The 243393-nt window shown below is 36.9% G+C and overlaps 38 protein-coding genes, 3 long non-coding RNA genes, 1 other non-coding gene and 1 pseudogene across 66 annotated transcripts; 16 read left to right on the top strand and 27 right to left on the bottom strand.

The window, feature by feature from the left end:
• Positions 1–4670: 4670 nt before the first annotated feature.
• On the bottom strand, positions 4671–9236 carry LOC140801428 (uncharacterized). The gene is made up of 2 exons (XM_073156548.1): positions 9091–9236; positions 4671–7914 (listed from the first exon to the last, which is right to left on the bottom strand). Exon 2 carries the CDS (start codon positions 7283–7285, stop codon positions 5054–5056), a length of 2232 nt encoding a protein of 743 aa, XP_073012649.1. The 5' UTR covers positions 7286–7914; positions 9091–9236; the 3' UTR covers positions 4671–5053.
• Positions 9237–12714: 3478 nt separating this feature from the next.
• On the top strand, positions 12715–16396 carry LOC140801301 (leucine-rich repeat receptor-like kinase protein FLORAL ORGAN NUMBER1). The gene is made up of 2 exons (XM_073156329.1): positions 12715–15432; positions 15789–16396. The coding sequence occupies exons 1-2, from the start codon at positions 12819–12821 to the stop codon at positions 16154–16156; spliced, it is 2982 nt and encodes a 993-aa protein (XP_073012430.1). The 5' UTR covers positions 12715–12818; the 3' UTR covers positions 16157–16396.
• Positions 16397–17082: 686 nt separating this feature from the next.
• Positions 17083–20404, top strand: LOC140801118 (protein EARLY-RESPONSIVE TO DEHYDRATION 7, chloroplastic-like; annotated as a pseudogene).
• LOC140801368 (extracellular ribonuclease LE-like) lies at positions 19408–21416 on the bottom strand. The gene is made up of 4 exons (XM_073156446.1): positions 21247–21416; positions 20754–20906; positions 20120–20312; positions 19408–19843 (listed from the first exon to the last, which is right to left on the bottom strand). The coding sequence occupies exons 1-4, from the start codon at positions 21343–21345 to the stop codon at positions 19557–19559; spliced, it is 732 nt and encodes a 243-aa protein (XP_073012547.1). The 5' UTR covers positions 21346–21416; the 3' UTR covers positions 19408–19556.
• Positions 21417–25225: 3809 nt separating this feature from the next.
• LOC140800841 (proteasome subunit alpha type-7-A) lies at positions 25226–30302 on the top strand. The gene is made up of 3 exons (XM_073155733.1): positions 25226–25564; positions 25656–26070; positions 29806–30302. The coding sequence occupies exons 1-3, from the start codon at positions 25392–25394 to the stop codon at positions 29965–29967; spliced, it is 750 nt and encodes a 249-aa protein (XP_073011834.1). The 5' UTR covers positions 25226–25391; the 3' UTR covers positions 29968–30302.
• Positions 30303–41150: 10848 nt separating this feature from the next.
• On the bottom strand, positions 41151–42386 carry LOC140801017 (myb-related protein Hv1-like). The gene is made up of 2 exons (XM_073155996.1): positions 41879–42386; positions 41151–41771 (listed from the first exon to the last, which is right to left on the bottom strand). The coding sequence occupies exons 1-2, from the start codon at positions 42139–42141 to the stop codon at positions 41291–41293; spliced, it is 744 nt and encodes a 247-aa protein (XP_073012097.1). The 5' UTR covers positions 42142–42386; the 3' UTR covers positions 41151–41290.
• Positions 42387–46335: 3949 nt separating this feature from the next.
• On the top strand, positions 46336–48501 carry LOC140800831 (protein POLLENLESS 3-LIKE 2). Its single transcript, XM_073155723.1, has 4 exons — positions 46336–46732; positions 46816–47028; positions 47139–47294; positions 47387–48501. The coding sequence occupies exons 1-4, from the start codon at positions 46565–46567 to the stop codon at positions 48248–48250; spliced, it is 1401 nt and encodes a 466-aa protein (XP_073011824.1). The 5' UTR covers positions 46336–46564; the 3' UTR covers positions 48251–48501.
• Positions 48502–48714: 213 nt separating this feature from the next.
• On the bottom strand, positions 48715–53800 carry LOC140800832 (probable L-ascorbate peroxidase 4, peroxisomal). Its single transcript, XM_073155724.1, has 9 exons — positions 53444–53800; positions 52463–52587; positions 52143–52192; positions 50801–50866; positions 50682–50730; positions 49762–49844; positions 49593–49672; positions 49404–49506; positions 48715–49124 (listed from the first exon to the last, which is right to left on the bottom strand). Exons 1-9 carry the CDS (start codon positions 53554–53556, stop codon positions 48921–48923), a joined length of 873 nt encoding a protein of 290 aa, XP_073011825.1. The 5' UTR covers positions 53557–53800; the 3' UTR covers positions 48715–48920.
• Positions 53801–57214: 3414 nt separating this feature from the next.
• Positions 57215–57657, bottom strand: LOC140801214 (uncharacterized). Its single transcript, XR_012111393.1, has 2 exons — positions 57519–57657; positions 57215–57417 (listed from the first exon to the last, which is right to left on the bottom strand). It is a non-coding gene; the product is annotated as an uncharacterized lncRNA (long non-coding RNA).
• LOC140801210 (protein ALTERED PHOSPHATE STARVATION RESPONSE 1) lies at positions 57411–61436 on the top strand. The gene is made up of 4 exons (XM_073156213.1): positions 57411–58203; positions 58275–58462; positions 58855–59078; positions 60412–61436. Exons 1-4 carry the CDS (start codon positions 57498–57500, stop codon positions 61193–61195), a joined length of 1902 nt encoding a protein of 633 aa, XP_073012314.1. The 5' UTR covers positions 57411–57497; the 3' UTR covers positions 61196–61436.
• Positions 61437–61552: 116 nt separating this feature from the next.
• LOC140801211 (synaptotagmin-2-like) lies at positions 61553–68274 on the bottom strand. 3 transcript variants are annotated; one of them, XM_073156216.1, is made up of 13 exons: positions 68097–68274; positions 67810–68019; positions 66529–66627; positions 66371–66421; positions 66139–66262; positions 64598–64716; positions 64353–64454; positions 64197–64271; positions 63457–63533; positions 63107–63353; positions 62641–62994; positions 62420–62551; positions 61553–61889 (listed from the first exon to the last, which is right to left on the bottom strand). In XM_073156216.1, the coding sequence occupies exons 2-13, from the start codon at positions 67918–67920 to the stop codon at positions 61761–61763; spliced, it is 1620 nt and encodes a 539-aa protein (XP_073012317.1). In that variant the 5' UTR covers positions 67921–68019; positions 68097–68274; the 3' UTR covers positions 61553–61760. The 3 variants fall into 3 exon arrangements, with proteins under 3 accessions (XP_073012317.1, XP_073012318.1, XP_073012315.1); XM_073156217.1 differs by having other exon boundaries at positions 67810–67997; XM_073156214.1 differs by having other exon boundaries at positions 67810–67956.
• Positions 68275–73672: 5398 nt separating this feature from the next.
• Positions 73673–77452, bottom strand: LOC140800823 (3-dehydroquinate synthase, chloroplastic). Its single transcript, XM_073155705.1, has 8 exons — positions 76985–77452; positions 76761–76911; positions 76323–76490; positions 75991–76217; positions 75326–75449; positions 74365–74427; positions 74106–74249; positions 73673–74036 (listed from the first exon to the last, which is right to left on the bottom strand). Exons 1-8 carry the CDS (start codon positions 77308–77310, stop codon positions 73905–73907), a joined length of 1335 nt encoding a protein of 444 aa, XP_073011806.1. The 5' UTR covers positions 77311–77452; the 3' UTR covers positions 73673–73904.
• A 553-nt stretch (positions 77453–78005) lies between these two features.
• On the top strand, positions 78006–84119 carry LOC140800822 (beta-galactosidase 11-like). The gene is made up of 19 exons (XM_073155704.1): positions 78006–78391; positions 79031–79126; positions 79227–79339; positions 79431–79497; positions 80028–80120; positions 80208–80351; positions 80453–80547; positions 80682–80787; positions 80873–80957; positions 81038–81156; positions 81277–81444; positions 81539–81720; positions 81985–82094; positions 82230–82339; positions 82430–82537; positions 82631–82732; positions 82951–83096; positions 83231–83579; positions 83827–84119. Exons 1-19 carry the CDS (start codon positions 78203–78205, stop codon positions 83953–83955), a joined length of 2511 nt encoding a protein of 836 aa, XP_073011805.1. The 5' UTR covers positions 78006–78202; the 3' UTR covers positions 83956–84119.
• Positions 84120–85051: 932 nt separating this feature from the next.
• LOC140801208 (E3 ubiquitin-protein ligase UPL3-like) lies at positions 85052–98149 on the bottom strand. 4 transcript variants are annotated; one of them, XM_073156209.1, is made up of 15 exons: positions 97914–98149; positions 97323–97439; positions 97056–97223; positions 96816–96977; positions 95074–95322; positions 94861–94982; positions 93426–94743; positions 90797–92314; positions 90468–90695; positions 90269–90376; positions 86985–87065; positions 86826–86894; positions 85687–85815; positions 85470–85592; positions 85052–85388 (listed from the first exon to the last, which is right to left on the bottom strand). In XM_073156209.1, the coding sequence occupies exons 1-15, from the start codon at positions 97956–97958 to the stop codon at positions 85323–85325; spliced, it is 4503 nt and encodes a 1500-aa protein (XP_073012310.1). In that variant the 5' UTR covers positions 97959–98149; the 3' UTR covers positions 85052–85322. The 4 variants fall into 4 exon arrangements, with proteins under 4 accessions (XP_073012310.1, XP_073012311.1, XP_073012312.1 ...); XM_073156210.1 differs by having other exon boundaries at positions 90269–90373; XM_073156211.1 differs by lacking the exons at positions 86826–86894; positions 86985–87065.
• Positions 98150–98256: 107 nt separating this feature from the next.
• Positions 98257–98961, bottom strand: LOC140801212 (E3 ubiquitin-protein ligase UPL4-like). The gene has a single exon (XM_073156218.1). It carries the CDS (start codon positions 98899–98901, stop codon positions 98257–98259), a length of 645 nt encoding a protein of 214 aa, XP_073012319.1. The 5' UTR covers positions 98902–98961.
• A 2171-nt stretch (positions 98962–101132) lies between these two features.
• Positions 101133–104999, top strand: LOC140801050 (uncharacterized). 2 transcript variants are annotated; one of them, XM_073156043.1, is made up of 11 exons: positions 101133–101262; positions 101327–101495; positions 101580–101654; positions 102119–102356; positions 102442–102566; positions 103072–103105; positions 103202–103248; positions 103817–103951; positions 104262–104326; positions 104398–104470; positions 104578–104999. In XM_073156043.1, the coding sequence occupies exons 1-11, from the start codon at positions 101157–101159 to the stop codon at positions 104720–104722; spliced, it is 1212 nt and encodes a 403-aa protein (XP_073012144.1). In that variant the 5' UTR covers positions 101133–101156; the 3' UTR covers positions 104723–104999. The 2 variants fall into 2 exon arrangements, with proteins under 2 accessions (XP_073012144.1, XP_073012143.1); XM_073156042.1 differs by having other exon boundaries at positions 103817–103963.
• Positions 105000–105427: 428 nt separating this feature from the next.
• On the bottom strand, positions 105428–106751 carry LOC140801318 (1-Cys peroxiredoxin-like). The gene is made up of 3 exons (XM_073156359.1): positions 106411–106751; positions 106145–106293; positions 105428–106022 (listed from the first exon to the last, which is right to left on the bottom strand). The coding sequence occupies exons 1-3, from the start codon at positions 106526–106528 to the stop codon at positions 105630–105632; spliced, it is 660 nt and encodes a 219-aa protein (XP_073012460.1). The 5' UTR covers positions 106529–106751; the 3' UTR covers positions 105428–105629.
• A 3739-nt stretch (positions 106752–110490) lies between these two features.
• Positions 110491–111840, bottom strand: LOC140801069 (1-Cys peroxiredoxin-like). The gene is made up of 3 exons (XM_073156070.1): positions 111495–111840; positions 111230–111378; positions 110491–111107 (listed from the first exon to the last, which is right to left on the bottom strand). The coding sequence occupies exons 1-3, from the start codon at positions 111610–111612 to the stop codon at positions 110715–110717; spliced, it is 660 nt and encodes a 219-aa protein (XP_073012171.1). The 5' UTR covers positions 111613–111840; the 3' UTR covers positions 110491–110714.
• A 3274-nt stretch (positions 111841–115114) lies between these two features.
• On the bottom strand, positions 115115–116258 carry LOC140800626 (1-Cys peroxiredoxin-like). Its single transcript, XM_073155390.1, has 3 exons — positions 116092–116258; positions 115831–115979; positions 115115–115713 (listed from the first exon to the last, which is right to left on the bottom strand). Exons 1-3 carry the CDS (start codon positions 116207–116209, stop codon positions 115309–115311), a joined length of 672 nt encoding a protein of 223 aa, XP_073011491.1. The 5' UTR covers positions 116210–116258; the 3' UTR covers positions 115115–115308.
• LOC140800627 (uncharacterized) lies at positions 115587–116405 on the top strand. Its single transcript, XR_012111286.1, has 2 exons — positions 115587–115724; positions 115838–116405. It is a non-coding gene; the product is annotated as an uncharacterized lncRNA (long non-coding RNA).
• Positions 116406–120323: 3918 nt separating this feature from the next.
• Positions 120324–121395, bottom strand: LOC140801149 (1-Cys peroxiredoxin-like). Its single transcript, XM_073156155.1, has 3 exons — positions 121189–121395; positions 120924–121072; positions 120324–120800 (listed from the first exon to the last, which is right to left on the bottom strand). Exons 1-3 carry the CDS (start codon positions 121304–121306, stop codon positions 120408–120410), a joined length of 660 nt encoding a protein of 219 aa, XP_073012256.1. The 5' UTR covers positions 121307–121395; the 3' UTR covers positions 120324–120407.
• A 4620-nt stretch (positions 121396–126015) lies between these two features.
• Positions 126016–130383, top strand: LOC140801213 (rac-like GTP-binding protein 5). 3 transcript variants are annotated; one of them, XM_073156221.1, is made up of 8 exons: positions 126016–126145; positions 126397–126573; positions 127510–127597; positions 127705–127814; positions 127935–127998; positions 129638–129702; positions 129811–129876; positions 129955–130383. In XM_073156221.1, the coding sequence occupies exons 2-8, from the start codon at positions 126475–126477 to the stop codon at positions 130054–130056; spliced, it is 594 nt and encodes a 197-aa protein (XP_073012322.1). In that variant the 5' UTR covers positions 126016–126145; positions 126397–126474; the 3' UTR covers positions 130057–130383. The 3 variants fall into 3 exon arrangements, with proteins under 3 accessions (XP_073012322.1, XP_073012320.1, XP_073012321.1); XM_073156220.1 differs by having other exon boundaries at positions 126092–126304; XM_073156219.1 differs by having other exon boundaries at positions 126016–126573.
• Positions 130384–131435: 1052 nt separating this feature from the next.
• Positions 131436–132712, top strand: LOC140800633 (ubiquitin-conjugating enzyme E2 28-like). Its single transcript, XM_073155395.1, has 4 exons — positions 131436–131595; positions 131681–131808; positions 131914–132018; positions 132346–132712. The coding sequence occupies exons 1-4, from the start codon at positions 131526–131528 to the stop codon at positions 132487–132489; spliced, it is 447 nt and encodes a 148-aa protein (XP_073011496.1). The 5' UTR covers positions 131436–131525; the 3' UTR covers positions 132490–132712.
• Positions 132713–136207: 3495 nt separating this feature from the next.
• On the top strand, positions 136208–139031 carry LOC140801473 (basic leucine zipper 23-like). Of its 2 annotated transcripts, none has more exons than XM_073156627.1 (2): positions 136208–137384; positions 138624–139031. In XM_073156627.1, the coding sequence occupies exon 1, from the start codon at positions 136580–136582 to the stop codon at positions 137381–137383; it is 804 nt and encodes a 267-aa protein (XP_073012728.1). In that variant the 5' UTR covers positions 136208–136579; the 3' UTR covers position 137384; positions 138624–139031. The 2 variants fall into 2 exon arrangements, with proteins under 2 accessions (XP_073012728.1, XP_073012729.1); XM_073156628.1 differs by having other exon boundaries at positions 136300–137384; positions 138726–139031.
• Positions 139032–139997: 966 nt separating this feature from the next.
• LOC140801262 (SKP1-like protein 1B) lies at positions 139998–144366 on the bottom strand. The gene is made up of 2 exons (XM_073156283.1): positions 143890–144366; positions 139998–140367 (listed from the first exon to the last, which is right to left on the bottom strand). The coding sequence occupies exons 1-2, from the start codon at positions 144196–144198 to the stop codon at positions 140194–140196; spliced, it is 483 nt and encodes a 160-aa protein (XP_073012384.1). The 5' UTR covers positions 144199–144366; the 3' UTR covers positions 139998–140193.
• A 194-nt stretch (positions 144367–144560) lies between these two features.
• Positions 144561–146625, top strand: LOC140801261 (chloroplast protein FOR GROWTH AND FERTILITY 2-like). Its single transcript, XM_073156282.1, has 2 exons — positions 144561–144896; positions 145759–146625. Exons 1-2 carry the CDS (start codon positions 144597–144599, stop codon positions 146572–146574), a joined length of 1116 nt encoding a protein of 371 aa, XP_073012383.1. The 5' UTR covers positions 144561–144596; the 3' UTR covers positions 146575–146625.
• Positions 146626–148133: 1508 nt separating this feature from the next.
• Positions 148134–154649, bottom strand: LOC140801258 (protein FREE1-like). Its single transcript, XM_073156274.1, has 10 exons — positions 153214–154649; positions 152346–152432; positions 152114–152245; positions 151380–151523; positions 150203–150268; positions 149993–150103; positions 149318–149410; positions 148714–148747; positions 148558–148631; positions 148134–148428 (listed from the first exon to the last, which is right to left on the bottom strand). Exons 1-10 carry the CDS (start codon positions 154150–154152, stop codon positions 148351–148353), a joined length of 1758 nt encoding a protein of 585 aa, XP_073012375.1. The 5' UTR covers positions 154153–154649; the 3' UTR covers positions 148134–148350.
• Positions 154545–158290, bottom strand: LOC140801260 (mediator of RNA polymerase II transcription subunit 4). Of its 6 annotated transcripts, XR_012111401.1 has the most exons (3): positions 156959–158290; positions 156259–156327; positions 155021–155224 (listed from the first exon to the last, which is right to left on the bottom strand). XR_012111401.1 is itself a non-coding variant. In XM_073156281.1 (2 exons), the coding sequence occupies exon 1, from the start codon at positions 158198–158200 to the stop codon at positions 156968–156970; it is 1233 nt and encodes a 410-aa protein (XP_073012382.1). In that variant the 5' UTR covers positions 158201–158280; the 3' UTR covers positions 154545–154668; positions 156959–156967. The 6 variants fall into 6 exon arrangements, 5 of the variants coding, with proteins under 5 accessions (XP_073012382.1, XP_073012378.1, XP_073012377.1 ...); XM_073156281.1 differs by lacking the exons at positions 155021–155224; positions 156259–156327 and adding an exon at positions 154545–154668 and having other exon boundaries at positions 156959–158280; XM_073156277.1 differs by lacking the exon at positions 156259–156327 and having other exon boundaries at positions 156959–158280.
• A 94-nt stretch (positions 158291–158384) lies between these two features.
• LOC140801259 (histone-binding protein MSI1-like) lies at positions 158385–163263 on the top strand. The gene is made up of 5 exons (XM_073156275.1): positions 158385–159107; positions 159660–159812; positions 160772–160896; positions 161574–161669; positions 162913–163263. Exons 1-5 carry the CDS (start codon positions 158445–158447, stop codon positions 163142–163144), a joined length of 1269 nt encoding a protein of 422 aa, XP_073012376.1. The 5' UTR covers positions 158385–158444; the 3' UTR covers positions 163145–163263.
• Positions 163264–167967: 4704 nt separating this feature from the next.
• LOC140800836 (probable aquaporin PIP2-6) lies at positions 167968–170349 on the top strand. The gene is made up of 4 exons (XM_073155728.1): positions 167968–168342; positions 168477–168772; positions 169724–169864; positions 169991–170349. The coding sequence occupies exons 1-4, from the start codon at positions 168048–168050 to the stop codon at positions 170108–170110; spliced, it is 852 nt and encodes a 283-aa protein (XP_073011829.1). The 5' UTR covers positions 167968–168047; the 3' UTR covers positions 170111–170349.
• Positions 170350–171329: 980 nt separating this feature from the next.
• LOC140801117 (transcription factor ABORTED MICROSPORES-like) lies at positions 171330–173883 on the top strand. Its single transcript, XM_073156121.1, has 9 exons — positions 171330–171438; positions 171537–171719; positions 171792–171864; positions 171946–172020; positions 172201–172602; positions 172684–172898; positions 173021–173320; positions 173484–173660; positions 173745–173883. The coding sequence occupies exons 5-9, from the start codon at positions 172227–172229 to the stop codon at positions 173877–173879; spliced, it is 1203 nt and encodes a 400-aa protein (XP_073012222.1). The 5' UTR covers positions 171330–171438; positions 171537–171719; positions 171792–171864; positions 171946–172020; positions 172201–172226; the 3' UTR covers positions 173880–173883.
• Positions 173884–176210: 2327 nt separating this feature from the next.
• On the bottom strand, positions 176211–178896 carry LOC140801066 (uncharacterized). 2 transcript variants are annotated; one of them, XM_073156065.1, is made up of 3 exons: positions 178495–178896; positions 176922–177020; positions 176211–176718 (listed from the first exon to the last, which is right to left on the bottom strand). In XM_073156065.1, exons 1-3 carry the CDS (start codon positions 178886–178888, stop codon positions 176345–176347), a joined length of 867 nt encoding a protein of 288 aa, XP_073012166.1. In that variant the 5' UTR covers positions 178889–178896; the 3' UTR covers positions 176211–176344. The 2 variants fall into 2 exon arrangements, with proteins under 2 accessions (XP_073012166.1, XP_073012167.1); XM_073156066.1 differs by lacking the exon at positions 176922–177020.
• Positions 178897–179988: 1092 nt separating this feature from the next.
• On the bottom strand, positions 179989–182205 carry LOC140801227 (uncharacterized). The gene is made up of 2 exons (XR_012111394.1): positions 181849–182205; positions 179989–180175 (listed from the first exon to the last, which is right to left on the bottom strand). It is a non-coding gene; the product is annotated as an uncharacterized lncRNA (long non-coding RNA).
• A 2829-nt stretch (positions 182206–185034) lies between these two features.
• LOC140801382 (peroxidase 64-like) lies at positions 185035–187156 on the top strand. The gene is made up of 4 exons (XM_073156472.1): positions 185035–185311; positions 185712–185900; positions 186250–186412; positions 186584–187156. Exons 1-4 carry the CDS (start codon positions 185105–185107, stop codon positions 186976–186978), a joined length of 954 nt encoding a protein of 317 aa, XP_073012573.1. The 5' UTR covers positions 185035–185104; the 3' UTR covers positions 186979–187156.
• Positions 186441–189545, bottom strand: LOC140801383 (uncharacterized). Of its 2 annotated transcripts, XR_012111419.1 has the most exons (3): positions 188999–189518; positions 187849–187996; positions 186441–187711 (listed from the first exon to the last, which is right to left on the bottom strand). XR_012111419.1 is itself a non-coding variant. In XM_073156473.1 (2 exons), the coding sequence occupies exons 1-2, from the start codon at positions 189419–189421 to the stop codon at positions 187706–187708; spliced, it is 429 nt and encodes a 142-aa protein (XP_073012574.1). In that variant the 5' UTR covers positions 189422–189545; the 3' UTR covers positions 186441–187705. The 2 variants fall into 2 exon arrangements, 1 of the variants encoding a protein (XP_073012574.1); XM_073156473.1 differs by lacking the exon at positions 187849–187996 and having other exon boundaries at positions 188999–189545.
• Positions 189546–193801: 4256 nt separating this feature from the next.
• TRNAA-AGC (transfer RNA alanine (anticodon AGC)) lies at positions 193802–193874 on the bottom strand. The gene has a single exon. It is a non-coding gene; the product is annotated as a tRNA-Ala (tRNA).
• Positions 193875–194580: 706 nt separating this feature from the next.
• Positions 194581–195707, bottom strand: LOC140801072 (expansin-A11-like). The gene is made up of 3 exons (XM_073156072.1): positions 195531–195707; positions 195111–195432; positions 194581–195013 (listed from the first exon to the last, which is right to left on the bottom strand). Exons 1-3 carry the CDS (start codon positions 195679–195681, stop codon positions 194704–194706), a joined length of 783 nt encoding a protein of 260 aa, XP_073012173.1. The 5' UTR covers positions 195682–195707; the 3' UTR covers positions 194581–194703.
• Positions 195708–198933: 3226 nt separating this feature from the next.
• LOC140800973 (probable 26S proteasome non-ATPase regulatory subunit 3) lies at positions 198934–206523 on the bottom strand. The gene is made up of 8 exons (XM_073155926.1): positions 206315–206523; positions 206037–206227; positions 200726–200863; positions 200517–200653; positions 200330–200384; positions 200131–200241; positions 199737–199976; positions 198934–199664 (listed from the first exon to the last, which is right to left on the bottom strand). Exons 1-8 carry the CDS (start codon positions 206397–206399, stop codon positions 199152–199154), a joined length of 1470 nt encoding a protein of 489 aa, XP_073012027.1. The 5' UTR covers positions 206400–206523; the 3' UTR covers positions 198934–199151.
• Positions 206524–207128: 605 nt separating this feature from the next.
• Positions 207129–211677, bottom strand: LOC140800739 (uncharacterized). Of its 4 annotated transcripts, none has more exons than XM_073155551.1 (9): positions 211488–211677; positions 210956–211078; positions 210167–210247; positions 209963–210051; positions 209746–209820; positions 208098–208159; positions 207953–208012; positions 207651–207842; positions 207129–207570 (listed from the first exon to the last, which is right to left on the bottom strand). In XM_073155551.1, the coding sequence occupies exons 2-9, from the start codon at positions 211076–211078 to the stop codon at positions 207449–207451; spliced, it is 804 nt and encodes a 267-aa protein (XP_073011652.1). In that variant the 5' UTR covers positions 211488–211677; the 3' UTR covers positions 207129–207448. The 4 variants fall into 4 exon arrangements, with proteins under 4 accessions (XP_073011652.1, XP_073011654.1, XP_073011653.1 ...); XM_073155553.1 differs by having other exon boundaries at positions 207129–207555; positions 211488–211656; XM_073155552.1 differs by having other exon boundaries at positions 210956–211082; positions 211488–211601.
• A 1044-nt stretch (positions 211678–212721) lies between these two features.
• LOC140800821 (uncharacterized) lies at positions 212722–221448 on the bottom strand. Of its 4 annotated transcripts, none has more exons than XR_012111315.1 (14): positions 220785–221421; positions 220522–220551; positions 220348–220429; positions 220203–220259; positions 218977–219032; positions 217091–217313; positions 215950–216036; positions 215804–215878; positions 215624–215707; positions 214338–214396; positions 213876–214219; positions 213696–213784; positions 213264–213378; positions 212722–213185 (listed from the first exon to the last, which is right to left on the bottom strand). XR_012111315.1 is itself a non-coding variant. In XM_073155702.1 (14 exons), the coding sequence occupies exons 1-14, from the start codon at positions 221261–221263 to the stop codon at positions 213144–213146; spliced, it is 1713 nt and encodes a 570-aa protein (XP_073011803.1). In that variant the 5' UTR covers positions 221264–221421; the 3' UTR covers positions 212722–213143. The 4 variants fall into 4 exon arrangements, 2 of the variants coding, with proteins under 2 accessions (XP_073011803.1, XP_073011804.1); XM_073155702.1 differs by having other exon boundaries at positions 213876–214110; XR_012111316.1 differs by lacking the exon at positions 220522–220551 and having other exon boundaries at positions 220785–221412.
• Positions 221449–222515: 1067 nt separating this feature from the next.
• LOC140800996 (aspartyl protease family protein 1-like) lies at positions 222516–227121 on the bottom strand. Its single transcript, XM_073155971.1, has 10 exons — positions 226673–227121; positions 226431–226563; positions 224688–224923; positions 224335–224559; positions 224090–224225; positions 223943–224016; positions 223773–223872; positions 223633–223693; positions 223066–223137; positions 222516–222963 (listed from the first exon to the last, which is right to left on the bottom strand). The coding sequence occupies exons 1-10, from the start codon at positions 226990–226992 to the stop codon at positions 222737–222739; spliced, it is 1584 nt and encodes a 527-aa protein (XP_073012072.1). The 5' UTR covers positions 226993–227121; the 3' UTR covers positions 222516–222736.
• Positions 227122–228137: 1016 nt separating this feature from the next.
• On the bottom strand, positions 228138–233487 carry LOC140800997 (uncharacterized). 3 transcript variants are annotated; one of them, XM_073155973.1, is made up of 5 exons: positions 233141–233451; positions 231260–231362; positions 229547–229708; positions 229285–229464; positions 228138–228411 (listed from the first exon to the last, which is right to left on the bottom strand). In XM_073155973.1, exons 1-4 carry the CDS (start codon positions 233389–233391, stop codon positions 229300–229302), a joined length of 681 nt encoding a protein of 226 aa, XP_073012074.1. In that variant the 5' UTR covers positions 233392–233451; the 3' UTR covers positions 228138–228411; positions 229285–229299. The 3 variants fall into 3 exon arrangements, with proteins under 3 accessions (XP_073012074.1, XP_073012075.1, XP_073012073.1); XM_073155974.1 differs by lacking the exon at positions 228138–228411 and adding an exon at positions 228811–228946; XM_073155972.1 differs by lacking the exon at positions 228138–228411 and having other exon boundaries at positions 229078–229464; positions 233141–233487.
• Positions 233488–234451: 964 nt separating this feature from the next.
• On the bottom strand, positions 234452–241028 carry LOC140800658 (protein DETOXIFICATION 33-like). The gene is made up of 9 exons (XM_073155423.1): positions 240610–241028; positions 237774–238315; positions 236358–236444; positions 236207–236263; positions 235589–235827; positions 235355–235473; positions 234897–234983; positions 234735–234803; positions 234452–234672 (listed from the first exon to the last, which is right to left on the bottom strand). Exons 1-9 carry the CDS (start codon positions 240889–240891, stop codon positions 234637–234639), a joined length of 1518 nt encoding a protein of 505 aa, XP_073011524.1. The 5' UTR covers positions 240892–241028; the 3' UTR covers positions 234452–234636.
• Positions 241029–243393: the final 2365 nt, after the last annotated feature.

The following is a 243393-nucleotide window of genomic DNA, read 5'->3' as shown; positions in this document are numbered from 1 at the left end:
CAAATATTAACCTCAATTCCCCAACCTTAATAGAACTCATAATCTTTGTCGTAGGTTGATAGGATCCGACCCTTAACTAGAACTTTGTTCACATGACAACGTGGCAATGGTTTTCTTTTTCATATATACTCTCCTAAATTATATATATATATATATATATATGGTTACACCTTGGAATACTTTTCTTTTTGTATAAATATCATTAAAATTAACCACTAGAACCACTAGTTAAATTTTGATCTATTTAATAGCAGAGTGACAAAGATTTTATTATCCTTCTCTGGATGCATTGCCCTTAAACAAGAACATTTTGTTATATCATCTATTAAATACTTCGGATTTAACATATGATTATCCGAAATTAACTAGAAGGACATCCTTGCAAAAATGATAGATTTTAAACTATAGTTTTTATACAAAAATTTAAATTTAAAAAGAAAGTAAAATTAGTAAGATATTAAATTATATATCGCTTTAATAATAGATTTTTATCAAATATCAACTCTAATGTTCACCAAACTCATAACCTCTATTAAAGGTTGATAAGACTTTAACACCTAATTAATATGCTTGAGTTCATACAAATTGGTAGCTAATCTTGTAAATAAAAATAACTCGAAATGATGTAATCAAGAACTCAAAGAATTTTGTAATAAAATAACCAAATGATAGCATCTATGTGAACTATATAATATATAACATTCTTTTCCTATCACAACTTCTAACTCTTGCCAAAATTCTAAGATGATTCTATAAAATAAATATTTATTTGATTCAAAGTTTCAAACGTGCCATAGATTCAGCGCGCGCGCGCGCGCGCACACACACACACACATATATATATATATATATTTATTTATCTTTTTGATTAATAGATAGAGATAGAGAATTATATTTAAATTAAAGTTTATCTCCAAATAATTAAATTTAAATTATTTAATATTAAATAATATCTCATATAATTAAGGCATAATTATATTTAAGAGAGAAATCTTAATGGAAAAAGAAAAAACTTATAGAGCGCTTCTTTCGTACTGTAAAGTTAATTATTTATCAATCAATTTGATGAAGATTTAACGGTTAAGATATTTAAAGGTATAATAAGAAAATTGAAAAGTTAGGCACACATAATTAAATCTTCTTAACTAATATATTCTTTTTCTTACGTAATATGGTTTTAGAATCGGTACCAGAAAATCAGTACCGAATATGAAAACTGGCTATTATAACCGTTGAATTAAGATTATAATTTTTAAAAGTGCATTAAAGTATTTGCCATATATATATATATATATATATATATATAGTGGAACCAAAGCTGCCAACTATTTATTTAATTTGAGCAAAACTCCAAAAATATATCATATCTTTTGTTATTATTATTATTATTATTAGTGCTTTATCATACATGGATGTGTCACACTCAATCTCTCATTTTGCTTTGTCATACTTGATTAAATTTAACGACATGGCTAATAATAAAATTGAAAATATTACCTACTTTTAAATTTGAAAACGAAAGTACTTAAAATACCTCTCAGCAGTTAACTCAAATTCTAGTTAATTTAGTTCATATATATTATAATTGTCAATGAACTCATTCCTAAATATACTGCAAACCATCTCATTCATAAAAAAGAAATATAGCAGTGTTAAATAAGACAACCAAAAGAAAAATTAAATGTCGCTATTGAGTAGGTACCATGTCCTTATTTATTTATTTATTTATTATTATTATTATTATTATTATTATTATTATATTTTTTGAATAAAGGAGAGGTATCATGCTATTCATGCATGTTCTTACGTTGAACGTTGACTTATAATATAATATATTTGAATCTTTTCAGATACCATGTGTTAATTAAATTTCTCGTTCCCCTTCAATATGATAGCCATCAAAGTTTCCAATGTACTGTTGGAAGATTTAAAGTCAAATTTAATGTGCCTAACATGGGGCAATGCCCTTGAAACCATTGGCTACTTAGCTAGATCTATATGCATGCCATCATGCAGATTACAATGGGCTAATGGCATTTTTTTTTGGGAAAATTTGTAATCAACACCCTATTTTTTTACATAATTAAAGAAAAACTTACATCTCCTTTGCAACCTAAAATTGCCCCCCCAATTTTACTCTTTAATCTAGGTTTGAGATTTTATACTTTAAAATAAAAAAGAAAAGTAGCATTTTAGTCATTTTATAAATAAATAAACAGTTTGAATGAGATGGTATATTTGTATTTTGTGCCATCTACCTAATTGGTTCAGAATTAACCTAAATTAGGCTTCTGTAAATATTTGGTAAAACATAAGTTGTAATTTTTAAATATTAAAATGCAGGGTGAAAATTATAAATACATAAAAATATACGGTGTTAAATATAAATTAGAGCATTTGTATTAAAAAAGGAACTCTTGAATTTTAATAATAACAAGATTGGATCTATTTCCTACACTAGATGCATGCATGCACATAATAGTCTAACCTTACTATTGTTAAAACTCAATAAGAGTTTTTTTTAGTGCAAATGCCTAGTCCAACTTAAATTTTATTATGTTTTTAATTTATTAGACTTAAATTATCAATGGTAGAATATCAACGTGAAAGTGAGAAAAAATAGTCAAATTAAGGTTGTCTATTCGCATTTGGCAACTTGAATTTTGATAAACCTATCAAAATTTTTAAAATTTTTGTAACCATCTTGGGCAGATTGATACTGATGTGGGTCAAAAGAAATGCTCATAAAGACACTCTCATTCAGCTTGTAGAAAATTAGATCCATAATATTCAGCCTTGGTTCATGCATCTTAAACTAAGCTGGCCTGCAGCCACCTCCCTGACCGCCGCCGATGAAATCTCTCATTTTTTCTATCTCTTTTTTTTTTTCTTCCTCTCTCTCTCCCTCTCTCTTTTTTGGCTTGAGCTCAGGCTCGCCGGAGCCGAGCCGTCGGCGAGAGGTCAGTCGACTTCATCGATTGACCAACTAGATTTTAGATAGAATTTATTTTGTGCTAAAATTTGTATAAGATTATTTAATAGGGAAATTTGTACAAAAAAACTCTTTTTTTTTAAACTCTATAATTAATTTTCTAAAGAAACTCTTATCATTTACAAACAAATATATAATTATTGTTTCCCTTAGCAGTTAAGAATTTAGAAAGAAAAATTATATCGTATTCATACCGTTGTTTTTAAAATTTCTAAGTTATCCTCTGAGATGCACACAATGATCTAGCACATGTAATATTCTACTCTCATAATCATATTTCAATATGTGCTTTCTAATTTTAATTTTTTTCCCCTGTATGAATGGATATTTAGATTGTTTTCTCATCAATAGTATTTTGTAATTTTAGAAATATGATTACTAAAATTTTTATAATAATAATAATAGCTGCGTACTGTATATTAAAGGTGTGCTTTAATAAAAAAAGTAGTTAATTATACTTAACTCTCTTGAACTATCATTATTTTTTATGTCACCTCCTGAAATAAAAACAATTTTACTTTAAAGAGTTCATATAATTATTTGTCCTTAACCGAAAGGGTTTATGTGAATATATATATTATGTTTAGAGTATGTATATAAAAAATAGTAATAATTCAAAAGAATTAAATATAATTATTTTTAAAAAATTATGATAGCATACATTTTGAATTTAAAAAAATTAATTACTAAATTAATTCGGATTTTTAAACTAAAGCAAAGCAAAACTGAAAATATTTTCGCAAATTTTCAAACGTTAGGAATACGATGTATCGTTCCACTACTGACATGAACTATACGGGAAAGACGACCTTCCTCATTGAAAAAAGTTGAATAGTAATAATGACATGACCTTTTTATTCACTTGACAAGGAGAAAGACAACAAAATATGTTCCAACTTTTTTCTTCGATTTCCTTCGGCAATAGACGTGTGAGTTTGAATTATGTGACTACCAGTGTGTTATCATCTGATAGAAATAAAAAAATTCTATGTTTACACATCAATGTTTATGATTTGGTTTGATCTTTTCATGTATAGATATTAGATAACGATTGCATTGCTATCAAAACAACCTTTCGAATGGGTCCCAGTACTTGTTCGACATGTACAGGTTCGACAATGAGAGGCCGTACAGGAGCATATGGCTGCTATTCCGCTGGATTTTGCTTGATAAGGTACGTGCCTGCGGCCTTCCTCCGTATAATCTCTTTGTTCTTATCCACCACCTTATCCACATGCCAATTAACTCAATGCAATTTCCAATATAGCAAGCTAGACTCATTTTATACATCAGTTCGATAATTTCCACATCCCTAGTTAAGAGCAAAAATCAAACGAGATTTTACTTACTTCGGCGTAAGTTTAGAGCAATTAAGGATAGTTTGTATGGGAATAAGAATAGGGATAGTTTTCAAAGATTATCTTCTAGATTCCAAAGTAGACTTGAGCAGGCCTTGGCCCCACCCTGAAATCTATTGAAGGCCATTACTTGCCCAGTGAATTTATAAATATGAAGAGCACCTGTATAAATATGGATTAATTGATATAAACAACAGAAACAAATGTTGGATTTACCAAAAAGAACTGTAAATCTCATATGTTTGCTTGAATACTTCACAAGCATAAGAAAAAAAAGAAAAAAAAATGTACAGAAATAGCAATAGCAATAAGCAAAAGCATTAGAAGAAATAAGGGAGAACTACCGCTCGCGAATAATGCTGAACTGCCATATACAAAAAAGCTGTGAAAATTCGAGTCATGATTCATCACTCTATATGAGATCTTATGAGATGTACAGAAATCTAGAAATTTATAAGTGGTAATTGCCTCCTATAATAGCTCAGCGGCAAGGGAGTGGCATTTCAAACGAGCCAACCTGAGCAATCTGCAAGCAGAAAACTATCTACAATGACCTTATTTATTCATGCAACTCACCAGATGATCTACTTGTGGTCCATCATTTACTAGGGCCAACAATTACCAAGGCATATCTCTTAAAAGAGATTTCGAGAACCAAAAAAATGAAGAGGGGAAAAAGGTCTTGCCATAATGTTCGTTGCTTTTAATCAGAACCATAAGGATCCCAACCACATTCGGGCTTCTTCCGCTTCAATGTAGTCCCTGAAGCATTGGGCTGCGAGATATTTCTCGTCAGTTCTTGCATCAAACCATTGTGGCCTTGCAGAAGGAATTCTCTGGAACTTTCCCTTCCTGAAGTAGAAGGCTGTGAGATGTTTCTCATAGATTCTTGCATGAACCCACCGTAGCCTTGCAGAAGCAATTCTTTAAAACTTGCACTCTCTGAAGTAGAAGGCTGTGGTATGTTTCTCATTGATTCTTGCATCAATTGGTTATGGCCCTGCAAGAGGAATTGTCTGAAACTTCCACCTTCCCTACTCATTGATGGTGCACTGCTCAGCCCTGAGCCCATTGCTGTGTTCCCTCTAGAACCAAACATGTAAGGAGTGCTACCAGATCCATAAAATGATGAAGGAATACACATAGCAGATCCCGTGTTAAGTCCTGTATGCCCATAACGAAAGGGGGGCACATGAGCATAAGGCAGCGAAAATGTAGCAGCAACTGCAGAATCCATGTTTCGCTCATTGTCCAGAAAGGACTTCTGCATGTGGTTGGCATAATCCTTCCCACCGACCATCACCCTTGAACCCATGATCATAATTGTAGGATTATCAAGTTTTGGTCCATTATACGTATTAGAGGCCTTTAAGCATGACTTATCAATGATATTAGATCCACCAGCATCAAGAAATGATGGATTATTATTCAAGTCAAAATCTCTCACTGCAGGTTGTCTTGGACATGATGAGGAAACAGAAGACACACTCTGATCACCATTTTGTGGCCCAATATTTGAATGCAAGGATGGGCGTATTGATTCCTCATCCGCAAGGTGGTTCAGGTCCAAATTGAGCCTCTTGCTTACTCCCATACTGATTTCCATAGAGGAACCTCCGCAAGGAAGATTAGAGGAAACGGGTAATAATTTCAATGGTGCTGGTTCAATAACTACATCATCCTCGGTTTCAGTCACATTCAAATCAACACCTAGGAAGCTCAATGTTTGCATAAGGCCTGAAGAAGTCTTTTCTACATCAGGAGTTCTTCGAGGATAAACTGGTTGAAAAGCACTTGTAACAGCAGTACCATTCCATCCAAGTTCACCCTCAAAATGGAGGGAAGTAACCGGCAACAGCAGACCTTTCGAAACAACAGCTGGTATAGGAGCAGACACATGTATAGGGACCGCAGCAGCAGGCTTCACCAAATAACCAAGTTCCTCGGTGCAAATATTTGCATTAAGATCAAACTCACATCCATACCTATCGGTTATGGCAACGGATTCTTGAGCAGAAACATTTGATATAGATGATTCTAAATGTGGCTCATCTTTTTCACCAGAAAAACTAATGTTCTCTGTGATGCCTGAATCATCCTCCTTGAGAGAAGAGGCACTGCCAGTATAATACCCTTTCACAGCTGATGATTTACTCCCATCAACTTTCCCAATAACCGGTTGATCCTGCTTGGCTTCTTCAAGAGCAGGACTATAAGAAGTTCCTGTATGCCCAGAATGGACCTCAGGGGAGCTGAAAGTAGTTTCTCTGTGTTCAGCAACTTTCTGCTCGACTTGGATACCAACTTGCCATGCGATCTCCAGTACATCAGTATCCTCATGTTCAAAATGCATTTTTGACTTCTGCACGAGAAGGTTATCTGCCTTAGCCTTCACTACCCTTGAAGAATCATCAATGTTTACAGGGCCTAATCCTTTCATTTTTACTAAATCAATCTCCGGATGGTCTTTATTGTCATTATTACCTCCTGGAGCTTCTTTCCTGTTTGAAGCAGATAAAGTGGAATATGATGAAACACCGCAATTTTCAGTTTGAACATTTCTACATAGATCAACTTTTAGATTATCAACGTCCATCACTTCCACACCATTAGAAGCATCATTTACTGTTGCATCTCGCCACCCATCATCTTTTCCCTTACCAAACTGCAAATTGCATGTGCTGGAGGAGACCAATCCTGCAGCAGGGCAATCAGAAGGCTCTTCTATAGCAGACACTTTCTCCTGGCAAGCACTAGAAAGAATGGATGACCTGGAGTAGTTTACATCTGAAACTGCAGTTGCATCAGGGGATTTTGAATTTATTAATGGAATTTGATTTGATAAGGAAAGTTTTTCATTGTTAGAGGAATGAATTTCTGAATTGTCTGAACATCTTATGATGTTTAAATTCACATCATCCTCTACAGATTCCATTTTCCAACTTACTTCACTATTTACACTTTTGGATGCAGAAGTATAACAAACCAAACTCACATCTGTTTATCACTTTGACTGTTTCCAAATCTCTTTGACTTGTTAGAACTCACTCCATCACCCTTTTTTCCATGATCCCAGTTATTATTCAAGAATTTTGCCTTTTCCTTGATTTTAATATTCCTGTGGACAACGAGACGGTAGCTCCAAGTCTAGAAGAAATTGATTGTTCACTGTCAATAGGAATTTTTTCAAGTAATGACAACAGTACATTTATCAATTCCTCAGCAACACTGCCAATGACATCACTATCGCATTTTTGAGCTTCCTGAACCCATCGATTAAGAAAACTAAGCCCATTTAGCTGGAGAAAATGATCAAGGCATTCAATGTTCTCTGTGGCTGCTAAGATACCTGCGACTATTGCTAACTGTCTTACTTCATCAGCTTTGCTAGTAACACAAGTCTTCAGTTTGTGGATCTCAGACACTAGCTATTCAACTCTGGCAATTGTAGAAATACCATCATTTATCTCTTGAGAGTAAAGAAATCACCAAGCATCATAATGCCCTAGCGGAACAGGCAGAGGCTTTAGTTCTGCAATCCTTGGAATGAGATGCAGCTGTCATCTAGACGTGAAACGAGAAGATTGAAATCAGTGACCAAACTCATTGATTTGTTTTTGCAAAAATAGTGTAGCTTGATTAGTACATGAACTCACATAGTTCCTGCAGTTTGTCACCACCTTTTCTTTTTACTGCTTGTTCCATTTTTTTTTCTTCAATTTAATGAGCTTTATTAGCTTTACATTTAAATATTCCAAATGCATCTACCAATTTTATCTGATTTCTTTTTTGTTTGTTGGCTTACTTATTAGACTGAATCTCCAGAAAACTATCCAAAAGTGAAAATGGTGGAACTGAATAAAGATAAGTTGTCAACTTCTCGGGGTTTGCAGAAAAAGAATTGCTTTAAAGACAACTCAACCGACCTCAAGGAGGAAAGATTTCGAGAAAAGAATATGCAAAATTGAAAACAAAAACAGAAGGAACATAAGAACAACTCTAAGCACACCAATATCAGGAAGTGTATCAAGGTACTACAAGAGAAAAAATAACCTGAAAGACTAAATGGAAAATCAGATATTAATTCAAAACGTTGTCAAAAATGAAGCCTGCTTAATTTTGCAAGTGTGGTTCTTAAATAAGGACAAGAGGCTCAATTTTCCTTTGACCAAGACTGTCAGCTAAAATCGCTCATCAGATCTTTTTTCCCCTCCTATCACTACAATTGTCGTCGGATGATGAATAGATCGAAAGCACAGTATCATTAGCATTTCCTACCAAATTTCAACTGCAAAAGGACTACATGCAAAATCTTAAGCAAACCCTAACTTCTAATTACTCATGCCCTGTCCTAAACGAAGAATAGTGAGAAGCAAGTACAAGAACAAAGTAGAGAGCAACAATTACAACATATACGAAACACTATCCCAGTAATCCACCAAGAGAAAGCTTCAAACACAATGATGGCTATAAAATATGTGATCGCTATCTAAATGCACCAAGATTATTAATGAGATGCCCTCATGACTTGCAATCCATTCATATGACAAAAGAGACTGTAGAGATCACTACGTTCCCAAATCAACAAGTTAAATTTGAGAACTAAATGATCATAAGCGAACGCTCGACACTCCAAGGAGATTAAAGACTGGATAAATTCTATGGTGATTCAGTTTAGAGCAAAACAACTCGATCTTAGAATATTGGAGCAAGTAGCAGAAGCCAGAATCGAAGACCTACCTCACGGCCGTCTTCTTCCTTAGATCGCGATTCAACAATACTAACAGATCGAGAAGAGCATCTACCTCTCTCTCTCTCTCTCTCTCTCTCTCTCTCTCTCTCTCTGGCTATGAGCGCGATGTCTCTATCTCTCTTCTTCGCATTCCAATTTATAAAATTCTTAACTAATTGGGAAAATTGTTTCCTCCGATGGCACGTGAGGGAGTCGCGACTCCGTCGCACGCGGACACCGGCTGGGGCGGTCGCCGCCACCGGATGCAGCCGGTGGACGTGGACACGGACTGTTCTGGAGGCAGTCTGGTCCCTGGTTTTCGGGGGCTCGGAGCGGTCAGAGTCGTTCCAGCTTTTCCGAAAGAGACAGCGGAGAACGGCTGTTCGATCAAAACAGCAAACGGGATATAGAGAAACTGGATCTCGCCACGTAGCTTTCTTAATCGGGTCGGGCTGGAGTTGCGATTTACCGACCCGATTATAAATTGGATTGTGAGTTTATGGATTAAAGCCCATTTTGGCAGCCCAATACAGATGCTAGCCTGGCAGATCTTTTAATTTCTTTTCTTAAATACTTCTTCTTTTCTTTTACATATACCCGTTATTTATTTTTTTATGACACATTGACCTCCATTTGTGTAAAATTTCCAAATTAGTCGTCTATTAAGAAAATGTTATTTGATTAATTTTAAGCACTTTAGGGTATATTTTATTAGCTCTTATATTAATAATATTTCTATTAATTGTAATAGTTATTAGCTTGAACTTTGTTTAGAATTATACATTTCTGCACTTTTTGACCAAATTGCAACAATTAGTTTTTCTATCCAAAATTAATAGTTATGTATATTTTTTATTTAACAATTATTATCAATTTTGAATAAAAATAACTTTTTCCCTCCAAACTTTTCTTTTGCATCACTTAATTACCTTAAATTTTCTTTTTCAATACATATCTATTTGACAAAAATAGGATCATATAAGTCAAATGTACAATAGGTGATACAAAACAAAGTTCATATCATTTTACAAATAAATTTTTTATTTATTTTGTAATCTAATTTTTTTATTTTAGAACAACAATTAAATATTAGGATAATCATATTCTAAAATACATACAATTTCATTAAAATTATATGTTAATACCATGCGCACGGACCAAATTACCAATTTACTCTTTATATATATATATATATATATATTATTTCATATAAAACCAAAATATATTTATCGTAATTTTATAAAAGGCAAAAGATATTTATTTTATATCCTATCAAAAAAATTATTATATAATTACTTCGGAATACAAGAGAATATATAAGATAATTATTTTTATAATAAAATCACCGGACACAGGAAGAACATGCATGGATCTAAATACTGACTTCCATCTAGTGACCATCCATCATCATCATCGTCTTGTTGAAATCTTTATTATATATTAGGTCTTCACTAGGTGGTCAACGACAAATCAAAGGCCTCATTAGTTTTAACTATCATCGCTTCTAAGCCTTTCTATATCGCTCATAGGTATAGAGAGAGAGAGAAAGAGAAAGAGAGAGAGAGAGAGAGAGAGAGAGAGAGAGAGAGAGAATATTCGTCAGTCTTTATAAACTTCAATAATTTGCCAGCTTTAAGAAAAAGATGACTCCAAAAGAAAGCTTTTGTCTTCTAGAAGTCTTCAAACGTACAAAAGCGTGCATGTCCTCATCGTGCCTACCTCTCGCTAAAGCGTATAATAATAATTTCTGCGTTATTCTGCCAGCACTAGTCGTTTCAACTGCATGCGAGAAGAACTGGCGTCCATCCATTACCATTAGTTAAAAAGCTTGATTCCTATTCGTGGCCAAAGAACAAGTACCCATGTCTTAGTGCTACAATTTGGTAATCCCTCCCAATGTTCTCCAATCACCCAATTGGATTAACGCCATTTTTATTCTCCTTCTCTTTTATATAGTTGTAATTTGATTCCCCTCTCATTTCTCTATATAATTTTAGTCTGACACGCTAGTGTTAGTTTGACTAGCTGATGATTTTTAATCGTGAATTATGCTTTACTAACTCTGTGAATGAAATTACTAAAATACTGTTCTGTTTTCTTAGGCCAAAGGGTGAGATGGTAATCATAAAATTCTTAAAATTTCTCGTGTGAAAAAAATTCCCCTCTACTGACTCACGTGTTGCCACTATATTCACAAGGTCATCAATACATAAATATTACAAACAAAAAAGCTAAAAAAGAAAATTAAAATAACTTCTAACAAACAAAACTATCCTTCCCTCTTATATAAGGCTATTCTTTCTCTTTTTACCTTTTTTTTTTTCTTCCTTTTGCTTATTTTCTCACATAGCCTATTCCGGTCTTCCCAACCATCAATTTTGCTGTGATTTCAATCGCCTATGATTTTTGTACCAAATCTCAAAAACCCTGGGAAAGGAGATGATGTCACCCAAATGAAGAAAAAAAATTAAGCAAAATTCCGTCGATTTAGCCTAACAAACCGACAAGGTATTTTAATAATTTGGCCGCGGCCCGTTAAATTTAACAGTAAACCTAACGGTGTAATATAATTTTTAAAGTACAATGGGTAAAATAAGTAGAGGAGGGTATAATGTATTTAATCCAAAAAATATATCATATAACTGTTTGTATAATTTGTTAGTGATAATTTATAAGATAAAAATAATTATAATACAATGAAAGAAGTGTTTAAAATATTTTTAATAATTTAAGAGGCTCCCTTTAGTCGGACTTACCAATGGGATGTCAATTGTCGGCGCTGAGTAATGGGTTAAAGGCAACTAGCGATACAAACAAACCCAAGGCCGAGTGGGTTTGTCTTTTATTGGAGACCCTTCAGTATGAGAGCAGAGCACAAAACACCACCAAGTAACGTGTGAAGAAAGCCTTTTGTGTTTTGGCTTTTGGCCCCCTTCTTTCGATGCATATAGTAAAAGTGAGAGAGATCCATTTCGAGTTTCAAAATTCTATTATCCGATAAATAAGAAAGGAGAGAGAGAGAGAGAGAGATGGGGTTCGAGGATTCTGTGCTTTAGAGCATGTAAGGATTCGTGGATGGCGGGATATAATTGGTGATCGATGTGGACCCCACGGTAGGGCAGTAGCCAAATGATGCTGCCTACGACCTTTCCATCTCGTGCCGTCCATCCAAGCCAGCTCACGCCGTCGAGAGGGCTCCGTCGCTGTTTGCGGACCCGTCAGACCTGCCCTCCCGTACTCAGTACGACTCCTTCGCCAACTCTCTGACAACCTGAGAGGTGACCCTCACGGTAACGCCAGGTGGCCTTCTCCGTCCCCTTACTATATATTGATACTTCTATTCACGCCCTTATATTTTTCATAATTTATTTACAGTTTACACCTCTTTATTATTTACACGGAGACCCGGATGTGAACAAAATATACGATGCGAAATGGTTTAACTCTATCGCTTAACGGCCGTTACCTAAGATGGGGGCATCATGCTATGCAGGCATGCATGATGCATGCAGTAGCCTACACTTTCCACTCTCTGCAGTGTCTCTTCCCAACTCTCTCTCTCTCTCTCTCATCTTCTCTATTGTCCGATTCTTTTGTCCATTAAAAACATGTGATGCTGATTCCCCTCCTCTTCCACTTCCTTTTTATTCTCTACTCTTTGCAACTCCACTTGAGCCATTCTGAAACAAATAAGTAGGGCAAAGAAGGAAGGGCGAAGAACTGGTAAACGGGAAGGATGAAAGCGTACCTTATCCTCTTCTTCTTCCTCTTCTTCTCGTCTCTCCCCTTCTTCTCCGCTTCGCCCGAGAGGGACATCTACGCTTTAGGAAAGCTCAAGGCCGCCTTGGTGGGCCCAGGCGGCTCCGGCCTCCAAGACTGGGACGCCGCAGCTTCGTCCCCATCCCATTGCTCCTTTTCTGGCGTCACGTGCGATGCGGATGACCGCGTGATCGCCATCAACGCATCCTTCGTACCCCTCCGTGGCTTCCTTCCTCTCGAGGTCGCACTCCTCGACCGGCTTGTGAACCTGACGTTCTCCTGGGCCGGCATCAACGGCACCTTCCCGCCGGAGATCGCCAGTCTGCCCTCTCTCCGGCTGCTCAACATCTCCAACAACAACTTCACCGCCGCCTTCCCGCCTGTGGAGCCAGGTGGCTTCCAGGTTCTCGAGGTGCTCGATGCTTATAACAACAACTTCTCCGGCCCACTCCCGACCGAAATCTCGTCGCTTCCCCGCCTCCGCCACCTCCACCTCGGGGGTAACTACTTCTCCGGCAACATCCCCGAATCGTACGGCGAAATCGCTACCCTCGAGTATCTCGGCCTCAACGGCAACTCCCTATATGGTCGGGTTCCAGCAAGCCTCGCCAAGCTCTCGAACCTACGCGAGATGTACGTCGGTTACTATAACCAGTACGAGGGCGGGATTCCGCCGGAGTTCGGCGAGCTGACGTCACTCGTGCGGTTAGATATGGGCAACTGCAACATCTCCGGCACAATCCCGGCAAGCCTCGGCCAGCTTAAGCAGCTCGACACGCTCTTCCTACAGAAGAACCGGCTTTCCGGTGATATTCCGCCGGAGCTCGGCCGGCTCGGTCGGCTAGAATCCCTGGACCTCTCCATCAACGATCTGTCCGGCGAGATCCCCGAGAGCTTCGCGGATCTGGAGCAGCTCAAGCTACTCAACGTCTTCAGAAATCACCTCCGCGGCCGGATCCCGCCGTTCCTAGCAGAGCTTCCGAATCTCGAGGTGCTCCAGCTGTGGGAAAACAACCTCACCGGTGAGATCCCAGAGGGGCTCGGCCTCAACGGCCGGCTCCTCAAGCTTGACGTCTCGATCAACCACCTTACCGGCCAGATCCCTCCTGATCTATGCTTCAGCGGGCGGCTCGAGGTCCTCGTGCTCATGCAGAACGGATTCTTCGGGCCTATCCCGGAATTACTCGGCGATTGCAAGTCGCTCGCACACGTGCGGCTGGCGAAGAACTTCTTGAACGGGACGATACCGGCCGGGCTGTTCAACCTCCCTGCCGCCGACATGCTCGAGCTCAGTGACAACTTCTTCTCCGGCGAGCTCCCGCTATCGATCTCCGGAGATAATCTCGGGATGCTCATCCTTTCGAACAACTGGATCTCCGGGCCGATCCCGCCGGCGTTGGGGAACCTCGCCGCACTCCAGACGCTCTCGCTCGAATCGAACCGGATCTCTGGCGAGATCCCACCGGACATCGGGAATCTGAAGCAGCTCTCCAGGCTCAACCTTAGCGGCAATAGTCTCGACGGCGAGATCCCAGCGGACATCTACCGGTGCTCCTCTCTCGCCTCCGTTGATCTCAGCCGCAACGCCCTCACCGGTGAGATTCCGGAGGGTATCACGAACCTCCGCATCCTGAGTACTCTCAACCTCTCAGCGAACTACCTCACTGGTTCAATCCCGACGGAGATCGAGCAGATGACGAGCCTCACGACGCTCGATCTCTCCTTCAATAACCTCTCGGGCGTCATCCCCGTACAGGGCCAGTTCCTCGTCTTCAACGCGAGTTCCTTCGCAGGAAACCCTGGCCTGTGCGGCGGTACACTTCATCCTCCCGTCCCTTGCCCCGCGGTTCACGGCGGCGCTCCAGGGTCCAACGCGAAGTCTCATGCTCCGAGCTGGGGCACGAAGAGGCTTCTCCTAGGCCTCCTACTCATCGTACTAAGCCTTCTCCTCCTCGCATTCGGAGGCGGCAAAGCTTGGGAGTCATGGCGCGAAGCGAAGAAGAAACGATCTGGCGCATGGAAGATGACGGCCTTTCAACGGCTAGGATTCACGGCGGGGGACGTGATGGAGTGCTTAAAGGACGATAATGTGATCGGCAAAGGCGGTGCCGGGATCGTCTATCACGGAAACATGACCAACGGCACCCAGGTTGCGATCAAACGCCTAATAGGCCGCGGCGGCGGGGAGCATGACAGAGGATTCACGGCGGAGATCACCACCCTCGGCCGAATCCGTCACCGGAACATCGTGAGGCTGCTGGGCTTCGTATCGAACCGAGAAGCCAACCTGCTGCTCTACGAGTACATGCCCAACGGCAGCCTAGGGGAGATGCTGCACGGGAGCAAGGGGGCCCACCTCGGTTGGGAGATGCGCTGCCGCATCGCTGCAGAGGCGGCGAGGGGACTCTGCTACCTCCACCACGACTGCTCGCCCCTCATAATCCACAGGGACGTGAAGTCGAACAACATACTACTCGACTCGAACTTCGAGGCCCACGTCGCCGACTTCGGCCTCGCCAAGTTCCTGCAGGACTCTGGCGCCTCCGAGTGCATGTCATCTATCGCCGGCTCCTATGGCTACATTGCACCAGGTATATATAAATATATATATCTTCTTTTCTTTCTTTTCTTATTATTTTAAGTGAACGGGGTAGATGACAAACTAAGATTTGGACTTTAGAGTTTAGAGTCAGTGGAGGTGCCTAGGGGAATGAGTGTATGTATCCCATGGGCCCCATTCGAAGATATGGAACATAATGGTCGAGGTAGAGGTGGATATAGCTAGGATAGGGTGTAGCTTGTACCTGATGAGCTTCTCAGTGATTCGATGGGTCAGTGGGGCTGTTGCTTGTTACCGAGAGGAGGCGATAGGGATGCGTCTGGTCAGTGCCAAGTCTTTCATAAATATTTTTACCGAAATTATAACCTTTTTATTAAAATTTGCCAGAATACGCCTACACCCTCCGAGTGGACGAGAAGAGCGACGTCTACAGCTTCGGCGTCGTGCTCCTCGAGCTGATCACCGGGCGGCGCCCGGTCGGTGGGTTCGGCGACGGCGTCGACATCGTCCGGTGGGTGAAGAAGACGACGTCTGAGCTGACGGACACGTCGGACTCCTCCGCCGTGCTCTCGGTGGTGGACCGCCGGCTGTCGCCCTCCCCATTGGATTCGATCACCAACCTCTTCAAGGTGGCGATGCTTTGCGTGGAGGAGAGCAGCACCGCTCGGCCCACCATGAGGGAGGTTGTTCATATGCTTGCTAATCCTACTGCGTCGCCGTCCCCCGCCATCACCGAAGATCTCCTTGCATTGTGAGACTTGCTCCTAATTATATATATATATAGTATTGTATGAATTAAATGGTACGTACTAGTAGCTTATTAAGGTTTTTGTTGGGATGTACATAATTAATCTCCCCTTGTTAATTTGGGGATTCTTCTTGTGAACTAGGAGAAATGGAAGTGTCTGTATAACTTTATATAATCTTTCTCCGCTGCTGCAACTATGTGACCCGATAAAATATGATAAAAAAGAGTATTTTGAAGCTTGCTGGTATTTTTGGATCTTTTGATGCTTTATTGTTTGATTGGCACGCATATATCGGAGAAATATTTACAGTATATAGTTCTGGTATAACTTAAACTTATTCATTAACTTCAAATTTTAGCACGTAATTTTTCATTATTCGGATCAAATTGCAATTGTTAATTTTTTAATTCAAATTAGCAATCAATGGTTCATCAGGGCCATTAATTTTTGGCATAAGTGATTAAATTATATTTTGGTAGGGTATAATTATATCCCTTTACATTCTATTAAGGTAAGATCAGACGCAATTTGTCTAAGGGAATTTCATATTTTGCAGCATAAATTATGTTTTTCTTACAGTTTATATTCTTGTTCTTCATTAATTTAAATTTAAATTTCTACATTTTATAATAAAATATCAAAATACATCCCAGCCAACCTTTCCTTCCTCATTTTATTTGCAAAAAGAAAATATTTAGTATAACTCTGAAATTGGTTGGAAAATAATAGGAATAAAAGAAGCTTCCAATCCAAACCATTTTAAGCCCAAAAGCCATCTCCTTTTCCCGCCACATAAGCATAGGAATCAGGAAGCTAACGACCACCATGGCAGTTACACCTCCCTCCCTCCTCCGCCTCCTCTTCTGCTCCATTTCACTCCATACTATAACGACCACCATTCGATCCCAATCACCTCGTCCGCTCCAGTATCGATGGCTTCCCAACACGCCAAAGTCCCCCAATCTTACCCCGAAACCTCCAATCCCGCTCCCTCCGCTCCCCCCCACAACTACCTACCTCACCTCGATCCTCCCAACCTCTTCCCCGACAACTCACCCCATGTCGTCGAGGAAACCCTCCTTTGCGTCCCCGGCGCCGTCCTCCACCTCATCGACCAGCATCAGAGCATCTCCCTCGCCTCCGGCGACCTCTCCCTCATCCGCCTCCACCAAGGCGACGGCGTACTCGCCGTCGTCTCCGGCGCAGGAGATTCCGTCCAGTGTCCTCTTACTGGCGACGGCGCCTCCCACTTTTTTTTTTCTCCCTGCTCGTCCCCGATGACGACGGCAATTCCTTGGACCAGGACCACCTCCAAAAGACATTCGATCTAACCCTCGTTGCCTATTGAATTTTCTCGATCCAGAAGATGGTCGAGGAGGAGGGATCCGAGGCTCTCGATGGGTCGGTTCCCTCGGAGATCATGCTGGCCGAGGTGAGGGAGGAAGGGGGGAAGATGAAGATGATGGAGAGGAGGTCGGCGGCGTATTGGTCGACTTTAGCTCCCAAAGTGGAGGAGTACAGCGGCTTGGCGCCGAAGGCGATCGCCGCCGGCTCGGGGCAGGTCGTGAAGGGGATCTTATGGTGACGTGGATCGGATCCCGTGGGGGAACGATTTCTTGAAGAAGAGAAAGGGGCCGAACACGTCACCTGCAGCGGAGGTCAACCCCGAAACGTTGAAGAAGATTAAAAGGTACGTCTTTTGATTAGAATTTAGATTATTTCACTACCTTCTAATTGCAAAACTAGTGACTAAATTGTTACTTTTTGAGATGTTTGATGTGTCAAATGGTGATGGTTAATTAGGGTTAAGGGAATCACTAAAATGTCGGAGAAAGTGGCAAATGGGATATTGTCTTAGGTCGTGAAGGTCTCTGGATTTTTTTACCAGCTCTGCTGTGAATTTGAAAGCAGGGAAGAAGTTCTTTGGACTCTTGCCTGAGGATATTGTGCTTGCTTCTCTTGAAGGATTTGGTACTTAGTTTTCTTTGATGTTGCTGTTGCGCTTAGGTGCAAGTAACATTTATTTGTATCCAAATAGCTCCTCTGTTGAAGTTTTTTCTTCTTCTCCTTGGGAGATGCTTCTAAAATTAATCCAGAATTATCAGTAGATCTGGCACATATTGGCTATTCATAATGGAAATTTGTTGGTTTCTGTAATAAAAATTTAGATTTTTCTCATCGAACATTGAATTATTTTCTTTAATCTCATATTTTTAAAAAGAAAAATCGACCAATTGGCATGATTATGCAATGTTCTCCATGTACTTTTAAGGAGGAATCCTACTTATTTTCATCTAGATTTTCTTCCTTCATCCTTTACTAATCCTAACTTATTATCTTTGCTATAAATGCCTACAGGGAAGATTTGCGATGCCATTGAAGTTGCTGGAAAGAATGTTTTATCAACGTCATCAGTTGTGACAACTGGACTTGTATATCACAGGTATGAATGCTAAGCCTACTGATTCCTTTTCTAGTTTCTTTACTGAAATCAGGTGCAGTGTAATAAAATGAGAACCACATGTGTGAAATGGTGTGGTCATTGCCGTTCTTCCTTCCTCCACAGTGTAAGAAGTCACAACGCAAGGAATTCTTTGGAAATGATCCTCGTCTGAAGCATTAGGTTTCCCACTATTCCTTTTCCAAATCATGGATCTATTTTTCTCATGGATATGGTTGCTTATCAGAAATCAAATAACACTTCAGTCATTAAATGTTGCCTTTTGTAGAAGTTAGCGAGGTTTTGTCATGCTGTTATAGGTGATAATTTAATAACACTTTTATACCACAAGAGGATCTCAACTGAATTATATTGATGGTATGGTGAAGAAGCAGCCAAGGCCACAAAAGGACTTGATGCTGCAGGGCGTGCTACTGGAACTGCATGGGCAGTGTTCAAGATTCGCATAGCTCTGGATCCCGAGAGCTTTATCAGACCTACAACACTTGCTAAGTCAGCTGCAAAAGCTGCTACTGCTGAACTGAAAGCGGAGCTGAATTATTTGGTTAGGAGATGCTGGACCCTATCTTATAGCCTTGACGTACTTTATTTCATTTCTATTCTTGTAGCTTAATTTTGTGTCTGGTAGTTTACTTCTGCAAGCATTTGCCTGAGAGAAATTATTTCAATGTTCTTATACCATAATGCACTCATTTAGCGTTCATCTTCTGTATGTTTTCTTGTTAATATGATATTTAGAGCTTCTTCTATAAGGGGAACACTGAAAAACTTTCAGAAGAAAAAGACACCACAAAGGTCAAAAGAAGAGAGCATAAACGTTGATTTCAACTAGAAAGACTAGTGCCTGTTTGAGCAAACCGATATAAATGCAGATGCATTAACAAGGCATAACAACGCTTTATTTAGCAAAGCAAAACGGAACACTCTGATGTCTGAAACATGTCCTTATTCCATATCTGCGGGCATCTTAATAGGGTTGGCATCCGAAGTTGTATTCAGCATCCAGTCCTTGTAGGGATGGTAGAGGATGTCATCTGAGCAAGTGAACTTAGGATAGACTGGGCACTCAATGATCGTAGAAGCATCCTTATCAACACAGATGTAGATTTGGTAGAGCTGGTATATCCCAAATGGACCGACGCTGCATCGGACTGCAGGGGTTGCTCCTGTTCCAGCAGCAATGGCGTCCTTAATGTCTGCAACGGTGTATAGATCATAGCTCGGGTAGATACCTGAACGACGCATAGATGAAAGGGTTGATATTAGATGATGAGTTCATAATTTGTAGTCTTTAAGTTTTTGGATTGGATAGGATTAGTTTGAATTGGACTACATCAGATGATTTTTGCATTATGATTCCTATTAGGATGTTATTATGTGGCTTTCCTGCTTGATCCTAGCATAACGTTTTACTAATGCGTATGCCTCAATTAATGCTTAGAAATAAGGTAACAGTAATCTGAAGCATGCGATGGAAAGAGATGATCAGAAGTCGGTGATGTAGTTACCCTTGTTAGCCAAGAGGGCGGATACGTCGACCTTGTCCCTGAGAGACAATGCGGCTTGGAAGTAGGAAGTCTCGTTAAAGCCGGAGCACACACCGTAGGTCTTCCATGCACTCCTCCATGTGCTCTTCCCGTTGTTACTTGGGCACTTGATGTTGCTCCAGTAAAGATATAATTCAGAAGTCAAGTTCGAGAGCTGTTGCAGGATCAAGTTACTCATCAGTTCCAAAGAGTATTGTAAAGAGAAATTTCAGGGCCTTTTTTTTTTAAACATAATTGCCGCTAAAATCCTTTGATTCTTTTAGAACTATCATTATATTGGTTAGTTTAATATTTCTAAGATGTGGTGGTTAGGGTTGTCAATGACTAAAATATATTTCTTCTTGAAGGTTTTTCTTGTATTATAATTACTTAAAAAAACAATATGTATTTTGATTTCAATATATCCTCTAAATCATCTCGAACACTCTCAGATCCTTCGTTAAGGTGGGATCCTTGTGCATTGAGAAGTTATTATGATGTTGATCATCCACAGAACAACAAATCTGATTACTAATTAAGTCCCCATGTTAGTTTCAGTCCCATATCATTTTTGTTGCAGTGGAAGTTATAAATCTAGACTAAGTGATGCCTTTACTTGGTTAATGTAGAACGGCGTCTTGTTGCACTTGGTGACGGCCGAATCAGATGTGGCGCTGTAGGGCGTGAAGCTAGAGACGAAGAAGTCTTCCGCCGGAACGCCGGTCGTCGGACGGCAGCATCCAGACTGCACGCAGTATGCTCCGGGCCACTGCATTCAGTAAGATGTAAGAAAAAAAAAAGGTTCAGTACAGATTTATGCATATCGCAATTCACATCTTAAAAGTAGGAAAGATAAAAGGGAAAAGAAACTGTTACAAGATCTAATGACTTCATAGTTGAAATCCACTAGTGGCACTCGTAGAGTTCAGTATAGATATTGCCCATTTTTTATTAGCTCAAATATACTTTGTCCTAGTCATCTCTGCTACTTTTACCACTCCAGTAAACTTGGAGATGAAACTGAAATATATGTAGTAAGGACAAAATGTAGTAAATTGAACGGGTACTCATTCCATGGACAAAGTTAGGAAAGCATCAGTATATTATACCATGAGCACAAGATAGAAGAAATCAAAGTTTTTAGCCATGGCAACATGAGAAGCATATAGTAAGCCAAGAACACACAACAGTGCAATCCTCGAAGCCATGTCTCTCTCTCTCTCTCTCGCGCACTCTCTAACTCTATCGATGGGAAATAAAGTAAAGAACTCGTGAGAATGGAGCATTCGGTAGTAGTATTTATAGGCGTTACCCACCCCCATAATCACATTTGAATTATAGAGATGAAATAAGACACGTGCGTGAAAGGGTGGGCCCCTGCGTGACTCGGAGAGATAAGACTCAACTTTTTTACAGCCAATCAGGAGTGGACAAATACCCAATCTGAGGCCGGGTGCTGTGGACGAACAATTGCCCGTTTGAACCTTATTGGGGATTTTTTTTTTTAATCTTTTCAGAGTAATAAATGTCAGCATTACTTTTTAAATATATATTATAATTTTTATTTTAAAAAAAATATAGAGCGGAGGTGAGCTGGTATTGTCTCTCCCTTGTGTCAAGATTGCAGGTTGGGTGGTATGAACCTGCTCGGCACTATAATGACCTCTATGGCCGAGGTTATACCTTGGTGTGCTGTCCAGTTAGCTACCACATTACCTTTTCTATCAATATGGGCAATTTTCATTCAATCAAATTCATAAGAATAGACTTACAATTACTACTTACATTCCTAACCAGTCATGAGGAATTACATTTTGTAATTTGACAACAACACAGAAGAATGCTCAAGTAAGGAAATTAAATACGATTTAAGTTGTGGGCATGCTTCTTTTAAAAAAATTTAGGTGGTCTACGGTGATATTTTTATATCTATTTTATCCTCTCGGATTTGGTATGTACTAAAACTAAAGATATCCTTACCATCCAATTTTCCAAACAAATTTATTACGATAAAAAAATAATGTTTAGATGAACATAATTTGGTTTCGCTCGACAGTTCAACAGTGTTAGCCGGCAAGAATAACATAATAACTCAGCGGCACAATAGCTAGAAGTTTAAATTGGACGATTTAATATGTTAGCTAAAATTTAATAGATCCTAACAATGAAGAATTGGTCTTTTTTCTACCCATGTATGTTTAATCTTTCATATCTTAAATGACTAGTTTGTTTAGGCACCTTCCAAATTAATTTTAGAGACTCAACTCCCTCTCTAATTAATCAACTAACTATAGTAGAATCGATAGGTATCTTTCGCATGACCAAGGAGGTTATATGTTCGACTCCAATCTCAAACAATATTATAGAGGATATTATTTATTGGTTTGGTGGCTTAACTAAGTTGATGGCTCGGCAATGCGGTTAGCTTGAAGGAATAGCTCGGCAGCACGATGTTTGGTTCGAAGCAAATTATTCAGCGATACACATGGTTTAAAATCTAGAATAGACAACTTACTATATTAGCTAAAAGTTTAATAAAATCTAAGTGCATTTATATCTATAGAAGATTAACCCATTGTCTAGTCCCTGTTTAGCTTGTGAACGAAAAAAACAAAAAAAACTCCCTCTCTAATTAATCCGAATAAAAAGAAAACAACAAAGTCTATTTTGTTGTACGAGTGATACTATAAGAGGCGAAAACAAAAAGAAAAATTCAAGCTTAGTGATCAATCCATATCGAACAAATTCCAGCCGACAAGTGGAATAAATTCCGCGGTATGTTGTGAGTGCGGGGAGTAGTAATTTTCTCCATCCGTCTCTGTCTCCTATCCATCAGGCTATTTATATGATGGTCTCGAGGTGCCACGTCACATGCATGTGATCTTATTATTGACTCCATCTATGCGGCACTCTGTTGTCCATGCACATGGGCATTGCACTGTTAGGCCATCATTATCTTATCCTGTTACCACATTATTGGAGGCATTTCCTTAGTACTGTTAAACAAAATATATGGCTGATTTATTAACCCCTCATTTAATTATCAATTTTAGAATAACTATTTATCTTTATTATTTCTAAAATAAAACCTATATTTCATAAATAATAATTATTATATTTATTTATATTTTAATATAAAAGTGTAATAATAAATTACCATGAATAAGAAGTTGTTCCTAAAGTTATTTCGAAATAAAACTTTATATTTTAGAATTTAAAAAATTATTTTTAAAGTGAACTGAGCTAAACTACTCGAACATAAGAGCTGGCTCGCTCAAGCTCGACTAAAAAACTAAAAATATTTATCCAGAGGCTCTTTTATCTTACATTAATTATGAATTTAATAAAAATACCTATGCAAATAAAGAATTTTCAAATTGTATACATGAAAAGAAAATCATATTATTGAATTCTATAGTGTGAATTTGGTACCTTATCATAAACTGATGCTCTCTTATTTTTTAGCATTTGACCTTATATCTTCTGAAATTGACACAAAATTAGGCTAGTTTGTTACCTAGTATGTTACACATAATTTTAATTAACTCAGAATTGATTAAAATCACTATTTATTTTTATTATCATTCACACCCTACCATATGTATATTTATCATTCTTTACTATTAAATATAGTTATCATACTGTGAGATAAACTTAACGATAGATGCCAGATGATCTTAATCCTGGGATAAAGTTTTTAAGATTAAAATAAAAATAAAATGGAATCCGATCTTAAAGTCAACGGAGCGGTATTTTAGATATTTTATCTTTAATAGTAATAGAATATTTCTTATTCTATCAATTGTTGTTAGGTTAAAATTAAATTATTAGAAGAAAAATATAGTGGTAGAATGATAAATATCTGAAAATTATGGTGAATATTCCTTAATTATTTCTCCTTAATATTTATGATATTAAAGGATCCGAACTTAAAAGCACTTCCCTAACCCAAGTGAACCTCGGCCCATATTAGACTTAGTAAGCCCAATAACAAAGCTCTGATCGGCGTTAGGCCCGTTTAAAAACCCAACCCGGCCCAATATCTGATAATATTCATCTATCATTTGTAAACATAATGTAATAAATATAACGTCGTCCAAAACTCAAAGAGGATTTCTTCCGTGCAATCAGATCAATTCTTTATCAATCAATTTGATGAAGATCTAACGGTTAAGATCTTTAAGGGTATAATAGGAATGAAAGATATTACCGGTTTAGCAGGTAATTTGTTTTAGATATATAATCTTGCACATTATTTTTTAACAATTATATTATCTTAATATTTTATTAAGTAAAAGACATATATATCATTAACTGAGAGTAATGTATATATATTAAAATAAGGGTATTGATGTCTTTTATAATTAACTTGATGAAATTTTAATTACATTTTATCTTTTTAATTATTTTTTATTATTTACATATATCTCCCATTAGTTTAAGATTGATTTAAATTAAATTTTAATAGATAGAGATAGAGAATTATATTTAAATTAAAATTTATCTCCAAATAATCAAATTTAAATTATTTAATATTAAATGATATCTCCTATAATTAAGGCATAATTATATTTAAGAGAGAAATCTTAATGGAAGAAAAAAAACGTGTAGAGCGCTTCTTCCGTACTTATCAATCACTTTGATGAAAATCTAATGGTTAAGATCTTCAAGGGTATAACAAGAAAATTGGAAAGTTAGGCACACGTAATTAATCTTCTTAACTGATATACTATTTTTCTTACGTAATGTGGTTTTGGAACTGGTACCGGGAAACCGGTACCGGGTATGAAAACTGGCTATTATAGCCGTTGGATTAAGATTATAATTTTTAAAGGTGCATTGAAGTATTTGCCTTAAAAACCCAACCCGGCCCAATATCTGATAATATTCATCTATCATTTGTAAACATAATGTAATAAATATAACGTCATCCAAAACTCAAAAGTATAGACATTTACTTTTCTTTATTAAATTATAAAAACACCCTTATAGGTATTTTGTAAGGATACAGGGTGTAGGACTGTAAATAACAAAAAAGACAGGGTGTAAACAGCAATAAATATAGAGTGTACTGGATCCGATTTAAGTAATATCCGATCCGTTTACACCCCTTCGGGCTTCGGGGCCTGCCCTCTTCCCCAAGCAAAGTCCACTTCCGTCTCTCTTTCTCTTCCATGTAACAACCAGCGGCACACTCTCTTTTCTCTTCATCGCAATCGATTGAGAGGCTAAAACCTACCTCTCCTCTTTCGCCATGGCTCGCTACGACCGCGCCATCACCGTCTTCTCCCCCGATGGACACCTCTTCCAGGTCGAGTATGCCCTCGAGGCCGTCCGCAAGGGCAACGCTGCCGTCGGCGTCCGCGGCACCGACACCCTCGTCCTCGGCGTCGAGAAGAAATCCACCCCGAAGCTCCAGGACTCCAGGTTCTTCTCTGTTTGCAAGAATAGGTTCAGAGTTTAGTTTTAGGGTTTAGGGTTTCTAACCCTTGTCCTTCTCCTGCTCTTCTTCTCCCAGATCGGTACGCAAGATCGTGAGCCTCGACACTCACATCGCCGTCGCCTGCGCCGGACTCAAGGCCGACGCGCGAGTCCTCATCAATCGGGCGAGGATCGAGTGCCAGAGCCACAGGCTAACGGTGGAGGATCCGGTCACCGTGGAGTACATCACCCGCTACATTGCTGGATTGCAGCAGAAGTATACCCAGAGCGGTGGGGTGAGGCCCTTCGGGCTCTCGACGCTCATCGTCGGGTTTGATCCATACACGGAGAAGCCGGCGCTCTACCAGACCGACCCCTCTGGGACATTCTCGGCGTGGAAGGCGAATGCGACGGGGAGGAACTCGAATTCGATGAGGGAGTTCCTGGAGAAGAATTACAAGGAGACGTCGGGGAAGGAGACGGTGAAGCTCGCTATCCGGGCACTTCTTGAGGCGAGTTCTGTTTTTGGGTTGAATCATAGTCGTTCATGGTTATGTGTTTTAGATTTGCTTCTTTATTTTATGGAGGTTAGGCAGATATTAAGCTGTAGGCATTAGGAAGAACATGGTTAACATCATGCATTCGTATTCAAAATGTCACATCTGAAACTTGAGAGTAGTGTGGAAAGTTAAGGATTAAAGATATAATCCTTTCAGCACAAAGATGGTAGAAAAGTGAGTAGAAAAAAGGAGAAGGATGGTTGAATAAGGAATATGGGAAGTTGAAGGGAAGGCAAAAGGAGACTCAACATGATAAACCTTATGATGAACAATTAACCAAAGATTGGAGTTTAAGCCACAATAACCTCTTTTGTATAGTCAATCATGTGAAAACATTATTTGGACTTGTCTGTAGTGCAAGAAAGCACTATGCATCATACAATCAATCTTCACAATCTCTAGTAGCATAGGCTCATAGCATAAACTTTAGCAATAAATATAGGTTGGGAGAATATTTGACCTTGCGATCATCTAGACATCTACCCATATTTAAATTGTGGATTGCTATCTTCTCCTAACTCCTAAGATTTAGGCAATGCTGCTGAACCACCTATACAGTTCATGTATGTGATTATTTTTCTCATTAGTTTTTATTATTCCATTTGAATTGACGTGAATTTGCCATAATAGATCTGTCAATAGCAGTGAATCATATTGGTATAAAATGAAAATTGCTCATGTGGACAAGCTGGGTGGCTTAACTTTTTTTTTTGGAACTATGTTGGATTACCATGACTTGCAAACCGCGTTGGAGTTGACATTGGAGAAGATTGTGGCGAGATATTATAATGTTAAGTCATCAATCAAAAGATTTGTTGTTTGTTTTCTTCTTAGGGTTCATGTTCCCTTTTGTTGACTTCATGAAGGATTTGATGGAACGTGAAATTGCTCTATAATAGTACTGGTAGTTAGGTTGCAGTATGTCAACTGTTTCAGCTTTTGATTCAACAGCTTAGCTTTCGGTGCCTTTCAGTACTATGGGTGTTAGAAAACCATATATAACTCAAAAGTACCTTTCTCAGCAACATGTACAAAAAATATCAGCCTCTGCCACACTGCTGATGGTTGCTACAGCAACAATCATCCTGAAGGTGTGCACTTTTAAATATTCAAAAGCTTGAGGGTCTGTTGCTATGTGTGTTGTGGACTATCATGATGGTGCGGGTTGAGCTCGGTTTGGGGGAAGGAGGTGGTCCGTTGGATGCAGCGTGGGCTAAGGGATGGAGGTGGAAGATGCTTGGGTGGCTTGCGGTGGGAGAAGGTGATCGTGGAGCGCGAACTTGGGTGGTGGCTAGCCTGGTGAGCTGTGGGTGAGAGGCTAATGGGCTCGGTGAGGAGAGTTGGGGGGTGGCGTGGGGAATATGAAGTTAGAGGGAGGATGAAATCAGTTGGTGGCCTCAGTCTGAGTGCTGCCAGCTGTGAAGGAAAATTTGGGAAGAGAGAGAGAGAGAGTGGAACAATAGTTTGGGTAATTCTCATTGCTCTTTGGGGTGCTCAACACACCACCTTTATAGTGGCTACCCTATTTTAAGTTACATTCTCTCCAAGCAACTCTAGACTAGACCCAACTCACTAGATTAACCCTGACTCGACTAGATCTATCAACTCTGGGCTAGTTCACAGCACATGAAGATGGTTTCACTTTCTCCTCAGTTTTTGATTTAGCATGAGATAAATTTATCCTATAACTTGTGCGCATGTGGTCGACAGAGTCTTTTGAATAACCAAGGACATTGAGTAAGTAGTTTGGTCCTGCTGAACTCTGATTCCCCGCCTTCAGTCCAACCTTAAATAGTCAAAGGTGCATTAAGCATTAAGTAATACATTGAACTGTGCAGACAGTTCAATTTGTACTTTTTATATAATAAAATTAATCTTTGAAAATTGGCATTATGACTGTATACACATTGGGTGAGAAACTTAGTTATCTCATAATGAGCTAAGTAGATAACCCCTCTTTTTAATTCATTGCGACTCATAGTTTGATATGCCAATGATCCTTCTGTTTACTGTTTTTTCCCCTTAAAGTACATGCCAGAAATGCTATTTCAATCCACCATTTTATGTGTTAGTTGGAATAAGACCACACTTTATATATTACTAATGTTAAAAGTCCTAATTCTTTTCTTTAACTCTGTAATAGAGTTTTCAATAATATTAGTATTCAGGCTGCTGATAGACTTTGCAATGCTTGCTTCATCTATAGCAGGCAAATATCAATTTGCTTGTTCCCATTATATGTATAGCTCATGACTGCTCTTTTCTTGGGATAAAAAGCAATGTAATTACTGTTTTCTATGACCTTTTGTGTTTCGTACATCACACATAATTCTATTTGTACATCACACATAATTCTATCTCTATATCTCAACATTGTTTGGTTTTTTCTTAATTTGCATTTTCTTTGATATTCTGATGCACTCTTTTTATGCAAGTTTGTGGATGACTTTTTGATATGGGCATCATCTTCAATTTGACTAAAATAGAATTACTCGAGTCCAATTTTGGTCTAATTATTGATTTTTATTTTAAATAATCAATTAGATTAGTCAATTGACAGACATGGTAGCTTATATGCGGGGATGTCCGTATTGAGTTATTACCTAAATTGGGTTAGTCAATTTAGATAAGGCTTAATCAATTAGGATCCTATTAGGAAATGAATTCCTATTAGAATCTCAATTGATAGTTATGGTAAGCTTATATGTGGGGGATGTCCACATTGATTTATTACCTAAATTGGGTCAATCAATTTAGGTAAGATGATCAATTAGAGTCCTATTAGGAAATAAGTTTCTATTAGAATCAGCTAAAATTAAAGTTGTTAACCTATTTAAGGTTTATTGCATGGGAAACAAGGACAAGTTGGAACAAGATTTATTTGAGATCTCTCACTCTCTCCTTCTTTTGGACAAAGTCTTCTTCTTCTTCTCTCTCTCTCTTTCTTTCTTTCTCTCCCTTTCTCCTACTCTGTCTTAAGATTCTTCTCTAATATCTTCTACTTCCTCTCTAAACCTCTCTTCTTTTTCAATCTCTACTTTTTTTTGTTGGTTACTGCTGCTGTCCAGAAGATTCTAGTAGTGAAAAAGAATCTTTGGGTGCCCGGACGTGAAGAGAAGGATATGGTTTCAAAGTAAAAGCACTACTATTCTATTTATTGGTAAACCTAAACTCTAAATTCTTTCCTTACACCATATTTTAAGCCTTTCTACTATCAACGTACCTATTTGAGAGTTGAGCAAGCTACTGTCTTACCTGAGTGGTTTTCTCTCCTTTTATCTAGAAGTGATCTTTTTTAATCAATTAACTTTTTATCAATTATTGCTTACTATATTTTACTTTAGTTACTTGTTTGGATTGATTGTTCTTCAAAACATTGCATTCATACTAGATTTGCATCACTTTTGGACAAAGTTTTCTTCCTTTAGAATCTTTACACCAATAAATTCCAGCTTTGTTCAAAATTGCTCAATTCTTCAAACTCAGTTTGTTCTGCTATCATAGATTACCATCTCTGCTTGTCTTTCGTCCAGCTGTTGTTGTAATATATGCAGTATGGAAACAACCTCAAGTATTAGCTTACCTGTAGTTAGAATATAACTTTGCTTCTTCCCTTTTATTGCAAATTATGGCATTCTTTTTATTTCACCTGATCTAAATTTGATGACAATGAGTTGGGACCTTTAGGTTGTTGAGAGTGGTGGAAAGAACATCGAAATTGCTGTCATGACACATAAGGATGGCCTCTGTCAACTTGATGAAGCTGAAATCGATGCATATGTTGCTGAGATCGAGGCAGAGAAGGCTGCAGCTGAGGCTGCAAAGAAAGCCCCTTCTCAAGGAACTTGATCCTGGGTCCTGTCATTCCTTCCAGTAACTTTGTGTTGCAACTTACAATCCTTTATGTTAAACTTTTCGAACTTCCTTTTATTTTCATTTTCTGTTAGATGAATGTTGTGTTTATTTGGGTAAAATCAGTCCTTGTTTACATGGCCGAAGATATATTGACTTAGGTTTATGCAACACACCTAACTTGCTGTCGCCAAGTTACTTGATCCATTGAGATTGCAGCTTTATATTCAGTTTACTTTGGATTGTCACCGGAAAAGAAAAATAATGTGATTCTGAGTGAGTTTTTAGAGTGCATGTGAAAATAAAGTATGAGCAGATGTTTGGAGATTTCATTAACTTTTTTAGATATCCTTTGTTTTCGCTTAGCTGTAACTGGGTGTCTGGTTTCTGGTAGGCTGCTTTGCCTGGGGGATATGGTTGTAAATTAGTTTGTTGATATAACTGAGAACCATTCTGGAAGACTTGCAGATGTCAAGAAGTGCTGCTAATGGACAATTCAATTCTTTCTTTGTTGATACTGAGGACGCCCTGTACCTATACAGTTATCTATGCAGGGAATTCTTGAGATATCTATAGTAACTCATTTTGAGGGGCATCTGGGGAAGAATGCAACTATAAAGGTCTGCCAATTCATGCCAGCGGATTTATAGACTGAGAATGTTGACTTTGCAACGCATGCTGCTGTCCGTCGTTCAGTCTTAAGAATCAGCATCCATGACTCTCATGCTGGATAGCTATCCTTGGCTGTTTGTTGAGGTCTGATATAGAAGCGAGCAGTCATAATGCTTGTTGCATTTATCTGAGTTGTTTTCAGGCATATATCATTTGCTTGTGTGGTTGGAATTCTAAAATTTTCCACCTTAATAAAGTGATGAGTGGATGCAGGAATTATTACAGTCGTATTGTTTATGAATGGTAGGTCTCAGCAGACTCTTTGTTTGAGAAATTGAATGTTAGGTTCTATGGTAAACTATTTGTTAATAACTGTGCATCTTTCAAAGGTCAAATGACAAGCACTGTTCTCTCATCAAGTTAAATACCTCCAGAGGAAAATGAAATAAAAAGTAGCAAATATGAGAACTAGTGTATATGGCCTCTTTTGAGTTTAGAAACTTTCTTGAACTAATTCAGTAATTAATTTTTTTTAAATCTTTTTTATATCTAAGTAAGTTTACTCTAAAAAAAATTAAGACTGAAAAATAAGACTAATTAATCGAGCAAAATTTATACAGAGGATAAGATAGTCTGCTTGTAGATATATTGTTTTCGATAAAAAATAAAGTGATGTATGCATAAAAAAATATAAAGTGATGGATGCTTCCTTCCATCAAACTTTTAATATAAAGTTGGATTGATGTGCACCAAATGCCAGTTGCTGCAGCTATAGGAAAGCAAAAACTTGATTAGAATGGATAAGGCTGAGGCCCATTGGTGACTCCCAGGCCCCACACACCCTTTTCCTACATCTTTTCTCCTTTCCATCACACTTACTTGTCCACTCAAAACAAATCCCACAACTTGAACACACAAAAAAAATCTAGACTTCCACCTTCTTAATCCTCATCAAGATTACTATCTATCAAATCGAAATATATATATACATAAAACGAAAGTTATTACTTTCTTGACAAGAATATTTGTGTCCCACAAGTGTATACGTCTCAAAATGACAACAGTGGAGGAATTTTCTTTTGTTTAATTTTTCCTCCTCCATGATGCCATGCACGCATGTAATGTCAAAGTGAGTACACATAGGTGTTGGTGGGTGGCATTGCAAAGATAAGCTAAGCGTCTCTTTCCATTCTTTCTACGAGCAAACATCTCATGTGGAGGAAAACCTTGGGAAAAATAAATAAATTAAATTAAATAAAAAAAAAGGCAGTTGCGATCGTTATAACGTCTCAATCTTGCTTACAAATCTACAGTGCCTTGAATCCTTTTTCTTTTTCTTTCCCCTTTTCAAGATTACTTTTGACCCTTATACATGTATATAATATCACTAGGTAAATGGAACTTGTCACGTTCATAGCTCCCGTGAATGGCGTCAGTGTTCATATTCTTATCTACGAAACCTATCTTAATTCACTGTGCATCTTAAGATTGCATCAGTTTTTGAGATTTTTACATATTTGCCATAAAAAACATTCCACTGTATTCTTCAAATTTTCATAATTGCCACTGGAATTACTGTACTCTTTCCAAAATATCATCCTATTAGTTGAATTTAACTAATCATAATTAAAACATAACTTAGATCTAAACTATAAAAAAATATAGTATTTTAATTATTTACATATGTTTATTAAATTTAATAAATAGAAATAGAAATCTAAATATTTTTTGGGGAAAGAAATAGAAATCTAACTATGTCTTAATTTAATATAAGTCATTATAACTATTTAAGCATTAATTCATTGATGATATGAAAATTGGGATGTCCAAAGTATTTATTCACACTGCATGTAATAAGTAATAAAATACTTTCTCATACCAATGACCAAATAATAATTACAAGATATCACACCAAATAAGACAGTAAACCGCTGTTTGAGTTGCTGAAAAATAAAGTAAATCTTTATGATGAATAAAAAATAGTGCCATGTTTTAAATATTTTAATTTAAAAACAATAGATATATTGAAGTATTGGATAAAAATATTAGTTGGGATAGTTAGAATTGGGATGATGCTTAAATGATTAAAAATGCTCTTGAAGTTTAAATTCTAATTGCACTGATTTAATTGGAACACTATTAAATTCCTATTATTTCTCAAACAAATAAAAATAATTAACAAACACATGTAAACAATTAAAATACCTCTTTCTTAAAATGTATAGTATAAAATATTTATCAAAGATTTTTGTCTCGCATAAAAGAATATATATTTCTTTGTACTATGATGTTGGTATATATTAAATAGCTTTTAGACTATTCTAAATAATTTATACAAGGATAAATAGTCTTCTTGAATCCAAATTTCATTTTAATCCTAATTAGTTAGATTTAACTATCAAAGTGATATTTTCAAACGAATATATTGATTTCATGACAGATACATATTTTACATTATGAAGTGGCAATTATGATCTTTTAAAAAATTTCAATAGCAATTATGTAAAAAATTCATATAAAATATTACCGAGTATCTTATAGTTTTATGGTATTATAATATTCAACATGAATCTAATTTCAGAGTATGACACAATACATCACGATAAATAAGACATAAGTTAAAAAAAAATCGAATTCATATATCAATGAAATCGGAGATGGACAAAGAGGTTGAGACTTGAGTGAGAATAGTGGGGGTAAACAAGCTGAGCTTGAGTGAGCGAGCTATGTTCTCTTAAGTTTGGCTCGAAATGAATGGAGCCTACAATCTAATCTAATTTTTGCCTCATTTATCTACATTTGAGCTAAGCTCGAGCAGCCTATTCAAGTCTTAAATGGGTTAAACTCAATTCAAATCTCAAATGAGATCAATTTGAACCTCAAATGAGCTCATTCAAATCTTAAATCAGTTAGGCTCAGTTTAAATGGAGCTCAATACAAGCTTTAAGCGAGTCAAACCTATAATTAAGATATATGAGCCATCGGATTAAGATCTAATAATTTATAATATATGTTTCGTATATAATAATTTTAAGCTCATCCAAATAATCTTAAGCAAACCTATTTGTGCTCAGTCTTGACTCGAAATTATTTTAAACATGAAATCTAGAGCTCGGGCTGCTCGTTTCTTTTGACAGCTCTAGATGAGTTGAGATGAGGCAAAATAACTATTTATCAAAATATGATAAATCACAAGATTATCTCAATTTTCTTATCCTATCTTAAAAGATAAGATTAAAAAAAAGAGATAGTCATAGTTTATCATCGAGATAACACCCATTTGGCAGCATTATTCTAGGATAAAGCGGAGTTTATACCCTAACAAAGGGGAGCTAACCTATTTAAAACTTGCATCAAGAGAAGTTGACTAATATTGTTCTAAAAAGAAAATTAGACTAATAAATACTATCTTAGTTTATCTAAAACCATTCCTAACACGGAAAGAAACATCACATTATAGCGTGAGCCATACTACCTTAGTTTATTATTTTCTTAAACAAATACTTAGTTGATGCACTACTCCTCAAAGCTGCAGTACTAATTTGGTTACCTTAGACTAAATAACTCATAACTAAAGCTTAGAAAGGTCAATAAAAGTAGGCAATCTCGGCTATTTTAATTAGTGGAAGTTGAGGTCACTCAATAGCCTTTAATTGGATACAATTATTCGGCCTTTTTTTTATTTTTATTTTGCGTAAAATAAAGTATATTTCTGCTCCTATGATATTATAAGGATAATTCTCAGAATAATTGACGGATGGAATAAGACAGACCCAAATACTTTACGTTGTTTTTATAAGAAAAAGCTATATATATTATATTAAAAGAGAGAGTGAAAAAGTATATTAAGTATTCCATTAGATTACTAGGAAAGCTAAGTAAAGGGTGGGAATTAAGTCAACTCACTAAAATGTCACAATGATTGCGTAGTAGAAGCTCCCGGAGTCGGAGATTATCATGGTCAAGAAATATCCCAACCAAGAAAAAAGAGTAGCAGTTATTCACTATTACTAATAACTTATTCCAATAATTTATTCTCTTTGAATAAATCGAACTATGTTTTAATAGCTTATATATTTATATATATATATATAGATGAGGGACCAAAAGAATTCGTGAATAGGGAAGATCTATAAAGATTCGGAATCTTGATCCTAATGTGATTGTCTTGAAGTCTCCTCTTCAACTTTAAAACCATGCGAGTTGACTTAGCGAGGATAGCTAGTAGTTTTTTTAATTCGGTAATGATATAATCTTTGGACACCATATTAGATGACTAGTTAATCTCTATTTAATTATATAAAACTAAAATTTGTTTTTATTAAGTTTTGTAAGCATACTATTCTTAAATCTCTTATTTGTTTGTAGTCTTCTCAAAAATTAATCATGAAGAGTAGTCTTATTTTTAACTTTGTATACAAGACTTAAGTGTATTTATGTGATTTCTAATGTTACATTATTAATGTTTTAGTTTATAATTTGAAGAGTATTGGGGTAAAAATCATTGGTTTTGAAGAGTATACACCTAAATATAGAATTTGGTTAACAACTTTAGAAATGTATACATCTAAAAAAATGCTTAAAAATAATAAACTTAGAAGAAATTGTGAAGAACTATTGTCAATTTCTACGTACATCTTGCTCATCATTTTCTTTTAGATACATATTGATCCCTTAATTTATAGAGCACTTCTCAAAATAGCTATTTTACCCTCAACTCTTCTCAATTTTATTTTTCTAAAATAAGAGTGAAATAGTCCAGAACCTAATATTGATCGTGTGACATTATAAGTTATTGTTAATAAAGCAACTCAATTAATTACTATGAGAAAGAGCATTTTGAGGTTTTCTATAATTGTTTTAGTGAAAAAAAAAAGAGAAGGGGTGCAACGCAAAGACTTTTCGATGCATTAATATTAGTATGATCGTATCCTTCTACGGTAAAATGGACCAATGATAGTCGTGTCGATTCTTGATCGGCACACCCCTTCGTGCTAATGACACACATTTGGCATATTTTTAATAATTTTTTAGTGTATTTAAAGATGTTTTTAAGTCTTCGATACGTTAATATTTAATTAAGAAAATAAAAGGATTTAGGCTTCACGAGACAAATAATATTTATATATATAATAAAAATAAGGTCTCATAAAATATTTTAAATTTACCACTCTAATAGATTCATTTCGAATCAACAAAGTACGTTTTGAACTGCACACGTAACTCATGCCAGTCGACATATAATCGATATGAGGTATGTCATTGGCACACCTTGTGTTAGGTGTTGTGCCACTATTGGCACGGCAAGTGACGAGCATCGTATTGAAATGGACATTCAATTCAAAAGGTCTAGTATAATTATTATTTTTTAAATATTAAAAAAATCACCAAAAAATAAAGCTACATCTAATACTCCAGGATTACTTGAAAGGCATCAAAATATTAGTGGTGGGAAAAGTATAATGTGGTGGGCCCACTACCATATTTATCTATATGTATGCAACCTATTGGTTCGTGCATGACTTTAGAGTTGCGGGCCCGGCCCAAAAGAGAGATTTCCCAACCACGACACGTGAGGAAAGGGTGGAGAACTTGGTATAACACGTGGCCCACACGTGCCCACTTAAAAAGAGAAGCACCTAAAAAGGTGAAAGCTATTCTTCTCTTTACAATGTTAAATGTGACCAACATGGAGATTTGCATGGTCAAAGTACTCGTCTATGTTTTAATAAATTTATTATTTTTTTATTTACCAATATTAAGTTAAACATCATTTTTTCTTTTATCAACCAGATAGTGCTCGGATGGTTAAAGTAACTCACGATGTATTCTGAGTTTAAATACTCGCTATTATAATATATTATTTGAAAGGGTTAAATATATTTTATCTTTTATATTTATGTTTAAAATTATTTTAACTTTATATAAATGTCTTAAAACAGTTCATGTACTTACGACTAAATTAAAACTGTTAATTTTTCTATCAAAGTTAGTGGAGCGCACTCAAATAACCAAAATGTATCTGTTGCGCTTATTAGGTAAAATAAATAGATTTTTTAGCCTCATTTTATGTCTTATTCCTAGATGTGATATAACTATTAAACTTCATAAAAATTCAGATTTAATAAAATTTATTATATAGTTAGCACAATCTAGAAAGTAAGAGAAGAAAATATGTGGGTATTCTTTAAAGAGAAATAAATGCTTATATAAGAGAAGGATATTTTGTCTATAAAAAAATAAAAATAGAGGAAAATCAGCTTGCCATTTAATTTTTAAAATTTTTTGGCGCGCTCTATTTGTTTGGATGAAAAGTTAATAGTGTCACTTTAATTATAAAAATATAGACTAGTTTGATATTATTTTGAAGTATACCAGAGGAAAGTGATTTTAGAAATAAGTAGAAGGCATTCTAAAATAGCAAGATATATGCAGTATTATTAAATATAAATCATATGGATTAAATTAGGAGGGATGTATATATTTTTTAATTTACAAATAGATCAGATAAGATGCGAGCTCAAGTTATCCTGCATCTTTTAGTATGTTAATTTACCATATTTTAGAAATTTAGAGGGTAATGGAGAGGATAATAGACCCAATCTTTTTTACTTAATTTTATTTCTTCTAGGTGATTTACTTACCGGTGTCCAGAGGTTGAGAGTTTGACTATCTTCGGTGAGATGATTATAATTTGATTAGAATGCTATAAATTTCTATTATCTCTCAAAGAATGAATGGCAATTTACCTAGTAAATTTGCAATTAATTCCATTAATTAAAGTGAAGTGAGACTAGGACACCTCTCCTTCCATCTTATTTAGTGCTTTTGACCTACTGCATAGAGCTGGGCCTAATATGGATTTGGGTGTGTCAAGCTCAACTAGAATCCATTAAATTGCATGGATGAGACTTCTTTTTTATTAAATTTAGAATGCCCTTAAGGGCAAGAATGGATATGGTACCATGCAAGTTGTACCATGTCATGTCAACTTCTAGAATATATATATATATATATATATATATATATATATATATATATATATATATTTCGCTCACAATAAATGTGTTCATATGATCCTCCATGGTTGAAGTGATTCATAATGAACCATTCATTCATAATTTTCCTATTTTTAATTTCCACCACCTCAAACTTCATATCATTTGATTTTTCTAAAGTTGGTACTTTTTTTATGAGTTTGATTCTTCCAAGCATGCATGTAGGAAAAGAATTCCTACCAAGAAAAAATGTGTTACAAAAGTCTTGCACAGAAAATAATGCATGTCTTCCAAGTGATTGATGGGATCCTCCACTGACAATAATTCATGTCGGAGTTGACTTATTCCAAGTCAACGGATTAAAAGAAAATTCCAGTGTATTATTTATCTTTGCAATTATTTGTGTAATATTACATCCCAACATTTGAGAATATATATTAGATAACTAATGTTGGATGGGTTTAAACTTTATGGGTCTGAAGTCTGAATCATGGAGGTTACTGGTAGGGCTAAGAATAACTATTTTGCTGGTTCAGATAATTTTTGGAATTATACTGATAACTATGGGAATATAAAGCGAATGTCTTATTACAAGTTGTGTAACCCATCTTATTCACTGCTAGGGTCCCCCCCTCCAGTTAGATATCTATTTGAGACTTAAGACGGGCCAATAAGCGAATGTCTTATTACAAGTTGTGTGACCCATCTTATTCACTGCTAAGATCCCCCCAAGTTAGATATCTATTTGAGACTTAAGACGGGACAATCTGGGTGTACTGTTGAATACATGCCAACACATCGATTATATGCATCTGACAAGGTCAAAATTTACAAATCTTATATTTTATTTTTGAAGCTATTGAAATCATCGAATACGCTAGAGCGATGCTTGGTGCATTCGAACTGATCCACATAGGTTAGCCCAAACCGAATCCACCATTTAGATTTGTTCCTTAATTTTTTTAAAGAAAATTTATAAAATATTTAATCTTGTTGTAATTTAAAAATGATACACTAAAGTAAATTACCATGCACTTTGGGTTAGAATTAGGTGTTTGGTTGATGAGAAGTGAAAGGAAAGAAAGTGGCAAAAGTTTCTAATGAAATAATTGCTAATAAGTAATTATAGCTTATTAATATTTGGTAAAAAATAAAAATAAGTAATTATTGTAATTAATGGTTGCATGCAGTATATAAAAATATAGAAAATATCACTTTTTTCTTTTAGGATAGAAAATGAAATGAGAACGGTTTGATGATTTTAAGAAAGTGGAGAACTCATTTTCCACTCCACTTTCTTCGTTCAAACACAATAAAATGATAAACTTTGAAAGACGAACACTTTCTTTGATAAGTAAGTCAATTCTATATTTAATTTTTACAATCAAAGATCAAAAATAGAGGAATTTTAAAAAATGAATATTTTTTTTCCAAACACGTGAGAGAGAAAGTGGGAAGAAGTCAGAATCCCAAATTTTGAAATTTACAATGAATAAATCCTCTGAACAAAAAACAGAAAAACAAAACTCTAACAATTAAATATATTCAGTAACATAAATCTAAGAGAGAGAAGTAGAATAAATAAACTGAGGTGTATTTCATAATAAAAAGGGGTAAGACAAGGCAGGTGTCCAGTTCAAAGCCACTTTTAAGGAAATACAAGTAGACTAAGAGTAAGATTAGTATATAATAAGATTCTAAGCAGCCTTCCTTTTTAATTAATTTTTTATTTATTTTCACTTGGGGGTGGTGGGTAAGTTGGAAGCTTCTTAGGCCTACCTAACCTGCAAATAAAAAGTGGTAAGAGACTTGATGATGAGTAGGTAGGTGGATGCTAAGAAAAGGGACCCCTTTTTCTTTTTGGATCTTTCACTTTGGGACTCAAGTGCTGCTTACCTCTTTGTCTCTACAACTCTACCTCTCAACAGTCAACACAACCACCTCCTTGTCCTCCACAACCACAACTCATCACATTATTAAGGGATTTTTCTAAAAAAATTTGGTATTTTACATCCTCAATTTTGGTCTCGTTATAGTTTATGAATGCCCAGTGAAAATGTACTTAGTTTAATGACTAAATGGGCTGTTATTCATAATTTTCTCTTAAACAAAAGAGAGGTTAGCTTGATCACTGAAAGCTTCGCCAAACAGTTAAATAATGAGCCTAGGATTATAATAGTCGTCGGTGTGTATTACATTATACGCATGAAAGGGATGTCAACGTGGAAGCGATGAGCATGTGATAAGAAGAAGAAGAAGAAGAAGAAGAAGAAGAAATTTGGTTAGAAAACCGATGGGGGTTAACATCACCTACCTTAATTTCTGGTATGATAAGTGGAAATTGTTGTTGGAGATCTACACGTGGGAGGGGGTAATTAGCGAAGTATATTTTGCCTTGCAATTAAATCAAGATAAAAAAAAGTGAGTGAGAAAGTAAGGGAAAGGTATTAGATCTCTTTCCTTATATAAGTAGGGAAGCAAAGGTGGTTCAGTAGTTAGCTTGTACTCTATATTGCTATATAAGATGTAGCATGGCTTATTCGCAATTTGTAATGCAATTTTTGTCAAAAAGGACAGTTCAAATTTTTAGTTTCAGTTTCAAATTCAATTTGGTTAAGAATTAAAATATTTCAATCAATTTCAGTTCAGACTTGTTTTGTAATAGAGTTTTTCTTTAGGGGGATTAAAAACTATGAGTTAAACTTTTAGAGTAATCGATGAGTTAAAAAAGAAAACTTATTTTGTTTCGGTAGAACCTGGAGCTACAGCAGTGCCAGCTGAGTAGATCAGAGCAAGAAGAGAAATAGCCTCACAACTTGCAATTATCAAACCCTCTCTTTTTACTTGCTCCTAACTTCATGTTGTCATTATATTGTCCATTTTGAGGAACCAGCTCCAGGAGCTGACATGGACAACCTCCTCTCTGTTCCATTTATTATTATCATTATCTCTTTTTTTAATCTCCTCTGGAGATAATAAAAGAATGAAGAGAACAAGCAAACCTGCAACAATTATGTGGCAGGTACAGACAATCTGCCAAGGAGAAAACAAGGAACAATGCACTGGATTTGTCCTCTGATTGCTATTGTATTATTATTATTATTCATCTTTGGTCCCAACGAAGAGTATACAAAGGATAAAGCCCCCCTCCCCCTCTTTCCTTCTCTCTCTTTCTTCATTCTTTTTTATTTTATTTTTTATATTAGGAATATTTGCTTACCTACCCTTCTTAGTTCTTCCTCACCTCCCTCCTCCTCCTCCTCCTCCGCTCACCTCTTATCCACAAACCCACATGCATTAAATGAGCCCTGGGGTCCATCCATCCATCCATGGACACTGCACTTGCTATGCAATTGCAACAACTAGGAAGGAGTTGGGTGGAAAACCATTTCCCCAACAAACCTCACCAAACATGACCCACATTAAATAACTGAAAGACCTCACTGTGACCATGGGTTTTTCTTCCCACCGTTTCATGTACTTTGTAGTTTTAATAAACCAACTGAGCCAAGAAAGAAATTCTACACATCCATCCATGGCTCTGCCTTTTTTCTTTTTGTTTTCTGACGATTTATACCCATCAAGTATCATATATATGTTAACAAAAATTACATAAAATGGAAAGGAAAGAAGAGAAATTAGAAATCTCGATCTCTGATTACAAATCTAGGCTAGTACTAAGAAAAGGAGTCCTTTTTTTTTGTTTAAATTTACTTCATCTGAATGCTTCTATAGTCCAACAACAACCCAGTGGTGAGGCCAAGGAAGTCATTGCACTTGCACTCATTGCTCTTCTGCAAGCCCAAGCTGCATCTGAAGCAAAGGCCCCCTCCTTCTCGCTTCACGGGCTTCAGGGGCTCTTCCTGTGAGGGTGGGCTTATACAAAGCTCCAAATTGAGGTCCGGGCACTTGACCTGCTTCTGCTCTCCTCCCCATGTCAAGTACTCCTCGCTGCTGCTGCTGCTGCTGCTGTTACTCTTCTTCATCTCCTCCTCGCTCCCAAAGCCCGTGTCCTTCTCCTCTTTCGTCTCGAACGATATAGTCACGTTCTTGGCGGTGCGGTCGTTGATCGACCGGTGGGTCACCGGATCGACCCCCCGGCTTAACAGCTTCCTTCTTATGTGCGTGTTCCAGTAATTCTTTATCTCATTGTCCGTCCTTCCCGGTAGCCTCCCGGCTATCAGAGACCATCTGCGTTCGTTTGTTGAAATTATATCAGAAGGAGATCGAGAGCGATCTGATTCTTCTTCCTCTTCTTCTTACTATTACTATTAATAGCAGTAGTTAGTACTACTTACTTATTGCCTAAGAGGCTGTGGAGCTTGATGATGAGCTCGTCCTCCTCCTCGGTGAAGTTCCCGCGCTTCAGGTCGGGCCGGAGGTAGTTGATCCACCGGAGGCGGCAGCTCTTCCCGCAGCGGAGCAGTCCCGCCGCCTTCGGCAGCGACCTCCAGCACCCCTCCCCGTGCGCCCGGATGTACGCCACGAGGCGGTCGTCTTCCTCCTTTGTCCACGCCCCCTTGTTCGTGTGCGCCTTCTCACAACACGGAGATCTCCCCATATCCCCACCCCCCTTATTTTAATCTCTTCTCTCTTCTCTCTTCAATCTCCCCCCAAGAGGGAGTTGTGAGGTCGAGGGGTGGAGATTTATAGGCGTTTGACTCGGCCCAAGAACTGAATAGGGTTAGGAAGAGAGAGGTCTTCTAGACGCGAGTTGGTGAGAAAAAGGTTGAGAGAGAGAGAGAGAGAGAGAGAGAGAGAGAGAGAGAGAGAGAGAGAGAGGGTGGGTATAAGGGCCCAGAACACAAGTCATGACATCATCACCTGTTCCCAGTTAAAAAGGGGCAGAACAACATCAGTGGTGCCAATACCCTCAGGTAGGTGTAAAGTGAGGTAGCAAACAGTGGAGGTTTGGCAAAAAGACTCCCCCCCTCTTCCTCTTCTACAGTTCAACTGACCTCACCTCCCTCCTCTCCTCTCCCCCACTGTCCCAAAATCTTCTTTCAATAGTCTCTTTGAGAGTACCTACTTTTGAGGAGTACTTTAGATTGCCTCATTTATCTCACAATTACCTTTTCCTTTTCTTACATTTAGATAGGCTTAATTTGTTGCTTTCCATGAATAAATGGAGCATTGTTCATGGACAAGCCAGCACATATATAGTGCTAACATATATGATGCAAAATACTACTGCTCAAGTTTAATTATGTGAAGTTTAAGTCTATGATTAAGAGGACGCCAAGGGTTATTAGGGAATTAGATAATATCCGACTTGACGATAGCAGAAAGAGCAAAAATCTAGTGGAGTTTACGTCAAGCTTGTTTAGTCTATATAGGTCTAGGGTGGTCACCAAAATTTAATATTTCTCGATTGGGTGGGAGAGGATATATCCCCAACTCGTAATCCATTTGGTTCACTTGGGTTATGTTGATTGGGACTCTAAGGTGGCCCTCATGGTCAAATAATGCTGCATACTTTTTTTGACTTAATTATTAATCCTTCAATCTAGGCTTCCATTCCTTTTTCTTAGTTAGGGATCTCTACATTTGGGCCTGGGAATGGCGTCTCCAGTTTATCTCCAATTGGGTCAACAATGTATTCTTATTTTTGTGAAGCAAATTAACCATAAATTGGATTCAGAACTCAAACCTAACGTATCTAGTTGCACCTGCAATTTATCATTCGATCCCTACAATGATTACAACACCTACCAAATCATGCAATCCAAGGTTTTAAATTTTGGAACTTTTCGTTTCACACCCTATTCTGTCATGCGTTTTTTTTTCTTCTCTTAAATTAAATTAACACCATGGACCATCCTTATATCTTTTAATCAAATAAAAATATTAAAAAGACAAGATGTAAACTGAAATGAAAAAAAAAAATAATCTTTTTAGTAACATGATAAATTTGTACGGCGAACTTTTTTATGGTTTATCGATACTTTTTAATTCTGCGAATCACAAATAGTGAAACGCAAATATTTTTTCTTTTCCATTTCACACCATGTATTATGTGTTCATTTTAATGTTTTACACCCTGCCTTTCAATAATTATTAATTCGATTCCTACATTTGGGTCCAATAAAAAATAGAACCCTAAATTATTTAGGTATGGTCATTCCTTTGGTAACTAACATGGGAGGGCAAGAGATAGTAGTAGGTCTAGGTATGGGGAGGTGTGGGGAGGTGTGGGGAGGTGTAAAGTAAGATAGAGAGGGGAATGCTTTCTTACTTTAAATCTTTTCAAAAGAAAAGTTCATTTGATACAAGAAAAAAATAATAATTAACTATACAAACTCCTTACTTGACCTACAGATGAAACAAAGTATTAAGCCCGCAAGCACAAAAAAAAAAAAAAAAAAAATATATATATATATAAGAATAAACAATAGTTCATACAAATTCACAAGCATCAAGCAAGCGGCCGGAGACACAAGTCAGGATAATCTCTTTAGGTAGGCTTTACATTGCTTTGGTTCACCTTCCAACTTATTTTTTAACTTATATTTTTCCCCTCCTCTTATCTTTTCCACACCCTTGTGGTGCAAGTCTTATTAGTCGCAAGCCAGTGGGGGGTGGGGTTAGGGGAGGGGGTGAGGGAGGAAGAGGAGGTAGGTCTGGCCTTTGTGTTGTTGTCTCATCATGGGGACATGCCATGCCCCACCACACATGGTCTCATAGTTATCCATCACCCATTCCCCCCAACTCCCTCTTTGCTTCCCCCCTGCTATATATGGAGCCACCTCAAGCCCTACAATTGTGTGCCCCCTCCCCTACTCCATTGTCCCATCCCTCTCTCCCTCTCCCGTGGTTCACTCACCTTCACATCCTTGTTGGACTAATATAACCTATATAACTTTCTCTACCTAACTATCCTTAAAATCCAATGCAACCACTGCTCATCATCATTATTCAATGCACCGGAAATATAATACACTATTCACTATTTCACTATGTGCTTTCATTGTGGAACAAGTATAAGAGCATCACACATTTACACCTTAAAAAAACAAACAACTCCCCTGCTAATGTCGATCATCTCGCGTTATGCCACACACTTCTATTATTAAACTTCGTTCACATCATCTTCGACTGGAAAGATGGAAGTCTTTCAACATTGTTACAGAGACTAGACCCTTGTTTTGAATCAGTCTTTTGCAAGAAAACAAACGTACGTACGTATCACAAGAGAGCGTTTACTCAATAAGACCTCTCCGCGTTCCTTCTAGGTCTAAGTTCCCAAGTCAAGTCACACATAATCCAACACACTTAACCGATCTAACAAGCTCCCACTTCAAGAAAAGAAAAGAGAAAGAAATAAAAACTAAAAAAAGAAGAAGTAATTAAGAAAGTGCAAACTGATGCGCATGATCTATGCATTAGTACATTCGAAAAAGACTGGTAAAAAGAGAACTACTTCACAAGCATCTTAGGATATTTTCAATTAGACCGCCCAAATTAATGGGAGCTGATGACCAATTGCAGTCTCTATCAACAACCTAATCTATTGTTCATGGATTTGTTTGATGGGAAACTGAGAACTCCGGGTGTAGAGTTAACAGTTAGAACCCAGTCATCTGAGCGTAAGAACAACAACTTCCACTATAGAAGACAAGGTGTATCATGTTTGTTCACATTGGCTTCAATTATTGATCTCCATTATTCTAAAGTTGGAAGCTACTACAAGAGTTAGTTATATATCAACATAAGTAATGCCTATGATTAGCTCCCTAATTAGTTTTTGTTGAGACATGTATACAGCTCACAAAACCATTAGATTACCTTCAAAAGTTTTTTATTTGTGTGAATATCCTTCTAAATTTTATGTAGATATCCTTTAAGTTAATTTTATATAAATATAAGTTAATCTTAGTAATTTAACAAATGAAAAAGGCATAGATACCTTTACCTAAAAAATGTATATAAACAAGAACAGATGTATTTAGATCTCCCTTTTTATAGTTAATTAAGGAAGTGCTTCAAGAGATACACATAATTACAAACAAATATCTAAAAGGGTATACATATTAAATAATAAATTTTACAAGGGTATACATTAGAAAAAAAAGAAGATTATATGCCTTTTACTCTCCTATACTTTATTTTGTATCACTTAACTCCTATACTTATAATTTAATAAAATTATTAGAGTTTCTGTCCTAATTGACAAAGCCCACTCCTAGAACTTAAATAATTAATTGATGGGCTCCTTTCTTGCCATTTCTTAAGTTTTTATAAACTAAAGAATGAGATTAAACTCACTTCTCATAATGGTAGAAGAAGAAGATTAAATTAGTGTGCATACCGACATTATCAATTTATGCAAACAGTGAAAAAAAAAACAATCATTCTTAAGTAAAATAGCATATAATTTTTTTAATAAAAAAATATGCATATAAATTAATCATAGTAAGCATATAACTCATGACCATTTTCTCTAATCAGTTTGGCTAACAAAATATAACACAGAAATTTTAATAATTAGGGCTGTTGAGATAAAAACTTTAATAATTTTTATTTTAGTCATAAGTAAAGGAGGTCAAGTGATACAAAAATGAAACACATATAGGTAAAATAATTTTACGCCAAGTAAACAAGGTAAAATGCATTTAACACACACAAGAGAAAAACATATATATAGTTAAGGGTCACTATTCTTATCGGGTATGGATCAATCACGGGTCCCGTGTCAGCCATATTTCTGGGGTTAGATCCGTCTATTTCATAAGTCCCAACGGCTAGTTTTACAAACGGCTAGATTTCCAACGGTCGAATGGGTTTTCCTCTTCCCACGGTTCTCATATTAACACCAAGATCGATCCCCGGAAGAGAATCCAAAGCTCGATCCTTCTCTCTTCTCTTCTTCTCCTTCCTCCTTGCTCTGCTTTCCAATCTTCCAAGAACTCCTCGCTAATAGAGCAGAGAGAAGAAGACCCAACAGAGAACAAAGCATCTCTAATTCAATTCATAATAGTACAAAGATGATGCAAGATCCATGGAACATAAACGCCCCAACCTGCATTAGGCCAACCAAATCTGCTCCTTGCTCCCCCATCAAACCCATCGCAAGAACTCGCTCCGATTCCTTCCATGTCACCCACAAAGTCCCGGTCGGCGACACGCCCTACGTCAAGGCGAAGCGGGTTCAGGTAAATTTCCATTGCTAGAGATGAACATTCTCAGATTTGGGTTTTGTTTTTCTGATCCTTTTGTACCTTGTCGCATTGATTAGCTTGTGGACAAGGACCCTGAGAAAGCGATAGCCTTGTTCTGGGCGGCGATCAATGCCGGCGACCGAGTCGACAGCGCGCTCAAGGACATGGCGATCGTCATGAAGCAGCAAAACCGGGCAGAGGAAGCCATCGAGGCGATCAAGTCGTTGCGAGTCAGGTGCTCCGATCAGGCCCAAGAATCCCTTGATAACATTCTATTGGATTTATACAAGGTTTTCTTTCTTTCTTTTATAACCCCATATGCGCTATTAATTCCTTTGTTTCTCAATGCTTAAGGGGCTAAATTTGATTCTTTTATTTTTCTTGATTCTAATTGGTGTAGAGATGTGGGAGGTTGGATGATCAGATATCTCTTTTGAGGCGCAAGTTGCAGCTAATCCAGCAAGGTCTCGCCTTTAACGGGAAGCGCACGAAGACCGCCCGGTCTCAGGGGAGGAAATTCCAAGTCTCAGTCGAGCAAGAAGCAACCAGGCTTCTGGTGAGAGGAAACACCACACTGTTGTTTAATTACACTGTCTTCTTGGATAACTTTTGAATTGAATTGAATTGAATTGGGTAAAATAATCACAGGGGAATCTAGGCTGGGCATTGATGCAGAAGGAAAACTACGTCGAAGCCGAAGCCGCCTACCGGAGAGCCCTCCTCATCGGCGCCGACAACAACAAGATGTGCAACCTCGGCATCTGCTTGATGAAGCAAGGCCGCATCGCCGAGGCGAAGGAGACCCTCAAACAAGTGAGGCCGGCCATGGTCGACGGCCTACGCGGCGCGGATTCGCACTTGAAGGCCTTCGAAAGGGCCCAGGAGATGCTCCGAGACCTCGAGTCCAAGCTCCTCGGCAACCCCGGATTCGACACCACCTGGCTCTTTGATGCATTTGTGGGTTCTTCTTCCTCCATATGGCAGCCTCAGCCCTGCTTGGACTACATGCTTCCGCCTCGAGAGCGCTTCGCGGACGAGAACGTCGACGTGAACAGAGCCAACGCCATGAACGCGAAGCCCGAGCTCAACGTCGACGCGCAGCCGTTTTACTCGTCGAGGACCGCGAAGGAGCTACAACAGTTGAATGATCCTTTGGGCAACCTTAAGAGGACGAGGTCGGGGACTGAGATGGAGAAGGCGCTGCAACCGAAGGCCGCGGCGTTAGTGGCGGCGAAAACAGAGGAAGAGTTTAGCAGAAGGAAGTCTATCTCCGGTGAGGATAAATGGCCGGAGCTGCCGGATAACAATGCGTTCGATGAGGCCATTGTTGCTGCTGTTTTGGCCCCTGTTCTTGAAGAGGAGAATGCTGATAATAATAATAATAAGAATAAGAATAATAATAACAACAAGAAGCTCAATAGCAACACTAGTCCTGCATTGGGTGAGGGGAAGATAGGGAAGAGGCTTAGGATATTTCAGGATATTACACAAGCATGGAATTCTCCCAAGTAGTAGATTTATTTTTAATTTTTTTTATTAAGGGGGAGGGGTGGGTGGATTCAAATTCATTAGTGGGTGGTAGTTGTAGGAGGAAGGAGATGAACTTGTTCTCCTTTGAGGGAAGAAGGAAGCCCCAAGAGAGGAGGCTTGGTTTTGTTATTTATTTATTTTTGGCAGGGACTGTTGTTGTGCTTGCTGTTTATTGGGCTTTCATGGCCCAGGTTCTTAATTAACTAATTCAATAACCACTTATTATTTGCTTATTTGTTGTTTTCCTGTTTCACTTGCCAATGACAAAAAGAAGCAGAGCTGTTTATTATTACATTTTTCCAAGATTAAAGTAGCAGCTGGAGGCTTCAAGCCAAGTGATCGATATTGTGATTTTCTGTGTAGCTCAACTATCAAACAACTGAATAAACTATAACAATCTGAAGTTGCCAAGTATGTATCAATCAGATCCGTAGACTAAAACAGTCTGACATTAAATAGTAACTCTCTATAAAAGGTATTTACTCTAAAAGTGATAATAATTAATACTGTCGAAACAGTACAGAATTGATAGATTAGATTTTCTGCATCTCACTAATATTTGTAGTCTTTTTTTATTGAAAGAAAACTCTCATTAATATTGTAGTCTGTCTAGAAGTATCAGATATGAATATCCAGGAACGGGCCAAGCTGTTTATTTATTTGCCCTCCTAGAAGCTTCGTAAAGGTAACTCAGGATAATAACACCAGCAGTAACTGCAACTCCAACAGCACTCTGTGCCAGTATAGCGCTGCTGGGATATGCTTTGGCAGCTGCTCCAGGACCTCTTGGAGTAAAACCCAGTTCTGAAAGTTTCTTATGTGATTCAGCATAGTCCTTGAAGAAGAGATCTTCATCCTGCAAAAAGAGGAAAAAAAACGAGAGTTAAAAATGAAATAAATCTGAGGATAGCAGGAAGGCTATGGAGGAGCGCTAGGTTAGCCCAGAACCCAAGTCTGGTGTTCTTCAAAGCATTTTTGTTAAATCTTAATATAGTGCATTGGAGGTATTCCAACAGCCTATTGTCTTTGGAAGACTACTACTGAAATTTAATATCTGCATAGGAGAACTTGATAATTGATGCCAATTTTGTGTGCCCAATATTGAGCAAAATGTGATGAAGTCATTAGAAAGTACCTTTGCATAGAGCTCTACGTAGAGCCTAAACTCAGGATCCTCTAAGAGAGCTTTGTCAGTTGGAAGCTTCAGGAGCCCCTCGGCTTCCCCTTTCAACAGTTCTCTGAGGCACAAAGAAACAATTGTTAGTCAAAATTTGGATTAATATAAGATACTTTTGAGTGATTAGTAGATTTCTGCTAGCCTTACATGAAGTAGGAGTTGTCAAATTTAAGAGGTTCGCTCGTCCAGGCACCATCAAATCCCGATCTTTCAGGATGCGCCCTTCCCTGCAAGAATAAAGTACAAAAATCAAATATGAATTATTAAAGTACATCAGTTGCAAAGAAAGGTTCTTGAGACAGTGGCGTAAGATTACCAGAGTGTGTCCACCAGATAGAGCTACAATATCTTTGTCTGATAAACCCATCCTATAAAAGATGTCCCTTAGATGCGGCACACCTATAACCAAAAACATATCTTAACACTAATCTCAAAAAGAAAAAAAAAACACTAATATCAATGCATCAAGAAATACTGCACATTAAAATGGTAAACTAAGTTCACTAGATAAGCATTAAACAATAGACAGAAGGATTGGCAAATCTCTTTAACAAAAAAAAGAGGTGATGGGTGAAATGTTGACTGATTAGATCAAAAAGCTTATGCCATCACCAGGGGTATGCAAACAGAAGGAGAAAGATGATGGAAAATAAATGTAAATGACATCCTTATCATAGCCTTGTGCCATTGATAGGAATCTGCACGTGTAACCCAGGGGCATAGGAAAAAATTTATGTACACAACATGCCTTATAACAGAACTATTTCATCTGCCCATGGGACAGGCAACTACAACTCAGAGCTTTTCAATAAAGGGTGAATGATATTCAAAACTTTATGATGAAGAAACTCGCAGAGGAAGAATGGAAAAGGAACAATGATTTAAACATGTGATATTGCAGCCTAATCCTATAGGGGATCAAGTTTTAACCCATACACTCACAAGAAATCCTGCTAACTTCTCAAAAAATAGATAAATGACTACATCTATCGAGTAATAGAACTTTGAACCATAGGTTGGAGCCCTGTAACCTAACGACTAAAAAGGTTAGTTTGTCAGACTGTCCTCCTTTGTGGGATAAAGGATATTCTCCAATCTGTAGGTACAAAATCTAATATACAAAGAGATGCTTATAGAAGAATCTCCAGAGGTCAGTCTAATAATTGCCAGTTACAAATACTAAGGACCAATTCAATTGATTGACATGACAACTGCATATTATCAGCAAGCAGCAACCTTTCTTAGCATCAGGAAGCCGTCCTTCTTTGGGGCAAACTGATGAATCCTGAGAAAGCATGAGAACCGTTAGTCTAAATGCATGTTCTAGCTAAAACCAAAGATGCAATTTTACGTACCCGTCTTCCAGGGACAAAGTCAACGGTTGGCCCTCCAGTAACTTCAACAGCAACCACTCCAGCAAGCTGAATAAGATAATATTGGATTAGCTTTAACATACAATTAAACACCTATCTATATTAAGCACAGGACTTAGGAGATTCGAGTATTTCCATCAGTCAACTCTCTATCAAAAGTGCCTTTACATCAGAGCATAAATGCAAAACACTTTTACAATAGCATCTGCTGTAATCATACGGATGTAGCATCAATTAGAATGAATCATTTATTTTTTCTTCACACTGATGGATGTGGATGTGTTTGATCCACAACAGTCTCAACTCTAAAGCTCATGTTGTCATTTTATCACTATCCTTGAGCGAGTCAAATAAAACCAAAATCTGCTAGCAGGAAAGTAGAACAATCCAACCATTTGGTTAAAGGACGAAGGGGTGAGAAATCAGGGATGGCCCAAATAACACTCCTTAATATCCCCACTTTTTATACTGTAATTGCATCCAAATGCAGGATGACGGTGTTGGGATAAAAAACTATGATAACCCATCTTTATCCTAATTTCTGATTGCATTTTCAGACAGAATAAGTCATAAGTGTTCCTTATCCCTATAAGCACCTTATCCTTATTTTTCTAACCAAACACTAAAACAAGAATAAGGAAAGCACCATTTTTATCCCATGATAAGTAGACCTTTATCTTATCCTTGTTTTTCACCTTTTCCTTATCCCCCAACCAAGGGCCAAATAGGCATACCTCTGGAAGCCCTCCATCTAGTCAAATCATATCATATCAAATTTTGCTTATGTAAATTCATACAACAAGAGACATACTTAAAAAAGGAAAGCAGCATAGCTATCCAGTTATTTTGCTTCCAAGTTATTTACATAAGGAGCTCAAAATATTTGATTTGTACATTTATACCTATGCATTCTTTAAACAACATTTATATTCCATTAAGATCTATAATAGTTTATATATATAGAATTTGGTGTTAAGTTATGAAACATTACTTCATCAAAGTTTACCAAACACTGTCATCTTTAACCTTCAGCCCTCCTTTCTTCTTCCTCACACTTTCCTTATTCTTATGCCAGTCTGAAATCTTAGCCTCATATTTTGATATCACTGACACTTTTGTAACTATAGCAACATCTGAACCACAGCAGATTGGTCTTCCAAATAATTGAACAGGAATGCTGCCCAACCCAGAGAGTATACTGTCCCATATGTCATAAACTCTCTGTAACTAAAGCTTCGGTACTTTAAATGCATTCATAGATTTGAATCTAAAAAAAAGTGCATTTATCTGCAGAAATTTGGAAGTAAAATTGTTCTCTAATTACCTGGTAAAGGTCTGCATAGGTGATCTTTGGATGTTTCACTTTCACAGGCTCTGACAAATAGAACAAGAAAATTAAAAGACATTAAATAAACTTAACAGTCTTGCATATCATAATTTGGTTTCTGCACGCATATAGTGTAAATCAACCCTTTATCTAGAGGATAAAAAAGTGAATTTCTCCTTCCAAGGAATTAGATCATGGAAAGCCAACAGTGATAAAAAAAAATATTTACAAAATCTAAAGGAGAATCAATAAATTGAAAGATTCAAATAGAATGGCAACTTTATGTATGTCAACAAAGCCGAGTAAAAGAAGCATACCACAAAGATCTATTGCAATTTTTAGGCCAGCATTTGAACCATGATTAAACTCTTCCTCATGTCTAATTGAACCATTTGGTCCGCCTGTCTTTGTGTTCACATCATAAGTGCCAGCATCATGCCACCTGCAAGGAGAAAATGAAAGGACTCTAAGTGTATGCATAAGACGTGTATGAGAAGTTTAACGAGAGTTCTATCAAAGGACCCATTGGTACAAATCCTTTCTCGTAAGTATTCTGTAGCATATTGGATACAGAAATATTTTTAAGTATCATCTAGAAGTTTTCTATATAGAGATATGGAAGAGCTTGTAGTTGAATGAACCGATACAAATAGAGAAGCTGATATGTTCATGCAGCAATTCACCAGAAAATATCTGAAAGTACTACAGTTATCAAGAAGTTCAAATATGAACCCAATTTTAGTAAAAGTAGAGACTTGATTAAAAGTATAACTGCATCTACATGGCTTGAATTTTATTTTCAGCCACAATCGTGCCTCTGCGAGGTCAGGAGAGGGGAGATGTACGAAGTCTTACTCTCATAATTACTAACATGCAAGCCAATAATCGAATAGGGTTTAGCTGGATCTTTAAGCTTATTAGACACCGAGAATTACAAAATTCTCACCGTGAATCTTCTCCAGATAACTGATTATTTGCCAAAAAATAGCATTTAAGTGCATGCAGATTGATTTTAGTGAGTACTCTTAGTAACAAATAGAAAGGTCCAAAAATGGAGACCAAAGTAAACATCATTTCACAATTCACACTGGTAATTCCAAATCTCACAACGCTAAGCCTAACACAAGAATCGTCGAACAGGTAATGGGCGACGAATGGAACCCAAACGAGAAACCTAGCAAACGACCTCGATCGAGAGAGGAACGATGTGGATTAACACGGTTAGAGAATACAACACGAATACTAATCCAAAAATTCGAAGGGAGGGAGATAAAGGAAGAAGATAGAGTTGTACTCACGCAAGGCGAAGCATGATCGGGGCGCAGTTCTTGCTCGCGATGAGGGCGCGAAGGTCCCTACGCGCTTTCTCGATTTCCTTGAGGTAGTCCGCGTCGACAACCGGAGCCGCCATGGTTGAGCTGCACACCTACGTCTGCGAAACCCTAGGTCACGACCACGATCTTGAAGAAGAGAAGAGGAGAGGGGGAGAAGGGGGACGTGAGAAGAGAGAGAGAGAGAGAGAGAGAGAGAGAGAGAGAGAGAGAGAGAGAGAGGGGAGAGGGGATTGAGGATGGAATCCTCGATGAGTGTGAGACTGTGAGGAGATAGATTTTTGAGATATGGTTCGATTGGCTGCTCGTGTTTGACTGTTTTCTAATTTTTATCCAACCACTAGCGGATGATATTACTACCCTTCCTTTGGTAGCTGTCACGTTCATTGTTTTTTTTTTTCCTTTTCTTTTTTATATTTCAAATGTATAGAAATGTTAGCCTTGACATACTGGAAGAAGGTCCTGAAATTTTTAATGATATTAGAAATTAATTTTCAGCATAATTTCTTTATATAAAGTAGAGAAATTTTTGATCTGCTACAAATTCATGAGAGTTGCTAGATCATTTGGCCTAAAATGGCGAGAAAATAAAACATATTCATTAAGTTTCTTCACTACATTTATTAAGTTTCACTTCTAGGAAAAATATTATAAAAGACATCCTAAAAATAAATGGACCAGTGACTCTGACGGTCAGAACATTAAGCTGCTAATCTTTTACTGAGAGAAAAAGATTATATATCTTAAAGTGTTATTATTAGCATTATTATTTGTGGGTAGCAATATCACTCAAATTTCCTTCCATTTTTTTCTTCTCTTCTTTTATTATGTCACGGTAACGGCCTAAATCGCCAGCCCAAGCTACCTTTTTGACTTCTATCCGCGCACGCCAAAGCGAGACTCCCAAGAATTTCTTCTATTAAACAAGCATTAAATGCATTTTACTGTCTTTGTATTTTACTCTATATATTTTAATAATTTTAAACTAATTTATATAAAAAGTTTTATTTTAGTTATAAATATAATGACCGATTTGAGACCCTTTTTAAGCATAAGTACAAGAGTTAAAATATATTTAGTCCTAAATTTTGTTATAATCCCAAATATAATCATACTCTAAGTTCTATCTAAGTTTGCAAGTCAATTTAATATAACTTCTTTGGCTTCTCAAAAAACATCAGTAATTTTATAGTATTAATAATTATGAGTTAGATTAACAGTGCCATCTATAAGATTGCCCTTCGCATTGACCGGGCCCATTAAGATTATTGACTATGAGTCAAATTCTATCCGAAGATTAAGAATGCTCATATCATGCAGACGGAAACCAACTACTACTATGTAAAAGGTTAAGCTGAAGTAGCTACATGAAGCACAGTTAAGACTTAATTCTGCACGCATATGCTATAAAATGTATCTTTCATGTATATAAATTAGTGAGATGATAAAAGATTATACTCTCTAGATACTATCTACAAGATTGCTAGAAGTCGGACAACGGGAACGACAAGATATCTCCTTTTTGACTTTAACTTATTGCTCTTCTAGAGAGAGGATAAAATTATTCCCATTTGGTTGCTACTATGAAAAAGAATAGCGATTTATCCATGGATAGCAATAGCATTCGTGAGTAGTGGGGTTGCCATTTTAGCTCAATGATGGGGTTTTATCACCACAAAGTCACGAGTTCTATATGGCGAGTTTAACTCTTTGCTAGATTATAAAAACTGAACAGTTATCCAGTATTCCAGGTTATAGAGTATATTTATTCAATATGAATTCAATTTCTACTAGATTTATTTTCGGTTAAAGTGTAACTATCTGATGACATGGGTTAGATTAATCTAGTCGAGTCAACTTGAGTTAGTTAGTTAGTTTTATCTTATTATTTTATATTTCAAATAAATCGGATAATCGGCATGTGAATTCGATTCGCTAAATGTTTTTAATTAGTTTAACAAAATTATTATTTTCGTTTACCGTAGCCGTTAGATTATTTTTATTTTTTTAGAAGTAAATTACAACAGTAGAAGCATTTCAATTTTCAAAACTTTAGTCACATTCCTTCACTAGTAGCCACCTGACACTGCGGTAGTCCACCACCATTCTTGGTCGTCCGTCACCCTCCGACGACCATCACAACGTCAGATATTTACTGTTCTGCCCCGTTCTGACATTGATCCACTATTTTAACTATAACTTTCCATCTGACTTCATTCTGAAACCATTATATTCTGAGACTTTCAAAGTTATTATCTCTCAAAATCTCAAGATCACCCTAGGAACGAATCTTTCTATATCTACCAAATTCATCTACCGTTAAAAGGTCAAAATATTTATTTTGAAAAATTCAGAAGAACTTCAAGAAATTTAAAATTCAATATTTGACTTGAATATCCACCATTTGAATGGGAGAGAAAAACTGACGGAGGAGAGTTAACCTAACAGTACACAATCTATAAATCCATTATTCTCTCATACTTTGGTCAAAAATCTTTTTACTGTAAATTTTGTTTTATTTCACTGTATATTTTTTGAACTTTTTAATATGTTACAATTGCTAGGTTCTCCACCAACGTTTATGATGTCTCCGATTTTTTATCCTTAAAATTATTGTTAGTTTGAATAAAAATTGCTCAACCTCTTCTGTATTAGTAAGCTACTTAATTTTATTTTTAGGGCTACATATTTAACAAAACTCGGATCATTGAAGTCATTTAAATCATCCATGTAAAAAGATATTTATAGTTGCAATTTAATCAAAAATCTAGGATAGCTTAGTGATAAAAAAATTAAAATAATAAATAAATTTGGTCCTAAGGGGGTAAAATTTTATGTAGCTCTCTCTTTTATTGTTATCCACTCTTCTGCACATAACCTTAATAATAAAGTGAGACGTTAACCCATATATTTAACTAGTTTAATGATAAATTTATTAGTCTAATTATTGCATATAACCAAATCAAAATAATTTATTTGACCTTCTTAGTAAATTTATAAATTTTTTTTTTCTCGTACCAAGTTAAAATTTACAATTTTATTGATATTTTCCAATGGCGTATTGCTAATTTTGGCATGCAATTATTGCTCCACATACGTTCCTTTCAACTTGCTTTCAGTAAATAGGAAAGAGTATTTCAAATCAAGGGCAATTACGTCAAGAGAGAAAAATGTTTGCCGAACGTTTCCCAAATTGCTCCCCGCTCCCATTTACACACCTCCCCAAAAAAGGCAACTCCTTAGGACGGCGAGTACTTTTCCACGTTTACCCCTTCGCACCTGCCGAGAATAACGAGAACGCCCTTATGCAATTTCGCACACGCCCGTTGGACTAATGAAGTGACCGAATTGCCCCTTCTTTCCGTTAGAATGCTTGAAACCTAAAATGACATTAAATGATCCGGCAAAAATGGAAGGCCTGGCCCAAGTAATTCTCAGAGAAGTGAAGGGTATTATGGTAATGTGGACCACCAGCAAAGCCATCTCATGCACACTGCCCAAAACTCCACACTCCTCTCTTCATCTCCGCAGTGTTGCTTGGTTTCTCTGCTTCAATCTCGCCACCATTTCTGAAGTCATTTCTAGTAGAGAGAGAGAGAGAGAGAGAGAGAGAGAGAGAGAGAGTTCCTAGATATTGGAAAAGAAAGGAAGGTCTTTTTGAAATTGTTGATGGAGAGAGGAGTTCATAGAGATGGAAAGGAGCAACCTTTGCTTCCAACCAAGTTACGAAACCCATGATTGAGAAGTACCCAAATGCCATTTTCCTGAGATTTACCTAAAAAAGTGAAGAGATTAGGAATCTGTTCATCTTTCCTGTTTCAATAGCACAAGAGCAATGCTACTGGTGGCAAGAAGAAGATGATTAAGAAAGCCCATGTGATGCTTCCCTGAGATTTACCCACAAAATCCCAAGAGGAACAGGGCCACCTTTTCCATTGCATCTGTTTAGATCCAACAAAGGAGTTACAAGAAGAAGAAGAAGAAGAAGAAGAAGAAGAAGAAGAAAAAGAAGGAAGAGGTGATGGGCTGTTGCCATTCTCACCTAGAGAGGCAAGAAGCCGTGTCTCGCTGCAAGGCTCGGCGGCGGTACATGAAGCAATTGGTGAAAGCTCGGCACGACTTCGCTGCTTCCCACTCCCTCTACCTCCGAGCTCTGCGCTCCACCGGCGCCGCCTTGCTCCAATTTGCCAATGCCGAGACCCACCTCGACCTCCTCCACAACCACCTCCCTCCTCTCCCTTCTCCATCTCCGTCACCACCTCCTCCTCCCCCTCCTCCCATCTCCCCATCGCCGCCGCCGCCGCCTCCTCCACCTCCTCCTCCGATGAGCCCGAGCTCTGACAACTGGGCCTCGTCGGTTACCGCATCTCCAATTCTCCCCCCGCCCCCGCCGCCGCCCCCGTCGTCAAGTTGGGATTTTTGGGACCCATTCGTCCCCTCCTCGTCCCGGTCAGCCACCGAGGAGGAGTGGGAGGACGCCACCACCACTGTCTCCGCATCCACGGCCGCCGCCGCGGTGGTTCCCCCGCCTTCGGCGGTAAGTGGGTATTCTAAAGACTCTGCGAGCGAGCTCGCCGTGGTGGTTGCTCCAAGGAGCAGGAAAGATTTATCCGAGATTGTTAAGGAGCTGGATGAGTACTTCCTCAAGGCTGCCGAGGCCGGGACTCGGGTATCGGCGATCCTGGAAGCCCCCAATTGTGACTTCCCTTCCAACAATGGACTAACAGGTGAGTTCTTTGCTTGAATTCCTTCATGTTAGCTATCACAGAATCTCACTTCTTGGTTTTAAACAATGTAGGAAAAGTTTTTAGCTACGGGAGGAGCTTTAACCCATTGGTATGGTCCCGGGGCTCCAACGCGAAGACTGATGGATTAATGGTGAGAGGAGTTGGCAATGGTGATGGAGTTGGAATTCTTAGGATGAGTCACTGCTCTACGGTAGAAAAGCTCTACGCTTGGGAGAAGAAGCTGTACCTTGAAGTGAAGGTACAGTAATTCCTCAAAAAATTTCTCTTTATTATTGTTTGATTTGCCTTTGCTTTTTTGCCAGTGCCCTGCTCCATGTTCTCTTCTTTCTTTCTTGTCATTTTGTGTTCATGTTCCATCTGCTTGATCAGATCTCACAGGCACTAACTTTATACATGGCGTTTGTGTACCCTCTTTGTTCTGTTTCTCTTATTTTATGTAGTTGTGGTGGGTCCAAGAATGATACAGAAGCTGAGAGGTAGCAAATATTGCAGTTTGGAATGAGGAAAAAAAAGTAGTCACAAGGACAAACAACCACATGGAATGCTTGTTTCCTTTAGAGTAATGTTCGCTCATTGCCTGCTTTGTGCACTAAAGAATTGAGCTCTTTTTGTTCCTTTTGTTTCTACCAGAGTTATGAGAGCATCAAAGAGGAGCATGGGAAGAGGGTGAGCTTATTGAGGAGGCAAGAGGCAAAGGGAGTGGACTATGTGAAGATTGAGAAGAATAGAATGCAGATTGAGAGCTTGGAGTCCAAGATGCTGGTGGCTACTCAGGCTATAGAGACCACTGCTTCTGAGATCATTAGGCTGAGGGAGTCTGAGCTCTTTCCTCAGCTCCTTGAGCTAGTTACTGGGTGAGTTCTCTTATCTTTCTTTGTCTCTCTCTCATATAAATAACAAAAAGATAAAGAAATCTTCACTTGTTTCCTATTTTCTATGTACACAAGGACACAAAAGAATTGGTTGGATATGTGGACCTGCTAGTACTGCTCTTCTTACTTGATTATAGGTTGACTGTCAGAATCCATATGGGTCTCAAAAGGAGGAGAAAGTGAAAGGGGGTAATGCCGCTTTAGCCTTTCCTTTCTGCTAACCCACTTAACTTGTATTAATGGGTACTCCTACAAAGCCACCTGACCTCGTATTTATTGGGGGATAAGCAAATAGAGAAGAGATTGAATTCCATCCGTTCTACATCTTTTTAATATTATGCAGTGACAAGACTGAACCATCATTGATGTGGTGTTATATGATATATCATATCAATCGTATCATGTCAAGTATATCATCGTTATTAATTCCCTGCAACAATAATACCTTTACTGTCATTGATATTATTATCAATTTGCTGTTGACTTTTAGATGATTAATTATGTGATTTAGCATAATGAATACTTTCTTGTAGGTCATAGGAATTTTAAGCAGTAATACATCATAAGCAAATGATGACTTTTACAAAACCAAGAAGAGGACTTTGATACCTTGATAACTCATTAACTATTCTAAAAGTTTAAGCTATTTAAAATAAGTGGTTTTCTATTTTTATATTCTAACGAAGTTGTTGTTACTCCTTTCCATGTATCTCTTGTCTATAGTTGGTATTTCATTCTTTGGTCTATAATGCAGATGTAGCTTCAAAATTGTATATACAAATACTTCCTACAATAAGTTGATGACACTTAATAACCTCCAACAAAAATTTGACTATGTTGGCAAGATGTTTCATTCAATCTGATCTTTTTCTAGTTGGCAGATCTACTTCTGTGAACTGCCTACTTCTGCTTGTCTACTTCCTGGGCTCTTTCTTTTTGTTGGGTTGTTTAACGAACCAGGGAATTACAGCTACAATTTGTTGGTAAAAGAAGGCATTCAAATGCATGAGGCTCCCACCAATATTAGGCTTTGCACCATGACTCCGTCTAGTAATGGCAATGTGATGATGGCAAGTCTTACTAAGTGACGCCATCCTCTTCTCACTTCAAAGTGGATAAACAAACCGAATAATGAATAATCAAATCCAGATGATGCATGTTATCAAGTCAAAATGAAAGAAGTATTACCGCATTATACTTCATAACACCACATCTTCAAGTTCATTATTTTTCATAAGTTTGGCATTTCACCCTTTTCTTGTTTGATAATGTAGCATTCTTTGGTTTTTTGCTTCTTTCCGCTTCTGAATTGCAGTTTGATGGGCATGTGGAGGAGCATGTATGAGTGTCATCAGGTCCAGACTCACATTGTCCAGCAGCTTGAGTACCTCAACAATGCTCTGAGTACTAATCCTACCTCCAATGTACATCGCCAGTCTGCTCTCCAGTTGGAGCTGGAGGTTGAACGCTGGTACTCGGCCTTCTGTAGTCTCGTCAATTCCCAAAGAGATTACATCTATTCTCTCACGGGCTGGCTCCGCCTCTCCCTCTTCCAGTGCCACCATGACCCACTTGCTAAACCTCAGCAGAATTCTGATATCTACTCCTTATGTGAGGAGTGGCAGCTTGCCATCGATCGAATTCCTGACAAAGTAGCTTCTGAGGGAATCAAAAGTTTCTTGACAGTAATCCACGCTGTTGTCATTCAACAGGCGGAGGAGCAGAAGCAGAAGAAGAGGTCAGAGATGGCATTTAGAGAGCTTGAGAAGAGGGCAGAACAACTTAGAGCTCTGGAGTCTAAATACGGTCCATATTCTGTATCTGAAGGTTATGAAGGAACGATGCGGAAACCACCTGTAGTAGAGAAGCGTGATAAGGTGGAGTCTTTGAAGGCCAAGGCGGAGGACGAGAAGAGCAAATACGAGAAGAGTGTGGGGGTCACAAGAGCCATGACTCTAAACAACTTGCAGACTGGTTTTCCAAATGTTTTCCAATCAATGACTGGCTTCTCTAGTGTCTGCATGCAGGCGTTTGAATTGGTGCACAACCACCAGAGAAGTTCTGATAGGGTGCTCGACTTGAAGAGGCTGCTAACCTGAGAGATCTATGAAGAATGACACATCACTGTATAAATTGTATACAGTTTCAGAACAGCAAGGTGGATTTTACAAGCTTATTTAGCTTTAACTCTAGTTTCAAGAGCAGGTGTTAGATTAACGTATCGTCTCTTATCTATTTGCGTTGGTATAGTCGGATGAGGGCCACTTAGATCTTTTGTATTAAACTAGCACTGAGTTGTTGAATCAATCATTAGATTCAATGCAATTTTAGTTTTTGGCACCTGCATATCTTACTGAAAGTGATGCATTTAGATGGAACTGTGCGAAGTTTATTTGCATTTAGATTTTGCATTGATCAATTCATGGAATGTTCGAGATCACATTGACTCCCACACAAGTTCTAAAATTGAATTCAATTTGATAAAAGAAATCATATCAACAACAATTCATAGCCTTGAAATGTGCAAAATCTACAACGATTTTGACCAAATATTCCATAAGGTGTTGTACAACAAAGTTGTAAGCTAGAATTTTATCCTCTTCCTCTTTCGGTAACTGTAGACCTGTAGCTTGACATCCTGTTTGCTGCTGCCTCTCAGATTTCCTATGAAGTTCTCCACTGCAGCTCGATTTGAATCCGACCATTCTTTGAGTCAATAAGATGATATCTTTCATTGATTCGCTTGTTGCTCACAACATCTGCAAGTGCTATATCCACATAACCCAAAGGTTCCTGAGAAAATTATCTGAAGGTTAAATTTCTTCAAAGCACCAATTACCATAATATCACGGTATATATTTGCTTCAAGAACACAGCACCTTCAAAAAAAAATTTCTCTCATGTCCTCGTTACGAGGAATTTTGAAAGAAAATAGTCTTTTCTATATTCGAGAAAGATCAAGTACCCACACAATCCACGAATATGTTGAGCTTCAAATAAGAAATGTTCTCCAAACAAACTAGCTCAAAATAAATCGAATGAATAGGATAAAAAAACTGATGCACGACTCTGTTCAGTCCGATAAAGATAACACACTTGTTAGAGCTCTGGTGGAATGATACTGATAAAATCAAGAGTTAAGAGTACTTATAAAGCATGCTTAAAATTATTCAAGAATAAGACGTTCGACCAGTCATAAAGCATAATTAGAAAATCATGTCCAAATATCAAAACTTACTAAAGTCACAGTCCAGCATAGCTATATTATCTGGTATAGCGAGACAAGGGATACGAAGCTTAAAAGGATAAAGCCAAAGTTGTACCTTCGAGTATATTAACCCCTTGTTTGGTGGTCTACTAACTACCTCTACATGAATTTTATCATGAATAGGTGGTTCCTCGCATACAAACTGGAACTCCTCCTCCCATCGTGGATCCCTGTTTTTCTTTATATGCTGCATCCAAAAAATGACCTCAGCATTAGATGAGGAAAGATGAAGTAAGATTCAACGTTTAAGCACTCTGAACATATGAAGCATGACACCTTAGTTCTTTTCTCCTCTCCTCTGAAAATGATTCGCACATAGGGGTTGGTATGATGTTTTCCTTCAAGGTCTTGAGCTTCATGAACAACAACAACAAGCAAACCACCACCAGATGGAGTGCCATCTGGAGCCTTTTCTAGAACACTTGTATCTTCGCTTATATCTTTCGGTAGATCTTCTTCCTTGAAAGGCTTATATGCCACTTCCAGGACAAGTTGTCCACGTACCTTCTCGTTTTGGATATCATTTAGATCCATATTTTTAAGCAAGTCCAGAGACAATGTTTTGGTCTCATCAGGAGTAAGGTCTTTCAATTGAATGATGTTTACACCCATTCTTTCATGTTTCCCAACCTAAACAAAATATAAATAAACTTAGAAGAAACTAGGATATGACAACAGTTAACAGCAGATAGTTATAAGAGTAAAGATAAATAAGAAAATTGGTAAATGAAACAAGACATGCCTGTTCCCAGTCGTAGACCCTAAGCTCTAAGGATTGAGTTTCTGGATCTTTAACGACAAGATTGAATTCCTCATTCCATTCAGGGTTGAGATTATTGCGCTTTACTGTAGTTTTCTTGGACGGAAGCTTATCATCCAACAGCTTAAGTTTCACATATGGATCTGATTTACCCATAAAATCTTTCTTTCGCAAATTATTTGCCCTGACAACCTTCACATATAGAATCCCGACAGGCTTCTTTGAGGTTCTGCAAGATTGTAAAAATGGATTAGTTGCAGTCATTGTGATCAATGTTTGTTTTCCTCGTAAGATAGTAGAATGATTCTTAGCAACACATGACATGTAGTTACTCTGAAGGATCCATAATTGGAACTTCTAGTGTCCTAGGCCACAGATACATATTTGCAATCTGATCCTTGATGATCTCCTGCAGATGGATCCAGCACAGAAAGGTAAAGGTTCAGAGGAGTCAATCTGGTGATATATTCTACATTATCCATTTTGATGATCAATAATACAAAAAAAGCAGAACTAAATTGTGGGAATAATACATTGGTTTATGTGAACAATAATGAATTGGTAAATATGCTCTTTAAAGCCCACATAACAGCCAATCAAATAGAAATAGAGAATAATTAAGAATGGCAGTTATGGCAACCATTTCCATCTTCACATTTTGAACATCAAATCTAAAGCATTTGTATGCATGAAGAAGATAACCAACGAAGAGTTCGATATCTGAAATTCTTTAAATTTTCAACTACTTGCAGAGATGAGAAAAGACCACAATCTTCACCTAAGAATTATAGTTTCAATTCTTACCAAAATAAGCAATTTCTTTCAAATAGGAAACTAGCATAGATAGCCGACAACATACTTGCCAAGTAAATGTTTCAGAAAAGGGCATGATCTAAAAATATGGATACATAAGTTATCAAGATGTGGTCAAAGTTGAAGTAGAAAGGAAACTCAGCATTCAAATATGAGGTTGAGCTGCAGCTAAACTGGAGACAGATATATAATGTACATTTGAATTTAATGCTTAGTCATCATAGAGCAAAAGATGAACTGTAACTGAATAGGGCAATACCTGAGCAAATCTATAAAGACCAGGAATGGCCATAAGATCTGCTCCCAGAAGTTTCAGTCCAAAGTCAACATGTGGCTGCAACAGGAAGACATGAATGAAGGGAAAGAACCAACGATAAAAGGAGAGAAAAACAAAATGATCTGCCTACTCACATACCTTCTCCATGAGAGACAAAAAGATTTTTGCAAAGCAAGGAAAGCTAGGGACCAATGGCTTCAAAGTAATGCGTGGTGCAGCAAAGATTTGCAAATCCACTACCTGAAAAATTCCAAATGTATAGACAGTCTAGTTGGCCAACTTCGAAGAAAAAGATTTATTCCAAGTACAGAGTGCATGCAGTATAGAGAAAGATATTCAGATTCCTTGTCTTTTTACTCTATGAGGAAGAAGCTGCAAATTACTTGAACAGTTGCCTTTAGCCCATATGCCTTAACAGCAACAGTAACATTAGGATTTCCAGCCCACTTCAGTGATGGTTCCATTATCAACTCCTGCTCCTCTGTAACATAGACTTTCATTCCTGAAAGAAGAAAATTTTATCCAATGTTGTATCAGATAAGAAATCATACATAGAATGTTGAAAGAATGTGCCATTAGAAAAGCAATCAAGATGGCAGTTTCTCCATCCCCTATTTCAGAGAGAAGGGGAAAGGACAGTCAAATATAATCATGGTTTGCTGGATTGGCCGATCCAGATCGGGATCGGTCCGATCCGAACTCTCTCTTTCTCTTTTTCTCTCTTTCGCTCTTTCTTCTCGCTCTCTCTTTCATTCTTTTTCCTCTTTTTTCTTCTTATTATATAGGAATTGTTTTTCATAAGGAGAGATCTAGCTTCGACAAACTCTAATATATAGTTTTTTAATTTTATTTCTTTTTTCTCTCTTTTTTTTCATTTATTCCACTCTCTCTATTTTTTTTTCTTTCTCCTTTTTCACTGCATCATGATTTTTTTTTCTTTTATTTAGTTTTCTTTCACTCGCTCTCTTTCTAATCTCTTATTCTTTTCAGTTTTCATTGTACCATAGTTTTTATTTTTTATTTTTATAATTTTTAGAAGTTTTTCTGTAATTTTAAATAATATTTAGAATTTTACGTAATTAAAAAGTCTGATCCGATCCAGACAATCGATATTGCCGATAATGCTAATCTAGTCGATATGTATTGTTATTTCGGAAGGCCAATCCCAATCTTGATCCCAATTTTTTAAACCTTGATTATAGTATCATGATGAGTCGACAGATTTAGTGCATAGTGATATGCTGCTATGTAGGCACCCATATTTACTTGAATCAATCAAAGTTAAAGGAATATAATCGTTAAACATACAAGGACTGGGGGTTGGCAGCCTTTGTGGTGGGAAAGAGTATAACATAACACATCAGATCCTGCTTTGAAATTTCGGCAAAAATTGAACAGTTCTGGCTGAAATGTATTGTACCAGGCAGAAACTAGCAATATTATATTTTTTGTCCTTAATTCTTAACCTTTATCAGCCAAAACCATTATATTTTGGTCAACACATTTCATTTTTTTTTCAGGGGTCAAAAACCGAAACTAACCAAACCTCCAAAGTCCGAACCATGCATTAGATAGTAAATCAGTTGGCATCTTATTTCTCACAATATAAATTCACTTATTTCAGTATTCTGTGATATCTTTGCTTCTCTAAGATCTTGATCAGATGATGAAAGAGGCAGGCCACGCCAAAGTATATAATTCTGAGACCTCGGACCTATATAGTTGGGAATATTAGAAGCCTTTACTTGTTTCTTCCTCTCAAATTATTGCAAAATTTCCACATCCAGAAGTTTGAAAAAAGGAAAAATAAGAGATTGTACATGCTGATGGACATTAAAGCTACTATGATGGCAATACTAAATTACTAATGTCATTGTCAATTTGTAGATTCACACAAAAAAAGCAGAAGTTTATCAGATCTAACCTTGAAAAGTAGGTGGGAGAGAACCCAGAGTAAATGTTTCAAATTCAACAGAGTTAATTTTGTACTTCACAGTATTCTCAGCAATGATCGGCGTTGCAATTTCTTTGGCTGTTCTGCAGATTGCCTAGACAAGGAACAATATATGACAATGCTGAACAAATAATATCACAACTAGATATTTGGTATGCTCAGCATCTTTGAAGGGACTTAGTGACTTGCCATAGAAACAAACCTTATCCAGATAAGGCCACATCATCTCCAAGAACTTGTTTAGCCAATCAATCTACCAAATGAGAAAAAGGAAATAATCAAAAATCAAAATTTCAATTGCTTTTATATCCAAATTAGACCTCAACAAATCAAGTTCAAACTTAACCAGAGAACACATACTCGATCATAGTCTGGATTTTTCACCCATAAAGGAATTTCAGGAAGCATCCGTTCCAAAGATTTTGAGTCATGTTCCAGAAGTGGACGAACTTTAGGGACCTGAAAAAAGAAAAAAGAATAAAAAAGGCTAGCATCAAATATCATATTTTGATCAAGGAACAAGATACAATTTAACACCAACCATAATATTCTTTAGTTTGGTATCTAAGTACAAGCTTTAGCAAGAGAGGAATGACAAAATAACAGAGTTGATTTCAGACATTCTGCCCCTATTTTCTTCTGGTACAACCCCTCATTGTCTTATACTATCTCGTGCTCGTGCTCATGGACCTGCTTGTCAGTCTGTCAGAAGCTGAGAGATTGCAGCCTCTGATACAATCGCTCTATTAACTCCTATTTATGAGCACCAAAATCATAATAATCTAGATACCACATGTGCTTCCTAAATGGAACAGTATGTTCAAGCTCATGATGGTTGCCAAAAGATACTGCAATGAGCTCACTTTGTTGAACAACGGTATACTGACACTGCATTGCAATTATTTTTTCAAAAAAAAAAAAAGCCTTTCCCACCACAGGTTAGTGTCACTGTTTAATGACCTGTGATCCATGACAGGAATTTACCTTTAAATCCCCTCAATTAGAAAGCCACTTTAGTTTAAGAGATAAGGCTTGAATGTTTTCTTACCAATCATGCAAATTATATACTGGTGAGGGTAGCAACTCTAATCAGTTTATCAAGATATATTCTGGCAGGAATTTTGGCTATTCTCATTGATACTTATCCTAAAAATAGAGATTGAAAATTTCCTAACCTTGCCTCTTAAAAAAAGATTCCCATGCTGCCAATCTTAATTCGTGCCCTTTTGTTTTTATTTCTTCAATTTTACAAGAGCACCAAAATATCTAAATTCAGTTGAAGGTAGTTCGATTTTTATTAACCTGGTCTAATTATCCGCACTATCATTCATTTAGGGGATGGCGAAATCTATCATATCTCATCAAGAAGTAAGTATTAATAGACCATCACCTTCCTCAACAAAAAAAAAAGACAATCATCAAGCAAACATAATTCATCAGCAAAATGGATGATATAATCTACAAACTATTCACTCCAAATAAAAAGATACTACACACTGCTCGAGCAAATAAGAAGCAAACAAGAAAATATCTCACGTAACAGGCACATATAACACATCACAACAAGAACTCCTTGAACAAGAAAACATTCTAAATCAGAAAACCCACGAATTGAAACAAAGAATGGAGACAGAGGGCTACCTTGACATCACTGGGCTGGAAGTAGATGAAATAGTAATACCCAATAACGACCCCAGCCGTGAACCCAAAGCCAAATCCGGAGAAACCCAGCACAGTACTCACAAACCCCATCTCCGATCAAATTTCACGAAGAATTCCAATCTCACCCTATACAATCCACGAAACATGTACAAGGGCCTTTATTGATGCTACAGCAAAGAAGAACTCAACCTAAGACTACCCTGTTAAGATTCTGTTCGATCACAAAGTTTTCGACGAGACGATTCGAAGAAGATGGAGAGCATTACCTGAAAGGTGGCTCCTTTTGCGGTTATTTTGAGTTATCGTTGCTTTTGGATTTGGATTTGGATCGTCGGGTAAGGGTTGAGAGATTGGAATGGGATTCGATGCTTTGCGTTGCCAAAACGATTCGTTAAATGGTGTTTTCGAAGTAACCAAACGCCCTCTCTCTCTCTCTCTCTCTCTCTCTCTCTCTCGTCTATATAAGGAGTGAGAGAAAAAGAAAATAAAAAATTACAAATAACACCTCATATTTCATATATATATAATATATATATATATTATTCATGGGGGCGTAAACAACAATAAACTAAGATTTGAAATGGTATATTTCCCAAAAGAAGAGGAGTGTCGAGATCTCGAAAAGTCTTTGAACTCGTTGCACGACACCTGTTGCATATTTGTCTTCGAGCTATGTGTCATGTGCTAACGTGGTAAGTTGTCGACTTAATAGCAATTGTTTAAGCCTCCCTTGTCTCAGAGAAGGGTGTTCGGAAATCTAAAGTAAAATAATTTATTTTTTAACAAAAAAAAAAACCTTCGACCAAATCGAAGCAGAAATTTAGAAGTTTAAAAAATAAAATAAAATAATATTCATGCAAATAGTCAGCTTTTTTTTTCCAATTAAATCAGGAGTCTATTTGAAACTTATCAGCCGGTATCATAAAGTTAAAGTTACCCTGAATGAATTACTAAAAGAAAAAAAAAATTCTAAATATGTGGAACGAAATGAGTCATGATGTGATATTATATAGATTAGTCCCCGTTTCATTTGTAGAATAAAAATAATTTTTTTTTAATTTCAGTATAGTAACTAAATAAAAATTTAGATTCTTCTGATATATTAATTTATTATTATCTCTCCTCTTATTCCATACAATTTTTAAAAAATTAATTTAATATTTATCATTATTTCGATATCAATTTTATAATATATCAAATATAATTATTACTCATTATATTATTATTTAACTAAATAATAGAATAACTTATACGAGTACAGTGGTATTAACTTTCTCTTTTTCTTATATGAAAATTTAGAATAACTCTTTTAGGAATTAGTTTTATTTCATAAGTGAAGGAGAACTTTCTCTTTTTCTTATAATCTCACATGATATTTTAATTTATAATAATAAATTTTAGTGTGTATCGTGTATATAAATTATATTTATTTTATTATAATTAATAATAAAAATTAGGCAATATTCGAGTTATACCGCACAGCAATATTAAATGGGGGGGATCATATCATTCTGTTATAGAGGTTATAAGTTTTAAGTTATTTATGAAATTTAAAATTAATAATTAATAGAAAATCCCTTTTGCATGGATCATGGATGTACTAAACTATACACCGAGTCAAGAGATTAAATCAAATCCTTACTTTCGCGTATTCACAATTTGACCCTTATTTTTCGTACTTGTAAATTTTATAATTTAAATCTTATATTTCTGTTCTTATTATCTTATTATGTGACACTAATATTTTATTTGTATTATGTAAAAAATATGAAAAATATCCGTATTCATCCTATGGCTCCAATTACGTTCATTGTAATCATATAATATTTTTGTATTTATTTTTAAGCATAATTAAGATGATCAAGTATGCACAATTAGCACATATTTAACGGCACATTCAGGTTGACCTGGACGCTCTAATAGAATCATTAATCTTTTTGCTAAGTAAGCTAAGTATTATTTGTACTTCCAAGAGATTACACTCTATGAATGCCAAGCTCAACCTCCGGAAGTAGCCCAATCAATTATTCTATTACACTCTTTGTACGTATGAACAAAAGAACACATATCAAAAGAAGAATGAAAAGAGTGGCACTGGTGGCTAATAAACCCTAATGGATCAAAGGCTTTCCACAGTGTTGTTAACAACTTTAATAAGGATACTCGAGCTGCTTTCAATGATAGAGTTTGGCTAATAAATGGATCAGTTGATTCAGTTCACCTCTACTATTTCTAGCAGTGATACCAGTACTGATCATAAGCCCCATCAAAGTTGAATGTAGAGATATCTTCACAATGTGGATTCCAGTTAACCCATAACTCTTCTATGTCAGTATTCTTGTTGCTTCCTTCTCCACGATGGAAGTAATTCCTAGCGATATGAATGGCCCTACTATGTGTTTCTCTTTCGTTTTGACATCTTCAAAGCATATTTTGTTCTTTGCCTTCCGGATCATCCAAAGTACAATGGCTACAACGGCTTTAAATTTGTGTCAGTCCCTGCTAAGATGAGACTAATTATATGCAAACCAGTTCATGTTTAAACTAAATGAGATATTGAGGTTGTGTCCAATGACCTAATTTAACTCTAGGCTTTGTTTGCTTTGAGTTTATAGACACTCCCCTTGAACTAGTTCAGAGACTTTTAAACTGCTTCAGTAACTAAATATATTTTTTTATATATTTTTATATCTAATTAAGTTTACTCTTAAAAAAAATCAAGACTATATGAGACTAACTAATCGAATTCGAGTCTTAGCCTCAAATTAAACAAGACTCTAAAATATAGCAACATTTATATAAAAACATGATAATATAGCAGCATTTATAAAAAAAATGGTATTCTGAATTCCTTTCGATTGATCTTGAGTTTTTAGGGCACCCTTCACTTGGGTTCAAAGTTCTTAAGAGCAATTTTCAAGTGCATAAAATCCATTTTGCTTTGTTGGCTAAGATACCCAAAGGTCCATATTTAGATTTCATTATAGTAATCCAAAAGGCACTGCCACCATTAAAAAACTTGAAAATATTTTTTCCTATTTAAAATTAATTTTGCCAATCACAAGTCTTTAATAGCTAGATCATCCTCTGATTTGGGCTTGAGCTAGCAGCAAACAATGCTTCAAAAAAAATTTCGCATTATGCAGGAACGTGGGGTTATCTTGCATTGTGTAGATATGCAAAGTTATAATCTCGCACCGTGTGGTTATAATCGTGCACTAGGTTGTGCGGATATGCTGGGGTGCATTTGGATAGGAGAAAGAGAAGATATCAACTATAATTGATATGACAAGTAATTATGTGTTGTCGTCTCAAATAGTAAAAATGGTAATCTTGGGTTATTAATAAATAGTTTTTAGAAAGTTGTTTGGAATAAGATAAGAGAGAATGTTGAATTAGTATACTAGAATAAACTAATATAGTATTTAATTACTATATCAAAATAAAGAGGCTCATTATAGAATAAATATATTAGCATTCCATAAGTGAACAGTGAGCTTAGTGATTAGATGAAGGGTATATTAAGAACCCAGATAGAGGCAAACTAATAATTAGGTATAACAATCACAGTAGAATTGATCAGGATTTGAAGACCAATAAAGAGAAAAATATCCCGCTAAAAAGGAAGCGAGACGAAGAATTCTCTTAAGAGATCTCACAGTGAGGAGAAAACCAATGGGAGGGCATGCCATTAATTAGTAGGAAAAACTTGGAAAACTGTGATGCAAACTCTTAACCACAGGCTAAGGCTAAGGCATGGATAATAAATAGCCTTCTAGCTGAATTAAATAGAACCACTACTTGCCTATCACTTCCTGTTACAAACCTACCAGTCATCCGTTACGGACTGTGAGGATTAAAAGATCCAGGGCATCGCTTTCCACGTGCTCTGCCACTCGTCGTTCTCCCAAACAAACGGTTCCGATGATCTCAACGGCTAGCACGGAGTCCCGATCCAACGGCCCAGGTGGCCTGGGCGGCTACCGACCGTACCTGTCTCGGGCTTCGCAGCCGCCCGCGAGCTGCAGTTGTCGGTTAATTACTAAAAGTCTGCTTTTTGCAAAAAAGTCCAAATTTTCGAACCCAGAAAAAAGAAGAAGAAACTATCCGTTGGGCTCCTCGCCCTATATAAAGGACCCCATAGAAGAGACCACCCAATCTAAACAGTATACCAATATCTAACCTCATACATATTAAACTTTTCCTTTTGTTAGTACAACTTGGTCTCTTGATCGTTGTTTTTTTTTTAAGATCAAGAATCATCAATGGAGAGTGTAGTGATGGATCGATACAATTCATACACAGTTTATCCAAGGAGGTTTGCTTCTATGGATCATAGAGGGGTTATGTTCAAGCCCTTCAACTCTCTTCCCAATTCAAACCAACCTCCTCTTCTCCCCTTGCCTTCTTTGAACTCCACTTCTCATCGGTCGTCTCCAAGAAGGGTGGTGAGTGGTCACCAGCCAAGGTGGAAGAAGCCACGGCCTTGTAGCAGTAGCCCAAAGAAGGAAGCAAAGGCTAGAGTGGTTCTTAGTTTTGCACAAGGGAAGGAGGAAGAGGAGAAGGAGGAGAGGGTGGAGTGGGTGGGTTCGTTGTACTCGGTGTCGCCGCCGCCGAGCAGCGTTCCGATGCCGAGTTTCTCGGTGGCGAGAGGAAGAGGAGGAGAGGGTGGTGGTGTGGATGCTTGCGCTACTGGGGAGCTACGACGCCTCCTTGGTCTTTAGGGTGGTGGTGGAGGAGGAGGAGGAGGAGGAGGAGAAAGGTTGGTAATTAGAGTTGAAATAATTGACATGAAGTGGCAATGTACATCTGAGTGACTTCATGCAGTACACTTAAATTTTCTACTTTTCTTTTTTGGTTCTCTTTTTGGTTGATGAATGCAGTGATCGATAGAAAGTAGTAAAGAGCTTGGTTTTAATCATAAATAATCTTTGTTTTTAAGAAGGCATCAAAACTAATCTTATTAGAGACAGTGCTTCAAATGGGTTTCAGAATATGTAATATGTAACTGAACAGTTCAGATCTTGTTTGGTCAACCACAACATATACAGAAGAAAGAATTTTGTCTCTCTTGGCAATAATGCATATGAGGGTATTGTATTAACAAAGGCTACAAAATTATTGGTCCTTGTTGAAGAGAGCCCTCAAGGGTGTGTTTAAGAGGCTTGATAAAGATAAGTTGGGGATGCCAGAAGAAAGATAGCATTTAAGGACATGATATAACTCGCACTGAAGACCTTGAAGACTTAAAGGCACTTCTATCTTCTTCCCTTCAATTTATTTAAACAATTTTTATTTAATTGTACGAAAGTAGAGAGAAATAGAGATGATTAAATCAGTATAAGCCTAAGTAGTTGTTTAGTTGCTAATTTAAAGTCCAACAAAAGCAAATAAAATGAAACATATATGAAGATTGGAATAAGCTAACTTTATATTTAGTATTCAAATAGCAATTTATCTCAAAATTAGTTTATAACACTATTATTCTCTCTTCTCTTCCTTTTTCTAATCTAATATTTTAATACTTTCCAAAAAATATAATTACTATTTTATCTTTAAAAACATCAATTTAATTAACTATCATTCTTTCTCCTCTCCTCATTTATCCACTATAAAAAACATTTTAATCATTTATCAAAATATTTCCTGAATTTATTACTGTTTATGTTTCATCAAATCTAATTATTACACTTAATTTACATCCACACACTATATTAGTTTAAACCAATTTAAACAAGCTTATTTAAATTTTAAGAAATGTGTATAACTAAACTAATTTAGGATTTCTAATCTCAAAAAAAAAAAAATCCAATAGCCACGTTGGAAGATAATGCTAGTAAGAGATCTGAAAACAGAGCTTTATTTTTCCAATATTCCAAACAATAGAGGTACAATGATCACAAAACATCAGAAATTCCCGGAGTGATCCTCAACTTATATATTACAAATATCTACCAGATCATTTGCCTAGATCTATATACTAGAGGTCGTCTTTCTTTTCAAGAGGAGAATGAATTGCTTAAATAAAGCACATTCAAGTAAACTGCTCGTCCAGGATACTTCCAGCCAAAGCATCAGCTCTTGCAGAAGGCATGAAGAGTTTCATCAAGGGCCTTTCTGTCATAGTCACCAGTAAAAACACAACCACCCAAAGGTCCTTTAAGAAGGATGAGTCTTAGCAATCCATCAGCCACCTTCTTATCAACCTATGATGCCATGGACTTTGGTTAAGAATGGAAACTTCTGCAAAAAATAACAAGAGTTTTGACTCTTACCGCCATAATATTTTTGAACTTCTCAACAGTCATCGTCTCAGGAGGTGAAGTGGGGAGCTTGGCCTGCTGCAAGATGTCACCGACACGCTTAACAATTGTATCGTCAATCCAACCTAGGCGATATGACATGTCAACCGCCATTACCTATGAAAGCACAAAGCAAAATTCTATTGAAGACAAACCCTAGTGAAGTATAATAAAATTATTAGAATGAAAAATAACTTCAAGAAAAAAGGCTAAAGGGTTCAGAATGTATAACCATTCCAGCTGCAACAGCCTCTCCATGGAGCCACTGTCCATAGCCAATACCTGTTTCTATAGCCTGAAAATGGCAGGTCACAGTGTGAATGACTAGCATGCTTAAGAGTAGACAATTCTCATGGGAATTGAGCACATAACAACAGTGCAATATGGAGAAGATGATGATTGTCAGAAGAAATGAAGAAACATGGAAATGAAGCGGAGCTGAGCGAAACCTAGATTCTAGGTGTTGATTTCTTTTTGGAATCAGTAAGCAAGTGGAAAGATAACATTGTTGTAAACTTGTAATAGACTACGAACATTTACAGCTGCAGTTTGTAGACGAGTTCATGAGTTGGAAAGGTTATAACCCCATCTACCATTTTGTTCATCATCTTATCAATAGCTTCATTTGCCTAAACATGCAAGAGACAAGATCGATCTTTCATACTTCCACTGTCCCATTAACATTCAGGAAACAGGACATCTGAGAGTCCAACTTCATCTTTTCATGATCAATACTTCAGACCAAGCTAAGTTACATCATGTAATTAGGATTTATGAATCATTCAATCATCACAAGTTTCCATCTTAATACATATTATACACTCGGGCTTTTACCCAGGAAACTTTAGACCCATAAAACCCATAATTTTTTTTTTCACAATTTCAGTTGAAAACCGTGACCTCTACAACTAAGTAGTGGCCCACCACATCATTATCAAGCATACCATCCCCTAAATAGCTGAAACTTCTAGGTCATTCTTTAATTGTTTTTAAGCCCCCTTTTGTTATCCATATATTTTATGGGTGCATGCTATTTCCATCCGACACATAAGCTACTCACCAAGCATGCTTCACTATATAACTAACATATGCATCTATTTTGATGTAATAAAAGAAAGTGGATGCATATTACTGAAAATGAGAAGTTAGAATACGTCAAATCAGCATAAGCACTAGGGGAACATGGCACTCACATGACCAAATGTATGACCCAAGTTTAGTGTAGCTCGCAATCCACCTTCCTTCTCATCTAAGGAGACAACTTCAGCTTTATTTTCACATGATCGCTTGATAGCATAGGCTAAAGCACTAGGGTCTCTGCAAAAATCAAACAAATAATAAAGGTTAGCAACAATATAATTTTCAGTTCAGATAACCTAGTTCTGATAAAGTCTAGATAAAAGGTTGCGGTCCTTTAATCTTTGGAAAAGTTGAAAAAGAAAAAACTTTCGATAGTGGATTCAAATATTATTTCTAAGGTGGTACTCTACTCAATCCACTTTTTTAGCATCTTCTTTTCCATTATCTTCCTCACTTATCAATTGTCTGTTCTGGATCTCCAAATTATATGCAAAGAAAGTAAAACAAACTTATTACATGAGACTGATAATGGTCCCAGAGATTGTCCAACAACTGGGGTGTTCTCTTCAGCTATATATTATGCATTCTCAACTACAGTGCTGCAAGTGATTTTTACCAAACCTCTCAATAAAGGGTAAAATAAAGTTCAAGGGAAAATACTACAACCAAATCAAACAAGAGGAACAAACAACCATGCAACAAATTTTATGCAAGTCGAAGCTGGACAATTAGAAAACAATAAGTATCTCGTTACGAGAATGTGGTAGTCATTCTATACCTTTCTAAAAGGGCTTGCATATTCTTTTCTTGCCACTCAAAGAAAGCTGCATCCCTAATAAGCCCATACTTCACAATTTCTCCTATACCTGAAGCTAGCTCCCTATCGGGCAATGTATTTAGTGTGTTAGTGTCTATAAGTACACTTTGTGGTTGGTAAAAGGCACCAATCAAGTTCTTCCCAAGTGGATGGTTTATCCCAGTTTTCCCTCCAACCGAGGAATCCACCTACAAAAAAAAAAAAAAAAATTCTAAGCTGATTAAAAAGTCTCGAAAAAAACAGAACCAACATAGTTTAACAACTGTCGCTCAAAAAGATGGACATTTGCTCACCTGAGCCATCAGAGTAGTAGGTATCTGAATGAAATTAACACCACGAAGAAAGGCAGCTGCAGCAAAGCCGCACATGTCACCAATAACTCCACCACCAAGAGCCACAAATGTACTACGGCGATCAAACCTAGATTCTATTGCCTTATCAAAGACCTTCATCAATGTCTCCTACAGTACCAAGATATGAATTAGACAATACAGTAGAAACAACAACCTATGCAGCAAACTTCGTTGCAATAGACTCAGCTATGGCAATTTTGAAGAACTTATGATGAACCTTCCAAGAACCTTGGATGATTATGGGATTTTATGAACTGAAAGATGAGAGCTACAAATGCTAATCTTGATTCAATTTGTTGAAGATTATTTTGAGATCGGAAATTTACAGCGTACACCCTAAGCGGATAAATTAATCAAACAGAAGCTATAATCACTAACCATGTTCTTATACTTCTCTCCATCCGGTAGAATCACGCTCTCCACTGAAATACCAGGATTCTCGTGAGTCAATGCTTTCGTAACCTTCTCGAGGTACAACGGCGCGATCGTAGTGTTCGTTACCACCAGAACCCTCTTTCCATGCACATGCCTAAGAAGACCGCCCCACATCAAATCAAATCAAATGCAAAACCACAAGCTTTTTAACCCAAACGGTCGCATACCTCTGGAGAAGATCCGGTTCGTCGAGCAAACCAGAGCCTATGTAAATAGGATAGCTCCGATTGCCGAGATCCACCTCGACGACCGTGGAAACCCTAGAGTCGGCTTTCTCCCCCAAATCCTCCATTACCGGGGCGGCGCTCGCCGAGATCCGAGCCCGGCTCCGGATCGGCCTTATGGGGAGTCGGTCGGAGGAGAGAGGAGAAGAGGCAGGGAGCTCAAAGAAGCGGCGGCCGATGGAGATCGCGGCGGGGCGAGAGGTGGAGCGGCGAAGGTGAGCCGATATTTTGGCCGGAGAGGGGTGGAGAGAAGAAGGAGAGGCCGCCATGAGACGGGATTAGGGCTAGGGTTAGGTGGCGAGAAGAAGGAGAAGAGTTCGGTCGTCTTCTCCTACCACCATACTTTCTACTATAGTGGGAGGGAGTGGGTAGGTGGGGGACGGAGTCGAAGGGTGAGTCGCATGCGGAAGCCTTTCACACATGCAGTTAACCTACCATGCACGTGTTGCTGCTATTGAGAGCATCCTGTCCGTTATTTTCTATATTGATGCACGATCAGTCACCCCAATGGTGGAGATTTTGTCCGCATAGAGAGGTGTTACACGATGAGGCAAAGTCTCCGGCGTGCGATCGTTACCGGTCGCAAGCTCTGAGGTTGGTAGAGTTTGACACGTGGCGGTCAAATGGAGGTGGAGTGGGGGAGATGGGGATGGGGACTATAGTCAGGTGTCTCGCACGTGCGCTCTGAATTCTGAGTTTTTATCGTTGCTTTTCAAGAATATAACATGAGTCAATCGATCGAGTAACTCAACTTAGTAGGATCCAATTGCCACATTTATTATTATTTTTTGTTTATTGACAAGATTACCCCTATCATCCACGTACCAGGTCAACCAACCGAAAAGCCAGTCCCGCCTCAACTCCCTCCTCACACTCCAAAACCCATAATAGCTTTCCCTCCTTTCCCGTTCCTCCACCCATAATAGCTTTCCTCTTCTCCGTCCCTCCTTGCTTTAAGCTCCTCCTAATCCGCCCTCGTCTTAGAGGCCACCTCCTCCTCCATCGCCCTCGTCCTCTCCCACTCGAGGACGAGTATGCCAACTGCTAAATAAAAATTAAAAAAAGAAAGAAAAGAAAAACCTCCTCCTCTTCTTCTTCTTCTCCTCGATCGATCGTCATTTCTAATCCTAACGCAAAACTCATTGAATATATCGAGTTCAGATGATGGCGACGGTGTCGCCCATGAACGTAGTGAGAGCTCTCGTCTTCGCCGCGGTGCTTGCGGGCTTCGTGGCGGATCGTGGAGCGGATGCCGGCAACGTGACGTACGACGGGCGGTCGCTGATCATAGATGGGAAGAGAGAGCTGCTGTTCTCCGGCTCGATCCATTACCCTCGAAGCCCACCTGAGGTAATATTTAGCAAGAGAAATGAAATGAATACCAAGACGACTGGAAATTATAGAAATAACCCTGTTATTTGCTTTATAATACTAAGGGAATTTTTTTTTCCATTCAACCCCTATATTTACTTTTATTCCATAACGAACATCCACACACCGGTCCATAACCGTTACTCGGTTTAGTGGACCACCACTTTGCTGAGAGTATTTGAGATATTTCAGTTGTTATAAAATAATTATTCTCTAAATAGTTTATGGTTAGAATAAATTTAACTTAAAATAATTTTGAGGCTTAAATCTTTATTGCTATTCAATTTCAGTTGAGTTGAGTATTTTTTTTACTTCTGGCACATCAAATTGTCAGTCTATCGATAAGATGCATCATGGTATAGAGATAAAATAATATAATTTACAGTGATACATACTCTTATTATACTTAAGGTATTAAAAAAAAAGAAAAAAAATCTTACTTATCTCTTCTTCTTTTTTACACTAATCCCTTCAATGTCTTTTGCACGGAAGAAGATCATTTTAGTCAAAAATAGAATATACCGAGAGCATAGGTGGAAATATACCAAAAGGCCCATATTTTTACAAAAATTACATAAACTTTTGATGGTAACGTCGAATGGTTGCATGTTGGATTAGATGTGGCCAAAACTCCTCCAAAAAGCAAAGCAAGGTGGATTAAATGTAATCCAAACATACGTGTTTTGGAACATCCACGAGCCTGTCCAGGGACAGGTAATCTTTTTATTTATTTTGTTGTAGAACTTTTAATTATTATTGTTTATTTCCTCTTCTCATAATTTTGTATTCAAATTTCAATAATCAAATTTTGTAGTACAACTTCGAGGGAAGGTATGATTTGGTAAAATTCATCAAATTGATCCAAAAGCTTGGGATGTATGCCACTCTCCGAATTGGCCCCTTCATAGAGGCAGAATGGAACCATGGGTGGGTGCCAATTTTTCATTTTAGCCCTCTATATTGATGATGGTGGTGTCATTAATTTTTGCTCACTAGTTTAATGTTGTAATGGCTTCAGAGGTTTCCCGTACTGGCTCAGGGAGATCCCAGGCATCGCCTTCAGGACTGATAACCAACCCTTCAAGGTGATTACATTTTATTCCCTTTATTATTTGGCCTAATTTTAAATTGCCCATAATATTTTAAAGGAAGAATTATATTTTATCCCGCTAGGCCTGAATTTATTTTATTCCGTAGAATTTTATTTATATCATTTTACCTCTTTATAGTTTCATTTAAACAGAAATGCTACGGTTTTTTTTATCATATTTGATTATATCATAGTTAATAGAAACAAAGTTATATATAATTTAATAATTTTTTAAAATAATATTAATCTTATTTTAGATAATAAAGATATAATAAAAAATATAGAAGCTAATGGTGCAAATGCTGGGATCAATGTAGTTCGTTGGTGCCAATATTTTACGCTAAAAATAAATTACTAAATGACTAAACTATCCGTAGCATTTTTACCGGTTTAATATTATTTATGTAGAAACTAAATTCATGATTTGATTTAGGAATAGTTAAAAATTTTGAACTATAGCAAGTCTGCAAATTGCAAATTACATTTTCCCCCATAAATTGCATCCCTTTCATGCAATGGCTGCAGCATTATATGAAGAAGTTTGTCAAGATGATTGCGCAAAAGATGAAGGATGAGAAGCTATTTGCTTCTCAAGGGGGTCCCATCATTCTATCCCAGGTATGCTTCAACTCTTCGTTGCATTTCCAATGGTCTCTTGCATGCATGCCTTGTTGTTAATTATACTCTAAATTTGATCATCAATAGATTGAGAACGAATACAACAATGTAGCACTGGTATACAAAGAAGCTGGCACAAGGTATGTGCAATGGGCTGGAAACATGGCCGTGAATTTGGACACTGGAGTTCCATGGGTGATGTGCAAGCAAAAGGATGCCCCTGGTCCAGTGGTGAGCTCTGTGGTTAATTAATTGCAGCATTTAGTGATAATTATGTTTGTTTACTTATTTCTTGATCCAAAATTGAACTGCAATTATGCGTTGGTGCTTAGATTAATGCATGCAATGGGAGGAACTGTGGTGATACTTTTTCTGGCCCTAATCATCCAACCAAGCCAATCCTTTGGACTGAGAACTGGACTGCTCAGTAAGTACACAAATTTTTTGGATCAAAAGATAGAATGGAGAGTAGTTTTGGACTTTTAGAACAATAATAATTAAGCATATGGCTTATTGTATTGAGATCATGTTGTAGTTAAAGAAATTTTTTGGGGAAGTCAGGTACAGAGTTTTTGGTGATCCACCATCTCAAAGATCAGCTGAGGATCTTGCGTTCTCCGTTGCGCGCTTCTTCTCAAAGAACGGCACACTGACAAACTACTACATGGTATTAAGTAAACATAAGATTGAAGGAGAGATACAAGGAAAATGAGTGATTTCTTAACATATTCTTTGTTCAATTCTCCACTCAGTATTACGGTGGAACCAACTTTGGAAGGACAGGTTCTTCTTTCGTGATGACCAGATACTACGATGAAGCCCCTCTCGACGAATATGGTTAGATCCATGTAACCATGATTGATGAATATAAATTACATCATACATAGCTTTTTCTTATGACCATTCACCTAATTCAGGCCTGAAGAAAGAGCCTAAATGGGGGCATCTGCGTGATTTGCATCATGCGTTGAAGTTGTGCAGAAAAGGATTGCTTTGGGGATCATACTCTGTCGAAGAGCTGGGTCATGGATATGAGGTAATAAATTACAACCTTGGTTATTAACGAAATCATCGTTAGTATATTTCAGTAGCTGATTATGGACATTTTGTGTAAGTTTATTACTTAAAAATGATTGTGATCTTGTAATGCTTTCAGGCAAGGGTGTATGAGAAGCCAAATGAAAATGTTTGTGTTGCTTTCCTCTCTAACCATAATGCAAGAATAGATGGCAGTGTGAATTTTAGAGGTGTAAATTACTACTTGCCTCGCCACTCCATCAGTATTCTCCCTGATTGCAAGACTGTGGTCTACAATACACAGAGGGTAAAATTTGACATTCAATCATATTGTAACTGTAAAATGTCAGAGATTGATAGATAAAGAACAGATTAGTAATTCGTTTGTGTATATGAGACAGGTGAATGCTCAACACAACTCAAGGACATTCGTTGTAGCGAAAGAGACCCAAAAGAACAATGCTTGGCTAATGTATCAAGATCACATCCCGGAGTTCCATGAAACTTCTATCACTGCAGAAGAGCCCTTGGAGCTATTTAACATGACTAAGGACACCACAGACTATCTCTGGTATTCCACCAGGTAAGAACTAGGAATTCCTTTTAACATGAAGATGTGATGCTTGCTCCTGCTTAATTTTATGAGCATGGTAATAGAAATAGTCAAGTTTGGAGAACTTTACTCAACTTTATTGAAATGAATTCATTACAGATGTGAATATTATCTGGTAAATTTCATGGTGGACCTTCTAATTCAACTTTGATATTTCAATATTGTGGCCTTTTGTTTTATGAGTTTAGTGACATTAAGTTGTTAGTGGTTGTTATTTTCCTCCACTAAATGCAGCTTCGATCTAGAGGATGATGATTTACCAATGAGACATGACATCAGGCCAGTGCTTCAGGTCTCCAACCTTGGCCATGTCATGCATGCCTTTGTCAATGGAATTTACATAGGTAACTCTGTTATCCTCATATTTCTCATATATTTCAGATGTTAACTTAATTGACATAGCTATCTTTCAATTTAGCGGCGAATGAACTCGTTGCCAAGCATAATGAATATGCTGATCCTAATATGGCACTTTGCAGGAACTGGACATGGAACAAATATTGACAAAAGTTTCGTCTTCCAGAAGCCCATGGATCTACAAGCAGGAACTAACAACATCTCTCTCTTGGGCTTGACAGTCGGTTTACCGGTAATAGAATCAGAACTGTGTTCCTTTTCTATTCATCTCCTCTTTGATCACTGAGTCATCGTAATATCTCTAATTTCTTCTCGCGTGTAGGATAGCGGAGCTTACATGGAACTTCGAACGGCTGGTGTTCATACCGTCGCAATCCAAGGTCTGAACACAGGGACTCTGGACTTGTCTGCCAATCGTTGGGGTCATCAGGTATTTGCAATCAATCATCCAGTACTTGCTCCTCTTAGTTACACTACTAATTGAATCAATCATATACGTGGCAAACAACTTAATATTCCACAGGTTGGATTGGTTGGAGAGAAGTTAGGAATTTACAATGAAGAAGGATCAAGCCATGTTCAATGGACTAAGGCTACTAGTGCCACTCCAGTTACCTGGTACAAGGTATCTGAAATTGATCCCAATCTCATAGCAGATGAAAACAACACAAGATTCATAGTGCTAAGGTTACTTATAAATGACTATAGGATCAAACAACTCATTGGCTAAGATCTCCATTAATCTCACAGTAGTCTTAGAAAGAGCAGCATTGATTTCTGAAGAGCAACAACTACTGATATATAGTCTGATACATGAATACACTTGGTTTTTTATCATCTCAGAGATACTTCGATGCTCCTAATGGAGATGACCCCATTGCTCTGGATATGAGCAGCATGGGGAAAGGCCTGGCATGGGTCAACGGCGAATGCATCGGCCGTTACTGGGTATCCTATCTCAATCCTCTCGGAAAGCCTTCTCAATCAATGTAAGTTAGAGCTTCATATTTGCCTCTCAAATACCAATTAGAACATCAAATTCTATAGATAAGTAGCCTTGAGGGGTGTACATGCTAAAGAAATAACCCTCGCCTTCTCAAGATTCTTCTAATCGATGGTGCAGGTACCACGTCCCCCGGGCCTTCTTGAAGTCCAGCAACAACCTGCTGGTGATCTTCGAGGAGCACGGCGGGAAGCCGGAGGACATAGTGATCACGAGTGTGAAGAGGGACAACATCTGCACCTTCGTCTCCGAGTTCAACCCCGCGCACATCAAGTCGTGGGCGAGGCAGAACAGCCAGATCAAGGCCGTCGGCGGGGAGGATGTCAAGCCGCAGGCCACTCTCAAGTGCCCGGACGACAAGGTCATCAACAAGATCGTCTTCGCCAGCTACGGCAACCCCATGGGCGTCTGTGGTAGCTTCAGGGCGGGGACTTGCCACGCACCGCAGGCCAAGGACATCGCTGAGAAGGTCACTTCCGTTGTATACTGCTACTTTTGTCAACGTTCAGCAATAATTATAGATGCATGTTATAATTGTTTTCTTTTCTTGTACTATGATATCGGGTGATATTAGATAGCTTTCGAAGTCCTTTCTTAATTAAGAATAGGTGATTTAAGTAGACATAAATGATAGGATGATATTTTTCAAATAGTAGTTAATTTAAACGTCAATTAACTTAGTTTTCCCTCTCTTTTCTCTCTCTTTTACTGAGCAGCTGTGCTTGGGAAAAAAATCCTGCGAATTACCAGTCTCGCATGATGCCTACGGCGCGGATATCGAGTGTCCCGGGACGACGAGCACTCTCGCAGTTCAAGCTAAATGTTCACGGAAGAAGAAGCAGTGATTGCATCACTACTTGCTGAGTTTTTGGACTGTTTTCTTCTTTAATTCTTTTTCCAGGAATCTTACTGAGATGTAATACCTGTGATGACTAGAAAGACGATCTCGGTCGGGTTTGAGTTATGTGATGATAATAGGTGAAAAGAGATATCTATTTGTTTCAAGAAAGTGTTTCCTATTTTGTTGAGTAGGAAGTTCTTTGAATTTGATTAATTAAATCTCCTTTGCAACTCTATCCAGACTATAAAGTAAGCGTTTGCTGCATCATAGTTGTGATTGTACAAACTCATCAGATTCTTTGTCTTACTTGTTCGATGGATTTATGCTAAAATGGCACTCTGCGTTCTTATAAGGACTGAGTAGAAGTTGATCTTAATCTCAATGACCTTTACAACTTCATATCATCTAAGTTTTCTTTAGAAAGATCTCTAGATCGATTGAAAGTTGGCAGAATGCAAGTTTGGTTTCTGGGCTTTTGATGTACACTTGGTTTTCTTTTTCATTACAGAGCTCCAAAAAATAGTTCATTCACACAGCTAAAGTGGGATCAAATAATCATAAGATTTCAATTACTGATTGAAGCCTGTAATCCCATAACCTGGAACTTGCCGAAGTAATGATGATTTGACTACAATAATACCCTAACAGGTTGAAAGTTAGATTCTGCTACAAGTGATTGAGCCAAAAAAGTAGTCAGTGCCTTTATCGCCCAACAGTCTTTAACAAAATCTGAAAATCCATTAAGCATAAAGAAAGCCCCGTGAGGAAATGGGACGTTGGACACACGAACTATTTTGGTTGCACAAACATCCTCTCCTTTAGATATACCATCCGAGAAACAGGATGCAAGAAATCATGAAGAGATATAATATAAACATAATTTGGCTTGCGAGTTTGCAGTCACCTAGGTAGATAGAACAAGTATAGCCATAATCTGTGCAATAAAGCTGGAACAACACCAAATGATTCATATAGCATCTAATGTTAGTATAAATCAACACATCATGCGATATCGCAGTTAACAATCTTTACTGGAGTTGTGTTTCCCCTTCAGAAGTTCCCGCAGTGATTTTTGAGAATTTTATTTTTAACAGTGAAACTTTGAAACAAAAAGAACAAAATTTACCACAAGATGAAGAATGTACATGATCCACAGGAATATTGCCTGCGACAAAACCCACCAATACATGTCAGGGCTTGGCAGCAAAATGTCAAAACTGACAGCATTTGGAGGATTCCGATATTAGACAGTTGCAGGAGTAAGAATGAACAAAAGCAGCACAAAGGCTTGACCAAATACTGGTAAGCCCATAGCACAGCTTAACTATACAGTGTAGAAGGAACTGTAGAGTATTGGTGAGTATTTTGATCTCACGACAAATCAAATGATCCCTGGCCTTCATTAATGGCATAAAGCAGTTTCTTGTACATGATGTCCTGCAAGACAAAAAAGATTGTGAAAATTTCTTGAAGGAAAAGGAAAATTCTGAAAGAACTTGTAGCAATAATATGGCGAACCTTGGTTGAATAGGGAGGAAGTTTGAGGTAATTGGCACAAGTCATTACACTAGGCAGATCGTCATCAACTGATATAGATGCCCTGGCCCCACCAGATGGGGTGTTTGACACCACTGAAGGAAGCTGCCAAGCAGATTAAATTGGAGATAGTGGCAATCAGATTGAGCACCAAAAAGAACCAGATAAACTTTTGATATACAAAGATAAAATTGTGTACTTTTTTCACAACGGTTAACTTTGGGTCTAATGCTGCAAGACCACCAGGTGGAAATCTTGGGGCACCAGTCACAAACTGGCAAAACGCACGCTGCTGATACAAGGTGAAATTGCCCAGTATCTCAAGTAGCTGAATAACAAATGAGATTGTTTAATGCTTGCAGATGGAAAAAGAAAGGAAAAAGGAAAGTAGGCAATCAGCAATATGAAAACTGTGTGGAAAAATACTCTCTGTTGGGACATTTGCTTGCAAACTTTTATATTTTATCATGAATTGTGCAATAAGCTCATAATGCTATATCTATTTGCAGCACAATACTAGAAACAATTATTATAACAAAAGACTTCAAAAAGCCCTCACCAGCAAATTCCATTTAGAAGAAATAACAGGCAAGTTATGTAAGGTTATATGCTATAGCCCCTTCTCTCTCAGTAAATTTGCATACAACCTACCATTGTAACAAAACTGTTAAACAAAAACCATATCATATTGCTAGTTTCTGATAGACGCTTCCATCAAGTCATCATCTAGCATAGTTCAAAATAATCAGGTAAAATGTTACAGGAAATCTGTTGAAATAAAATGAGTTAAAAATACTTTACCTAATCATATGCTAGCAACTAGACTCTCCTCGGTTGCTTACCTTCCTTGCCAAATCTAGGAGTTTCATCAATAATAGAAATTTCCTTCCAGTTTCAACTAGTGGAAAAAATGGAAGAAACAGAAAGGACGAGGAAAAGATAAAGAATTGTACAAATCAAATGTGAGTTCATAATATTTCCATAATCTTACTCTGATAGTGCACTTAATAGTTAATAATGTTCTTTGTATCTCAGCCTGAAGATATTCCCAGTCCAGAGTTGTGCTAATATTTTTGCAAACACTCTCATTGAATATTGAAATTATATGGGTGTCAATTTGAAAACTTTGCAAGAAAGAGCTATATGAAGAACTGAAATCATATTACTTAACCAGTCATTTTTCTTTCAGTGACAAATCCTAACTGTGAGGGCATTGAGGGGATTTTTCCTAATCAGGATTGTGTTAGAAATTATGAAAAGGCAGCAATCCTTCCACAATTTCTGCAAATTTAGGTTTTACATGAAAAAAAAACCATTTCAAATTAAGGAGGTAGATACATTGACAATTGCAGGACTTTCTGCTGTGTATCCATGATCAAACTTTATATGCTCAACAAACGAACCAGGCTGCAGAAAACAGCACAAAATTAGCTTCTAATTCTGAAACAACTGAAGAATACACAAAAAAATATATTTGACATAAATTTAGAGAATTACCTCCCACAGTCCTTCTGGACCACAAAGTAAGGAATCCAGTTCATGTGGGGAAAATATTTGCAGAGATGAGATGTCAAAAACCTGTTATTATTTTTCCAAAAGAGGACCATTAGAGCTAGAAGAACTAAACATTAGAGTCTAAACAAAATAATAGGACCTTAAGGCTCCATTTGGTTTGAGTCTAAGATCTGAATGCGGTTAGCTACACTCATTTTCTTAGTCTCATTTTAGGTACCTTAAATTAATTTAAGAATATTAGGTTTTTGGTTATGAACTAAACTAAGATTATAATTATTACTTTTGATGTGACATGAAAAAAATAAAAAAAATTAGTGTTTTGGGGGGAATTGATGATATATAAAGTTATAAACTAGACCAAAATACCATTTGATCCTTTGACTTTGAGGTATGTTATTACCAAAATATTATTATTAAATTTTTGTTTTCAAATGATAGTTTCTTTTTTCCTTTTCGAAATAAATCAAACTGATTGTGGACTTGCAAGCCTTAAGTCCGCATGGTTGCAATGTTAAGACTTATAAGTATGGAACACGGATACTTCATATACCTTTTTGTACCAGTATTCGATGCATATTGGACTGTCCGATACGTATTAGATACGACTAGAGGAGTATCTGAATTAAAAAAAAAATTACTTTTAATATCTGATACGGCTCCAATACGGCAGGATATGGCTCTGATGCATTTCTTGATTATCCAATTTGTTTTTTTAGCTAACAGATGATATAAGACATATATGATTATCCAATCATTCTTATATGTAAGGCTTTGTTTATTTGATAATGAAATAATATATAACTTGAAAGCCATTTAAAAATCTAAATTAATTGTAGATTAATAGTTGAATTAGATTTCATTGTTTCACTAATATTAAATTTCATATCAATTTTTGTTATAATATAATTCTTAAGTTTTAGGCATATAGATACTACATCTGTAGCTTTCTTTCCTTTAATCTTATCATTTCTGGGATATAATCATTTTTTACTATATATTATATTAGTTGACAACATATTAAAAATATATTAATTTATTTATTTATTGGTGTATCTGTATATTACTTTTAGGAATTTGTCATATTCCCATATCCGTATCTCCATATCCCCATATTCCATATCCGTATTTCATAACTTGTAAACCTATATGCACTAAGGTTATCGTTATTTTTGTATTTTTTATTTTGGTATGGGCTCGTGTGTTTTCTGCAGTTGTAAGCCCGCAACTACTAATGTTAACATTTTTTTTTACGTTTGCGGGGTTATAAGCACATGTGCAATGTTACATTTTTTTGTTAAGAAATAGGCTATTATGGATTTAGTAAGTGTTTAAAAAAAATTAGAGGAAAAGGTGTTTATTTTGGAGGAAAATTAAGGATATATGAGAAAAAAAATTCTAATAGAGATACCATTATTACTTTGATGTGACATAAAAAGTGAAAAATATTTATTTTTTATGAAATTAAGGGTATGTCATGTAAATAGTACCAAAATATTACTATTAAATTTATAAAATATAAATAAAAACTATTTTAGGAGTAAATTTGTAATGTAATTTGAATTCAATTTTATTCTCTCCCTTCTATTTGGGAGTAAATTTGGTTAGGGATAAATTATGTTTAATTACTAAATACAGTAACGAGTCCCTAGCCAAGTTCAGAGAGTAGCTCTGGCCTCAAACTAAACATAGGCTTAAGGCTCGGCCTGGACATAGGATAAAATGAGTTCAACCCACTTGCTACTATAGTTGTGCCAAAGAGGTTACCTTTCTAGGGAAATAGAAAATGGCAAAGGTAAGACTCTTGAAAAAACAATTCGACTTTCTAGCTATTTGGCTTCCACTTGAACTCTTCTACGAAGATAGCAAAGTTCTTTATGGCTACAATAGTGCTGTGCAATGACACTATAGTAGAACCAGAAAATGATTTGTACGTACTCCAAAAAATTATGGAATAAAAGAAAATTTCTGTATTGTTTGTCTTTCTCTTGGTGCATGAATTGAATTACCAACAAAAAGGGGTTAACCTCTAGCTTATTGCACCTCTATTGATTAAACGAACTACTTGGAGATCCAAGAATTAGGAATCTAATAAAAAAACACTGAATTTCAACCTATGCTAAATCAGCATTAGCAAACAATTTATGCACTCTGCCTTGGGTGGTTTATTGATGACTCTTTATTTCCTCTTTTCAAAAGGATTGGTGAGACAACTACACAAGTCTGTAAAACGTTGCCAGAATATATGGTTGCCTATGATTTTTCACAGGAATTGAATGGCGAACAAAAATCATGTGGGTAATGCTACTTAAATGGATCATAAGTGTCTCCTGTCGCTGCGAGCTAGCAACACTAAGGCCAAGAACATTTAGCTTCAGTCAACTCAGATTACACTAATACGTGCATGCAAATTCACCAAACAAAGTAGAGTTTATTAATTTCCTCCTAGGATGCAAATTCATGTGATGGAATGATATCTTCAACCTATCCTCTCCTTTAACTCCAGAATTTATATCCAATCTATTAGTTTCCTCTTTTGCTTGCTCATCCTCCAAACATTCACATAGTACTCTACATTCATTTAGAACACCAACTTATAATCATTAAGAACTCAGTGGTATACAAAGCTCGCTTTCCTTACTAGTCAAGGATCATAGTTGATCAGAAGGCTAAAGATAGAGCAAACTATATAATTAGACGAGTTTCTGGAACATTTTTAAGATTCTATGAAGCCTAGAACCTGATCTTCAATTCCATTTTCAAGCCCTTCATGTCTTATTAGATTTGCTTAGAAGTCTATTCTATTGCAAAAACTGAATCAAGTTGAAAGCATGATTTTTCTCTCATCATCTTGTAAGTTATTTTTTAAGTCTAAGCCATCCTTAGCCTCTAGAAAGACTTCCATATCATTTTCAACAAGTTTTATACTGAAAAAATTTCTCCAATTAGAAGAGAGTCAAATAAGTAAAATAAAACAAGATGTGAAACAGTTCCTAAGAAGACAACAAAGTTACTCAAGTACCTTCAAAAGGGTAGTTCACTAATCATATGTTGGCTATTGGATCTAAACAGTCAGAAGAAACTTCTAAAACGTGGATTTAGAAGGCATGAACTTAGTTCAAAAGAGTGTATCTACCAGGACAAAGCTCAATCAGTTGAGAGCATTAAACAATTGACAGAGTCAGAAATGATCTACCCTAGTTTCAGAAGTTAACCAGATTCCTGAAAATATTTAGTGGCATTTGAAGAACAGAAAAATTGAAATTCACCTGGTTAAAACCTGCTTTAAATGCTTGTATTTGCCGCATAACTCCAGTCCTGACAGTCGCATCCACAACCAAGGATATATACTCCTCCAAGTTGTTAATGTTAACCTGCTAAAGCCTCCAAAGATAAGAGCCTCCAAAGATAAGCATCATTGTGTACCAACATAATACGAAAGCTGATGGAGATTCTTGGTGAAAATACCATTGTGTTTCCTTCTTCTTTGAGAAAATAATCAGGATAGCCAGGAAGTGTGAAATCTAAATGCAGATCTTCTATGGGAACTCCGTGGAAATGTAGATCAGCAATTGACTTTTGATTATCATCAGCCATTGCATCTACAAATTGTTTACGGCAGAAAATATCTTGCATTTCTTGCAAATTCTTCCCAAATTCGGCATCAAAGGAAAGAATGTCATACAAATCAAGCTCCTAAAACAGAAGAATATCTATAGCAATGAGCCTACATTATTTAGAGAATATCAAAAGATAAAAGCTAAATTAAAGCATGCAATAAGATAATACCAACTTACCTGACCGAGAATAATTTTATAAAAAGCCAGTGAGAACGGCAGGTCCACACGGCGTCCATCTTTCAGGGCCTTTGCTATAACTTGACCAACCAGACAGAAATAGTTGAGAGTTTCAACAAATTGGCTACCTCTAGAAGCATCTGAGTTAGCAGGCCAAGGGCGCGGAAACAAGCCAAGAGGAGCTTGTACGAAACTTTTTCCAACAGAATAATCTGTTCCATTTTTCTTTGCATCAGAAGCACTATGCTCATCAATTTCACCCCCAGTGTTTTGTGTAACAGAACTAACTATAAAAAAATTTGACCTCCACAAGCCAAGTTCAGCTGTTTGCAACTCATGACTCAAGAGTGTATAAAATTCCAGGGTTGGGCCCAATCCAGTGCCAACCTCGCCAAAGTATTCTACTTCAAGAGCAGCCTGTTGACCCGCAAACAGTTCCATAACTTTGCCAGCAGAACTCAAGATATGGTTTCTAGATATCCTAACTTTCTGGTGCCGAAATTTGGCAATATTTGCTACATTTTCAAAACGATGGATATCACTATCAGCTCTTTTCTGTCGTCGTAGATGATGCCAGGCATGGGTGAGTCCAAAGGTAGTGGAATAGAAATATTGTCTCCTTGTTTCAAAGGGAAATAGAAAAGGGCATGCCTTAACCAACTGATTGCACCATGGTGGGAGAAATCCAGTGCACAGTGCAAAAGCATCCTGAATCTGCCAATTCAGTTTGTGAGTTAGCCTACTATTGATGAACTCTTCCAATGGGACTCTGGAATTAGTTTTATGCTCTTCAGCAAGACTAGTAATCTTCCCCACAACAACATCATTAGAAACTGCTTGTGCTCTTAGACGAGGAGAATGCTGATTCAGACCCTCCAGTATATGCAATAATGCCAATATACTATAGGTGGGTTCAGATTTTTCAATATCACACAGAAGCTTCCCTTGCAAAATGCTATCAAGAAGTAACTCATGTTGAACCTTTGCGTCGCCTCTAAAACATTTATCAGACTCGTTTGATGAATCTACTGGAGAAGCCCTGTGGACCTGGCTATTTGCCTTTTCATATGTTATGGTGAATATCTCATTCCATAGTTGGCTGTTATCAACTACTCGGACAGATCCATAATACTTTTCACCTTGGTCATCAAGAATATGTTCGCTGCTGATGGCATGGTATACTGTTAGTTTCTTGCTCAGTTGTTTCCCACCTAATGAAAATCTGAGCATATTATAGGAGCCATTTACACTAGTACCCTGCAGGAGCCCAAATCGATCTTGGCCTCCTATGATTTCTCTATCAGTTGCAGCTACAGTAGCAGAGATGTCACCACTTGAACTAAAATCACCAAGATTTGCAGCTGGGAATGAGGAAATCATTTTACTACAACCAGAGGATGGTTGTCCCTTGTTTGTATCAACCAAATAAGTAATTGTATCATCATCAGCTGAATCTCTCAAGTTCACATCATGTGCCTTTTCTGGTAAATCAACAAGACAAGAATTACTTCCCAGCACCTGAAAATTAGATAAATATTTGCATCCATCAGGAGATTCAGAACAGAAAAAACACATTGTAATTCTCTAAGATAAACACTATGCATATTTACGCAGTTAGAGTGGCAGGATTACTCGATGAGAAGGCAAATTCTCCACTGCTAATTAGGATATCATTTCAAATTTAGAGTATAACATAACCTTCTTTACATGTACATATATATGTAACATCATATACCTGTTAGCTTAGATTGATAAAGACATAAAAAAAACCAAGGTTTCAAAACTTGGTATCAGGATCAGGATGGGCTGTTCAAAAAAATATTACTTATCGGCCGTATTGATTGCTCATATTGGACCAACTATTTTTTAATTACGTAAAATTCATAATATTATTTTAAAATGCATAAACATTTCTAAAAATTAAAAAAAATGACAAGAAAATAAGAAAATAAAGATTACTCATATATGAAGCCCAAAAACTTAATAATAATACCCTATCTCTCTCAATTTTTTTCTAATTTTTTTCTTCTTTATTCTTTGATTTCCTTCCTATCTCTTTTTCTCAAATTCTTTACTACCAAAAAGAATATTTCTATATATTTTTATTTTTTTTCTCTATTTCTTCTCTCTCCCTTTACTTCTCTCTTCTTCCCACTCCCTCTTACTGTCGATCCCCCCCTCTCTCTCTCTCTTCCTCACTCTTTATCTCTTTCTCTTCCTTCTACTGCAATTGCCGCAGCAAAAATCTGCCGCTACAGTAGCAGGAAGAGAGATAGAGCTGGAGTATTCGACCCTCCTAGCTCATTTCGGGTCGGAATTAGCCGATATGGCCGAACCCAACCCGAAACGGCTCGCATATTGACTAATACGGCTAATACCCCTGGCTGAAACCAACCAACGGGTTAGTTTCGGCTAGGATCGGGATTGACTGAAACTGGAATCCATAAAAAAATTGTCAGAATAGCAAAAATAGTACTTATTGACAAAATCATATTTAAAACATGAGCATGAAAAACAAAGTCAAAAAAGGAAACTCTTCATTGAAGCTATCAATATAAGTATCTTACATTTGGATTCCAATATATGAAGCAAGAAAATCTAAAGTTTCAATGAAACCAAGGAATCAAACCTTGAAGCTTAATTTATCATTAGCATGTTCTGAATGTGTGTCTCGATTTGAGAATGCACTTCCAGGCACGTCATTTCTTGTGTGAACGGCTCCAGAGATAGTTTTGACTCTTTCAAGAACAGACTCATCGTTTCTTATAGATGAGCTGTATTTTTGCTCTTGAGAGTCCATAACTGCATCGTGAATGATCACTGATTCATTAACAAGAAGAGAGGCAAGTTTAGATTGTGATGCTTCATTAGTAACAGTAGTTGCAGCTCCAAAACCAGCATTTCCAGCTGACAAAGTAGGCTTATGATCAGATTCACCCATCTGTACTTTTGGCCATAAAAAGTCTTCCACATCTGCTAGACTTGCCAGAGGATCAGTGAGTACAATGTTTGAAGAATAATCACGAATAGATTGTTCACCTTCTGCACGACAAAGGCGCAGCTTGATAGGACGTGACAATGCACTTAGACCAGAGAGAGATGCACTTGCAGAAGAATAGCTAGATGAACAGGTAAGCAAAACGGAATATTTTTCAACAGAAGATAAAGCTTGCTGAAGCTTTTGAACCAAGATAGTCATGGGCAGTTGTTTACTAGGTTCACTTATACCTTGAGGAAGCATAATTTGGATGAATGATCTATATCTTCTGAGAGCTTGCTGGCGAAGTTCAATTAAGTTAACATCTGACATATTGTCATTTCCAAATTGTCCGCAAGTAAAGTATTTCAGAAAAGCTGCGACAATACCGCTTTCAACTAACTCAAAGGTAGATGCACCAGCTTCGCTAAGTACTCTTAACATCGCAGTTACAATATCATTCAAATGTTTCTCAATATAAGCTGAGAAATCAAAAGCATGAAAATTGTCCTTGGCCTCTTCCATACCCAAAGTTAATTCTGAACATTGAATTTTCAAGTAAAGGAGATCATCTGTCACATCAACATCAGCCATCTGAGGATATGCAGGGAAGTATTTCTCTATAAAATTCTTGGCACATGCACTGACTTCAGTGTGTAAAATTTCTACAGAAGTTGGAGGTGAACCTACGTATCCTGGAACAGGATCTTCTTCTGCATTTGAGCAGCCAGTGCTTTGACATTGCAGTAAATGCTTATTTGATCCAGATGTAGAATCACTATCCCTTTCCCTTGATGATGCCTGAAATCTAGTATCTGAACACCTTAATGTGCCGATAGCATGAATCACCCCTTCTCTCACCAACTTCTTAGAAAAAGTTCCAGGAAGCTTCTGCATGAGAATACCAGCTATTTGTATTGCAGGGATCAGGGCATTTGGATCCTTTGATGCTAAAACAATTGCTAGGAACCTGCAACAGGAAGTATGAAAGAAATGGCGCAGAAAATAAAATGTAGTAGTCTATAATTTTCTGCAAGAAATACAAGTAAAAATAATATTCTCCAACAAGGAACAGGGGTATCAGTACCTGGATATGTTCATGACACTAGGTAGAGACTCAATCATATCAGATGTGCCGAAGAACATCAGTTTTCCGAAAATGGAAAACAATTTATAACGAACTTGGCCATTTATACTGGCATCATAAATCTGATAGGTGACAATAGCAAAGGTCAGGATGATCATCTTTTAAAAGGACAGAGAGCAGTAGCATTAGCTGAAAAAACCTAAAAGCACAGGCCTGTGTTAGAACAGGAAGCAGGTCATTTCCAAACTGCTGTAAAAGCTCAGGTTCATCACGCAACAATTCATTGCACACTAAAGACTGTTTGTTTACATCACTGGTCTCATCTGTCTCCCGAGGAATCCTGACTGGGGACTTCTTATTAACTAATCTTTTTGGAGAAGTGGTATGCCAGATTGGAAGTAAAATGCTTCCTTGAGGGAGAGACGGAAGAAGCTCATTTGTGAGGTTCACAATCTCGTAAATCTAGCAAATGGAACTGAATTTAGTCAAATTTACAACATCTTTTAGAATGCCAACTGTAATACCATTAAGGAATTTAAGCTAACTATGTGCATCTTGTAAGGGTATAATCAAATTAAATCAGATTCAATTTTTCATATTCTATTAAACAATAGAAAAGGTAATACTGCTCATGCTGATAGAAGACTTCCAAATAATGAAGCAACTTTGCTGCACAACATTAGCCAACAAAAGGAAATAATAAAGCAATTACTATTGTTAAATCACTAATTACTCCAAAAGCGTAAGCTAGTAGAAAATGATAGTCTTCATACTTTTTATATTCTAGCAGTCCCCCTTACTTCTGAACTTAGGCATCTTAATAGATTCAAGAAGCGGATTTAACCTAAATGATTGAAGCTTTTATAGTTTTAGAGAAAAATTGACATGGCAAGATTTAAACTCATGATCTCGAGTTATTGACTACTCTAAAAACTTAACCTGACAGAGAATAATATTTTTTATATTTAAATTCTGACACCTACATTCTTGATACGAAATGACTTAAGTACAAAATGCATCAACATAATTAAAAGGTATGAGATGGCTGGCAGCCAGAAAGATCAATACAGCTAGAAAACAAGTGTTATATGTATCTCATCTGCAAAACGCCTACATTAAGATGGAAGCAAAACAACAAACACCAATTTGTTAGCAATTAATAAATTAAGAAAAACTTAGTCAAATGCAATAACAGTGTACTTATATCTGCAAAGATGCAGGAAAAAGCAAAAGACGAGAAAGAGAAGAGGAAGGAAAAGAAAAAAAAATTAGTTACTTTTGTGAACTAAAAAGTCAATCCAACGGAAATTACATTGGAAATGAGGGAATCACCTGCACCATAATTGATGGAGGAAACATGACAATGAAAGACCCTTTCATTTCTTGATATTAGACTATAGCAAAGATATCAAAGAAAGTACCCAATCCAGTTTTCCATCACAAATGTATTAGCTTTAGAAAACAACATCATGAGTTGATTTAGCTGGATATGAGGTTCAATAAGATAGTAAATGTAATATGCTAGTGACAGGAGGACAGGAACAAGTAAAAGTTTGTTTTAGCTTGCATGGAACAGAGGATTAACTAAAGATCATAAAAAGAAAACTTAAAGAAACAACATGAGCAAAAGAAAAAAAAAACATAAAGTTGTAATTTTTATAGTAACAACTCCAGGGTAAAATTTATGAAAATGGAACGAAAAACATATTTTTGGTAGATTATTGAATCAAAGTGATGATACTCTGGACACTAGCACGCTTGCTCAAGCCATGGGAACTAAGCAAATGTATAGAAAGATAAATTATTTTTTACTCAACTCCAGTAGCAGAAAACTGTAAAATAATCATACAATCACTTTGGTTGAATGTGAAATTACTCTAACCAGGAATTTAGACTACAGCGACCAAAAGATAAATATAGACATAGAGAAACAAGGATGAAGAGAGAAACAACACCTGCTCTGGTGACCTTGACAAAGCAGTTGGGACTGATGTGTCACTAAGAACATCAGAAACTAAAAGGATCTCTTTGAGAGTGGCACTGATTCTACTGCGATGAAGAGTTTTTGCTCCCAATGGAGATCCACGGGCAAAAGTCGTCAGAAGCCGGATCAAACCCTGAGATAGTCTTCACAATAATACTTGGCATCACCGAAAAATGTAAAGGACTGTTAATCAAGATCATATCTTGTCTACCGTGTATGTAGAGCTGCTGAGAGATGCACGTCCTCTTAAACTACCAACGGATATCATCTGTGCAGCTTCTGTAACCATTCCATGAGTACACAGCTCATCTAACTTACCAGGAGATGTGGCAAATGCCTCAGCAATATGATTTAAGCAAATAGAGACTTTTTCAAGCACCTGATGTAATAATTAGGTACAACAAAATAAGAAAATGGCAACTCATGTATCCATAATTGAAAACATAATATTTAAATATGGTAAGGATATCCATCTTACTTGGGAATCATGGTACTGAAGAAGATCAGTAAGCAACGGAACAGCTTCCATTACAGAATCGGCTGCATTTGGTGGAATTTTCATGCATATATTTACCGCAACAGTCAAGGCATCTCTCTGTGAAACAAAAACGAGGAGACATAGATCAGTTTTCTTAAAAAGAACGAGTTTTTGACCAAACTAGAACTCTATTTTTTGTTATCTCTCAAATTTAGTATCAAATGAGATATAATTTATTGTAGCCCTAACAAAAATATTAAACTAATCAGTATTTTTAAAAATGCTAATTAGTTCAATATATTTACCACTATGACAATTTTTTTAAATTGTTAAAAGATTAGGTTAAAAAGTATTTATATATATATAACGTTGATCAGCTCAGCATTTTAGTACTAGACAAAACCGCTTAATTGATTAGTATTTTTGTTTAGAGATAAAATATAGATTAATTTAGTGTTTTATTAAGGTCAAAGTAAATTAGATCTATTTGAGGCTACCTCTATTTCGATAAATATAAATTGTAACATCACTAGTTTGGTCAAAAACTCTAAAAAGAACACCAAGAAACGTGTAGCTTAATCAGAGCCTGACCTGTACACCTGTGGAGAAAAAGCTGAAATGAGAAAGCACTGCCATGAGTGCACCAGCATGCAAGCAAGATATGGGATCTTTGTCTGAGATTTTCTGGAGAGCTAGCAGAGACTATAAGTATCATAAAACAAAACCATGAGTTGTGAACCGTCCAAGATTAGTGGTGGCAGGAACAATTCCCACAATCCAGAAAGCTGGAGCTCAAGAAATGAGTTCCCTAAGGGCCAGTTGGTAAAATCTACGGAGAACTATGATAAAGATTAAACCGACTAACCAAGAACCCAAAAGAAAAAAAAAAGAAAAAGAAAGAAAGAACCCACATTTGAGATTATTCATATAATCATTAAATTCGAGAAGGAAAGAGAAGAAAGAGAAGAAACGGATGAGAGGAAACCTGCTCTGCCAAATCTATATACTCTATTGAGCGGAGCGGAGCGCACAGTAACGGGAGAACGCCGCGCCGTACGGCCTCCGAGGAAAAGGCCGGCACGGCGTCGCAGAGGTAGGTAAGGGCCCTCGTTGCAAGAAGCATGACCTCGGGACTCACCTCGTCGTTGAGTAATCCGACGAGCGGTGGCACCAGTAACCGTACTGGGATCATCACCCTCAGCCTTCTCTCCGTCGCCATCAAGATCATCTTGCAGAGCTTGTTCAGCGCGGTGGTCTGCGTCTCCTCATCAACCCCTTTGTCGTTCAGTTCCGAGAGGATCCACTTGAGTGTAGCGACATCGCCATCGTCGTCGTCGTCGTCGTCGTAGTAGGAGGAGGAGGAGGAGGAAGAGGAGGAGGAAGAGGAGGAGGAGGAGGAAGATGATTCGCGAGTTCCCGAGGGGCATGGTTCTTTCTCGTTTTCTTCTTGATTGCTGCGGGAGGTGGATGCGGTGGATGTGGAGGAGATGGAGCGCTGTCGCTTGGAGATGCAGGTTGAGGAGGAGGTTGGAACAGGGGAGGTCGAGGAGTTAGAGTTCTTCCGGATGCGGGAATCCATGGGAGAAGCTAAGAAGATATACGGCGAAGGAGAAAGGGAGGAGGAGGAGGGTTTGAGATGGCCAGGACCAGGAAGTGTGGGAGCGGGAAGAGAAGAGTTGTAAGGGTTAAATAGAAGATGGGGAATTATATATTACTACCCCTGTTATCTAGTAAAAATAGTTAGGGAACCCTTACCACTACTAATTTCTAATTATACATTTAGTCGACTCAGATTTGCAAATTGGACCCTGAGTAAAACTTTATCTTAGACTTGTTTCCATGTTATTTGCACTAAAAATTCCTTTAAATTTTGGTAATAGTAAAATTAGGCTCTTATCCATTTGGTTAACTAAACTCATTTTGTATCTTATTTTAGGTACTTAAATTAGCCTAAAAAATCAGCTATTGCGAGCTTACAATCACTTAGAAATACGTAACTATCTTATAAGTCATTACGTATTTAATAAATTTTAAGTTTTTTTAGAAAAAAAAAATTTATCTAAAATTAAAATTATGGATTTTCACAAATCACACCCTAGATTTTGCCTATTTATAATTCGCACCCCGTCTTTGGGGATTTTATAACGCGACCTTCTAACATTACTTTAGCTAACTGATATTAATCATGTTATATAGTTTATGTGACTCTAATTCAAAGATTACTAAAATACGCTGACCTAACCTAAATCCCCATAAAATCTCTTTTCCCCAAATTAAACCCTAATCCCACGAAATATAAATCTTTTTATCTATAACTAAACCCTACCTCACAAAATTATAATATCAAAACCCACAACCCATAAGAATCCCCTAAAATCCCTACCATGTACAAGCCTTAGAAGTTTTTCCTAACTTTACTTATTTTTCTCCATCTTTCCCCAAATTTTTTTTCTCTCTCTCCCTATCTTTGAGGTCGCAAAGCAACAAAATCGGCTTAGCGTTTGGAGAGCTCTAAAATCTCTATGGCTTGGAGTTTGGAAGCTCTAAAATTGACTTGGCATTTAGGTGATGTCCTCCATTGTTTGAGAAAAAACAACAAGTATGAATGTTCAAATTATGAATAAAATTAGAGATAAATACAACATTAATTTAAGAATGTTATAAATTACATAATGGATTATAACGAAATATTCTCTTTCTTGTATCATTCAGTTTGATTATAATTATGTTAAGTTAACTCAGGGTGTTAAATAAATATTACAGAGAAAATGAATGATTGCATTATAAAATCCCAAAAGATAAGAAGCGAATTATAAAATAGGTAAAATGTAGGGTGTGATTTATAAAAATCCATTATACAATATGTCATTATTACTTAAATGTATTATAAACAAGTGAACAATATTTATTTAAAAAAAAAGTAAAGATGTGTTATGTAAATAATACTAAACTATTATTATTAATTTTGTAAAATAAAAATACAAAAGAAATTTAAATGTGATTTAAATTCAAATTCAGATTCATTTTTATATTCTCTCTCATTTATTTGAGGGACTTTGTTAGGAACAAAATATTATTTAGTTATAGCTGAATATAATCAGAGTTTCCTAGCCAAGTTCCAGGACTAACACAGTCTGGCCTTGACCTCAGACCAAAATTAAGGCTTTTAAATTAAGTGCCTCTATTTTCTATACTAATACATCTTTTCAATATTAAATTAAGTATGTATAATTTAATAGAAAATACAGACGTCTAAATGTCTAATTTTGAGTTTTTGACAAAACTAGTCCTGTTCCAATTTATTTTTATTAAAATAAAATAATTTTTTAATTATTATCAAATAGGGTTTATGTATTGTAGCCTTAATAAAAATATTAAATTAATAAGTATTTTATCTCTAAGTAAAAATACTAATCAGTTCAGCATTTTTTTTCTGATCCTAAAGTATTAGTCAGTTCAGTATTTTATGTATATAAATATCTTTAACTTAATCTTTCGGTGGTTAAGAAAAAAATTATCTAACAATAAAAATACTAAACTAATTAGTGTTTTAAAAAATGGTGATTAGTTTTAGATTTTTATTAATTAGAGGCTGGGTAAATGGTAATAAGTTTGAGAATAATCTATTTTGATGAATAAAAATAAAAAAAATTATAGTTTGGTTAAAAACTCTCTAATATTACTATTTCAAAAAAGTCAAGGGACTTTTTAGTACAAATGCCTCCAATTCTGCGCCGAAATTTGCTACACTTTTCCCGTTCCCTCCAAAAATATTGAAGCCTCCCACCATAAAGCTTCGCTTTCCCCTCTTTCGTCTTCCTCGAAGCCGCAGCCATGGCGACACGCGAAGACGACCTCGATCTCCTCCTCTCACTTCGCGACGATAGGGTCTTAGAAACCCCACCCGCCTCTCCCTCCGCCAATCCTCTGGTTCCATCAGGTACCACCTCTTCCCTCTCCCTCGTTTCTACAGTTCCGTTCTGAAAAATTAGAGTTTCTCGTAGACGATGGATCGCCCGAGAGATCTCGAGACGCCGGCATGTCGGTCTTCCGCGACGCCGTTAAAGATTACCTCGACGCAGATGCCTCTACTTCTGCTGGTGCGACCAAATCGAAGAAGGCGAAGAGGTCAGATGAGGTGGTGGTAGAGAAGTTTTCGGGTCTTCGGATACGGTGAGTTCTTATCCTTCAACAGTTCGGTTGTGCCAGAATGAGTGATTAGAGTTGAATTCGGTAAAGTTTTCTGTTTGCTTTCAGGAATCCACTGGTTTCTTCGGTGGAGATCGGTAATCGCTTCTCGGATATCCGATTCATTCGGCTTCCAGCAATCAAGTATGGATTGGGTCCCTCACTCTATCCTTTTTGGGCTTTTCATTTATGCGTATTGGCACCTAGATTTTATCCTTAAAAAACGTCCCTTTTTGAGATATCTGCAAGTTTGGAAATCTACTCATTTTCTTTCCTAAATTTATACGCAAAAGAGGACATTTTTTTATTTAGTCACAAGGATAATTTTAATGCCATATTTTAACTAAAACATCCTTCTTGTTCTTTCGTTTCCACCTGCAGAAAACAAATAGACACTACTCGAATATGAGACTCTAGTCAAATAAATAGGATACTGACTATGCTCCTTATGAATGGTAGGTTGAATTCCATTCATTTTCACAAATGTCTAAAAGAAAAAATATTTTTATAAGAATAAAATGCTGGTGATTATATGAGAAAAAACAATGGCTGCCAGAGTTGGGCAAAGTTAATGTATATCTATAACTTAGATAAGCAATTTTTTGCAGGAATTTGCTTTCAGGTGATGGCCTTTCTGGTTGTTGGGCTACAGTAGGAGTAGTGTTGGAAAAGGGGATTCCTAGAGTGAGTTCTACTGGGAAGAGTTACGGTATTTGGAAAATGGGGTGCTTGGATGAATCTGATGTCTCCGTATTCTTGTTCGGTGATTCTTACACGCGCTGCTGTGAGGAGCCGGTGGGGACAGTTTTTGCTCTCTTCAATTCTGCAGTCCGCAAGGATGCCGGGGTAGGATGTATGTCGTATAATTCAACATGTGATATGTGATAAGTACTAGATGTATGTTTCACTAACATAAATTGTGGTTGTTTAGAGCAAAGGGTTTTCACTGAGTGTTTATTCAGCCAACCAGATGTTAAAGATAGGGGCATCCATAGATTATGGCCTCTGTAGAGGCAAAAGGAAAGATGGGTTGGCTTGCACAATGGTCATAAACAAGTAAGTAATTCACAACTGGGAAATAGAAAATAAGAAGGTTTCTGTTCCTGTTTCCTATATGATATGTCTAATAAGTTCTGTTTTCTTATGTAAAATCTGCATTCTTCATGATTAGTTTTTTTTTCCTACTTTGAAATTCATTGTATTATCATGTATTGGCCTATTTGCTAGTACAAACTATCCTGCATGCATGGCAGTATGGCGCCTCTATTTGGTCCATGTCTGTATGTTGGCCACCTCCAAGTTGGCTGAATATACTCCATCTTTGCCACCTGGTTCTTAGTTCTTTGTTGACCATCTTTTTGTTTGACGTCAGTAATTTTTCACCTCGAATATATACCCTGTTATAAACTGTGATAGAAGTTCAGTTAGTCAAGTAATTCAGTTGAGTGCCATAGAGGCTGCTATAGCTTTGTTTACCTTCTTTTAACATGTATAGTTTGGATAGGCTACATGTTATAGCTTCATGTATTTTAATGTTTTGGCATTATATGCCATTTTTCAGGCGTCAAGGAACATTCTGTAAATTCCACACATCGGTAAGAACATTCACTTAGTAAAAGTTGATATAATTTACAGTTTGACATACTTCAATTTATGATATTATTTTTTCTTTTTTTTCCCCACATAAACAGAAAGCAGCCCAAAGATACTCTACTGGCCGAGCAGAGCTCAAGGGCGGGTGAGTGGGTCACTAAACTTGAAGTATTCTTCCTCTTCATTGCTATTGTGTTCCCTCATCTTTGTCTAACAATTGATATGGTGGTTGGCTGGCCACATTCAGTATCATTTTGTTGTGTGGACGGATCTGATCTATAAACATATTTCATCGGTTGGCGCGGTGGAGCCACATTTTGTTGGCCTTATTTGTCTGGCTGATTCTGATATGATAAGTTGCATTTGTTGTTGTAGCTCAAATATGATAAGGTTATTGTTAGAAAACACATATGAGCTTTAGTTCCACTTGGAATCGGAAATAACATTGAAGTGTAGATGTGCATAAGATGACATATACATGTTTTTTGATAAAAAAACAAAAAAAAAACAGAAGACATGTACTAGATGGTTCACAGCTTGTGTGCTTTAGCTCTTAAGTTGATTTGGTTTCTCTTGTGCATATTAAGTCGTAGTCTGGTTGTAATTCAGCTTTGATTTTACGTATGAAAATGTTTTTACATACTCTTCATTTTATTTGAACATTTCACCTCATGTTCTAACTGGCACTTTTCAATAAAATTTGTTGGTTTCAGAAACTTACACACTGCATTCAAGCTCCAGTCAGAAGGAATTTATATGGTCGAGCCTCTGTCTGAACCATCATGTTTGAGGAAGCCATTGCAGCGAGTGAAAGTAATGTCTGTAGATGGACTGAGAAAAGCTTTAAGGTGCATCTCAAAGTTCTGTACTTCTAAACTTACTACCTATCCATCTCTTCGAGTTCTGTAACTTCTTTGTAGACATATGGAGCATTGGAGCCCTTCCCTGGAAGAACTAGATAGCAATACTGGACATCTACATATTTGAAGATATTTCACTTATGCCTACTAAGTTACTGATAGCTTGCGTTGCGTCTTGACTAGAGGATTTCATTTGTCATTTCTATTCAAGAGACATGCTTTTCTTTCCCAGTAACATTGTAGAGCATGCAATTAAGGTGTTCTGTTTTCGTCCTGACCATTCTACATTAATGGGCAGTAATGCAGATAAAGTGACCACTAATAGCCAGTCGCAAGGAGTAAGATTCCTTGCACAAGTCACAGGTACAAGATTAGCCTCACTGATCTCCTTGCACAATTGCTTCTCTGCAGCTAATATATCTTGCCTATACCAGCTAAGATGGAGTCCAAGATTCAAAACAAAGATTTTGCAAAGAAACACCAGGTTAAGTGTGGCTCAGAGAAAAGGTCAGCAGTAGAATTTTTTGTCTTGTTTTGTCTTGTGCTTAAGATGTCCAGGGTTTTATTTTGATTCTGCCAATACATGAGGCTCAGCGTGCTTGCTGATGCTCCAGGTCATCTCCCTCTGTTACCAAAGTGGCACAGAATAAAGACCCAGAATCTAAAAGAAAGAGAACTAAGAATCCTTCTGAGAATACTATAGAGCTTGACATTGTCAGCTCGGACGAAGAAAGTCAATGTTATATTGCAACGTTGTAACTTTCCTATCATGCCTCGTTGGCAAAAGAAGAAAATCTTCAATCACCTGCCGAGATGAAGCATTTAACGGGTAACGAGGCTTTTGCTGCAAGCTCAGTGGTCTGCACTGCACTTCTCATCTTCAAGGTGAGAAAGTGAGGAAGATATGTTTGCCTGTTTAATGTAAGCTGCAGGGGATAATATACTAAAGAAAATGTGATATGCTGTGGAACTCAAATTATTTGTTATTGCAATAGATGATGTCCGATAAATTATTTGTTATAGATGATTTTTGCGTTACCCAGGCATCTAATTGTTACTAAACTTTTCTATGAAATTTACAATTTGCCCATAATACTAGATTCCATGAATAACCATCAATACTGATTTTATTTTAGCTAATGAGATAGTGTTGAGATGATTAAAAGGACTCATTACGAGTGATTAGGTTTGAATTTCTGTGGCATCAGTTTCATGGGACACCACTAAATTTGTACATTTTCTTGAGTACATATGATTGGACTATAGTGTTCTATTAATTAATTGCAATGGCATGCAATCATTTGGAGTATTCTCTTTTAAACCTTTTACTAATCAAATTCCGAAAATAAATAACATCCTTGTTTATATTTGTCTTTCTGCTTAAAGTGCATCACCTTTCTCACATACATAAAAATTTAAAAGAAATAAGACCACAAACAAATTCATTAAAAGAGAAACAAGACAGAAGCAAACATATAGAATTCCATTTATTAATCATCTCACATACCTAAATGTGAGAAGATTGAAACAGGCATAATAAGACCACAAACAGATACATCACATTACACACTCTCTTATAGATGAACAAAAGTGGATACATCCATCATGATGCATGCATGACCAAGTAGATGACTCATGCCATAGACCACCCATGCGCATGCATCGATCACATCTGGGTGAAGCGAAGGTACTCTTTCTTGGAGGGGAGATCCACGGTCTCGTACCCCTGGGGGAACATCTTATCGGCCTCGTGATTGGGCACGCTGGGTGAAATGACCACCTTGTCCCCGAGCTTCCAGTTGACTGGGGTGGCCACCTTGTACTTGGCGGTCTTTTGGAGGGAGTCGACGACCCTGAGGACCTCGTCCATGTTCCTCCCGGTGGTGGCTGGGTACAGGATGCTTAACTTGATCCTCTTGTCTGGGCCAACCACGTGGAGGGCTCGAGATGGGAGCTCCACACCGGAGTCGTCCTTTTGATCCGGATCCACCATGTTGAGCTGCTTGATCACTTCTCTGGTGGGGTCTGCTACTATTGGGTACTTCACATTACACCCAGGCTGAGGTAAAGGTAAAAATGTCATCAATGTTGTTAATGACTAAGAACTTTGAAGAAAAAAGAAAATAATCCACAATGTAGAGGTTCTTTCTGCAAATTATTTCCCTGCAAACTATTTGTTACCGTATAGGCCTCGATGTCCTTGATCCATTCCACGTGAGACGCCACGTCGTCGCACGAGAATCCCAGCAGCTTCACCCCTCGCTTCTCGAACTCCCCCGAGTACGCCGCCATCTTCCCCAACTCCGTCGTGCACACCGGAGTGAAGTCGGCTGCACGTGCCACCACACGTGTGAGAAAACACGTAGTCGACTAAGATAGACTAATAGTACGTATGATGATCAAAGTCGTCAGGTAATTAAGAGGCAAGGCTAGGCGGAGCAATTTACCAGGGTGTGAGAACATCACTGCCCACGCATCGCCGACGAACTCGTGGAGCTGGATCGGGCCGTGGGTGGTGTCCACGAGGAGGTCCGGGATGACGTCGCCGATCGTTAGGCCAGGCATGGTTAATTTGGACGGCTGTGATCTCCTTGAACAAACGACCAGATGATCTTGAATTGGTGTGGGAATGGTGTAGTGTTTTGAGTGGTTTATATAGGTTTCTGGGTTGAGTGAGTTTGTAGTAATAGCTACTTGTTAACATATTGGGCAAGTTGAGTAAAACTGTGGGCGGACTCTCAAGTCTCATCCTAGTGCTAGTTTTTTCAGACATGATGTTTACTAATTCACGGGATATTTTGAGGATATATATATATATATATGATTTGTTGGGTTGTTTTTGTTAACGCTATCTCATTTATGTTTCAATAAAACAGGTTGTCGTCTTATGTTAAGTTAAGAAAAATGGTTTAAATAAAATAAATTCCCATCATGATAACTATCAAAACTGGTCCGGTACGCTTGCGTCTGCAGTGACGTTATGCAGTCAGCAAGTCCAAATCCAAATCCAAATCCAAATCGTATGCTTATCTTTAATTTAAAGGGAGAAGATCAGAAGAACCAACTGTTGTTAGAAAGCAGATGAGCATTATATTACTATTATTTCTAGATTTGGGCATATATACAAGTGTGAACGCGAAAACGCAGTGTAGATTCCCTAGTTCCGTAGATATATTACACCTTGGATGTTTTATTTGGATATTATTTATTTTAGTGGGTTCGAATCTTCTCCATTCCACACTTGTGCGACGGTAATTAAGCACTGGATAACATTAGATATTTGATAATTAACTTCTTCTTTTTTCGTTTATGCACGAAACCTTGCATATATATATATATATATATTGACGTACCATGCTCTAGACAAATATAGTGTCAGTCCCTGTCTTGTCATTAGTTGGAGTCACCTATGCTTGTACTTCAGACACAGTTCTCGGTCCATGTGAATGTGATTCTTCATTATATATATTTGAAACCAAGCAATATTTTTGCGGTTTAATTTCTTTACGTCCGCAATGACGACATATGTGGGCTCACTAAGCTGCTGGAGTCTGGAAAATAACCTCAACTTGAAGAGCTCTTGTAATCCATATCTCTACCCAGGCTTCTCGTTGTCCATAATTATGTAGAGATTCAAGCTAGGCAAGCAGTTCTTAAATTTCTTCATTTACTTTTAATTTCTTTCTTTTTTTTGGTATGTATGTTGGTGAAGGGGTTAGTGTTTGATAACAAGACTGTTTTAAAAGCAAACATGCAGTGAACTATCTCCTTACTGATTATTAATGTGTATGATGTGCTAGGTTATACACTAAATTACTTCACATATGACATGATAATTGTGTATATTTGTCAGCATATTCATGTACAGTAATATATGTTATCTCATGATGACGATATTTTTTATTATACTTGTTGATAACTACATTAATATAGGTAACCACTAGTGCACGTGCACTACGATAAGGAGTGTGACTTTTAAATCTCAACAGTGTCTGATACCTCTGAAGCAAAGGTAAAATGCAGGGTAAATTATAATCCAATATCATATAGAAAAGTTAATGCTTGAGGTTTCAGTATGTAGATTTTAGATAATCAGACATGCCGTTTATAGGTCTTAGATGAGTGATCGATTATACTGTCGTTAGACAAATGGTCAAACTCTTGGAGTGATAAGTTGGTATAAGGGTATAACAATGCCGACCTAGTGATACTCAATGAGTGTAGAATGATGGCATGTTTGCATAGCCTAGTGGCTTAGGCGTGTGAATGCTTGTGTCGACGTGCAGTGGGTGATTGTTATAGTGATGGGCTCACAAATAAGATCTTTAGATAATAGTAGCAAATAACTAATCAACTGTTCGCAAAGTAATTGACAAACAATTCTATTGTTAAGGTTTATCCTCGTTCTCAAGGACATTTATTTGTACAAATATGGGTGACAATAAGTGAGCCTAATGTTGGATGTGATGAATAGACATTGTTGCGAAGAATTAGCAAACTCAAAAGTCAAATTACGCTAGCTAATATAATTAAGTTTATATTCTATATCATATTATCCTATATGATATTTATGTATTCTTGCACTTATCGCGTAAATATATTAATGTTGTAATAGTATGAAATTTCTTACTAGAGATAGTATCACTTAATGAGCGTTAGGTTTATCTGTGTTTGATTTATGATACATATTGATTGTTGTCGCGCTGATAGCAACTCATTGCCATTTACTTAGTGAGGCACTAGGTCTTTTACTTTATTACAAATTTTATAGTACTCTTCAAAGTGGGTATACTCTCTACTGTTGTATTTTATATTATTTTTCTAGAGTGTACTCTTGTATTTTAAAAACTCTATTCACTTTTGTGCTATTTATGGACTTATCACAACCTGTAGTTAAGCTAGCTCTACTATTGTTTTTGATATTTTCTTTTTACATGATATTGATTTATATGTTGTTAGCTCTCCTGCCTTCATTTCGGTCTCATGCTCCCAGGGGCTGCATTTGCCATAGGTTGATCCACGACAAGGAAAACAACACGTTACTACTAACTTATGAACATTTAATAGTTAGATAAAAGGTTCAAGCCTAGCCCACAATTATTAGATAAAAGGAAAGTCGGCCAAGACGTTCAGGCCAAAGCCTAGGCCACAATTAGGGTCCCTTGCTTCCTCCCGTCATCGTCCCCCCACGCAACAAACACTACCTGCACCAAACGAGAGGGGAGGTAACATTGACGACCACCAGTTGTCGACCCGATTAATTGTGTCGAAAAAAGAGAGGTTAGACAAGGAAGAGAGGTCAAGTTGTGTAGAGGGGTTCAATGAGTGGTTGGACGATCATGACTGGTTTGGAAAGAGTAGGTGGGTGCAACTAGCTGTGGCACAAGAAAGGAAAGGGGAGACACTCACGGATTCTAGGCTAAGGCGGAGGTGATTGGGGAAAGGTAGCCGAGGAGCCATCGAGTTCTGAAATGGATGACCATTAGGATAATGTGGTGGTCGAAATGGCAATGAGGAGCTCCGGCCATTGATGGGTCTGATCGAAAGGAGATCCACACCGTAGCACTCCCCGGGCAAACTACTAAACCCCGAAGGTTGTTGGTCATCTAATTTTTTAGAAAAGGGGTAACAAAAAGGTGGCAGCAAGATCCTGCATCGAGAAGTACTAATGAGGGAGAGATAACGTGCGAGAGGAATGAGGGCTCAACAATGAGGCAAAACAAAGAAGAGAGCCCAAGGGCAGGGAGGAGAAGGAGAATGGTTGGCTAGCTCTCACGGTAGGGAAAAATAGAGGGAGAATGGCTGGCTATTGGTTTAAATCTTCTTCTCTACTATCTCTTCTCATTATTTATTAGGAAGCTGCATCTCATTCAAATATTTTGATATTTATATTTGGACTTCTAAAATTGAATTGATTAGATAAAATGAATGTCCTAATTTCATCTTTACATCTATTTACTTGGCATGTCGTCAATTAATAATTATTATGGTTTAGGTTGCAGAAGAGATGGAGTTTCTTAGTGTGAATGGGATTTGGTCTGGATAAAGAAATTTTATTTAATATAGTTAACTTAACTTTTAAGTTAAATTTAGTTAATTATTATAATGCGAGATGGGCCCAAAAATATAAAAATAATAATTACGAAAATAAGATATATTATTAGTTATATTATTACTTCTGCAAAAAGTTAAAGCTTTCCAATAGTTAATGCACAAAATGTAATGTAAAATGCAAAACATTACCTTTGGATGTTAACCCGATTTCTTCTGTATTAGAAAAGGAAAATTGGGGAAATTGTTTGTGGAATAGTGACTTCTCATTTTTTAATAATTTGTAATGGCATAGAGATATCAAAATAAAAGAACTATTCTGGCTCGACTGGTAGACTAAAGCTTGAGTTGAACTTTACATAGCTAACTCGTTCAAACTCAGCTTAAATATAATTTTTATATTAAATACTTGAGCTGAGCCTTCAAGCAAAACAATGAAGCTAAGGACTCAGTACACGGAAGCTCACAATAACAAGAAAACCGAAACCACATTAAGAAAGAAAAAAAGAAATCCACATAGAATTCCATTTATTAATCATCTCACATACCTAAATGTGAGAAGATCGAAGCAGCATAATTAAGACCATAAACAGATACATCACATTACATACTCTCTTATAGATAAACAAAAGTGGATACATCCATCGTGCATGATCGAGTAGATAACTCATGCCATAGACCACCAATGGGCGTGCATCGATCACATCTGGGTGAAGCGAAGGTACTCTTTCTTGGAGGGGAGCTCCACGGTCTCGTACCCCTGGGGGAACATCTTATCGGCCTCGTGATTGGGCACGCTGGGTGAAATGACCACCTTGTCACCGAGCTTCCAGTTGACTGGGGTGGCCACCTTGTACTTGGCGGTCTTTTGGAGGGAGTCGACGACCCTGAGGACCTCGTCCATGTTCCTCCCGGTGGTGGCTGGGTACAGGATGCTTAACTTGATCCTCTTGTCTGGGCCAACCACGTGGAGGGCTCGAGATGGGAGCTCCACACCGGAGTCGTCCTTTTGATCCGGATCCACCATGTTGAGCTGCTTGATCACTTCTCTGGTGGGGTCTGCTACTATTGGGTACTTCACATTACACCCAGGCTGAGGTAAAGGTAAAAATGTCATCAATGTTGTTAATGACTAAGAACTTTGAAGAAAAAAGAAAATAATCCACAATGTAGAGGTTCTTTCTGCAAATTATTTCCCTGCAAACTATTTGTTACCGTATAGGCCTCGATGTCCTTGATCCATTCCACGTGAGACGCCACGTCGTCGCACGAGAATCCCAGCAGCTTCACCCCTCGCTTCTCGAACTCCCCCGAGTACGCCGCCATCTTCCCCAACTCCGTCGTGCACACCGGAGTGAAGTCGGCTGCACGTGCCACCACACGTGTGAGCAAACACGTAGTCGACTAAGATAGACTAATAGTACGTATGATGATCAAAGTCGTCAGGTAATTAAGAGGCAAGGCAGGCGGAGCAACTTACCGGGGTGTGAGAACATCACTGCCCACGCATCGCCGACGAACTCGTGGAGCTGGATCGGGCCATGGGTGGTGTCCACGAGGAGGTCCGGGATGACGTCGCCGATCGTTAGGCCAGGCATGGTTAGTTTGGACGGCTGTGATCTCCTTGAACAAACGACCAGATGATCTTGAATTGGTATGGGAATGGTGTAGTGTTTTGAGTGGTTTATATAGGTTTCTGGGGTTAAGTGAGTTTGTAGTAATAGCTACTTGTTAACATATTTGGCAAGTTGAGTAAAACCGTGGGCGGTGACTCTCAAGTCTCATCCTAGTGCTAGTTTTTTCAGACATGATGTTTACTAATTCACAGGATATTTTGAGGAAATATATATATATATATATATATATATATATATGATTTGTTGGGTTGCTTCTATTAACTTATCTCATTTATGTTTCAATAAAACAGGTTGCCATCTTTTGTTAAAAAAAAATCAATATATATGATTTATGTTAAGATAAATGATTATAATAAAAGAAATTTCCATCACGATAACCAGCAGAAGTGGTCTGGTGCTTGCGTCTGCAGTGACGTTATGCAGTAAGCAAGTCCAAGTCAGCTTGACAACAAAATCCAAATCCTATGTCTGTCTTTAATCTAAATTGAGAAGAACCAACTGTTATTAGAAAGCAGATGAGCATTATATTATTATTTCTAGAGTGTGAACGGGAAAACGCAGAGGATATTCGCTAGTTCCATAGATATATTAGACCTATTATTATTTTAGTGGGTTCGAATCATCTCCAGTCCACACTTGTACGATGGATAACATTTCATATTTGACAATTGACTAATTCCTTTCGGTGTCTTATGTTGGAGTCATCAATTTATTTTTATGTCCCTATGTATGTACTGCAGAGACGGACCACCTTTCAATGTGATTCCTCGTATATATTTGAAACCAAGCAATATTTTGTGGTTTCCTTTACGTCCGCAATGACGACATATGTGCTCTCACTAATTAAACTGGAGTCTGGAAAATAACCACAACCTGGAGATCTCTTCTAACCCATATCTATATCCTGGGCTTCTCACAGTCCTACATTATGTAGAGATTCAAGTTAGGCACACAGACACAGAGGGATTAGTGTTTGAGAACTTGACTATTTTAAAATGAAGAAAAATTAATATATAACACCTTGCTTGTTAACGAAAATACGGTTTATATCCTATATTTTTACTGTTTGCAAACCGAGTTCTATAATTTAGTGAATATGTGCATGAAACATTATGAGTTAAATGCAAACTAAAATTGTAAAAATATTTTATTAAGTAGAAATATTTTATATTTAAAATAACTAAAATGCCCTTATTTTGTAAAATAATTAAAATATCCCTAGCATGACTTTATTGTTTTGTAATTCTTTTATTATATAATTTAACCCGGATATTTGGTTAAGTTAAACTAATAGATCTAATAGCAAAGTGTTTTCTACCCATATTTACTAAATTATATAACTTAATTTATAAATAGTAAAAATGTGAGATTGTAAACTATAATTTCATTAGAAAACAGGATGTTATATGTAAATTTCTCTAAAATTAAATATTTAGTGGTTGGGTTTTATCAATCCATATATAAAAGTTCATAGATTTGATTCCCGCTATAGATTAATTATGATTGATATTGGACTCGTTGTATATCGGGGAGGGATAACCATTTTGTAAAACATGCTTAAGTCAATTTGAAATTCTTCCATAAGTAAATACATAAAGTACATAAATCATTTCAAAGATTGAGGTGCATTAAGGTGTGATTTATATTGTTGATTTATTACACAACGACTTAGCATATTATCAAAGTAGTTCAAGCCTTGTTAATTCTAATATTTATTAGTTATAAACATAAGTTTCTAGGTCTTGTTTGTTAGGTTTGTGATATTAAACTCACCGATTAAGTCAGGTACTTATTTGAGTTGGATAGAAGGATTCATAGAGTGAGTTATATTTATTGGGTAGTCATGCGCTGGAACGAGTTTGTCCCAAAATAATTAAGCCAACTTTAGGCCTAGGCTTGGTCTGCATGAAAACTGAGGCTTTTCAAGGGACATAGTTTTTATTAAATTTTTGGCCCAACTTAGGAATACGCCTACTTTGAATTAGAGCTAAGTTTCAACTCGAGAAATTCCGAGGGTGTTCTTTCACTTAAAATTCATCACTTTATAGTATTTAAATGAAGAAAGTAGAGTTATAAAGTAGAGTGGTAAGTGAGTTTCTCAAGTTTCCTTTGTTTATTCCACTTTTTTTCTTTCAAAAGGGATAGAATGGCTCTTCTCGATAATTGTCATTACTAACAGCATATACTAAGTACTTCTAATTTTGTCTAGAATCTTTCATCACTTTCTTTTTTTCACTTCGTAGTTAATACATCTGTAATAACAGGGTATGCTTTACAAATATCTAGTAAATATATGACATGTAATTTATAAATATTGGAAACAAATCTCAAACATCGCTACAATAAATATAATAAAAAAAGGGCAATAATGCAATAAAATACAACCACATAGATTCGGAGTAAAGACTTAAAGTTAGCATGCGGCTCACGATCCGACAGTCAAAAGACACAGTCTGCGAAACCCCAAGGATCATAGAAACAAGAATTAATCACCGATTGACATCGACGAAAGCTCCTACCACCAATTGACAACCAATTTACAACAATGGAAGAGAATAAGATAGCTACAAGGCCCGAAGAGCAAAAAACTGCATCCTGCTAGAGCGGAGGGAGATGGAGGAGCACATCCACCGCAACACGAGCCCGAGCTCCGGCGGCACCAGCCTGGAGCGAAGAACGGCGACGGGTAAAGAAGAAAAAAAAAAACTCATCCAAAACCCTCAAGTTGACGCCGCCCAACTCCGCAGCAGCCGCCGCCATGAGAGGAGACGGCGTCGACGAACAACGACAGTGGAGGCAATGACTACAACAGTAGCTTTAAAAAAAGGATGAAAGGTATGTGATAAAAAAGAAGGGGGGAAGGAGAGATGATTTACTTTATTGCAGCAAATTACAAAGTGGTGGATTTGGCTATATTATTATTATATAAGCCCAAAGTCTGAGTGGGTTTCTCTAAAGTCACTTCTTTTTTGGCATATTTCATAGGTAAACTCAATTTCCAGAGGAGATAAAGAGATTATGATCAATCGGACTAGTAAAGTACAATATAACTATCAAGTATTAACTAGTTCCAGCCATAACTAAATTCCGTAAAATTGAGATTAGACAAAATGACTAACATAGATAGAATATGTGCAGTAATAGCTCAAAGTGAATGAGTAGATGATGAAGTTAAAAAATAATTTGCCGGAGAACCTTGGAAGCAGAAGATTGCGAGGTCCACATTCAACGATTGTGCGATGTTGAGGGGGTTTGGAGTCCAGATTGACAGTCGTCCAATGTCGGCGAGATTGAGGCGGTATAGTGGTGACATTGGCAAGATTGCGAGGGCTTGGACTTTGGAAGCGACCACGACGCGGTGTCGATGATGGTGGGCGGTGGTGATGAATTTGAGGCATGGAGAGTTGAGGCCTTGAGGGCTTCGGTTGAGAGTTTGAGAGAGAACTTGGGCAATGAGTTTAGGTTAGAGACTAAGAGTTTTACAAAGTATTCTCTAATACACACATCATACTCTTCATTGGATATATATATATTGCTACAATACTGAGACTAATATATGAGTCGAGCTCATTAGCTCGGATTGGCTCGAATATATCTTCGAGACTCAAAAATTAGCTCAGCTTGGCTCATTTAGAGCCCGCGTCAGTCATCGTCAAGTTATAAACGAGCCCTAATCTGGGTGAATCGAAGGTATTCTTTCTTGGAGGGGAGCTTCACCGTCTCGTACCCCTGGGGGAACATCTTATCGGCGTCCTGGTTGGGCACGCTGGGTGAAATGACCACCTTTTCCCCAAGCTTCCAGTTGACCGGGGTGGCCACCTTGTACTTGGCCGTCATTTGGAGGGAATCCACAGCCCTGAGGACCTCGTCCATGTTCCTCCCGGTGGTGGCTGGGTACAGGATGCTTAACTTGATCCTCTTGTCTGGACCAACCACGTGGAGGGCTCGAGATGGGAGCTCCTCTCCGGAGGAGTCCTTCTGATCCGGGTCCACCATGTTGAGCTGCCTGATCACTCCTCTGTTCGGGTCTGCTACTATTGGATACTTCACATTGCACCCAGGCTGAGGTAAAGGTAAAAATGTTATTAATGTTGTTAATGACTTAACATTTTTGAAATGTAGGGGTTCTTTCTGCAAATTCTTTCACTATAATCTAAGAAAGGATCTTGTTAAAATTACCGTATAGGCCTCGATGTCCTTGATCCACTCCACGTGCGACGCCACGTCTTCGCACGAGAATCCCAGCAGCTTCACCCCCCGCTTCTCGAACTCCTCCGCGTACGCCGCCATCTTCCCCAACTCCGTCGTGCACACCGGAGTGAAGTCGCCTGCATGTGCCACCACACGTGTGAGCAAATCCTTCGTCGTATACTAACAATAGCGTATATATAGATGACCAAAGCCATCACACAAGGGGCAAGGCAAAGGGGAGCAACTCACCGGGGTGTGAGAACATCACCGCCCACCCGTCTCCGATGAACTCGTGGAGCTGGATCGGACCGTGGGTGGTGTCCACGAGGAGGTCCGGGATGACGTCACCGATCGTTAGGCCAGGCATGGTTACTGTGATCTCCTTGATAGAAACGACTAGATGATCTTGAATTAATTGGTGTGGGAATGGTGTAGCGTTTGAGTGGTTTATATATAGGTTTCTGGGGTTGAGCGAGTTTGTAGTACTAGTAGTACTACTAAGTTGATTAAATTAATGTTTGTTAACATATTGGGCAAGTTGAATAATACTGTGGATTCTCATCCCTACGGCTTATAGGTGGATTTTCCTTTTTTGACGATATGAGAATTTGGACAGCTGTGACGATAGGAGAGTGTTAACATTGACTTAATTTAAATGCTGAATAAAACTGTGGGCGGTTTTTCTGACACATGATGTCTGTTTCACGGGATATTTTGAGAAAAATAATAATAATAATATATATGATTTTATTAAGAAAAATGGTTAAATAAAAGAAATTCCCATCGTGATAACTATCAAAACTTGTCTGGTGCTTACGTCTGCAGTGATGTTATGCCCAAGACAGCTTGCTTGTCTTTAATTCAACGGGAGAAGAACCAATTGTTCTTAGAGAGCAGATGAGCACTGTATTATTAATTCTAGAATGTGAACGGCAAAACTTAAGAGGATATTCCCTAGGTCGTGTATATATATAATTTTTGAAAATTAAGAGCTGTTAAGCACAATCACGGATTAAGACCGTTTGCGAGGTGTTATAGCCACCGAGGCATCAAACAAAAGATGATCTACTAAAAATAGGCAACACAGTCTATTTGCTTATTATATTCTCGAATAAGTGTGCGAGAAACTAATATTGCTAAGGGTAGTCAGTAAGTAACTGGGAGTATTCAAAAATAATACTTCGAATACTCAAAGCCGACTAATCTGCACCGCTTATACTGGCTATAGTGGCTATGACAGTAGATGAGTCTCCCTTAATGATTACCTTGTGCAAATGACGAGAGTCAACCATCAGATGGGTCATAAGCAAGAATGATTCTGCTCGAGGTGGTCATAAGCATGGAGCGACAAAATAAAATGCCAAGGCTTTTACTTGTAGAGGGACGAGGTAAAGACGATTTTGGCATCAGCAAGAATGATTGTGCTTGAGCTAGTTCTTCTAATGACTCCAACCCCAGTCGAGCCATCAGATGGGTCACAGGACTCGTCAAAATTATGTTTGATTACATCTTTAGGCGGGGGAGTCCAGCTAACATCCAAGGCCTTCTCCTTGTTGGTGTTGGGCGGGGGGATAGTGTTCATAGTTCCATCGCTATTTGCATGCTTAGTCAAGTAGTGGTATCTGTGCTAGTTAATGGTTTTTAAAAGACATTTTATTTTTAGCCTTTTACATTTTTTAGATCATCTGTATAGCAATAGTAATGGCAGTTTTAAACTTCTCAGTGTTACTATTGATATGGGACCAATCATAGCCCAACTAGTGGATATTCAAATTAAAGGATATATTTAGATACTAGGCAATTACCCTAAACCTCAAAAGCATAAGGCACTCATAGAAAAGATGTTCCAAAGTCTCGTCCTATAAGCTACACATTATGCAAGAAATTTTTGACCCAATGTGTAAACTATGAGGCAGAACACGAGCAAAAATTCTATCCCAGATTACCTTTCATATGATCAAGTTAGCTTTAGGATTTATACTGAGCTTCCACAATTTCTTACTGTCCGAGGATACCCCTTAGTACGAAGGTGATTATAGATAGCTTTCGCGGTTAGCCTGCCTTTATTATCGGTGGTCCAAATTGATTCATTGTCGAGTTTAAAGAATAATATATTTAGATAAATAAAAACATTCATCGTGGAGTTTAAAGAATAATTTATTTAGATAAATAAAAAATAAAAGAGTGCTAGTTTCGGTGAAAAAAAACAACTCGTGCATTCAGACATATATAGTGTCTATCTTGTCTTTAGTTGGAATCATCAATTATTTATGTCCCAATGTATGTACTGCAGACACGGACACCTTTGTGATTCCTCGTCTATAATTGAAACTAAGCATTATTTTGCGGTTTCTTTACGTTCGCAATGACGACATATGTGGGCTCACTAATTAAACTGGAGTCTGGAAAATAACCTCAACTTGGAGATCTCTTGTAACCCATATCCATAACCTGGGCTTCTCTCCGTAGTCGGGTATTGCTCGTGGTTTGTGGCTAAGTTTTGAACTTAATTAGTTAATTTTATTTTATAATTTTTTTTTAAATAAATTTAAATAGATATAAAAAAATAAAAAAATATTTAATTATTGAACCAATTTAGGAATCTTAAACCAGTTAAGAGAGAGCCCCTAAACTCGAAGCAAACAAACCTAAATTATGTAAAGATTCAAGCCACATAGTCCTTAAATTTCTTCATTTTTCTTTAATTTTTTTTTAATTCTTTCTTTGTTTAACAGTGGCGAAGGGGTTAATCTCGATGGGAAGACTGTTTTGAAAGCAAAAATGGATAAGTCAGCAAACTTAATGATTGAGTTTTATGGGTTCATATAGAAAAAGGTCAAGAATTTAATTTTTTCTATAAATATATTAGAGTTGATATTTAGTGTATTTTCAATCGGTATACTGTACATGCCTGTTGTGGGCTCACTGTTATATATTTATTATAAGAGTTAACTCAATTATCTAACTTATATATATATAACTATCTTGTCTAGCCTATAGTTTGGGGGCTCCTGATAAAAAATAATCATACATAAAACTTGTTGCTTTTAAAGAGGAAATTCTTTCATAAGGAAATATATAAAATATAGAAACTACATATTTCCAATATTAAGGTGCATTATGGTGTGATTTATATTATTTAACAACTTTGCATATTATCAAAATAGTTTGAACATCATTAATTCTAATGTTTATTAGTTATAAAGACAAGTTCCTAGGTCTTCTTTGTTAGGTTTGTGATATCAAACTTACCATTTAAATAAGTAATGGATTCATGGAATGAGTTATGTTTATGGGCAGTTATGCACCTTCTTATTCTGTTAATCAGGCATGCATTCGTTTGGATTATTTTTGTTAACCTTATTTTTCTTCTTTAATACATTGATACAACAAATTTAGTCCGATACTAAAATAGTTTTCTTTTTGCATACATATCTTTCAAAAATTTCATATTACTTCCTGAATGGCCCCTTTCAGTTCTTTTAGGTTTATAGTCTACTAGAAGTTCTTTTAGGTTTATGGTCTAGTAGAAGAGATTCATCCTAATTCTATTCGCACATACAGGGCAAATGGTCTCAAAACCCCCTTTTGTTATAACTTCTTATATATATATATATATAAATTTCGCGTCTTGCTTTCCCGAATTATTTGATGTATCCATCATACTATTCCATTGGTTTGAATCGTTTATGATACAATCAGTAATCATATATATATATATATATATATATATATTTTTTTTTTTTTTTTTAAACTCTTATATTTTATGGATACCTTTTAGAGTTAACTGACTTTTAAAATTTGAATAATTTAGAGGTAAAATGATGCAACTATCCTCATTTCAATTTTCATAAATTTTTCTTATCTAAGGGTATTTTAACGTCTTTATTAAATTATTGGAAAAAAAAATACTCATCCAAACCCCTGAGCTGATGCCAACCAACTCCACAGCATTCCTCGGTTACAGCGACACGGGAAGGGAAAGGCGACGACAAGATAGGACATGACGCCGCCGACGACGACGACAGCGGAGGCAGAAAGAGAACAGAGTGGAGAGGGGAAAATAGTAGAAGGAGAGAATATACGTGATGAAAGGAAGGGGAAGAAGGAGAGAAAAATAGAGGAAGTAGGTGACTGCTCACGGGAGAGGAGAGAATATCCCCTCCCCTCCATCTAGCCAACGTGGCTAAGGAAGGAGAGAGGGAGGAGGATGTCACCGGCGGCCAGAAAGCTGTCACGAAATGGGGCTGAGAAAAGAGTGGAAACCTGAACAGAGAGTTTAGTGCCGAACCCTGCTGGACTGATTATAAACAACATCCATCCTTAGAGCAAAACGATCAAGCTGAAGGAAAGCTCACCGAAAGAAAAGAATAAGGAGAAAACCACATAGAATTCCATTTATTGATCATCTGACATTCTTAAATGTGAGAAGATCAAGCAGCATAATAAGGCCATAAACGGATACGTTACATTACATACTTAAACAAAAGTGGATATATCCATCATGATGCATGCATGATCGAGTAGATGACTCATGCCATAGACCACCCATGCGCATGCATCGATCACATCTGGGTGAAGCGAAGGTACTCTTTCTTGGAGGGGAGCTCCACGGTCTCGTACCCCTGGGGGAACATCTTATCGGCCTCGTGATTGGGCACGCTGGGTGAAATGACCACCTTGTCCCCGAGCTTCCAGTTGACTGGGGTGGCCACCTTGTACTTGGCGGTCTTTTGGAGGGAGTCGACGACCCTGAGGACCTCGTCCATGTTCCTCCCGGTGGTGGCTGGGTACAGGATGCTTAACTTGATCCTCTTGTCTGGGCCAACCACGTGGAGGGCTCGAGATGGGAGCTCCACACCGGAGTCGTCCTTTTGATCCGGATCCACCATGTTGAGCTGCTTGATCACTTCTCTGGTGGGGTCTGCTACTATTGGGTACTTCACATTACACCCAGGCTGAGGTAAAGGTAAAAATGTCATCAATGTTGTTAATGACTAAGAACTTTGAAGAAAAAAAGAAAATAATCCACAATGTAGAGGTTCTTTCTGCAAATTATTTCCCTGCAAACTATTTGTTACCGTATAGGCCTCGATGTCCTTGATCCATTCCACGTGAGACGCCACGTCGTCGCACGAGAATCCCAGCAGCTTCACCCCTCGCTCTCTCGAACTCCCCGAGTACGCCGCCATCTTCCCCAACTCCGTCGTGCACACCGGAGTGAAGTCGGCTGCACGTGCCACCACACGTGTGAGCAAACACGTAGTCGACTAAGATAGACTAATAGTACGTATGATGATCAAAGTCGTCAGGTAATTAAGAGGCAAGGCAGGCGGAGCAACTTACCGGGGTGTGAGAACATCACTGCCCACGCATCGCCGACGAACTCGTGGAGCTGGATCGGGCCATGGGTGGTGTCCACGAGGAGGTCCGGGATGACGTCGCCGATCGTTAGGCCAGGCATGGTTAGTTTGGACGGCTGTGATCTCCTTGAACAAACGACCAGATGATCTTGAATTGGTATGGGAATGGTGTAGTGTTTTGAGTGGTTTATATAGGTTTCTGGGGTTAAGTGAGTTTGTAGTACTAGTAGTACTACTAAGTTGATTAATATCTAATAAGTGTCATCTACTTCATAATTAATAAATGCATGTTAACATATTAAGCAAGTTGAATAAAACTGTGGGCGGTGACTCTCATCCTATTGCCTATACTTAGTTTTTCCTCTTATTTTTGACGATATTTGTTTCATGGGGATATCTTCTAATGAAATATACATGATTTTGCTAAGTGAGAGAGTCACAACTCTATATGTGGCTTTAGTAATTATTACTCGTTACATTCCTATATATTGCACTATAATCTTTATTAATTTATTTACCAACTATATTGCCATGTATCCACAGACATCCTAATCGGCGACAAAGAATCCAATTCTTTATAAATCCCTAGTTTTGTGTTTGTGATACTCTGACAACATAAACAAAATATATCAAAGGGAGCATTTTATCCTCGACTTTTTTTATTATTATTTTCTTTATTTTTATCATAAGAGTAAAATGGTCACCAAATGACCTAAAGTAAAGAAATTAATGGAAGCGGTTCTAAGTATAATTATCCTAAAAGATAAAAATAAACAGAAGAAATTCCTGTCATGGTAGCTAACAAGAAACGATTGAAACAAAAGAGATTTCCTACGTCTGCAATGACGTTATATAGTAAGCAAGTCCAAGTATGCTTGTCTTAAATTTGAAAGGAGAAGAACCAAATCCTCTTATTAGAAATTAAGTAGATGAGTAATATATTATTTCTATGTTGGCCATGCAAAGTGTGAACGTGAAAACGTAGAGGATATTCCTTACGTCTATGGTTTGGTGAATGGGTGGCTAGCTATATTATTTTATTAGATACGAGTCATCCCCATACCACGCTGGTACGATGGTTTGTCACTTGTATAATATTTGATCAATATACTGCACCAAAAGTTTATTATTAGATAATTAATTAATCCAAAAACTCGACATCTCTTCAGGTGCATTCTTTAATAAATAATAAGATGTATGACCCACTAGCTAGATATTATGTTAGATAACAAGTTAATAAATTTTAAACTGTTAGATAATAGACTAATAATGCATATCAATTTACTATCTCTCAAAGAGCTCAATGCATGTGATTCCTGATATATGAATAATTGCAATCAGCTAATATTTTTGAGGTCTCTATACGTCGGCAATGACGACTTATGTGGGCCAAATTGGAGTCAGGGTATTAATCTCAACTGCCAAAAATTTTTTAAATTTTTTTACTACTTTGTTTATCCTTCTGTTCATTGGGGAAGGGGTTTGATTACACGATGTTCTTAAAAGTAAAACTGCATGGATATGATGGATTAGCTTGCCTTTTCTTCGATTCAAGTTTGGTTCTTCTTTGAAGGTTAATTATGCTAAATAGTGCCCATAATTAGGGCTGCTCATGGGTCATGTTGGGCTAAGAGATTCAAGCCGATTTTTGGCCTTGAAATGGGAAACTCAAACCTAATTTTTGAATCAGAGCGACAACGAGGTAGACAGTGAGAGTAGGGTTGTCAATAAGATTGGATCAAGCTCGGCTCGAAAATGAGTTGAGCTAAATTTGATCTTCAAAATAGACTCAAAAATAATTTTAAGCTAATACTAATCATGAGTTGGCTCGATTATATAAGCCTATCAAGGCTCGATAAAGCTCAAAATAACTATAAATTATATATTTAATATGAGTAATATTTTTTATACTATATTATAATTCTATTAAAATCTAAGATTTACTTAAGTAGATTATTATTTACTCTAATCTTGTAGAGTTTAGTTCTAAATTTTGATCATGTCATATATTTTCTAAATATATAGATATTTCTATTCATTTATATTTTGTAATTAGGCCTATTTTAAGTTTGATTTAAGCCCAATTAAAGCTTAATTTAATTTAAAATTAATCATGCTCGAAATTTGATATGAATTAGTTAAGACTTGAAATTGCTTATTGATCAACTCATTTAGGCTCGAGCTCAAAATGTGCTCGAAGTGAAATATTTCAATTCAAGCTTAATGCTCAAAATTAATTTTAATTTAAACTTAATTAGAGCTCGGCTCAATTACACATTTAGGTAAGAGAGGAAAGTGAATGAGCCTCGGATTGAGACACAAGTTAGACTTGGACTACCGAGTTTTGAATCCGCCTGGATCAGGAGATGATAAACCCGATCCTGACCTAATCTGTTCGGGTTCAATTCGGATTCGGGCATGCATCCTAAATCCTTCAATACGATATTGTAAATAGGGATTGGCCATGGAAAGAAACTTCCTATCTTTCATACTTTTGCCATTAGTTGTTGGGTTCTTCTTGTCACTAAAATGTCATTGGATAAAATGGCATAATTATCTTCTGTCGTCCTCCAGCTATAGTACTTCTTTGTTTCTTTAATAAAGCTCTTACTCTTCGGTGGAGCTAATAAAAAAATTATTTTAAAAATTAAAAACATGAAGTGTTCTTGTACCTTTTTCCTTTGTTTTATGCTTGTAGTTGTACATATGGAAGCCACCATATTCCAGTAGATAAAGACTATGGCTTATGAATTTCGAACCCTTTCCGTCGTCATTAGAACACTACTGTTAGTATCACATTTACTCTTGTCACTGTCTATTTTAGCTTTTAGCTGAAATGATTGTCATTTGTTTCACTTTTGGCCGTAAAAGTTGGCATTCTGTTTCACCTGAGCATTGCTTTTTTTTTTTATTTTTTTTATTTTTTTATATATAGGTTTGGGCAATTTACATTGCAACTATGATCATAGATATTGAGGTTATTGATATCTGGTGAATTTTTTGTGCGAGTACCTGTGTACTATGATTTGAATTTATTATAGCTTGTTTCTTGATGAATGATTAATCTAGTTGTCCAATTTATATGCGAGAGAGCTAACATCTTTGTCTACTATTATAAATACTTGCGCGTGCTATATATTAAATCTAACACCTTTTGTCTAAGCATTATAAAACTTAATTTCTTATAGTCTAATGTTGATTTTAGCGGACTCTGTTCTACCCTAGTGAACTCGTGAAGTTATAATGTGTCATAATGCCAGAGGTCTCGACGAACAATTTACAAAGGTAAAACCAAAAGATAGAGGCACAAAAGTTAAAAGAGTGGAGATTTAAATGTTGGTTACTGTTGTTTATTAGGCCTTTTATACAATGAAGAATTATTCTTACTTCTAGCTCATTAAGTATTGTTTAACAACCTTAGCCAATTGGACTTTGAATCCTATCTATTAAGAATTTTTTTAATAAAAAGACGCAGATAACTTAATTAATTCTAATTATATTTTATAAGTTTGATATACATATGAATACGAGAGATATTTTAAAGAGCTCTTCTACCAACACTATAAGAAAAACAAGTATCAAACTTCAAGGCTATACAAGGTCTAAATGATAAAACACTAAATGGATGACGAGTGATTAGAGATAATTTGTGGTTGCATGGGGGAGGAGGGCATGACAAATGAAAAAAAAATTAGCCTAATGGGACATCGAAATGGAGGGGACGACAATAATTAGAAAGTGGGGGGGAAAATGAAGTCGATGACAAGAGGGAGAGTACGAGAAGCAAGGAGGGGGCGACAAAGGAGAAAGGCAGAAAGAGATATTAGAGAGAAGGAAAGAGAAATGAGGACAGAGAGGAGAAGGTAAAAAAAAAAAAAAAAACTGAGAGGAAAGATGACAAAACCTTGCTTTGAAGAGGGGAATACTCTTCCCCCATAAGGGAGGGAGAGAAAGGAGCTCACCAATAGTGGTGGCAAAGACCCTCGGTAGTAACCCTAGAAAATTTCGGCAGAGAGAATAGAACTATATTTATCTATTAATATTGGGATAAAATAAAATGACTCAAAATTGGGTCAAATTGCCAATTTTGTGGGTCCAACCCTAACCATCCTTTAGCCGAAGTGCATCCAAAATTAATATATTTTCCAGAACAAAACTTAGCTTCCACTGCAACTTTGCAATGTGAAATGTCATTCATTTAAATGCCTCTGCAGTTCCAAGTTGCGTGCATACAACCAATAACCAACATGCTGCCACCACTACCCTCTTATTAAATTCACCGAGCATATAGTTACAAACTTATACTACAAATCAAACAAGGGTTTGTCCGAGTCTCTCACTCCAAGTTGATTGTTTGTAAATATTTCCATCCCTCAGCTGAAGTAATTATGTAATTTATTTCAAATCAACTTAACTCACTATATCTATATACATTATATAACTAATAAAAGAATTTAAGTTTAAATTAAAATCGAACTCGAGCCTAAATAAATCTGTAACTGATATATATATATATATCTGTAATTAAATGAAAATTTTAAAGAAATAAAGAAGGAAATAAAACTACTAATAAGTACGAGTATAAAACAATTGAAAAGAATTCTTGGTTGGGTTACAGAGAATAAAAACGGCATTACGTGTCGTTGAAGTGTGCTTGAAGATTATTCCGTAATGAGTAATGACAATTATTTATTTCATTTCGTTCCATCTAAAAAATTATAATTAATTATGGAGGTTAACTTTATTTTGTACCAAGAATACCCCCAATCGTGGCCTAACTAATATTAATCATGCTCCTAGTTGGGTAGTTTTGTGGTACGCTTTTGTTACACTTAGCTGTACTAATTGCTTTATGCGGACAAAAATATACCCACCTATCACTGGGAAGACGACGACCGCTTCAACCGCACCATTTCCCGGCCGCCCTTTCTCTCTCTAAGGTTCTCTCTCTCTCTCTCTCTCTCCCCTCTTTCTCTCTCCTTCCATTCTCTCTCTAAGAAGAATTCCAAGCGAGGAATCCGCAGAGAGAGAGAGAGAGAGATAGAGAGAAAGAGCGAAAAGAGATCTCTTTCGCAGATCTCCTCTTCCTTGGGGTTAGGGTTAGGGCTTCTTTCTGAGGTTTGTGTTGCTTGGTTTCATGGCGGTGTTGGAGTTGGCTGAGGGATTTGGGGCTCTGTCTTGGGGATTTCAGATGCGTAATTGAGGAGGAGGGGAGGAGAATCGCGAGAGCGGAGGCCGCAAAGGTGAGGAGAAGAGATCGAAGGAGGAGATGAGTGCATCGAGGTTTATAAAGTGCGTCACTGTGGGGGATGGCGCCGTCGGGAAGACCTGCATGCTGATTTCGTACACCAGCAACACTTTCCCCACGGTGAGCACTTGGTTTGCCCCAAAGTTTGTTCTTTTTTTCTTCTTTTGATCTGTTCGGAATTGGGTTTCGGGAGATTGAATTGCATTCAGAAGATAAAAATGGATTTATTTTGCGTTTTATTCCAAATTTATAATAATGCAGAGTGACCCTTATGAATTAGGTTGTTATATTACAGTAATGCTTTCAAGGAATCCTTTTCATCTATGAAGTAATTTGAATTGGAAGTGAACTCAGGGAGTACGTTTAGCTTTGGACGGCATTTTGTTTTACCTGCTACATTTAGCTTACAAGATGTTAAATTTCAGCTGTAGGCCTGGCTCAAAATGACCTCAGGGAATATGAGTTTGATTTGTATTAGCAATTTCACCTGGAGTTTGCTTTATATTCAGTAGAAACCCCTGAATTTATAGTGTTTTTCAAATTGGGCAATGCCAAGATCCTACCATTTCTCGTGGGCTTTTGGGCTTTTGGACATCCTCTTCTTTTTTTGGTTTTTGTTTTCTGTGGGAATGCATGTGCTCATTTTGTGTAGAAACGCATTGTGGACTTGGGATGTGATTTTCTTGCTCCTTGATGGGCTGATTCTCTTGGTCCCTCTCTACATCTATATGTTACTATGTGTGACTCTATTAGCAAGCACCAAAGATTATAATCAAGCAAATTTGTGAAATGTCATATATATTACACTCTTGAGGTTCATGGTTGCAATGACATTTAGCTCAACTTTAGGGCACACACATAATTTCTGAACAAGGTCATGTTTTAAAACTTTTTGTTAGCCATTCAAAATTTATAGTCATATGGCAGAGGTAGAGTTTAGGGCAAAGATCAAATTTCATTTAGATTGTTGTCCTTACTTCTGTTTTTCTGTGGTTGATACATAACAGGGTTCTCTTCTTTTGATATCTTACCATTGTTTTATGTTTTGGGAGGCAGGATTATGTTCCGACAGTTTTTGACAATTTCAGTGCAAATGTGGTGGTTGATGGTAGCACCGTTAATCTAGGTTTATGGGATACTGCAGGTAAAGTTTGCTCTTTGCACTTTCTCTACATCAGCCACCTCCTTCTTTCTCTGTCTTTTCAATCTCATTTGGTCCATCAGATGTAATGGTTTAAATGAATGGAACAGGGCAGGAAGATTACAATAGATTAAGGCCATTGAGCTATCGTGGGGCTGATGTTTTTCTGCTGGCCTTCTCTCTTATTAGTAAGGCCAGCTATGAAAATGTTGCTAAGAAGGCAAGAAGTGTTCTATGTTTACTCTGCATTTATTTTTGTTTAGTCTACTGAGATACTTTCCATTATTTCTGACTTGTTGATTCTATTGATCTTCTGATTTGATTGTTCTTCTCTTTTCAGTGGATTCCTGAATTGAAACACTATGCCCCTGGTGTGCCTATTATTCTTGTTGGGACAAAGCTTGGTAATCATCTTCATCTACATAATAAATTACATTGTTCCAAGTCTGTCAGTTCTATTTGTCAACTTACATTTACTAAAGTGCATATTCTTTGGCTGAGGCTGTTTTCTACTTTTCTTTTAAGTTGATTTAGAGAGCTTGGAAAGCCTTTTGCTTTATCATTTTGCTTGTCAAGTGTTTATGCAATTCAGTCATATGACTCATATTATGATGTTAAAAATTATTATGCACCTGTACACATTGAAATGGTCTCCTGTTTGTAACCAACCTAGATATTTTTTGCAATTCGTTGTTAGCCTATAATTGCACGAGTTATAATGTTGAAAATTCTGAGGAACTTTCTTGTACATGTATATTAACTTTTTGGAAGTCAACCTCAAAATTCCCAGAATCCTTCAGGGCTTAGACTTTGGCATTAATTAAAATCAGAATTTTAAGAGTTCTGACAACATACACACTTTCAAAACAAATAGCCCAAGATAAAAATATGGATATCCTATTTTGATAGAGACCTGATATTAACACATGCATTGTTAATCCTAGAGCAATTTTGGAAATGCAGTCACGATGTGGTGCTGGCCAATTTAGTTATGATGTCAATGATAAAAGAGAAAAACTAAATAGGTTTTTTGCCTTAACCTTTCAGGAGCCACATTAACAAAATTGTGATAAAAAAGTGGCCGATCTATGATCTCTTCTGAAAAAAGGGTGAGGTAGCAAAATAAGTATCATAACCAGAAAATTACAATTTGATTAGCTTTGAAGTTTTCTGAGTTATGACTAAATTTGAAGTGCTCATTAAAGAGAAACTGCAGCTTCAGTTTTTTTTTTTATAACTTAGTCGGCACGCTTGCCTGTCCACATTAAACAATAATCTACTAGCTCTTGGTTATAATTGCAATGCCAGTGTGTGTCTCACTGTTTGTGCACTTTTGAATGTTATTAATGTGGTTGGTTGCTGCAAGAGGGAAATGCTGAACAAAACTTACCATGTCAAGAATGTGAAAATTGTTAAATTCGTCGATTCAGTTTTGTTTGCATATTGTTCCAAGGACCTTTTTCACTTTTCAGCCCATGTTACAGAAAATCGTCCTCTCTCTTTCTGAGAGAAAGGTACGGTTGAACATCAGTAACAGGAGATAGTAGTACTTGGAACTTGGAAGAGCATGGAATGGCTTCTGATAAACTTGGAAAAGGGACAAACCAGCCCCATATATACTGGTTTTCTGTTGGAATATAGTAATATACATGTAAAAATGTTTTGAATTGTACATAGGTAACTGAATGTATCTTTGTACTAGTGTTGGACCTTAAAGTTGTTTCCTTTTTTTATTGTCAATCGAAGGTCAAGAGAAAGACTTTGATGTCGATGTAGTTCATGCGTTTTATATTTTGACCACTAAGACCATGCTTCATCAGTTGTTGTCAGTGTACTTAAAGCAATTTATTTTAATATTTACTGCTATTTAGTGGATTATTTGAGAACTCTTGCATATGTTTCACTCAAGGTAAGCAGCTTCAGGAACCTAGTGATGAGTATTTTATGCCCTTTAACTTTCTGGACATATCTATATTGTTTGCTTGTTGTCCTCTACATATTTAATTCTTTATGCTGATGTAACCACCCATGAATTGATTGCAGACCTTCGAGATGATAAGCAGTTTTTTGTAGACCATCCTGGTGCTGTTCCCATTACTACTACTCAGGTATGGGCGTAGCATGGCCTTCTGCTGATCTTTATCTACTATCTGTCTATTAGACTAGTTCCCTATCTTGTTTACTCCATCTCTTGCTTGGCTTTGCTAATTTTAAAGGGAGAAGAGCTGAGGAAGCTAATAGGAGCTCCTGCCTACATTGAGTGCAGCTCAAAGACCCAACAAGTATTGGCATTTCCTCTTGACACTCTGTTTTTTCATTCCCTTGTTATTGATGGAGTCTTACTTTTATTTTATCTGCAGAACATCAAGGCTGTTTTCGATGCAGCTATTAAGGTGGTACTCCAGCCTCCCAAGCAAAAGAAGAAGAAGAGAAAGGCACAGAAAGGTTGCTCTATTTTGTGATCAATGAATAGAAAGAGAAACTATGACCTATTAGCTATCATCGTTCTTTGCTGTCTCTCACTTCGGTAAAGATCTTGGGCTTGGTGTATAATCCACTGACAGCAGTAGCAAGTTATCGAGACATTAGGGTGCTTTGTTGTTTCATTCTTCTACCTTTGTTGTAAGGTGATCTTGTAACTGACTTGTCGTAAGATAACGGACACCTTGTTCAGATGACATTCCCGTTGATGTGAGGGACATCCTGTATCTGTTTTCTTTGTGTGGACACATTATATTGGTACTTTGTAACTTAATTTAAGTTCTTCAGATCTTGGTTTACTTTGTCAAGATGTTTGCTGAAGTCACGCTTAAAAACTTCCAATTGCTTAAATGCATGCATATCTTTGTAACCACATGTTCACCGTATAACTCGAATTTGACTCCTATTGCTTATTATCTCCAGGGCACTGATATCTTTCTGATAAAGTTTTTCTTTTCCCTTCTGGTTTGTTGTGTTACATTCATCTTTGGCTCTTATTAACAAATGTTCATTTCTTCCAGTATTAGCAATTTACCATGGTGTCCAATGGATGAAATTTCCTCAAAGTTTTGATGTATATGATCTTCCGCTTCATTTTTTTTTCCTCTAAGACAATCAAACAGAAGAAACTTCTTGCTTGAGGTTGACACTTAATTGGATTGGCACTAGTCTGACAGCAACTTCCACTACTTGTAAACCTCTCATCTTTGTGCTTGCTGTTTTATACCCACCCACAGTACTTGGTCAAGGATTAAAGCTATTTGAAGTTTTGAACTTATTGTACTTCTTATCTTAGTCAATAGGTTGAATAATTCCTCAGATGAGTAAAGTAGATCATGAAGCTGGCACCAGGTGGAACTTATGAAACATTCAAAGTTGTGACTACCATGACATGAAATATTATAGGCCATACTATCAAATATAGAAGATTCTCTTCAAGCTAAGAACGAATATCTTTGCCTTTTTTTTTTTTTGTTACATACATTGCACGGTGGCAACATAGAGATGCCCTCATTTATAGATTCTTGCCCTTTATGTAACGCTGACCACTGTTTCATCTAGGTACCTTCAATTCTGTGGGAACGTATGGAGCATCGCTAAATAAATATCAAAATCTATATCCATAAGGGCAAGCATCTTAAAATTATGCATGAAATTGTAGGACAATCCAGAAAGGTGATAAGAGAACTAGTTCTCTTCAAAGACTACTACTCCTTTCTGTCCAAATTGCTTTAGCCTTTATAGAGACTAGTAGATGATTCTGATCTCCTACTTTATTATGTCAGTACATTTAAGCATCTAATTCCCTAGCCTTCTCAATTTCTAATTCAAAGAAAAGTTTATTACCTTCACCCTTATATAAGTGTGGGCATTTCTTCGCTTTGATGTCAAGCAAGTCAAGCAGTGATATATCTTCCATTCAAGAAACAAAGTGTCGAAGATCGTGCGAATGGCATCGAGGAGAATAATCAAGGAGTTGAAGGACCTGCAGAGAGATCCGCCAACTTCTTGCAGTGCAGGTAGTTCTAGTTCTAAACAAGGTGTTCCAATTACTAAAATTCTTTCTTTTATTTCCCTTTTTTTGATCATTTTTTTTTCTTTCAGGTCCTGTGTCAGATGATATGTTCCATTGGCAAGCTACAATCATGGGGCCCAATGACAGTCCTTACTCTGGCGGTGTTTTCCTTGTTACCATCCATTTCCCTCCAGATTACCCCTTCAAACCTCCCAAGGTATATTAACATAGCAATTCAATAAGATTGTATCTTAAGATTCATTTCTCTCTCAAAAGAAGAAAGGAAAGAAGACATCTAATTGATTTATTTCACTGCTACTAGGTTGCATTCAGGACTAAGGTCTTCCATCCAAACATCAACAGTAATGGCAACATCTGCTTGGATATTCTCAAGGATCAATGGAGTCCAGCTCTAACCATATCAAAGGTAATTGTTACTAGTATAATTAACTACAGTAATAAATAGATATCTTAATGTTTCAACTAATTAATGCAAATTAATCTGAATCCTTCTGTATATTAACTCACAAACTATTCGAAAAGCTTAAGATACTAAACAACATGATTTTTATATTCTAAGTTTCTAGCACTCCTTTTTTGAACTAAAGACATTTTGTAGACCTAAAAAATAAAATTGATGGCAAATTAGGTCTACTAAAATTAGAAAAATATTTTCTTTTATATTATGTTAACTCACGAGCTATTATAAAAAACTTAAGTTGTTATACAACGATATTTTTATTATATTCTGCAGGTGTTGCTCTCCATATGCTCGTTGCTCACTGATCCAAACCCAGATGACCCTTTGGTTCCTGAGATTGCTCATATGTGCAAGAATGATCACCAGAGATACGAGTCCACAGCTCGTAGTTGGACTCAGAAATATGCCATGGGCTAATTTAGCACAAGAATATACTAGTCAATTAGTGCTTCCATAAAATAAAGTTACGGAGAAACTACTTTAAATTCTTAGTAAGAAACTTGGGAGTCTGAGTGTGAGTTTGAGTTTGGTTAACAATATGGACATGGAAGCTTTGTATGAAGAATAAACCAGCGACAATTTTTGTGTTGATGTTCCCATTTATGAATATTTATGAGCATAATATTACTTTACAGAGATATTTAAACGTTTCTCTATTTTTGTTCTTGATATAGATATTTCAGGTGATAATTAAACTATCTCCTCTTATTTTCTCTTTTTAAGAGAAAGATGATCATTGGATAGGGACATAATTAAATTTTAATCTAAGTTATAAGAAGTGCTTTATATAAGGATTAAGATTTAGTGCAAGTCAATCCCACATGGATTAGTGGACGCCATCCAATGTGTACTAATACGTCGATCAAGAACATCCGATGACTCTGATTACGCTAACTCAAATCCTACAACTTTATATTTTTTTTCCAACATAATCAGAGCCATTAGATCATGTAGGATCGATGTGCTGGTGCTCAGAATTGACCCGATTTAGGGGTGGTATCACTAGGGCCACATATATCAATATCTATTAATTAAGGGATCGTATGATATTAGTGTGCCTAATTTTTTGAGTTTAGCTAGCTAATAGGTTACTACTAAGAATAATCTGAATCAAATAGCTATAGTAGTTGAACATCTTAACCAAGAGAATTGCACTTATATATGTACTTCTCATTAGGGTTTTGTGAGAAGCTTCTCACTACACTGCCAACATCTTCTCTCTCTCTTCCTACAACTGCTTTGGCTAGGCCTCCTCCTCATACGGCTCTTCCTCTTTATTCTCTTGTTCTTTTTCCCTGCCTTTCCTCCTTTTCTCCTTGGTTAGATTATGTGTGGTCGTCAAAGTCCGAGGAGGGATAGGTACTCGAGCACCACTCTTTTTCCTCCATGCGGATCTCTTCCCCTTTTGAGGTTCTCCACCTTTACCTTCCCTTTGTCCATATTAACTTCGACCGATGTGGTGAAGAAAGTTAGGAGGCCAACCAAGCCCTTTTGCCTCTTTTTTATTTGCTTTAGCCAACGGTCAGGGTTGGTTTTAGGTGAAGATGGTTAGCTTTTTCTTATTTATTGTTGTTGTTGTTGTTATGTGTTTGGCGGTTCTCCCACCGTATACTTCTCTTCCTCATCTTCATTCTTCAATATTCAAAAGTGATTTATTTTTCTTTCTTGTTGTTTTCTTTACTATGGTTTGTTGAGCGCAAGGTGGTGACTGAGTTGCCAAATATCAAGCCCTTTATACTTGTATTCCTTCTATCGGGCTTGGATGATTTGTTGATCTTCTATGCTTGTTAAGTTTAATGCTATATTTCATTTGTTGTAATGTATGTTTTACCTAATTTGTAGAGACTTGTTTAAGGATCATCACCCTATTGCTCTTGTTTATTATTGTGCATTATGTTTTGCATCTTTTGGAGTTGTTGGGCCTTATTTCTTTTGTTAAAAGAAATGTTGTCTATTACATACGCCCGTAGGGGTGTAAATGAGCCAAGCCTGAGCGAGAAGGTTCCGGCTCAGGCTCGGCTCAAAATTAATTTCAAGCCTTAGAATTGGGCTCAGGCTCATCTCAGCTCAACTTGAGCCGAGCCCGAGCCAAGCTCGAGCTTGAAATGAGCCTATCATCAAGCCTCATTCAAGTCGAGTTGGGTTGAGTTGGACTAAGCTAGTTAAGCCCAAGTCGAGCCAAAGAAGAAGAAGGAGGAGGAAGACGAGGCGTGGCACCGCGGCTGCTTGCCGCTATCGAAGAAGAAGAAGAGGAAGAAGGAGGAGGAGGAGGGGCGGGGCAATGTGGGTCCGCAGCTACTTGGAGCTACCAAAGGAGAAGGAGGGCGGGGCATCGCGATTCTGCGGTTGCTTGACGCTGCCGAAGAAGGAGGAGGAGGGGCGGGGCACCGAGGGTCTACGGTTGTTTGTCGCTGTCGAAAGAGGAGGAGGGGCAGGGCACCGCTGGTCTTGCTGCTACCGAAGAAGGAGGAGGAGGGGCGGGGCACTGCGGTGGCTTGACGCTGCCGAAGAAGGAGGAAGAGGAGGAGGTGCATCGCGACGGAGGACGAGGCGGCATCGGCGCACCACGACGGAGGACGAGGCAAGGATTTACACCGAGCCTATCGAGCCAAGCCTGAGCGAGCTGGCACTAGCTCAGGCTCGGCTCGATATTAATTTCGAGCCGATTTTAGCGACTCAGTCTCAGCTCAACTTGGTTCGAGCTGCTCGTCGAGCTTGACAGCCCTATACGCCAGAGAATTTCCGCATCATAGCTATTTGATCTTATTAAGAAAAATCTTAGTAATAATAATATCTTTTATCTTGTTCTCAACTTCTAGTGATTAACCAAACTAGTCATATTCTAAATTTTATTTACCAAAATAGATTACTTCTCAAATTAATTACTAAAATAATTTTATTTCACTATAGCCATAACTAAAGTGCTGAATTCATAAGCATTCTGTAGTTTTACCTAACCGCCGACTAGTTTGACAATTTTATCTTACTAAAATGCAGAATATTTCCACGTTATATTATAGGAATTCGTTTAAATGAGTGTTTTAGTTGTTTCAGTTAAAACCTTACTTTCATATAAAAATACTTATTTTGGTAGCATTTGTATCTTAGAAATAGAACGTGTATGAGTTCAGCGTCTTTTATAATAATAAAACATACCATTTTTTATAATAAGTTTGAGTAACGATTTATATTGCTAAATAAAGTTTGAAAGAGGGTTAGTTTGGACAAAAACTCTCTTTCACAAAATGAGCCAAACTTGCTAGTATAACGCAATCGTGTCGTCATTTCTATCTTATTCTCTAGTTCGTAAGAGGAGCCAATCTTGCAATACGCCATCATGTCACCACTTTAATGTAATTGTGTCGTCATTATGTTCTTTCTCATCAGTCGCTTATATTGACCGCTTCAGAAGTATAATTTGGGGAGACAAAATAAGAGAGATTTGTTAAAAAAGACCCTACGGGTTGCATTTATAACCATTCACAACACAACGTATCCAAATTTCCATTCGGCTATTATTGCAAATCAAATTTGAGGGTTTCCGACATTATTGCCACTGAAAACTTTTAAATAATTACTATTAATTTTTTTAAATATCATAATTGCAATCAAAATATCTTGAGCTCTTATAATATAAATTAAAATTTTAATAAAATATTAGGATAATTTCATACAAATATATTAAAATATCACCCGTTTTAATATACACACAGATGATAAACTCCTGTACATTTAAAAATCTCTCTCCGTCATTATAAAATATAAATATTAATATATAAATGTTTAAAATTTTTAAATAGTTTACGAGTCTATATCAAATAATAGTTAAAAATTCCTCAGAGTATAGCCCAAAGTTCACATGAATATATATTAAATAACTCAAATATTTTATGAATCAAACCACTTTGAAAGAGCGGGGCTTTTCAATTAAATTATATTAAACTTTTTAGTTTAGTTGAGTGCATATTTTCTTAGAATAGAGTTTATAATTTACATATAACATATACATCAGAGTCTATTATTACAACAATAATGTAAAAAAATACCTAAATTTTTTTTACTAGATTTTATTTGCAAATCACCCCAAAATTTTCAACCAATCGTTCAAAAACTACTACTCCAATCTCTATCAATCACTGTTCTCATTTTTACTCGACCATTTTCTGAGAAATTTCTTCTTTCTCTCTCTGGTCTTCCAATTCACCAGGCTGGAAGAGAAGTACGATATTCGAGCTGTGGTACTAGTATTGGATTCTGACGTACCTGTGTCGGGATTAAAATTGGTACTGAATTCCTCCTAATTGAGTTTAAATATTTGATCTTGATATGTGTATGCGGCTTTTGGAGGGATTCGCAGTCGCCATTTGCTCGCAATCCTTCGGTCTTTTGCCCAAGTTTTGCAATTTGTGAATCGATTAGCTTTCCCCTGTTCGATTCTTCGCAAAGATCCAGAGTTGCGTCCGGTTCTTTGTGGCAATAGGAGCTCTATAGCCTCCCGATTGCAGTCATGGATGAAGGAGAGATTGATCTCTCGAACCCGGAAGTCTTCTCAGGCCCCAATGGTGGTGAGAATCCCCTAAGCAGCTGCTCCATGGATAGCTTCTTCGACGAGATCCTTAAAGATGAACACCATGCTTGCACCCATACCCACACCTGCAACCCCCCCGGTCCCGACCTCACGCACACCCACACCTGCTTCCATGTCCACACGAAGATCCTCTCGGCGCCCGCAGACGACACAGCTGAGTCCGCGGAGAAGTGCTCCGTGTCAAAGAAGCGGCCGTGCGGTAACCGGGAAGCAGTTCGGAAGTATCGGGAGAAGAAGAAGGCCCGAGCGGCCTCTCTAGAGGAAGAGGTGGTCCGATTGACAGCTTTGAACGAGCAGTTGATGAAGAGGCTTCAGGGCCAAGCTGCTCTTGAAGCAGAGGTTATGAGGCTTCGATGCCTTCTCGTGGATATTAGGGGGAGGATTGAAGGAGAAATTGGGTCTTTCCCTTATCAGAAGCCAGCGAGAGCGGCGGGGATGTTAGCATCGAATGTGTCGCAGGCGAATTTGCTCGCCGGTGCTCAAGTTGTCAACTCCTGTGATTTCCGCTGTGATTATCCGGTGCACTGCGTTAATCCGGGGATGCAAGGGAAAGGTGTGGGTGAGAATGGTGAATCCAATGGCCAGGGTTTTGGAGCTTGTGAGATAAGCAATGTCAAGTGCACGGGGAGTTCAAATTCTGGATCTAAGAACATTCTGCCCTCTGGACGTGGAAATGGAAATGCTGCGCCTGTTGGCTGTTCATCAGATGCTGAAAAGATCTAAGGTTAGATTTATATTCCTTTCCTATAAACACATTCATTTGGCATACGTGCAGTTCTTTTTCTTTGTGGATTGACTTCTTAGCTGAATAATATATATATATATATATATATATATATATATATATATATATATATATATATATATATATATATATATATGTAATGCTCATAATCTGTTTCATTTTTAATTCAAAGTGTAGCTAAATTATTGCCGGACTGATTTTAAGATAACTCTCCGGAATTGGTTGGGAAATTGTACTGTTTTACGAAGGAAGAAGGATGGATCTTCAATATCATGTTTTCGCAATTCCAACAGTGTTGGTCTTAGAGTGTCTTCGTTTCTTTTATAATATTCTTCGATTGTCAATGCCAAATATTTTATTTCTTAGCTACATTCTATGTTGTATTGTCGAATTATTCCTGAAAGAACTATCACAATTCATTTGGAACTTTAAAGAATTTCAGGGAACATGTACATGCGAGAGTCCTAAATAATCAAATTATTAGTGTTCTTACAGTTTCCTTTCATATTTTTCTGAAGAGACTTGGCATTATAGGAGCCTTAAGGAGTACACCTGTATAGTGTGCAAGTATATGCTTACCTAACTAGCCATGATTGATAGTTTCTATAGCTAAATACACATTGAATAGCTTTTCACTGAGTTGAGCAGTCGATGTCAGCTATATCACGCACCTTGTCGTGTTATTACTTCTACATAGGTATGACATTTGGGTAGGTTTACAACTAAATAACCATTGTTTTTTTTAACATTAAACATAAATCAAGTGGCTTTCCGAAATGTGCATGTTGGAGGGTTGACTGTCAGCTAAATGTACGGCAAGCTATTTTATTCCTGTTTAAAGGATAATGATTGACAGAAGAATTGCTAACAGTTAATACCTAATTCATTGTTCTACCTGTTCCCATTTGTATGTATAGACGGAATAAGTTCCAAGCATGATACCCAAGTAAATCTTGACAACAGAAAGGTTCACGTTTTGAGGAATTATCAACCCCTGGAATATGGACCATTCCTTGATCTCTCTAGTAGACAATTGGACCAACTGGAAAATTCTCTGACATTCGATTTAGAAGCAGAAACTGCAATCATGCTTGTGGTTTGTCAGGATTCACATAAAATTATACTTTCGCAATGCTGCCTATAACTTGTTTCTTGCATCAACATTTTTCTGCATGATAATTTTAAGTATTGTTTATTTAATCTCGATAATTTTATCAGGAAGCCATGTGGTGTTGTATGGTTGATCTTCTGCTGGCAATGGGTTGATATTTCGCTTCATCAGTCAATGACCAATTCTAATTAATGGCTTATGCTTTCTAGGTCCTTTTCTTGTTCTTATATGCTGCTCTTTCACTGGACGGATCCACAGTTACCAATATCCTTCAAGTTGCATTGACCGTATTAAACTTATGCTCGGTTCTTCTCTCGAATTGTTCAATTAGCAGTACTGGATCTGCATGTAAGATATTGGTTCTGTGATGACTGTCGACAGCTTCCTGATTGGGATTCATTTGTAGACAACAAGGAAGCCTTTAATCCATATATCTGAATTAAAGAATTGGTTATACTCTGATGAAACATGTGGGGCTCATTATATCCCATGAATTACACGTTAACTTTGCTTTACATCTGATACTGGGTGCTTCTCCTAAACTTACAATTTTCTTTTCAGATGCTTTATTTACTAGATAGACTACTCTGGGTTTGGTGGATGATAACCATTGAAACTTATTGGTTCCTCAGGAAACTTCTGTTTTGTACTACAGTTGGTTTAGCACCTGGTCTTGTATGATCTTCTAGCCGGGCTGTGGATTATCAATTTTTGCCTCACAGCATTTACTTACCTTTCCTTTTTGTCATGATATGGAACATCTATAAGCTGTTTAATATGATAAAAACTTTTCCGTCTCCAAAAAAGGTGTGTGCACAGCTGACTATATTTTTTATTAATGCATTCAGACTTGTCCTTCTTGGTAAATTTTTTTCATCGCAATCATGTCGAAGTATCACAGTGCAGCGACTGTAGTGTCGCTGTTAGAACATGACAATGGAGATGAGGTGATCCAGGGTCTGTAGAGATGAATGTGCCTTCAGATCTGAAAAAGATTTCAAAGGAAGTATAATGAAAGCAATCAACATTTGGTAAAATAGAAGTACTGGAATACTGAGTACTGCGTTTATTGCATTTTTCTGTTTTTGTTTGTAGGACTTTGAGCTATCACAAAATAATAAACTTGAGTCTTTATGCGCAACTTTTATTAAAATTATACGCATTTTTAAAAAATATATATATAATTTAATATAAAACACTGACGTATTTAATTCTAAAAGTCTAATCTTATAATTACTAACGCCTTAAAGCATTTTCCTACAAATAGCCCCTTGTTTGGTAAAAATTTTCTAAAATAAAAGATAACTTATCCCAGATAACTCTCCCTACTCCAACCAACCAAGCATCTCCCTATTCCGACCAACCAAACATACCCCTAAATAGCCATAGTTGTTCGGGCCAGTAAAGTTTGAAATCCAAAATAAATACTAATATATTTCTAGCAGCAGGGAAAAGAAATCCATCAGTAAGGCCTAATAAGATTAATGCCAAAATGATAAGATCATGCATATCTGAGACATTAGATCTTATAACAGATTCATCTCGAGTTCAAGCCTACACAACACCCCATATAACATAGATCCACCACCACATTATAGATAAATGTAAACCAGAATCCAGATAATATAATCCAATCACAGAGAAAGAACGATTCATAAGCTTTTCAGAATGATTTGATCACTCAAAAGCCCACTGGTTCTCCCTTCGCACCTCTTCCTCTTCTTCCGGAGAAAAGTCATTCTTAATGTTGAAAGTCTTGCGAATCTCTTCTGGTGTCTTCCCCTTAATCATGTCTGCAACAGTTTGGCAAGTCAAATCCAGTAGTCCTTTGATGTTCAGATAGTTTGCAGCCTGAATAGACAACAAGATCATCATCCTAATATAAAAGCAGAGGCACAAACAATATGTGCATATATAGATATAGTGTATGAAAACAAGATAAATGGAAAGCATGGTAAATACTTTGTGAACATTTACAATCATGCTAAAGGAGATGTATCACTTTCCCTGAATTTGCACAACCTAGCAATATATTGGAGATACTACAGGTAATACCAACATGGAAAAAATATGTTTGGATGTCTTAAACATATTGCTTTACAAGTTGCAGATAGGTTATGAAGGTGCAATTTCAGCTCATCATATCAAAGAGGATAACCAATATTCATGCAGGTATAGCAAAGATTGACTAGAAGAGGTGATCAAGCTTTCCGAATGTTTCTATGCGCATCTGCCAAATTCATATAAAATAATCCACGACCTCTTATCGAGAAAGGTGAGAGGGATGGTGAAGCAGCAGCAAGGGCAACGATGACCGCAACGTCAAGGGAGCCTATTTTCTCTCCCTCTGGGCCGATAATGGCGCTGTTTTCTTGTGACACGGTCAAGACATGCCACAACACATGTTGTGCCATGCCAGTTGGTGGACGGCACAACAATTTTTGTTTCTCCTATGTTATGGTTTATGCACTTGGAAACCACCACCTACTTACGTACATGTGGTGCATATCTACAGAAATTCATAGAAATGTTATGCAAAACTAACAATGATCGTAAATCTAGGTTAAGAATGCTGTCTTAGCCATTATGGAGTGGGAAGTTCTTTCCAAGACAATTGTGTGAATGAGGAAACAAGAGCTCTTTTAAGTCAAATGACAAGTAAAAAGTACTCCATAGCACATCTACACCCTTGAAGTGATTAAAAAGAATATTAGGGTAACATCCATAAAAAATGATGAAAGATACAAAATACAAACATGATGAGATACAAATACCAAGTAAGTAGCTCCAACCAGCCAATAAGAATCGAGTGAAAATCGTGCAGAAAATTATATAAAACATTAAGAACTAAGATGAAACTATGCAAGAAGAAAGGAGAATTGCATCTGAATGCATTATACTTATCCAGAATGAACTTCCAATATCTTCCTTCAAGTCCATATATAGGAAAGTATTCATAACACATGAGCTCAATATCCATCATTAAATGAGCACTCCAACCAAACCAGAACAGATAGTAGTCTCTCTTCAACTTGACTTATCTTCATAGAACTGCCAAAATTAGCAATACATCACAACCACAGGTCCACAGACCACAGCCTAAATTCTAGAAGAAATCATAGATGAATCTGAGATGTACTTATATTTTTAGATGTGATGCATCTGTGGAGTATACAATAACTATCATATTTGATATCCATTACAACTCATTCACATGAGTGTTAAGATTATCTGTGCTTCATAATGTGACGGCAGCAGGGTGATCTCATTGGAGAGTGGAGCAAAAAGGTTGACAGAGGGTCTCTGAAATAAGAAACTACGCCTTTTGTCTCTTTCCATATTGAATGTATTTAAACTAAGATTTTAAGTATTGGGATCAGGATCGGAATTGGCCGTCAAAAATATACATATTGACTATATCGACTTGTGTTTTAAAATAGAAAATTTCTAAAATTAAAAAAAATATAATATAATATAAATTACTTATATAGAAAGTCTAAAAATTAAAAAAACTATTTTCTCAATCTCCATCTCTCTTCCTTTTTACCACTCACCCTCTCTCTCTCTCTCTCTCTCTCTCTCTCTCTCTCTCTCCTTTCTTATACAAATAAGAAATCATTTTCTTTCCCTCTCTTCCACTAACTCTCTTCCAACTCCTTCTAATCTCTAATCTCTTTCGGTTTTAAAAAACCTTGATGCCTGTCAGGCTCTATCTCAAACTTCCCCTCTCATTCTCTCATAATGCCTCTCCCCCTCGCACTCTCTCTCCCCCAAGAAAACTGATGCTTCTTCAATGTAGATCAGCCTTCTTCAACGTCCAGCAAACTCGTCCAACGCAACCTAGCTCCATTGACCTCTGACGACCTCGCTATATTTTTTCCTTTCTTCTCTCTCCGACGAGCTCCCCACCCTCTTTTTTCTCTCTCACCCCCTCTCTCACTTTCCTCTATTCTTTCCCTTTTTTCTTACTCTCTCTCCTTTACTCACCCAATTTTGGTCTGTCTCATCCGAAATGGCCGAAACTTGTTCAATCCAGATCGGGCATTAGTTGATACCCCACTGAAACCGGTCAATATGGGAACATTTCTACATACTAGATCATGATCAATTGAAACTGGAAACCTTGATTAAAACTTGTTAATAGATAAGATGCATTATCATAATGAAAGTTCAATGGGTGGCAACTATTATTACCATATCTCTGTACTTTTATAGGATTGTCAATCTATTTTCCTAAATAGTAGCAATAGAAAAGAACTTAAGAAGGCAGTTTAGCAAACCAATCAAAGGAAATGTCTATCCTCCTTAAGAATCCCATTGGGAGTCTTGTGACTAATGCTTTCTACAATTTCATCTCATTATGTATGCACTACTTTTACAGCAGATTCTTCAAATGGAGAACTCAGGTTAAGATGCAGCACTGTTCCTTCCCACCAGAAATAAGGAGTGCTGACTTGAAGTTGAAGGTCATTTAAGCACCCAAAATCCTTTCTTTTACCTCACTAATATGATATTTCAGTTAGTTAGATGTAGTTCAAAATCACTATATTTATTTTGAGACTTCCTTTTGCTAACTACTTGCATATATTTTTGTTAGTTTGACATGAACTCAAATGAATCTAATATGAAAATCAAACAAGCATGCATGAAACTCCTATTTTTCACTTGTTCTCGAGTCATTTTCTATAATGTACAACTGCACGTAAATTCATATACACACAACCATGCATGCACATGCACAGATGCACACACAAAAGATGAAGTCTTGATTACTTGCCCAATTCAAGAGGGATAAATGTGGGACAAGAGCAGAGATAGAAGCAAATGATGGTAAGTTGAACAAAAAAAATAACGAGAAAAAAAAAGAAAAGAAAAGGAAGTGCAGTAAGTATAGTGTCTATTAATATATAAGAGAAAAGGAGAACATATGTAAGCCAGAGATATCTTCTTATACTCTCGCTCTGTTCACTAGCAACGCGAAATCAATGAACAACTAGTTTATAACTATGGTTTCCTATTCTAAAGAAACCCGGTATGCATAAATCAAAGCGTGGAACCTCATGTGAAACATAATGATGTACCAAGTAAAGCATGCCATTAATGCAATTTAATTTCAAAAGCAATATCTTATCAATAATTGACAACCGAAAACAAGTTGCATTAAACCTTTCACAATGAACTTCTCAAGTACATCTTATCAAATCTAAAACATTGACAACAACAAGACCAACATTCTATCAGATAAATTTACAGATAAACTTCTACTAACTAATACAAAAATATACATAAAAAAAAAAAAACCCCAAATCCAACACAACAAAGGCGTAAAAGAAACTAGAAATATCCGAATGTACTTTGAGATGGATCGCATACCAAGATGAGGTCGAAGAGGGTGGCCTGGTCAACCTTGACGAACTCGGAGTCCCACTGCTTGAGCTCCTCATCAGCCGCCTTCGACGACTCGTCCGCCGACGCCTTGGATGCGGCAGCAGCGTCGACGTGCTTCTTGCAGTACTCGATGACCTTGGAGAGGATCTTGGAGGTGACGTTTGGGAGCGGGATACTGTTCTCGACGCAGTCGTCCTCGATCATGTGCTTGATCGTTTGCGACTCCATGGCAACCAATTCCTCCACCTCGAACACCTCGCCATCCGAGCTCTTCAGGGTTATCTTCTTCGCCATGGCCGAGGACTCGATCGAGAGATCGAGTGGGGAGGAATGGTAAATCTTAGAGGAGGAGGAGGTAGATGAGATAACCCTAGGGAGGAGAGCACACGGGATAGATTTCGAGGTCAAGAAGAAATAAAGCGTGTGGAAATGGAAGCAACTTCTTATAAATTAATGTCCTGCGACAATGGATTTGGTTTTTTTCCAATAGATATAAACTCCCGATCCGCATCCGAATCCGGTTAAAAACGATACGGATCTCCGAATCTTGTGATTTTGTAGCCAATTGGTTACGGCCACGTATCCATATGTAGCAAAATCCTACATTAGTTTCTGATCCATCGTAAAACCCCCTTCTTTCTCTCTCTCCCCAGAACAAAACGCAATCTTTTTTTTTCGACCATTTTTTCGCCATGGAGAGGCTTATCTCTTCTTCTCTCCCCTCGCGAACTATTACCACCTTCCCAAGACCTCGTCTTCTCGCCCCACGAGTCTCCTCGGTTGCTAGGTTTGGTCTCCCTTCGCTCCCCCACCATGGCTTTAAGCCGCTTCGCTCGCTCGTCTCCAAACACGAAGGCCCACCTACTCCTCTTCGCCTCTCGCCCGTTGCTGGGTCGTCTCTTCCTGTTTCCGGTGAAGATAAGGGGAGAGAAAGTTACCCATCTGGTGAATCCTCTGGAGGAAGCCGATTAGGTGACAATTTCGTTCAAAAGGTGCGATTTTGCATTTGTTCCTCTGTCTTTATCCGACAATTGACATACTTTTTCCTATTCTATATAGTTTTTCGTTAGATGATCTCTGCGTACTCTTCATTGGTGGTGTGAGTTAATTGCTATTGGGTTATTGATTTCCAAAAGCAAGGCTGGACTATGCCTTGGTTATTAATAAATTTCTTGAAAATTAGTAATTGTGCTGTAGTTAATTTGTACTCGAGTATCGATAGCTGGTGATGCAATGTATTTGGGCCATGTTTTTGGTACAATAAATTAATAGTTTTGATAATTGTATTTTTGTTTAACTAAAATGGTGCCTTGATCAACTCAATTATTAATATGTTAAATGCAATTATTTTGTGTATTTCTGTCAAGATTTTGTTGTTGTTGTAAAGTTCCTATTTCTAGTAGCTTGATTGGTGTATGTTTGCCATCTTACAGTTGAGAACTGTCATGCATCTGAGTTGCAACTGTTGCAGTCTTGCAGATTCAGTTGGGTCGTTAGTATCAATGTAGTTAATTGCTTAGGGATTATTCTCATGATCAGTTCTAATCAAGCATCTAGCTACTAAGATTCTTTAGTAACTTTGGATGCAGTGGTATCTTGGGAATTCCATAAATAATTGGTTTAAATCTGGATTCATGAAAACTGGCTGAATAAACTGGCCTCATATAACTATCGATATAAAAAAGTATCCTACATGCTAATCAAGTTACTATACCTTCCTTGCCATTTCTAGGTTATAGAAGGTTCTATGCCGATATTATTCGTAACTTCTGTAACCAATATACTCTAGAATATGCATTCTTGCCATCATTGTTATTGATTATGCTAACAGAACTTTCATATTCTATGTTTCAGGTTGCTTCTGCTGCATTTATTGCTCTATTATCAACTTTAATTGTAACCACAATACAATCAGTTCTAGCACCACCAGCCTATGCCACTTTTCAGTCTGCTGCCAAGACAAGTGGAGGACTCATTAGAACTGAGTTGCTGAGTAGCGCATGGACTGGTTTTTTTGCAGGTTGCCTTCACACGCTCTCAGGCCCAGATCATCTTGCTGCCTTGGCTCCATTATCCATTGGACGAACGAGAATGGAGAGTGCTGTAGTAGGGGCACTTTGGGGATGTGGCCATGATGCTGGCCAAGTGATATTCGGCCTTCTTTTTCTTATGCTCAAGGATCGTCTGCACATTGAGATTATCCGCACATGGGGGACGAGAGTTGTTGGTTTAACTCTTCTTGTGATCGGTGCTATTGGAATTAGAGAGGCTTCAGAGGTGCCTGCTCCATGTGTGGCTCTAGAAAATGGGGAGTGTGATGTTAGTTTGATTGAACCCTTAGATGCTGCACCAGGTGGGAAGAAAAAAATCGGATTTGCAACTTTTGCCACTGGAATTGTCCATGGTTTGCAGCCAGATGCACTTATGATGGTCTTGCCTGCGCTAGCTCTTCCGTCACGCTTGGCTGGTGCTGCATTTCTGGGTATGTTTCTGCTTGGGACTGTGTTCGCAATGGGGAGTTACACAGTTTTCATCGGTTCATGCACGCAGGCTCTGAAGGAAAGGATTCCTAGGATAACAGAAAAACTGACTTGGGCTGCTTCTCTTGTAGCAATATCCATGGGGCTTGGCATTCTTATCAGCCAATTTTTTGGTTTTAGCCTGTATTAATCAATTTTCACTTACAACACTTCTTAGCATTGAGTTTTTTTTTACCCCCAAGATTCTATTTTAAGAGTAGGAACTGCATAATGAAAGTTAGTTATCTAGCAATTGTAGATTCAAATTTATCCATCCTTCCCTTGGTGATTCAAGTTAATCTAGTAAAAGGAATTTCTGGAAAAGTTAATCTAGGTTTCAAGTTCATAAATGCAAGCAAGATATGTTAATAATTATTCTGCATTTAGTTGAGACTAGGCTGTTACCCAGATTTACAAACCTTTGTTATGTTTGTCTTTCTTATCCTGTACTGAATAATCTTTAGCAAGATTAGTTGAATGCTTCAATAATTTCTAGGAATCCATTCTAGCATGGGAAAAAAAGCCTTTGCTACGCAATCAAACTTAGGTATGTCTCTCATATTCTATCTTTTATGCGATTCTGTTCTTGGATCACTATCCATGATTAGTATGCAGAACCCAAAATAAACTTTTCCCTGAATGTACTCTCTAATTTAACTTTGTGCTATTTTTTAAATCGACTTGGCGACTGTGCACATGTTGCCAATAAAACCAACCAACCAGTGGATTGGCCAGCCCCCTTGAAAGTAACTAGGGTTAAATGTTAATGGGTTATGTGTACTTGGGTTGAGGATTTTCCTACTCCAGTTTTTTTTTTTTTAAATAACTTTTTAAGGGAACCAAACACATACTAAACAGTGTCTATGATATAAAAGGACAGAAAATATAATAACAATCTGTGGTTAGGCCAAAATTTGGAGTGCCTCCTTGATCTTTCTTGACCCTTTTATGATTCTAATTAATATGCAACAGTATGATAGAGGTTAATTTTAATATTAAAAGACCAAAATACTTTTTTGTTTTTGTTTTATAACAACTAAGTTTATAAAATAATCCTTTTGTTGAAAATTGACGTATAATTCTTCTTTCATCTTATTCCTTCTCAGTTTTATATTTCAGACATCGCAAGTATTCCAAAACTGGATAATATAGAAGAACAGAATGATTACAAGTCTTTTAAAAAAATTAATAGGAAAATTATCTTCGCCGTTATTTTTCGATTGCATATAAATTAAAATACAAGGAGAACATTTTAGAATATGGCTTGAGTAAAAGGGGACAAAATATATTTTTTCCCTTCAAAATTACACTAAGATAAAGTTTACCTTTTAACAAAGAGATGAATCTAGGCAGGAAGGAATTAAAAATGAAGAGCATTAGTTTCTATCCCTTTTCTATTTTATATTTTCTTAAAAAGCAAGCAGTTGGTGATAAATGATTAGTTTTGTCGATTTGTCTGTCATCTTTTTAGTTTTTATAACACGTATACTAGAAAATCTAACAAGTAGTCAAATGGAGTTGCCAATAATTACCCATAGCTTCTTAAATTCATTCAGAAGCTCGACTTCAAATAAGATAAGAGAGGATCAGACGAGAGAGATCAACAACATACAAATCTCTGCTCAGTGCACTAAACAAACAGCGTCATCATCATACCTCGTTTATCCAACTAACGTCAAGTGTTAAAACATTTAAAGCCAATAACATGCGTTTCCAGAGGAACATTGTGCAATTTGATTTTTTGAGAAAAAAACATTGTGCAATTCCTCGTCTCCTGCCTAAATAACATTATGCAATTTGCAATCTGAGTGCTAAGTGAAACTCATGTATAAACTTACAAATAAGATCATCTTACAAAATATACACAAACTGGAAACCAAGCTTATTTATTCTTTGTGAAAAAGACAAATTTATAGTGCTCTGGGTATCAATGGGCACTAACGAGGAAAGGATGTTGGCAGACACCGCATTCGATTGTTTCAGATCCGGAGGTTGGAACTTGAACCTGGAAATGAGGAACCTGATGACTAAGTACCAATCGGATACAGACGTGCGCGGATGCAGACATATTTCAGGAAAAAGAAAAGCAACACAATGAGGTTCTATGCATATAATAGATTCATCTTATTTTTACCTGAAGATGGACGGTGCATACAGGACATGCAACTTCCCTCATCCGCTTACTGGATCTGTCAGAAGTCTTCAAACCTATCAAGCAGCATGCAGAAAATTTTAGATATGGTATGGTGTATTAAAGTGTATTTCCAGATTAAAGTAACCAAAAAAATACCTGAGGATGACTTTCGATTCTTTTCCATCTCCTCCTGATAAAAAAACCCAATTGGGTCAGTCACTTCAATAGATTACGGATATCGTCACATATGTTATTTCCTCCATCCCATTCACCTAAATTCTATTTTTTTTTCTTTTTCAGAATTTATTGGCAATAGTTGCAGTGTAGGCCTAAAGGTTTTCAACAAGCCCCCCTATTGCCAGCCACAAAACTCTGCAGTTCCAACTGCAGAAATTTGCTCAAGCCAAGGTATGTGGCACTGCCCTATTGGCTCGGAGGGGGTTCGAGGTGGGCTGTCTGAAATGCAGCCTCCTCAGAACAGCTCCCACCAATCAGGTACCATGCCAGCATGCCTGTCCCCATCAGCAAAGTGGCAGCAAGATATAGTATCATGGCATATAATCAAGTATACCATACTGGTGCCCAACTAACATGACCGGTACAAATGGCACAGATGCCTTCTCCCAAATTGGCAAGTGAATGTTGGTTAATTGCTAGAGTAATAATAAATATATTGTTCTATTTATTGGTCATCATTTCTTCAAATCAGATCTATCAAAATAAGTAGTAAATCATAAGAAATTTAAATACTGGAAAATACCTGAAGCTTTTTGGCAAGATCTTCATGACTGTGCAGTGTAGCAGGTTTACTGGCAGCTTCCTTTGCAATGCTTAGCCTATGAGAAACTTCTGCCTGTGGACAATACAACAAAAGAAACAGCCAGGTATCACTGTGCAAATCTGTATCATGAAAATATCACAACCAGAATTTCAGGTGACAAACTGTCTTTCTATTAGTCACGAAAGATGTAAGTTCCTACCAATTCTTGCTACTGCGATATTTCATAATTGCTGCTATATTAAGAGAGATTATCATTCAGGGTATTAGCTCTTCTGGATATTCTTTTTTCTGTCCTCTGAATACTAAATCCATTAACACAGTTATAACCTTACATGGACTACATTGCAGCCAATCATTAGGACTTGACAGAAAAATACAGAAAGTTCAACCTATAAAGCAATTAATTTGACTGATATATGGAAAGAATTATCTATGTCTCATAACAACATATTAAGGGGGGAAAGGGTGGCCCACTGTACCCTAAGGCTACAAAGGCTACAAAACTATAAATACTCATTTAAGCATTAATTTTTTCATCCTCCTAAATGATGGATCATGCCAGATCCATATAGATCAAATTAAGATATTAAATAAAGAACCTGCCAAAATGAACTAGAATTAAATAGTGCATCAATATAAAGCAGACAGGAATACCATGCATCTATCACAAACTCGGACTGGTTGAGCATTCTCATCCGCAGTAAGAGCAATTCTACCCTGGGTACACTTGTCACAGAATATGTCACCACAATTCCTGCAATGATGCTGAGAAGATGAAGTAATCATGTTAGTGCATGAAAAGTTGAACCTTGAGCCATGATCAAGATCATAAATGATTAATAATCAAATCACGGAGTTTATTACCCTTCGGTTGAAAGCTCCAAAATCGCCCCCACATGACGTGCATTTATTGACTGCTTCATCTGGAACCTAAGAAGAGGAAGTGCAATTAGACCAAATCAAACTAAGCTGTCCAAGTAAATGGAGAACCAGAAACTAAATTGACCCAAAATAAATCCGACAATATATAGTAAAAATAATCAGAATGATAAATGTCACCCCCTGCATGAAAATGTACAGAAGAACCAAAATATGTCATAAAATTGTCATAATACATCTCTCACTATTACTCTAAAAGGTAAGGTAACATATATTCCAAATTAAAACCAACTAAGACCAATCCAAAAAAAGTAATCTCGCCGCCTGATAGAAAAGGTTTACATGCTTAGTTGCAAGTCAAGGAAATACCTTCTATGGACTGTGGGCAATAGTTACAACAAACCCAAGCACTATATCCATCAAAAACTGAAAAGCCTAGAGCACAGGGACTAATGAGGTCAGAACCTACTGAAGACATGATTAAATGAACATAATTTAGCAAACACAGCTTCTGGTGGTGAGTTAAGATGTAAATAAAAGTGAAAATGTCAAAAATGAGTATACTAAAGTTTCCAGATTACCCAATGCTACTTTCTTTAAATTAATATGACGGGCCTAATTATAATTCATCTTAAAGTGACTGATCCAAATAATAGCGAATCTTGAATTCTGATGTCACCACTAAACAGGAATAACATTCAAGACCATATTCACATTTTAGTGAAACTACAGAAATTCTCAGAGTATAGTAGTTTGCCATTATACCAAGTCCCTACAAGAATACAACCTTTCACATTTACCCATAATAGGTCATAAGAACCTTAGTGAAGCAAGAGATAAAAGACAGCAGCAACATCTAATGAGTAAAGGACTGCTACAAACATGAGCATTACAAATAGGATAATCCGCTGAGTTTATTAAAAAACCATATCCAGAAGATAACGATTTCTAAATGAAGACCAGATCAGTTAACCAAATATCACACTAACACGATAGAGCAAATTTTACAGAAGCAGATTAGCAGGGAAAAAATTAATCACAAACTTCTTCACCAACAAGATAATGTAACAACAAAGTAAACAGAAGTTGATCTTCCAAGAAATATAAGTGCCAACTGAAATGTGATGAGAGATCATTGTGAAAGAATAGAGACCAAGCTTACCCAATGGTCTTTCTCCTCGTTGATAGGTTTTATCAAGTTCATCCAATCAAAACCTTTCTTCTTCTCATTTGGCTGTTCAGATGGCTTGCCAGCATCAGCAGCTCCTTTGCCTCTAGAAAGGCTATTCCCACCCATCTCCTTAAACTAAGATTGGAAATATCTCAGAACGAGAAATTCTTGGTATGACAAATGTGCAACATAACTTCGAGATTATGCATCAGAACCATGCTAAAAGAACATAGGAGAGACTACCGAATCAGATAATTAGAAAGAATAAATAGAAAAAGTCAAAGGAGAAGAAACATTGATGGCAAGAAATAACTTACTTTTGGCTTATTTCAAGTCTCAAAGTAAAGCCTACCATGAGAGATGGGGTTTCATAGAAAAGGTACAGATAGAGAAGGATCTCGAACATGCATCACATGTGGATCGGGCAGTTAATATATATGTGTCCAAGTGTATATATATTGGCCAAGAAACAGCCAGCTGAATTACCCATTCAACCCGATCCTTATCATTCTGGGAAAAGGGTATTGGAACCGAATGTATGTACGAGCATGATTAAAAGGTCACAAAAAGTAGATTTTTACCAAATTTACATTGTTGTGGTGTATATAAGTGCACTCTATGCCTAATTTACAGCCTTGAGGATAAATAACAATTATAGAGTAGAGATAACTGTAGATACGACACAAATCAATACTAGTAAAGAGAACAGGGAATAGATGTCAGACCTGCACCGTTGCGGCTGTCACTGTGTCAAGTAAGGTACTGGTAGTATAGCTGTTTGACTGTAGCCTTATCCGCCTTGGTTCAACATCAACAGAGCTCTTGGACCAGAAGGCTAAGATGGAAGAATCAACAACCTAGATAAAGATGGAACGAGTGTATAATCTTAGAAGTAAATCATAAATAAAGATAAAGACATAGCTAAGATCCTGCATCAAACAGTCTAAGCCAACTTACTTCACATCTTGTCACGTTCTCAAGCGGATAAATCCTCAGTGTTCTATTAGTACTTGGATCAAGCATCCGGATCCCATCCAAACCAATCTATGCAACAGAATAATACTTAATCATTTGTACACCATTATGACTGGTAAAGCAAATGTAAATTCATTAAAGTTTTGAAGGCCTACAGACAATCATAAGTTTACAAAATGATTAACTATGTACAGAATGAATTATCATGTGTTAACCAAATTCATAATAGGAGTTCCATAATTCATATATTATGGGACTGAGAGGGATTTCAAATAATTCAGTCTTCTAGATGAATGAATGCCACATGAAAGAAAAAGATTGACACACAGGAAAGAAGCAGAGACACAAAGTAATAGAAATCACAGGTGACAACAAGAACTCAAGTTTGACAATCTTAGAAGCTTAGCACCTTTATGAAGTTAAGGGCTCCATGAGCTTATGACATGCTACTCACCGGTCTAAACAAAAAGGACTCATATGTAGCTAGGGAGGATGAAAAAGAAGGCAAACTACTCGGATACATAAACTGAAGATTATGCAGTGAAATATTCCCCACAAGATAAATACATATCAAGAAACTAGGCCGTACCCAACAAGATGACCAACTAGAGAACAATCCTAAATCAAAATTAACAAAGATTACATTTTTACCCAACTATCAGCTTAAAGCTCAGAAATCCAATTTCATATGTATCAGAAAGAAAGCCAGATTCTTGTTCCTTCTTTTCCTCTCCAAAGCTTGCAATGATAACTAAGGAAAATGAAATTACCCGTTTGAAGCTTAGATGCGCAGGTTTCAGCATGTATCAGTAATATTACGCGGATACAGATGGTTCTTTTTTCTCAGTACCTGACAAAGGACATCCATGGTACTCTGGCCATATGTTTCTGCCAACAGCTTGACTCGGAATTTCTGGACACCATTCTTCACATCCTGTTGCACATCCACCTTCGGCACCGCCCTCACAACCTTTGCCTTGCTCGCACCCTGCTCCTTTCTATCCAAAGAGGAGCTAATGGACCTCCCATAATCATCAAACAAAGCTGAAGACCTACTCCCGGTGGTTCCCCTAGCACCGTATGGCTCCGACCGACCACCATCATAAGCATAAACACCTTCACCAAGTCCATCATCTTGCACCCCAACCTGATCGTAGCGCAAACCACTCTCAGGCTTCTTCCCATAGAGATCCTCCTCATAACCTGAGCTGCTCCGGTTGTACCCACCGGTCACGCCCGGCCCATACCTCCCAGAATTGTCATTGAAATACGCACCGCCTTGATCTAACCGAGCAGCACTGGATTCGTAAGGGTTCTCATAGGACGGGTAAGCAGAGGACCCGAGATTCGGATTGGGGTTTGCATGATGGGAATAATTCACGGCCGGCGGCTGATGGCTATCATAGGGGTAATACGGAGCAGAAGAGGGCTGCTGCGGGAGGGAGTACGGCGCTGGTGCAGGCGCTGGCGCCGGCGCCGGATCCGGCTGGTACGGCGATGGATTGTAGGGTGGAAAGGAGGTAAACTGGGGAGATTGGGGTAGGTTTTGAGGTTGGGGATTAGAGTAGGAAGGGGCCGAAGGAGGGATATCAGGATTGTGGGGATAAGGAGGGTAAGAGGCGGCGGTGTATTCAGGGGCAGAGTAGTGGGAATAAGGAGGAGCCGAGGCGTAGCTCGACTGGATTGGAGTGGACGAAGGGAATTCCCCTGGATTAGGGTTAAGGCTAGTGAAGGAGGAAGCGTACTGGTGGGCGTAGTAGGAGGGGTTGTATTCGTTACCTTGCTGCATCTCCAGTGGTGGCTTCTCTTCTCCGATCGACGAAGAGATCAAGATCGTGAGATCGCGAGATCGAGAGCTAGGGTTAGGATTTGGTGGATCTGCGAGGACGAAGAAGATGGATTATTTGTACCTTTTCTCCGTCGCCTTCGAAAGAAAAGTTGGCTTCGGATGCGGAGTAGTTTCGGTGTTTTCTCCGAATCTTCATTCTTCTTTGCTCCGAGGGAGAGATTAGATTAAGATGATCCGTGAGTTACTACCGTAGATCGTGCCGGCAAGAGACGGATATAAACGGTTCAGATGATTCGAGTTGACGGTTTCAAACTGCTTCGCTGCGCAATGGAGAGGCAAGAAACCGACCAGAAGTCGGGTTCGGATCTTTGATTGGGCCCCGTTATGGGAGTTTGTCTTTAATGGGTTACAGTCACAGATGGGCTCAAGCCAACTGGTAGATTGGAGATTTTTCCAGCAGTTCGTCCATCTGGCACCCTCTCATAGGCTAGCGCCACATCTCACCTCGAACAGAGGCTGCCACGTAAGCAATTGGAAAATTTATTGAATTCAAACTCATGAATCATAAGTAGTTGAAGAGGCCAGGAGAACGCGATCCATTTTTGTGATCTTCTATATGTTATAATTTGTTTCATGAGAACTTTAACAATATTTTCAACTAGTTTAGATGGCTAATTCCCAAAAGTGGCATCATCTTCAAGACATTGCTTACAAGGTTTAGAAACTTGATTGCAACTTGCAAGCCATTCAGTAATTCCTTAACAAGACAGCAAGTCATCTTCTTTGGTTCAAAACAAGGAGTTCCTAGTTGAGTTACCAAGAAAGAATAGCAATCAATCGAGCCATATGGCAAGCACAATTCACAGTATTAGAGGCAGCTTGGGAATATGCATAATGGAAGGAAGGTTGTTGCACAGACTAAGCTTGAATATAGTTACAACTGAAAGAGGATTGCCAATTGGCATTTGGACCATAAGAGAAAACTTATTGAGAAATTTGGTCTTCAGATGCAAGCTGGCTCCTCCTAATATGCAGGTGCTTTTGGTGAAATCTATCATGACTACGAGAGTACCTTCATAGAAAGAAAAAAAAACACGATATTGAACAGAGAACTATGATTATACTTCATGATGCAATATACAAAACAGAGAATGTTTCATGGAAAAAGGCAAACAAAAGAGTTGAATATTATCACGTAACCGCATATCATATATCGAAGCTTTAAAAAATATTTCATCATGCAACAGTTCCAGTTTAATTTGAGTTTTGAATTCACTTGTATAATTAGATAAGTCGCGAAAAGATAGTAACAAAAAGAAGTCAGCAGAAAGAGCGGCTCCATGCAATGCACAGATTAATATGCAGCATTAATCTCAATTAGTAAAGCACTATAACCTAATTCTTCATGCCTGTTGTCCAATCAAAGGGCTCTGTAAACAAACCATGTACATCAAGGCTCCCCGAGCTTGCTTAACATAACGTGCTCACAAACTATTTTGAATCACACATTGTAGTTTTGGTATATCATTGAATGGAGAGGAAACAAGTGAAATTTGATAAGATAGCTTGGAATCATAGAATCAACAGAAAAAATAGGAAAGGAAAGCATTTTTATTTCATTCCAGATTATTATGACTTATGAGATCAGATTTCCATAAATCCTTCAACTTTCTGGGTTTACTAATACATCAAATAGAAGTGAAGATGTGTATATGCCAAATAGAACTCTAAATATTGGGCCCTGTATTTCAGGATTCTCAAATGAGGTATATTAACCTTAGCATTGCACTAAAAGGTATTAAAAAGCTAACCGATATCGGGCTTCCAGCATTATAATCAACATAACAAAGAAGTGGCCGAGTGGGGGTGAGCAGAAGTGGCACTCACAAGCAAACATGGAGAAAGAATTCAAAATAATAAAGAAGTGAGTTGGCACTTATAGACCAGAAAGATTCCCCAAAACAGACAACACTCCGAAGACTAGTTTCCATGTAAAGATGTATGATCAATTAAAATCTGAAACCAGACAACAATTTGCCATGCAGAAAGAGAACATTATATGTCAGATCAGAGGTCCCCCAAATAACAGATAAAATGACTCCTCACCAGTGAACAATGTAATTCTTCAGAAGAACAAATGCATCTTGTTGAATGAAGACACCAGTATATCTGGATCTGCTTGATGAAAAGATATCTCCATTGAATTGTTTCCAATAAATGTCAATTGTAAACACTACAATGAAATGCTTCCATACAGTACTTCGAAAGGCAGAAGTGATGAAAGAAAAGATAAAGCAACTCTTATATAGGATATATAACCAACATTAAGAACTAAACTAACTTTTACATGGCAAGTACAAACTTATCGAGTTATCAACCTTGTAGTTCTTCAAGCTTCGAGCATAATTACTACTTTCTAATATATGGTAGAACCATGACCGCTACCTGCCTTCTCACCTCTTCCTAGTACATGCAGAGTGTACTTTTAAGTTATAAAGAATAATTCATAACAAAAAACATATAAACAGTACTAACAAAACAAACTATCTTTGCGTACTGTATAGATTTCCATGTGGTAGCATAAGAACCCATTTAACTAAACTAAACAAAACCAGAACCCAATTTACTGATGTTTTCTTCAACTTGAAAGATATGAGACATAGAAAAATCTGAAGAAATGACGATGACGAATATTAGAATATCACTAATTAGCCATACTTCTAAAAGGAAATGGTGCAAAGTAGTCTAAGTAGAACAACTTGGATAAAGAAAAATAAAATAAATATAATAGACACAGTGAGTTTACCTAAAAATCTCAGTCTTCGTCATCCTCCTCTGAGCTACCAACATCACTGCTATAATCACTGCTATACTCATCCTGGTCAGGATTGATATCAAGCTGCACATACTTGACCTGTATCGGCTCTGGAGCCTTTGGCGGCCCAGCCGGCACACCGGGAATCCGCTGTTCCTCCACCTTGTTGCCGACCACCACCCCATCCAATGGCAATGTAATAGGATCCCCAGGCTTCCACCCTGGCGGTACCGGTGGAAGCTCGATTGGTAACTCGATCGGCATCCCCTTCCTCCAACCCGGTGGCACCGCGATCGGAAGCATTGGAGGCATGACAGGCACGGGCAGCTCCTCTCTTGGTGGCGTCGGCTCCAGCAGCACCTCCGTCATCACATCCGCCGCTGCCCGCTCCTTCGCCTCCATCGCCTTCTTCGGTACCCCAACATCCAAATCCGCAAAATGGTACAACTGCGACGCCCTCATCTCGTTGTCCTGAGGAGCTGGAGGCAGTGCCCCCCGCAGCGGCGCAATCCCTGCCCCGTGCTCCGGTGGGGCGAACGTAGTATAACTAATCCGATGTGCGTAGGATAAAATTTCTTCCAGATCCAACGAGGAGTGAAGCGAATTGGTGGTTTGGGAATCAATGTCGTCTCCTTTTTGCCGCTTGGGATCGCGGCGGTAGTCGGAGTAGTCATCGGCAAGGCGGTCGAGCACGTGGTGGGCGTCGCGGAGCTTCTTGGTGAAGGCTAGTAGGGTGGAGTCCTTGGAGCGGATCTCGCGGGATAGCTTGCTTTTGGAGTCCTGGAGGTCGAGGATTTCTTGGAGCTCGGCGACGGACTCGAAGAGCTGGGTCTGGAGAGAGGTGAAGAGAGCGAGGAGGTCTTTGGTGGAGGTGGGGAGAGGGGAATTAGAGGAGGAGGGAGACGAGTTTGGGAGGAAGGAAGGGAAGGAACCGCGAAAGGAGGAGAGCCAAAAGGGGCGGTTGGGGGAGAGGTCAAAGAGCTTGGAGGCGAGGAGGGACATGTGGGTGAGGAGGGATTGGGCGCGGGGTAGAGGAGGGAGGAGGGGGAGGAGGGCGGAGGTGGAGGACGAGGTGGTGATGGTGGTGTAGGAGGAAGAGGAGGGCGGAGGGGGTTTGGGATTAGGGTTAGGGTTAGGATTAGGGTTTGGGGGAAGGGAAGAGGAGGGAGAGGAGGATGGGAGACCGAGGCGGGCAGGAGAGGGAAGCATCGGAGGGGTGTGGCTTTGCAGCATTTCGGTGAACCGGCGGTTGTGGCGTGGAAAATTGCAATCGAAGGCGATGAGTAGTATTGAACATTTGAATGGAAGGCAATTTTTGCAAAGAGGCCAGGGCTCCAGTTGTAAATTTAGTTAATCAGGAGGGACAATTACGTCAAATGTCCAACAATGGCGCACTATATCAGCACTATACTTTTGGCGGGAGAGGAGCTAAAGCAAAAGCTGAAGCTAAACCAAAGCCCCAAAATTTCCCCAAAAGATGGAAGGAGGAGACGAATCCCTCGCCATGACGGCGGATGAGGAGTTCCACGTTTGGAAGAAGAACACCCCTTTCCTGTACGACCTAGTTATCTCCCACGCCCTCGAGTGGCCATCTCTCACCTCCCAATGGCTCCCTTCTTCCCCCCTCTCCTCCTCCTCCTCCTCCTCCTCCTCCTCCTCCTCCTCTTCCTCTTCCAACCCCATCCATCGCCTCCTCCTCGGCACCCACACCGCCGGAGACGCTCCCAACTTCCTCATGGTCGCCGACGTCCACTTCCCCCTCCCAGCCCCTCGGGATCGCCGCTCTCCGGTCGCCGATGCGCCGATACCGACGGTCAAGATCGCGCAGAAGGTTCTCCACGAGGGGGAGGTCAACCGTGCTCGTTACATGCCGCAGAGCCCCTCGACAGTGGCGACGAAGACTTGCCAATCGGAGGTGCACGTCTTCGACCTTGCTCGCCGGCCGCCGAATCCTGAGGAGGTGGGAAATGGTGGGGCTGACGTAGTGCTGAGGGGGCATGAGAACGAGGGATACGGGCTGTCGTGGAGTTCGCTAAGAGAGGGGTTCCTTTTGAGTGGGTCTTATGATTCCAAGATTTGCTTGTGGGATTTAAAAGGGGGAAAAGGGGCAGCGGTTCTCGACGCTCAGAATATGTATGAGGTAATGCGTCAAAGAAGTCCTTTGCATAGTCATTAGAATAAGATATTTTATTTTCCTTCTTCAGGTTTTCCCTACTGATGTTCTAATGGCCTACTAACTACTAGAATAAGCTGTGTGGCTGCATTGTTCGGAATTTATACTTCGTTTATATGGAGATTTCGCAATGTTTCTTGAAGTTTATTTATTTAGTCTTAGTTCTTTGCTTTATAATTCATATAATGAATATACTGTTCGACCATCAAAAGGGATATATTGTCTTCACGGTATACATGTAATCAGCAATTAGAAGACTCTTCCAATGAGTGCAAATTCTGTTCTGTTATTTTCGTCGTCTTCTACGTCATGGTTCTGTTGTAATTTTCCTTTAGTTTCTCTGTCTAATACTATTTTGCAACAAGAGTAACCTAAGTTAATGTCCTTCTATGATCCAAGCATGGGTTTTGAGTTCTATGAACAAAACAAGAACCTCATATAATTTTACTTGCGTAATATGTTAGGTTAGGAGTATGGCCTGCAATTATGAGGAGCTGATCACATTTTTTGCTGTTGCAGGCTCATGAAGATTTAGTTGAAGATGTTGCTTGGCACTTAAAGGATGAGAATCTATTTGGATCTGTTGGAGATGATCATAAGTTGATGATATGGGACTTGCGCTCTTCTACATCAAAAACACCTCAACACTCTATTATTGCTCACCAAAATGAGGTGAACCAGCATATCCTGTAACCAATGAATGCTTCGGTTATGCTGTTACATGATTTATTCACTTATTTGTCAGTACTATCTTCTTCTTGCAATTTTATTTCTTAATCCAACTAGCATCTTGTATCCTGACAGGTCATTCACTATTCTTTTGGCTTCTGATTTATGATGTCTTCTCAGAGTTGGATTTCACCAAACGACCATGGGAATTGAACTATTGCCACCTTATGTTAGACTATAATTATTGTCCTTACCAATGGAAAATTATTCAGTCTCAAATGCTTAATGTTGTGCATCATTATATCTTATACCAAACATTGAGTGCAAAAGAGTGGTCTTGTTACATTTTACAAGCTCAATGAGGAAACTTGTGTTCTTTGCTTCGGTCTTCACTTCATTTTTTTTTATCTTGAAAGTTATCTTTTTATAAATTCTTTCCTCATTCTCCACAGATTAATAATTTATTTGAAAGATTTTGTCTTTATCACATTCTGTTCCATTTCTATTTGGAACTTGCAGAATACATAGTGTTGTGCCATCTTAGATGAGCATGATTAGATAACTGGATCTACACAATGGAAGAAGCTCATGATGTTCCAATAATTGGAGCTATCAAGATTCATATTTTAGGACATGCATAAGTAATTTAACTTTAAGTGGAAGTATCTTAAATATCAAATTAGGAGAGTGAAGGTCCATTATCAGCAACCATATTATGATTCTCATGGACTAAACCAAACTCTTCATCTGGTAAGGCAATTAGCTCTGTTCTATTTTGGGGATGGTTAACACTTGACAGGACCTTGTTTTAGCATATAACTATAATACAAGTAGCCTAATTACAAGTAACTTTTTTCTTTGATCATGTGCTAAATTTTCATTTGTTTTCATAATCAAAGGTAGTTTGTTTACTTCTTGGTCTTGTGCAAATAATGAGGGCACTGATAAACCCATTCTTCTAGGTCAATTCTTTGTCTTTCAGTCCATTTAACGAGTGGCTTCTGGTGACGGCATCGGCAGATACAACTGTTAACCTGTTTGATTTGAGAAAGCTCACAAGAAGTTTGCATACTTTCTCCAGTCACACGTATGCATTCTCATATTTTGGCAGTACTGTGGAACCATTTGATTTATCACTGTCTTTCTTCCTTTCGATATCCAATTCCAAGTTCTTCTCTTAAATTTGCATTTATATGTTCATCTTATATACTTAAACTTCTTTTGCTAGATGAAGAACTTCTTTTTTATGCCTTGGTCATCTAAACAATGGTGTTTGTGTATTGTCTCACCAGCTGCATTATCTCTTTTTTCAGTACTTACTGCTTGCCCTCCTGTTTCAAGAGATGAGATGTGATGCCTACTTTTTTCATCTGGTGTCATTTTATATTTAGTTAGATGCGAGATAATGATAACCACCTCTACTCTCCTGTCACTAACTGAAATTGAGGCAGAGTTTATACACCCTTTTGTTGCAGAAGCAAGAACTTGTTTAGCTGAGGTGCTTAATTATATTTGTGGCCGATCCAAACCATCCAAAACATATTGAAGGCTTCATGCAACTCATTTCCTAGAACAGATATGAAAACTTATCCACATAGATAGTGTATCATGGCCATCTTCTACACGTATGCATCCAATTAGGTTACAGATTGTGCATTTTCAGATAACTACTGCCTTTTATTCTAGCTGATGATATACTTAATAAATTCAATACTATTTTCTTGCAATATAAGGGGAATCTCCTCACTTAATATGTTTCTATAGGTCGGAAGTGCTTCAGGTTGAATGGAGCCCGAAGAATGAAACAATCTTAGCTTCTTCTGCTGCTGACAAGAGAGTGATGGTTTGGGACCTTTCCAGGTAATTTGGAAAGTAAAAAAAAAAAATGCAATCTTAAATTCTTAATCTGTACCTTTCTTCGCTATACCTTATTTGTTCCTGCAGTTATCATTTTGATGGCCTTTTTCATGTGAATGGGTTAAAGGCTGAAGCCTTCTAAACAAAGAAAATTAAATATATTTTGTAAATGGAGCAGTGTGATAACTAGGGCACTATATAAAGTTGAGCTCTTCTTAGTCCTAATGCAATGCATATGGATTGGAAGTATGAAGCAAAGTGCTATTGAAATGTGTATTTAATCATACAGAATAATGGAAGGCATGTGCAACACTGCATCAGTAATATATACCAGAAAAACAAATCACAATGTGCCTAAGACGATAATGGAAGGCAAAGTGCTATTGAAATGTGTATTTAATTATACAGAATAATGGAAGGCACGTGCAACACTGCATCAGTAATATATACCAGAAAAACAAATCACAATGTACCTAAGACAATAATTTCATGGTGTTGGTATATGTAGGAATTAAAAGAATTTTTTGCTGCATTTCTAGTGACTCACTTACTCTTGACTTTTATAGTTTATTCAACCAATTTGTCAGTGACTCTCATTGTATTCTGATAGACTTTGTCTTCTTAATAGTTGCTACCAAAATTGTATATTGGCCGATATTCTGAAGCTGTGATTTGAAACGTTGAAAACTGTCACGGTCCAAACTCATTGGCAAAGGAAAGAAGTGGATATTTAGAGTTTCTAGTTTGAGATTTGGGCTGAGGTAGTTCTTGGTCTTGATCTTTGTCCGGAATTGTCCTCTACCTGATTGGTGACCCTTATATTCTGGTCCAGAATATGATCTGCCAGGCTTCCAGCATGCTAATTTTGTATGATATTTGGCCAATCCAAATATGTACTTAGACAATTATAAGTTATTCTTATTTCACTAAACTATTTTATCAATTTTAACTGGGAATTTCTTTTACCAATGAATGACATTAACCACATCTCACCAGATACTGAAACATATAAAATCATTCCCAATTCCTTACATCTAATGTAATTCGATATGTTTCTGTTGCGTCTCGATGTGTTCCTTGATTTTATGTTCGTTCTCCTATCTCAAAGTTATATTTGACATGTTTGTGGTTTTGTTTAGTTTTCTTCCATTTTTGGTCCGTCCCAGGATTATAAATTCTCATATTGTTTTAAGTTTTATCAAATCCTATGCTTATTTAATATTGCATGACCTGGCAACTTGTCCAGGATTGGAGATGAGCAGACAGAAGAAGATGCAGAGGATGGCCCGCCTGAGCTTCTATTTTCTCATGGAGGTCACAGAGCCAAGATATCAGAATTTTCATGGAACCCAACCGAGGAACTGGTCATCGCCAGCGTTGCAGAAGATAATATACTCCAGATCTGGCAGGTGGCAGAAAGCATATATCGAGATGATTGTACAGCGCAAAATGATGATGATCTATATGCTAAAACATAGATCTTTTATGCAATCTTTCTGTTGTTGGTGTAATATGGAAAGTTGAAACTTACTACAGTAACTCGTGTTAAACTTTGAAATGCTTAGAAGTAATGACAGACCACTTTTTAGATGCATAACCCTTTGTTTTTTTGGGTCCTACAGCCATGTTTAAGTCATCAGTAATCCATCGCAAATTGCTTGAGATTTAGCTAATCTGACTATTTGTATAAATTGGTTAGCATTTCTCCCTGTGTTTAGTAATACCAAATGGACCAGATCTGGATCCAGATTGATTAGCATACATCCAAGAGTCTAGGACTAGTTCGGACTGTTCTGGGTCATAATTGATCCGGGTCCACTTGATAGGTATCCAGCATACCAGATGTTGGCCTCATAATTGCACATCCAACTAAGAGAACCTTTTAGATTGCCTAAGAAAGTTTTTCTAACTTTTTAAACTATAGAAAATGTCTCACCTCCTCCTACAAATCTTTAACAAAAGATATCAAATAATTATTTTGCTCTCAACTTTGCTCCTTTTTCTTTTCTAGAATAAAAGCAAACGATTCCTAGATGGTCTAAAACGTGTCAATTTATTAATAGAAATAAGAATTTACTCAATGCAAACCAACACAATATGCAGGTAAATCTAAACATGCTAATAACAATCGCATGCATTCGAGGATTTTTAATGGAGCAAATTCGATGCCAAGAGTCATCGGATACTTTTGATATATTTATCTAATAATCAATTAGATAGAATATCCAAATCACACGCGGCATTTTGTTTTTTACCCTCCTTTTATTCTAATTATTATTCTTTTCTCATCCACCCGAAGGGACAATCTAATGGTGTAAGCAACCAAACCAGGAAGAAGGCCAGGGAGAGAAAGAGAGGATAAGAGCAAAATCGTAGCCCTAAATGGCAGAATCCGAAACAATTTCAACCACGTGCGATAGGCTGCTGATTACATCGATTCTTGGATCCAGTAGCCGTCAGACGTTGACGTTACACGTGTCACTGTCTGGCTGATGTGGATAGTGCCACGTGGGCCACCAAAGTCACTGCAACTTGTAGCGTGGAGGCGAGATGGCATGGGAGGTGAAAACGATACGATACTTCACAGCCTCCTTGGGGATGTCACTTTTCCATGCATGGTTATAATTTATCGGATAATCATATTTTCTACATAAAGAGACTAATAAATCTACGAATTAGTTAATTAATTGGGACATAACTATGCAATTTAATTATAAGAAAGGGATCCTTCTCGGAGCCTCTGACTAAGTAATAAAGTTATTTTATTTTTAAAAGTTTATTAATATTTGACAACTCAGGCTTTTTGTTTAGTTGAAAATTATTTTTAAAAAATTGAATTTGATTGTAATGAGGTATTTTACTTTTGAAAAGTTTTGTTTACGAGAATAAAATCCAAAAATATGTGTTTGAGATATATATATATATATATATATATATATAAATATATATATGAGAATATCAGTGGTTTAAATACAAATTTTATAATAATATATATATTTGTTTTTACTTTCAACAATTTAGTTGTGAAAAGTTCAGAGAATTTTTTAAATTTTAATAAAAATATAAAATTTAACGATGTCCCAATTAAACTGATTTGGCAAGAATTCAAATTTAAAATATCCATAAAACAAGAGCATCCGGAAAAAGTGACTAGTTCTAATATCGTGTAGGTTAGATGATTAATTATTCAAAAAACTTAAGTTATTAGATAATAAACTAAACTTACTTTTAGAAATAAATAAATAAATAAAATTATAAGTACAACATTTCTTCCCTTGAAATGATCCACCAGTCCACATTTGTCTACCACGTGAAATATTATTACCCAATTGCTAATTTATGAATTCTAGACCTCCTAGTTTGAGTGGTGCAAGCAATAGTTTTTTATTTATTTATTTGGTGGGATTTACATAGTTATCACTAAAATTTTCAAAATATCATAATGGTTACGGAAATTAATGTACTTTCTCAAAAGTATCATTCTTTTAATTATAATTAAAACATAATTTAAACTTAAAAAGATAAAAAAAAATAAAAATATCTTATTATATGTGACATAAAAATTCTTGATAAAATATATTATATTCTAAGTTAAAAGAAAAGGAGGAGGGTGTTTTAGGAATTAAAATATATTTATTAACTTTAATAATAATCTGTTGGAAGTATTCTCTTAAAATTAATGAAAGATTCAAAAGATTTTAGCCGCAGTTTGATAATTTTCAGTGACAATTAATTTAAAAATCCATTTTCTTTTCGTTCTTTTCTCAATCGAAAGGACTAGAACTATCAAGTACGAGATACACGGGATTTTTTTGCATGTAAAACACTACCACTCTTTGGGCCTCGTGTCGTTTTGTTTGATATTAGAATTCTACGGCTATTAGATTTGCTCAATTGTTATCAGAAAGTTGTACGTTTGTGCTCAAAGATCTGAGAATATTAATAGATGTGGCCAAATAGATGTTACTATCGCTGGCATTTTTGCTACCATTTCCATCAATCTCTATTACTTCGAGAAAGGCCTATTTTGTGGCTATAAGATAACATCAACATAATGCATGGTCCTGTAACACAAGGCTTCATAATATATAATATATATATATATATACATATTTTTAAGGAAATTTTGATAAAAAATAATCTAGTTTTTATTTTCATTATTATTCACATTCATTATCTACTTTTAATGCCTACGGAATACCGTGAGTTAATTTTACTCTACCAGCACATAATAGAACAGAGAATATTTTATTATTTTTAAAGATAAAAAATAAAAATAAAACCTTAAATATGCCTAATTTGACTTTAAAATTTAGTTCTCCATTAATTTCTATCTAAACCTAAAAAATTATTTAAAATTATTCAAAGGTGTTAAGGCCATTTTCAATCTATAGTTGCTTTAATTCATGTATATGATAGCTAACCATTAATAAAACTTACTAGCGTAGTGTTACAAGGGTCGAACAGTAAATACTTATATGATATGGTGTGAATAATAATATAAATAACTACTAGTATGTAAGGCATCCTATATTTTAATACTTAACAATATTTTATTCATCTATTTGTTACTTGATATGGTTCTATCCTCGAGCATGATTATGATTAGGATGATGGTGGTGGATCCATAGTTTAGATGCGAAGAGGAGTGAGTAGGGGTCAATTCTAAGGGATTAGGATCCTGCGGCGCTCGAAAGAGGAAGGAGGATGACAACCTTGGTGAGCGACGACTTTAGCTTGAGAGAATGAGAGGAAAGAAGGTTAAAAGAGATGAGAGGTAGAAGAAGAAGAGAAATACTTTAGACTATATTGCTCTCCACATATTTAGAGGGTAACCCTAAGTCAAACAATATCAACCATAATTGGACTGAAATCAACGTCATGTGTTTTAAATGCCTTGTCGATTGTTCAAATTGTTCTTGATATGTAGTGTCTTGAGGTCGTTTGAACATTCCAGCCTAAAACTAGAAGTCATTCAAAAATATTAAACAACTAAATCTAAATAAGCGGGTTTGATCCAACAAACCTAATGTCTCTCGTGAGGTGATTTGATTGAGTCTAAATCATATTATTAAATTATATAAAATATGTGTATCTATGTTTTATACTTTGTATTTGTTTTTTCCTTTAATGTTTGCAAATAACACCATGTTTTTGGCAAATATTTGTAGAATAACTTATCCAGTCAATTCAATTTTAAAGAACTAAACTATAATTCTCAAGAATTTCAAATGTGAAGTAGCTTCCTAATAAACAATGGAGGAGAAAAAGTGTGATGAAACTTAAAGTTTTGGTGCACCTAATTTCTTTCCTCCTAGATGTAGCTTTAATATTATTTTAAACATTTCAGTAGACAAATTATTTGAACTTAGATACAATATTTCTTTTATGTGTTAATTAAATTTACAAATGTTAAAAATAAGTGTAAAACCACTAATGCAAATTTCCCGTTTGAAATCTTATAAGTTTAAATCCAATATATGGACAAATGGGACCTATCATTTCCAATTATATGGTTCAAAACTTCAAATGATGCTTTTCTATACCACCTGCATCCTATGTGCATACCAACCAAATTGATCCATCCAACTTTTGTACAAACTGTATGTTTTGATATCAATCCCTATCATGTTGTCTTTGAAACATTTTAAAGCATAAAAGGTCTTGTGGTGTGGTTATCAATTAGTGCCATATATTTCATATCAAGCCCATCCTTTTCATTCTCATGGTACAATTTGGCAAACCAAGCCAAAATGACATAAAATATATGCATATATAAAAGAAAAGAGAGGTATTATTGAGAATTATTGTATGACCCATGAGTATGATTGCCTCCTTGTATCCTCATCAAATTGGCCTTATGGTCTCAAGAAAAGCCTAAAAGAGTACTAACCAAATCTCTAGATTTTCTTTTTTAAATTCCCTAATTCCCACAAGACTTCTTTGGATGCCCTAACACCCCCATTTTCTTGGACATCTCTCTCTCTCTCTCTCTCTCTCTCTCTCTCTCTCTCTCTCTCTCTCTCTCTCTCTCTCTCTATCATCTTAGAACATTATCAAAAACACACACGTACATTTTGTCTTTATAATCATATGAATTTAGAGTTAACTTAATGTGTGTGTTTTAAGCATTAAAAGTGAAATATAAGGGTAGGATATAAACTTAATAATAATAATAAAGATAAACTCAGGGTGTTTATAATAAATGTTCCTTTTATTTTTGTTGTTTTTGTCACATGGTCTTGCTGTACCCAGTCCCCACTTCTCCATTTAATAATTCTTCTCACAACATTAACTGGAATCCTCCAGTAGAAATTCTCTATATATAAATCCTCACCCCTCCTCTCTATCCATCCATCCAAAGTCCAAAACACAAGCACAATGTCTAAGGAGCTGAGCAGCCTCGAGGCCGAGGAGATCACCAAGAAACCGTACGTCGACGCGCCTCCGGCGCCGCTCCTGGACGTCAGCGAGCTCCACCGGTGGTCGCTGTACCGCGCGTTGATCGCTGAGTTCGTCTCCACCCTCCTCTTCCTTTACGTCTCCCTCGCCACCGTCATCGGCTACAAGTCGCAGTCGCAGGCCGAGCAGTGCAGCGGCGTCGGCTTCCTCGGCGTCGCCTGGTCCTTCGGCGGTATGATCTTTATTCTCGTCTACTGCACCGCCGGCATCTCAGGTACGTACATACAAACCCAATTCCTTGTAGATATATATATATATATATATATATATATATATATACATTAAAAAAAAAGTAGAAGGAAAGGACTAAAAAGATGCCGCCTTCTTATATGGATGGAATTGAGGAAGGTGGTCATATAAATCCGGCGGTGACGTTCGGGCTGTTGGTGGGACGGAAGCTGTCGTTGGTGCGAGCCGTGCTGTATATAATCGCGCAGTGCCTTGGAGCCATATGTGGGGCCGGGATAGTCAAGGGGATCATGAAGCATCCGTACAACTCCCTCGGCGGCGGAGCCAACGAGGTCGCCGATGGCTACTCGAAGGGCGCCGCTCTCGGCGCCGAGATCATCGGCACCTTCATCCTCGTCTACGTCGTCTTCTCCGCCACCGACCCGAAGCGCACCGCTCGCGACTCCTACGTCCCGGTTTGTAGCTCCCTCCCTCCGTCCTCTTACTCTACTAATTCTAATGGTTTTTTTTTTTTTTTTTTGCATGTATACCCTCTTAACATCCCTTATTTATATGTATATCCCTCTAAAGTTTGATTTTTATACCCATATATCCGCTCAAAATACTTCATTTTTTTAATTATTTTTTTGCATGGCTGCTCTTGAGAACTTTACTTTTGCGTAGATACTTATATTTTATAGTAAAAGGATAAAATTACTTTTATTCTTTTTTGGACATATTACTCTTAAATAAGGATATCACATCTATTAAATATTTCAGATTTGAACATAGAATTATCAGAAAGTAACCAAGAGAGTGTCCATGAAAAAATAATAGGTTTTCAAGGGTATTCAAATAAATACGAAGTTTAGAGGGGATATAAGCAAATAAAAAGCTTTTGAGGGCATACACATGCCAATTTCTACATAATTATCGCTGAAATTTTTAATTACCATTACAATTGAAGTTAACAAATATAATTACTTAAAAAAAAATATCTTGTAGTTTAGAGTATGAATAGTTGTCGGTGTCTTTTTTCCTTGTGTTATGATATTAGATAATGTTACATAGTTTTTAGACAATTTTAAATAATTTATATATGAATAAAATAGCTTTTTATAATGTAAATTCAGTATTAATTATCATTAGATAGATTTAACTTAAAAAAATACACATTTAGAAGAGCCAAATAAAGTCAGTGACAATTATGTAAACTTTTTTAATTCTAACATTTTATCATAGAGATTATTTCAGCTTGTATGGTTTGAAGTGCTGCACATCTTATTATTTATCATATATCTATATATAATATATTAATAACAAATATAATAAAATATATCATATATATATATATATATATATATAATTTACTAGTTAATAATTTAAGTTTTCGAGTCAACTGATGATTGAATATTTTCAATGGATAGGTATTAGTGCCACTGCCAATTGGGTTTGCAGTGTTCATGGCGCACCTGGCGACGATACCGATCACAGGGACCGGAATTAACCCGGCGAGGAGTCTTGGCGCGGCGGTCATCTACAACCAGCACAAGTCTTGGGATGACCATGTAAGTTATATATAACGCAAGTTTGTAATTAATTATTAAACCTAGTAATACTAGTGTTTCTTCTCATTTATCATTAGTCTTTTGATATTATGTATACATATATATATATGACTAATAAATTTACAGTGGATATTTTGGGTGGGCCCATTCTTGGGAGCCTTCTCTGCTGCAATTTACCACAAGTTCGTGCTCAGAGGGGAGGCAGTCAAGGCAATTGGATCGTTCAGGAGCAGCACCAGGAACTGAGGAGTTGTTTGTGGATGGGGGGAAAGTGGGAAGAAATTAATTAACCGGTGAAATTAAGTTGTGGGGTTTGGTGTTGCTTGTGCTTCTTTCTTGGTCTCTTCTTATTATTAATTTCTTGTCGACGTACTTTGTGTTATGTGAAAGGGATGTCGATATGTTGGAGTGTGCTTTATATGAATTATGTATGCATGGTTTGTAATTGGGAAGATCATGGTTGAAATATATGGTGTTATTTAGTATATTCCAGTGGCTACTAATATATATTGTCTAGAAAATTACGTTTCAATATTCTTCCAAAAATTGTCTGAACCTGAGAAAATATTCATATAATATAAGTTTTTATTTATTTTTTAATTATCTGAGCATATAATAGAAGTTATGAGTTTGATTTTCTTATAGATTTATTAGAACATTTTATACACAGTTTGGATGGTTGTGGCCACCTTTTAGAAGAAATAGTTTAGTTGTCCGAACTATAAAGACTGCAGAAATTTCCTATATACAGGGGCAATACTCCAGAGAATTAGCTTCCCTAATAGGAGATTAGCAATCCCACTTTCTTCTATAAACCAAGAAAGAAATGCAATGAAACTTCAAGGCTTATAAAAATATATGTATAAATTCTCAAAAGGACCACATAGTACATTACCAGCCTAACAGCAGCAAAGATGAGAGAGAGAGAGAGAGAGAGAGAGAGAGAGAGAGAGAGAGAGAATTCACACCTTTATTACAATTCACCTACCCATAACAACTTTCATATGCCAATATATATAAAATTAGTAGTGATCACTTAAACCCTAACTCATCATCATCATCATCATCATCATCATCATCATCTAAAGGACTACTATATCTCTCCGTCCCCTTCTCATATCAGAAAACATGGGCTCATTCAGAAACCACATGGTGGTATGATGTTAGATGCTGCAGTTACCCATAGCTATCACCTGATTCCCCCTCTTCCCCTTCCTCTCCTTTTATCTATATTTTTATATACTCTCTTTAGAGTCAAAGATGTCATAAAGTTAGAAAGCCAGGAAATTCTCCTGACAGTATTACTTTTGATCTTTATAATGCTGACTTGTGAAAGTGATCAGAAATATCCCAGTTTGTTACAATCTGATCACTTTTGTATATATAGATAGCATCTTTCAACAACTAACTCATTTCATATATATTCTTGCACATATAGGTTTAAATTAATACGAGAGGAGAGATATGAAGACTTCACTACTACTCCATAGCAACATTGTAGAAGCCTTGAGGCCTCTTGTGGGAAGAAATGATTGGGACTACTGCATCCATTGGGAATTGTCTCCAGATCAAAGGTACAATTTATTGCAAGAGCTTATATATATATATATATATACTAAATTTCTAATTGGAATACTTTATCTCCAACTTTTTATCTACCTCTTATGTGTAGATTCTTGGAGTTGGTGGGTTGCTGCTGCAGTGGAGTTAGCACTCAGAATGCAGGAGGATTATTTCACTCAGTTTCTGCACCAAAAATGACATGCAGGGATGCAATGTTCAAGCATCCAAGAACAAGTTCATGTGATGCATTAAAGGAGCTCCCTTCCTCTATTCCTTTGGATTCCTCCTTGGGGTATTTATTCTCCTTCCTACTATATTAATTATACTTCTATTTCGCTAATTTGATGTGAATTTCATGGATTAGGATACATGCACAAGCCTTGCTATCCAACCAACCTATTTGGCAAACCAACTTGCCAGAATCCACCATCTCTCAGGTGGGTTATCTTGCTTACTTTATACTATATATTAATTACCTCTATTTCATTATAAATTAGTCTTATTTCATTTTGGTGCAGGATGTGATTAGGGCTAAAACAAGTCTCTTGGTTCCAGTCCCAGGTGGGCTAGTGGAACTCTGTGCTTCTAAATATGTAAGTTTTAAATAGTTTTCTTGTTTATTAGAGGACGTCGACATTGTCACACTATTTTGATGATCCAAACAACCAGTAACCATCTAATTTAAGTTATAATTTTACACGCAACGATCTTTGCATGGCTAGATTAATTTGCATGTACATAAATACCTACGTTTATATGATCATTCGTACTAGGAAAAGTAATTGCTATCGAACTATAGATGGGTGAAGACCAGCAAACAATTGACCTAGTCTTGTCCTGCACCACGGCAATTAGCAACGAAGACCCAAATAGTTCCTATTTCCACCACCAGGACCAAACTGATGAGTTCCAACCATGGATCCACCCGCCGCCGGCATCGGACTTCCGGTGGGACGTGCCGGCAGACCAATCCCGGCTCTACGCCGCTTCATTGGATCTCTTCTCCGATCCCAAGAATGATGACGGGCTATTCGACACGCAGCCGATGCCGTCGCTCGATGACATGATCAATGGCGGCGGCGGCAGCCCCGCCGTGGTGTATCAACAGGCCTTTGCGGCCGCCGCACAGAATCTACAACCGAGCTTAGTTGCAGAGTCCGTATCTCGTGAGATAGGTTTGACAAAATTTGAACTTTTGCTCTGATATTAAAATAACTAATTATAACGGCGATTTTAATCGTTTACGACTTGAATAGTTCACGACAAGGACTCCCTCAAAGCGAAAGCCGCCGGAAGAGCCGACTCAGTCTCCGAGGGAAGCGATCCGGGCGACGACGACGACGAGAACAGGCCGGTGGGGAAGTCCGGCAAGCGGGGCCAATCTAAGAACCTCGTCGCCGAGAGGAAAAGGAGAAAGAAGCTTAACGACAGGCTATACTCCTTGAGATCATTGGTTCCAAAGATCACAAAGGTCACCCACCATATATTCAATCATCTCTCTCTCTCTCTCTACTCTCTCTCTTTCTATATATATATAGTTACATAAAACACCTTGATCTTTTGCTAAATCGTGTTGCTAATTGAAATCTTAAGATGGATCGTGCTTCGATACTTGGAGATGCAATTGACTACATAATCGAATTAGAAAAGCAAGTGAAGGATCTCCAAGACGAATTAGAGGAAACTAATCCCGAAGACGATGGAGCGAAGGGTAGCAACAATAATAGCAATTGCCAATTGATAGAAGTTTCGATTCCAAATGGATTGGAGAACGAGGATTCACCGAATAGTGCGAGAAATAATAATAATAATACTATGGTGATGACCAACAACGCTAAGCAGCAAAATTACCACGAGCCATCGAGCAACGAGGACAAGGGACATGAGATGGAGGTACTTAAACAACATTGTACCATTACGAATAGAACCCCCAACGTTTTTCTATTTTTATTTTTGCATATCGCCACCCACAATTTAACCTTATTTCTTTTTGTCAACTTAATGCCCTCTTGAAAAAATAATAAGGCTAAATTATAGTTCTTTCTTTGGTGAGCAGCCACAGGTAGAGGTGAGGCAGGTGGAGGGCAACGAATTCTTCCTCAAAGTTCTATGTGAGCAAAAGCAAGGTGGATTTGTGAGGTTAATGGAGGCAATGAGTTCCTTAGGGCTTGAAGTGACCAATGCTAATGTCACCACTCACAAGCCTTTGGTCTTGAATGTTTTCCGAGTCATGGTATTTATCTACAACTTAATTAACCTCACAATTAATTACTATCTTATTAAACAAAACTTAATCTATATTTTTTCATTGCTACAGAAACAAGACAGCGAACTGGTGCAAGCCGAGCAAGTGAGGGATTCTTTACTCGAGGTGACTCGCGACTCTAATGGCAGGGATTATAATCATCACCACCACCATCATAGCCTTCAGTATTTGAATCACTACCACTAGTATAATTAATAACAATAATAATAATCTAATATGAATAGATAAGTTAGTGTTAAATAATAATCTAAGGTGAGATTATTCACATGCATGACTATTAAATATCTACATTATTCTCTCTTTTGTTTGGAAGAAAATTTGTGGATGGTTGGTAGTTGAGCCAGGAAAAGGGATCTTATCCTATGCAGCTTTTGGTGCATGGAGGATATCTCTTATGAGCAGTTGTCCTTGTGATTTTATTCCCTGTGATCTTAGAATCATATCCGTAGAGTTGTGGTGATTCTATTCTCTAGCTTTTATTTTTTTTGTTTGGATGTTGATGAGTTCTAGACTTATCCGAGGTTTCGCTTATCCAAGCACTTAGCTTTAGAGGTGGATAACAAAGTTGGATAATAAAGTAGACTTAGATTATATTACATTGCTATGCCAAAAAACCACTCATATATATAGTCAACTAAAACTAAGTCTATATGTAAAAATATACTATGTTATATAACCAGTTGATTAGAAAACTTAAATTATTAGGTAGTAAATATAGTTAGAAGAGAAGTGAAAGAGGAATAATTTTACATACTTTGAGCATCTCCAACTGTAAAGAGTGAAGGGAGGAGATCCCATGGCTAATATAGATGGAGAAGAGAAGAAGGGTTATAACTTTATAATAATTTGGAGTCAATAATTGTAATTATATACTTAATTAGTTCCTATGAGGTCATGTAGGCATTGGTTGCTTGCATACATTCTCTATCTTTTATATATATAGTTTTTTATTCTCAATGTTTGCTTTGAAAAGTCAAAGTCAAAATGCAGAAATGATCCTCTGCCAATCTGCATTTGGTAGTCCTGGCCCAATAACTGACAACTTTTGTTGAGTAAAAATACTATGGATTTTATTTTCATAATTATCACTGAATTTTAAAAAAAATAATATTGTAATTGTCATTGCATTCTTCAAAATATTATAATTATCATTGAAATCTTTTGAATCTTTTAAAATTATTATTATGATAATATTTTGTCTGGAATACTCTTTTTTTTCTCTTAAAATTTAGAGTAGTAATATATATCATACTGAATTTCTGTTCACAAATAAACAAGATTAAGGGCTAACAATAGATAACTTTAAAACTATTTTAAGTAATTTACATAAAGATAATATAACTTTGTTATTAATCTAAATTTAGTTTTAACTCTAATGAGTTAAATTTAACAGTGGAATGTCATTTCTAAAAGAGTTCAATAAGTTTAATAGCAATTATACTATTTTGAAGAAAAAAAAATGACTTTTCTGATTTAAAAATTTTTTATTGACTATTATGCAAAAATCCCAAATATTATTTTAGTTGAAGTCAATGTAGCAAATCTTACTTAAATAACACCATATTTTAGTGATTTTGTAATTCAATCAATCCTTTTTGCCCAAAATCTTCATATCACAACTTACCATTAATTCAACTAACCATCATTAATCTTAGGCTATGGGTTATTTAACTCTACATATAAAATTACAAAAAAAAAACACCCCCTAAAACACTTTCCAACCTAATCAAATTTACTAAAATACCTCTAAAAATAGTGGTAAAAATGTTTAGATTTTGTAATAGTGCATTAAGCATGGGTTTTTTAGGAGTGAAATGAAATGAGAAAAAAGACAGACAACGATATTTTTGGTATTTTAAAAGTTAATTTAGTGTCCGGAGAGGAATACTTCTATTGAAAAATTATTTTGTTAACTTACTGAGATATAAAATTTATAGGAAAGAAAGACTATTATAGATACCTCAAAGACGCTGTTAATAAAAAAAAATCATTGAAATGTAGGGTATAATTTAAAAAATTTCCACAAAAAAAATCTTGGATTATACTAGAAAACAATATTCTATATAATAGTTTCCTTCATATATAATGGGCAGTGGGTGAAAGATTACATCATCTTAACCAGCATGAAGACAAGATATAATCCATTATTTAATGCCAATTGGCAAGGCTACCATCACACTAAACACTTTAGTTTCCATAAAGTCGTAGGGTTAAAGATAGAATTTTACTGTCCAAAGGGGAAGTTTTCACACAGAAAAACATTCACCAGCCACCATCTTCTATGTTTTAAGGCAGTTGTTAATTAATTTGACAACGATATATGACCCATCTGCACTATTTGATCACCTCTATTATCAACTGCAATTAACACGGTTGTTATTATGGCTGTCAAAATAGCTCGCTCGTTTACAAGGCTGCTGAACTCAGCTCAAATTTTATAATATAATGAGAATTATTTTTATATCTACTCACCTCTTAAAATGTGTAAATATTGTAGCTAGGAAGGATACATTATAATTATAATTTTAAATAATTAAGCTAACTCGAGCCAAGCTCACTAACAAACGAATAAACTACATTATCGAAGAATACAGCATAGTTCAAATTAAACAAATGGAAACCTCCTCAGTATTATTCTCCATCACTATTCACTACCTTAAAAATTGGATCACCCAAAATGTCAACCCTAGCACCAACCACCTCCTCCACGCTGTGCCATCTCCCGCACCTCCATTGCCCGGCGGCGGCGGCGGCGGCGGCGGCGGCAACCCTGCACCGTTGGTGTTCGACGAATTGCCGCTTCCACCCTCAGCTCTCGCAGCACCCACACTGATTCCAAACTTCATGCCTCCCAGGCAGTGCCCCTTTACATTGCATATAAACCAGTAACTCATCTCCGCCGTGAGGTTCACGCGATCGCGGCCGCTGCTATAGAGGTCGAAGACTCCCGACCTCGCATCGCACGATCGATACGTGTCCTGCGTCACTCGCTGCACGTCGTGCTGGCCCTTGACATAGTTAAAAACTGCAACCCAGATCGATTACTTAAACCAGTGGCTTAATTGAATTGTTGTTTTCAACTATAATTCGTTAGATTTAAGTGCAGCAACTCAATGGGCTCGTGACAATTATGATTTTTTCAAGAACATAATGGCAATTATGTAAAAAGAAAATCCCTAGCTATTTTAATGGTGAGCCATGAGATATGATTAGTGATCATGAACTAACCGAGAGAATCGCCGACGGTGAAGTTGTACTTCTCCGACCAGAGAAGGTAGTTGACTCCGGTGGACCAGCCATCCTCGTCGCCGACTATGTAGTCTATGGCTATCACATGGTAGGAAGAGAAGAGAGCTAATATGGAGATGAGAAGATAAGATATCATGGATTTTGATGGATAGGGGAAGGAGGCCTGAGACATTGGAGACAAGATGAAGTTGAGAGGGGTATGATGATGCAGGGATGAGCATGATTGCTATTTGTAGAATTTAAAGCTCCAAGCTAATTGCTTATTGCCCTCATAGACTTGTTCAAAGTCCAAAAACAAGAGGGTTTCTGGTTGTCTTTTGTAAAATATAAATGTTGATTGGGGCCTACCAAATGGGAATGGGTGTTATAATAAATAATCTCGGTTACTTCTGAGCTAAGAATTATTGTTCAATCCATAGAAAGTATGTGAAGAGCTCTTCCTTGAAACCAAAATCAAATGAAGAAAATAGAAGAAGATATATTTAAATGTTTTCCCCTAGCCTTCAGATGGTTCTTGAAAATTTAATGAAATCATTAGATGAGATTTAATGAGATTAATACAACTACAAGAGGCACTTTAATTGGAAGAATGGCATGGGCAGTAGTAGTTATCTAAAAGCACTAAATCAAATTTGTGGAGACCCAAACAAACAAGAAAATTGTGTTTTTTCCATTAACCAAACTAGGCTTTTTTTGCGAACATAGCCACTCTTGGGTGCAGTTCAAACTTGGCTTGAAATTTAGAGCCTAAGCCAAAGGATTGAGCTTGAATTGATTAATTATAATTCGAACTTATTTTGAGTTTGAGTTTATTTTTGAACCATTTGACAAGCAAAATTCAAGCCTATTTCAAATCAAGTCTAAACCAAGCTATTTAGACTTGATTTATGTATTAAAAAATAACATATTTATGTATTTTAAGCTAGTGAAGAAGCCTAGTTTGGTAAATATAAAGAAAAAAAAAACCCGCAAGCCTTTTACCCGAAAACAAATAATGATTGCCAGGGCCCAAGCCCACATGCTCTCAAGTCTCAAACCTATTTAAATCTTAGTTTGGGATCCAATAGTGATCCAATAACAACTAATGAAGTAATTCTTTTTTAGATGATTAGATCCGTCTTTAATCCTCAGCCCTAAGTTAATCTCGATGCCTACTGTTAGCTTTTGCTAACTCACCATCCATGAACGCGAACCCCATGCTTATCACCAATGGCATCAAGGCGACAAAGCGGCCCACGTGGCGAGCCCATATTCGCTTGAAGTACACTAGATCACAACGGTCACCAGAGCCGATGAGAATTAAAGGGCACCCGCGAGACACCGTAACACGAATACTTCTATAAGTCGGTTTCCTAGTACTACTCGCACTCGGAAATCCTCAACCCCCCACCCGAATAAGAATATAAAAAGAAAATCCCCAGAATACCCTAGAACACACCATACATTACCATCGAAACCTCTCCCATCTCTCTCCCCCCGCAACCGTCACCAAGAAGACGAGAGAAGAGAAGAGAAGAGAAGAGAAAGCAAATGGAAAATGAGTTGTGGTTACCTCCCTGCCAGATCCGCCTCGGTAACTTCACCGCCTCCGAGCTCTTGGCCGCGGCCAATCTCGTGCAGCTCAGCGAGAGCGGCAGCGGCAGCGGCAGCGGCAGCGGTAACTCCACGGGGGAATTCGAGAGAGGCACCTCCTCGCCTCGATCGGTGAACACGCGGTGTTCTCCTCCGCCGCCGCGGCCGCTTGATCTGGAGGAAGAAGACGAGATGGGGAGTACACCGAGGAGGAGGAAGAGGTACCGTTCGATGGCTGTTCTGTACGCAGCGACGGCTCCGATCGGAGAAGGCGGTGACGCTAAGCGTCGCGAGAAGAGGGAGAGAGGAGGAAGAAGAGGAGAGATGGAACGGGGCGGGCTCGGGTTGTAATTATTCGTAGTTTTGATGTACATTTGGGGGCTTCTCGTTTTTCTGTGTCGTAGCACCGGCCGGTAAGTTTAGGGTGAAAAGTGTACAAAGGTTACCGATAGGATTAGATTATGAGAACGACTAGAAGAAAAAAAAAATGGAAAATTGAATTTTCTTTGTATGCATGGATGCAATTTTTAGAAGTTTTGAATTGCGTAACAATGCAGTTCAAGTTAACCTCTTATTATGTTTGTAAGCTGATTGTTTCTTATGTAAGAATGGTATAATTGCACTTAGACTCTTTAAATTTTTGTCTATTTTATATTTATCTTTTATAACACATTTAATCCATTTAGCTATAAAAAATTTTAAAATAACTTTTTTGTTAGTTATTTATTTGCTTTGTTTCAAAATAACCATATTCTGGTGATAGATAAACCCGGACCCTGTTTATTTTTATTTTTATTTTTATTTTTTTATAAAGTAAAATTTAGGATAAAATAATTATTTGATATCTTCTATTAATACCTCCAAAAGTAAAAAAAAAAAAAAAATTGTGTGTTTCAGTATAATTATCTCTATAAGACTCAGTGGACTAGTATTGGTGATATTGATTTTTTTTACCATGTAAAATGTCCTTGAAAAGTTTAATAATTAATAATTTTAAATGCAAATAATCTAGTGTTCACCTTTGAATGTGAATGGTTGAGAAGGACAAGCAAGTACATGGGAACTACTAGGAACGTGACTTGTCTCCCGGTGTTTTTGTTCTAAACTTTATTTTAAAAAAATTTATTTTATGAAAGACATTTTTTTTTTCACAAAATAAAATTCATTATAAAAAAGCCAGAAGCTTAAAAAAATATTCTAGCAGCCTCGGGAATAATACATGGAACTCAAACATTCCTGAGTCTCGTCGTCCCACTAAAAAATAACATTTTTACATTTACAATAGTTTACCAACTAGTGATCAGTATCATTTGCCTTCTTATAAATATATTTTATGTTCAGATCGTTGAAATTCTAAATCAAATATTGGATGTCATCGGGCAAGTACTCCCCTAATGTGCTGATCGCTAGCGCATTCAGAGTTTCCATGGGTTGAATTGTTGATTAAGAAGTTGAATAAGGGTCTGAGAATCAATTTTAAAAACCATACTAAGGAATCCATACTCTTTAGCTCTTATCTTGGCTATCCGTAGAGCCCAAGCTTTAGAAATCAATTACAAAAACCATGCTAAGGAATCCATACTCTTTAGCTCTTATCTTGGCTATCCGTAGAGCTCAAGCTTTAGAATAACTGACTCCAACCCTATTGCACGGATCACCTCCTGCCAATAAAACACATGCATTAGCATCCGTTAAGATCAACTCCCACTATCCTATTTAGTTTTAGGGTTATATTTGTCTTAATAGTCTCAAAGCCAATAGGAATGAATGACATCTCTCAGTCGTGTAAGAGAAAATATAATTTAGAATTTTCTTAAATTATCAAAATACCCTATTATATATTTTAAATATAATTCATCCTATTATATTTATCATTTGACTCCTTATTTTATTTTAATATCTTAAAAATCTCATGAATTAATTTTACCTAATAGCTGCTCATATAGAGAACATTTTGTTTTTTTAGAAACAAAAAGTTAAGTAATTTACATTCTACACTGCCCTTACAATTTACCTACAATACCTCAAAAACATCTAAGATTAATTTCATCATAAAAGTAGTTAACAAAATAGAGAATATTTTCTTACTTTTTGAATTAAAAAAAATTAAGATACTTTATATTTGACTTTAAAATTTAGTCATCCATTATTTTTGCCTCTTACTAAAAGAATTTATTCAAGGATTTACGATAATTTTGTATTTAAAGTTATCTTTACTTACCTATACAATAATTCATAGTTAACCAAACTAATGGCACGATGGTTTTGAGACATTAAAATCAAAATACAAGATTGAATAGTAAATATCAGTATGATAGGCTGTAGATAATAATAAAAAATAAAACGTACGGTGATATTTATCTATACAACTTGTTATATTTTAGATAGCTAAAGAGATAAATTGTACGTTTTCATTCATTAAAGGTTCAATTCATTCTTGGCCGAGGCTCAAAATTTGAACACATAAATTAGCCCATGATATACCAGTATGATATGGGTTAAACAAAGAAAATATAGTGTTATTTAAAAATCCAAACCAATAGCATCGATATATATCTATAGATTATTGTTATGGATTTAGGTCGGACTACAAATTACTTCCAATTGTTCACTTGAGAAGTCGGTATAGTTGCACTGGCTAGTGAATCCTAATTTGATCCAAAGATACATAGAATGCAGATGTTTAAAGTCAAGCACTATACGGTGGATTGCGCAACCCGAATTTGGGGCTTGTTGTTGATCCAATTAACAGATATCAATTTAAAATATAAGTACACCAACTTATCATATGTTAACATAATTCCACTTGTACTATGGTCTCAGAAGAAATATTGAGTTTTAAAGGGTTTTAGATGAAAGTTTTCCTAATCACACAAATTTAAAGAAAAATTAAATCAAAAATTTCTTAATTCCAACTTCGTTGGATTCAAGCTTGAGTCAAAGCTGACATTAAACTTGATCCAAATTAATTCAGAAACGACTCCGCCCTCCGCTGACGTCAACTCCATTAACAGACTAATGTAATTCTGCGTGACGATTTTTTATTCGCGAAGCAACGCTCTCGTCACCAACGGTCAACAGCGCGCACTAAAATAAAGAGGAGGAAATTATAAGGGAAGAGTACCCGCGGGACACCGTAACGCGGATCCTTCTCCGAGTCGGTTTCCAAATCCACACCCACACATATATAAATATAAACTCCATATCATACCATCGCAAGCAACCGTAGGATTGTGGGAAAACGCGAACGCATCCCAAAAATAGAAATCGAAGCAAAAAAGCAACCGAGAGTTTAGATCGATAGCAAAAGAGATGGAGGTCGAGCACTTCTTACCTCACCACCACCCGATCCCGATCCCGATCCCGATCTCGATATCGTCTTCCTCCTCCCGTCGTCTCCTCGACCTCTTCACCGCCAGCGAGATCGCGGCCGCGGCGCAACTCGTCCAACTCGGCGAGAGCAGCGGCGAGTCGGAGCAGCCCGGGAGGTCGGCGGTGTCCCTCTCGGCCTCGTCCGTGAACGCGACGGAAGGCGAAAAGGAGGAGGAAGTGATCGAGATGGAAGGGCCATGGAGGAGGAAGAGGCGGTACCGTTCGATCCGTTCGATCTACGCTGCGACGGCTCCGATTGGATCACGCGGGAACTCTCAGCAGCGGAGAAAGAGGAGGAGAGAAGAGGAGTAGATAGGCGTGTTTGATGTTATTGTTGTAATTATTGCTAATTTTAGCGATGAGGGGAGGTGTACAAAAGTAGCAAAACTAACTCGGTTCTTTTATTTTGCCTTCGGGCTATTTGCCAAAAAATAAAAAATGGAATAAGTCTGCTCTATTCCTGGATACGTGGATTAATGTTTAATTATCCTAAAGGTATTGTGGTAATTACCGATGTCAACTTAAAGCATGGTTACGTCTTCGAATAGTGTTTCACTATAAATCATGAATAAGGTGTCATTTATTCATAAACAGTGACCCTTTATTCTATAATCACGATGAAAAGTCTGCAAGAATCCAAACCCTAATAAATCTATGGTTCAAATTTGGATGATATGGTTGGTTATACGTAGTATGTGACCATTTTTTATTTTTTTTCTTATACGTTTTCGTTTCGATTGGTGGCAATATAATCTTTTCAATTTCAATATCAGCTTCTTTGGTAGACGTAAGCAGATAAAGAACATTAGCACATCAAGATCACATTGCTTTAATGAGCTTTTTTCTTTCTTTCTTTCTTTCTCGCTAAGTGGCCCTCCTTTACTTTACTTTTCTTTCTTATGGTTTATGTCAAGAGAATACGTTATCTGTTTATTCTATGCTCTTCTCAATGCAGAGATTGATAGCGGTGTGCTAGATGATCTTAACATTAATAGGGATGGCAAAATATGTCAACATATGTTTGTTGATGACATTCTTTATTGTCACCAAGCTGATTCTATTAATTGTCCTCTGAAATTTTGTTTTATAAAATCTTAAGTTTCAAATTGAATTAGTTTAAATTTTAAATTTTTAAAAAATAAATTTAATTAGATATAAAAATAAATAAAATTTATTTAGTTATTGCAGCCGTTTAAGAGTTTCTGAACAAGTTTCGAGAGGGTCGCTAAACTCAGAACGAACAAACGATACCTTAAACTCTAACTTTTAAACTTTTCCGAAAACAAGAGGCCTCTTAAAAGTCCCATGGGAGAGAGTTGGTTAAACCTTACTCCCAACAAAGCTAATTTTGAAGTGCTTACCAACATTCTTAGCCATCAGATTCAACCACCTCTTTTGAGATATCTTCTATCTTTATCTTGTGATTCAGAAGCCTTTGTCTCCCACTGTCTTAGGGACACTAACTAACTGGTTAGCCACCTTGGTAGGGAGATTGACTCAATCCCCATCAGTTTGGATAGTTTACTGCATGTATCCTCTCACATACCTAATATATTTTTGCATCTTTTTTCTTTACCAAAAAAGAAAGTAATAGAATAAAAAATAAAAACATACAATAATTTACAGCCTAACAAAGTGTTTATGGTGTTATATTTCACAGAAGTATAATGTAATATTAGGATATATTATAGAAGATGCCAGACTACAGCAAAAGAGTTATTGGGCCACCTTGTAACCCAGATATGAAGCCCTAAGAATTTATTTATTTATTTATTTTGAGAGAGAGAGAGAAGCTGAGAAACTTTAATATTGTTATTACTACCAAGAGGAGTTCAAATCTTCTTGTATTTCTCTTTGGCCGTCTTTTATTATTTTTTTCAATTTATCACCTGCCTTTCTAGTTTATTATGGGAAATAATTTCGAGATAGTGATCTCATATATGTTTTTTTTTTCTGGTTGATGTTGAATTTTACCAATTTATATATGATATTGTTACTATATTGCACTTCTCATATTACATCAACCCACAAATTAAAACAACCTTGTCGTCAATAAAGCAAAAAAATAGCCATTCGGATACAAAAACACCTCTCTTTTCTTAAGCCATGGTGCCTTGCAAAACTCTATACCTTGAGAAGGAGGTGGTGATTTGCAAAGAAAAAAAAGTACTTAAAGAAGGAAAAGGTCTCTTGCAATGTGAGCTGCTTGACAACAAGCTGTGAATTAAAGGAGGAGGAAGATGGAATAATTCACGAGTGTTAGTTGCATGATTAGATGATGGAATACTTCAGCACTTGAACATTTCAGTACATATCCATGAGAACACGACATGGGGTTGGTATTAAATGGAGTCTCCTCCTACTCCAACTTAATTATTTATGGGCCCAGGCCACAATGCAATTGCTCTACTCTTAGTTCAGCATCCATAAAGTTTTAACATATAAAAAGGAGTAGAAAAGTTCTTGAATTGATTGTCCTTATAAAGCTAATCAACTTCCTAGAATAAACATCAAGTAGAGTGATACTTCTAACATAGATTGATGCCCTTACTTCTTATAATTTTATATTTATTCTATAGGTATCTTTATTAATTATTAGCATGTGTTGCAAGATTAGGATTTAGTGTAGATTAAACTATTGGATGTGTGGCATTGCGTCTTAGGAAAATATAAATAAGCATTACCAATAGCTAGGCTTAGATAAACCAAGTATTCAAAATTAAGTGACGTTCTAAATTGAGAATTAGTGATGCTATATTGTAGTTTGGTAAAAAATTGTTGATGGGTCATTTCTCTTGTACCATGAAAACTTCGAATTCCATCAATCCATCTAATTCTTCATCTTCTATTTGATCTTGGTACCGACAAAATATTAAGTAGCCCAAGTAATATTATATCCATTTGGTTGCCCACAAAGAAGTTTAGATTCTCTCATCACATGGTTCTTTTATCAACCATGCATAGTTTAAAATAAAATGGAGAAGAAACTACAGCACTAGCTAACTCATATGCTTCAATGAGAAAAACAACTACAGTTCATGAGGAAAGGCTTCAAGAAACACTACTCCATTATCATGATTCTTGCTCACCAAACACTTTATCTATGCCGAAACTTATCAAACTATAACAACTCCATTAGTCTGAACTTATATATATATATATACAAGTGCAGTATCTCATCACCATAAACACATCATCAGAAAGCTAGACGTTCAACAATGGCTGGACTGCTACTACTTGTTGCTTCTCTTCTCATTTCATCCTTTCTTCATGTTAGTAGTAATCGATTGAGTGTAGATTACTACGCCGAGACTTGCCCGCATGCAGAGAAGGCGGTGACGGAGGCCGTTCGTCGAGCGGCGATGAACGATAAGACGGTTCCTGCGGCGTTGCTCCGCATGCATTTTCATGATTGTTTCATCAGGGTCTCTCTAAGCCCTCTCTCTCTGTATTTATATATATATATATATATATATATATATCATTTATATTAGGGAATTTCCTAATTTTCAGCTTACATTTTAATATCACTATGGAGTGTAGATTTGACTTATTTTCAGTATTTCAGCAAAAGACATCGTATTCTCAATATTCTGCTCCTTTTTCACGAAGCTGAGAAAAAAAAAAGAGATGGAAATTTTGATCGAGAAAATGGAATACTTTGATATTAATGCTAACAAACTAACAAGAAAACATAGGGTTACATTTTGGTATTCTATAATAAGATTACGTCTTCTTGGAAATATGAAAAAAAAAAAAAAACTTTGTATTATTAAAATTGTATGTTAACTTGTAAATGTAATAGAGTTGGTTGTTTTGTTGAAGGGTTGTGATGGCTCAGTGCTACTTGACTCAACGAAGAATAACAAAGCAGAGAAGGATGGACCCCCAAACATCTCACTGCATGCATTCTATGTGATAGATAATGCTAAGAAGGCAGTGGAGGAAATGTGCCCAGGTGTGGTCTCATGTGCAGATATAGTGGCTTTGGCTGCAAGAGATGCAGTAGCTCTGGTATGTTAAAATCATTAACTTTAATCAATATCTTAATGACAGGTCAAGAATAATTAGGCCATGAAAATTAATGGATTGTCTATTACTTGTAAGCTGCAAGCAATCACCTAACAATTTGAATGGAGGTTAATATTTTTGATGCTATTCTTGTGGTTTCCTCATAATGCTACCTAATTGTGCTGATTGAATACTTTGCTTCACCTTGCTTGTAAGATTCTTGAGTGAGTGAAATTAAGCTTTGATGCTCCTCATAATTCCTTTTGACATGATAAATTAGGTAAAAATTGCATCAGATTTCAAGAACTTGATGACACTTGTAATTAAGAGATTGTTACTATTTGTTATTTAGTCTGGTGGTCCAACTTGGGAGGTTCCAAAGGGAAGGAAAGATGGGAGGATTTCTAAGGCCAGTGACACACAACTATTACCACCTCCTACCTTCAACTTCTCTCAACTGAAGCAGAGCTTTTCACAGAGGGGCTTGTCTACAAAAGATCTAGTGACACTCTCAGGTAATTGTTGATACTAACATTTGTAAGCTTCCATGGAAAATATAAAAGGGATTTATTTCAAAAAGGAACAAAAGAAAGTTCAGAAAAAAGCAGGTTCCCTGTTTCTTGGAGTTCCCTGAATAGTTTCCCATGATCAATCAAGATACTATTTGCACCGTTCTATTATTGCAGGAGCACACACCCTAGGGTTTGCTCATTGCTCCTCATTCCAGAACAGAATACACAACTTTGACGCCACCCATGACGTCGACCCTTCAATGAATCCAACCTTCGCCGCAAGACTGCAAAAGGTATGTCCAAAACATAACAAGGCGAGGAATGCAGGTTCGACCATGGACTCAACGGGGACCAAGTTTGACAATGTCTACTACAAGATGCTCCTGGAAGGAAAGAGCTTGTTCACCTCAGATGAAGCTCTTCTAACACATCCCAGAACAAAAGAGCTGGCTTCCCTATATGCTAGCTCACAAGAAGCTTTCAATGAAGCATTTGTCAAGTCCATCATCAAGATGGGCAGCTTGCCTGGTGGACAAGAAGTAAGGTTGAACTGCAGAATGGTTAGATGAAGGCCAAGAATAAGCTTACTCAATGTTTGGATTTGCTGAAGCCAATCAGCTTTAACGTTGTGTTGCGTGACTCGTGTGTTTGTGTGGATGTAGAATAAGATGAAATTTGTTGCTTCATCTTTTAGAACTTCTGGCTTGTCATTTGAGAGAACAATAAAGCAAAGGGTTTCTTTGTTAACAAGTTCTCAATTATTCAAAAGATTTCGGAAAAGAGTTGAGGAATCTGAACTTGCAGTGTTAACATTAGATCTGCAAAAAACAATACAAACAAAGCAACCAAGCATGCATATGAAACAACATCTTAGATTTAGATTCTCCAAATTCACAACTCCAAAAGATAGCTATCTCCATTTAACACAAAAGAGCACATAGATCAAAATTAATGATATTAAGATCCTTCCTTTGAGGGGGGAAAAGAAAATCTTACTCAGTATAATGCTAATTAATTGGCAGAAACATCGCATCAAAAGCACAAATATAGTTTTCAGAATGATATTGACAACTAGACACACAAGACCTAACTACAATTGTTTATCAGCATGAGATTGAAAAGTCACCTGCATTTCCTGCTCCTATTATATCCATACACTAGCTGTCCACACGTAACTCAAAACTTGCACCTCATTATGGTCTAATAGATGTCTTAGGGGAGAATTTAATGATTCTCCGACATCAAGACAGTTTGAATTGGCAAATGTCTTTTGGAAATCTTCGATTGTGTATGTTCCTATCCCTGAATAAATAAACCAAGCAACAGGTTGAGCTTTCCATTCCCACAAAGGATGCAAATTATAAAAATTGTGGTATTAAGACTTGGCTGATAAATATTTCCTACACAATTTAGATAAACTATAGTTGATAGTGTGATACCCCGCAGTCATGGTGTTAAAATGCTTCCTTGTGGCACCTCAGTGGCAAAGGGGAAACTTGATTATATTTCATCCACTGGTTATAAAAGAAGCACTAAACAAACTAAGTCTTCTCAACTCATACCAGGGAAGCCGCTACTTTAATGATCCTGTATACCAGGGATCAGTTAGATGACTTTCTTGAATTGGAAAAGGGTTTGAACCCAAATAACAGAATATAATGGTGATAAAATTATCAACATATCCAAGCCAGCAGTACACTTTCATAACTAATTAGGGGTCATCATCTACTACTTGGATAAATCTTATTCCAACCATATCAGCCTTCACATTGAGGACTCGGGGAAAGATATGCAACCATTTCTCCAAGAAAGTCCAGAAACAAGCATATATTAAACTTTCCAGTCCCAATAGCCCTTCCATTAACATACTTCATCAAACTCTTTTATTCAATTTTATTTGAATTATTTTCTTAAAGTCTACAAAGTCTTAATCTTCCTTTAGATATTATGGTCTTTCTTCCAAGAAAAGATTCAAAAGGTTTCATCGACAACTCTTATTTCTCCTAAGAGTACAATATACAGAAGATTAGCTCAAAATTCAGAAAAACGAACGCAAAAGCAAACCTAAAGAGTAAAATAGGAAGGAAAAGACTGCCTAAGAATCCCAGCATATGCAACCAATTGGAGGATTAAATTCCACCAAGAAAATTTTTCAGACAAATAAGATTCTACACCTATGCCGTAGCATTCGCATCCATCAAATCAAGGCCATATACGAAACATCCATACCACTAAGTGAAGCATGTAGATTAGATATATTTCGAGCATCGTATACTATTATAGCTTCCTTAAACCTGAGAAAATTCCAATGAAATTACTTAAACATCACAAATATATAACAAGGCAAATATTTTGCATCCAAAATAGACTTGAATTAACAATTGCAGCAAAAGGACTCGTGTTTTAGCAAGGAATCATACTAAGATGTGAACTTTCTATTCCAAACTGCCTAAATCAAATAAGATATTAATTCCTTACAAGACTTCCAGTAATTATGGGAAGCAGTCTTCTCCTTTTGCCATGCCCAGTTATTCAACAAACGGACAAAAGGATAACAAAAAGACACTAAGAAGCGGTAACGATTCATACTTGAGTCTTGAGGAGTTTTCTTCTCGCAAGAAATCTAGCTATGGACGGCGTGAGAGCGATCGTGACCGGAACCCTAACAGGGAACAGCGCTTTGTTGCACAAGATCGCGAGGGCAAGCGCGCCACCGCTGGATGCGGCGAGCTCCGTCGTCCTGTTCCTCGTCCTCTTCTCGGGGGACGGCGCATCGTAGCCGTCCAAGACCACGGCAGGGTCTCCGCTACCTTCTCCGGCGCCGTCGGCCGGATCCTTCTCTTGGACGCCGGAGGAGAGGCCGACCTTGTGGAAAATGGACTCAACGTCGACGTTGTTGTTGATGGCGACGTAGAGTCCACTGATGGAGGCGGCGGAGACGGAAAGGTGGACGCCCAGGGCCACCTTGCCGTACTTCTTCATGAGCTCCTTCATCCGCCCGGAGAACGCCATTCCCACGATATTAGTGCTAGGGTTAGAGCTTTCAAAGGAAGGAGAAAGGTGGGGTTTTGCTAGGGCTTTTGAGGTTGGCTTGAGACGGAAGAGAGGTCAAATTCCAGAAAGTTCCACACGGGCGACTTCAGGTTTAGGTTACACCGCGGCGAAGTATAAGACTCGCATAAACGATTAATCAACGCCGTTAATTTTCTGATCGACGGATCCTCCAGGTACTTCTCAAAATCCATCCAATTTCGTTTTAAATAATTGAAGAAAATAACGGAAAAAAAAGGAAGAAAAATATTTCTTAAATTCCACAAAATACACAGCAGTTACAATTTTATGTGTACATTAACTAATACAAATCCAGAGATCTAAGAGAGGAGTGATAGCAAAGGCATTAGCAATTCAAGTACAAATTATTACTTCTCAAAGCCATCAGAGAAGCACTAAACTTTGGAAAGACAGGAAGGGAGCCCTTACAACTTGCAATACAAACTATTCCCCTTGATAGCATTCAAGTGAACAAACTCCCACCTCCTCATATGAGGAGAGAGCTCTCTCCCCTGAGCTCACCCCTGCTTCCATAACCTTCTTATCTCTCAACCCAAGCACAAAAGCTTGCATGATATAAAGGAGGGGAAGAAGAAAGAAGACTACACCTTATGTGGGCTATGTAAGAATGTCATTGTTTGGGCCCATTAGATTTACCTGAAGAAGCTAGAGCTGTAAGAAGGAAGATAAGCATGCTGTTACTTGGGCTGGGCTTAATTTTTTCCTGATAGAGAGATGGAGTACAAGGTTAGCAGGGAAAGGTCGGCGCGTAGATATCTGAAAATGGAGTTTGGAAAGGTACGCGATAATCTAGGGAAGAGATGATGGGAGAGTAGTGTTATTGGGTACTTGAATGCGGTGGTACGTACTTCAACTTGGGAGTGGAGTAATGGAGCCATGGAGGGATGCAGGGGAACTGGAACCTAGAAGAGAGAAGAAGAGGGGGGGGGGGAGAGAGACGTAAATTTGAGTTAAAGAAGAGTAGGGGTGTCTAAGTATAAGTTTAGGTATTGTAGGTTGTAGGTACGTGACACAGAACGAGAGATGAGGTGTTTATAAGAGGTTTTTATTTAGGGAAAATTTATAGGTTTTTTGTGTGGATATAAACCCTTTAAAAATCTTTTGTTTTTTTTGACAAAAAAAAAAACTAGTCCAGAGACTATATTATTCATTCAAAGTAAGCTTACAATGGAAGTTGATCGGAGGGTTAATCAATTCCTTACAAGCTTGATTTGATACTGCAAACCTAGCAAGGCAGTTTGCGATAGCATTGTTACTCTTACTGGTGTAACAAAACCATTAAGAAAGGGGTTTCTGAGATCCATTTTCGACATTCTAAGACAAGTGAAGGATGATCCAATCCTCCTTGTCCAATTGTGGGCTGTTGATTGATGAGACTAGCTTCCGGTAGTCAACGGAGATCTAAATTTTTTCACCGGAGGCTAACTTCAAAGCTTCCTTAATGGGTAGAAGGAGAGCTTGAGCTTCTCCATGCAACACATTAGAATAGTGCAACAGAAAGGTGGCAAACCCCTTACAAATAGAAGATGGGTGCACAACCAACACAACGCTAGCTCCATTCGTGTTGGAGCTGCGCCATGTAGCATCCGACCGCCCTTTAAAGTTCTTATCCCGAGGGCGAGAACAATCAAGAGAGATAGAGGGTCATGCCTTTTCGAGAGAGTGGGGGAGACCAAGATAAATTATTTGCGAGAGATTTTATAGTTTAACCGGAAATATTGTGTAAAAAAAATGAAATGGGGTATATACGGGTGTAAACGAGCCGAGCCTAAGTGAGCCGACTCTGGCTTAGACTCGACTAGAAATTATTTTTAAGTCTTATAATTCTGCTCAGGCTCGGCTTAACTTAACTCGAGCCGAGCTCAAGCTAAGCCTAACTAAGCTCGAGTTGAGCCTGAGCAGAGCTCGAGCTTGATTAGAGGATGAGGAGGCGGTGGAGGAGGAAGTCGATGGAGAGGAGGCGACAATATGCCGATGGAGAAGGCTGGAGGAGATGGTCAATGGAGGAGGAGGATGACGCCGACGGAGTGGAGGAAGAAGAGGAGGCCGACACTGAGCCCAACGTTGATGGAGGAGGCTGACGCCGAGCCCAGCGCCAATGGAGGAGGAGGTCGTCAAAAGAGACTGGAGGAGATGGTCAATGGAGGAGGAGGAAGTGGTGTCGTGGCGATGGCTTGCAGATAAAGGCTAGTGTGGGAGGAGGTGGCGGCGGCTTGTTGATAAAGGTCGACGAAGAGGAGGAGATGGCGAGGGCTTGCCAATGGAGGTCAACAAAGAGGAGGCCGGATAGGTGAGGGTAGGCTAGTCGCGTGGGGTGAGGGTAGGGTGGGTGACAGTGGTGATGGGTGAGGGTGAGGGTGATGAGTCAGACAATAATGTCTATCGAGTCTATCGAGCCGAGCCTGAGTGAGCCGGCTTTAGCTCAGGCTCGGCTTGACTCGATATTAATTTTGAACTAGTTTCAGCGGCTCAGCTCTGACTCGAGCTTCAGCCAAATCGAGCCCGAGATAAGCCTGAGCCTCTGGTCAAGCTTAACAGCCCTAGGTGTATATTAAAATATCCAAAGTTCAAGAAGTCATAATATATTTATCACAAAATTTATTTTTAACTATGCCCTTTACAGTTTGGATTTGAACCATCCATAAAATCGTTCGTCTAGATTAAGGTAAGGTGATGCAATAATATAAAATTTGGAAAGAAAGATCGTGCTAATTAATATAGGGGTATGTTATTTATCAAATGGAGCCCCCCCGGACTCCATCCAACTCGACCCTACTTTTATTCCCCCCCGGACTCAATCCAACTCGACCCTACTTTTATTAGTTATTGTATAAATAAACATGATATCGAATAAAAAGTATTTGGTCAAGATCATTGTTCCTTTAACTCAACATCATGGTTAATGTCGGTAAAGAAAACTAACGAATGGGAGTGATTTAGATAATAAGTAAAAAATAATAAGGATGATTTAGATATCTTTTTAATAGAATGTTCGTGGACAATTTATTAAGCTTAGCAAATGATTATAATTTGATACATTAGAATCAAAGGAGAGGAAGGGCTACGACTCTTAAACAAGCCGAGCACTTAGTTGAAACACATAGTATTAAGCACATAAATAGAAACACAATCTCATAAGCAATTTTTATAGGAGGTCTGCCACACAAAAAAAATAGCAAAAAGCTTCAATGTGCATAGAACCTGGGTCGGATCAAACTTTTTGAGTTGATCGGACTTAAGTATTTATTCACGGCTCATCCCATCAATTACTCAGATCGAATTAAGCTACAATACTATAGTCATTTACTGTCCACTAGCTTATAAAATATTAGACTTAAATCGAGCATAATGGACCTAGGATAAACGGTCGAATTTAAACAATATTATATTTTATCAGGCCGAGCAAGCCTCCATAGAGATATTTAAGTTATCTTTTAGATAAATATAGTTATATATTAATATCTAATTTATTAAATATTTGTTGTTTGTATTAACAAAATATAGAAATAGGCATGCATAACAGATTGGGCTAGAAGAGCAAATGCTTAGCCTAGCCTATGCCTAGTTAAAATCGAGTGGGTTCAGACGGCCGGCAGGTCGGGTCCAATTATTATCTCTAAATGTGCATACACAGCATAAGTGGGTCCCGTCAATATCATAGTAGACCTGACATACAAAAGTCTACAGTACTAAACAGCAAACCATAAAGAAAGCAAAAGCTAAGAGAGGGAGATTGCCGCGAAACAAAAAAATAACTTCAGAGTTCAGAATAAAGATGAATTCTCTTGGCTCAACAAATCCCTAAACAAGATATAATGATGAGACAAAATAAAATCCAACGACAGATCTAAGGCAGTGGAGGCAATTTTGAGGTGGAGATGACAAAGTGATGTCTTGGACAATTGGTTCTTGGCATTAGTCACTATGCCGGAGATATTGTGTGTCCTTGCAGTGGAGGGATCGGATACGAAGAGATAATGTTAACACTATAATCAACAGCGAGCAATGAAGTGGAGGGGATAAAGAAGATAAAGCTGATGGTGGACATGGATGGTCTCACTAATGAGGCCATGGAGGTAGAATGTCAAAAGATGAGGTGTTGAGATAGAAATTTCTTTATTATTTTACTTTTATGAAATAAATCTAGTTTTGAAAGTTAATTTGCATTTTTGAGATTTCAAACTATCTAGGAGGAGGGGTGAGTGGGTAGTTTTCATTTTCAACTAACATTTCTCCAACGTAGTAAGTAGTCTTAATTAAACTCTTAACGATAGCGAGCAAAATGAAATTCGAAAGATTAAAAAAAAACTTGAAATCCGATGGAGATGCGGGGTATCGATCCCCGTACCTCTCGCATGCTAAGCGAGCGCTCTACCATCTGAGCTACATCCCCATAATTTCATTATATTTATTTATTAAAAATACCATATCTTAGGTTTAGAAAATCAGGGAGTTTGTAAGCTCACCTCTGGGTAACATTTAAAGAATTATTAGCACTAAGAAAGATTACTAGTGATCATCCAAGTCCCATTGGCAACTGTTAGTTAACTTTTATAAGTATCCGTGCAAAAATAATGATTTCTGGAGTATTAGTATAAATTTTAAGTTTTTTGAGGATTATAGAGGGGCCTACACGTAAATAAAGGATTTTTAGAAGGATTAACACACAAAAAAGAACAAAATACATAATCATCATTTTTGGGTTTTTTTTAATAGAAATAACCACTTACTTCACAAATTTATCAGGAAAAAGCCTCTTTTTTATATATTTGCAAATCGACTGATCCTTTTATGAATTTATTTGCAAAAGAAAGGAATAAAAATCCTTCAAATGGCTATTTGCAATAAATAAAATCCTTTCTTTTTTAAAAATCAGTTTAACATTTGGATAAATACACAATTTTAGTTGCATAAATATCCAGCCCAATATTGATCTTCTAATATCTAAATTCAACTTTATTTCTTCACCGGAAATATTACCGACATTGTTTTTTTTCTCTTAGCTCACTCTGAGTCGGAGCAGCCAAGATTGAAAGCTGAGACCTCCTCACCCACAAAAAAAAAAAAAAAAAAAAAAAAAAAAAAAAAAAAAAAAAAAACAGAGCTTTTTATACTAATAATTATATAAGGATGGCGGGCAACTAGCCAAATTTTAGGCACGCCTCTGCCAACCCAAACATCCAAATTTTGCAATTTTGTACCCCCAAACATCGCAGTCCTTCTCAGGTGAATTGCAAACGGCTTGAGTAAGTCTGTCCAAAGCCCCAGTTAGCCGGAGCAATGTCAGGGAACACCAACGTCTGGCCATCAGAGGTGGTAACCCTAAACGAGAGTGCCTGCCCGTTGAGGTATCCATTGGATTGCCAATTTGCTCCCCAGTTCCTTGACATCGCCATCCACCCTGTGTTTGATCCCTTGACATCCATGGCTTGGATCGACCCCGCCGCGCCGACGTTCGTCACCAGTACCAGCTCAAAGTAGTCCCGCCCGTTGATCGTGAACCGCACCCCACCGTGCTTCTTGCACGAAACTCTATTGTATCCATATAATTTATTCCATTAACTTTAAAAAAAGAAAAACAGTTTGATTGTCATTCTATATATGTGATATATTGATAAGGATGCCAAACCTTTGATAGATGACTGGCACAATCCCTCCTCTGTAGATCCCAATCTTTTCCCACGCAGGTTGGGCCATGTCAAAATGCTGACGAGGAGGATTACACCACCCACCATTGTCATTGGGAAGTGCATAGTTTGGAGGGCAGAAGTTGGTAGCAGTGATGGTCACCGACACCCCTTTGTGACACCACTTGGAGTCCGATTTGTAGTCGCACATGATCTTATAGCATTGCCCGCACGCAGCTCCGTCGTTGAACAACGCCGTGCTTAGGGCGGCGGTCCGCGTCCCGTACCCGGTCGAGTACAGGTTACCGTAACCACAGGCGCCGCCTGTTCATCAAAATCGATCCACTGAGATTGAGATCCAGACCTTGGTACATTTCCAACAACTGAGAAAGAGAACGTTTGTATAGAGAATGTTATCATACCCATGGTGCCGGAGGCGTCGCTCCCGCCGTAGAACGTCGCGGAGGCCTTCGTCCACCCGCTCGGGGCGAACCCTTCGACGACGGCGGCGGCGATCGACATCGAGATCATCGTCACAATGATCAGAGGATGAGAGAAGAGACACATCTCCATGTATATAAATGCAGTAGTACTAGGTGTTTGTGTGATATGGAATGGAAGCAATATAGATTGGTGGTGCCTTAAATAGGATGGATGCATGATGATGATGGCCCATCTATGATGCGGCATGCACATGTGATTGCCTGCAACCATCACCCATATCTTGCGGGTCTCAGATTTGTTATTATTATGCATGCATGCATAGATGGATAGACAACAGCTCTTGTCATGGATGGTATGGTTAGGATTTATTTTATCAATCCCATGTTCTTCCTCTCTTTGTCTATCTGGATTGCATGGCATTATGTTATTATGTATGGATGGATTATTAAGTGAGAGGCATCACATGGTCACGTGCCATGGGCTCAGTAGCACATGGCTCCTGAACTCAATTCGTAGCACTGCCAGCCAAGACATTGGTCGGTGATTAGGTAGCTTTGGGTCAATTTTTTTTCTTTTTTTCAACTGCATATAACACCCTGTATTTTAATAAAATTATTATTTACTATCTATAAATCAAACCTTATAATTTAACGAATATGTGTAAAAATATATCTAACCTAGGATATTTTCTACACATATTCGCTAAATTAAAAGATTTAATTTATAAATAGTGAAAATATAGGGGTAAACCATAATTACATTATAAAATAGGGAGTTGTATATAAATTTCTCTTTTTTTATCTCATTTTTACAATTTACACCTTATATTATTATATTTGTTGATTTTTAAGAAAACACCCCCAAAAAAAAAACATTCTAAATTTCTCTCTCCCATCAAAGGGCTAAAACTGTATGATATCCTACAAATTGGTTAGAAATACAAATTAATCTTTTACTCTCTTTATACTCGGTTCATAAAATAGTCTGGAGGCTAAATTAATTGGTTGGTGAAGTACTAGTATATGGAAAATAATAATTTTATGACTAGATAGGTTTAGAGATAGAAGTGGTCTTCCAATAAACACCGCAAGTACGTAGGGGTGCTGTTGTTTTGTGTATGATTAATGAAAAGGCAGGAGTCAAATTATAACCAGCGAAAAGACAGGGTGTGAATTGAAAATTTCCTATAAATTAACCTGGGAGCTATCGGAGAAAAGGATTACTAAAGTACTAATAAATGGGAGGTTAGGTTAAAGAAACTTGGATTAGGGATTCGTTTTTGGTGCAGAAATAAATATTCATATATCTGGAATATGCTAGGATTCTCGTGAATGTACGATAAAATTGCAAGTTTTTTTACTGTGCAAGTGCCATCATGGTAGGTTTTTTTGTTCAAAATTCGAAATGTAGGAGAGAGAGTTTTTTTTTTTTCAAATATAACCTTCAAAAAGAGTCTATTTGAAGATATATTTTCTTTTAAACAAAACCCATAGGCTGATAATTCCATTACTTTCAAAATGTTATAAGCTTGATGCATTAAAAAAATATACTTAACTATGACGAACACACTAACTGTAGCTTTATCACAATTAACACGGATCTTAAAACAGTATAGCTTATATGGTCAAGAACAATGAAACTCGATGAAAACAGTCTGAGAGCCATCAAAAGACCACCTAAAATAAATCTAGTATATAGTAAAAAGTGAGCAATAAGATATGAATCTAAATGTAATTAACCTCCTCTGCACCAAAACAAAAAAACAAAAGATGGCCTACAAAGTTCATCAAAAAGCCCAAAGTTATCATCTGGTGCAATTTTTGGCTTTTAGGTAACAATGAATCATGTTGAACAGAAGGTCATGAAAAACTACTCCAGAATGCATACTGCCAGATGGGTCAAAGTTTTAATATCTTTTTTTTTTCCTGATTCAAATCTAACAATGCAATAATATATAAGTTTATTTTTTAATCCCTCCCTAGTGATTTTTTTTTTTTTTAAACTTGATAGATCTGCTACTACTGGAATCTATTTGGGAAAGGCATCTGCTGACCAGATCCAGAGAAAGTTTATTATAACCATGAAGAATGCAACAAGCACATGGATTTTAATATCTCTTTCTAGTCCTCATTTATGAACTAAACTCCATAATGCGAGTCCCAGCAATGGTAAATGGAGTTGGATTTCTATTTAGAATATAATTTAAACTAGGAAAAGTGAGTTCTTTTGTTGTGCATGTATGATCCTCAAAAGTTAATATTTGGGTGTTTTTTTTTCTTTTTTCTTTTACATAGATACCTTTCAGATTACTTTTTGATAGTTATAGATCAAAATCTTAATCATTTAGGAAACAAAAATATGTACATATACTTAACCGAAAAAATAGGTAGAAACAAGAATACTGATATTTTTATATTTTTACAGTTAAATTGATAAAATTTTAACAGTTAGTTAGGCTTGAAGGGTATTCATGCATGCAAAATATGAGAGTTTTAAGGGCTACAATTTTTGAAAGGTATACATATAAAGAAGAGATTTAAGAAGGAAATTCAAGCCAAAAAAAAACTTAATTTGAATGCTCCTCAAATTAATTGTAGCTAAGTCAGTATTCTTAGTTTTATCCATCATTTTTTCAGCGACTTCATTAAAAAACGAAAGATTCAATGTGAAACACACTCAAAGCGAACTTAAATTATGCTATAAATCTCCACATTAGGTCAAAAGTCAATTGATGAATTGGATTGAAAGTTTTGGCTACTTATTCCGCAGTGCTTTCGGTTTGCGTGCAATTTTTCATTAAATCTAAACAATTGTACAAGGTGAACTACGGCACTGCACGGCTTCTAATTGGGAGAAGAGACCTTGTGTTCTTGACGACCTCAAGAAGTCAAATTAGAATAACAATGCTTAGTAAACAACTGGAGTAGTCTTTTTAGAATTGCAACTAGTTCCTGTTAATAATGTATCATCTTGCAATCATGTACAACCATGTGGTGGACTTGGTTTTAGTTCTGTAGACTTTAAGAAACATAGTAGGAATTAATTGCTATGACGAGGAATTGCCTTGAGCCAATAAAACTTTACAAAGAAGAATTCACAGCTGACATAAAAGGTTTCCAAGATAAGTGCTTTGGCTGCAACCCTCAGCCTATCATGGAGATCAAAAGTGTACACTGAGAAGAAGAATAAGCAATCAACTACCAGTTGGGCTTCAGTTGTAGAGATGCAAACTGCATGCATGTACCTTAGTAGCACCAATTTCTCATTCTCGGAGTCCAATGTATTCACTTGCTTTTCAACTAAGCTTTCCTTTGACCATTCTTTAGGATTAGCTCATTCTCAACTTGGAAGCTGGTTGATTATATAAGTACCCATCACCTCTGACCAACATGAGCATCATAACTAGAATTCTCTAAATAAAAGAGTACAATTGATTACTGTTCCTAGCATCCGCAATCAAGATACTGCTGCAGTATCTGCAGACTTAATGTAAACAAAGTTTTTTTTTTCAAAATAAAAAATTAGATTAAAAGATCAAAATAGAAACAGCCGACTCCAGTGGAAACATCTTAGGCAAACAACAGTCATGACAGATCAATCTAAAACTCGTCATCATCTTCCTCTTCTATGTGTTTGGCAAGCTCCTGCTCCTGCTGTTGCCTCTCGCGCCTCTTCTCCGCACTTTCTTTTTCTTTGTGCGAATTTGGAGGGAATCTTAGTGCTTTCACTGCTTCATTGTGCATGTTCAGGCAAAATGCAATTCTAGAATTGAAAGCAATCTGGGGCTCATTTGTCGAGTAGACATCACCAGTCTCCTTTGATACCATCCATCCATTGGCGTGATCGATCGTGGCATCAATTGCTCCATCTCGAATGGCCTTGGATACAATGCTTTCGGCATCTGCTACAGGATTATCAGAGTCTAATCTCAGCTTTTTGGCGACATCAGCCAGGGAGATGCGCGAGTACGAAATGCTAATGTTGCGGAGTCCAGTACGAATAACATTATGGCGCAACCTCACGATCAAATTGCGTGTCCCGTCCGAACTAAAAGTGCTGGCAAATTTGTCTGCAACAGTTCTAAACAGTTCCAAATCCCCTACCCGGACAGCCTAAGGATCATAGACCAAAATGTTAGACTGAATTATCTTAAGCTTGTCTCTTTAGTGGAAAATGAATCTTACATTAGTAAGCTCAAAATAGGGTGTCAAGGCCTTCTTCATTCCTTTCTGCATGAAGACGGTTCTTTCAGGGATTTCTCCCAGAAGTAATCGGACTATGATAGCCCATTTGTTGCATTGAATCCGGAATCCGCGGGCTGTAGCTGGTGCCTTTCTAGCAGCTTGCAAGAGGCTTTCTTTAGCATCAGTGTACTCTAACTGAATAGTCCTGATCTTTCCCAAGTAAAACAAGTACCGGCAGAACTGGAGGATTTTCCAAATCAACATATGCACATTAAATACTATTATCCATACTCCTTAGGATTTGCGATTAGAAAGAAACTGATAGCTTCCATATACAAATCATTTTTTTTAAGAGTGGGACATGTGAGCAAAAAATGTAAGGAAAGATTTTTGCCTGTTGATTGGAGTGAGCCTCAAAACGTGGTGCCTTCGATCTAAGTTTCTCTGCCTGATCATATAAGTTATAATGGAGGTAATTGCGAAGTAGCAGATTCAGAAGGGTCTCCTGCATCCCACCAACACAACCAACAAGTTTTAGCATAAACCATACTTTTGCATATAATACTCAAGTACAAATCTAATAAGAAACAAACCTGACCGAGCTCGTCATGCCTTAAAGTGGCCATCCTGTGCAATGCAAGGAGAGTCCTACAAATGGAAGAAAATCACAACAAAAGGAAGATGAAACAATCTAACTAAAAGAAATGAGATGTCAGACCACATTGGAATTTCGTGGATAACGGTGAATTTGGTGCATTGAAAAATAAAAAATGAACTCACCCACGAATTTCAGCAAGACTATCAGTCAGTTCATAAATGTATGAATAATAGAAGTAGAGTCTAGATGCTAAAACATCAACTGTTCTCCTGTTAATATTCCTGAGACGAGCAATGCTTGCAGAGGCGCATACTTTAGCCTGAGAAGGAGCAAAATAAATAAACTTTATGTTCACTACAGAAGCACAAAGCCATGAGCTAGAAGAAGTTACCTCATTGTATCTCTTTTGATCAATCAGAAATATCAGCACAAGCAAGTAACAGTATATCTCAAGCTCAGGTAGAGAATGTTTAGCAGGAACTTGACTTGCTGAACTCGCTGTATCAACATCCATGTCATGCTCATCTTCCTAAACATCAATCATGTGCAGAAACAAGAAATCATCATATAACAGACATGTACTAGGTATTCATATTTCCAATGTCACAAGATGAATCCTTGCCGATCTCAATAAACTAATATCATCTTCCATCTAAGCTTCATGGAATAAAGAAGAAAGAAGGAAACTGACATAGAAAAGCAACAAATGTTCAACAAAAGGAAGCAGCAACAAGTTTAACCTCACCACACAGAAGTTATCAACTGAAAGAATATAGAAATATTATTCAAGGACAGTAAGAAATTTTCTTCAGGGAGTAGCACAAATAATCATGTTTTGAAAGACACTGGCGTATACGGACAGTCACCGCACTGCATATCGCCTAGGCAGTAGATATGTGCCCATGCAGTCTAGCATTTTTCATATATATAAAAAAATATGATATATAATATATATTAAGATAGTATATATAAATATTTTAAAAGTCCACTACACCAAAATACAAAATAACAATATAAAATCAATGTTTTGAAAGGCAGGCAGTCATCCCTTGGCTTAACGCTTAAGCAATATATGGGCGCCTATGCAGTTTAGCCTCTTTCATAGAAATAATTTCACTAAAACCCCTTAAACCATTGTCCATTTTCACATCGACCCTCAAACATATTGACTTCCTTAACTATAGAAACCTCTCAAATGCCCCTTTTGTTAGTTCTCCGTTAAATTTTTCTTGGGCAAAAATGAAATGTGAGTTTCACGTAATCAATTTTAGACTCTATAAAGATCATTTTACCCTTATTTTAGAGGAAATAAAAAATTAAATGTAAATATTCATTTGATGTCTTCCATTAACACCGTCAAGGCAGGGGTAAGAGATTTTCTATAGTTTAGGAGGTAAATGTGTACTTAAAAAGGAAAAAAAACAATAGTTCATGAAGTTTTCGTATAATTATCCCTTTTAATATATAAAAAATTAAAAGTAATGGTATATAGACATATATTATATAGTGTCTTTTAAGACGAGAGCATTATATAGTGTCTTTTAAGACGAGAGCATTCACCTCACTACATAGTGCCTACACAAAAGGTGGAAGCCAAGACGATCTAACATTTTTAATATATAAAAAATTAAGAATAATTGTATATGATATATAATATATGCTAGTATAGTTTATATAAAATTTTAATAGTGCACTACACCAAAATACTAAATAACATTATCATAATTCTCAACCATAATAACAATAACTTTATACATCTATTGTTACAGAAGGTAGAATTGGGCTTACTAAAGACCGAAGGGTACTAGGGATTTTGGCCCACTAACCCCATGTTCTTGGACTTGGCCTAGTTGAAAACAACTAAGTGAAGAAGATAACTCACTCCCACCCACAGCATGCGCCTTTTCCCACACATGCCAGACCTTTCCCCCTCTTTATAGACCTCTATCCTCCCTCCTTTTCTTCCCTACTTTTTTAATTCTCTTCGAAAACAAAAGGCATAACAATGGGTGATCGAGAAAGGGAGCAACACTACAAGCAACAACAATGGCATTTGATGACGGAGGATATCAAATCCATGATCCCCCACAAGGGCCCCACCACATCCCAAGCTATCAACATCGCCACACTCTTCCTTATTGGCGACCTCCTCTTGACCCCCTCCAGTCTCGCCCTAATAATGTCTTCTGGCTTAGTGGGCCGCAACACTGTGTGCCTCCTCTTGACCATCATTGTCGTGCACCGCTCACCATCCACCATTGAGAGAGGAGGGATCAAGAGATATTAGAGATTTAGGACTTGTTCTGAAGATCAAATGGAGAAGGTTTATTTTCTCTTGTTAACTTAACTGCTACTACTTTTGTTTAACCCGTTCCCTCCACCCAACCTACAATGCCCGACAAGTGACAAATCGACTAGGCAAATAATAAATCAGGAAGCCAAAAACTCCAAATACCTAGTATAGGCGCATACTAGGTTAGCGGGGCGGCCGCTAAAATCACTTTTCAAAAACATGACATTTATATACTAATACAATTTGTAACTTCTTAATAGTCCACTACACCAAAATACAATATAACATAATCACAATTCACAACAATAACAAGAAGTTCACAACTATTTTTGAATAGATAAACAACATGATCAAATCCTTCAGATTGAGGTGAATCAAGTGATAGCTAAACCTGCAAATAGATAAACAGCACAAACCATCTTCTAGTAGTAAGGGCAAAAAATAAAAAATTACACTAAAGATCATCTCAATAGTAATAAGAGTGGACGAGAATGTGAGAGTGGGAGAGAGTGGGAGAGAGAGAGAGAATGAGGTGGGAGTGGCCCCCGATGGGGGTGGCCACATGTGAGAGAGAGCATACAGAGAAGAGATGAGAGACATGCTGATGTGCATCATCCGCCACCAAGCTCCATTGGTTGTCATGCACCATTCGCCAACCATTGTTGAGAGAGGAGAGGGTTCGAGAGATAGGGATCAAGAGAAAGTGTTCAAGAGAGAGGAGAGGATCTAAAGCACGATGAGAAGTTTTTGTCTTTCAACAAAAATTTCAATCTGGCTCCAAACATCAAATCAACCAACCAAAGTTTGTAAGCCATTCGAATGCCAAATTGGCTCGCATAATACATTGGAAGGGCGATCGGTGTGCCGTCCCCGTCAAGGTGGCCACCAGAGCCACTTTTGCATACACTAATAATGAGACTATAAGATGATGACTATACAATAGGCTATGGATAGACCTAACATGAGGTATGCCCGAGAAAAACATAATACCTTAAAAAGCTTTATGCACATCAATGTTTTGAAAGATGCTTATGGAATACGGGCAGCCATCTCACCGCACAGTGCCTAGGCAGTATACAAGTTATCAGACAATCTATCCTTTATCAATGGAAGTTTTTTCTCAACAACTTGGGTCATCTACAGGCAACAACATAACTCAAAAATGAGAAGACATGTTAATTTCACCAAGTGCTACTAACATCATGTAGTTTGTGCAATGCTTGGCCAAACAACATATCCAGTAAGAGCACTTGCTTCACTAGAGCACAACTAGAAATTGAAAAAGCTCATGAAGAATTTTAGAACAAAGGCACCAACAAACATTTTCATTGTTCTGCCTAAATTCTGTGCAAGGGATAAAAGCACAAGGACTTCCTAAGAAATTTGTAAGGGTTGTTAGCAAGGATGGTTGTGCCAATCGGCACTCCCCTACTAGACCGTGCCGACCTATGCCGCCTAATATGAAACCTACTAACCCATTAAGGGTTAGGCAAAGAGACCCATTAAGGGTTTCTTGGGCCTTTGGCAACCATTTTACCCAAAAAAAATGGTTGAAGTGAGAGGAGAGAGATAAAAGAAAGGAGACTAAGCAGGAATTCAAGATTGCTTATTCAAATCTCATTAGAAGGTAAAATTTTCTTTTGTTCTTCAAATTGGAGCTATGCCTAAATCTACCATTTGTAACGACATTTCTATATAGATCTAGCAATTTGGTACTAGACGTATGAAAATTATTTTTAAAAATGTAGGAATCAAAAAGAAATTTTGATTTCCCCCAAAATTTCTCCAAATTTTAAAAATTCCAAAATTAATGTGTCATTCATTCAAACTAGGTCAAAATTGATATAGGAATATGTTATATTAACTCCACATGAGTTGATTTGAACTCAAATTTTATAATTTTTAACTAAAATTTCAACACAATTAAAATTATTTGTTTTTTTTTAAATCACTAACAAAATATGAAAATCATTTACTTCAAAAAATTAGAAATTAGGGGAAAAAAGACTCTAATGTAGGCTTTAATTTATATATATGTATATTCAAACCAAAAGTATATACTAAAAGACCTCTATAGGAATAGAATACCTTAAAAATATATATTAAAAGTGTGCAACTGGCACACCCTGGGCTGCCTATGCATTCGACACGACAATCCTTGATTATTAGTAGGCAAAGTTATTCAGCATATTTATTGCTGTTTAGGCTCTCTATGATAAACCACCAGAATTCACCCTACCAACTACTAAGGAAAAAGGAAAAGAGAAAGATGGCAACCTTCATGTAGATCATCTAGTCTATAAGAAAGAAATAGATCAAGAAGAAAAATGAAGCACAATATCAAGTTGTATAAGCATTGATTTCAATCTATTTAGCGAATAAAAAATAGACATAACTCATGATGCAAGTAACTTGAATAATCTAGATAATAAATATTAAATAAAAAAAATCACGCAGCATCCAATCATTCGTCACAAATTCTTGACTGCTGCAAAGGTATCAGTGATCCAAAAGAATATATAATACGCAACTTAAGGCAGTAGAAATGACCAACGCAACTATGACTGTCATATACTATCAACCTACTTTCAACCTAACATGCTCATTCAGATTTCCAGATGTAGAGGATAAAACATGCAAAAAATTATTTACCACTAAGGTGTATAGTCCTCATCTCACCTTGTACTGAATATGATTGCAAACACATACTTCCGTCATGATGTACTTATAAATTGGTCAAATAGACCGGTCCACAAAATTAATCTATCTGCAAAACACATCCAAACCCTGATTGAATTCCAGAGGGATATAGCATAAAAGAAACGACCACCAAATATGCCCAACTTTGCCCTTTCACGCTCTTCTAAAACCTCAACTTTAGCAATCCAAAGATAAACCTCAACTTTACCAATCCGAAGCCCAAAAATGACTCTTTACTTCAATCAACCCTGCTGCCTATCCTAATAACTATCTCGTTATCTATAGGCTTTTCTGTTTTTACCTCCAGCAGCCACCTATGCGTTAGTGAAAAGCAGATCTGTTCTGATGCAAAATTTTCCATTCTTCACACAAAGTCAGTCTTAGGATTCCTACAGAATCGTATCTTTCGATGGCCACATCAATATTAGAATCTAAATGCCCTTCTTGAATATGAGAATGGTTTATATATATACCGTAGTCTATCATAATCAAGAACCGACAAGTGGGCAAGAAATTACAAACAGCATAACTGAATAAACGAACTAAATACAGCAGTCCTGGATAACTGGAACCAAATTTCAAAGTAACCCAAGAAAGCATTTGAACAAAAGTCACGCAAGTTCACACCTTTCGATTGCATATACAAATAAAAACACATCAGTACCCGCAAAAGGAATCAACAACAATCAACCCTAAAACCAGACAGTACCTTGGGAAGATATGACGAGAGACGCGAAAGGGCCTCGGATCCAGGAGGAAGTGCAAAGGCGAGGAAGGCAGCAACAACGGAAGCTTTTAGCTTGCGGCGTATCACGATCGTGAGGCGCACCGCCCGCACGATCCGCCGCACCTCCTTGGCATAGGCGCCGGTCTCGATCAGCGACGCGATCTCCTTCAGATCTACACAAACGTCCAAGAATCGATTCATAAATCGGAGAAGGAGGAGGAGGAGGAGGAAAGCTAGGGTTTTTAGGGTTCGGAGCTCACGTTGAAGGGTAGAAGAGGAGGCGGCGGAGGAGATGGAGGCGGACGGGGCCGCATGCGGATCTTTCATCTCTACATCTGCTGTCATTCTTGCTGTTTGCTGCTGCTGGTTGGGAGATGCGAGAGAATTTGGGGGAGAGGGGAGGAGAGGAGAGAGAGAGAGGAAGAGGGAGGTGAGAGAGTTTTGGGTGTTCGCTTATATATGGCGTGATGGGCAAGACATGGCATCTGATCTCACTTTGGAGTTGGGCTAAACTTTTTTCATGGACTAGAATGCCCCTAACATTTCCTCTTTTGCTTATTTTGTTTTTGCAATTAATTAATTTAGCATAATATTTGGACCAAAAAGTAATATTTTAGGCCTAGCAAAATAAAAAAAAGCAGTACCTAACAATTAATATTTTAAATAACGGAATTAATAAAAGAACATAAAATATTTTTAAAAGCCTCCTATAATATTTATTTAAATCCCTATATTTTATTTTAATATCTCAAAAATATCGTAGGTTAATTTAAACCTAACCATTCTTTTAAAAAATAAGAATATTTCTATTTACTTTAAAAATAAAGTACTTCTTATTTGATCTCCAAATTTGGTTTTTTTTTAGGAACTTTATAAACTTACTCAATAAGATCATTTTAAAGTGATAGTTTATTATATAAATTGATAAATTAGAAAACTAAAGTTAATATGAGTGTGAATGACTTTCATCATAACTCAACTCGTTTCACCTTTACTTTGCTCATAGCTATTAGATTCTCAAGTGTCAACTAGTTCGTATCTTGTAAAGAATTAAGGACCTCGAGTAAGAGTAAATTGATCTAAAACAGAGGAATGTTGTACATAAAACAGATCCAAAACATCAGAACGAACATTAAGTCCCTCAAGATACATGACCAAAAAAAAAAGAAAAAATAAAGAATGTACTGCTCTATCAACTGAATCCTACAATTAGTCTGACCTTGTAAAACAAATAAAAGAGTTAACCTAAGCCTATGATCCTGCCATCACTAACAGAGTGGCAGCTTAAACAGACTACAGTTAATGGATAACAGAACAAGGGATACATCTTCACACCGAGAGCAGGCATCCAACAAAGCCATAAATAGGAAATTTGCATCTATGGATATAACAGGTTATGCCCCGACGGAAACTGCATTGATCAGCCCATTTGATTTACCATCGCGGCCCCTACCTCGGGTCAGTCCCCTTCCACGGGTCAGTCCCCTTCCACGACCACGACCTGCATCCAGATGGCCTTACATAAACTAAATGTTGGTTTAAGAACATCTCATATAAGTTAGATAGTTTATCGGATTTGGAAGAATAATTGCCCACCTCTCCATTGGGTGGGAGCAGGAGCCTCATCATTGTAGCCACCAGCTTCTTGTTGATAATCAGGGTGGCCATTATATCCTCTTCTACCATGGCCTCTGAAATTACGACCTCTACCACGAGCATAGCCATTGGTACCATATTCATGTGCACGGTTGTCCCAGCCTCCATCACCAAAGTCAGTAACACCATTTCCTAAAATTAATTGTCCCGAATCGGCACCCCATTACAAATTCTTGGAAAGTAGATAATCCATATGTAGAAGTAGAATCAAACAACTATTCATTTCAGGATGGTCAAATTACCACGAGCCCTTCCCCAGCCACGACCACCATGGCCTCTCCCTCGACCAACTGGCAATTCCTCTACATAATCAACATAAAGTCAAAAAACATGAGCTTAGAGATATATCAACAAAATTAAAAAGAGAAAGATGGATCACATGCATACCTCCTTCGTAGTCAAATTGTACTAATGGTTTCACCTGATCCTCTGGTAAAGGAGATTGATACCTGCGAAAAGCAAAGTTGCATAAGAAACTCTTTGCTGGATAAGCTGGAAACAAACTAAACACCACCTTCTACATTACCAAGGGCAATGCAAAGTTATGTACTTGGACAGCTGACAGGACCATACACTCTATAAGAATGATGCAAGATACTTATACAATATAACCAACAATCTTGCACCTATTTGTTGAAAAAGCTAACAGCTTACAAACAGCTCGCATTAGATAACTTTATATGATGCCCTAGTCCATCTCAAGCAATCTCTGATCTTCAATTTTCTAACCAACCAGTCACCAATGGATTAATGGATAAATAATAAAATCTGTTAAGAGCACTTGAAGTGCCACTGTACTAATAAAATGAAAAAGGTTTCTACTGAAAGTAACATAATAGGTTGATAATGAAACACAGAGTCACAAGCAAGAAGCTTTGCTAGGAATATGATAGTATTGATTCAGAAAATTTAGCATCAATTAAGAGAAGATAGATGTATCCTAGAAATTAAAAAGCAGAACATGCAATATTCAATAACTTTACCACATAAATGATAAAACAACAAACATTGAATGATTATAAATAAGTTAAACCTTATTCTTGTATTTCACAGTCTATGAGTATTTAAATAATGGAAATTAGAAGGTTAGGTATCCCACAGGCATGTAAAAACTGTTGTCTTCATCAGCTAAAAGAGCACAATTTTTCATAATTAAGGCATAAGCCCTCGAAAACAGCAATTCACTAAAATAAATTAAAATTTGATTATTATTTGTCTCTTGGTGGTCCTGACCTTTTGTGATCTTTGTCTTGCACATACTTGTTCTCATAATTAACAGCAAAGCTCCAAGTGTTTAGAAGTTGGGTAAAAATGCTGCTTGCTTTACTTCTAGAAATTTTATTTTCGGTTGAATTTATCAGAATCCAAAGTTGGATATGAAATATTGCCATAAGGAAAGGATATACAAGCTTAAGCTATCTTCTGCATTCCAATCATTACCAGCCTGACATGAAAATTAAGTTCTACATTGCAATTTTCAACTGAGACAAACCATAAAACCATATTAGTTTAAAACATGGATATAGACTCCATTTCTTAAAGCTTAAAAACATAATTTCTTGTGGTAAATCTAGAATCTTCCAATTCTGAGATAATATCTAAGCAAAAAACTAAGTTCCAACTATAACTGCTAAATCTGATCCAAGAATAATGAAGCCTCTAAAAAGAACAAAAAATTGGACCAGATTGTTTATGCTACTTCAATATACATTAATTAAATTGACTTTCCCTATTAAGAAATGGTCGTGTGTAATAACATGAATACTACAAGAATGTGAACTTCCTAAACAAATTCAATAACTCAAAAATAGAAGGACTACACATATGGATAACTACAAATGAGAATAAGTTCAAAAATTAGATCTGATTCACAAGTAGCAATAAGCAAAAGCAAGTAATAGCTATAACTACAAGGTTGTCCACATATGTTGCAAATAAGAAAGCTACAAAGTTGCAACTACTTCAATAATCCATTTTTTCAGTGGTAATATGCTGCCTAAAATGAAATGGAATTAGATAAATCTTGTACACTCACCCAACAGAGGTCTTGTCAAGTTCCTTCTTGGACAATGTTATTGTAATCATAGACACATGCCTAGTGGTCTCAAGACTGCAAAACAAAGACCACAATTACAATAAGGCCAAGAAGAACTCCAAATAGCCAACATCAAATCGAAATTAACACATTATGTTCAATAATGCCATTGAGCAAGAAATGTTTCATTCTGAAATATAACAATTCGATTGCTTACGGCAGCAGGCCTTCTTCCAATGGTTCCCATGTATCAGTGATATCAGTAGAAGAAATGGCAGTATTCTGATGAAGACCAACAATCCTTCTCTGCAGATGATGACAGTTAAAGTGAGAATAGGCAAATGCTTGTCAACGAGGGAGAGAGGGAGGAGATAAAGAGAGACTTAGGAGTATACAAGCTCTAAGAGGGTACATATAGTACCTTGACAAGTTCAACAATCATGACAGTTTTGTTGATAGCTCTTCCCATTGCCTTGAATACAATCTCATCTGAACCTTTTTCCTGAAAAGTTAATACATATATTGTTAATGAAATGAAGATATCTATCTGCATAACAAGGTGACTTATGGAAAATGGAACTCTTGTTGAACTGCTGAAAGTTCTCAGCATACAAAACTAAACCATCAAAAGTTATCAGCTCTTAGATAGTAAAGGAACTAAAGATAGAGCATTGCAATAATTATCAGGGTTCATGGTAATCGGTTTCTGTCTTTATAAGGCTTTGAGTTTCAGTGTAAACAGTTCCAGCAGTTTTGACAGGTTCAAAGTCCCAAAAATATTTACAGGAGATTCAAATGTAGAAATTCGGAACATGTTTCAGTTAGTGGTGCTCTAAATACCTTTACCTACAGTATACTATTGCATCAACCCAATTAACAATATTAATACCTATTAAGCTAATAAGAATGAATTGTCTATTTCTACAGACTAAATGGATACATCTCAAACAAAAAGTATCGAATGCAATCATACAAATTTTGAATTACTTGCCATAATTTTACCTCACCCTTACTTATTCATGAGAAATCAGATGTGGTCAACTATATAATTTATTGTACTTAAATCCACAAGATAATAAAGAGATCCGTAGAATTATTCAAATTGCATATTCTCAAGTATACATTTTTATTATCACCGTCCACAATAACATTTTTTTAACCCAAAAAAAAAATGGATACAACGCTACATTTCTCAAAACACATCTCATACCTGCAACAGACTGGTAGCATACGTTATGTAGCTGCGCATTCTCCCCTGAGTGGTGATACGAATCTCATTCTCCTTAATCGGGGTATCCTCCCTTGGTTTCTCCACCCTCTGGTACCGATCCATCTTCCTCACCCCCCGAAAAGATAACAAAAGAAGAAAAATAAAAATAAAATCAGCATCAAAATCGAATCTGTCGACGACCAACAAACCCTAAAACATCACGACTCCTCACAAAACAAAAACAAAAGAAAAGCGACAGTTTTATCACATCCAAAGAAGAAATTTTCAAACCAAAAAGTAAAAAAAAAAAAAAAAAAATCACGTCGGGCATCATTTGGTCCAACGAAGACAATAAAACCCAAATGACTCAAAGTTATCTCGTTCTGAACAGCAAGTACTTATTCTAAAACGTAACGGAGAGCGAAGAACACTACGAACAGAGAGAAAGAGAGGCAGAAGAGAGAGAGAGAGAGAGAGAGAGAGAGAGAGAAGGTTAGGGCTTGCGTGGGGCGAAAGACATGAGGTTTCTTACCACCAATTGCTCGGTCGCCCTCTTCAACGGCTCGTTTTCTTCTATTCCGCCCGAAAGCTCCCTCGGCAACCGCCACTGCTTTTTATAGCATATCAATCTCACACCAGTAACAGCGAACTGGTCGCCCTTCTCGGTTAGGGTTAGCACGTACTTGGCATTTGGAGAGAGGTGAGCCGTCCGATGAGAAGGCCAGTCCATGGGTTTTAGATTGGTCTACGCGAGGTGAGGGTGCACCGGATGTGGAGATCTCTGTGGGCCTTCTACTAACGGGTACGAGATTGTAACATGCGGATCCGATAAGTAGAATTTTAAAAAAGAATTCATTTCCTACTTATTTAACTCTATGTAACATGCTCATACCCCTTGGAATGGTTGGAAGGCTACAGGGCAACTTAAGCCTCTGTTTACATCTAGAATTGATACGAATAAGAATAGCAAAATTTAATTTATATTTTTATTTTAGAAATAATTATTTCTATATTTACTTATATTCTAAAATAAAGATGTAATGATTATATTTGATATGATATAAAATAAAGGTAAAAAGAATTTTACTCAGATGCCCTTCGATTGATTTAAATTAGATTAATAGAATAGATATTAAAATTTCGCTACTTTAGCACAGCCGTCGCTAGGATGGATCTCAGTCCCAATCTGGGGGCTCTTTGAGGAGATGATTGATTGACTACATGTTCTTTAAAATAAATACTTTCATGCTCATTTTAAACTTGCATAATAGATATTATATCGTTTAAGCTATTATGATATTTATTCATAAATTATAATAATTACACTTAATATTAAAAGTAGAGATATTTTCATGAATAATTGAAAAATATTTTATAGTAGATGGATGAACAGAGAAAAGAGAGAATGATTGAAATAACATTTTTGCAAGGGTAAAATAGCAATTAGAAAATATAAATAAACTAGTATTGAGATAAATTATTATTTAGTTAATATACTAATATAAAGTGGCTTAAAATGAATGAAAATAAATCACAGCTTCCATTACCTTTTGTTCTCTCATCCAAAAAGGTCACAAGTTTGTTACACATATACTAATTATAAGCTAAGAGTAAAAAGACTAGTCATTTATATATTGACAACTATATCAACTCTCTTATGCACATGTAACTCTCTAATATAAAAATCTACTAAATCACAATACCGATATAAATTGAACCCATGACACATCTATGTACTGATATGGCCAATAAGTGAGGCACAATGGTAGGCAAATGTAACCAAAAATTTGGCCACCTCAGCAATTAACATTAGATCAGGATTCTCGAGAGGTGAAAGTGTTGAGATGCCAGGAAAGATACAGGTAGAATAGAGATAGTTACCCAACTCTTAAGAGAATTTTAAAGCATAAACTTATCAAGTACTCAGCACAATCCCACCAGGAGAATGTTTACTCGAAATGACTACTAGTCATGAGCTTACAATACATAACTTAAGACAGATCATACGAAGATTAAGCCCTGAAAACCCAAAGATTGCACAAACAATAGAAGGATTTCCGTATTTCATTTGAGCAGGTGTAGGGATTAAAGAGTAAGTAAAAGGGGCATAGGCATGATCCTCGTCTGAGTCAGGTCAACCATCACCAATGGTAGATTCAGAATTATGTGTTCACCTTCTGGGACTACTTCAGCTGCTATCTGGGAACTTTGCTTCATAGTTCTGGGGAAGCTGGAAAATAACAGATAAAACTCAGCCCGGGATGGAATCCAATGAAGACACAACACTGACAATTAAAGAGTGCATTACCATGTATGTTGCTGTGATCATCTTTCCAGCGAACCACCTTCCATGGAGTGCTTGCTGAGCATTAGTAGCTGAATTTATACTGTCGAACCTCAAGTACACATGGCCAGCACTGTTTCTGTTGCAAAATCACGTTAATGTGAGACAACCAACTCAATATAGTTTAGCAGTAAGTCAGTAACACAACTTACATTACATAAATTCTAAGAAGAGCAGGCATATTTACAAATTACAGCAAACTAGACTATCTTAATCCATCATATTATCCTTCAAAAAATTATGCATTCTTGGAATGATGGATCTCGGCCATTTTAATGCCCTGATAGGTGTAGCTTAACATTGAATCTCAGTTCCAAATTATGAATACTTCTACAGTGTAGTAAATCTCACTGTTTGCACTAAGTATTAACACAAATAAGAAGTGCAGTATCTCACTTGTCCACATAGATATGCTTTACAATGCCAAATTTGGAACACTCCTCTTGAACATCTTCCTCAATATCCAACTCAAAAGCTGGTTCAGTCTGGAGCAAATTGTATTATGTTAGCAGCTATGATTCTTATAAGAAAAAAGGGAAACTGGAATCATGACATCAGAAAAAGACATAAACAGACCTCCGCACTCGGATCAAACATATTCTTCAGCAGCAAGCATTCACTGGGAATACCAATAGCTTCTAAGACTGGTTGTGCTGCTGGAGTGACTGGATGAGTAAGACCTGGAAAGCCAACAAGCGCAGGTAGAGTGGGCTGTACAACAGGATTAGCCACCGCAGGATGACCAAAAAGTGATGCAGTTGGTGCAGTGCCTGCATCGCTGGCTGCATGTGTGACTATTGCACCAGCAATACTGCATATTAAAGTTAAAAGTGTCAAATAAGACTTGTCCAAGATATAAATTTGGAGAGAGCCCATCTGTTTGTCTGTAAAGACTTGATTGAATGGAAAAAGAAGGCACCCTGCGATGCAAAGGCATCCAGATAAGAATCTTTAAGTTTGGACAGGTCACTATTAATACTTAAAACTCTGTATTAGCATATCCAAGGGTAAAGCAAAAGACAATGAGTGCCATCAAACCTGGTGCCACTGCGGTCCAGTTTCTGCATGAGAAGAGCTCTAGAACGAGCATTTAATGACTGCAAGATAACAATAGTAGTATGAGCTCAGTAGATAACAGCGAAACAAGTTGAACACGCATTTGTCACAAGCATTTCTAATAGGCAAGAAAATACGAAGTCCACAAATTCAGGCAAAAAAGATATTTGTGGAATTGTTCTCATTTTCTGCATATTAGTAAGCCTTATAAAAAATAGCCACAGACCATTAGTAGTCCAGTAGAGCACCCAGGTAATACTGATCACAACTTTGTATGGGATAAGTACAGAGTGAAATTAGGTAAGGAATGTAAAAGAAGTTATTCTAACTATATTAAGACCAGATCATAGCATTAAAGTGCAAGATATTTATAACATTACGCAACTAGTTTAGCTACCAAACCAAGGTAGAAATCCACCAAAGTCACATCACAATCCCAAAGCTCAAAATGCAACAAGATAGATGAATACATAATTTGCTAAAAATTGCATATTGACATTACAAGGAACAAGCATCAGTCAGATGAAGACATAATTCAGCTGCTCAGTACCAGGACTAGATATTCCAGTTACCCGCTCTTCAATTTCTATGCTATGATTGCTATCAAAATTCTAAAATAGCAGGAAAACAAAAGAAGCTCCTAAAACCGAGAACTCTCATGGTGACAGAAGTACTCTTTATGAGAGTTGAGACCTCTATTCCTCCGTCCTACTAAAACTGTTGTTACTAATCTGTTATAATCTTCTAACATAAAATTTTACTGCCTTTAAAAAATCTATTTCTCAAGTTTTTGCCAAACAGATTGTTGATACAATTGGCAACCATAAAACACATTCTCTCACGTCTATGTTTCTAGAGATTTGCGAATAAGTGACAAACTTTTGCATATAGTTCAGAATCCACTTTGAGATTAAACGATGACAATATATACATCAACGGATCACCATGTCAATTAACCATCATCATGGTAGATGCTGACCCTGCTAGTTGGCATGAGACACATTCTCCAGTTGAATAACCTGTCCTGGTTTGGCATGAAGTGACACAAGGTCAGCACAAGAGCCACGGGGTTAATAAATGGATGGCACGGGGCATTATCAAATGCCTACCGGGCACTGTTAGCTAGAAAAAGTAAGCATAAACAAGATTCAGCATAGAGATACAAAATCCAAAATATCATAAATCTAAGGAAAAAAACCAATTTATATAATCAGCTAATTAATTACAAGAAGAGAAAGAGATTGACCAAGAAAAAGGTTGATACATACCAAGCCTCCACCCTCATCATCATCCAAATCACCAGCATTTCCACCAGCATCTTGCATTCCAACTTGATCTGTGACTGCAGAAACCTAGAAATATATGCAAGTCAAATTAAAGAACAAATAATTTCTATCATCAGCCACTAACCAACAACAATAAAAGTTATAATTAAATAAGTAACATACCTTGATTGTCCTGCCAGCAATGTCGAGTTGCCCATTTATACTTTGAGCAGCTACTGCATCTTCAAGGCGCGCAAACTAGTACAACAGACAGAAACCATAAGACTGTTTCATGAGGCCAAAAGCAGTAATTTAAAGGTGCTACTTACTTGAACAAACCCGAAACCTTTGCAGAGTCCAGTCTGTGGATCAAGGGGTAACTGAACAAGCTCTACTATGCCAAATGATTCAAAAACCTGAAATATACACTCTTACATGTAAGACACGTAGTTAAGGAAACATATATGAGAAGGGATCTGGCAGAACCTGATGTTTCATCTGACTATCCTTGTAGTAACATACGAAACATCCCCACTATAAGATTAAAATCTTCCCATAAGTAGGAAAGGTTAACCTAATTAGGCTAAACTAAGAAACCCCAGCAAAGTCCTACTTAACTTCTCGTAATTCAGTCACTATTCACATTACAGTAGTAAGTTGGTCAACTCATGAACACATGTATGTAACATACACACAAAACGTGCACATGCATGGACAAAGAACCATGCATTTTCTGATATGATTCAGATCAAGAGTTGATTAGTATCCTAGAATCTTTTTTAACACATTCTCGCATCACATAAACTAAGAATACATGTAACATGGATAAAAGAGCACAAATATGCACTCAAGAAAGTGTATAAAGGACAGATAAAGATGGATTATAGAGCATAAAGAGGCCCTTCACAACCTCATATAATACTATCCAAGAATCAAAGTTACACCTTTCAGCATATCAACAAAAAATAATAAAAAGCCAAATCCAGGTATGAATAAGATAAAAGTAAGATCACTGCAGCTATATGTACATATATGGCTAAGATACACTGGCAGTCAGAGCATAAAATAACTGAGTTTGAAATGAAAACAGATACCAAAAAAGCTGACAACTAAAAATTACTCAGAAATGATGCAGCTGCCTACATGCTGTGAAGATGAATAGCGAATTTCTAAATAGTTTCTTCCAAACCAATTTCAGTGTCAACAGTGTGTTCATTCATGAGCAACATGTAGCCACATTAGCAATCATGCAACCTCTTAATCTACCAGGACTTTATATTTGATGCATTTGGCAAACAAAAGAAAGCCAAACTCACATTAATTCCATATGACAAGTCCTTTACTGCAAACACAATATAAATGTGTCGTGATGAGACTCTCCCAATGTATATTAATGTATCAATAAACTGGATATATGCGCCACTTTGTTCAGTCAGTAATCAAAGTCAAGAAGATATTTTTCTTGTATACCTGACGTAGTTGAACTTCAGTAATGTTTAAGTGAAGATTGCCAACATAGAGTTTTCTAGCTCCACCAGTCCCAGTGGACCCACCAGCTCCAGCAGTTGTAGTTGACTGCGCTAAGTTCTTCTCAGCCTCTGAGGGCTTAACCATTACTGGTTGGCCTAGAAGTAGCTGGCCTGATAGAGCTATCGCCATTGGGACTGACATGGAGTCATAAAACTCAACATAACTGCACATATTAATTACAAAAGTCATTGCACAGGTCATTAGGACATATATTGCATCATTAAGCTTGTTGTACCTTCACGTAATTCAGAAATACTACAAGCACGTAATAGAACTTGATGACCCATGGACCTGGACCACAAGCTGAACAATATTAATTTATGTGATCATATTTTAATAAATCGAGAATGATGAAACATATTCATAAGTTGTACCAAATGAAGTTCACTTTGTAGTTTGTATTTTAACAAATCATTTTTTATCTAATGATAGGTCATTGATTTCCAATATGCTGCCCAAACTAAAAGTAAGCATAAAATGTTAAGGCTCCAATAAGAAACTTAAGAAGAAAGGAGTTGTGCATTTACAATAACCTGATAATCAAACAATTCAAGTAGGAAAATGCATAATGAGAGCTTAATTGTCATCAGCATCTTAGCATTGAAGATTAGTTTATAGCTCCATATTGCACTTCATTATGGATTGCTTGTTGATTAGTCTTATGTTGTCCAGCAACAAAAGAACTCCAGTGATAGCTTGCATTTCATATAAATACGCACAATCAATTGGATTACTAAATAAGAAAGACAATATCACAAAAGAAGATGATTATAATAAATTACTATATAAGAAAATCAACACATAAATGAAGATGGTTGTCATACTTTCTGACTTTCTTCTTTACCTCCCATGGAGCTTAGTCTTGTGGCTAAAGAGTCGATCACCACTCAAATAATTAGAGTTGTCTAATAAAGACCTCATAAATAGTGCCATAATGGATCTACTCAATCTAACTTTAACTTCTTTTTCTAATGAGAAGTGTTTGAGCGTCTCCATTGGTAAGTAATCAGACATATTACCTTGTAAATTCATACACTGAGATATCAACATTGGTAGGAAATGTTTTAGATGGATACTACAAATGCAATACTTGCAAGTAAACTGACCAAGTGTACCTCTGCTATTAACTGAGCCAATCTGATCTTCTAGATAAGTTCAATAGCTAATCTACATGTCTAATTTCTTTAGCATTAATATGTAGTGTTGCATGTATACTTGTTTTGCAAAGCAACCATACTAGATCAAGCAATCAGAAAGAAAAGAAATCATTGAAAGGTACAAATTGAAAATTTCCAATAGCTGTGTAATCTAGGCAAAGAGCACTGTTTAGTATGATCATAAATAGACCATGTCAGAGTGCCTGCAAGACAAGTGCCTACTTAAGTGAATATGGATGCAATCAAGCTTACGCCCCATCTATGACCATCAATTTAAGTTCAACTAAGAAATTGGTTCAGCCTTGAAAGACCCATTCTCCCAGCCAAACAAATGAAAGATGTTGATCGTAAAGTTTTCAAGATAGACTACCTATCTCCGAAACTGCATAAATTACCAAGTAACTATATATTCCCCAGGATGGATGTTAATCATAATTCTACATTTTCATGACAAAAATATCTAATAAAGTACAGCTAGTTTCAACTTTCAAGTATGTGTGATAGAAATAACAAAATCAAGTGTTGGTGCTGATCAAAGTTTCAAACAAGTCAAGCATAGCTAGTTTCACTCCAGAATTATTTGGCATGAAAATGAAATGTATGTCTTGGAAGCATGACTCCTCGATCCATGTATGACATAAAATATTACCATTCTTCAGAAGTACATACCCAAATCCCTTAGAACGTCTTGAATTGCGATCTGTTATGAGACGGACATCCCTCACCTGTAATAGCAAATATTAATTCTTCAAATATTTTAATGGCATACCCTAACTTTAAGATAGATGTAAAACATGAACGATGGTGTAAAGTTTTTAAAGGTCAACTCATTAAATTATAAGGTTCCACTGGCAGAGACACTCTACAGCATAAATAATTGCACCATGACCTATATGATGCCCTGTCACATTTCATTGCAACAGTAAATACACAAGAAAAGTGTCTTTGATCACTAGAAAATGACCTAAACCAAAAACCTGAAATGGAGATAGAAGATCGCTGCAATCCCATCTCAAACTACCTAGGCACTTAGGTTATACCACTTACATATCTGGGATTGGCTGGGCAACAAAGTGCTGTGACTATAAAGTATAAACTATAAAGTACAATGAGTGATGTTTTGTTTCTAGAATATCAATAGAATGCATTTACACTGAAGTCGACAACTGAATCGCTCAGTAAGGACAAATTCTACAAATATTTAGCTAGCAATTGATTAAATAGAGATGAACGGAGGATATGGATCTATATGACCAACCCCAAATGGTTGTGACTTGAGAGTAAAGATTTGGTTGTCGATATCTTGTAGTAGATGCTATTTTAGGTTACAGAAAATTGTGGAATGGAACAATATATGAAAGTCCTACTAGGAAATTTATGCACTACCAAGAAATGAGTTACTTGATACATAAGTCAGTAGTTTGTTATTCATTGCATGAGATTACAGAATTGAGCATCATTTCACTCTTTCGCTCAATTTGCATTTCTACAAATCAAAAAATGGAAAGTTTGATGTTCCCTTTTCAAACAACAGCTTCTTTTCCCTTGGATCACAAAATCCCATATTTTTTTCAAGGCCAAACAGGAAAAGTTCATCATTTAGTTTTCATTGCTCTCAATTTATTAAAATTCTACATAGAAACACATAACATGAATTAGTTATCATCAAACATAGGCCTTAAGCTCTAAATGCCTGGTAGATACCCAAAAATATAGGATAAACCGATCTTACTCTTATTTGAGTGTTTGAGGCAACTGATAATGCTCTAAAAATATAACAAGAACTGACTCGTGCTCTTGGCTTATGAGAAAGAACCTTCATTGTGCATACACCTAGCAGTACATCTAATGCTATAAACAGTTACTTGACTAGACCAACTCAAGATAATACTGACCTTTCCAGCTCGGGAAAAGAACTCATACACATCTCTTTCATCTGCCTTCAAACAGATCTGTGGAAAGAACAAAAATAGATCAGTACAACTAAAGAACTGCAAAACAGAAGAAGAAAAGGGAAGAAAAGAAAATATAATGGCAAACCTGAAAGGCAAATACAGTTCTTTGATCCCTCTCTGGATCAGCCTCAAGTTCTGTTCCATCCTCCTTTCTATCTTTAGGACGTCTACATGATATCCCAAAGACTTGAGCTTTAACCAAAGTGCCAATAGTGTAGTAATTAAGTGGAACATACTTATAAGAGGGGGGATATCATACTCAAGCTGCAAAATTGTCCTATTTTGTTTTCTGTGTATTTCATATGCACACGTATTAAATAAAGTAATATAGTATTAATACAAGAAAATATCCTGCCCATAGCTTTCAATCTCTAAAACATAAAATTGCTCGATGCAAAATCTTCCATTAAAAGAACATTACAAGAACAAAAAATTTGCTACTTAAACATACAAAAAATTTGTAAACTGAAGGGAAACGATGCAGGAAAACGAGGAGAATAATCTACAATACGAAATAATTACCTGGGACCTCGATCTCTCTCTCTAAAATCTCTTTCTTTGAACTCCCTTTCTTTGCTCCTATCATTGTACCTCTCTCGCTCCACTTCCTGGTGCCTCTCCAACTGGTTTTTTCTCCCCTTGTCCCTATCTCGCTCTCGCTCACGCTCACGCTCTCGATTCGCATCCCTGTCCACCTCTCTTTCTCTTTCCTTCCCATTCCTCTCCTCCCTTTCCTTATGCTCCCTACTGCTTTTATCGCGATCCCTTTCCCGTTCTTTACCTCTCTCCCGATGCCTGTCACGGTCCCGGCCGCTACCATCCTCCGATCTCGACCGCTTTAGTTGATGCTCGGTATCGCGCCCAGCCTCGTCGGAGCGCTTCCTGGAGCTCCGGCTAGGCTTCTTCTCCTCCGAAGCCACGCCATTGGCCGATCCCTTCCCCTTCATCGGCTCTGGGTTCTCCACCGCCTTCTCCAGATACTCGTACTCGTCGAAATCCATTGTCGCGCGGATGGAATTCGTTGGTATTTGGTTGGAAACCCTAGTAACGGAGGAAAGAGGGGTTTCTTTCCAAAACCCTAGAAATTGGCGGAAGAGGGAGGCAAAAAGGAGACGTTTCTTTTTTTGGAACGAACTAGCGGGGGGCTTACCTTGACAAACACGGTATATGCTATTTGCAAATAAAACCCTGCATTTAACGCTGTACCGTTCGAACCCTAAATAATACTATTTGCAAATCTCTTCCTCTCTTCTTTATTTCTCATAATACTATAATCTAATTTCAAAGAGTATGAGAAAATTAATTTTCAAGAAAAAATGGTACTTAGATCTTGTTTGCAAATATAAAATATTAGATGAAGAAGGAGATGAGAGAGAGAGAGAGAGAGAATAATAGATTGTTCTAAACTAGTATTGGAATAGACTATTATTTAAATACCAAAATAGTTTAGTTTGTTTAAAGTTATGCACCTAAATCACATCCAAATAGGACGGCTTTAAGATAATTTTGACATTTTTAAGCACAGAAATCATTTCGATCTATGTTCTTACCTAAGATAAGCCAAATCCACTCTAGACTAAACTTTTTATCTTTTCGACACTCAAGGCTAAGTCTCAATAGATGAGTCATTATCTATGGGTTTTAATAAATGAGTCGGGTTACTTTATACCCCTTACCCTAAGTCAGTCCATGGACTCGCTAGCTAGTCGGGTCAGGCCAAGTCAGACCTAATTTCAAGGTCATGCCCACCGGCTTTTTGAGCACTCTTAGATAAAAAAAATAAAAATAATGATAGATCATAAAAAGAAAGAAAAATAAATTTTGATAAATAAAAGTGCATTTAAATTAGTTTTGATTCCTATATTTCCATGTCTCCAATGATTACTGACTTCTTGATAGTAACCATCAGAAACACTTACTGATGGTCGCCTATATAAATTTCACAAAATACACCTATTTTTACGATTTTTATTTTATGTCATATTCGAATCAACTAATAGAGATGCAAGAAGAGCTTGGTGTGAGTGCACGGATGCATTGATTTATAATCTTTTTGCATTCATTTTCAAGCACAATCAAAATTGTTAGATGTGTATATATATTCGATTCGCTATCGCCCACAGAAGATCAGCTCAGCCCCACCAAACTAATATCAGAGAATGTTGTAAAATTCAAACCAACACAACTGAATGTTAACTCAATGAATGATTATGCGTTGATGTCCTGGATGTAAGTAAGATATAAAAGTGTACATAAATGAAACACTTATTATGCCATAAAATCATTAAGTTATATACATTCCTTGTCACAGTAATAAAGACACTAAAGAGAGAAATTACAAAGGAATAAGAGAGAATTAAAAATTATAACAAATGGCAAACTCTTCCTATATATTACCTGGTGATTTCTATGGTAAAAGTAAGGCTAAAACATATGATGGTGTATAAACGAAGGTATGCTTGTAAAACAATTGATCAAAAAAATGCTGGAACTAGCAGTAACAACAATAACAAGATGCTTGTCATGGCATTCGAATGTGATGAATTGTTTGTTCTCGGTGTCAACACTGTCACTTGGGTAGTGTTTCGTGATCCCTTTGTAGCTTCTGGAGTATAACTGCTTGGAGCAAATGCTCCTGTAGGAGGGGATGCGGAAGAGTTCCTGTTTACAGGAAGAGTGCTGGAATCCTCAACGCTGTAACCTGAAACATATTATCTTTTATGTCATTTTAATTTGCAATGACACCGAAGAACACACCCTGCTGTGTTGAGAGGTTCTCGCAAATTAAGTGGTGAGTACTTACAGTTGAACTTTTTCCAGCCCAGGATTAACCTTTCTCGGTCAAAGACAATGCGAAGACCATTCATGAAATTTTCTGCATCAAAAATTGGATGTGAACATGATGCATCAGATGCAGAGCATATCATCAGCATAAAAAATAGCAGCAGTATGCTACATTGACAAAGGAGTAAATACATAATCAGGGAGCTAAGAAATTTTATAATAGCAAGTTGTCAACTTGATTTCTACCCTCAGAAGAGTTTGTCACTGCCCTGATGAAGGCAACATTAAGCAGAAGTTTCTTATAAAATTTAGGATGGTTAGTAGCATGAAAACCTGTACTGGTACACTGATCAAGATGTTACAGCATCCAAACTTGCCTGGGACTTGGGTGAAACTAGACAAAGGGGTAACTTCAAGGGTTTGGTTTGGATCATGTGGAGAAGTCAGATGAATCATAAGCTAGAAATTACATATTACATAAGTAATGAATTAGAGTTAATCCCCTAAGAAGTAAAAGCATCTAAGGAAAAAATCTTTCTTGATGCAATGCAGAATATACAGTCTAATGCAAAATTGTAGAGCTTACGTCCAATTATATTCACATTGTTGCTCTTCACGATAGCGAGGCAATATCCATATTGATTTTGCTGCACAACAAAGAAACACGATTGAAATTATTCAAACTCATTAAGAAGCCAGAAGCTCATAGTAGTTAGCATGATTTACCGTGCTGGAGATGACAATTATTGAATCATTAACAGGAAACACGCTTCCACCTTTTGTTATGAAATTTATCACAGGTAATTGAATTGTAGTTTGATTGGAACTGCAGGGAGCAAATATAAAGTATTAGGACTTGTGGACTTGAAATATGTCAAACATGTACTGAAGTTTACCTTAAATCATAACAATATTCAAAAGGTAAAGAGGGGTCCAATTGGTGCCGGCTCTCTTGAATCTGGGCATTAAACTATACAAACAAAGCAAGTATAAGAATTGTGATCACATATGGTATTAATTTCATGATCAATTAAGCTACTTACCCTACGAGTAATTTGTGTGTAAATTGGATCGGCCAAATATGTGAAGGAGGTACCAGAGTCAACAATAGCACTAAAGGCAGTGCTGGTGGAAGTATTCCCTATTTCCACTCCTGTTAAGCTTATATTGTATGATGGACTGTAGAAGAATATTGCAGAAAAGACATACATGAAACATATTCATCAGAAAAATGAATACTAGTCTTCCTGAATCCAATGGAAAAAAAGTACAGGTAACAAGCACTTACTGTCCAGAATGAATATTTAATGGAGTTTCTTCTTGGTCTGAGCTTCCTTTGTCCCCAAAATTGATTCTACCAATACCATCGTTTCCAAAGCACATGGAAAAGGAATCTGAGGCAAATCCTTTGCTTGATAAAATGCTAGGAACAGATATATTCTCCAAACCAAGCCCAAACAGACCGTTGGGAGCTGCACCATCTAAAAATGAACCCGTTTGAACCTGTCCACAACTGAAGAATTCACAATAAGATTACAAATAGTTCAAAAGAGACAAACTGGAATATACACCTACAGGAAGGGAAGAAAACCATTGAAACTAACAAACATTAGTAGGATGAGATATCAAAAAACAACGTACCCAAATATTATGGGAGCTTGAACAACTTTAGAACGAGAAGCCTCAGTCGTCAAGTACATAACATCTTCTACTAATATTCCGGAAGATGAAGTGTTATCAGATAAGTATTGAACAAGGTAGGGGCAACTGCTGGTAGCTCCAGAGCATGCATTTTGAGCATCACATAAGCTACTATTGCAAGGAATATTTTGACTTGTTGATGACAGTTTAGGACTATAGATGCTGAACACAAGATTCTGTTCCAGTTAATAGCAAAGCAAAAGGAAAGTATTACTCTTTTTTTCGAGAAAGAAAGGAAAGTATTTACTTATATGGAAAAAATAACACTGCACAAATCAAGATAATATGCTGACAGATTTGAGGCTATGGATGTACATTCAGATTCACATGAAGATATGAAAAACAAATATAATCTTCAGGCAATCACCAAAACCAGATGATCAGAATTCATTCTACAAACTGCATATAGTTGCTGTTCTTTCTCTTAACTTAACTATAACATTGCTCAAGTTCTAAGATAAATTGCATGTCTCATTGGTCACATGTGATGACGAGTTATCAGATCACATTTTTACACCCTAATTTCAAAGTGGACTGCTGTTTACATAGTGAGAAGTGAGAACCAATAGAATCATACGGCACATTATTGCACTCTATAATAAAATCCAAGTTTCTTGAACCAAGCTTAGCTTGTTTTCATATGAGTTCAGCAGGAAAGATTTGCAAGTAAATATAAAGCAAATGGCCAAAGGATGTGGCACATTACAAAGGTAAAGAATAAATGCATATAACAAAAAGCATAGAGAACGCTTCAAGAAAGAACAATATAGAATAAAGTTTCACATGCTACTTTTATTAGAATAATTAACATATCACCACTTAGTGGAGAGAAAGGTTGCCTGGCATCACCATAACTCTTTGATATGTAAGCTAATTGCCCCCCAGCCCCCACTAGGATACATTGCAGACAAGCTTTATGGGAAAGTGTAACAGTGTCATGGAACTGTCGTCTAATAATCTGGAATAACAGAGCCTTCGAGAAGGTAGATATTTTTCATAGGTAATAAAAGTCTCAGTAAAATTTAACAGCCAACTTTGAGTCCCCTTGTCAGAAAAAACAAATATAAGTTTTTTTGTTTGAAAGAGGAAAACTAGACTATCAGTAAAAAAAACTTCTGAAAGCTAACAAGCAAAGCATGCACAAGTTTATGAATTTCTAATTCTTTCTTGTTCTCTTTTCAAAGGGGTTTCAGTGCATCAGGGACACTTCTATAGTTTATGAATCTCCTCTCAATCTCTCTCTTATAAAAACAGAGAGAAAGAAAGCTTTCCTTCCATATCATTTTTCTTGAATTTCAACTACTTAAGTCAACGAAGACCATAGTAGCACATAAACTAGTGATTTTATGAGTCTAACCAGGATTTTGTCAATGTTGATAAGTAAGAACATTAAAAGCCCTTTCAGATTGATACAGTATAGTACGGCTTTAGCATAAAGAGCCTAACTGAGCTAGTTAGGTAATCTAAATAAAGATAGACTGCAGAATGATCTAACATAGTTTTTCTCTCCGTGTCATAGTTCTTGCTTAATTTCTAAGACCGAATAAGGTAAATCTGAGAACAAAGTCAATTCCCGTTGATCCAAATCATCAAAATTAGCAAATCAATCATTCGAGAGCAAATTAAAACCTTTATCCAAATATATATATATATATATAATCAAATAAATTCGAAAAGCCATACTCCAAATCTTGGCGAAGTGGTCGGGGCGCACTGCTTGCAATCGCAGGGAACCCAAAACAAATCACTCCCCGTGTCCAGCGCCACAAGAAACGTCACGTTCGGCGTACCCAACGCCACCAGCGCATAATGCAAACTACACAAAATCATAAGCCAAAAAAAAAAAAAAAAAAATCAAACGGGCATTAGATCAATGATTTCAAAATCAATTTCCCAGAAACTCGAATTCGATTAAGAGGTCATACTATCCAAGGGAGCTGATGCGGTAGGTGGAGTTCCCGTCGGCGAAGGTGAGCTGGCCAGACGTGTCGGCGAGGGAGCGGCGGTGGAGGGCGCGGTCGTGGTGGGCGAGGGCGGCGAAGTACTCGGCCGTGCCGTGCCGCGGCCACGCCGCGCCTCGGTGGCCGCTGGATTCGGCCCAGCGCCGAACCGGGTCGGAGAAGCGATGGTAGAAGTCGAGGCCGAGGGTGGCGGCGCCGCTGGGTTCCGCGACTGAAGCGGCGGCTACGACGAAGAGGAGGAGAACAGAAAGGAGAGAGGAGGAGGAGGAGGAGAAGGAAGCCATGGGAAGAGGAGAATGGCTTCAGGATTTGGTATTAAGAGGAGGAGTCATAGTGGTTATGGCGTTTTAGTCAACGCGCAGTAAGAGAGATAAGAAGTGAGAAGGAAGAAGAGTTCGTTTTCTTTTTCTTTTCTTTCTTTTTTTAAGGGAAGAGTTCGTTTTCAACTGTTAAATGCGGGAGTAGCTATGAGTGGGTGACTATTTTTTATACGGTAGTAGGAAGAGGTGGACCCACCAATCCACGTGTCCGTAGGTCATTCGTTCGTTTTCTAACTTGTTCAAAATTAGGTCCAGGTGCTAGAAAAATTAATTCCGGTTAAATGACACAGCAGCACATGGACCTTGGAAGTTGACTTAAACCCACATGCATAAAAAAAATAATAACTTGGAAAATTTAATTTTACAAAATTATTCTCTATTTTTAATCGAAACAATATCAGGAAAAATTAATTTAACTTGGATTAAATTAACTTAAAACCTACATAAAGGAAGGTGTCTTCAAGCAAATAAGTCAATTGCAAGTAGGTTAATTTGAAAGAATAGCGACTTTTAGGAAATTTCTCTGAAAGTGAGTCTGATAAGGATACTACTGGCTCCAGTAAACTGACTCTTCGTCTTTTTTTCCCTTATAAATTAGGAGGAAATACACGTACAATTATTGTTCTTGGGACAAATCATTAGATAGAAGATAAGAGTTGGTGGACTAGAGGTTTTCAAAAAAGCGTGTGGACTTCAAAAGAAAGTTAGGAAAGTAAAGGCTTGGTTTAACATGAGGTGCACGCTTCTAATGGCGAATAAATCAAAGAAATGAATACATTATATTCTATTATATAAAATAAATCCTTTCATTATAAACTTTTTTTTTTCTGATCCAAATCCACTTAACACCCTACTATTACCATCATATAAGTAAATAATCATACTTTCCAAGTTATTGAGAGTATAGTAAGGGTGGCATATTCTGTTTAAGAGAAATTATATGAGCATAGAAGTAAAATCATTAATACGGGTAAACTTAAATTTCTTAATACCTATCAAATTAAATAAGACATAATATTTCCTTATAAATCCTTATATCTTAAAGTTAACCCAATATCTTAAATAAATATTTCTTATAAAACATGAGAATATCTTTTAGAAAAAAATAGTAAGGTAGAACTGGAACCATAAAAAATTCATTCTTTTAGTAAATTTTCCTAGAAGAAAAGGATAAGCTAATTTGTTGACCACCTATTTATATAAAAAAAGAGGGAGAGAAAAACGGGAGTTACAAGCATTAAATGGTATACTTTTGACCACTTCTTAAGTTCTGACGTACTTCACATGGCAAAGTCACTGGAATATTAATTCTTTTCCAGAAGGAATCTAAGGAAATAATCGAAGGAAGACTTGACCTGGGTTTCTCTACTGAACAAGTCTCCCCTGAAAAGGAAGTTAAAAAGAAAAAGTTACACAAACTAGCCAAGCAAAATAGTTCTCAAAAAGGATATTTGAGAGCATTTAGTCTAACACAAACCAACTCCATTATCATATCACATCAGAATTGTTACGAAGAACACATTCACATAGAAGAAGTTCCATATCACAATGTAAATAGTCGTGCATGATCTGAGCCTTTTTAGATCTACTCTTTATGATAACGACTAATATGAGGAAAGAATAAAAGATTTTAATCAAATCTGTATGAGAAGTAATAGAAGCAGAAAATAAACATCTTGGAGAACTATAAACGTAACACATAATTTCTGTTCATATACTAGCAATAAAGGAAAATACTTCCCGTCAAGATTGGCTGCAAGTCAGAACAAACCTTGGAAAATAACCTGAAATAAGCTAACAAAGTAGCTACTATGCTAGTAGTAACTAACTTTGTTTTTTTTTTTTGTTGTAAATTAAAGCAAATACGAGGAGCCGCCAACAGGGTTATCATAGGCAAGAAATAAATACTCGTGAAGCCCTGAAGAGACAGAAAAAAGTTTCCAATAAATGTATAAGATAACTTGAAACAACTAGCTTGACACACAAAGCATTTTCAAATAGTAAATTAAAGTAGAGAATTGCACTATCTCAGGGAAAGAGTGCAAGGACTTGTCCTAAAATTGCTGTTTTTTTTCTTCATATATTTGGCCAAAAGGTTGGCCTGTCAAACTGTATATAACAGTGCATTGTCATTGTATAGTAATTAAGCAATTGTCTCTTACTGATTTAGGTTTCAACAAGATCTAGTAGTAAAAGTTACACACATGGTGAGTCATGATCAAGTAAATGTTGCAACCCTTTGTAACGCATATATACCTAGAGAGAGAGGACCTAGAGAGAGAGGAACAGTTCTTCCATTCTTTCCTCATTCTTCTCTAGCAGGGGTTTGATGATGTCAGTCCATGTACTGTAGTCGAGAGGCGATCCACCATCAGGCAGTAAGAACCCATTCACAAAGAAGAATGGTGCACCGCTTACCCCTCTTGAGCACCCATACTACATAAGAGTACCCATATTTACTATCAGAAGATTACTACTTTAAACCAACACATGGAATATTGCAATAACTAATGCACACCTTGAAGGAAACCCTTGCAGCCAAATCAGTCTTTGAATCTTGAAAGCCTGACTGGAACTCTGTCAATAATGAATTCCCAACAGCCATCACGGCAAGCTTTGTCATCTTCTCAGTTATGGTACCTCTCGACATATTTATTGTGGGCGCATTGTAAAATTTTTCCTGCTTCATAAACTACCTTAAATATGTGCCTTAAGATGCCATCAAAGAATCTATTCACAGAGCTGGAAATTATACAAGATAACTGAAGGAACTTTTTTGTTACAATCTTGCAATTAGACTCTCAGATGCTCGTGCTACCATTTGAACAAGTCTTCGCTTGCAATTTGCAGTTTCCAATCAAAAGAGCACCATACCGCTAAGTGCAAAGATAAGGAGAGTATAATCTAACTCCATCTAGGATACAGAGTTAACTTTGATAAAAAGTTCTCTGATGTAAATGTTCATGCAATTGAACACCAACAAAAGTATTTTCAAGTTGATATATGTAAAATAGGGAAAAAAAAAATCAGAATCAACACATCTTCCTAGATAACAGCCAATTAGCATTAGCCAAAGTCTCCAAAGCCAGAAGTCAAAAGCTGTTAAAGTTGCACAAAATAATTATCAAACCATCTTATTAAAAAAGATTTGTTTTCAGAAAAGTGTTTGTAGATAGGATAATTTAGGTATTCATAAGTCCTCTTTACAACTCCCCTTAAATAGTTGCCATTAAATGCTTGCGACTTCTTCTTACTGTATAAGCTTTTTAAATTGGTGATTACATTGTAAGTCAAAGCAAAGAAACAAGAAAACCAACATTTTTGTTTACATACACCTATGCCGTTTATTCCTTCCTAATTTTAATATAGGGAATTTTACAAATCACATTCTACGGCGACAGTGGAAGAGGTAGGTAAAGAAGATAGAGGAATATAGAAAATGAGAAGGAATTGTGGAGGTATTTTAGTACTTGGTCGACGTTAGTTAGTCAAAATAATGTCAAGGTGTTAAATGAAAATTATAGAGAAAAAATAAGAGTCGAGTTATAAAATCTTCAAAGACGAAGATACGAATTACAAAATAGATAAAATATAAGATGTGATTCGTAAAAATCCCTTTAAAATAAAATACTTTTCTAATGAAAACTATCTCAGAATTTGCAATTATTTTATTGCAATCTTCAGCTGACTCTAGAAAATTAATACTAAGGGCAATTATGATTTGATCTTTCTCCAACTTCTTTGGCATTTGATAGATTGGAATAATTCTCAGGTTCATTTTTTTACCTTTTTAAAAGGTTTCAGATTTTATTCTCAATGAAAATATATGGCGGATATATTATATTTCATCAAGTGCAACATCACAATAAACACAAAAGATACAATGTTGGGAGTTGAGCAAACATCGAGGTGAATAAAATATCCAATTAATATTGATAGGCCAAGTCCAGAGGGTCACTACTCTCAAAAGGATCTTGAAAAGACCATTTAGTTCTACCAAAATTCTATACATACTTAACCAAGTATTATCCTATAGCCCTATTTATCCATTATAACATTGAACTTAGAGAAAAGGATTTGACCTCATACATTCAAGCATATAAAGTTGGGATCTAAATACGAATCAACTGATTTCAACACAACCAAAAAGACAAAAACATAATGCAAGGTTTAAAGAAAAGAGAGTTATTATAGTTGGAAGAGTAGTTACATGTAATGAAATGCTTCAGACCTGATACTTGAAGAACAGCTCCAGCAAGGGATACGTCGAGGATGCATTCAACATGTTTGCAATATGAAGCGCACGACAGGAAAGAAATGCATTGTTGTGATAACTGCAATTTGAAGGAATAGCTTATCATATTAGATATCTCAATGCATACTACTAAAAAATTAATAAATTTTGCCTTCCTGTTTAAAATTAGATGAAATAAGGTATATTTGATAGGAATAGATTGAGGGAAGTAGATCAAACTCTCAATTACATGTCACATGATTTATTAGGCACTTGTATCTTTCAGATATAGTGCAGAAGAAACCTCATCATGTCCCACAGATATGAAACATGATTAGAGTTTGCATGAATTAAAGTTATATTACCTTAGCAAATAAAGTTGCACCTGTTTAGATGTTTTATTTTCTAGATAATACTTTTGTTCATGAAAAAAAAAGCCATTCATGAAACCAATCTTTCCATGATCCAAACTACATTATTCCAGCAGTCCCCACCCCTTTCTTGAGTCAAGCAGACACTGACTAATCTGCACATGCGCCAGAGGCTGTCGAGGATAGAGGTATAGCTTCTTTGAATCACCTCCTTTTCCTTAAGCAACTTCTACTTGTGCTCATTTACTGGGTTATTTTTGTGGGCTGTGTCGCCAATCATCCAAATGAAATGAAGTGCTCCAAAGCCCTTCATGCTCCCTATTATCTGGGGGATAATAACAGGTTCTGAATGTGTGGACTGCTACTATTGTCTAAGTCACTTCTTTGTTAAGGAGCCACAAGAATAACATAAACACTTCCTAAACATAAAATGTTCTTGTTCCGCCATTTGAAATTGATTTTATGACTTGCTTTGCCAAAAATTCAATAAAGGATAGAGCTGTAGCAGTTGTAGACATTTTCCAAATTTCCACAACTTCCGGTCACAACCTTAAAATTCTCCCTCCTGCTTCCAATCTGTTCCACAGCAAATATAATTTCTCTTCTAGTGTGTAGCGAGTAGCGACCATTCAGATCTCTCATGTATAGGTAATATTCTTTTATTCTTATTTCTTAATCGAAAGAATAGAGCACATATGTGTTTATCTAGCCTATGAAAAGAGGCAAAGAATGAGTCAATCTACTCTTACTAAATTGTTAGGTTAAAAAATTAGCAATCGTGTAACATCCCACAGGCTGACAAGCACCCTTTTTATTATAACTACTAGCCTATAATTCTATTGTATACTTTTCCTTCTTTCTCTAGAAAACCAATCCCAATGGTGATGATAACATTAGAGATCGATCACTTGTCCATGCAACGCCTCATTTTCTCTATTATTTCCAATGACTAGGTACACAGGTATATTAAAACATGTGAATAAATAAACAATCAAAAGCACGATCAGTGCAACCATGCATAAATCTAGCGAATCTGAACAGATCAAAACAGTGCTTTTAAAAGGGAGAAAGATCCGCCATTTCCAGTTATAAGATTGTAGATTTTTCTTTCACAAACTCCCACCATATTCCTCTTTCGAACAAGAAAGGATAAATAAACAGCATAATACATCATTGCCAACATGTTTTGATCGGGTCTACCCACAAGGATACTCATTCGTGCATGCAGACCTTAGAAACGAATTCATCTAACACTCTTAAGAACGCAATTATCATCGAAGTTATAGGTAATATAATCGCTTATATGACTCCAAAGTCCAAACTGGAAAAGTCACAATCAAAGCAATCAACACACTTGGGTGTTAAAGCAAACATCTTCTGGGCATTAATGAGAAATGAAACCAAAACTATGATAACTCAACAAGCGATTCCTTACGAAAAAGAGTTCCACGAACAACCCAAAAGCACAAAATTGGTAACGAAAGAGATTCCAAGAGGGAAAGCTCACGGGAGAGGGAAGGGGTGGACGATGAGGGACACGCGAGGGGAGAATTTCTCTACGAGCTTCTTCAATGGCGGCCAAGAGTCTCTGCTATCGGGACAAAGCGGATCGAAGAAGGCCTCAATTAAGATAGAATCCTTCAAAGACTCTGCTTCTTTGTAGACGAAACCGTCGTATTTGGCAGGGATTGAGGTAGAGGGCCTAAAGGAATAGGCAAAGAAGAGGAGAAGGAGAAGAGTTGGAGCTCTCGCAGCCATGGTTTCCTTGGGTCGAGAGAGGAGAGGAGACGAAAGTGAAGGGTCGGAGGTAAAAGAACAAAAGGGAAAATTTCATTTCACGCCCTTTATTTTCACAAAGTTACGCCTCAGACCCTATTGATTTTTTATGGTAGAAAACCCTATTTCAGAAAGGCTATCACCCTTCAAAAAAAAAAAAAAAAAGGCTATCAAAATTAGAATTTTCTTCCGAATTATACTTAATTTTTTCAGAAATTATTTCTTGCTGTAGATGATATTTTCAGAAAATTTAGTGGAATATTCTTTGGCTCAAAATGTAAATACTGAAAACGTTAAGGTGTGAATTATAGATTTGTAGAAATATAGGGTGTGAAATATAATTGTCCTTATCCTTAAATAGTTCAATCTGCTTGGCATCCCTTCCGAGGACATCAATTCATATGATTTTTTGTCCTCTGGAGTTTTCATCTTTTTTTCCTTTCCATATAATAATATTTTCTATTTTATTTTCTGAGGTATTTAATAAATTATATTCTTATTATATTTATTTTGTGATTCACACTCTATTTTTTATAATTTTATAATATGATCTTTTATTTTCTTTTTTAACACTTAGATATTATTTTAACTAACTGATATCGACTAAATTACTAAATACTATCACCATCATTTTTTCTCTTTTTACACGTTATTTCAAGAAGGTATAAATAATTTAGATATTTTAATATTTCTTTGCTGATATCATTTAAGTTAATAATGGGTATTAAATGAGAAATATAAAAACAAAAAATAGGAATTAAGTTACAAAAATCTGAAAGATAAAAAATGAATTATAAAATAAATAAATATAGGATATGATTTGTAAAATAAATAAAAATTAATACTCTGCAACTATAGTTATAAAAACGGCACCCAAAACACTGTTCTTTTCCAAATTTAGGTCTAGTTAGCTAATAAGAAATATCTTAAGCATATTTCTAATTATTTATAAATATTACTTTTTCCCTCTTTTTCTACCTTACAAATAAACTTCCTAAAGAGCGCAACTGATCTTTGACCTGCAAGGGAAGGAGATCTGCCATTTTCTTCAGAAATCCGTAGATATACTGTCACGTTAAAAAATCCTGTCTCGAATCCAATTACCAAACAGTAATTAGCTTATCAATCTTTCCAAGATTAAGAGGATAATCTAATCCTCTTCTACCACAAAATGCATTGCTCTCAGGTTCATAAACTACAAAAGTATATAAGTAATTACTAAACTTCTTAAGCCACTAACTCCTGCTTTGAAGAGCCGTCATCCTGCAAAGCAAAGATTAAGCGTCACACTTCTCATTTAATTAATGATAACAATATTTGGCTACCTTAGAGCTATCTTTTGGGTCTTTCGCTGTCCCTCCCCACTTCTTTATCCGAGAATTTGCTAGCATTGCCTGCATAAATTTTGGAAGGTAATTAGAAGAAAGAGAAGAAGAAGAAGAAGAAGAAGAAGAAGACCATCTAGAGAGAGAGAGAGAGAGATGAACCTCATTGCTCCAATTTGTGCGCAGGGTAATGGTAATAAGAATCAAAGTTTGCAAGCCAACTCCACTCAGCATCCCACCCCACATTCCCTAGAATTATCAAGGATAACAATCTCATTTAGTTTAAAACAAAAACTTTTGACATGCTTAATTATAACTCAGAGAAACAAATAGATAATTATCATTCGACTCTACATTTTAATTTTAGTATCTCAGATATATTCCAACAACCATTCTATCACCAATCTCTAGTATATAGCTGACTTAAGTTAAATATAGATGCAAAATAATCTTAATACTTTTAAGTAAGTTTGTAAAGTTTGTGAAGGTTCTCTATCCTATTAGCTAATGTCAAGTTAAATTTAATTTTAAGAAAAAATAATGACAAAATGATAGGGTGTTTCTAATAAATTTCGAACTCATATCAAGAGAGAAGAATGAGGAAAGCTTGATGAGCAAACCTGCACCCCTAATTTGAAAGGGAATGCCAGAACATAGCCTACTGGAATCCCCACACCATAGTAACATCCCATGTTGATGTAAGCCACCAGCCATTGCCATCCAGCTCCTACTGCAACGCCTGCACTTAACCACAAACGTAAGTGAGGACATAAATATTAACACCTCAAGCATATATATATATATATATAGTAAAAGGTGTAACAAGCACTGGTAGCTCCTATGAAGCATTGAACCTGATAGAACTGGCTGGATGCTGTTAAGGAAGAGAGTGAAGGCAAAGACGACGGCGAGGCCGGCGACGGCACGGACGACGTCGGGGCTATTTGTGAAGGGCATTCCATAGACATCTCTTAGAACCAAGACAAGGGTGAAGAAGACGAGACCTATTGTTACCGAGGACATGAGCACCACCAGTATTGCAAACTTAGCAGCTCTTGGCCTCCCGGCCCCAAGTTCATTTGATATCCTCACACTGATCAGTGATCACCAAAGGAAGTGTTAGGCACTTTAAATAGTATCAATTGCCTCTTATAAATTTTCTTTGTGAAATATGATCTCCTTATAATTTTAACTTAATGTGCAATTATTAGATTTTTCATTCAGAATAATAGTGAGGTAAATTTTGACATTTTAACCCATTGTTTTGTTTCATTTTTAAGATGTTGCAATTTCCAAACTTTCTAAATGGGAGAGATTTGAAACAAAACCATATTAAAACTAACAGTTGTTTGGTAATTACAAATAAGTCAAAATCACAAGAGTTAAGTGATCACAAATAAAAATTCAAAAAGGCACTATAAAATTACATTATTAGGGCATGATAAAGAAACAATCATTGAAGAATAAATTACCTGATAGCTGCATTGAAACCAAAGAAAATCATGATCTGCCACCCAAACAAATTAATGCTGCCACAGTCAAACTTTGAGATAAATTATAGTCCCACACAAGAAAAATCTGGAATCCTTGAATGTCTAAATGAATATACCAGAAAAAACTAACCATATCGACACAGCAGCAACTGCAAGTTGAGCATTCTCCAGGTGACCCACCAACACAATGAGGAACATATAGAACCAGAATTCAAGGCTGGAAAATTGTAAGCAATTAACATGCACGGTTAGTATACTACAAAAGATTATATGATAAATTACAGTTTACCCTCAATGGTTCGGTTCGATTTAATTTACATTTTTATATTTTAAACTTAATCACTTAATTTCTCTATAGACAAAACCAAATTAAAGCTGTTAGATGAAGTCTTTTATCATATCCAAGAATTATATTTTATCCTCATATAGTTAGCTCTAAATTTGTTTCACCTCTCTATAATTTTATTTATATCACTTTACGCCTTTATTATTATATCCAAACAAAAAATGTTATCTTTGTTATAATATTTGATCAAACTATATGTCAAATTTAAAAATACTCATTAGAGATAAAATTATAAAATATTTGTAAACTTTTCAATACATCTAAAATAATACCTATCCAATTTTAGATAATAAAAACATGGCAAATACTTCAATGCACCTTTAAAAATTATAATCTTAATCCAACGGCTATAATAGCCAGTTTTCATACCCGGTACCGGTTCCAAAACCACATTACGTAAGAAAAAAAGTATATCAGTTAAGAAGATTAATTACGTGTGCCTAACTTTTCAATTTTCTTGTTATACCCTTGAAGATCTTAACCATTAGATCTTCATCATAGCGATTGATAAGTACGGAAGAAGCGCTCTACACGTTTTTTCCGTTAAGATTTCTCTCTTAAATATAATTATGCCTTAATTATAGGAGATATCATTTAATATTAAATAATTTAAATTTGATTGTTTGGAGATAAACTTTAATTTAAATATAATTCTCTATCTCTATCTATTAAAATTTAATTTAAATCAATCTTAAACTAATGGGAGATATATGTAAATAATAAAAAATAATTAAAAAGATAAAATGTAATTAAAATTTCATCAAGTTAATTATAAAAGACATCAATACCCTTATTTTAATATATATACATTACTCTCAGTTAATGATATATATGTCTTTTACTTAATAAAATATTAAGATAATATAATTGTTAAAAAATAATGTGCAAGATTATATATCTAAAAAAAATTACCTGCTAAACCGGTAATATCTTTCATTCCTATTATACCCTTAAAGATCTTAACCGTTAGATCTTCATCAAATTGATTGATAAAGAATTAATTCGATTGCATGGAAGAAACCCTCTAAAAACATACATCTATTTGATACATATGTATTATCTTTATCATATGAAATTATATTGCTATTTATTTTAGATGTGTTAGAAAGCTAATCTAATCCTATAATTTTATAACTAATGAATATCTTCAAGTAACTGTTGCACTAGAAAAATAGAGGATCGAGAAAAACATCTACTTACCACAGCATGATGGCAGAACCAACGGAGAGCCTAGCAAATGCACCCAAGTCCTTAAAAGCCATCCAACTGAAGCCATTCCAAGCACCAGGGCAGTATCCCATAACAATGTAACCAAGCTTCCCAAGTACCACAAACCACCATGCGACGTTGAGTGAGATGGCCGCACCGACGAGGCCCATCTTGAGATGCGCTATAAGAAGCCAACTGAGAGCGATGTGCAGCACTAGGCCGAGTGCAGCGACGCCCGCCATGGCCATCACCTTGCTCTGGGCCTGCAGGAACTTCTGAATGGGGAAGTTGACGCCGTAGGCGAAGAGCTGCGGGATCATGTAGCGCGCGAACGTCCCGGCGAGGACGGCGATCTCGTCGTCCTGCTTGAAGAACCGGAGGATCGGAGTAGCGAACACGTAGATCGGCAGAAGGGCGAGGCACGCAACGGAGAGGATGATCCATGAACGTTGCATGTAGACGCCTAGCATGTGGACCTGCTTGGCGCCGAAGGCTTGGCCGCAGAGTGTTTCCAAAGCGCTTCCCATGCCCATCTATATATATTGTATATGAGAAATTAATTTGTTTAAAGTTGTAGGGATGTAAATGTGATTAAGGTACAACGATCTGTCAGGTAGTCTTTTAGTTTATGATTCAGCAATATTGTGTTGCTATCCGGGTCACCATTGCAAGTATCATATCTGATGAATTTTCTCTGAGGCATCATATACCTATAGTTTAAACTCGATTGGTCTAATTATCTAACCTACATATTGGAAATAGCTAGCCCCTAAAAATTATTTACGAACTCCTCATATATATATATATATGAGACAGTGTTAGTATATTAGCATTGCCTATGAGACATATTAAATTTGCTGATGGATTCATTTAACATTCAATAGGATGCGCTTGGTGGATGATTGATCACTCGACATAGTCGTAATCTTATTGTTGGCCTTACGTCCGAGGTCGTTAGTCTGTTGTGCGCAGCGACATTCGAACACATGCGTTTCATTAATTTTTTTTATTAAAATTAATGAAACACGATCAAATGACCAAAATACACTGTCAAAATAAAATAGATGGAGCTTTTGATTTGATTTTTTTTAACTCGTATTCGTCTTCTTCTTAGATGTGATATAACTACTAAACTTCATCAAAGCTTAGATTTAACAATACTTATTATATGATTGGCACAATCTAGAAGTAAGAGAAAAAAAAATGCGTAGGTATTTTTAAAAAGAAATAAATACTTATATAAGAGGGGAAGAGTATTTTTGTCTATAAAAAATTAGAAATTGAGGGACTTAGTTTAGGCGTGCTCTTATTTAATCGTAAGTACAGAAAATAATTTTAAATATTTTAAAATATATAAGAGGTAAAATAGTTTTAGGCATAAGTATAGAATGCCCTCTTATTTAACATCGAACATAGTACTTTTAATTTTGTGGTATCTATCATTTTTACTATTCTATTTTAACCCTTGCATTTAATAAAAATAAAGAAATAATTAGTTTTTTCTTTGCATGTATGAATATATTTCTAATATCCCTTATTTATGTGTATACTTATCTAGCGTTAATATTAATAAACATGCCCCTTCGAAAAACTTGGGAGCCTTTTAGTTTCTATGTATTTTAAGATACAACATTTATAGTATTAGATAAGAAATTAAAAGTAAACACAAATTTACGGATTTTAAAGCTTGCTTACATAATTGCATTGCCATTATATTTTTTAAATTATCATAATTGCTACTTTTTTTTTTTATTCTTTTAGAATTTTTATTATAGTTAGTTTTTAATAAAATATTCCTATTATATTGTTATTAAAATTTAACAAACACATTAAATGACTCAAAGACTCTCTCATTTTAAAGTTTAGAGTGGAAAATATTTATCGTTGATTTTTGCCTTGTATGGAAGAAGATATTTTTGTAGTATAATATCAGATAAAATATTGGTTTGCTATTGAACCATTTTATTTATACAAATATGAAATGATTCTTAATCTAAGTTTAGTTTTAATTGTGATTAGTTAAATACAACTAACTGAACGACAGTTTTAAAACAGTACAAACATTTTGACGGCAATTAAGATACTTCGAAAGTTCTAGTGACGAATATATAAAAATCCCCACAAAATTTAGAATGGTGTATAAAGACAAATATGAGACCCACTGAGAGCATTTTACATTTCTCTACAAGTTTATTTTATAAAATAATCATTAATTTTATTTTTCATTCATCTTGATAATGATATAATATATCTCTAAAAATAAACTATTTAGACATTTAACACCCTATATTTTAATATTTGTTTTCTCCTATTAATGCACTGTGTTTCGACTTTTGGACCATTTATAAGCCGGCCCTCCTTTTTCCAACCTAATCTTGAAGGATATTTTAGGTGTTTTAAAAGATAAACTTGGCATTTCTAAACTAATATTCCTCTTGAGATACTGCTTTCTTCGAGATTTATTAGTTTAAACTAATCCAGTGTGTGATGTGAAATTTACCGACAAAAATATATAGCATAAAGAATACTGCCTCTCAGAGTAGGTTAGATTCGATTATTGTGGCCAATGGTAATATATTAATTAACTCTACCTAGTTATTATAAAACTTGGGCATTTAATTAGAAGAACTAGGCTTTAAATTAACATGCGAGATATTTTAAAATATTTTTATTTTTTATTTTCAAAAGTAATGGGATATTTTTAGTATTTTCGAGTCATTAAAAGTAGAATAAAAACAAAAGTTAGGGTGCTTTTGATAAATTTAACCTGAAAAAGAAAGGCAAATACGAAAAAAGAGAACAAATTTGTACCACGATCACCGCGTACCATGATGCCAAAAGCGAGGCCAGCAATGACCGAGTTCTCGGTAGAGACAGCGTCGAGCTCGAGAGTGCTGAGATGGCCGGCGAAGACTTGGGTGGCGGCGCCGAGAGAGTATTGGGCGATCGATGTGAAGATGACCGGACCGGCGAGATACCAGAGCTTCTTGTTCTCCTCCGCCGCGTATTTTGCAAATTGGCCCAAAGTTTTAATCTCCTCCAAGTCTCCCTCTCCTCCTCCACCGCTTCCGATTACAAGACGCTCCGTTAGCTCAGCGTCTCCTGCCATCTCTCTCTCTCTCTCTCTCTCTCTCTCTCTCTCTCTCTCCGTCGGCTGATCTGGACCTTCTTCTTCTCCGACTGATGAAGCAAGAGAGTAGAACAAGGCAGTGGAAAGGAAGGAAGTTGTTGGCAACTAATAAATACTTACAGATAGGTCCTTGAAATGTATTTATATTAGAAAAAAGTTACGAATTGACTACTGTCATTTTTACGTTTTTTTTTTCACGTTCATCAGCCCTTTCTTAACTAGACATAATTTTCTGTGTTAATAAAGCTAAGCAAATGCCAGCTAAGCATATTTGCAAAAAAAAAAAAAAAAAAAAAAAAAAAAAAAACCTAAGTTGCTCATGTTTTCCTCGCTATTACAAAATTCTGAAGATATATTTTGTCAAAGAGTATTATATTTTGAAACTATTTTGTCTGAATTATTGGATTTTGTTCGTACACTATGTCAAAGAGAAAAAGAATATCTCTTTCTCGATTGATTTGAACGGAGACAAGGATGCGACCAAATCCTGATAGGATTCGTTTGGACATTAATTACGGCGTAATAACCAAATCACGGCTTTTTTTTTAAAATAAAACAACTTTTAGCGTTTTATTTCATTTTTTAAAATAAATAATTCGTTGGTTATGGAATAATAAAATTTTAAACTACACTTTACCTCCTTGGTTGCGACTAAGTTCAGGTCACCCTTTATTTTTATATCTATTACTTTATCTCATAATTATATTTAAACTAAAATAATTATATTTTTTTTATCATATTTAATTAATTTATATGTCAAATTTAAACATACTTAATAGATACAAAGTTATATAATATTAGCTAAATTTTCTAATACATTTGCTCTATTTTTATCATCTAAAATTTGATGCTAAAAAATTTATTTAATTATTTATAAATTTATCTCTAATGGGTACCTTTAAATTTAATTTATAAATCAAACAAATGAAATATATGAATGAATTTTAACTTAACCCGATGAAGTGAAGTATAATTTCACTGCAGTTTTTTTTTAATAAAAAGAGTAAACTTGGTATTAAGTTGGTAATCGGTATAAAAGTCTCCATCAGAATCGGAAACAAAAAATAAACAAGTTTAGAAAGAAATCTCCTATCACAAGTACACTCGAAGTGAAGGGCTCTATTCTTTTTTCGCAAGCCAATCTTTATCGGTCATTTTGTAGAATAACACGAGTCAGATTTTAGAGTATTCTTTCTACTATACAGATTAGAGCTTCTTTTATTAGGATGACTTCGAGAGTGATAGGGTTACCGTCAGCTTGTAGAATGAATCCGGCTTCACCCACGGCTTTTAAATATCCGTTTCATAGTTATCAATGGCCGTATATGACCAGATTCATATAAAAAAAGGCATCTCATTATTATAAATGACGTGACCGACGGATAGCGAGGACAACTATTTTCATTAATAATTCAACCCCTTTCTTCAAGAAGTCAATTATTACAGTGGGTGATACCATTGGATATATATAAACTCTTTATATATTTTTAACTTTAATTACTTAATTTTTGTACTACCTTAACTAAAATATAATTATCATTTGTTTATCATATTTAATCACACTAGAGGTTAAATTTAAAAATTCTTATTAGAACCAAATTTGTATAAAAATAGATAAGATTTTTAATGTATGTAAAATAATACTGATATTATTTGAGATGGCATATATAGTTATATTCAATATATTTATTATATTTTTAGATTCTTTTTAAGGAGTGATTAATACTTTTTGGGAAGTAGCATACAACTCTTCGTTGTACTATGCTATTCAAGTGTACTTTGCTTGTTCTCCCTCCTATAGTAAACCTTACTATGGTAAGTCTTTGTGAAATATACTCCGATGACTCCTCCTTTTTTAATAATATCGAGTTGGATTCTTCTCCTACCAGTATTGAATAATCTTCTTCATGTAAAACCTGCTCGATTTAGATTGGGAAAATCATATGGGTTTTATGAAACCATGTGCTTTGACTCGAATTCGTAATTAAGTCATCGGTGTTCTTTATAATCTCTATGCATTTCATCGCTCCATTGGAAATTCCCTTTGCCCCTTACCGTACTCCAGCTTTGTAGTTTCCACCGCCTGTCCAGAATTGAGCTATGAGATTTGACAAGGGAATGAACGAATTGATCTTATAGAATTTCCAAGAAATTCTCTGATTTCTTCTGGAAGCAAATATCACGTTCCGTGAATAACCAGGACATCGAGGAAGATACAAAGTGGCATTTCATTGTGTTCATAATAATTTAGTTTAGTTCTTGGATCTAGAATGACAAAATTAGAAGACATCTCAATTGGACAAATTGGAAGCAATTGGACAATAAAAAAATAAACTGTAGATATGTTGATCGGTATTATTAAATATTATTTTAAAGATATCTCAATTGGACAAATCGGAAGCAATTGCATATCTCCATTTGTTCCTTCCAATAAATACTCGAAAATCCACTTAATAAAATTACAAATTTTATTATTTAAAA

Source organism: Typha latifolia, chromosome 14, assembly GCF_019914945.1.
Source record: "Typha latifolia isolate L0001 chromosome 14, TyphaL0001v2, whole genome shotgun sequence".
Taxonomy (NCBI): domain Eukaryota; kingdom Viridiplantae; phylum Streptophyta; class Magnoliopsida; order Poales; family Typhaceae; genus Typha; species Typha latifolia.
The sequence above is the reverse complement of the archived record's forward strand: the minus strand, read 5'-3'. Positions and strand labels throughout refer to the sequence as shown.

What these genes read in the sequence shown, in the direction of transcription:
- LOC140801428 (XM_073156548.1), bottom strand. Translation starts at nt 7,285, where the DNA reads ATGGAATCTGTAGAGGATGATGTGAATTTAAACATCATAAGATGTTCA.
- LOC140801301 (XM_073156329.1), top strand. Translation starts at nt 12,819, where the DNA reads ATGAAAGCGTACCTTATCCTCTTCTTCTTCCTCTTCTTCTCGTCTCTC. An exon ending in CTATGGCTACATTGCACCAG is followed by an intron (nt 15,433 to 15,788) that starts GTATATATAAAT and finishes AAAATTTGCCAG; the next exon opens with AATACGCCTACACCCTCCGA.
- LOC140801368 (XM_073156446.1), bottom strand. Translation starts at nt 21,345, where the DNA reads ATGGCTTCGAGGATTGCACTGTTGTGTGTTCTTGGCTTACTATATGCT. An exon ending in CGCCGTTCTACATTAACCAA is followed by an intron (nt 20,313 to 20,753) that starts GTAAAGGCATCA and finishes ATCCTGCAACAG; the next exon opens with CTCTCGAACTTGACTTCTGA. An exon ending in CGCCCTCTTGGCTAACAAGG is followed by an intron (nt 19,844 to 20,119) that starts GTAACTACATCA and finishes TGCGTCGTTCAG; the next exon opens with GTATCTACCCGAGCTATGAT.
- LOC140800841 (XM_073155733.1), top strand. Translation starts at nt 25,392, where the DNA reads ATGGCTCGCTACGACCGCGCCATCACCGTCTTCTCCCCCGATGGACAC. An exon ending in CCGAAGCTCCAGGACTCCAG is followed by an intron (nt 25,565 to 25,655) that starts GTTCTTCTCTGT and finishes TTCTTCTCCCAG; the next exon opens with ATCGGTACGCAAGATCGTGA. An exon ending in CTATCCGGGCACTTCTTGAG is followed by an intron (nt 26,071 to 29,805) that starts GCGAGTTCTGTT and finishes TGGGACCTTTAG; the next exon opens with GTTGTTGAGAGTGGTGGAAA.
- LOC140801017 (XM_073155996.1), bottom strand. Translation starts at nt 42,141, where the DNA reads ATGGGGAGATCTCCGTGTTGTGAGAAGGCGCACACGAACAAGGGGGCG. An exon ending in CACAGCCTCTTAGGCAATAA is followed by an intron (nt 41,772 to 41,878) that starts GTAAGTAGTACT and finishes AAACGAACGCAG; the next exon opens with ATGGTCTCTGATAGCCGGGA.
- LOC140800831 (XM_073155723.1), top strand. Translation starts at nt 46,565, where the DNA reads ATGATGCAAGATCCATGGAACATAAACGCCCCAACCTGCATTAGGCCA. An exon ending in TCAAGGCGAAGCGGGTTCAG is followed by an intron (nt 46,733 to 46,815) that starts GTAAATTTCCAT and finishes CGCATTGATTAG; the next exon opens with CTTGTGGACAAGGACCCTGA. An exon ending in TTCTATTGGATTTATACAAG is followed by an intron (nt 47,029 to 47,138) that starts GTTTTCTTTCTT and finishes TAATTGGTGTAG; the next exon opens with AGATGTGGGAGGTTGGATGA.
- LOC140800832 (XM_073155724.1), bottom strand. Translation starts at nt 53,556, where the DNA reads ATGGCGGCTCCGGTTGTCGACGCGGACTACCTCAAGGAAATCGAGAAA. An exon ending in GCTTCCTGATGCTAAGAAAG is followed by an intron (nt 49,845 to 50,681) that starts GTTGCTGCTTGC and finishes TTTTGGTTATAG; the next exon opens with GTGTGCCGCATCTAAGGGAC. An exon ending in TATCTGGTGGACACACTCTG is followed by an intron (nt 49,673 to 49,761) that starts GTAATCTTACGC and finishes TTATTCTTGCAG; the next exon opens with GGAAGGGCGCATCCTGAAAG.
- LOC140801210 (XM_073156213.1), top strand. Translation starts at nt 57,498, where the DNA reads ATGGGCTGTTGCCATTCTCACCTAGAGAGGCAAGAAGCCGTGTCTCGC. An exon ending in TTCCAACAATGGACTAACAG is followed by an intron (nt 58,204 to 58,274) that starts GTGAGTTCTTTG and finishes TAAACAATGTAG; the next exon opens with GAAAAGTTTTTAGCTACGGG. An exon ending in AGCTGTACCTTGAAGTGAAG is followed by an intron (nt 58,463 to 58,854) that starts GTACAGTAATTC and finishes TGTTTCTACCAG; the next exon opens with AGTTATGAGAGCATCAAAGA.
- LOC140801211 (XM_073156216.1), bottom strand. Translation starts at nt 67,920, where the DNA reads ATGGGGTTTGTGAGTACTGTGCTGGGTTTCTCCGGATTTGGCTTTGGG. An exon ending in AAAATCCAGACTATGATCGA is followed by an intron (nt 66,422 to 66,528) that starts GTATGTGTTCTC and finishes CTCATTTGGTAG; the next exon opens with ATTGATTGGCTAAACAAGTT. An exon ending in TCTCCCACCTACTTTTCAAG is followed by an intron (nt 64,717 to 66,138) that starts GTTAGATCTGAT and finishes TTCTTCTTTCAG; the next exon opens with GAATGAAAGTCTATGTTACA.
- LOC140800823 (XM_073155705.1), bottom strand. Translation starts at nt 77,310, where the DNA reads ATGGCGGCCTCTCCTTCTTCTCTCCACCCCTCTCCGGCCAAAATATCG. An exon ending in AGGCTGTTGCAGCTGGAATG is followed by an intron (nt 74,250 to 74,364) that starts GTTATACATTCT and finishes GTGCTTTCATAG; the next exon opens with GTAATGGCGGTTGACATGTC. An exon ending in AGTTCAAAAATATTATGGCG is followed by an intron (nt 74,037 to 74,105) that starts GTAAGAGTCAAA and finishes ATGGCATCATAG; the next exon opens with GTTGATAAGAAGGTGGCTGA.
- LOC140800822 (XM_073155704.1), top strand. Translation starts at nt 78,203, where the DNA reads ATGATGGCGACGGTGTCGCCCATGAACGTAGTGAGAGCTCTCGTCTTC. An exon ending in ACTGAGAACTGGACTGCTCA is followed by an intron (nt 80,548 to 80,681) that starts GTAAGTACACAA and finishes TGGGGAAGTCAG; the next exon opens with GTACAGAGTTTTTGGTGATC. An exon ending in CCAAGGACATCGCTGAGAAG is followed by an intron (nt 83,580 to 83,826) that starts GTCACTTCCGTT and finishes TTTACTGAGCAG; the next exon opens with CTGTGCTTGGGAAAAAAATC.
- LOC140801208 (XM_073156209.1), bottom strand. Translation starts at nt 97,958, where the DNA reads ATGGCAGTGCTTTCTCATTTCAGCTTTTTCTCCACAGGTGTACAG. An exon ending in TTTTCTCCACAGGTGTACAG is followed by an intron (nt 97,440 to 97,913) that starts GTCAGGCTCTGA and finishes TTTGTTTCACAG; the next exon opens with AGAGATGCCTTGACTGTTGC. An exon ending in AAGAAGAAGGAAACACAATG is followed by an intron (nt 90,377 to 90,467) that starts GTATTTTCACCA and finishes TGGAGGCTTTAG; the next exon opens with CAGGTTAACATTAACAACTT.
- LOC140801212 (XM_073156218.1), bottom strand. Translation starts at nt 98,901, where the DNA reads ATGGATTCCCGCATCCGGAAGAACTCTAACTCCTCGACCTCCCCTGTT.
- LOC140801050 (XM_073156042.1), top strand. Translation starts at nt 101,157, where the DNA reads ATGGCGACACGCGAAGACGACCTCGATCTCCTCCTCTCACTTCGCGAC. An exon ending in TGCACAATGGTCATAAACAA is followed by an intron (nt 102,567 to 103,071) that starts GTAAGTAATTCA and finishes GCCATTTTTCAG; the next exon opens with GCGTCAAGGAACATTCTGTA. An exon ending in AAGTGTGGCTCAGAGAAAAG is followed by an intron (nt 104,471 to 104,577) that starts GTCAGCAGTAGA and finishes CTGATGCTCCAG; the next exon opens with GTCATCTCCCTCTGTTACCA.
- LOC140801318 (XM_073156359.1), bottom strand. Translation starts at nt 106,528, where the DNA reads ATGCCTGGCCTAACGATCGGCGACGTCATCCCGGACCTCCTCGTGGAC. An exon ending in AGTGATGTTCTCACACCCTG is followed by an intron (nt 106,294 to 106,410) that starts GTAAATTGCTCC and finishes TGGCACGTGCAG; the next exon opens with CCGACTTCACTCCGGTGTGC. An exon ending in AGGACATCGAGGCCTATACG is followed by an intron (nt 106,023 to 106,144) that starts GTAACAAATAGT and finishes CCTTTACCTCAG; the next exon opens with CCTGGGTGTAATGTGAAGTA.
- LOC140801069 (XM_073156070.1), bottom strand. Translation starts at nt 111,612, where the DNA reads ATGCCTGGCCTAACGATCGGCGACGTCATCCCGGACCTCCTCGTGGAC. An exon ending in AGTGATGTTCTCACACCCCG is followed by an intron (nt 111,379 to 111,494) that starts GTAAGTTGCTCC and finishes TGGCACGTGCAG; the next exon opens with CCGACTTCACTCCGGTGTGC. An exon ending in AGGACATCGAGGCCTATACG is followed by an intron (nt 111,108 to 111,229) that starts GTAACAAATAGT and finishes CCTTTACCTCAG; the next exon opens with CCTGGGTGTAATGTGAAGTA.
- LOC140800626 (XM_073155390.1), bottom strand. Translation starts at nt 116,209, where the DNA reads ATGCCTGGCCTAACGATCGGTGACGTCATCCCGGACCTCCTCGTGGAC. An exon ending in GGTGATGTTCTCACACCCCG is followed by an intron (nt 115,980 to 116,091) that starts GTGAGTTGCTCC and finishes TGGCACATGCAG; the next exon opens with GCGACTTCACTCCGGTGTGC. An exon ending in AGGACATCGAGGCCTATACG is followed by an intron (nt 115,714 to 115,830) that starts GTAATTTTAACA and finishes CCTTTACCTCAG; the next exon opens with CCTGGGTGCAATGTGAAGTA.
- LOC140801149 (XM_073156155.1), bottom strand. Translation starts at nt 121,306, where the DNA reads ATGCCTGGCCTAACGATCGGCGACGTCATCCCGGACCTCCTCGTGGAC. An exon ending in AGTGATGTTCTCACACCCCG is followed by an intron (nt 121,073 to 121,188) that starts GTAAGTTGCTCC and finishes TGGCACGTGCAG; the next exon opens with CCGACTTCACTCCGGTGTGC. An exon ending in AGGACATCGAGGCCTATACG is followed by an intron (nt 120,801 to 120,923) that starts GTAACAAATAGT and finishes CCTTTACCTCAG; the next exon opens with CCTGGGTGTAATGTGAAGTA.
- LOC140801213 (XM_073156221.1), top strand. Translation starts at nt 126,475, where the DNA reads ATGAGTGCATCGAGGTTTATAAAGTGCGTCACTGTGGGGGATGGCGCC. An exon ending in TCTTGTTGGGACAAAGCTTG is followed by an intron (nt 127,999 to 129,637) that starts GTAATCATCTTC and finishes AATTGATTGCAG; the next exon opens with ACCTTCGAGATGATAAGCAG. An exon ending in TTCCCATTACTACTACTCAG is followed by an intron (nt 129,703 to 129,810) that starts GTATGGGCGTAG and finishes CTAATTTTAAAG; the next exon opens with GGAGAAGAGCTGAGGAAGCT.
- LOC140800633 (XM_073155395.1), top strand. Translation starts at nt 131,526, where the DNA reads ATGGCATCGAGGAGAATAATCAAGGAGTTGAAGGACCTGCAGAGAGAT. An exon ending in ACCCCTTCAAACCTCCCAAG is followed by an intron (nt 131,809 to 131,913) that starts GTATATTAACAT and finishes CACTGCTACTAG; the next exon opens with GTTGCATTCAGGACTAAGGT. An exon ending in CAGCTCTAACCATATCAAAG is followed by an intron (nt 132,019 to 132,345) that starts GTAATTGTTACT and finishes TATATTCTGCAG; the next exon opens with GTGTTGCTCTCCATATGCTC.
- LOC140801473 (XM_073156627.1), top strand. Translation starts at nt 136,580, where the DNA reads ATGGATGAAGGAGAGATTGATCTCTCGAACCCGGAAGTCTTCTCAGGC.
- LOC140801262 (XM_073156283.1), bottom strand. Translation starts at nt 144,198, where the DNA reads ATGGCGAAGAAGATAACCCTGAAGAGCTCGGATGGCGAGGTGTTCGAG. An exon ending in CCCTCTTCGACCTCATCTTG is followed by an intron (nt 140,368 to 143,889) that starts GTATGCGATCCA and finishes TTGTCTATTCAG; the next exon opens with GCTGCAAACTATCTGAACAT.
- LOC140801261 (XM_073156282.1), top strand. Translation starts at nt 144,597, where the DNA reads ATGGAGAGGCTTATCTCTTCTTCTCTCCCCTCGCGAACTATTACCACC. An exon ending in GTGACAATTTCGTTCAAAAG is followed by an intron (nt 144,897 to 145,758) that starts GTGCGATTTTGC and finishes TCTATGTTTCAG; the next exon opens with GTTGCTTCTGCTGCATTTAT.
- LOC140801258 (XM_073156274.1), bottom strand. Translation starts at nt 154,152, where the DNA reads ATGCAGCAAGGTAACGAATACAACCCCTCCTACTACGCCCACCAGTAC. An exon ending in CCATGGATGTCCTTTGTCAG is followed by an intron (nt 152,433 to 153,213) that starts GTACTGAGAAAA and finishes TCTGTTGCATAG; the next exon opens with ATTGGTTTGGATGGGATCCG. An exon ending in GAATCGAAAGTCATCCTCAG is followed by an intron (nt 148,632 to 148,713) that starts GTATTTTTTTGG and finishes GCTGCTTGATAG; the next exon opens with GTTTGAAGACTTCTGACAGA.
- LOC140801260 (XM_073156281.1), bottom strand. Translation starts at nt 158,200, where the DNA reads ATGCTGCAAAGCCACACCCCTCCGATGCTTCCCTCTCCTGCCCGCCTC.
- LOC140801259 (XM_073156275.1), top strand. Translation starts at nt 158,445, where the DNA reads ATGGAAGGAGGAGACGAATCCCTCGCCATGACGGCGGATGAGGAGTTC. An exon ending in ACGCTCAGAATATGTATGAG is followed by an intron (nt 159,108 to 159,659) that starts GTAATGCGTCAA and finishes TTGCTGTTGCAG; the next exon opens with GCTCATGAAGATTTAGTTGA. An exon ending in TTATTGCTCACCAAAATGAG is followed by an intron (nt 159,813 to 160,771) that starts GTGAACCAGCAT and finishes CCATTCTTCTAG; the next exon opens with GTCAATTCTTTGTCTTTCAG.
- LOC140800836 (XM_073155728.1), top strand. Translation starts at nt 168,048, where the DNA reads ATGTCTAAGGAGCTGAGCAGCCTCGAGGCCGAGGAGATCACCAAGAAA. An exon ending in CTGCACCGCCGGCATCTCAG is followed by an intron (nt 168,343 to 168,476) that starts GTACGTACATAC and finishes GAATTGAGGAAG; the next exon opens with GTGGTCATATAAATCCGGCG. An exon ending in ACAAGTCTTGGGATGACCAT is followed by an intron (nt 169,865 to 169,990) that starts GTAAGTTATATA and finishes ATAAATTTACAG; the next exon opens with TGGATATTTTGGGTGGGCCC.
- LOC140801117 (XM_073156121.1), top strand. Translation starts at nt 172,227, where the DNA reads ATGGGTGAAGACCAGCAAACAATTGACCTAGTCTTGTCCTGCACCACG. An exon ending in TGGTTCCAAAGATCACAAAG is followed by an intron (nt 172,899 to 173,020) that starts GTCACCCACCAT and finishes TGAAATCTTAAG; the next exon opens with ATGGATCGTGCTTCGATACT. An exon ending in ACAAGGGACATGAGATGGAG is followed by an intron (nt 173,321 to 173,483) that starts GTACTTAAACAA and finishes TTTGGTGAGCAG; the next exon opens with CCACAGGTAGAGGTGAGGCA.
- LOC140801066 (XM_073156065.1), bottom strand. Translation starts at nt 178,888, where the DNA reads ATGTACATCAAAACTACGAATAATTACAACCCGAGCCCGCCCCGTTCC. An exon ending in GAGGCGGATCTGGCAGGGAG is followed by an intron (nt 177,021 to 178,494) that starts GTAACCACAACT and finishes ACCATGTGATAG; the next exon opens with CCATAGACTACATAGTCGGC. An exon ending in CACCGTCGGCGATTCTCTCG is followed by an intron (nt 176,719 to 176,921) that starts GTTAGTTCATGA and finishes TCTGGGTTGCAG; the next exon opens with TTTTTAACTATGTCAAGGGC.
- LOC140801382 (XM_073156472.1), top strand. Translation starts at nt 185,105, where the DNA reads ATGGCTGGACTGCTACTACTTGTTGCTTCTCTTCTCATTTCATCCTTT. An exon ending in CAAGAGATGCAGTAGCTCTG is followed by an intron (nt 185,901 to 186,249) that starts GTATGTTAAAAT and finishes TTTGTTATTTAG; the next exon opens with TCTGGTGGTCCAACTTGGGA. An exon ending in AGATCTAGTGACACTCTCAG is followed by an intron (nt 186,413 to 186,583) that starts GTAATTGTTGAT and finishes CTATTATTGCAG; the next exon opens with GAGCACACACCCTAGGGTTT.
- LOC140801383 (XM_073156473.1), bottom strand. Translation starts at nt 189,421, where the DNA reads ATGGCGTTCTCCGGGCGGATGAAGGAGCTCATGAAGAAGTACGGCAAG.
- LOC140801072 (XM_073156072.1), bottom strand. Translation starts at nt 195,681, where the DNA reads ATGGAGATGTGTCTCTTCTCTCATCCTCTGATCATTGTGACGATGATC. An exon ending in CGACGCCTCCGGCACCATGG is followed by an intron (nt 195,433 to 195,530) that starts GTATGATAACAT and finishes TTTGATGAACAG; the next exon opens with GCGGCGCCTGTGGTTACGGT. An exon ending in GTGCCAGTCATCTATCAAAG is followed by an intron (nt 195,014 to 195,110) that starts GTTTGGCATCCT and finishes TGGATACAATAG; the next exon opens with AGTTTCGTGCAAGAAGCACG.
- LOC140800973 (XM_073155926.1), bottom strand. Translation starts at nt 206,399, where the DNA reads ATGACAGCAGATGTAGAGATGAAAGATCCGCATGCGGCCCCGTCCGCC. An exon ending in TCTCGTCATATCTTCCCAAG is followed by an intron (nt 200,864 to 206,036) that starts GTACTGTCTGGT and finishes ATTGATGTTTAG; the next exon opens with GAAGATGAGCATGACATGGA. An exon ending in GGCATGACGAGCTCGGTCAG is followed by an intron (nt 200,242 to 200,329) that starts GTTTGTTTCTTA and finishes GGTGGGATGCAG; the next exon opens with GAGACCCTTCTGAATCTGCT.
- LOC140800739 (XM_073155551.1), bottom strand. Translation starts at nt 211,078, where the DNA reads ATGGATCGGTACCAGAGGGTGGAGAAACCAAGGGAGGATACCCCGATT. An exon ending in TGATTGTTGAACTTGTCAAG is followed by an intron (nt 210,052 to 210,166) that starts GTACTATATGTA and finishes CATCATCTGCAG; the next exon opens with AGAAGGATTGTTGGTCTTCA. An exon ending in TGCTCCCACCCAATGGAGAG is followed by an intron (nt 207,571 to 207,650) that starts GTGGGCAATTAT and finishes AGTTTATGTAAG; the next exon opens with GCCATCTGGATGCAGGTCGT.
- LOC140800821 (XM_073155702.1), bottom strand. Translation starts at nt 221,263, where the DNA reads ATGGATTTCGACGAGTACGAGTATCTGGAGAAGGCGGTGGAGAACCCA. An exon ending in CTGAAGTTCAACTACGTCAG is followed by an intron (nt 216,037 to 217,090) that starts GTATACAAGAAA and finishes TGTATATTTCAG; the next exon opens with GTTTTTGAATCATTTGGCAT. An exon ending in CTGGACCGCAGTGGCACCAG is followed by an intron (nt 214,111 to 214,337) that starts GTTTGATGGCAC and finishes TTTAATATGCAG; the next exon opens with TATTGCTGGTGCAATAGTCA.
- LOC140800996 (XM_073155971.1), bottom strand. Translation starts at nt 226,992, where the DNA reads ATGGCTTCCTTCTCCTCCTCCTCCTCCTCTCTCCTTTCTGTTCTCCTC. An exon ending in CAATGTGAATATAATTGGAC is followed by an intron (nt 223,138 to 223,632) that starts GTAAGCTCTACA and finishes TTTTTGATGCAG; the next exon opens with AAAATTTCATGAATGGTCTT. An exon ending in GGGCTGGAAAAAGTTCAACT is followed by an intron (nt 222,964 to 223,065) that starts GTAAGTACTCAC and finishes AATATGTTTCAG; the next exon opens with GTTACAGCGTTGAGGATTCC.
- LOC140800997 (XM_073155972.1), bottom strand. Translation starts at nt 233,391, where the DNA reads ATGGCTGCGAGAGCTCCAACTCTTCTCCTTCTCCTCTTCTTTGCCTAT. An exon ending in GTCCACCCCTTCCCTCTCCC is followed by an intron (nt 231,363 to 233,140) that starts GTGAGCTTTCCC and finishes TTCAAATTGCAG; the next exon opens with TTATCACAACAATGCATTTC. An exon ending in AGCTGTTCTTCAAGTATCAG is followed by an intron (nt 229,709 to 231,259) that starts GTCTGAAGCATT and finishes TTTATGAAGCAG; the next exon opens with GAAAAATTTTACAATGCGCC.
- LOC140800658 (XM_073155423.1), bottom strand. Translation starts at nt 240,891, where the DNA reads ATGGCAGGAGACGCTGAGCTAACGGAGCGTCTTGTAATCGGAAGCGGT. An exon ending in GTTGCTGCTGTGTCGATATG is followed by an intron (nt 236,264 to 236,357) that starts GTTAGTTTTTTC and finishes TGACTGTGGCAG; the next exon opens with CATTAATTTGTTTGGGTGGC. An exon ending in CATCCAGCCAGTTCTATCAG is followed by an intron (nt 235,474 to 235,588) that starts GTTCAATGCTTC and finishes GGTTAAGTGCAG; the next exon opens with GCGTTGCAGTAGGAGCTGGA.